General features: G+C 35.8%; 16 protein-coding genes, 2 long non-coding RNA genes, 1 other non-coding gene and 1 pseudogene across 25 annotated transcripts; 9 read left to right on the top strand and 11 right to left on the bottom strand.

Moving 5' to 3' along the window:
* The first annotated feature begins 14508 nt into the window (after nucleotides 1–14508).
* Nucleotides 14509–15339, top strand: LOC145559302 (uncharacterized). Its single transcript, XM_081620728.1, has one exon. It carries the CDS (start codon nucleotides 14509–14511, stop codon nucleotides 15337–15339), a length of 831 nt encoding a protein of 276 aa, XP_081476854.1.
* A 17593-nt stretch (nucleotides 15340–32932) lies between these two features.
* On the bottom strand, nucleotides 32933–33541 carry LOC145559301 (uncharacterized). Its single transcript, XM_081620727.1, has one exon. The coding sequence runs from the start codon at nucleotides 33539–33541 to the stop codon at nucleotides 32933–32935; it is 609 nt and encodes a 202-aa protein (XP_081476853.1).
* Nucleotides 33542–56768: 23227 nt separating this feature from the next.
* Nucleotides 56769–56875, bottom strand: LOC145561014 (small nucleolar RNA R71). Its single transcript, XR_014093597.1, has one exon. It is a non-coding gene; the product is annotated as a small nucleolar RNA R71 (small nucleolar RNA).
* Nucleotides 56876–73690: 16815 nt separating this feature from the next.
* LOC145559410 (uncharacterized) lies at nucleotides 73691–74658 on the bottom strand. Its single transcript, XR_014092712.1, has 2 exons — nucleotides 74219–74658; nucleotides 73691–73893 (listed from the first exon to the last, which is right to left on the bottom strand). It is a non-coding gene; the product is annotated as an uncharacterized LOC145559410 (long non-coding RNA).
* Nucleotides 74659–80422: 5764 nt separating this feature from the next.
* On the top strand, nucleotides 80423–82490 carry LOC145559409 (glycine-rich protein-like). The gene is made up of 2 exons (XM_081620834.1): nucleotides 80423–80645; nucleotides 82034–82490. The coding sequence occupies exons 1-2, from the start codon at nucleotides 80531–80533 to the stop codon at nucleotides 82321–82323; spliced, it is 405 nt and encodes a 134-aa protein (XP_081476960.1). The 5' UTR covers nucleotides 80423–80530; the 3' UTR covers nucleotides 82324–82490.
* Nucleotides 82491–96226: 13736 nt separating this feature from the next.
* Nucleotides 96227–98501, bottom strand: LOC145558275 (large ribosomal subunit protein uL23). The gene is made up of 4 exons (XM_081619466.1): nucleotides 98376–98501; nucleotides 98232–98269; nucleotides 96822–97182; nucleotides 96227–96447 (listed from the first exon to the last, which is right to left on the bottom strand). The coding sequence occupies exons 2-4, from the start codon at nucleotides 98248–98250 to the stop codon at nucleotides 96363–96365; spliced, it is 465 nt and encodes a 154-aa protein (XP_081475592.1). The 5' UTR covers nucleotides 98251–98269; nucleotides 98376–98501; the 3' UTR covers nucleotides 96227–96362.
* Nucleotides 98502–99844: 1343 nt separating this feature from the next.
* Nucleotides 99845–100258, top strand: LOC145559300 (uncharacterized). The gene has a single exon (XM_081620726.1). The coding sequence runs from the start codon at nucleotides 99845–99847 to the stop codon at nucleotides 100256–100258; it is 414 nt and encodes a 137-aa protein (XP_081476852.1).
* On the bottom strand, nucleotides 100248–109025 carry LOC145558274 (transcription initiation factor TFIID subunit 6-like). Of its 4 annotated transcripts, none has more exons than XM_081619463.1 (13): nucleotides 108929–109025; nucleotides 107908–108045; nucleotides 107713–107799; nucleotides 106209–106310; nucleotides 106027–106135; nucleotides 104878–104978; nucleotides 104658–104795; nucleotides 104473–104568; nucleotides 103339–103463; nucleotides 102731–102863; nucleotides 101663–101788; nucleotides 101423–101534; nucleotides 100248–101069 (listed from the first exon to the last, which is right to left on the bottom strand). In XM_081619463.1, exons 2-13 carry the CDS (start codon nucleotides 108031–108033, stop codon nucleotides 100702–100704), a joined length of 1623 nt encoding a protein of 540 aa, XP_081475589.1. In that variant the 5' UTR covers nucleotides 108034–108045; nucleotides 108929–109025; the 3' UTR covers nucleotides 100248–100701. The 4 variants fall into 4 exon arrangements, with proteins under 4 accessions (XP_081475589.1, XP_081475588.1, XP_081475590.1 ...); XM_081619462.1 differs by having other exon boundaries at nucleotides 107908–108083; nucleotides 108929–109022; XM_081619464.1 differs by lacking the exons at nucleotides 107908–108045; nucleotides 108929–109025 and adding an exon at nucleotides 106668–106724 and having other exon boundaries at nucleotides 107713–107793.
* Nucleotides 109026–114147: 5122 nt separating this feature from the next.
* Nucleotides 114148–116695, top strand: LOC145559408 (protein IQ-DOMAIN 33-like). The gene is made up of 6 exons (XM_081620833.1): nucleotides 114148–114362; nucleotides 114485–114787; nucleotides 114910–115107; nucleotides 115300–115413; nucleotides 115659–116045; nucleotides 116375–116695. The coding sequence occupies exons 1-6, from the start codon at nucleotides 114291–114293 to the stop codon at nucleotides 116522–116524; spliced, it is 1224 nt and encodes a 407-aa protein (XP_081476959.1). The 5' UTR covers nucleotides 114148–114290; the 3' UTR covers nucleotides 116525–116695.
* A 433-nt stretch (nucleotides 116696–117128) lies between these two features.
* LOC145558273 (uncharacterized) lies at nucleotides 117129–123939 on the bottom strand. The gene is made up of 11 exons (XM_081619461.1): nucleotides 123733–123939; nucleotides 121972–122105; nucleotides 121524–121605; nucleotides 120898–120968; nucleotides 120556–120657; nucleotides 120354–120443; nucleotides 119709–119783; nucleotides 118427–118459; nucleotides 118206–118286; nucleotides 117690–117746; nucleotides 117129–117610 (listed from the first exon to the last, which is right to left on the bottom strand). The coding sequence occupies exons 1-11, from the start codon at nucleotides 123791–123793 to the stop codon at nucleotides 117431–117433; spliced, it is 966 nt and encodes a 321-aa protein (XP_081475587.1). The 5' UTR covers nucleotides 123794–123939; the 3' UTR covers nucleotides 117129–117430.
* A 16778-nt stretch (nucleotides 123940–140717) lies between these two features.
* Nucleotides 140718–148839, top strand: LOC145558271 (putative BPI/LBP family protein At1g04970). Its single transcript, XM_081619459.1, has 6 exons — nucleotides 140718–141239; nucleotides 142799–142938; nucleotides 144701–145115; nucleotides 146214–146462; nucleotides 147746–147871; nucleotides 148265–148839. The coding sequence occupies exons 1-6, from the start codon at nucleotides 140799–140801 to the stop codon at nucleotides 148451–148453; spliced, it is 1560 nt and encodes a 519-aa protein (XP_081475585.1). The 5' UTR covers nucleotides 140718–140798; the 3' UTR covers nucleotides 148454–148839.
* A 1850-nt stretch (nucleotides 148840–150689) lies between these two features.
* On the top strand, nucleotides 150690–154495 carry LOC145558272 (tRNase Z TRZ2, chloroplastic-like). Its single transcript, XM_081619460.1, has 8 exons — nucleotides 150690–151199; nucleotides 152267–152429; nucleotides 152522–152592; nucleotides 152842–152937; nucleotides 153006–153119; nucleotides 153334–153402; nucleotides 153915–153989; nucleotides 154167–154495. Exons 1-8 carry the CDS (start codon nucleotides 150765–150767, stop codon nucleotides 154254–154256), a joined length of 1113 nt encoding a protein of 370 aa, XP_081475586.1. The 5' UTR covers nucleotides 150690–150764; the 3' UTR covers nucleotides 154257–154495.
* Nucleotides 154496–154642: 147 nt separating this feature from the next.
* LOC145559407 (3-oxoacyl-[acyl-carrier-protein] synthase, mitochondrial-like) lies at nucleotides 154643–161234 on the bottom strand. Of its 2 annotated transcripts, XM_081620831.1 has the most exons (14): nucleotides 161061–161234; nucleotides 160757–160980; nucleotides 159920–160027; nucleotides 159750–159821; nucleotides 159281–159367; nucleotides 157860–158011; nucleotides 157057–157137; nucleotides 156889–156922; nucleotides 156599–156665; nucleotides 156446–156522; nucleotides 155808–155868; nucleotides 155623–155705; nucleotides 155371–155442; nucleotides 154643–154996 (listed from the first exon to the last, which is right to left on the bottom strand). In XM_081620831.1, the coding sequence occupies exons 1-14, from the start codon at nucleotides 161185–161187 to the stop codon at nucleotides 154832–154834; spliced, it is 1410 nt and encodes a 469-aa protein (XP_081476957.1). In that variant the 5' UTR covers nucleotides 161188–161234; the 3' UTR covers nucleotides 154643–154831. The 2 variants fall into 2 exon arrangements, with proteins under 2 accessions (XP_081476957.1, XP_081476958.1); XM_081620832.1 differs by lacking the exon at nucleotides 159750–159821.
* Nucleotides 161235–167909: 6675 nt separating this feature from the next.
* On the top strand, nucleotides 167910–173237 carry LOC145559406 (uncharacterized). 3 transcript variants are annotated; one of them, XR_014092711.1, is made up of 6 exons: nucleotides 167910–168161; nucleotides 168899–168995; nucleotides 169772–169874; nucleotides 170358–170565; nucleotides 171292–171380; nucleotides 172941–173237. XR_014092711.1 is itself a non-coding variant. In XM_081620829.1 (6 exons), the coding sequence occupies exons 2-5, from the start codon at nucleotides 168906–168908 to the stop codon at nucleotides 171345–171347; spliced, it is 462 nt and encodes a 153-aa protein (XP_081476955.1). In that variant the 5' UTR covers nucleotides 167910–168161; nucleotides 168899–168905; the 3' UTR covers nucleotides 171348–171374; nucleotides 172941–173237. The 3 variants fall into 3 exon arrangements, 2 of the variants coding, with proteins under 2 accessions (XP_081476955.1, XP_081476954.1); XM_081620829.1 differs by having other exon boundaries at nucleotides 171287–171374; XM_081620828.1 differs by having other exon boundaries at nucleotides 171287–171380.
* Nucleotides 173238–184355: 11118 nt separating this feature from the next.
* LOC145559299 (nucleosome assembly protein 1;2-like) lies at nucleotides 184356–190126 on the bottom strand (annotated as a pseudogene).
* A 3311-nt stretch (nucleotides 190127–193437) lies between these two features.
* Nucleotides 193438–194349, top strand: LOC145559405 (uncharacterized). Its single transcript, XR_014092710.1, has 2 exons — nucleotides 193438–193695; nucleotides 194169–194349. It is a non-coding gene; the product is annotated as an uncharacterized LOC145559405 (long non-coding RNA).
* Nucleotides 194350–202496: 8147 nt separating this feature from the next.
* Nucleotides 202497–209684, top strand: LOC145558270 (protein-tyrosine-phosphatase IBR5-like). The gene is made up of 5 exons (XM_081619457.1): nucleotides 202497–202972; nucleotides 204854–204953; nucleotides 207595–207652; nucleotides 208109–208215; nucleotides 209170–209684. Exons 1-5 carry the CDS (start codon nucleotides 202736–202738, stop codon nucleotides 209421–209423), a joined length of 756 nt encoding a protein of 251 aa, XP_081475583.1. The 5' UTR covers nucleotides 202497–202735; the 3' UTR covers nucleotides 209424–209684.
* Nucleotides 209685–211145: 1461 nt separating this feature from the next.
* Nucleotides 211146–220058, bottom strand: LOC145558269 (uncharacterized). Its single transcript, XM_081619456.1, has 11 exons — nucleotides 219797–220058; nucleotides 217982–218230; nucleotides 217329–217538; nucleotides 217060–217140; nucleotides 216886–216972; nucleotides 216674–216769; nucleotides 214090–214143; nucleotides 212995–213989; nucleotides 212745–212793; nucleotides 211675–211714; nucleotides 211146–211560 (listed from the first exon to the last, which is right to left on the bottom strand). Exons 2-11 carry the CDS (start codon nucleotides 218222–218224, stop codon nucleotides 211409–211411), a joined length of 2007 nt encoding a protein of 668 aa, XP_081475582.1. The 5' UTR covers nucleotides 218225–218230; nucleotides 219797–220058; the 3' UTR covers nucleotides 211146–211408.
* Nucleotides 220059–225191: 5133 nt separating this feature from the next.
* Nucleotides 225192–225701, bottom strand: LOC145559298 (uncharacterized). The gene has a single exon (XM_081620725.1). It carries the CDS (start codon nucleotides 225699–225701, stop codon nucleotides 225192–225194), a length of 510 nt encoding a protein of 169 aa, XP_081476851.1.
* Nucleotides 225702–226195: 494 nt separating this feature from the next.
* On the bottom strand, nucleotides 226196–230169 carry LOC145559297 (uncharacterized). The gene is made up of 3 exons (XM_081620724.1): nucleotides 229968–230169; nucleotides 227063–227481; nucleotides 226196–226987 (listed from the first exon to the last, which is right to left on the bottom strand). The coding sequence occupies exons 1-3, from the start codon at nucleotides 230167–230169 to the stop codon at nucleotides 226196–226198; spliced, it is 1413 nt and encodes a 470-aa protein (XP_081476850.1).
* Nucleotides 230170–234254: the final 4085 nt, after the last annotated feature.

Below are 234254 nucleotides of genomic sequence, written 5' to 3'. Positions count from 1 at the left end.
CGTATTAACACTCCTTAGGGTATATCTATATAAAATTAATACTTCAATTCTGTGTTATATTCAAGGTTTGGCTCTAGATTAAACAACAATTGTAGCATGGGCTCATAGTGGAACAAAAATTGTGTGTTGGGGTGATGTGCTCAATGACATATCATCGTAGATGAATGAATAATGGCTAGTAATGAGATTGGGTAAGGAGGTGGGTCATGGGTGCACGTGTGGAGCCAATGCAATGGTGGTGACGGCTATGTATATGTAGTTGTGTTGTAGACTTGTAGTGATGAGACGAGCACCTTGCATAAGACTAGAGTGGGTCATGGTTGATGAGATTGGTGTGTGGTTGGTGTGGTGGTAGGGAAGGGTACGGTGGAGAAAGACTTTGAAGTAGGAAAAAAAAAATCTTTGTTTTATGACAAAAGCAGAGACAGAGAGAGAGAAAAAAAAAAAAATCAAATCAATTCATTGAAATAAGGTAACACATATATAGTCATGCATTGGTTTCCTACGGGTTTTTTCTTGGAAGGGTTTTCTTAGTTTCCTCTAAGTTTTTTCTCTTAGGATGGGTTTTTCTTTTGGAAGGGTTTTTCTATCCTCTATTGTTCTGTTTTTTCAATGTTTTTGAAAGTTTTCTTCTATCTTCTCTCTTTTCTCTCCATCTCTATTATTTCTTTTCCTCTTGGTCTCAGTTGTGAATCTTTGTAGGGCTTCCACTGGTACTCTTACCGGTGGTAAGCATAAAAATCTTTTAATTGTTTTCAATAAATATATCTATCGATCTTTTAGATGATGATTATATTTTCTTTTTATGTTCGTATGGAGAGAATTAAAAATCTAGGGTTTCATAATCTCTACAAGAATCTTGAGGACCACATGGGTATTTTCACTCAAACGACATCAAGCCGAATTAGTGCGAACTCACAGATTGTATTGTTTCAGATGAAGTTTTTAATTAAGGCAATTGTTGATCAAATCTGCGATCTATTTAGGTTTAAGATGTTATGTAATTGTGTTGGAATTCTTGATTTCTTAGGAATTATATGTAAGAGTCGTTTGACTATATTTTATTAATGAAATTCCTTTTCTTCTTGTTAAAAAAAAAGACCTTATATTAATATGATGATTAGAATAAATAATTAAGATAAGAGAGGATTTTTATTCATCTTAAATAGAACGGGTTCACATTAATTTATTGTGAACTACTAATACTTGAGACACTTTGGTCGTTTCATACTTTTATTAGTTTTAAAATGTCTTAAAATAAAGATTATTATGTTAAAATAAAAGTCATTATTTTAAAGGTTAGAAGAGGTTAATTTTTTTCATAAAGAAAGTTTTCATACACCAGTCAATAATATGAATAAAAAAGATCACTATGTAAAAACTAGGGTCACTATAATCAACCTAACCCGTCAAAAAAAGAAAATCAATAAATAAAACTCATTATATTAAAATTAGGGTTACTATGTTTAACATGACGTCAGTTGCACGCATATGAACCTCAACAAGCTTAGGTTCACTACAATAATATTATTTTGAACTAGGTCGTCTAAAGTACTCCACACAAGTTTATTCCATTTTTATACAGTAATACTCATTTTTCATTACTACGGAATACTCCCTCCGTCCCTAAATTACATTCCTGTTTGAAAATTTACACGGGAATTAAGGAGGGAAGAATAAGACAAATAACAATAATTAGATAATGCAATGGGAAGTACAAAGATAGATTAATTATTACTCATGACATGTCATCAATCCTTTGCAAAAAAAAGAAAAAAAGGACCAATCACATGCTCCTAATTGAAAATTTTTAACCAATCATATTCATTGTAAGATTGGGTAAGGATGAGTGAGAAAACATTAAATATAAAACAGAAAAAACGAGTTGATTTACTAAAAAAATCTTAACAAAAATAGAAAGGAGGAATGTAATTTTGGAATACCAAAAATAGAAAGGAAAAATGTAATTTAGGGACGGAAGGAGTACAAAAGTACAAATGTATTGGAAGTCTAACCATCTTTTACAGAAAAATTTAGTACTCGTAAGAGTTTATTATCTTTAAATTTTGTATCATTAAATTAAGCATTGATGTTATACCGGAATGGTGGTCAATAAGTTCTCATTTTTCATTTCAAATAAAGTTGCATGTCTAATTCCCGTGCAACATCGTTTATTTAATTGAGAGGTTGACATGAATTAAAGTCTTCTTGTGAGAAGAGAGTGTCACGTTTAAAAATGTTTTTTTTGAATAATATATTAGTATAGCTAGATAGATGTTGGGTGCATTCAGCGGTGAACAAGTTGCTAATGCTTGCATTTAGATATATATAAACAATATCTTTTCATTGCAAGATCCCTTAAATCAGGAAAAAAGCTCTAACTAACTTTGCTATCCCTCACTCTCATCTTCTACATGAACTAGATATAATCGATATACGTGTTGGAGATGCAAGCCAAATTAGTATTCTTGTTAATTAGTAGATGCTTAGCTTTCTTCATTAAACTTAGATATCTAGTTATTAATTTATATTTATACTAGATGTAAGCCCGTGCAATGCACGGTTCTAGTAAATTATTTTATTTAATATAAAATTTTGTACATTTATGAAGATCACTCATGAAATATTTGGATAAAATTCCTAATATCATAAGATTTTTTTTTTTTATTTTAAATTTAACACTTAAGATATATATTTTGTTATTTTATTTATTTTACGTGGTGCTTGAATTTAAAATCCCAAATATGTAATTAAATATACATTAAATAATAAATTTATTGTACACGCCATTAATATTGCTTTAGGTGACAATTTAAATTTTTCATTCAAAAATAAGGGTCTATTCATATTTACTGAACTGAACTTAATAGAGCTGAAATGAATTATTTATGAGAGATGGAAATTAAGAGCTGAACTGAATTGAACTGATTGAAGATGAACAAAACTGAACTGAAATTAAGCTGAAGTGATCAGGCCTTAAATGACAAATCTTTGTTTATTGGTTAAAATAAGCCCTTTGCTTATGCGTTTTTTTTATATACTTGTTTTGTTTCAAAATGTTATTCTCGTTTAGAATCTTTTAACTTTTAAAAATTAGGGAGAATTTTCTAAATTTATCTCTCTATATAAGGACAAACATAGTCCCATAAGATTTAGTTTTATTTGTGTCGATGAGTACATTATTAATATCTAATTTTTGTAATATTTGCTAGGGAGCGATTAAATATATCTGTGATCAAAGATTTGCATTGATATATGTAAAAAAGATAATTATTAGTTTTTTTTAATAGTTTAAATTTTAATTATTTACTATTTGTTGTTTTTATATATGTAGCAAAATTCTAAAATCTTATTCGTCACTTTTTCTTAGGTGGCGAGTGAATTTTTTAATTCTAAAATAAATTATTAATATAATTTTTCATTGGTATAAATAATACCCTTTCTTATATGGCGCGCCGAATTCTCTCAAAAAATGCTTATTTTATTTATATATATTAGATTTTCATAAATCTCAAAGCAAACACATAATGCCTCAATACGTGTCTAGGCCACTCTTCCAGTCCGAATGACATGGTGACATCTCCTTGCAGATGCAACCTTAATTATTCTAATTACATTAGACAATGTTTATATTAAAACTTGAGCCCACAACTCCGAAACATTAATAGCTTACCAACTAATCTATAACATTTTATTGCTTTTATTTATTTATATAATAATATAAAATACTCCCTCTGTTCCCAAAACTTCGAGCCTTTTAGGTTGATTTTGCGGTTACTAAGAAACTTAAATAAAAAGAAATAAAAATATATTGAAAAGATAAATTTATATGGGGCTTGTAAAAAAGTAGAGAGATTAAGTTTTAAAAATACATGAAAAAACAAAATTTCATATAGAAAAGCTAATTTTGGATAAATATTACTGTATTGTAAATTAATAGGTATTTTAATACAAATAGGTTGATCATTTTGAGTCTAAAATTAAGTCACTGAGGGAATAATTGATTAATCCATAGTTGATTAAACGTCATACACTATTTATGAAGAGTTTTTTATTTAACAAATACATAACAATTAAATTAAATAAAAAACTTCTCTTTAGCAAAAGCTCTACATAAAAACGTTCTTCTTGTCCTCTTTCATAATTTAATTTCATATGAAAAAATAACTAATTGTTCAACGCCTTAATAGAGGTTCTTTTGCATTACTTTATTTTAAACAAAAGATCATACGCTACAATACTGGATCAATTCAATTATTAGATCTAACTATCAATCGAAAAATCACAAATTTTTAGCTCAAAATACTGAATCAATTATGGTCCGCTCCAATTCATTTTTTGGTCTCACCCTTTAAACTAGACCGATTTTTAACAACCCTAATTATAAGGTCATACGCCACGTACATAATGAGACTTAGACCAAAGACCTCCCTTAAACTGACATTTGATTACTAAGTTTGAGCCAACCCTTGGTTTAAATTTTTGTGCTCTAGTTCATCCAAAAGTATAGTTGTTGTCCTTCTCATGTTATAAATGTGGGCCCTATGAATATGAAGATGTGCCGTGAGTGTGGAGGATAGAAGTTTCCTGAAAAAATGATACTCTTTAATTTCATAATCTGATCGAGTTATTCCATCTACTAATTTAATACTGACTACTCTAATCAAAACATTCATGAATCTGCTGTCGGTCTGCCTCCTTTGTTAAACCCTTCACATGCACATTAATACGAGACTCATTAATCATAAATTTCCTTATTTCTATTTTTGTTTATGATTATTTCATGTACCTCATATAAATCGGACAATATATTCCTGTCTCTAGTATGTCTATGTATTTTTTGTACACATTAACACTAATTGTGACATTGTGATAAGTAGATGACAACATCAAAATGTATCATAGAGAATCTTAAAATAAATAAAAATAACGAACATATATAGAGATTATTATATGTATGAAGAATAAAATTGTGCTTATATAGTTTAAGTATATAAATATTATTGTTCTATTAAAATTCTCCTTAAATGACGAGCTGTTTAAACATTAAAAAATTCAAATATGATCGATCAAATTTTTTGATAAAATATTCAATGTAATGAAAATTTAATTTGAATATTTTGGTTTAGTCTATTATGATCGATCAGCTTTTGAATTTTTGCACATCCTTACATACATATCAAGATATCATACGAAGTATATGATAATTTGATGTTTAGAAAACTAAAAATAAGTATGTGAAGCAAATAGAGCCTAATCAAATAAATAAACACCATTGTGATAATGTTACAAAATTAGGAGTAATAATAACAGAGCATCTCCAATGGCTTAATTGTAAGGACTTGCTTGCAATTAAAATAAAATATCTAGTCACATACTTACCATTGGAGAACAAAAAATTTAACAACATGCAAGCTATTGTAGCCCAAACAAGCTACATGCTTGATTGAACAAAAGATAAATAAACTCCACTCATATTGTAATATGTGTACAATTATTTATTTATTTTTAAAATTTTATTTTGTACAAATGACAAGATGTTGTAGCTTACCATTGAAATACTTTATTGCTAAAAAACATTGTAGCTTAAAAATTAATGTGGAAAAGCAAGCTACAAAGCACTGTAACTTGCCATTGAAAATATTCGGTTTTACCACATGCATTCTAGGCAGATATAAACAGTACAATAGACAAAATAGCCTGATAATATAACTCTCATTTAACTAATAAAATACATACAGTTATAGAAAAAAACATTTAACAATAGACAAATATTAGCCTAATTTAGTACTCTAGACCGTAGTAGAGTAAAAGAGTAACTTATTTATCCATATACTCTATTGGGTAAGTTTATCCCACCCACATTTTTTGAACATAGGCTAACATACATGTGCAGATGTGCTTCATTGTTGGATACTATTACATCTTACATGATTGATACCACCATTGACACACATCCAAGGTATGTATCTGATTCTAGTTGTGGGGCTGGGCTTCGCCGCTAACAGTTTGGGCCTCATATGGACTACAACAAGTCAACAACGAAGACAATGTCCTCCGTACCATCCACCACAACAACCACATCATATCAACCAACACAGGTGTGAATAGTAACAATGAATAGTCATTATTGTCAAATCAATCATCTTATCATATAATGTGTTCATTTCCATTACTATTGTCAAATCATATCACTATTTTATGAGTACATCACATCATTATTTTACCCATATCATATAATGTGTTCATTTCCATTACTATTGTCAAATCACATCACTATTTTATGTGATGTCATAATATAACATGCGGAAAATATGATGGTGTCATAGCTTCGATTCAAAAGGAAAAGGCGGTGCAAGTATGGATTGAAACTCGTTAAAGTAATTAATAGAACTAAGTACGAGTAATCAGTATCCTCTCTATATCTTTTTCTCATTTTTCACAAAGTTCGATTTAATAGTTCGACAAAATATGGGAGAACGGAGTATCTATTATGTTTATGAACCATCTAAGATCTATCTATCATTAGGGCCTTAGGGGTTATAAACTCCTTAGGCAATGATGATCAATTTTTATATGAGACACCCCAATAAAATTAATTGAAGTACCCTAGCTACTTTCAAAATAATGCTAACTCCTACAATGATATATTTTTGTGAGATCGTAAAAATAGTGAGAGGAATGATGAAATCTTAGTAAGAAACATTTAAATATCTTTGGTATCGATTGAAAGAACATTTTGATCTAAAATCATAATAATTTTAGATTTTTAGTGTCTTATAATCTTTTTTATTTTTAACTCTAGCTTTGAAAGAGCTAGTTAGACTGTAAACGACATTTGGATTCATTATTATTAAAACTCTAAGGCCCTGTTCTTTTGGGCTTAATTTTACGGTACTTCAGTTCTGTTCAGTTCAGCTACTTCAGCTTAATTAATTTCAGCTCTTTCTTAATTATTTCAGCTTTATTATTATAATTACTATTACTATTATTGTTGTAGTTATTATTATTATTATTATTATTATTATTATTATTATTATTATTATTATTATTATTATTATTATCATCATCATCATCATCTTTCCTTATTATGTTTATTATAATATAATCATTATATTCTTAATTTTGTTACAGTATATTATTTTTGTACTTGTAATTATCAGTCAAACTCTTAATACTCAATAAAAATAACGAAATTGCTACTATTTTATATTTAAATAGTAATGTAAAATATATTTTATATTATTATTATTATGAAAACAGTAGGTTTATTATTATTATTATTATTATTATTATTATTATTATTATTATTATTATTTATTAATTAATTATCATTAATCAATTAGTAAATAATATTAATTACTGTTAATTATTGATTAATATTTCAGTTTAACTGAAAAAGGCCCTCAATTAGGGTTTGACATGTTTTCTCTCTACTAGGGTTCTCTGCGTATTTCTCAAATTTACTAGTGCAATTTCCTATAGATTTCTATTAAAAACCAATCAATTTTCCTGGTCGTGGGTCTCCTTTGCATAATGGATGAGCAATTGGTTAATGCGTGGGAGAAATTGAAATTGATTGAGGATGAAAACATTGTGCTTGATGGTTCGAACTTGATGGTGGAGGAGAATGCTCCAAATCATAGGATCGCCCTATCCCTTGTGGGCAAACTTCTCACGAAAAAACCCTTTAATGATGAAGCTATGAAACGAGTTCTTAAGAATCTATGGCGTATTGATGATAATGTCGCAATCCGCTCGATTGATACAAACCTATTTGTGTTCCAATTTTTTACCGAGGAGGATAAGCGTAAGGTGCTTGAAGGCAGGCCTTGGGCTTTTGACAACCAACTCCTACTGTTAAAAGGAGGTCTGCGCTGATGAATAGCCATCTGATGTTGTAGACACCAAATTTTGATCCCCTATTTTCCATAATTTTTTTTACATTCAATTAACTAATAAATTTTGTAATTTCATAATTATAATAACAAAATTTAATTTTGCTAACGACAACCGCAATAATTAGACATAAGAGACAAGTTCAAGTAGTGTTTACTTATAATTTTGGAGTATACAAAACCGTTACAATTTGTACTCCTAATTTACGAACAAAACACGAGGCTAATTTGTAGCATAACTCGAACCTTGTACACTCCGTGCCGGAAACTTCAAATCGTCATTTATTCATGATTATGAAAATCATTAACGCCATTAGTAGCACCACTAACGCCATAATCAAAGCTAAATATAAATTTAGCACTCGAAAATGCTCGTCGAACGGAGACGGAGCTTGATGGTTTTTGTTGCCGGGAGCCATGGAAACCGAAGAGGAAAAGGCAAGGGGTGTGTTTTTTTGAGTAAAGGGTGATTTCGGATAAGGGAAATCTCCCTTTTATAAGGGATAAATCTTATCCGTATTTTTGTCATATCCCAATTGTGTAATCGTTTAGTCTAATAATAGTAGTAAGTTTATCTTTTAAAAATAACATAAAATAAAAACAATGTTGTTACCAGTGACATATGTAATAATCATGTCGTTTGACATATCCTGGTCAATAGTATCAATTTTTGACCCTTTAATCTGTACATTTTTAAAACCGTGATCGTTTCTAAAGTATCACTTTCTAACCCCGGATAAAAGTTTAGTACTAACTGATTTGATGTATCCTATTGCTATTATTATTATTCTAATATTTTCAATCATCTTTTTTTTTTTTTTTTTTTTTTTTTTTTTTTTTTTTTTTTTTTAAAAAAAAAAAAAAAAAGGGAAATACAAAGCACAAAAGACGATTTACTGATTTAGCATATTTTGGTAAGTGGAAAAACATGCATTCATGCATGCATACAAACCAATTCCAATACATTGCATGCATTGTAATACGGCTACTCCCCCATAAATTAGTATTATATACTCCTGGAGTACAATGGAGCATGGTACTCCTTACACAATATATTTGAGTTATTTTGCGTACACTTTATGTTATATTGTTTAAATGTTGTGTTATTTTGTTACAACAATATGTTATTTACTTATATATTACTTCAACCCCAACTCATGCTATTTTTAATTTACATTAAATAACATGTACTTATATAAAAATAGCATACATATAAATTGAAATAATAATAAATTCACATCAAAATAACATTAGCAGTGTTGAGTTTTAAGACATCTTGAAGAGAATCAAACACTTTAGAAGATACTAAATTTCTGGACATAAACACATTTACACTCTTAAATTGCCTTCAAATCAATAGATTTCTAAGAAACACAGAAAATTAGAAGAAGAAAAGGGGAGAGAGAAATTATGTAAGATTTAGAGTTGGAGTAGTGAGAGGAAGAGAGTGAGAGTGAGATTGATTCCTAAAAAACCTAGAAACTTGGAAGAAGAAAGGAGAGAGAAAGTGTATGATTTTGAGTTGGAGTAACTGAGAGGAAGAGGGAGTGAGTGCGGGAGGAAGATGAATGAGAAAAATAGCGAAATAACATACATGTATTTAAAAATAACACATATATAATTTGAAGTAACAAAGAGTTAACTTCAAAATAATATGAGTTTATAAAACCTGGAGTACCGTGTGCATGGTACTCTAGGAGTATGCTAGAAATTGCACATTTTTTTTTTGTTTTTTTTTTTTTAATTATTATTTTTTATCTTTGTTTAACCCCTTAATTCAACTTGTTAATTTACACCATTTTTTGTTAAGACCGTACTACTACTTCATTTATTTGATCTCTTTCCTTCCTTTCAACTTCCCACCAAAATACCATTACCACTATACCTTCATGAGTCATCTTTTCTCTGTTTCATACACTCAGAAATAACGAGTGTAAGTATGCATGTTATTTCTCTTCCGGGTTATTACAATGACGACAATATTTGACAGTGAAAGAGTGGCTCTAAGCAAAGATACCTTTGCCATTACCACTCATTTGATATGTCAAATCTCTACAGAAAAAGAAAATGGTAAGCCATAGTTGTAATTTAGCAACGAGAATCAGAAAATGGTGTGATACGATAATACGTTGTATCACTGAGCCGTATTTCTTCTCAAACGGTAAGGTGATATGACTATCCACAATCAATGGCAAACAACTTTTTTTTTTCTTTTCTTGTTATTTTCTGATAAATGGGTTGTGTAAAATAGTCGTATTTTGCTATGGTAAGTTTAATATACGAAGAGTAAGTACAATAGTCGTATTTTGCTATGGTAAGTTTAATATACGAAGAGTAAGTACACTCTTCAAAGGAAAGTAGTACCAATTAACCATTGTATTCAAATTATATTAGTACTTTTAATTATTTTTAGTCATTAATAATATTGTATTTTGTTCAGTCAATAGTAATTAAGTTTTACATAAAGTAGTAGGCTATTCTATTTGTCCTCTACCTCATTAAGACGATTTTTGGTTATAATTTCTACCTAACTCTTGTATTCGTACGTATTTATTTCGTATAAATGTATATTCTTTGTATTTTGTATTTTAGCTCCCATTTTCTCCCATATATATACCACCCCGCTCTTCACGAAAGGGACGAAAAAAAGATCGAAGAGAATAGTTAAAGAAAAAAAAAACCATAAAAGAAGTATAAATTATTTCAGCATTATTATTAGACTAAAAAAAAAAAGCAATCAAATTTTTTTTATTTTCCGTAAAAAAAAAAAAAAAAAAATTGTAGAAAGACTTGGCCTATTTTTAATTCGATCGTTTTGACACTATCACGCTACTCTTACTAACTCCTCAAGATAGCTACTCAAAGTCAAAGGTAATATTTTCTTTCTTTTTATTTGTGATTTCATATTATTTTTACATACATTTACTAACTTTTCTACTTTTGTGTGTTCCATATCCTCCTAGGGCACTATACGTGCCGGTTTCCTAATTTGGAAACCAAGTAGAATTTGACCGACCGCGAGCGAGTTTGAGAGTGAGTATACATGGTTTGTTTGATTTTTCTTTTCTTGTATGTATCATCATTATGTAGAGTATGAAATGGAAGCAATGATAATTGTACAAAATGCATAAGGAAGCTCCAAAGAATGAATGATGGATTCTAGCAAGATAGCATTTTCGACCACTTTATTTTATTATGTAAAAAAAATCGTTATTTATTATAAAATTAAGAAATAAAATTTTTACAGTAATCTTATGTATTTAGGAGTGTATGAAACTTGGAATTTTATAAAAATAAATTTTAACCAATCCACAAAAAATCAGACATGAAGACATAGTAACACCACAAATTTCTTACTACAGGTCTGTCTATTTGCCAATTTTCGACCAATATCCTTTTTTAATAATAAAATTTGAATTAACTATCTAGAAATAAGATTCCTTAAGCTTTGTAAGTTGGGGTCACACGTTCCCATAGGATAAATACTCTATTTTTTATGATTTTTACAAAACAAGGTATCAAAATGATAAACTGATTTGAGGCTGTTTTCCCCAACCAAGCATACTCTTTTTATTTGGCATATCAAATGACTTCTAAAAGGGGAGAATTTTCTACAGAGCATTTATATGCTTGTCCTTAACATACTATTAAAAGGATCTTGCCAATTTCGAAGTACTTTGACCATTATCACCCAATTCCCCATTAACGTCCCAAAGTGGAGTGTTTTTAAAGAAAATTCATCATATTTCATTTCAACAGTTAGATGAATCCCAATTTTTGATATGTTATATAAGACTTGTAGACATTTCCAAAGACCTATCATATGCTCAAATCCGATTGTTAGAACATGAGTTATGGTGTCCGAAATATTAGAGACACTTTAAACCCTTAAGCTTTTTAAGGAAAAATGGAATGAACATTATTATATAATTTGTGTCACCCTATTATGTATACCTATGGTTTTTTTAAGTCATTTGAGGAAGTTATAAATTACTCATGCCTCAAGTTGATATTAATCCAAAAAAGATTGTATCACTTTAAGACTAACACTTTTTTTTTATTTTTTAAAAAGTCTTCTTCATCCTATGGCTATATGAAAGGAGTATTATAAATAATTCATTTAGTTTGGAATGGAATGTCTTATAATTTTTAAATAAATCTTGTTTAAGTTTTAATTCCATCATCGTTCGGAAGAGCAAAATTTCCTTATGCATTTCTTAATAAAGAGACAACTAACTTTTAATTAAGCAAAATATGGCCTTGCATGCTTATATCATTTCATTAATAAAATAAATCTTTCGAGTTATGGTTTATGGCTTATATTTAAAAAGAGGGTTAAGTTGAATATTCAATCATGATAGGTTATAAGATGATCTATTTGCCGCGGAGAATTATACTTTTAAAGTTTTATTATCTATGATAGATCGCTTACTTAATCTAACATGATTAAGGTTTTCAACATATACTACCTATCATTTAGATTTAAGCCATATAGAATGTCCATTCTGCGTAAGTCAATTTCATACAATCTAAACACATTTCCTTCATATTCTTCTCAATTCATACCAAATAAAATTCCTTTTTTAGCACACTCAAATAAGCCCACACAATCTCTTTTTGGAAGTTGGTCAACCCTAAATAAAGTCGTTAATTAAAACGCATTTTACAAACAAAATCATTCTCCTCAAAGAAACTCCTATGGTGTCGCTGATTCTAGTGACTTCCTCAACCTTGATAAATTGACCTCCACCTTGAAAGCAAGATTGCTCAACCTCATTCAAATGACCTTATATGGATCGACCACCTCTCCTAAAAAAAAATATAAACTTTCTTGAAACCTCGTATGAAATTTCGACCATGTATAAATGGACGTTTGTAAGAATTACGTAGGGTTTTGATCCGGGAGTGGATTCAAATCCCACAACGAACGGTACGTAGTGCAACTTTAATGCTCAAACCCACCATATATCGTAAGGTTTAATTCACTTTTATTTTACATTTGAGTGTGATTGACAATGTGGAAATTTTCGTGTTTTTATGCATTAGTTTAAGGAAAAGTATGTGAATAATCATAACCAATTAACAACGTATTAGTAAGAGCCTGTTCGTTAGAACAGAGGAAGAGACGAGTTCCAAACGTTCGATCTTCCTAACTTATACCCCGTACCTAGATCTCTGATTTTCCTAAGACCATAATTATATAGTGCCTCATCTAATGGAGTCAATGTCATTTTCTATTTGAAAACGATCATAAACAAAAAGACCGTCTTTATTCGGGCAAAAATAGAGTGTCGACTCTAATTTTTATTTTTTTTAGTCAAATTATCGACTTACGTGGTATTTGACTTCTAATTTTAATTAGTAAAAAAAAAAATGGGTACCACAGATGTTACTTTTGATTCCTGCCCCTTTTGGATTTGACTCCTAGATGTTCCGTTTGGGAGACGTTCCACCCAATTTGCTAAAGAGGTGGGGGATTGTATTGGGGAATGCTTAGATGTTGATGAATCTAACCCTCTTGGCTTGGAGGAATATATATGAGGATCAAGGTGTTGGTGAATATTCATAAACCCCTCCACCGCGGGATCAAAATTGCAGTGGAGTCGGGACATACTAAGTGGATCAGATTTAAGTATGAAAAGCTAGGAGATTTTTGCTATTTTTGTGGCAAGATTAGTCACACTGACAAAGATTGTGATGAAAAGGATAATTGTGATGCGGATTCCCCGATGGTGTTTCAATATGGTCCTTTCCTATCGGCATCCCCTCATCGATCCAAAGTATCTACTATTGAACGAGAAAGAGAGAAAAAATGGATGGAAAGATGTTAGCTAGGGGAAGGGTGCAACGGTTGGAGTACAACAACCCTGGTGCTATTCGTCTCGGTCCTCCTAGGGCTGCGAGGAAGCTTTTGTTTTCTTCTCCGAAATCGAACACTGATATGACACTGATGCCTTGGTCTATCTCGTTGATGGTCGTGGCTGATGAGAGCGGCACAATGGTTCTGCGACATACTGCTGCACAGGAGGTGAATGCTGCTGCTCATATTGCTAATTCTGGCGTTGGTGAGAAGAATACTATGGAGCAGATTGAGGTGTCGCATGGCTCAGAGAAGGGGGTGACCATGAAGCAGGCAGATGATGGGAATGTGACTATGGTTGCCAAGAGTAAGCTCAAGATAAAGATCAGAGGTGATGAGGCCGTGGATATGGATTTGACTGAAGGCAGAGAGGTGAGCACTTTACCAAAGAAGAGGGGGGCCGAGTCTATAGCTGATGGGGATCGACTTTATATGGACAGTTTTCCTGAGAAAAAATTGAAGTTAAGTGTGAGTAACTTTTCTTCTGATTTTGTTGTATCTAAAGTAGAGGGTCTTGGGGATGCCCAAGCCCTCGAAAAACAATGAAAATTTTAAGCTGGAACTGCCACGGGATTGGCAACTCGTGGACAGGTAGAGGTCTCCAAGATATATGTTGGAAAGATAAGCCAAATATTGTCTTTGTTATGGAGTCTATGATTGATGACAAAAGACTTAATAAAATAAAAGATAAATGTGGCTATGTGAACGGTGTTTGTAATAGTAGTGAAGGTAACTTTGGGGGGTTTAGGGATGTGGTGGAAGGATATCAATGTGAACGTGGTGTCTTATTCTATGCATTATTTTGCTATTGATATTCTTGATAATAATAACATTGCAAAGCGGAGAGAAATTGGGATTTATGGGTGGCCAGAACTAGCTAATAAACAGTTGACATGGGATTTAATGACTAATCTCAAAGCAGAATGTGATTTGCCATGCGTCATGTTTGGTGATTTTAATGAAATTGTTAGCTTGTCGGAAAAGGAGGGAGGGCCGATAAGGAGTGAGAGGTGTATGGATGCTTTTCGATGTGCAATGGATACGTGCTCTCTTCGTGACCTTGGTTTTAAGGGGAATATTTTCCCTTGGGAAAGGGGCAATTCTATAGAGACGTTTGTTAGGGAGAGATTGGATAGATTTCTTGCTGATGAGGAATGGTATCTTTTGTTCCAAAATTATAAAGTGACTAATATGCCAATTTTCAAGATTAATTCGGATCATGCTCCTATAATTATGTCTACTGAGAAAAAGCGTCGGGACTTGTATAGTGGGAATTCTTTCAAGTTTGAATCGTTGTGGCTCTCCAATGAAAATTGTGGGTCGGTGATTGCGAAGGGTTGGAATGAGGGTGCGGGTTTGAGTATTATGCAGAGGTTGGCGGTTAGCAGTGGGGAGTTAGCATCATGGGCTGCCCTTATTTTAAGGGTTGTGAAAAAACGAATAAAAGCTATTGAGAAGGAGATTCGGGAATTAAAGAAGGGCCTTATGGATGGTGGGAAGCTGGAAAGATGTAATGTGTTGATGGTGGATCTTGAATCGTTACACAAGTTGGAGGAATCCTATTGGCATGCCAGAGCCTGAGCAAACGAGCTTAGAGACAGATTTCGACAAAAACACCAAATACTTTCAATTCACCACAAGGCAAGTGAACGAAAATCTCAAAACAAAATTGATGGGTTATGGAGTGATGATGGGGTATGGTTTGAGCAGAGAGCCGATTTGGAGAGCCTTATATCTTCCTAGTTTGAGAATCTTTTTGCTACAAGCTCTCCGACCGGTTTTCAGGATACATTGGAAGGGATAGATAGTGTTGTTACGGAGGCGCCGGGACAATTTTTTGGGGATTTTGTTTTTATCATATCTTTTGATTCCGAAGTCCAAATAAGTCATATAATATGTCGTTGGAAAGCTATTGAAGTCTAATTTCCAACCCAATTAGAAATCAGATTAAAATTTTTGTAGTTAAAAATATATGGCTGAATTAGTGGAAGGATGTCAGTTTTGGATAGAGTTTCGTATTTCTTTCATATTTTTTTCTTTATAGCTCGGAATTAATATTATAATATACCATTGGAAAGATATTTCAAGATCTATCCAATCATAATTTAAAGATTACAAGGCACAAAAATAATATCTGACTGTCTTTGAACATCTTTAAATTCGAATAGAATTAGGACTTTAAAAAAGGAAAGTTTTATTCAATTTCAAATTCTTTGATTTTATCTTTTCAAAAAGGATAATTAAGATCTTTTAGAAACTCATAGAAGATTCTAATAAATCCTAATTAGTTTAGGAATGGGATTAAACCTTTGGACCCTCCACATGATCATTGGATCGTAGGTAAAATCCGGTTTGGGCCCAATTTAGTATTTTGGCCATAACTTCCTCATTATTCATCAGAATTGGGCTTATAATATATCGTTGGAAAGGTCTTTTCAAACCCCATCCAACTACACTATTATTGGACCCTTATCATGGGACAAACCAAATTGTACTGGCTATTTTTCATAAATAGGGTGAAAGAAGAAATATTTTTGAAAACAGAAAGAGAGATACTTTAATAAATACATCCACATTACTAGACCTTTCACACTTTTACTTCATTCGATAATCAAATGACATGAAAGGTATATGTAGACACCCAAATGTGTCTCTCCAATACCAAACCCAGTGATGAATACCTTTCATGTCATTTGATTATCGAATGATAGCGAAAGTGTGAAAAGTCTAGTGATGAGGATTTTTTTTTTTTAAATATCTCTTCTATCTTTTTTGAAAATATTTCTTTTCTTACCCTATTTTTGAAAAACGTGCATTCTAGTTTATTTTGGTCCATGATATGGGTCCAATAAATGTGTAGTTGGATGGGGTTTGAAAAGACCTTTCCAACGATATATTATAAGACAAATTCCGATGAATAATGAGGAAGTTATGGCCAAAATACTAAACTGGGCCCAAATCGGATTTTACCTACGACCCAATGATCATGTGGAGGGTCCAAAGGTTTAATACTATTCCTAAACTAATTAGGATTAATTAGAAGCTTCTATAAGTTTTTAAAAGATCTTAATTATCCCTTTTGAAAAGATAAGATTAAAGAATTTGAGTTAAATAAAAACTTTCTTTTTTTTTTAAAATCTTTCTGTTTTCTTAAATCCTTATTCTATTTGAATTTGGAAATTATACTTCAAGAGCTTTCCAACGACATATTATATGCCTTATTTGGACTTCTGGATCAAAAGATATGATAAAAAAAAAATCCGCAAAAACTGCTGTCCATCGAGTTCTATTTCGATTCGAATTCGGATTCTCTTCTTATTCTTCGACCCTCTTTTTTCTCTATAAATAGAGGTCATATCTTGTAACACCCCCGATTTACTAACCAAAATAAATAAGAATTAAAGGAAAAATAAACAACCTTTAAATAAAATAGCGGAAGCATACACCTAAATCGGAGGTATTACCGCCACACTCGACAACCTGTCAAGTGTTAAGGCTTACAAAATCCCAATTATTACAACCCAATAAACTAGGTGAGCTATTTATTCAACTTTACAAACTTGTTATAAACAAACTAATCGATCACTTGAGCTCCTTTAGCTACGATCACTTGATTAACCTGTTTAAACAATCTTGACTGCTCACCATTAAGGACAAATTCCAAAATAGATCGTCGCAGGGCCACCATAAGGAAAAGACATGGCCGCAAACACAAGTAGCACAACAAAATAACACACACGTCAGCAGCAAAAAACTGAGTAATCACCACATATCAGAATATAGAGTATAATAGGATAATCAACATTACTAGCTCAATTAAATAATGTAGTTCAAAACTACATAACACATTGTACTCTGAAAATAACCTTTATCAACTCAACTTCGAATAATAATAATCCTTTACTCAACTCATAACCAATAGTGTGCCATGCTCTTTGTTCTATACCTAGCCTTGGACATGGGTAATTCGAATAAAACTAACAAGTATAAAAACTTGAGTACTCCCAATAATTAGAAAACACCTTGAACCAGACCATATACGGGCCAATTCCCACTGTAGGGGACTATAGAAAAATAGATAATAAAGATTGTACCTCATTCTTAACTCATGATTATTACCCTCTTACCAACAAGCCCAGGACTAAGTCATATAACGCCGAGCCTCAAACCAAGAACAAAATAATAATTCTCAACCATATGATCTCATACATCGATCAAATAACCATTCACATGATAATAAATAATATCTCAATATTGGCACAGGTTCCCAATTCATATATGACGACATATTCGGTTTATAAATATCTCAACTCTTATTAGGCTAATACTAGTACCCAAAATTAATTAATTATCAACCCAAAGTAATACTCTGCATTAATAATCCTAAAACCTCAAGAACAATACTCCCTATAGCAATAACAATAAAAAAACCCTAGAAATATAACACAATCATTCAATATAACAATAATAGCAAGACAATTAAATCAGATCATATCATAAAATTATATGCGTCAATCATATATACATACACTCAAGCATATGAATATCCAATTATACAATAATAATATAAGGTACTAATTATACAAACAATTCTAAAATAAATCCATGTGATTACCTTGCCAAAACATATCCAATAACAATTATAGAAGACCACGCATGACGGCATAATTGCTATATCTTCCATAAGACTGATTGTTAGTGCTCTTTGATATAAAAGGTTTTTATAAAGATTAATCAAAAGCACTTAATATGATAATGCCAATGACTGATGACGGCGAAGCGCAAAAGCAATTCTACTAGAGTTAAATTGTAGAGATCAGAATAATAATAATATAGGGTGAAGCCATGAAAGGTATTTATAGTTTCTTGTAGATGAATATTATTATTATAATATGGTTTCAAAACTTTCCAAACTTTAAAATAAAAGTATGGGATTAGGAAAGTTATTTAATAGATAAAAATAACTATTTTTTTTATAGAACATATTATATAAACTGATAAAATATTCGGGTATTACATATCTCCCCTTTTTCAATCACCAATTCTCATCAAGAATCTTTTGATTACTCTCTCCCTCTCTTTTCTAAACTAGCTTTTTGTACACAAAATTCCGCATTCACTGGATTTAGAAACACCTAGCATTGTTCGAAGTTGCCTTCGCCCTAGACGTGAAAGGTTTTAATTTCTGAGGGTTTGGTCCCAAATCTTTATTTCAATTATTTAATTTAATTGTTTTGATTTTATATTTTCCTTGAAGTTACTAAGGTGTGTATTTTGTTATTAGAAAGAGGTACGAAGCATCCAAGTAAGTGCTTTAATTGTTTACATTTTTATTATGATATAGAAATCATGCTTAGGTTGTTATTATGATTCATAGTGTCATGTTAGGGTGTTTTGATCTTCCTAGTATCATGTTTAGGGTAACAACTATAATTTCTAATATCAAATATGACAATTGTGATTCCTGCGATGCTTCCTATTCTCTTCCTAATAGCATGTTAGTATCATGTTAGGGCTAAAGCTTTGATTTTTATTGTTTAGTGACATGCTAGGGTTTGTTATTAATCTTGTTAATATCATGCCTAGGGTCTTGCTATTAATATTATGCTTTAACATGATTATTTTGATGATGATTATTATTATGATGATTATTATTTTAATTTATTATGTTGCTTGATTATTTATAGTTATTGCTTGATCACGCCTGTGAGGGTCCTGCTAGAGTGAAGGAAGTGAAAAAACCTCTTTCACTCTAGCGGGACGAAGGTAAGTGGGAACGAGCGGAGCGAGAGCTTTTATGCATGTTTAAAGGGAATTGGTACTTGTAATCATGCTTAATAAGATAATTAATAATATTATTTAGGGTTAATATGATTATAATTCAAGTGATCACCAATAATAGTTTTATTTGTGCATTAATATTCAACCAACATAGATAAACATGTTTAGGGTTAATCCTATTGATTGCATGTTAGTCAGAAAGCGCACATGAATACGATCTGAATAAAGTAGAGGCCTATTATTAGGGAAGGTTCAATCTATTTTAGGTTGGATTTGTACCTTCATCCCCGAACTACCAGTCATGGTTCCAGACCTATTGGAGTTAACGATCTCCTGGATCGTTAAGGGGTGTAACCTTCACCTCGTGAACGGTTTACAAGTTCCTAAAACTTGTTGGCGACTCTTTTTCTCTAGCTTCTTTCCCTTTTGATGCCACCGTACTTTAGTGTATAATCACAGTGAGGTTCAAGTTTGGGGTAATGCTTGAAATATTCCCTACAGTATACATCACTGGGTTTGGTTTTGGTTTTGGGGAGACACATTTGGGTGTCTACAGAGGGCGTAGGTGTAGACACCCAATTGTGTCTCCACAAAACCAAACTCAGTGATGAATACCTTTCATGTCATTTGATTATCGAACAAAGAGAAAGTGTGAAAAGTCTAGTGATGAGGATGTTTTTATTAAAATATCTCTTCTTTCTGTTTTTGAAAATATTTCTTTTCTTACCTTATTTTTGAAAAACGTGCATTCTAGTTTAGTTTGGTCCATGATAAGGGTCCAATAATAGTGTAGTTAGATGGGGTTTGAAAAGAACTTTCCAACGTTATATTATAAGCCCAATTCCGATGAATAATGAGGAAGTTATGGCCAAAATACTAAACTGGGCCCGGTTTGGTGTTTATATGCGGCCCAATGATCTAGGGGAGGGCCTATTATTAATTATCATTCCTAAAGCTATTAGGATTGATTATATTCTTCTAGAATACTCTCCAAGGTTCTTTTAAATCCTAATGGAGTTAGGATTGATAATTATGTTTTAAAGAGTTTGAAATTGAATAAAACTACTCCTTTTGAGAATCCTTGTTTTATACGAAGTGGAATATATTCAGATTTTATTTTCGTGACTCATAACTTTTATCCAAATTTTATATTATTGGATAGATCTTGAAATTATCTTTCCAATGATATATTATAATATTAAATCCGAGTTATAACGAAAAAGATATGAATGAGACATGAAACTCTATCCAAAACTGACACCCTTCCACTATTTCGGCCATATATTTTTATCTAAAAAAGATTTTAATCTGACTTAAATTTGGTTGGAAAGTAGACTTCAAGAGCTTTCCAACGACATATTATATGTCTTATTTGGACTTCCGGATCAAAAGATATGATAAAAACAAAAACGCGTGAAACTGATTATTAGCGACTGCTAAGGCTTGGCGCCTGGCGCTAACCTTCTGCGCCTGGCGCTAATTTCCATCGTCGACGCTAATCAAGTTTTATGCGCGTCAGAACTCTGTTTCGATTTTCTATCTTTTTTGGATGATTTTCTCTATAAATAGTCTTCTAAAAACTCCGTTTTGATTCACCAATTATCTCTCTCACCAACTCTCATCAAGAATTTCTTGTTCTCTCTCTTTTTCTAAACCAACTCTTTTACAAACAAAATTCCTCATACATTAGCACTAGACACACCTAGCATTGTTCGAAATTGCCTTCGCCCTAAACGTGAAAGGTTTTAATTTCTGAGGGTTTGGTCCTAAATCTCTCTTTCAATTATTTAATTTAATTGTTTTATTATTTTCCATGAAGTTACTAACGTGTGTATTTTGTTATTAGAAAGAGGTACAAGGCGTTCAAGTAAGTTCTTTAATTGTTTAATTGATATTTTGATATAAAAATCATGTTTAAGTTATTATTTTGATTCCTAGTATCATGTTTAGGGTAATTTCTAATATCAAGAACGATTAAAAGAATGATTCCTAGTATCATGTTTAGGATAAAGAATAAGTTCCTTAAATCAAGTATGATTGTTATGATGCTTCCTATTTTCTTTCCTAATATTCATGTTAGTATCATGTTAGGGCTATATATTTGATCTTTATTGCTTAGTGACATGCTAGGGTTTGTTATTAATCTTGTTAGTATCATACCTAGGATCTTGCTATTATTATGCTTTAACATGAACATGATTATGATTATTGTTGTGTCGAATTATATAATTTAACGTAATTTGTTAATTTACGAATTGTTTTACGTAATTTGTTAATTTACGAATTATTTCATGTTATTTGTTAATTGACGGATAACTTATATATAATTTAATTATTATTATGTTGCTTGATATTTATTGTTATTGCTTGATCACACCTTTTATGCATGTTTAAAGGGAATTTGTACTTGTAATCACGCTTAATAAGATAATTAATAATCTTGTTAGGGTTAATTATGATTATAATTCAAGTGATCACCGATAATAGTTTGTTTGTGCATTAATATTCAACCAACATAGATAAACAAGTTTTGAGTTAATCTTATTGATTGCATGTTAGTCAGAAAGCCACATGAATACGATCAGAATAAAGTAGAGACCTATTATTAGGGCAGATTTAATCTCTTTTAGATTGGATTTGTACCTTCATCCCCGAACCACCAGTCATTGTTCAAGACCTATTGGAGTTCCTAAAACTTGTTGGCGACTCTTTTGCTCTAGTTTCTTTCCCTTTGGACGCCACCGTACTTTAGTGTATGATCACAGTGGGGTTCAAGTTTGGGATAATGCTTGAAATATTCCCTACAGTAGGTCGTGCATATATGGGTGAAAAAAGAATGTATGACCTATTTGAAGGTGTCGAGGAGAAACCTGAGAGTTCCAGTTTGTTTCGATTGGAAGAACATCGCTTGTTTTACAGTCGATATGATGGAAAGAGGATTAAGACACAGGTAAACAATGTGTTGGTTTTGTGTGTGTTTGTGTTGTTTTTTTTTTTCATGATAACAATTCCTTATTTTACCATGGTACAATATTAATAAGCCCATTGGATACATCCTTAATAATTTATGTCAAATAGTTAATTTTTTTTTATGTCAAATAGTTAATTTTTGTATGTCAAATAATTAATAAGGCCATTGTGACTTTGCATCCTTAATAATTTATGTCAAATAGTTAATTTTTTTTTTTAAGTGTAACATCTGAAATACAAATAGAAATTCAGTTTTGAAGGGTTCATATCTTCTTATTATGGTGGTGGCTACAATTTTAATGTCTATTTTTTTCCAATAGGATTCCGACTGGGCAATCTGTAAGCTGTGGCAGCCACCATCCCCTCCTACTAGGGGTAGGGGAGGACCTAGGAAGACTTGATAGAGACTGAGAGTAAGAAGTTGGAAGGTGGGAGGACTCGCTGGAAGAAAAAAAAGAGAGGCTATTTTAAGTTTCTGTTTTTTAGACTAAAACTAATCTACTATTGGATGTTGTATTTAAACTAAATTGGAGATTGTATTTAAACTAAATTGGAGGATCTAACTAGATTGGAGGTTGTATTTAAATTAAATTGAAGGTAGAAATACTGGATTAAACTTATTTTTAGTAATTTAGTAATCTAATGTAACTCTTTCTGAAAGAGTTAAGACTTGTAGTTCATTAATCATAATTATTATAACATTGAAATGTCTTTCGCCTATCACATTAATTAAAGGCAAATGCTGAACCTTTGTATAAAAGCATTATTATAATAGAATACTAATAGAATACTTTAGAGGAAATATAATAGAATACAAATCAAAGTATATATATAAGAGCACTTACAATGGGAGTACTCTACCCCCATATTTCTCCAATTTGGGAGGATACTCCCATTGTGGTAAATTTACCCAAAGTACTCCATATAGGAGTATTTGGAAGCATACTCCAAATATGGAGTAGTACTCCCATGGTACTCTTGTATAGTGGACCCCCCAACTATCCTATTAATGTTTGACACTTGTACATTGTTGGCCCACTTCTTTTCTTCTTTTTTTTTTCTAATTTGTAGTACAACAACAATAATGCAGTACTTTAAAAAAAATAAACAACATTGCAATACTCTACCCAGTCAACAATGCAAACGGAACTTTATCAAAATATACATATATATATTTTAAAATAAAAAAAAAAAAAAAATTTGAAACGGCTAGTTTCTAGGGGATTTCAAACAAGAAGAATTTGTAGTAATTTTTATATGTTGTTGTAAGTTTGTAACGGTAAAAAAATTTTACATTATATATTTGTCACAACTAATTAACTTTCATTCATCTATTCCTACATATTCCATATTTCTCACAACTAATTAACTTTTTTCCTTTAATTATTCTCAACTAAGAAAATCCCATATGGATAATAATAGTGCAAACTCACAAAATACACCAAATAATTTCCAATTTGATCATAATCTTCTTAATAATCCTCAATTTCAAGCTATGGTACAATTATTTACTACTCAATCTAACCTTAATAATCCAAATAACACTTCACAAAATCCAAATTTTGTTTTTCCAATGTCTCAACATTTTCAACAAATGGAATGTTCTCCGGGAGGAGATGCTAGTAGCAATGCAACTCCAACTTCCGAAATTAGGACGGCACGCCACCTTGAAGAAATTGAAGATGTTGCCGTCGAATTGTTTCCCGAAGAACCAAATGTCATCGTTAACAATAAAAAAACGCAAAAGCAAGCAAAGAAGACGTCACAAGCAAAAGTGTCGCAACAAACGAATGAGTTGCAACAACCTAAGGTATGATAGTTTTTAAAAATATTATTAGCAATAACCTAAGGTGTGATAGTTTTTTAAAAATTATTATTAGCAATAACCTAAGGTATGATTGTTTTTTAAAAATTATTATTAGCAATAACCTAAGGTATGATTGTTTTTTTAAAATTATTATTAGCAATAACGAACATTATTATAGATAATTTAATTACAACCCATCAAACAATATACTATTCTCACTTGTACACATAAATTTTTGTAAATGATAATAATAAAAAGAATTTTTGTAAATGATAATAATAAAAAGAATCTTTAGCAAAACTTACAGTAGTGTAGCATTCTTGTAAAGATTAGATGATCTAAGATTTATTTTAAGAGATATATTATTACATTATATAGTGCATATAATCAATTAATATTATTATGGCTAACTAGTTTTATTATTACTTTATGTATTGTATTGTTTTAATTAGTTTGAATATTATTGTATGATCAAAGGGGTGGTCCATAAAGGACGATGAAGCGCTAGTATCCGGGTATATTAATGCCGGAGGAGATGTCGGAGAGAGTACTTATCAAACAAAAGTTAATTTGTGGGATAACATTGAAGCTCTCTACAACAAATCAAGAGAAGAAAATCCCGATTGGAAAATTAGTAAAAGGACCAAGAAAGCTTTGCAAGTTAGGTGGAATCATATTAATGAATTGGTTGGAAAATGGGTTGGATGTTACTCATTAATCCGACGTAACCCACCACAAAGTGGAGAATCGGAGGAAGATATTGAAATGCATGCTCACGAGAGTTTTCACAAACAATATGGTAAACATTTTGTGTTGACACATTGTTGGCAAATTATGAGGAAAAAAAAGAAATGGGGTGCCGGAACTATGCTACTACCTTCTGATAGTCGAGGAAGTAAAAGATCAGAGTCCGAGTATTTAATAGGTGATAGTGAAGAAAATCGACCTTATGGGGTTAAGAAGATGAAAAATAAAGGTAAGGAGAAGGCTACTTCTTCTTTTGTCAACATTGATAGTTTGACCTCTACTCTTGATGAGTCTAACCTTAAGAGACATGAACAAGGAGAAAGGATGTATTCTTTAATCAAAGAGCGAAGTGAAGATAGAAAACGACAAAAGGAGGAGGAGGCAAAAATTAGAATTTTCAGCATACTAGCGACAAATCCTAATCGTGATAGCGATGATGAAGAATTGTATCGGAAGTTGAAAAATGAGTTTAGGGGTAGATTTATTTAGTGTTAGTTATAAAAAGTTGAATAATTATATCCTAATTGTTACAATTTTATTGTTTAAATGATATTGTATTGTAATATATTCCATTGTTGTTATTGTAATATATATTTAGTTAATTTATATAATGTTGTTTAGTTCAAATTAAGATTCTTTGTAATATATTGCTCTAATTAATTTATGTGAAATATATTAATTTTTATATTAATTAAAAACAAAATAAAAAAAAATCTTGTAAGCTTTACCATTACAATATGTCATGTCCTATCATATAATTGCTGACATATCATGATGATGTACCTAACGTTACTTGTACTAGTCTTATTGTTTCATATAATTTAAATCCAACATATTTGGATAAGATATCTTCACTCTTATCTTCAGAAGATATCTAGTAATTCTCAACCATTAACTTTTACTTTCTTATCTTCTATATCCAACAATATCTTATCCGTGATTTTATGTTCACTTGATAAATTATAAGTTTACTTCACAATATAAGTTCACTTCACATTATACTCCATATATATATTTACTCTCCTTCTGTGAAAATATCATTGTTTTTTGCACAAATTGTAAAAACACTCAAAGTTTCACAAAAAAAAAATGAACTTTGACTTTGGTTCAGGTTCATCAAGTTCTAGTGATGAAATATATGATTGGATGTTGATGGATTTCATTCAGGAGAGTGAACGTATACAAGAGGTGGAGGATGTAATAAGAGAAGTGGTTACCTCTGCTGTTCAACAACCCACAACTGAGAGTTCACGACCAAGATCGAGGGACTATGTGCCAAGAGATCGTGAAGGGGCTCACAAACGTTTGGTAGATGATTACTTTAGTACCACGCCACTCTATAATGATGTAAAATTTCGACAAAGATTTCGCATGCGAAAGCCAGTTTTTATGCGCATTGTGAATACTTTAACCGAAGTTGACGATTTCTTTAAGCAAAATGCAGATGCCACTGGGAAACTTGGTGCTTCAAACTTGCAGAAGTGCACCGCGGCAATAAGAATGTTAGCATATGGCACCTCGGCTGATCATGTTGATGAGTACCTCAAGTTGGGTGCAAGTACGGCAAGAGAGTGTCTTACTCATTTTGTTGACGGAATTATTACTAGCTTTTCTGCAGTTTACTTGAGGAAGCCAAATTCTGATGATGTGTATCGTCTCCTTTGTGAAGGAGAAAGTCGTGGTTTTCCTGGCATGCTTGGGAGCATTGATTGTATGCATTGGCAATGGAAAAATTGTCCAGCAGGGTGGAGAGGCATGTATCAAGGAAGATCTCGAGAGGCAACTGTAATCTTAGAAGCCGTTGCTTCTTGGGATACATGGATTTGGCATGCATTTTTCGGGACACCTGGGTCAAATAATGATATCAATGTCTTGCAGCGATCACCGGTATTTGATGACTTACTAACTGGACGAGCTCCAGAAGTTCAATACAACGTAAATGGAAAAACGTACAATATGGGTTACTATCTAACGGATGGTATCTATCCGAAATGGGCTGGTTTCATTGATGCCATAACTGCTCCCCAGACTGCTAAACATAAACTTTTTACTATGAAACAAGAAAGTGCTAGAAAGGATGTGGAGCGGGCATTTGGAGTACTTCAAGCTCGATTTGCAATAATAAGATATCCTACTTTGGCATGGCACCCTGAATTATTATGGAAAATTATGATGGCATGTATTATAATGCACAACATGATTGTAGAAGATGAACGTCATATGTATCGAAATTATCAAGATCCGTGTATTGATTTTGCGGAAGAACAACCCGAGACACTAGCTAGTTCATCAAGTGAAAACGCTAATCGCGGGCCCATCCTTGTTAGTCGCGGAAGATACGAGTACATGGATCGAGATTTAAGCAGATTTATGGGCAAAAGGGAAGAGCTTCACAACAAACAAATACATGTGTCGTTGAAAAACGATTTGGTTGAACATGTTTGGAGAAAGTTTCAAGGACCAAATTAAACTTAAACAATGTGTGTAAGAAAAGGAGATTGGTATTGTTATCATTATTTTTATTTTTATGTTAATTTTAATTTAATGTCGTTATTTTCTAGTTATTGTTGTTTTTAGTTTCATGTTGGTTTGTTATTATTTCAGCTATTAATGAATGTTATTATTAATGCAAATTAAGCGTACTATTTGATTATACTATTTTACAAATATTTACTATTTTATTATCTTAGAAAGTTAACTATATGTTTACGTTTTACTAACAAATATTTTTACTATAATTAAAATTTAAACAAAATTAATTTAATACTAAATAATAATAGGTACAATAATGTAGTGATATATATAATAATAGGTACAATAATGTAGTGACAAATATATATATATATATATATATATATATATATATATATATTAAAGAGATAGAGAATAAAAGAGTATGACAAGAGGATCCTCTTGTTGTGGGAAATTATGGAGGAGGAGGAAGATGAAGAGTATTATGATAGTGGAAAGTGGGGTATAGGAAAAAGTAGATGATGTGTCAAAAGGAGAATGGGAGAGAGAGGGAAAAAGTATGGAAGTAGAGTACTCCCATTGGAGATGCTCTAAGGCTTAATATTGTAGTCAGAAATAGTATGAAATATAACAATATGTATATGTAGCCACTCAAGAGGATGGATATAAAAAATGCATGATAAATTAATTCAGTAATTTTATATAGTATATGATTAACAATTTTCAAAACACCGCATATGTATATAGATAATGAACTAGTTTAGATACTAACATGTTTCCTGATATTTTCCACCAATGCCTCCACCACCACCACCTCCTTTTCCACCTCCCCGTAGCCTCCACTACCACCACCCTTACCACCATGCCCCCCTTTAGGGCCACCTTTCCCTACTCTACCCCCCACCACCACCACTATATAGTTAATTTATGTTGTTTTAGCGTTTGCACAGTATTTTAACGTACGATACATGACACGTTTTTGCTCTTCCAAGATAACATGAAAAGAACTAAATTACCATGCAAAAAAAAAAAAAAAAAAAGTTATCTAGCTCCACCTATTCGTACTTAATAGGAATAGACATCCCTTTTAATATAAAAATAAAAAATAGCTTAACATATTTGGCTAATTGTAAGCTTTCTTATAGTGAAAGTGACAAATAAATTAAATCATAAAAGTAGTAAAATTATCTTTTATTAGCAGCAGTTTATAATGAAACTTCGTAACACCCTAAAAAGGCTACATAATATAACCTTACATCAAAGTAAATGACAAGATCAAAATGACATAATTTATACTCTTAACTCCTAAGTCATAGATTTACTAGGGATTAAAACGTGACAACTATTTTTTTATCACATGTCACGAAATAATGTTCCGTATTTCCATTAAGAGTATGAGTTGTGTATTTATATAAGAGATTAGGGCTCATGAATTAGGCCTAGTAGCTATATAATATATACACTAATATAGGCCCTAACACCCCCCCTCAAGTTGGAGCATGCAAATCACAAATGCCCAACTTGCCAAGTAAATACATGAATTGGCTTTTACTTAAAGCCTTGGTGAATACATCCGCTATTTGATCTGTCGTCTTCGCATAAGACGGACTAATTACACCATCCTGAATCGCATCGCGGACATAATAACATTCAACCTCAATGTGTTTAGTAAGCTCATGGAAGATTGGATTCTGCGAAATGTACAATGCAGATTGTCCATCACAAAATAAACTCATTGCGCGGGGATGCAAGACTCCCAAACTAAGAAGTAGAGCCTTCATCAACCACTTCAACTCATTATTGGTTTTAGACATTGAATGAAATTCGGCCTCTGTAGAAGACTTAGCCACAGTGTCCTGCTTCTTAGTCTTCTAAGATATAGGGGAAGCACCAAGAAACACCAACCAACAAGAAATAGAGCGTCTCGACAGAGGATAACTAGCCCAATCCGAATCACACCAACCTGTAATATGCAAATCACACTTTGAACTCAATAGGATCCCCTGATCCAGACATCCTTTTAAATATCGCACCGTACGGAGTGCGACCTCCCAATGATCCTGTCGCGGTTGGTGCATAAATTGAGAGAATATATGCACCGCATAAGCTTAATCAGGTCTAGTAAAAGATAAATAAATTAAACAACCCACAAGCCATCGATACATTTTCGGATCAGAAAGAAAAGATGACTCTGATTTAGCCAGAGTATGATATGCTCAATAGGAGTACCTGCCGGACGTGCCCCTAGCAAACCAGACTCTGCAATAATATCAAGTGTGTACTTCTGTTGACATAAAAATATGCCTTCCGGACTCCTTGCAACCTTAGTGCCAAGAAAATACCTCAAGACACCCAAATCTTTCATATGAAAACAGTCACTTAAATAGGATTTGAATGTTGCAATAGCGGAAGAATTATTACCAGAAATAATTAAGTCGTCAACATACACCAGAACACTAAGTTGAATGGACCCAGACCTAGTTTAATTTTCAGAGTAAAGAGAGAGTAATCAGAGTATGATTGCAAAAATCCGTACCTTTTCAGAGATGTGGCCAATTTAGAGAACCAACAACGAGGTGCCTGGCAAAGACCATACAACGACTTCTAAAGACGACACACCATACCTAGTTGAGAGCCATGAAACCCAGGGGGAGGTTTCATATAAACCTCCTCATCAAGATCACCATGAAGGAATGCATTGTGAACATCTATCTGATGCAATTCCTAATTCTTTGCAACAGCTACAGCAAGAAAAATCCGAACAGTTACCATTTTAGCCACGGGAGCAAATGTCTCGGTATAATCAATACCCTCAACCTAATGATTATCGAATATAACCAAACGAGCCTTCAATCTCTCAAGTGTGCCACCAGAGTAAAGATTTACCTTGTAAACCCACCGACAATCAAGAGCTTTCTTACTCGGAGGTAATTTTTCAAGCACCAATGTACCATTATTTTCCAATGCATCAATTTCTTTTTGCATTGCCTCTTTCCACCCCTCATCTTGCATTGCCTCTTTGAAACTACATGGCTCAACCACCGTACCAATAGCCGCAATAAAAACACGGTGTCGCAAAGAAAATTTATCACAGTTCACAAAATGTGCTATAGGATATGGAGTACCTGAGGAGCTAGGAGTGGTCGATGAACATTGGGGAATAGATGGACTCGGAAAAGATATAGTGTGTGCGACATAATCACGATTCCATCTCGATGCTTGCCTTGGACGTTGACTATAGTTCAACACAAGAGAAGAAGTGTCAGTGGGTATCGGAGCAGCCACCTCACGACTGTCCGAAGCAAGAGAAATGGTAATCGGAGCAGCCACCTCATGGTTGTCCGAAACAGTAATAGGCGCAACACTGGAGCTGCTCTCTAGGCTGTTGTCCGTGCCAGAAGGCAACACAGGTGTGCTGTGGCCGTGGCTGGGAGCTGCGGCAGAAGACTCCATGGGCTGACCGTGGTTGGGGCTGGTAGGGGTTTCATGCATAACGACCTCCTCTCCAACCTCTTCATGCTCCAAGTCATCCAAAAAATCACTATCAACCCCAACAACCTCGGGTGTCCCTCCCTCAACACTCAACCTCGTTTCCCCATGAGAAATAAACGGAAATTCACTCTAATGAAATTTGACATCACAAGATACAAAAATTTCACTGGTTTCTAAGTCATAGCATTTCCAACCTTTCTTCCCATGAGGGTATCCGACAAACACACATTTTCTACTACGTGAGGCAAATTTTTCACCCTTTACCTTTTGATTATAAGCAAAATATAAACACCCAAAGACACACAACTCATCTAAGTTTGGTTGTTTATCAAAAAGTATTTCATATGGAGTTTTATTGGCCAACAAAGAGGAAGGAGTACGATTAATGACATAGATCGCCCCAAGGACACACTTACCCCAAAAAGTAATTGGCAAATTGCCTTGGAACATCAAAGCACGACTCACATTCAATATATGTTGGTGTTTACGCTCTACCCGACCATTTTGTTGAGGTGTACCAGCACAAGAGGTTTGGAAAAGAATGCCATTTTCAGTAAAATATGGGATCATGGGTTTGAATTTTGTGCCATTGTCACTCCGCACACATTTAACATGAACATTAAATTGACATTTAACCATATCAAAGAAAGAGCAAAAAGAAGAATAAACTTCAGTTTTGTCAATCAATAAATAAATCCAAACACCACGTGAAAAATCATCAAAATCGTCAAAAAAGAATGAGCACCACAAGTAGAAGGCGTCTTATAAGACCCCCATAAATCACAATGTATCATCTAAAAAATATGACTAGCTCTACTGTCACTATTGGGAAAACTATCCCGAGAATGTTTAGCTTGTGGACAAATTTTACATGGTTTATTTAAAAATTTGCTACTAGAACTAGCACTGATAGTAGGAACTAACTTGACAATCTTGTCTGACGGATGCCCCAAACGACGATTCCATAGCTCGAATGTCGAAACCTTCGGATATGTCACCGTACACACTTTAGGAACATGCCGAAAGTAGTATACTCCATCTATCCGTTAACCAGCTCCAATCAGGCTCCCCGAGTGTTGCACCTGTATAGTACATAAAGAATCAGTGAATGTGACAAAACATAGAGAATCATCAATCATTTTAGAGACCGAAATAAGATTGCAAGTCAAGTGAGAAACAAATAACACATGATCAAGAATAATATTTTCGGCCAAATACACACGACCCTCCTTCGTAGCAAGGGCCTTAGCACTATCTGGGAGTCCAACCGGGCACGGGTGAATGAAGTGTACATCAAATAAGCAAGAGTCGTCACCGGTTACATGGTGTGAAGCACCGCTGTCGATAATCCAAGACAAAGAAAGAGACTCACCACTCATCTTATCTTGGTTTTGATTATTAACCATTGTCACAAACGCACGAACATGTTCAGGTTGTAAGGCAGAAAAGGCAGAGAGAGTTTCATGAGAGAGCATAAAGTTAGAAGAAGTGTCCCCAAGAGAAGGTCCCACGGCATTAGCTCGAGCCGTGGGTCTGCCATGGGTAGAAGTAGAGGCAGCAGCAGCAGGGGAAGCAGAGGACCTGTTGTTGTGCATGGTGAGCTGTTGTCCCGAAGAGGATGCCCCCCTTTCTTCCCATATTTCTCTAGCCACCAATCAGGGTAGCCATGAAGAACAAAGCAACCCATATTGTCGTGTCCGAAACGTTTGAAATGAGAACAAAACAACCTCGACTTATCCACCTTTGGAGTGGATTGAAAATCCCTCCCATTAGAGGACAAAGCAAAAACGTGAGCTTCGTCCTTCTCCTTGCTTAGAGCAATACCACGAGAGTGTTCCTCTTACAGAAACGCTTGATAGGCACGATCGAAAGTCGGAGGAAGTTGTTGAGACAGCAAATTCATCCTCACAAGAGCATCCTCACAAGAGCATAACGATCATCGTCAATTCCAATTAGAAATTGATGCAATTGCTCCTCCTCCTTATCTTGTGCGTATTTCTCAGCAACATCGCACTCACACTTACCACACTCACTACCGTGAGGGGGTTTGAGGCGAGTCAGATCATCAAAGAGTCCCATAAGCCTCGTGTAATACTCCTCGATGCTCATGTTTTTGGATTGTGTGTAGCCGGTGATCGCTGCCCTTAGTTGCTGAAGACGAGGTCCATTAGCCTCATGGAACCTCCTCTCCAAATAATCCCAAAGCTTTTTAGCTTCCTCAAAATAGGGAACGGATGCAGCAATTTTGGTATCAATGGACCTCAAGACCCACGACACCAACATAGACGAGTTTACGGTTTCCCAGTCAAGAATTTTCTTCTTCTCACTCGGCTTGGAGATAGTGCCATCAACGAAGCCGAATTTTCTTTTGGATTTCAAGGATAGTGTAATCGCACGAGACCACGCCAAATAATTATCACCCTTCAAGATGACATGAGAGATAAGGTTTCTGGGTTGATCAACCGAACCTAGGTAAAAGGGGGATGAAGGATCGATCTTTGACTCGTCCACCATTGTCAATTATTCAATAGAGAAGATTAGAATTTAGAGATTAGAGATGTAGAGATTAGAGTATAGAGATTAGAGAGAGAAAAAAATTAGGGTTTTTAGAGTTTAGAGTGAATTTGGCTCCAATACCATGTCACGAAATAATGTTCCGTATTTTCATTAGAGTATGAGTTGTGTATTTATACAATAGATTAGGGCTCATGAATTAGGCCCGGTAGCTATATAATATTATACACTAATATAGGCCCTAACATCACAGGTCGTGCTAAGAAGATGGATGATTAAATTGGGATTATACTGAGTTAATACTTACGCTTATGTACGTACTTCATTAGATGTGTTTTTTTTGTTTTTTTTACAAGACGGACTAAAAAACAAAAAACATAAAACACCTAAAAGGTCCAGAACAAAATATGTCGTTGACGAGCATTGATGGCTAACCAACGAGTCGGAGCCACCCATTGACGAGGAACCTTGCGAAACTCACAGACAGAGAACTTGGAAATTAAAGCTTGAATATCCTGAAGCAACCATATGCAGGAAATGTCCAAATATTCCTTGTTCTGAAGAAGAGTAACCAAAGTCGAACAATCAGTGTAAATCAAAAGACGTCCATAACCCCTACGATCTGCAGATCTGAGAGCCCAAAGACATGCTTGCAATTCTGAGTGAGTAGCCGATGAAGAAAGAAAAGCTCTAGAACCACCCCCAACGACCAAGTCCGAACTAGGACGTCTGAAAATCCAACCCGCACCTGTAGACTGGTCCTGGGCTTTGTAAGCACCATCAAAAATCAAAACAATATCATACCCTGAACCAATAGAACCTTGGGGACAGGATGACAAAGTGTTGCTATCAAAACAATATTCCTTCATTAGATGTGTTGCTATCAGCTACAACGGTTGAAGAGATTAGAACTGCGAAAGTAAGTAGCCCTACTACAACATAAGCCTTAAACTTCATTGTTAAGATACAAACTTTCAAAAGTTAAGTTGAATTTAGAAACTTTAGTGTTTTTACCTATGATATTACATTTTACACTGATTAGAAGTTTCCTAAGCTAAAATCGCAAATTTATAGAGGAAATTTAAGGGACAAATTTGTGCTTGGAATTTTGGTGCGCCGCACAAAGATTTTAGGCATAAATGAACCAATCAATATTTTCAACATGATTTCGGACTTTTCTTATAATTTTGGTTTTGCACTTATTGTTCACACAATCACACTTAAATTGAGGACCATTTCTCAGGCATTAATGGAATTACAAAAAGAAAACTACGGGGTACTCGTATGTACTCCCTCCGTCCCTTGATACAATGCTTCTTTTGAGCATTTATTCCTCACATAATAAAGAGAAAGAGACATTGTATTAAAGGAAGGAGGGAGTATTATACTGTATGTATGAGCTCTAAATTAAGAGCCTGTTATGATACGATTATTTTCAGTTCAGTTCAAAGTATCATTTTATGTAATTTTTATTTTTTTTTCCTTATTAAATACGAAGTTGTAGACACCCATTTGTGTCTCCCCAAAACCAAACCCGGTGATGAGTACCTTTCACGTCGAATCATAATCGAATGAAGCGAAAGTGTGGAAAGTTTAGTGTTGCGGATAGTTTTAACTTCTTTTCCCTTCTCTCTGTTTTTGAAAACTTATTTTAAGAAAACAGCCAATCCAGTTTGGTTGGTCCATAATATGGGTCCAATAGTAGTGTAGTTGGATGGGGCTTGACAAGAGTTTTCCAACGATATATTATAAGCCCAATTCCGATGAATATTGAGGAAGTTATGGCCAATTTACTAAACTGGGCCCGGTTTGAGCCTTATATGCGGCCCAATGATCTAGGGGAGGGCCTAATTATGATTTATCATTCCTAATGCAATTAGGAATGGTTTTAGTCTTTTATCTAGAAGGTTCTTTTCATTCCTAATTCAATTAGCATTGATAAATTGACTTTTGTTGACTTTTCAGAGTTTTAATTAAAATCAAAGAGCATTTTTGAGGAAAATACGATTTTATCTTCCTGTACGGTATTTTTTTATCTGATTTTAGAAAACGCGTGAATTTCTGAAATCAGCGCCAAACCCCAGCTGTAGCGCCTTGCGCTACGCTTGGTGCCTGGCGCCAGCCGCTAGCGTTGGCGCCAACAGCCAGCGTTGGCGCTGGTTCGTTTTTCTGTGCGCCAGGACTCTGTTTTGTTAATTTTATAATTTTGGCTGATTTTCTCTATAAATAACGTATTAAAAACTCCGTTTTCATTCACCTACAACCAGTTTTCATTCGCAATCATCAATTCTCGCATTCTCTTCTAATCTATCTCTTTCTTTCTCTCTTTTTCTAAACTTGCTTTTTACATACAAAATTCCGCATTCGCAAGATCTAGAAGCACCTATCCATATTCGAAGTTGCCTTCGCCCTAGACGTGAAAGGTTTAATTTCTGAGGGTTTGGTCCCAAATCTCTCTTTCAATTATTTATTTAAATTGTTTGTTTATTATTTTCCTTGAAGTTACTAACGTGTGTATTTTGTTATTAGAAAGAGGTACGAGGCATCAAAGTAAGTACTTTAATTGTTTTATTGATGTTATGATGTAGAAATCATGTTTAAATTGTTATTATGATTCCTAGTATCATGTCTAGGGTAATTTTGATATCAAATATGATTGTTATGATGCCTTTTATTCTCTTTCTAATATTTATGATTGTTAGTATCATGTTAGGGTTAAAGCTTTGATTTTTATTGCTTAGTGACATGCTAGGGTTTGTTATTAATCTTGTTAGTATCATGCCTAGGATCTTGCTATTATTATGATTTAACATGATTATCTTAATTATAATTTATTATCATGAGTTTTATGATTGTTTTTATTGTGATTATAATTTTATAATGATGATTATTATTATTATTATGATTATTATTTTTATTATTTTGATGATGATTGTAATTATTATTAATTTATTATGTTGCTTGATGATATTTATTTATATTGCTTGATCACACCTTTTATGCATGTTTAAAGGGAATTTGTACTTGTAATCACGCTTAATAAGATAATTAATAATCTTGTTTAGGGTTAATTTGATTATAGGGTTAATTTGATTATAATTCAAGTGATCGCCAATAATAGATTTATTTGTGCATTTATATTCAACCAACATAGATAAACAGGTTTAGGGTTAATCCTATTGATTGCATGTTAGTCAAAAAGCGCACATGAATACGATTAGAATAAAGTAGAGGCATATTATTAGGGCAGATTCAATCTCTTTTAGGTTGGATTTGTACCTTCATCCCCGAACCCTTATTTGGTTCAAGACCTTATGGAGTTGACGATCTCTTGGATCGTTAAGGGGTGTAACCTTCACCCTGTGAATGGTTTACAAGTTCCTAAAACTTGTTGGCGACTCTTTTGCTCTATTTTCTTCCCTTTTGGATGCCACCGTACTTTAGTGTATGATCACAGTGGGGTTCAAGCAAAGGGGATTAACGCTTGAAATTTATTCCCTACAGTTTTTGGCGACTCCACTGGGGAGGATTTCTATTTTAATTCCTGAATTTGTTTCGGCAATGATTTAGAATGAGTGGATGAGACTCGAAACGTTCTAAGTATTTCATGTGCGTAATTTTGATTAACATTATTGTCATATGCATAAAAAAAGATCTCATTGGAAAGACCATCCGTAATGAGTTAAAAACATAGGATTTTACACGTAGGAAATTTGAGAAATATCTTTCACAACTAGGACTCAAATAACACCGCGCGAAACTGGAAAATTTTATCGAGCACAGAAATCTGCTGAGGCATGTGGGAAGTAGCTCCAGGGGCTAGAGCATTGGCTCCAGACTTTTAGCCGTAGCGCCAGACGCCAGCATTGGCGCCAGGCGCTACAGCTAAAAACTGGCGCCAGTCTCTGTTTGCTGGCGCCAACTTCCCCCAATATCGAGCCAGAAATATGCGTTCTAATTTCGACCGGTTTTTCGTATTGTTTGCTCGATCTTACTTCCTGATTGAATTTTTTCTCACTTTTCTGAAACCCATATGTGTTCTACATATGGACATAACCCTATGGGAATTCATGCTCCATCTACCTGATTAGACGCTCTGTGCAACAAAGGGTACATCCGAGAATGTTGAATTCACCAAACCATGGAAGAGAGTTTTTTCTAAAGCTCGCGGTGTCCCATCCACTCGCGCCAACCCTTCACGGTTAGGCTTCCGCGCGGTGCATCCAGAAAATTAACCATGGACCCTCTATTGACTAAACCATATCCCGAACTTTAGAGAACTAGAGCCATGGTTAGGTTGCAAACTCATTGCATCATATTGTACCTACTTGACTAATTGTGCATTATTTGTTTTGCATATATTCTATGTTTCTCTTAACCGTTTGTTTGACTTGTGTTGAGATTAAATAAATTAATGACTTAAAGAACTTTGCCTAATTAATTAATTAATTAATTTGAGTAAATAAAGTCTAATGTTTTAATCAGAATTGACCTAGTACGACTTTTGGCATGCCTCTGTTGATTAATAACACCGAAAACAGTCTCAGATTGAAGCTCCAGTATTGGTGCCAAAATCTGAGCTGTAGCGCCACCCTGTGGAGTGTGGCGCCTGGCGACAGCTATGTCATCTGGCGCCAAGCCCCACAGTGTGACGCCAGTCCTGTCGTTTTGCCGACAGTTCGGATTATTGGTCGAGTCATCACCTAGTGTCTAATTAACCAGTTTGCTATTTAATTCGGTTATTTTTCGCTGTCAATAGTACTTGGTTGAGTCATTAATCGAGTTTAGGCACTAAGTCCCATGGTCTTACACAAGAGTTCAAGCATGTCACTTACACTCAACGCACACACCAATACACATACTTTGACCATGTCTAAGAGAGTCTCGCATGCGCGTTTTTTTTTTCCGTCATTTTTTTAGGGGGGTAAGTCGGATATTAATCCTCCAATTTAAAAACTATACTTAGTTCCCTAAAAATATGTACATTATTTTTGCCAAAAATATGCACCCATTTTATTTATTTATTTTCTATTCCTCTATAAAAATAAACCGTAAAGTCAAGTTGATTCGAGTCAAGTAATTAAAACGCAAAATGGTTTAAATTACAATGCGTGGTCGAGGAAGGAAGGACGGTTAATCAAAGACAACCTTTTCATACAAGTCCAACTTTTCAACAAACCCATAGCTCGTAAGAGGAAAGCTAAGGCTATAATGGCAACACAAGAAGAAGTCAATGAGCTCAGGAACCAACTGGTTACCATGACTGAAACACTGAAGCTCCTCACACTCAAGGTCGATGATCCCGTGAAACAACAACAGATGGACCTCATGCAAGAGAGTCTAAGCAAGCTATCTAGCGACTACAAGTTTCAAGGGCTTACTTCACAAGGGGTCTCGGTGGACAAAGATCTTCTTCCGCAGAAGTTCAATGCCAATGACATCCCAAAATTCAGAGCAACTGATAACCCTTATTTTCATTTAAGAGCATTCGAAACAATAATGAGTATTAAGGGTATCGATAAGAAGGTTTTCCCCTCTCTGTTCTCACTATCTCTCGAGACCGTTTGCCAACAATGTTTCTTTTCTCTCGAGAAAGAAAATACCTCTACCTGGGAGTCCATAGCAAACGCTTTCGTTGATAGGTACAAGTGCAACATTCAGGTTAAGACTGACCATAGGGAACTTGAAATCCTCAAACAGAAAGAGAACGAAGGCTTCACCTCTTTCTTTAACAAAAGGAGAGAAACCTCAGCTAAGATGATTGAGGTGGCAAGTGAAAAAGATTTTGTAAGGTTGTTCATCAAAAACCTTCAAGAAAAATATTCCAAGCATCTCAAGTATCAAAATAATCTCCATACCTTCAAGGCCGTCTATGACATTAGGATCAATATTGAAGATGACCCGGCTAAGTTAAAAGCTGCCAACAATAACTCCAACAGTGGCTGGAAAGGAAAGAAGAACAACAATCCTTCTTCTTCCAAAAACACCCACTCAAACAACGTTAGCACTTTTAATTTAGGAGAAGTCCTTGCTATGAACAATCAAGGACAAAAGAAACCATTTAGGAGGAACTTTACTCCTATTGGCATGAGTTATGACACCGCGTTTGATCGATTAAATGCAAAAGGTCTTATAACTCCCATTGGACCATTTGGGGACCCACCAGTCGAGAAGAGGTCGGCTAATTGGAACCCCAATGCACACTACAAGTATCACCAAGGTAGGGGCCATCTCACCGAAAACTTTTGGAAGCTTAAGGAAGCTATTCAAGACTTAATCGACAACAACAAGCTGCCATTGCCCCCTGCCAGTAAGAAGCCAAGCATTGATAATGCACCTCTCGTTCATGCCCTGGCTATCTCTGATGAGGAAAACGAGGTTGACCCCTCATCTTTCATTCGACCTGTCAAAGAAATCTATGCCACAGAAAAAGAGGAGGAAACCTTTTTCGATGTCAAGGATAACCTTCCAGATTCGGCAAGTAAAGAAGATATACAATTGCTCACACTGTCTATGATGGAGGTATCACATTTACTACGTGAAGCTCTCAAAGCTATAAAGGAACCCCAAGAGAAATATGACGAGGTTCCACTACTGAAAGATGAACCCAAGAGAGAATTCACACCCATGAGAACGACTTATGAGGCAAAGCGTTTTTCCTTACAAGTCACTGAAAAACCCAAGAAGAGTAATAGAATCTACACTCCAATTGGGATCCCATATGCACAAATGTTCGAAATCCTCTCCGAGAGTGGCGAATCAAACCTCTCGAACCAAGACCATTCGAATCATTGAAAAGGACAGATAGGTATTACTGTCAGTATCATCAATCAGGGGGTCACACTGTCGAAAACTGTTTCAAATTCAAGGATTTGGTTCATAAGATGATTGATGAAAAGAAACTAGTCCAAGTGAAACAAGAAGATGATGCAACCATTAATGGAGTTTGGGACAATGTTGAATAAGATGTCTACTTAAAAGACATAATAGGATCTCCACCTTCTGTGTCATACACCACAGATGACTTTTGGGCTGAAGAAGACCCATCGATAGACGTCCTCACAAGATCTGGGAGAATGCAACCTCTCGTTTCAACACAACCTTTGCCAACTACACAACAAGTTCCCATACCTATCATTGAAGACAATGATATTGTTAAGCAGTTTAAGAAGACAAAAGTTGAGATGAACGTATGGAAACTTTTGGCAACATCTCGAGAACATAAGTTAGCTGTAATGAATGCCTTGGACAAAATTGGGATAGATTCTGACACTACTCCTGAGGGATTAGCCAACTTCCTCACAAGTGATCTTCCTAGTCCAACTAATTTGATCACCTTTTCTGACAAAGATTTACCCCCAGAAGGTGACAAACATTACAAGGCATTAAACCTCACAGTAGTTTGCAAGAGGATGAATGTTCCTATGACTCTTGTAGACAACGGATCGGCCATCAACGTCTGTCCACTTAGAACTGCGAGGATGCTAGGCATAAGGGACGAAGATTTAACTCCGTCTACACAAGAAATTAGGGCCTATGACAACACTCGTCGTCAAGCTCTTGGTAAAATTACCCTAAATGTAACGGCGGGGGCAATAGAACATGCTACTACTTTCCAAGTAGTAGACATTAAAGCTTCGTTCAATTTGCTGTTGGGACGCCCTTGGCTTTCATAACCTAAAGGCCTTCCCCTCATCTCTCCACCAAAAGGTAAAAGCTATAGTTGGGGGAATTCCTATCACCATCGATGCTTCGCCTATGAGGATCAAGTCTATAGAAAATCCAATCATTAATGTGGAGCACGACGAGGATGATGAAGATTTATGGGGCTTTAACGAAGAAGTCTCCTTAATCCAGGAGGATGAAAGGACCCCTCTTTGCCATGACCCCCATTCCAACATGACTGTAAATGCTATGCTGAAGAAACAAGGACATTTTCCTGGGATGACCCTAGGAAAGAAGAAAGCAACGGAAAAACCGCTGGAGTCACTTGGCCTCCCTATGTTAGACACTTTCGGACTTGGTTTCGAACCGACTCGGAAAGATCTCAAGCAAGCCAAGGAAAAGTCAAAGGCACGTAGGGACGCTCACATTCAAAAGAAAGCAATCCAAATGGATCAGTACCCTCTTACACTTAATGATCAATTTATAAAAGAAGGAGAGGACTATCCATGTCATGAATTTCCCAAGCCATTTGTTGTAAACGGCATAAGACAACCGGGATTTGAGATTTTCTTGGATTGCTACTTCACTGATGAAATCCCAACTCCTGTCCACAAGGAGAAAGCACCCCCATGCTTTGACTTTAACGTCATGGGATTACTGTTTGGGCGAGAAAAGAATGAGCCAACTTATAAAGAGGATAAATCCACGCTCATCCAAACAGTCCTACAAAGCGAAAGCTTTGATCCCTCGAAGCTAATCACTCCAGCTGAAGGATCACTACAAGGGTGGCGCAAGACTATCAAGGTGACTACTCCAAGTGGAAGGAAGATATCCATCACAACAGGGCAAGGACCAATGTTTGAAGAGTCGTCTGAGTCAGAGTCTGAGTCGGAGTCTCTTCCTATAGAGTCATCGAGGTCTTTAGTAGTAGCACCTTCTCCTGGAATAGTTAGTGATCAAGTCCCTGAGGACATATCACTCTTTGATGTAATGATCTCAGAGTATAATAATATTTCTCCTTCTCCTTATTTCTTGTGTTCTTCTCTAACCCAAGATGACGAGCATTGCTTAACTAACAATGAAAAAGACAAAGAAATTATTAAAGCAATGGAAACAATCGAAAAGAAAACACCGGTAATTGAAGAAACTGAAACGGTTGATATCTCAAATGATTCAACCCATAAAAGAGAAGTTAAAATCGGATTAACACTGAATAAACAAGAAAGAACCGATTTAATTAACTTACTTAAAGAATTTATCGATGTATTTGCTTGGTCATACGAAGATATGCCAGGCATTAATAGAGAAATAGCTCAACACACTATACCACTAATTCCAGGAATGAAACCCATAAAACAAAAGTTACGTCGAATGAAACCCGACATAGCTCTTAAAATAAAAGAAGAAGTCCAAAAACAAATAACTGCAGGTTTCATCAAGGTATCCAAATACCCCGAATGGGTCGCCAACGTCGTCCCAGTTCCGAAGAAAGACGGAAGGGTAAGAATGTGTGTCGACTATCGAGATCTAAATAAGGCAAGTCCAAAGGACGACTTCCCTTTGCCACACATCGATATTTTGGTAGATAACACGGCAAATCATGCGCTCCTCTCATTCATGGATGGGTACGCAGGTTACAACCAGATTCTCATGGTAGAAGAAGACATGGAGAAAACAACTTTTATAACACCATGGGGCACTTACTGCTACACGGTAATGCCATTCAGGTTGAAAAATGCGGGTGCTACTTACCAACGTGCAGCAACTGCCTTACTCCATGACATGATGCATAAAGAAGTTGAGGTATATGTCGACGACATGATTGTAAAATCAAAAGACCGTCCAGGCCATCAAGTAGCCTTAAGGAAATTTTTCGAAAGGCTAAGAAAATACAACATGAGGATTGTAGGGAATAATTTCAAGCGTTAACCCCTAGCTTGAACCCCACTGTGATCATACACTAAAGTACGGTGGCGTCCAAAAGGGAAGAAGATAGAGCAAAAGAGTCGCCAACAAGTTTTAGGAACTTGTAAACCGTTCACAGGGTGAAGGTTACACCCCTTAACGATCCATGAGATCGTCAACTCCATAAGGTCTAGAACCAAATAAGGGTTCGGGGATGAAGGTACTAATCCAACCTAAAAGAGATTGAACCTGCCCTAATAATAGGCCTCTACTTTATTCTGATCGTATTCATGTGCGCTTTTTAATTAACATGCAATCAATAGGATTACCCTAAACCTGTTTATCTATGTTGATTGAATATAATGCACAAATAAACTATTATTGGCGATCACTTGAATTATAATCAAAATTAACCCTAACAAGATTATTAATTATCTTATTAAGCGTGATTACAAGTACCAATTCCCTTTAAACATGTAATAAAAGGTGTGATCAAGCAATAACAATAAATAGCATCAAGCAACATAATAATAAATAAATAATTATAATCATGACAATGAAATTATAATCATCAAAATAATAATAATAATAATAATAATAATAATAATAATAATAATAATAATAATAATAATAATCATAAATTATAACAATTATAATCATAAATCATAATTAAAATAATAATATCAACATTAAAGCATAATAATAGCAAGATCCTAGGCATGATACTAACAAGATTAATAACAAACTCTAGCATGTCACTAAGAAATAAAAATCAAAGCTTTAACCCTAACATGATACTAGCAATCATAAATATTAGGAAGAACATAGGAAGCATCGTAACGATCATATTTAATATTAAAATTACCCTAGACATGATACTAGGAATATCATAATAACAATTTAAACATGAACTCTATATCATAACATCAATAAAAATCATTAAAGTACTTACTTTGATGCCTCGTACCTCTTTCTAATAACAAAATACACACGTTAGTAACTTCAAGGAAAATAATAAACAACAATTAAATTAAATAATTGAAAGAGAGATTTGGGACCAAACCCTCAGAAATTAAACCTTTCACGTCTAGGGCGAAGGCAACTTCGAATATGGCTAGGTGTTTCTAGATCTTGCGAATGCGGAATTCTGTATATAAAAAGCTAGGTTTAGAAAAGAGAGAGAAAGAGATGAATGAAGGATTAAGGAAACTTGATGAGAATTAGCGAATGAAAGAATAAGAATTGAAAACTGGTTGTAGGTGAATATTGATTAAAATGCTGGTTGTTGATTCCATTAAAACGGAGTTTTTAATACGTTATTTGTAGAGAAAATCAGCCAAAAAGATAAAATTAACAAAACAGAGCATTGGCGCCAACGCCAGCTAATTGGTGCCAACGCCAGCTAATTGGTGCCAACGCCAGCTAATTGGTGCCAAACGCCAACACTAGCGCCAGGCGCCAATGCCAGCGCCAGGCGCCAGGCATAGTGTCAGGCGCCAATGCCTGGTGTCAGGCGCTAGTCCTGTTTTTGACGCGTTTTCGAAAATCAGATAAATTTGCCGTACTGAAGGATAAAATCGTATCTTTTCCTCAAAAATGCTCTTTGATCTTAATTAAAACTCTGAAAAGTCAACAAAAGTCAATTTATCAATGCTAATTGAATTAGGAATGAAAAGAACCTTCTAGAAGAATCTAGAAGACTAAAACCATTCCTAATTGCATTAGGAATGATAAATCATATTAGGCCCTCCCCTAGATCATTGGGCCACATATAAGGCTCAAACCGGGCCCAGTTCAGTAAATTGGCCATAACTTCCTCAATATTCATCGGAATTGGGCTTATAATATATCGTTGGAAAGGTCCTGTCAAGCCCCATCCAACTACACTACTATTGGATCCATATCATGGACCAACCAAACTGGATTGGCTGCTTTCTTAAAATAAGTTTTCAAAAACAGAGAGAAGAGAAAATAAATTAAAACTATCCGCAACACTAGACTTTCCACACTTTCACTTCATTCGATTATGATTCGACGTGAAAGGTATTCATCACTGGGTTTGGTTTTGAGGAGACAAATGGGTGTCTACAAAAGCCCCCACTTTGACTGAAGTTGGAGAAACGCAAGTTTCGAAAACAAAAGTCAAAGTATCGATAGGGACGGAGAATGATTCAGAACGTTCTGCGATCCTTAATCATTCTTGTAACGCTGATACCTGCAAACTAGCATTAGTTAAACAGATAAAAGAGTTAAGAAACGCGTATCTTGCACCGTCGAGCACACGTCTCTGAAAGTAACCGATTGTTTTGATGACCTCCTGCAAACTAGAGAATGTTGCCCTCTTGAAAACTGCTACGCCTGTAACTGCTTCCAAATTAGAAGATTGCTTTGCCTAAAACGATCCTCCTCCGCTTTGATAATATTCCACGTCCAAGGGAATACTATCGAAGATCGCTTCTCTTGAAACAATCCTCATTTGTTTGTGACAACTCTCCACAATCTAGGGAACGCCACCATGCTGTTTCGATGTTCACTCGTCTCTGAACAAAGAGCTTCCTTTTTGATATGTTCACGCGTCTCTGAACAAAGGGCTTCTTTTTGATATGTTCAATTTCTGTTGTGATAGTCTTCGAAAAGATCACTGCTTTTTAATCCTTAATGCTGCCATGCCAGTACGTCGGCGCTTTGCTGCTTGTGAACCAGTATGTCGACAATCCTCTTTTATTTGGGAATAATTGCCAACACAACTCTTGTGTGATGTATGACAATCCGATTTAGGGAAAGTTGTCAATGCCACGTAACAATCCATCCTTGGAAATGTTGCCACGATGAAGCGACAATCCGTATTTCGGAAAATTTGCCAAAATCCAATCTTTGGAAAAGTTGCCAATGCTTTGTAACAATCTTTCATAAGAACTTTGCTACGATCGACAATCCACATCTTGGAACATTTGCAAAAAAAAGAGTCGACCGACAATCCACTTCGGGAAAATCTGCCACTTGCTGAAATGAATGACAATCCACGTTGAGGAACCTTTGCTGATATTTATGATGAATAGAAACCTACAACAATCCTTTGGGAAATTTTTCCATAGGAAACTGGGTGTATGACAATCCAATCTCGGAAAACTTGCCAGCGATCTATGAATGTATGACAATCCGAACTTGGAAAAACTTGCCAAACAAAGAACGAGCACGACAATCCACGCTTGGAAACTTTGCCAGAGATGACAATCCAATCTTGGAAAAATTGTCGTTGAAGAAGATGCACGACAATCCATTTTTGGAAATATTGTCAGTTGGGGATGACAATCCAATTTTTGGAAAACTTTGTCGTTTAATAAGAATGCGCGACAATCCATATTTGGAAATATTGTCGTTTAAGTGCTTGCTTTTGAACCGATTGTAATGAGTCAGTGTTTTAGGCGCTTAAGCTAAGTGAGACGATCTTTCGTCAGGTCGATCACTTAGATTGTAATCAAACTGACTACTTAATCATGTCAAATTGCTTATAGGGGCTAACTGGCGTACCAAGGAACCCAAAATTGCTGTATGAGGTTGAAATCACCTTTCTGAGAGGCTTCGAACTCTGTCACTGCTGAAAAGATCTGTGGCGCCAAGAATTGACTCTGTCGCCGAACACTGTGATAGGGTCTTCCCTATTCTGCTGCACCTGTATTTATTTTTGACTATAGAACTTTTCCAATCTCTTTAATCATCTTAGGGTTGACCTAAGGCTTTAAATTATCTTAGGGTTGACCTAAGGTTTTAATGTTTCTTGACTCATCGACTTCACACGACTCAAGGTATAAACTTGACTCTCTGTGATTGACTGACTCGAGGTTGACTCGACTCAAAGTGAAATGACACGTGTGACTTGTGACTCGTGTGTGCATTGTATCATGATTGTGCGACTCGAAAATGCAAAAAAGCAAAAATTTTCCGTCATTATTGTGGAGGGTACCAACTTTCTCCCGAAAAAGAAAGACGCGAAAAAGACTCGAAAGTTTAGTTTTGAAGATGCATGTTGAATGAGCTTAGTCAAATGTTGTTTGATACTATTTCTCAAGGTGCAAGGGTTAATCCATCTTAAGCTATCTCAATGGTTGACTCAATGATGAAAGTATTTGGGTAACTTAGGCACGGAGGTTAAGCACTTCATACTTCAATGTACAATGACAATTATGATTGATGAGTGATGAGCGATGTAACAAGGCATGCTTTATGTTAAGATTTCATGACAAAGGGTTCCTAAGGGAATTATATTTGGTCATGTGTCTGTGCAGTGTGTGAAAGTGACACTAAAGTTAGGCCGCAAGGGCTAAGTGTGTGGAAAGATATTATTTTTTTAAAAGAGTCAAATGGTGGTGACTCTTAGGCTAAGTAAGCTAATGATGTAAGGATCAAGCCCCCAAGTCTAGCTCTAAGTGAATAGGGATGAGCATAGGAGATCCCTTGATATGATCATGGTGTAAGTGTGTGAATGTGAATATGAATGCATGTTTATTACGGCCGCACCTCGATGTGAGGTTGCCTACGTATCCGTTAGGAATCAGGCCGAACGTAGCTCTAGCCGAACCTCGCACAAGTGTGTATACCTCAAAAAGGTCTTTTTAAGGGTTGTAACGTGGTTAGGCTAAAGGTTTGAAGAAGAAGGGGATAAAGGCTCAAGACCCTAGATAAGACCCCAAGGTGTGCAACCTCGCTTTTGAATCTTTATATTTTTATGCTTGAGTTTCTACTCTTTTTTAGCTCTCTTTTATCTTTTGCTTTAGCATCTATTTTATTTTTATAAGCGTGGGCAATCCCGATCATGCGGTCTATCACTCACTTGGCATTCATGTTTCTCAGGCACGGTACCGAGCACTCGATAAGAGACGCAATCTGAGACGTGTTCTTATCGAAGATATTGGAACACTTGCCCTTTTGTACACTTTATTTATTTATTTTTGATTATTTTTGCTATTTTAATCTTTTGAATTTGCTCAAGCTTTCTTTAGAATTGCAAAAGTTGTACACCATACCATCCCAAGGTTAGGTAGATGTAGGTTGAAAAAAGAAAGGTCTATCGTTAGACGAGGTTCAAAGTGATTTATGAAGAAAGGATGTATATTTGAAAGGTAAAAGGAGATGTGATGTGGCTACAAGGGGTGCCTCAAATCATTGGTATACCTTGTGCTTAATTCGACATGAATTTTTTTATTTTTTAATGCAATATAATGAAATGATCATATATAAGGAAATAAATGCTCATTTTTATTAAAAGAAAAAATACATTGATCCTACAAAATTAAATCTAAGGAGAATAAAAAGGTGCCTATGCTAGACTTATTGGGGAAAGGGTAGATAAAAAAGAAATAGAGAAGAAGAGGTCACGAAATCTTGTCGTTGAAGCTCGTCTCTTGTCTTGTGTCATTCGCTTCATCATCACCCAATATTCTCACTAGCTAGAGGCAATGGGATCTTATTTGCCTCTATGAGATCTTGAATGAGGTTTTGAAACCTGTAGCATTCATCAGTAGTATGACCGCGCCCTCAATGGTACTTGCAATAGGAGTTTGGATTCCATCTCGAAGATCGATTTTCTGGTGTTGGATCCTCGGTAGGGCCAATAGGTTTGATTAATCCTCGATCATAGATACGATCGAAAGCAGCATCGTAGGTCATTCCAATGGGTGTGAACTCTCGCCTGGGTTTCCTTTTAGATCCTTGATTGTCCATGGCTAAGACACCATTATGGTCAAAGGTACTAACATTATTACTAGAGTGGGCGTTTTCGGAAGAAGAAGGATTGTCGTTCTTCTTTCCTTTCCAGCCACCGTGGTTACTATTGTTAGTAGCTTTTTGCTTTGCGAGGTCATCTTCGATTTCAATTCCGATGTCATAAACGGCCTTGAAAGTATTCAAGTTGTGTTGATATTTTAAGTGCTTTGAATACTTTTCTTGGAGATTCTTGATAAACATCCTCACAGACTCCTTTTCGGTGGGGACCTCAATCATCTTGGCGGAAGTTTCCCTCCATTTATTAAAGAAAGAAGTAAAACCTTCATTCTCTTCTTGTCTTAGCATCTCAAGTTGTCTATGATCGGTTTCAACTTGAATATTGCACTTGTATCTATCAACGAAAGCGTTTACTATCGATTCCCAGGTAGAGGTTTTCTCTTTGTCAAGGGAGAAGAACCATTGTTGACAAACGGTTTCGAGAGATAGTGGGAACAGAGAGGGGAAAACCTTCTTATCGATACCCTTAATGTTCATTATGGTTTCGAAAGATCTTAGATGAAAGTAAGGGTTATCTTTGCCTTGAATTTTGGGATGTCAGTGGCGTTGAACTTATGCGGAAGAAATTCCTTGTCCAGCGAGACCCCTTGTGAACTCATGCCCTGAAATTTGTAGTCACTAGATAGCTTGCTCAAACTCTCTTGCATGAGGCTCATTTGTTGTTGCTTCACGGGATCATCGATCTTGAGTGTGAGTAGCTTCAGTGTCTCAGTCACGTTAGTCAATTGACTCCTAAGTTCATTAACTTCCTCTTGAGTTGCCATTATCTTTTTAGCCTTCCTCTTTTGACGAATTGGTTTATCAAAAAGTAAGACTTGAACAAAGGTGTTGTCCTTGATTAATCGCCCTTCTCTCTCGACCAAGTACTGTGGAAAAGGAATTTGGGGATATTCATTGTTAATTATTTGACTCAAACTTTATTTAACATGCAATGGATGGAGGAAGTGAAGAAAAGTGGAATAGAATATGGAGGAAAAATTATGTAGATGGAGGGATATGAAGAATTAGGAATAGAATGTACCCCCCAACTCAAATGACGGAAAAGACCGACTCATGCATGAACCTAAGACATGGTCATGGTGTGGAAAGAGTATGTACAAAGTGTGTGCTAAGACTAGTGAGTGTAGGTGATATGTTAAGACTCGTGTCATGACCATGTGGCTAGACTATGTGACTAGACTCAAGCAAAGACTAAGTTAAGACCTCACGTATATGCATTAAATTGGATAGGCTGTGGTATTTTAGTCATAACTTTTGATCTGTGACTCTGATTTAGATGAAACCAACGCCAAATAAAAGATAAATCTCGGGGCTACAGATCCATAACGACTCGTATTTCTTTCTAGAACTCCAGCTATGACCAAAACAAGTTGACGCTTGTGCAGTGTACGGGAATAAAAATCCGGGTTGACTTAAAGGAACTATGACTCGATTTTAGGTATATTTATTAGCTCAAATTAATTAATTAATTAATTAAACAAAATTAAACAAAATCTTTTAGTCATTAATCAGTTTATTTAGTCTTAACACAAGTCAAACAAACGGTTAGGAAAAATCACATAGAGTATGCACAACAAATAATGCACAACAAATAATGCACAATTAGTCAAGTAGGCACAATATGATGCAATGAGTTTGCAACCTAACAATGGCTCTAGTTCTCTAAAATTCGGGATATGGTTTAGTCAAAGAGGGTCCATGGTTAATTGTCCGGATGCACCACGCGGAAACCTAACTGTGAAGGGTTGGCGCGAGTGGATGGGACACCGCGAGCTTTAGAAAAAAACTCGCTTCCATGGTTTGGTGAATTCAACATCTCGGATGTACCCTTTGTTGCACGGAGCGTTCAATCGGGTAGATGGAGCATGAATTCCCAGAGGGTTATGTCCATATGTAGAACACATATGGGTTTCAGAAAAGTGAGAAAAAATTCAATCAGGAAGTAGGATCGAGCAAACAATACAAAAAACTGGTCGAAATTAGAACGCATATTTCTGGTTCGATATAGGGGAAAATTGGCGCCAACAAACAGAGACTGGCGCCAGCTTTTAGCTGTAGCGCCTGGCGCCAATGCTGGCGTCTGGCGTCTGGCGCTACGGCTAAATTGCTGGCGCCAATGCTCTGGTCATTGACGCTACTTCCCACATGCCTCAACAACTTTCTGTGCTCGATAAAATTTTCCAGTTTCGCGCGGTGTTATTTCGGTCCTTGTTGTGAAAGATATTTCTCAAATTTCCTACGTGTAAAATCCTATGTTTTTAACTCATTACGGATGGTCTTTCCAATGAGATCTTTTTTTATGCATATGACAATAATGTTAATCAAAATTACGCACATGAAATACTTAGAACGTTTCGAGTCTCATCCACTCATTCTAAATCATTGCCGAAACAAATTCAGGAATTAAAATAGAAATCCTCCCCAGCGGAGTCGCCAAAAACTGTAGGGAATAATTTCAAGCGTTAACCCCTAGCTTGAACCCCACTGTGATCATACACTAAAGTACGGTGGCGTCCAAAAGGGAAGAAGATAGAGCAAAAGAGTCGCCAACAAGTTTTAGGAACTTGTAAACCGTTCACAGGGTGAAGGTTACACCCCTTAACGATCCATGAGATCGCCAACTCCATAAGGTCTAGAACCAAATAAGGGTTCGGGGATGAAGGTACAAATCCAACCTAAAAGAGATTGAACCTGCCCTAATAATAGGCCTCTACTTTATTCTGATCGTATTCATGTGCGCTTTTTAATTAACATGCAATCAATAGGATTACCCTAAACCTATTTATCTATGTTGATTGAATATAATGCACAAATAAACTATTATTGGCGATCACTTGAATTATAATCAAAATTAACCCTAACAAGATTATTAATTATCTTATTAAGCGCGATTACAAGTACCAATTCCCTTTAAACATGCAATAAAAGGTGTGATCAAGCAATAACAATAAATAGCATCAAGCAACATAATAATAAATAAATAATTATAATCATGACAATGAAATTATAATAATAATAATAATAATAATAATAATAATAATAATAATAATAATAATAATAATAATAATAATAATAATAATAATAATAATAATAATAATAATCATAAATTATAACAATTATAATCATAAAATCATAATCATAAATCATAATTAAAATAATCATATCAACATTAAAGCATAATAATAGCAAGATCCTAGGCATGATACTAACAAGATTAATAACAAACTCTAGCATGTCACTAAGCAATAAAAATCAAAGCTTTAACCCTAACATGATACTAGCAATCATAAATATTAGGAAGAACATAGGAAGCATCGTAACGATCATATTTAATATTAAAATTACCCTAGACATGATACTAGGAATATCATAATAACAATTTAAACATGAACTCTATATCATAACATCAATAAAAATCATTAAAGTACGTACTTTGATACCTCGTACCTCTTTCTAATAACAAAATACACACGTTAGTAACTTCAAGGAAAATAATAAACAACAATTAAATTAAATAATTGAAAGAGAGATTTGGGACCAAACCCTTATAAATTAAACCTTTCATGTCTAGGGCGAAGGCAACTTCGAATATGGCTAGGTGTTTCTAGATCTTACGAATGCGGAATTTTGTATATAAAAAGCTAGGTTTAGAAAAGAGAGAGAAAGAGATGAATGATGGATTCAGGAAACTTGATGAGAATTAGCGAATGAAAGAATAAGAATTGAAAACTGGTTGTAGGTGAATATTGATTAATAAGATGGTTGTTGATTCCATTAAAACGAAGTTTTTAATACGTTATTTATAGAGAAAATTAGCCAAAAAGATAAAATTAACAAAACAGAGCATTGGCGCACAGAAAATAGAGCTGGCGCCAACGCCAGCTAATTGGCGCCAAGCGCCAACACTAGCGCCAGGCGCCAATGCCAGCGCCAAGCGCCAATGCCTGGCGTCAGGCGCTAGTCCTGTTTTTGACGCGTTTTCGAAAATCAGATAAATTTGCCGTACTGGAGGATAAAATCGTATCTTTTCCTCGAAAATGCTCTTTGATCTTAATTAAAACTCTGAAAAGTCAACAAAAGTCAATTTATCAATGCTAATTGATTTAGGAATGAAAAGAACCTTCTAGAAGAATCTAGAAGACTAAAACCATTCCTAATTGCATTAGGAATGATAAATCATATTAGGCCCTCCCCTAGATCGTTGGGCCACATATAAGGCTCAAACCGGGCCCAGTTCAGTAAATTGGCCATAACTTCCTCAATATTCATCAGAATTGGGCTTATAATATATCGTTGGAAAGCTCCTATCAAGCCCCATCCAACTACACTACTATTGGACCCATATCATGGACCAACCAAACTGGATTGGCTGTTTTCTTAAAATAAGTTTTCAAAAATAGAGAGAAGAGAAAATAAATTAAAACTATCCGCAACACTAGACTTTCCACACTTTCACTTCATTCGATTATGATTCGACGTGAAAGGTATTCATCACTGGGTTTGGTTTTGGGGAGACACAAATGGGTGTCTACAAGGATGAATCTATCTAAGTGCGCTTTTGGAGTCACCTCAGGCAAGCTTTTGGGTTATGTCATAAGTTCTAGAGGAATAGAGATAGACCCAACCAAAATCAAAGCAATCATGTCAATGCCACCGCCCAAGACTGAGAAACAGATTCGAGGATTTATTGGCCGGTTACAATATATAAGTAGGTTCATATCAAAATTGACGACGATATGTGGACCGATCTTTAAAAAGCTCAAGAAGAATGTACCAGTAATATGGGATGATGAGTGTCAAAAAGCCTTTGAAAAGATCAAAGCCTATCTCGCAAACCCTCCCGTATTAGCACCAGCACTTCCCGGAATACCTCTTAGGTTATATTTGACGGTTACCAAAGAGACAATGGGAGCTATGCTAGAACAAGAAGTAGAAGGCAAAGAGAATGCAATCTACTATCTAAGCAAGAAGATGCTCAAATACGAAGCACGCTATACGCCACTCGAGAAGTTGTGCCTCGCCTTGGTGTGGGCCACAACCAAGTTAAGACATTACATGCTAGTGCATACCGTCTTCGTAGTCTCCCGATTAGATCCACTCAAGTATATATTTGAGAAATATACTCTCAATGGACGCATATCGAGATGGATAGTCAATCTAGCCCAGTTTGATGTAAGGTTTATGCCACAAAAAGCTATCAATGGATCCGTGGTGTCAGACTTCCCAATAGAAGACTCGACGCCAATACAAGACAATGAATTTCCAGATGAAGACTTAATGGTAACTGAAGATGATACTTGGACCTTATACTTCGACGGAGCCTCGAACCAAAAGGGATGTGGCGTTGGAGTATTACTAGTATCACCTAAAGAAGAGCATGTTCCAATCTCCATAAAGCTTGATTTCAACATTACCAATAATGCTACTGAATATGAAGCATGCACGGTAGGCCTTGAAACAGCTTTGGCATTGGGAGTAAAAATGTTAAGGATATTCGGAGACTGATGTGTCTATTTTATATAGTATTTTACCCCCGTCCCTTGGTCATAATTAGTATTGTTTTTGGCTCTTTAGAGCCACTTTTATTACTAATTGGTGTTTTCTAGTGTTTTCGTAGATTTGGTTGACTTTTGCAGGGATTTATGCTTTTGGAGTATTTTCCCGAGATATTTTGGAGCAATCGCGAACATTGGAGAAGCACGACCAGAGTTTATAGCCCAGGGCCGGTTAGAGCCATCGAACCGGTGATTAAGGGCTCGGTATAGGTGATACCGGGGCATTTGGACCGAGTATTCAAGACCCAAAGAGGAAACCCAGATTGGCCCGAAGAATTGGAGCCCAATTGAAGTCCAAATAGTGGCCCAAATGAGCCGCCCGGCCAAAAAGGCTGGCGCCCGGAGGCGCGCCCGGCCGGGCGGGAGAAGCTTAGTCTGGCGCCCGGTGACGCGCCCGGCCGGGCGCGAGATTAGTATTAGAGTCAAAAAAGGCGCGCCCAATCGGGCAGTGCCTCGCCCGATTGGGCGCGTGTTTTATTAGTTGATGTTTAACGTAGTTTTAATTTGTTTTAGCTTAGGATTTTTGTACGGAGTATAAATACTCCTCCGTAATACGTTTAAGATGACTTCTTCATCTCTTCTTCTCCTCTTTACTCTTTCTTTACTCTCTTAATTATTCTCTTAGAATTCTTTCTCTAAACTTTTGTCCTTAATTCTTCTATTAATTCCAGATTACTTTTCGGTAACGATTTCTTCCCCTTTAATTTCAGTTATTTTATTTACTCCCTTGATTATGCTTTTATTTATTTATTTGATTATTTTAGTCATGATGATTTGCGAGTAGTTTAATTTCTAGGGTTAATGGGGATCTAATAAATAATATGAAGGGGTAAATTATTGTTGTTGATTATCAATGCTAGATTAATTTCCTATTGATTGATTTAATGCTCTGTGACTAGATTAGGCCTATCTTTTATGCATGAGTTTGACAATATTGATTCAAGATTCGAGAGATGAGAATTAATGTTTAGGTCTAGTTTCAATAGGCAGGTTAATTTATAAATGGTTAAGTCAAGATTCGAGAGATGAGATTTAATACCGGTAAATTAATTGTGTGATTGTAATACGTAGCGAAAGCCCTTTACAATCTGGTAAATTGATGCATTGATGATTGACTATTATTGATTGTTGGTATTGCATGATAATTTCTTATTGAATTGTTTTAACGTTTTACAATTGCGGCTTGTAAAAGTATAGCAATATTAAATTGATGAATCGAGCAGATGTTAATTTGATATTAAAGGCTATTTTCAATAAGAACTTAGATCTAGTAAATTGCGAGAGCCTGTTAGATCTATGTTGATTAATAAATTGCGAGAGCCTGTTAATCGTGTTATTTATGCAATGTCAATGATTGATTACTATGTTTTACCCTGGAGTATTATTTATTGGTGAACCTATGCCCTAGATCCTTTCATATATTGTTTTCTCCCTATTCCTATTCTTTGTAGTTTAGTTTCATACTCAATTATAAATATTGGTTACTTAGATAGATTAGATTATAATAATTAATTAGGAGTAAAAAGACTTGTTTCCCTGTGGAGATCGACCCTACTTCCCTATCTACTTTAGTTAGAGGACTTAGGTATTTACTTTTGATTAGGGGATACGACTTTACCCTGTCAAAATTTGGCGCCGTTGCCGGGGAAACGGTTTTATTTTTATTTCTGATTGTTTTTGTAGTCTAGATTATTTCTCTTTTGTCTCATAGAGCATTAGTTCTCTGAGACAAATCTCATATTTGCTTCTAGTTTTTGTTTATGCCCAGGTGTTCCAGATCAGGTTATATCTCATTCGATCCTGAGATCGAACGTTCCTTCCATAGACAGAAAAACTTCTACAAGCAAATCCTGGCGGATTCTGGTGATAATAACAATAATCACCGCGATCCTCCAACTAATTCCAGCGATTTAGAGGCATCATCAGACGCAGAATCAGAGATGACGGCTCCAAAGAAGCTTAGTGATTATTCACAACCAAAGCTTACGGATTTTCCATATCTCACCCCTACTCCGGCTCTTGATGGGGTTCAATTTGAAATTAAACCTCAATTTATAACGATGATAGAGAGGAAGCAATTCAGCGGGGCCAAGGGTGAAGACCCGAATCTTCACATTGCCGACTATTGTCAATATTGCAACACCATCAGGCAAGCCGGGGTCACTCAAGACCAAATCAGGGAGATTCTCTTTCCTTTCTCTTTAACTGGAAAAGCTAAATTGTGGTTTAACGGCTTAAATAGAACTACACTTGGTATAACTGACTGGGAAACTCTTGTTTTGAATTTCTATAACAAGTATTATCCTGCAGAGAGAACAGCAGTACTACGGAGTGCGATTCAGAACTTTGCCCAAGAAGTCGATGAGTCTTTATATGAGGCTTGGGAGAGGTTCAAGGACTTACAAAGAGAATGCCCTCACCATAATTTAGCACAATGGCAGTTAATCCAAGCCTTTTATAACGGCATTGGAAATTCCTCTAGAATAATTTTAGACTCTGCAGCTAGTGGGAGATTTATGAATCTTAATGTTGATGATGCAGGTCAGGTTATTGAAGATATGGCGATACACAATTCCCAATATGGGAATCCCAGAGGATTTGCTAACAAGGGGAAGCATAGTGTCGACTCTGTATCCTTTTTGCAAGCTCAATTAACCTCTATTTCCCAAAAATTAGATAACCTGAGCACTGCTAATGTAGCCAATGTTTCTGCGATTAATAATAATTCTAATGAGGCTTTCTGTGAAAATTGTGGTATTGTAGGTCATTGGGAGCAGGATTGCAGGAGTTCCGTGGAGTAAGTTAATGCCTTCCAAGCTTATAGGCAGAATAACCCATACTCCAACACTTACAATCTTGGGTATCGGAATCATCCATACCTTTCCTACCGGAGCACTAATGTTCAAAATCCACCACCACAAGAACCACAGGCGCCACAGCAACAGCAACAGAAATATTATCATCCCAATGCCAGACAGAAGAATCAACCACAACAACCCCCCTCATCTTCCGACCCTTCTCTGGCGGAAATTAGAGCAATGTTGGTCAATATGCAAAAGCACATGGAAAGGAGATATGCGACAATTGATCAAATTTTAGCGCATAATAAAATTGTAGATAATCAAATTGCGCAACTCTCCGCTACTCTACAAGCCCGCCAACAGGGAGCCTTGCCGGCACAGCCTACAAGGCCTACGGATCAAGCATTTGCAATTACTCTAAGGAGTGGTTCGAACTATGAAGGGCCCTCTTTGCCTAGAGTTGATGAACCTGTTTTATTAAATACTGCTAATCTTGATTCCATTAAACCAAACAATGTAGTTGATAGCCCTGCAGGGCTAAAGGATAATACTAACATATCTAATTCTACATTGCAAGGTACAACTCCAGAGAAGGTGGCTACTCCAGACAAGAATAAGAATGCTCCAAAGCCAATCATCAAACTTCCTTTCCCCTATCGTTAATTGAACACAAACTTGGATAAGCAGTTTGGTAAGTTCCTGGAGGTGGTTAAAGATTTGAAGGTAACAGTTCCCTTTACTGAATTGATAACACAAATCCCCTCTTATGCAAAATTTATGAAAGAAATATTGACGAGAAAAAGGTCTATTAGTGAGGTAGAGACAGTAGCTTTCACTGCAGAGTGTAGTGCCGTACTTCAAAATAAGTCTCCACCTAAATTAAAAGATCCGGGTAGTTTTTCTATCGCTTGTCATATTGGCAATCTCTTGATTGATAATGCATTATGTGATTTGGGTGCTAGTGTTAGCGTCATGCCATTATCTGTGTGTTCTAAGTTGAATATGGGTAAATTAAAAGCTACCAATATAACTCTACAAATGGTCGACCGTTCTTTCAAATACCCCTTAGGTGTTTTAGAGGATGTCCCCGTTAGAGTAGGTAAATTTTATATACCTGTAGATTTTGTTGTTCTTGATATGGCTGAGGATATGCAAACCCCAATTATTTTGGGTAGACCATTCCTTAACACTGCAGGAGCAGTCATAGATGTAAGAAGTGGTAAGCTAACACTATCAGTAGGGGACGATAAAGTTGTTTTTAATCTGAATAATGCCCCCAAAAGCTCCATGACTGAGGAGAAATGTTTCAGTGTTAATGTGGTTGTAAATTATTCTAACAAGCCCCAAGCTCTTGAAAAAGATCCCTTGGAGGCGGTATCTTGTGTTGCATCCCTTTCAGGTGAGATAGACAAATGGCAAAAGGAAGTCGATGCAATAGAAAGAGCACTCTACAATGTTGGTCTTGGTTTCGAGGATGAACAAGTGGAACCGATCAAGCAAGTTGTGCGAATCGAGCCTACGGTAAGTGTTCCACCAGATCGAGTTGCAAGTGTCGAACGCAATGACAATTTGAAGCAACATTCGATCGAAAAAGGGTTTTTAGTGCGTAGCATTAAAGAACCCCCAGTCCAAGCAAAGGAGGATCCACCAGATAAGGCGACTTGGCGTCCCACAGGTTATGTCAGGAAGCCGCATCGCAGCTTAAACATCGCTAGACCGGGTGAGAAACCACCCAATCAAGCGTTAGGCCAAGGGTCCTAAAAATTGTACTTGGCAAGAAGGTCATGCGAGACCTAGATAAACCAGCGCTTTGCGGGAGGCAACCCGTATTTTTAATGCTTTTTAGATTAGTTTTTTCTTTTCTTTTTCTTATGAGAGGAGAGATGAGGGAATTTGATGAGTTTTATGAGTGTTTGTACAGGTTTGAAGGAAAGAGTTAGCCAAATTTTGGAGAACAGAAGAAAATATCGATTGGACAATTTAGCCTCGGGCCCAATCGGGCGAAGCCCGCCCGACCGGGCGCGAGAGCAAGGTTCAAAAATAAAGTAATTTTTCCCGACCGGGCGAGTGGCGCCCGACCGGGCGCGAAATTCGTCGTATACGGACTAATTTGTCCGCCCGATCGGGCAAGCCTCGCCCGACCGGGCGCGAGAAGGGCGAAAATTTTGGACTAAAAAATTGCCCGATCGGGCGCGATAGCAAGAAGAATTAAAGTCATTAGATCGCCCGACCGGGTGAGTGGCGCCCGACCGGGCGCGAGAGGTTACGAATCAGTGCGTATCAGATCGCCCGACCGGGCTACGTCCGCCCGACCGGGCGCGAGAACGAACTCACAAAATAGCACAGATCGCCCGACCAGGCGACCCACCGCCCGACCGGGTGCGAGTAGGTTCCGCGTCTTTTTCTTCCCTCTTTTCTTCTTTCTTTCTCCATTTCTTCTTTCCTCCATTACTTTCTCTCTCTAAAACTCAAATTTTCTCTAACTTCTCTCTAAGATTTCTCCTCCATTACCAACCCAAATTCAAAACTCTTTACACATTTGTGATCCTCTCTTCACCCTCTTCACTTTCATACAAAAATTTTTCAGTTTTAATTCAAAAAAATTTTAAACCCATTTCTTGAACATATCATCAAAGAGGGCTAGGTCCATTTTTGGTAGGAGCTCCAGTTCGAGGGAGGAGTACGACCCAGACTTGCAGCTCCCGTATTGGCCGACGATCCGGATCGTGAGCCGGGAACAAAAGGAACGATTAGAGCATTTGGTCGGTCGTGAGGTAATTCCTTCTCGGTGGTTACACCGCCCTACCTTAGAATCATTTGGTTTGTATGATTTTGTTAAACGATTTTTGAATGACATTGGCATGAGAAAATTTGTTGACATGCATTATCCTACATACCGAGAACTTACCTGTGAATTCCTGTCCACTTTTCATGTTGTTAGTAGTAGGAATGGGCCTAATTTATTTTTCAGGTTAAATAATAGAAATATTAGTTTAACTTTTGTTGAATTTTGTAAAATTTTTGAATTAAATTCTGAATTATCTCACCAGTGGCATGCAGATTATAAAATGGGTGACTAATATTATGCTTTGACTGGTTTACCTGCCCCCGAACCCCAACATGCTAGTACCAAACCTATTCACCACCCTGTCCCAAAAATCTGGCAAAGATTTGCGGGTTTGTGTTTTTTAGGTAGGGTCGAGCCTCATAACGCTCAAACTAACGAACTAGCTGTCATAGGACACTATGTATACGGGTTCGGGAAATTGAACATAGGCAGGTTTATAGTTCACCATTTGAGTAGGCATGCCACAGCCAGCACCACTTCCAAGTCCCCTATCCGTTTAGGAGGCCTTATCACTCGCATAGCGGTGAAAAAGGCCGGTTTTGTAGTAGACGGACCCCACCAGCTGACCAACTGCGGACCAGATACCTACATGACTGCTAGGTATTTTGAGGATGTGGGGTGGGTTAGACCGGATAGCGAGCAAACACCACTTTGGTGTATCCGGACTGGGAACGAGCAACCTTTGCCCATTTTTCCCCTACCTAGTCCAGACTTGACCGCCTTTCCCCCAGGGCAACTTTCTTACACTTACGATGCTTTAGTTGCCAACGCTAGGGGGCAGCCGCCACCAGTTCCACCACCCCAGCCTCAGCCCGAGGTGGCTTTCTCTCCACCTCGTATGTCCCATTCCGTCCCTCATGTTGACTCTGACCCAGTTTGGGATCTTCAGAGTATAGGTCAGGCCCTAGGACGTATCGAGCATTCACATACTGACCTTAGGAGGATGGTAGGCTCCTTAGACCAGAGGTTAGGGTACCTAGAGAGGAACCAGGGTAGAGCTCTCTACCCTATGTACGATGATTATGCTCGTCGGGGCAACATTCCCGACGACGCTATTCACCCTGACTGGTTTCAGCCTCCACCCCAGGGATACGATAGGGATCCCACTGCCCGTGGTATTTACACCGACTATTCTTCCTTTTTCGGGTACGGGCAGGACATTCCTTTCGGGGGATCGGCGGGGGGGAGTTTTCACGCTGATTATTTTGGTGGTAGCTCTTCTAGTGCAGGTGGTGCAGGTGGCAGTGGAGGTGCGGGCTTCGGCTCGATGGACGAAGATGATGAGGACTAGCTATGCTGGGCTAGTTTCCGAGCCAATGAGGACATTGTCTGATTCTGGCTTGGGGGAGATTTTGGTTTGGTATTTTTCTTTTTCTCTTTTCTTTTATTTTTGGTGTGTTTTATTAGGTTAGATTTTTTTTGGCTTTCTAGGTTAGTTTTATTGCTTTCTTTATATATAAAAATACAAAAAAATTGAAAAATAAAAAAATCCAAAAATACGTTCCAATGAATTATAAATTATGCTTCCCTGTGCCCCTTATTTGAGAAAATTGTTTTGATTCCTGGTATTTGATGATAGGCATTGTGGATTAGTTGATCATGATTTGATGTTTGATTGCCTTGAAACCTTAACATGCGTTAAATTTGTCCAACTACTTGTGAATATAGTGCTTGACTAGTTGATTTGGTTAGGAAATGTGTGATAGTTCCATAATTCCTGGTATGTCAATGAATTTGAGTATTGGTTTTCTACTATTAGTAATATTTATATGATTCATTATTATGCACATTGTGGAGGACGAAGGCATTTGTTCTTTTAGGTAGCCTCCAGATATTGTAGATACATTTGTTCCCTTCTTGCTACCCATGTTGTTGCCTTGACTTTTTGTTGTTTGTTAGCCACATTACAAGCCTATTTTTCCCCATTGGTTACTAGTCCCAAGCTTGGCTTGGGGGAGCTATTAGTGAGTGAGGTGATGGAGTTTGTAGTGTGCTTATTATTAGCACAACTTGGGTGGGACTTTGAGAAGTTGTTTTGTTGTTATTCATGTTTATTTTTGATGCGTTTGAGAGTTATATTTTCTTGAAAAAAATAAAGCATGATGTTATGAAAAAAAATAGAAGTTCAAAGGAAAAAAATGTGAAAAAAATTAAGTGAACTTCAAAGGAAAAAAAAAGTGTTCAAATGTTCTAGTTTGAGGTTGATCAAAAGAAATATAAATTTGAGCTTCAATGAGAAATTCAAGTTTGGAAAATAAAGTTTGTTTATTCACTCTACTTCTTCATTATTATATCTTATGAGTGAAATTGTAAGAGTTGGGTTTATTTATTATGATTGGAGTATATTTGGTTGATGTTAGAGTTGGTTATGTAGGAGATGTATGATCACTATTTATTTTGATCATGGGTTTTATTAGGATATGGCTCCTTTAAGCATAGCTTTTCTCTCACTTATTCCCAAATTTATCATACCCTTTACCCTAGCCTTACATTACAAGCTTTAAAGACCTTCCGACCTTTGTGCATAGAATTGTATGAATGTGAAAGTGTTGCTTATCAATGCAAGTTATGATTTGACATATTTCGAGTCGACTAGTAGGTTGAGCGTTCATTGTTTTATACACACGAGAGTGTGAGTTGGGAGGGCATTGTTCACATAAAGGGGTTGGATGGAGAGCGATTGAGTACATCTTTTACTCGCCACAAAAATGAGAGTCGAGTGTGTGAGCACTAGTCTTGAATTCTATATGCTCTTGTGGTTTGCTCTATTTGACAATTGTTAGGGAAGAAAGGTAATTGGATGGATTTGATTGGTTGACTTTGAAGCATGTTTAGAGACTCCTCTTTAATCATCAATCAAATATCTAAAAGGTGTAAAGTAAGGAGCAAAGCCTAGCCCCTTACCAAACCTATCTGGAAACTCTTACCGATCAGTTAGAGAAGGTAGAATACACATATCTACCTAGGGAAGAAAATCAATTTGCTGACGCCTTGGCAAGACTAGCCTCAATGGTTAGGATTCCCACGGAAATCGAGCAAATGCCTCTAACTATAGAAAAAGGGCACAAACCAGCATACATCCAGGCTATAGAAGACGACAAAGTAGTCCAAGACGAAGAAGAAGAGGATGAACCGTGGTACACGGATATACTCAATTACGTCACCAAAGGAGAATACCCTCCCCATGCTGACAAAAGAGCAAAACGAGCATTAAGGCTTTTGGCTTCCCAATATGTACTCATAGACAACGAGCTACATAAAAGGGTACCTAAGGGTCGAGCTCTCCTATGTGTAGGAAAGAAGGATGCACAAAGGGCAATGAGGATAGTCCGCGAAGGAATCTGTGGCACTCATATAAATGGCAAAATGTTAGTCCAAAAAATAATGCGAGAAGGATACTATTGGACTACAATGAATAGGGATTGCCATCAATATGTAAAAAGGTGCCCTAAGTGCCAAATTTATGCCAATTTACAACATGTTCCTCCATCCTTTCTCTACACCTACACATCGCCATGGCCATTCTCTACATGGGGAATCGACATCATCGGCAAAATCACTCCCCCAGGAACAGGAGGCCACGAATATATCTTAGTAGCGATTGATTACTTCACAAAGTGGGTCGAAGCGCAATCGTACGCTAAACTCACTGCAAAACATATAGCACTCTTTATCGAGAGAAATATTATTTGTCGATACGGAGTCCCACATGAAATGATAAGTGACAATGGAACTCATTTTCAAGCCGAATGTGAAGAATTGCTACAAAAATACGACATTCAACATCATCATTCTTCCCCTTATAGGCCTCAAGCAAATGGAGTAGTCTAGGCTGCTAATAAAAATCTGAAGACTATCATCGAGAAAATGACGGAAAATTATAAGGATTGGCCTGACAAACTTCACTTCGCATTGTGGGGTTACCGCACGTCAATTCGCACATCAACAGGAAATACGCCATTTTCCTTGGTATATGGAATGGATGTCGTACAACCTGTCGAACTAGAAATACCATCTCTACGCATTGCATTAGAGAGTAAACTTGATGAAGTTGAATGGACTAGGGCAAGATATGAAGAATTAATTCTACTCGATGAGAAACGACTAGAAGCTCTGCATCACACTCAGTGTTATCAAAATCGTATGGCTAGGCATTTTAATAAGAAGGTCAAGACAAGAAACATCAAAGTAGGAGACTTGGTGTTAAAAGCACTAAGGAAAAATGTTTTAGATCCAAGGGAAAAATTTAGACCTAATTGGTCTGGACCCTATATTGTCAAAACAATCCTGTCAGGAGGAGCAGCAAAACTAACTGATATGGATGGCAATGAGTTCTCGAACATGACAAATCTTGACCAACTTAAGAAGTACTACCCATAATTACTTAGAGAGCTACGTTTGGCCTGATTCCTTAAGAAAGAATACGTAGGCAACCCTTTACGGGTGTGGCCACTTTATTTTTCGAAAATCTTGCATCCCAGAATTAATTAAAAATTCGACAGAAGATCGGCGAAATATCGGCGTCGAAGAGAAAACTCTGGCGCCAGACAGCGACTATTAGCGCCAGCCGACGGCACTGGCGCCTGGCGCCAGACTGCTGTGGCCGCCGCCAGTCGCGGACAAACGGCGCCAATTCACAGGCAAATTTTGGGCAAATTTCGGTGTTTTTCGGAAAATTTTCGACTTCCGAACTCGAAGAATTTCTGGAAAATTAATTTTTTCGATTTTCATTGCTTTAATAAAATAAATTTAAAGTAAATAATTTAATTAAAAGCTGAAATTTCATTAATAAAATAAAATTACATTATTGATGGAATTTTAATAAAACTGAAATAAATTAACTTTAAATGAAAAATATAAACTAAGTCTAATAATTTGAAATTAAGCAATGCTCCTAATCTTTCTTTTCTTTCCTAGCCCTTTTCCAATTTTTGTCTACTTCCTCCTCCTCATCCATAACCTTAGCTAGTAGGCATCCTTTAGAGGACCTACATTCAATCTTAGAGTAGATAGTCTCCCCTTCAGCTAGGACTCCATGCTTCTTTTCTACCCAAGCTTTTTTCTCTATGGTGTCAGCTTTCCTTTTTCCCTTATCTTTGGTAGTACTTTTCTTCCTAGGCATTGCAGGTGTTTTGAATTCAACTCTTTCACCTAAGAGTTCCTTGGCAGGAATCACCCTGTCACCTAGACGACTCTTCACGTCAGTTTTACCCTGATTTTTCTTCAAGTCCTTTGAAGGTTTCTTCAACAACCACTTCTTCACATCATTGGGCTAAGAAGGAGGAACCTTTTGGGGGAATCACTTCCCATAAAGGTCTAGCACTCCAATAAGCATCAAATCTGTCTACTTCCTGAGAGACAGGATACTCGTAGGGAGGACGAAGATCCCCGGAAGGAATGTTCTGAAGCAAGTCGTATTGTCGTTTTACCCTACAGGGATAATAATAAGTCATACGAGACAAACTTGGAAGACGGCAAAAAGGTTGCTTGTTGACACCAACCATCCTTTCTATTTTCCACCATGGGACGACCCACTTGATAGAAAAATTGCGAGATTCGAAGACCCTTCTCCACTCATGGCGCCCCATTTTAGAGAAGCGTTTCTTCCTCCTCACAAAGCAATTCGGGGTGTACTTCTCAATATTGTCCGGAGGGCTAATTAATTCTAGCCTTTCCATTAGCCACATCTGTAAAAAAAAAAAAATTGCAATGCAATTAAATTATTATTACAATACAAAAATATATTTTTTTATTTATGTAATTAAAAATATTATTTTTCTACTTGTAATAAAATTGGAGAACCGCGAAAGGGTGCTTTTGGGTTCCTTTTCAATTCATCAAGACTAATCATAGTCTCTCCAACTATCAATGGCATTGGATTTCTCCCTGATTCAATTTGTTCTAGTACGGTGGTTATAATTGATTGGCCTTCATTATTTTTACCACTACTAAGAAAAAATTGATTAAGCATGCAAAATAAGAAAGCCCTTCTTCTATAAATATGAAAAGATTCAGAAAGAGGTTTATCAAAATAATGGCGTGCAAATTCTTTCAAATTAATTATTTTTCCATCTACTATTTTTGATAAATCCCTTTCTTTTAAATTGAAAAAGCGCTCAAAATCCTTGTAATAATATGCATCTACTCTAGGGATTACTATGAGGTTTATTGCAGGGAAACCTAAAATAGTACCAAATTCTTCTGTCAAAGGGCTAATCTCATCATACCCTATTCTAAAGCAATGAGTATCAACATTCCAATATTCTAGAGCGGTATGAATGAAATCTAAGTCAAGATCTACCCCTTTGATGCCATAAATTCCCCCCAAGTGAAACAAATCTAATTCTTTTCTGTCTCTAGCATTAAGAGATCGACACCATTCATGGGTGTATTGGTTGAAAGTTTTGGTGACTAGAGACATGATATTATTTTCTAAGGCCAAGAATTATTTTATTCGCTGAAATTATGAAAAGAATCGGCTGGGCAGGGGGCTATTTATGCATGAATTACGAGCAGTTTTAATCGGGGTAAAACACGGAGACAGCGCTAATTGGCGTCAGACTCCGCGATTGGCGCCACACGCCAAGTGTAGCGCCTGGCGCTACACCCAATTGTGTGGCGCCAGCTGGTGCCAATCTGCCACGTCATCCGCGCTTTCTAAAACCGCGTTTTTACCTTAAATCCGAGTCTGCTAATGACTTTACGGCTTTTTTATCTTTTTTTAATTAATATAACTATTATATTAATTATATTATTCTTTTTTGGATTTTATTCAAGTTTTTATACACCCAACATTCTATTTGATTTTTCCTTTTTTTTCATTTTTCTTTTTGGGGGACAGATTCGGATACCCTCCATCAATAATAAAAATGACGGAATTTTTGCGCAAAATTATTTGTCACACTTTTCTTGCACACACAAACATGCACATAAAAATAATAATAGCAAACATGATAAACTCATAATAGTATGTATATACAAAATATATCTAAAAAATGAGTTTAACTAAAAGGCAAAGTTCTATACAAAGTCAAATAAATAATAAAAGGCACAGGTACAAACCACCTCGCGCGAGAGCTGTCAAAGAAATAAGTCAATAAACATGCATAATATATGTGGACAAAAGTTGCAAATAAATAAGCTTACTCGAGTCTGGTGGCGAGGAATCGACCGCTCTACGAAGCACGGCCGGAAGAATCATCTCCCCAATCGGCCCATATGTCCCCTGGTAATGGATAGACATACGGGGTAGCATGAACTCAGCAGCATCGCCCGGACAAAGCAAAACCAAGTCTGTGAGGCATTACTTAGGGGCTACTAAACAAAAGATAAGAGCTGAAAAATCATACCGCCACATCCTCAGCCGGTACAGGAACAGGAGCTAACAACGGCAGTAGCTCCTCTGCATAGCATCGCCCAGGGATCGTGCAAGATCACCAAGGGGGACCAGCTCCCTCTGACATGCTCGCGGCGCCAGGACACTCAGCTTCCCACTCGGTGAAGTTGTTCTACCTTTTTGCAATATATTTTGGGTTCCTTGGTACGCCAGTTAGCCCCTCTAAGAAATTTGACATGATTTTTAGTAATCGGCTTGATTGCATAAAGTGATCGACCTGATGAAAGATCGTCTCACTTAGCTTAAAGCGCCTAAGCATTGGCTCATCGCAAAAGGCACCGACGCATTGGTTCATTCGCAAAAGGCACCGACATAGTGGTTCATTGACAAAAAGCACCGACATAGTGGTTCATTGACAAAAGGCACCGGCATGCTGGTTCATTCACAAAAGGGCACCGACGTACAGGTTCAAAGCAACGGAAGCGCCGACGTACAGGCATAACGGAAGCAAAGTTCAAGCGAGCTTTTAAAGATCGACAAGCGGAGATCTTCGGTAATTTCCTTTGGAAAATTATCGCATTGAATGAGGATGGCTTCAAGCGAGGATATCTTCGACGGCATTCCCTAGATTGTGGAGATTATTCACAAACAACTGAGGATTGTTTCAAGAGAAGCAATCTTCGATAGTATTCCCTTGGATGTGGAATATTATCAATGCGGATGAGGATTGTTTCAAGAGAAGCAATCTTCGATAGTATTCCCTTGGATGTGGAATATTATTAATGCGGATGAGGATTGTTTCAAGAGAAATAATCTTTGATGGTATTCCCTTGGACGTGGAATATTATCAAAGCGGATGAGGATCGTTTCAGGCGAAGCAATCTTCTGCATTGGAAGCAGTTACAAGCGTAGCAGTTTTCAAGCGGGATGACGTTCTCTAGCTTGCAGGAGGTCATCAAAACAGTGATACAACAGCAAATCGGTTACTTTCAGAGACGTGTGCTCGACGGTGCAATATACGCGTTTCTTAACTCTTTTATCTGTTTAACTAACGCTAGTTTGCAGGTATCGGCGTTACAAGAATGGTTTAGGATCGCAGAACGTTCTGAATCATTCTCCGTCCCTATTGATACTTTGACTTTTGTTTTCGAAACTTGCGTTTCTCCAAACTCAGTCAAAGTGGGGGCTTCTGTAGACACCCATTTGTGTCTCCCCAAAACCAAACCCGGTGATGAGTACCTTTCACGTCGAATCATAATCGAATGAAGCGAAAGTGTGGAAAGTTTAGTGTTGCGGATAGTTTTAACTTCTTTTCCCTTCTCTCTGTTTTTGAAAACAGCCAATCCAGTTTGGTTGGTCCATAATATGGGTCCAATAGTACTGTAGTTGGATGGGTCTTGACAAGAACTTTCCAACGATATATTATAAGCCCAATTTCGATGAATATTGAGGAAGTTATGACCAATTTACTAAATTGGGCCCGGTTTGAGCCTTATATGCGGCCCAATGATCTAGGGGAGGGCCTAATTATGATTTATCATTTCTAATGCAATTAGGAATGGTTTTAGTCTTCTAGATTCTTTTAGAAGGTTCTTTTCATTCCTAATTCAATTAGCATTGATAAATTGACTTTTGTTGACTTTTCAGAGTTTTAATTAAAATCAAAGAGCATTTTTGAGGAAAATACGATTTTATCTTCCTGTACGGTATTTTTTATCTGATTTTAGAAAACGCGTGAATTTCTGAAATCAGCGCCAAACGCCAGCTGTAGCGCCTGGCGCCAACAGCCAGCGTTGGCGCTGGTTCGTTTTTCTGTGCGCCAGGACTCTGTTTTGTTAATTTTATCTTTTTGGCTGATTTTCTCTATAAATAACGTATTAAAAACTCCATTTTCATTCACCTACAACTAGGGCTGTGCAAAAATCGGTCCAGACCGTATTTTGGACCTGGACCGGACTGGACCTGGATCAGTCTGGACCGGACCTGCTGATTCCGGTCCGGTCTAAACCCGGAAAAATCAGGTCTGGACCTGAAACCCGGATTTTAATAATAATTAAAAAAATTTAATATAAATTTTGAGAATTTTCTACTCCATATTACTTACTGACTTACCCATTACCTTACCCTAACATTTTCAAACTCAAAAACCTTCTCTCCTAGTCCCCACTCTCCAGCGCAGTCACATCTTACAGTCACCCTCACACATACTCCATTTTTTCCGGCGAGTTTGAGCACCATCGATTCACCGTGTACCGCCGCGTCTTCTTCATCGGAACTCTCAAAGTCGAGTTATAGCTATGTCTCGAATCGCTGCTTTTTAAACTTCATTGTTCGACTTGTACTATGTTCAATTACTTATTACATTTCGATTTTGCAAGATAAATATACAAAGTACCTTTCAAATTGCTCATTAATGGTGAATTCAGAAAAGAAATAATTATTTTTACTTGCTGTCAAGACTTCAGTTGGACAGTTGGTAAAGTAAATAATACAAAGTATCTAATACGTATTAACGTATAGTTATCATTGATATTTGCATTTAAATATAGTACATCTAAGAATAAAAGTATATAATAAGCTTGATTTTTTCTACAAAATGCATATAGTCATAGATAAGCAGCATGCCAAAGCCTTCTTATTGGATTTTATGTAACTATATATTTTCAAAGGTAAAAACAACAAGATTGCTGAAACAGGTCTAACAGGTCTAAAACCGGACCGGACCTGAATTTTCAGGTCCGGACAGGTCCAGACCTGATTTTTTCAGGTCCGGTCCTCGGTCCCCAAAATTTCCAAATACCGGTCTTTAGGTCCAAAGGGTCCCGGTCCGGTTCTGGACCTGTGCACAGCCCTACCTACAACCAGTTTTCATTCGCAATCATCAATTCTCGCATTCTCTTCTAATCTATCTCTTTCTTTCTCTCTTTTTCTAAACTTGCTTTTTACACACAAAATTCCGCATTCGCAAGATCTAGAAGCACCTAGCCGTATTCGAAGTTGCCTTCGCCCTAGACGTGAAAGGTTTAATTTCTAAGGGTTTGGTCCCAAATCTCTCTTTCAATTATTTATTTAAATTGTTTGTTTATTATTTTTCTTGAAGTTACTAACGTGTGTATTTTGTTATTAGAAAGAGGTACGAGGCATCAAAGTAAGTACTTTAATGGTTTTATTGATGTTATGATGTAGAAATCATGTTTAGATTGTTATTATGATTCCTAGTATCATGTCTAGGGTAATTTTGATATCAAATATGATTGTTATGATGCCTTTTATTCTCTTTCTAATATTTATGATTGTTAGTATCATGTTAGGGTTAAAGCTTTGATTTTTATTGCTCAGTGACATGCTAGGGTTTGTTATTAATCTTGTTAGTATCATGCCTAGGATCTTGCTATTATTATGCTTTAACATGATTATCTTAATTATAATTTATTATCATGATTTTTATGATTGTTTTGATTGTGATTATAATTTTATAATGATGATTATTATTATTATTATCATGATTATTATTTTTATTATTTTTATTATTTTGATGATGATTGTAATTATTATTTATTTATTATGTTGCTTGATGATATTTATTTATATTGCTTGATCACACACCTTTTATGCATGTTTAAAGGGAATTTGTACTTGTAATCACGCTTAATAAGATAATTAATAATCTTGTTTAGGGTTAATTTGATTATAATTCAAGTGATCGCCAATAATAGATTTATTTGTGCATTTATATTCAACCAACATAGATAAACAGGTTTAGGGTTAATCCTATTGATTGCATGTTAGTCAAAAAGCGCACATGAATACGATCAGAATAAAGTAGAGGTCTATTATTAGGGCAGATTCAATCTCTTTTAGGTTGGATTTGTACCTTCATCCCCGAACCCTTATTTGGTTCAAGACCTTATGGAGTTGACGATCTCTTGGATCGTTAAGGGGTGTAACCTTCACCCTGTGAATGGTTTACAAATTCCTAAAACTTGTTGGTGACTCTTTTGCTCTATTTTCTTCCCTTTTGGACGCCACCGTACTTTAGTGTATGATACAGTGGGGTTCAAGCAAAGGGGATTAACGCTTAAAATTTATTCCCTACAGAAGTATATACTTATAGTTATAGTTAAAGGTGTGCATCGGAGAATATAAAAATAAAAATATAATACCAACACGTAGTAAGTAAAAAGAAATGAAAGGAATACTTTGTAGTTTAATTGGTTCAAAGGGTAGTCGATCATATCATGTAGAACGTGGCGAAAAATCCCTAGTGAGAGGTTGGGCTGGAGTGATGAAGGGCAGCCATGCCTGAAAGTGTCGGCTACAATGTAATTCTAATTTTGATAAGCTTCATTTATGATGATAACATCCAAATCGTTGGTTACAAAATAAGTCAACTCTTATATCCAAACATATACTCCGTATTACCAAAGTTATCTTCCTCAATTGAAGTACATACAAGTATACCCAAAAAAAATAAAAAAAATAAAAAAAATAAAAAAAAAAAGGAATACAAGGATGTCAACAAAATCTATAACAAGACTAACTTTTTTTTTTTAAAAAAAGTGACCTAAGTTGGTTAAACACTTAAACATGTATAATTTAATACTATTTGTTTCTTGATAAACATGTTTAATTTAATACTTGTAGTGATCCAAAACATGTTTAATTTAATACTTGATAAACATTTTGTTGAATTATATAAAAGTTGAAAAAATACAAATAAGTGCTCACTCATGTGTATAATAAAGATTATAGTGACTTGTTAAGTAGATGATCAATATACTATACCTAAAGAGTAATTTATAACATTTAGTGCTTAAGGGCCTGTTCATATTTACTAACTGAACTGAACTGAATAAAGCTGAAATTATTATTTTATGAGTGAAGGAAATTAAGAGCTGAATTGAACTGAAATTAAGCTTAAGTGAACAGACCCTAAGTCAAATTGTAATTGAGTTTCTTCATATCAATTTCCAAAGTATATTTCAAAATTACACTTAAAAAATTAATTGGAATATCCTTTGTGCTTATGATGAAAAAATTTACTTTATATTTATTATATATTAATATAATAAATTTATGACAATTGAATCAAATAAAAACATCCTTTCGACAAAGCTACAATCGTTGTTGCAAATCGTACACTTTTCATACCCTCTTTCATATCGTTGTGAATGACAACCCTTTTCGACGAAAGGGTAAATCGATTTGTGGTAGTTGTAAAGAAAACTTTCATCTGATTGTAATCAAAGGATTAATTCTTTTTCGATCCCGCACAAATCTTTATCTATACAACAACTTGTACCATACTAAACTCAAAAAATAAATACAGATTTAGATTAAGACCACCATAGGAACACTTACTACTCTCAAACCCACTATATGAGTACTTAATTACTACCTTCAAAGAGTACATGCATGTAGTTTTATTGAATTCAATAAAACATAAATAAACTAAAGGAAAATGATAGCTATTTCCTGAAACACTATTTTTGAAGAACCTTGTAGAAAAAAAAAAATAAAGAGGAATCAACTAGGCTTTTTTTTTTTTTTTTTTTTTTATCTATAATTAGTTTGGGGTTTTGGCATAGTGTAACTAATACAAGTTTTTTATTTATTTATTTATTTTAGTAAAGGAGATATATAGACTTGTAAGTTGTAACGCATATATTCTTTTTTAACCTTGTGCTTTGTTTTTTATGGGGCCAAAACAAGAATAAGACATGGCTACGAAGTAATGTTTCGTGGGGGCAAGCTTGGGCAGCTCCATAGCTAATTTTGGTGATCCCACGACAGCTACAACATGGGAATTTAGAATTAAATTGAAGTGTTTGATGTTTTTATTTCTTGTTTGGACTTTAATTTGCTTTGAAACAAAAGAGGGTTTTGCTTGCAAATTATTAATTCCTAAGCTAGCTAGTTCCTATAATTCCTGAAATTTACAATATTTTGATTCACGCTTGATTGATATGAAATACAATAAATGAAATAAAACGAAATAATATTTATTAAAGTAAAATATCAGTTGCTATTAATAATAATTTAACTTATCATCAAAACTACTTCTATCCATCGGCTCCAAAGATATTCTTAATTTGCTTTTTATTCTTTCAAAATCTATAGTGATAAATTCGTTAGGTTTTTCCTTGAATCTAAAGTTTTATATGGCCTTTATACAACACCTCGCTCTATCCTAATTACTTGAGATTAAGAAGATAATGAAATTAAAGTACTAGAGAAAGTCTCATGCATATATATATATAAGGTTACGTTACAAGTATTTTTCTTGACAATCTCTTATTCGATCTCTTTAAGTCTTACATCTATATATACTACATATACAATATAACTACGTACTATAGATATTTAACCCCATGATGTGCCGATCACGTTGAAGGTTGTCCAACTTTAGCACTTGAACCCTCATAACATCGATTATCCACCATGTGTTTTATAATGATTCCCTGAACAAAGCAAAAACATGAAAAAAACAAAAACAAATTAAATCATTTACTCTTATATTATGAATTTTTAAACAACTTGATAACATTACAAGCATTATATAATCAACAACTTTTTACAAAAACTAGTACTCCATGATAAATTAGCATGCAAATTTATCCATAGATAATTAAAGGCACTTGGATCAGTGTTTGTATTCAATGTACTGAACCTCCCCTACTTTGAGGATGGTCTTCTTAACTTACCACAACAATGCTATATTAACCTCTTTAAATTCAAAAGGAACTAAAATTGCAAGAGAAAAAAATTAACAAGATATGTACTTGCCTACGTACTTAGTTCAATCCTCCTCCTCCACCACCACCTCCTTTGCCTCCTCCGGAACCGCCTCCTCCTCCTCTGCCTCCTCCTTGGCTACCTCCTTGTCCTCCGCCAGAATGACCTTTGCCTCCTCCTTGAGTTCCTCCTGAGCCACCTTTGCTGCCTCCTTGACTACCCCCTTGTCCTCCGCCGGAACCACCTTTGCCTCCTCCTTGACTACCTCCTTGTCCTCCGCCGGAACCACCTTTGCCTCCTCCTTGACTACCCCCTTGTCCTCCGCCGGAACCACCTTTGCCTCCTCCTTGACTACCCCCTTGGCTTCCTCCGGAACCACCTTTGCCTCCTCCTTGACTACCTCCTTGTCCTCCGCCACCTCCTTTACCTCCTCCTCCTCCTTGACCACCTCCTTTACCTCCTTGTCCCCCGCCTTGACCACCTCCTTTATCTCCTTGTCCCCCGCCTTGACCACCTCCTTTACCTCCTTGTCCTCTGCCTTGGCCACCCCCTCTTGCCTGATCAATATCAAATTCTTCTTCTTCAAACCCTCCTCCACCTCTCCCTCCATGTCCTCCGCCACCCCCTCCATGTCCTCCTCCACCATACCCACCCCCTCCATGTCCTCCGCCACCATAACCACCTCCTCCGTGTCCTCCGCCATACCCACCTCCTCCGTGTCCTCCGCCATACCCACCTCCTCCGTGTCCGTTAATGTCTATGACCTCTTCTCCGCCACCTCCACCACCACCTCCTTTACCTCCTCCAGAGCCACCACCTTTACCTTTACCTCCTCCTTGGCCACCTCCACCTTTACCTCCTCCTTGTCCACCTCCACCTTTACCTCCTCCGGAGCCGCCACCTCCTATACCACCTTGACCTCCTCCTATACCTCCTCCTATACCTCCTTTACCACCACCTTGACCTCCTCCAGAACCACTTCCCTTACCTCCGGCTTGATTGATGTCAAACGCGGGAACTTCATCTTGTCCTCCTCCGCCGCCGCCTCCACCTCCTTTACCACCACCTTGGCCGCCTCCCCCTTTGCCACCTCCTTTGCCTCTTTGGTTAACTCCTTCCCTTGTGTCTTCTACAATCTCCCCATCAACTACATACGTACACATGCATGCAAATTATTATCACATATAATCGAATCATTATTTAAGTATATGTACAAGTCATATATAACATTACATTATTACATAAAGTTATTTGTTTAAATTATTAAATTCCACTAATATAATTAATTAGAACATGGAGTTTATATAATAGAAATGAAAACGCATGCTCACCTTTTCCAAGTGAAGAAATGAAGAGAGCCGAACCAAGCAAAAGTCCTAGCAAAATAAACGTCTTGAACGTCATTATATCTTGTTTTGGTAATGTTTTGATGAAATATTGAAGTAATATACTTTACTAAAATGGTAATAAAGCCAATTTATAGGCCAACATTTTGGGGTAAAATCGACATTCGGACGTAAATTGTAGTGTTGCATGTCACCAATAATCTAACACGTGGTGAATGTCATGTGAAGGTACGATGTTGGACGTGGTGACATGCCGAAGAGCAAGATTGACACTCGTTCACTTTGGTTGTATTGCATTTTGCTGATAGATTTTAAGTACTTTCTACTCCATCAATGCACTTGTCGTGTTTATAAAAACGTATCCTAATTTCTACTCTCTTTGTTTGGAATTAATTTAATAGTTATATTATTGTAATTGTAATTGTGTTTATTGTACAAGATATCTCACCAACATTAAAGATATTTTAGCCTAAATCATGATTAATACAGAATACAGATGGAGTGGCAATATAGAATACTACTCTTATCAACATATAGTCATAATAAACTAATTACTAAGAAGTATCTTAAACTATATTTTACAAAAATATGACAACTTTTTCGCACATCTTAAAATTATTTATGAATTGATCAACTTGTATTTAGACTAATTCCATATAATTGGATCATGAATATAATAATTATTGTTATTATTATTGCTGTTGATTAAATTTAGCTTTAACAATTTATTTTTTAGAAGGGAAAATATACAAAATGTTTTTTTTATCTCTTATTCAGATAGTCAAGATATTAACTCTAAGGCCCTGTTTGATTCACCTTAATTTTGCTGAACTGAAATTATTTATACTGAGCTGAACTTATTTTTACTGAACTGAACTTAACTTTACTGAACTGAACTGGAATTATTTTTTACTGATTTTCTATTATAATTCTTCTTTAAGAAAATTGAATTTTACTGAACTGAACTTATTTTTACTAAACTGAAATTATTTTTACTGAACTGAAATTAATTTTACTGAACTAAACTTATTTTACTAAACTGAAATTATTTTTACTTAATATTATTTTTTTAAGGTGAAAAGAACAGGAACTAACTTGTTAAATAAAAGAAAATAATGAAAAAAAATTGCTATCTAAAAAAGATAATTCAATTAATAATTAATTGTTTATAAACAATGCAACCTTTATTTCATTTTCAGAAAATTAAAAAAACAATTATGGAGTACTATTTGACGACAAAAAGACATGAACCTGCCCTAAATATCATACACTATTACATAGAGAAAAGAATTGAACTAGAAATAAGGTTAAGTCGAGAATGATAAGGCTTAATAAATTGGTATATAGCTTTCACAACCAACAAAAAAAAAAAAAAAAAAAATCTAGTATACAAACAAAGACCCATGCAGGCATGCAGTGAGACATGTCTCGGAGAATTTAAGAGCTGCAATCTAAATTCTCTATCACATACGAGTCTGGGCTGCATCCGCAATCAAAAGATATAATTGATTTGAGGAGATTTTATCCCAAAACGTACGTACTAGATCATATGTGTTGTTTGGGAGGCAACTTCAACACTCCACCTTAGGGTAAGTTTATCGGGGGTCTTGGAGTGAGTCTTGAGTAGAGTCTCACTCAAGACTCAAGCGTTAATGTGCTACAAGACTCATGTGAGTCTTGGAGTGAGTTTGTAAAATTAAAACTCTTCTCCAGACTTTGCATGTGACCAAAAATGCTGCAACATTTTCTCATTAGCCAACCAATTCTTGCCAACTCATCACCTATTATTAATAATGTTTATAATAATTTTTTAAAAAATAATTAAAAGTATTTAAAATAAATAAATATATATATTTTTGAGAAGATAAGTGAGTCTGAAGTGAGTCTTGGGATAATATATGAATTTGGAGAAACTCTTGTATAAATCTGAATAATAAAAAAAAAAATTAAAGTCTAGAGTCTGGGGATAAACTCGCCCTTTAATAATTTAAGGCCACTTTAATAATTTAATTCGTCACATGTGATGTGTTTCATGGGGCTAGAGCACATTTTTCATTCTCTTTTCTACGGAGTATTATATGGAAGATCCATGTTTTATACTCCCTTCATTTTTCTATTTAAGTTCTACTCACTTTCTGTTTTCATCCGTTTTTTTTTTTTTGTCTAAAATGTACTCACTTTTACTTTATTTTTGATGATATTTTTTTTATTCATTTTTTTATCACTCATAATCCCACTTTATAGGACCTAATTTTATTTTTTTAATAAATCCCTTTCTATCTCTTTTTTCTGTGATACAAAGACACTGACATGGATGGTCGCCATTTTCTTAAACACAAGCTGACATGACACTTTTACAAACAAACAAACTTATTTGGAACACATAAACTTGTACCCAAAAATAGAAAAACAAAAGAAAATTAAATATAGTAGAATGAGAGATATTTCTTGAAAGTTTGTATAATTGTATCAACAAAGAATTAATTATGTATTAATATATATTCACAATTCACAAACATTATTATAGTACGAGTAGTTCAAAAGGGAGTTACTTCTTCATTAATAGAATAAAGATCTCAAAAAAAATGTTTAAATTGCTTAAGCTATCTTTAAAAGTTTTTAGTCACATGCGATGATAAAAGACTGGAATTGACGAATTGTGACATATAAAAGAGAAAATACGAGAGATGTCTATTATGAACTAATTACGTACTGTTAAATTAGATTCTATAGTGTCGGGTTATGTAATTATATTATCGATATTGCTAACGAGCGCTGCGGGGCGTTAGATAAAGATAACTTATATTGGTTGAAATGGTATTAAGTTAGAAATTCATGACAAAATCACGCATTGTTCGGTGTAATTAATGTTAATTTTACTCTAATATTTGCACTTTAATTCTCTTATCTAACGCCCCCGGGGCGCTCATTAGCTTTTGCGTTATACTATATTCAATTTATCTTAAGTCGAGTTGATAAATAGGGTACTAATATAATAAATATTCAGGTTGGGTTGATTAGGATTAGGTTGACTCATGTCATCGGATCTATAATGGTTTGGGATGAATTCAGGTCTAGTTTAACTCATGTCATATCGAATCTCATGTTCAATCAAGCTAGTTAGATAGCAAGTTTGACTTAGGCCTGATTCTCTTCACCTTAATTTTGCCGAACTGAAATTATTTTTACTGAATTGAAATTATTTTTGCTGAACTTAAATTATTTTTACTGAACTTAAATTAATTTTACTGAACTGAAATTATTTTTGCTGAACTAAAATTATTTTTACTAATTTTTTATTATAATTCTTCTTTAAGAAAACTAAATTTTACTGAACTGAACTTATTTTTTCTGAACTGAAATTATTTTTACTGAACTGGAATTATTTTTACTAAACTGAACTTATTTTTACTTAACTGAACTAATTTTTACTGAACTGAACTTATTATTTTTTTTAAGGTGAATAGAACATAGACTATATTTAGGTAAGGCTCAGATCAAATGGTTGTCAACTTTTGACAAATCTAATTGCATGGGTAGAATATATATAATAAAAATGGAAGGAAAAGAAAGAAACAAGGGTTTTCTATATGGTAACCTTGTTAATTTCACTTTTCTACGTTAGTGCCCCAACGTTTATCACTTTCCACACTATAACCCTATTATTCATTTTGTTTCCATACGGTAACCTTGTCGTTATCCCGCCGTTAAAAATTCCGCTAGTGGGGCCCACTCTCAATTTATTAATATTTTTTTATTGATTTGCGCGTTGGAAAATATTGCACTAAAGGTTTTCAGGGCTATTTTGGTGCTTAAGGGTCCAAATTGAGCTCAGATTTGGCAAAAAATAACTTAAATGCCTCGTTTTTCTTATTAAGTAATGTCTCGATTTACGTGTTCACGTTTTAATACTTATAACAAGGCATTTACATTATTTTTTTGTGAAATCTGAGTTCAATTTGGACCCTTGAGGACCAAAATAGCCCCCCTAAAACCTTTAACGGAACATTTTCCAGCGCGCAAATTGATTAAGAAAATATTAATAAACTGAGAGTGGACCCCACTAACGGAATTGTTTACGGCGGGATAACGACAAGGTTACTGTATGGAAACAAAATGTATATTGGGGTTACAGTGTAGAAAGTGATATATGTTGGGGCACAACGTAGAAAAGCGAAATTAACAGGCTTAGGGTCTGTTCTCTTACGTTGAAATTCAGTTCAGTTCAGTTCAGCTCAGCTCCTAATTTCCTTCTCTTATAAAATATTCATTTCAGTTCAATTCAGTCAATGAGAACATACCCTTACTATATAGAAAAACCCAAGAAACAACGTATGTCCACATAATATATATTATGAATGGATAACAACGAATTGAAGTCCATAGGAAGTCCACATTAAATGCATAATAATGCTATGAATCCTACTAAAAAAAAAAATGCAAAACGAAGTATATACATATAGAAAAATCAAATACTAGAAAAAAAAAAAAAAAAAAAAAAAAAAAAAAAAAAAGTATATTCCGTATGTCTCTAATCAATAATTGAGCTTTGTATTGATTCAAAATCCAATTTTCATGGTTAAAACTTATTACTCCGTAATACTAACCTAAATTTCTCCAAAATTCTTAAAATGAAACGTAGATAACAATACTTTAATTGTTAATTTCAATTCAAATTTTCGCCAATCCATGAAACTAATGCTAATGATATGCTCTTACAATTATAACAAAATTGAAAAAATATAAGATCAAATTAACAACATATACAATGAAACTCTTTCAGCTACATGCAGTGAATGGCAGATTGCATTAAATATTTGTTCATGATAATAAATTAGATCTATGAATTCAACATCCAACTACAACTAAACTTTGATCATTAAATTAAATCTGGTACGGTACGTTCCTGCACCATGTTTCCTAGGGCTTATTATATAAGGTATGTAAATGAACACAATATTCATCATCAAAATTTCATCAATCAAATCATCAAATTTGTTGAGTTTTTATTACAAAAATGGTTTCTAAGGTTTTTCTTCTATTGGCTCTTTTGGCTATTGTTTTTCTCATCTCTTCTGAGGTTTCAGCTAAAGACTTGACTCAAACTTCCACTAATTCCGAACAAATTAAGGGTAAGCTAGTTTTCCATAATCTTTCAATGTAAATAACCTAGCTAGTCGAGTGATATGATCGTTACATATTTTAAATTCAGGTTGGAGTCAATTTTATAAAAATGCATATGCTGCCATGTAAAAGTTACATTTAAACTATTTTTCGTGCACGTATAACTTTTAATGTCTAATAATAATGACTTATTGTGGAGTATAGTGTCGTCAGTTCGTCACATACTCACATGAGATATGTAGACCTTTGAAACTTTTTCCTCTGATTCTCTTTAAAAATTGCAATAGTTTGACTGATAATGCAGGCTTGTTCTCTTTAAATTATTTTCAGTTTGATTTAACTTCAATAAGTTTAGTTTTTAATTTTTTTCTCTCATAAAATATTCAGTTCAGCTCAGCTCAGCTCAATCAATCATAGCAGGCCCTGCACATGTTAATGTGCAACTTTTTAACTACTTCATATATTATTAATAAGAAGTATAAAAAGTTGATATAATAATGTCTATATAAATAAAGACTAATCCAAAAATATATTACATAACAGCAAATGTATTATTATATGTTGGTAAAAAAAAAAAAAAAAAACAAAAACAAAAGTATAGTTAAAGTAAGTATATAAATTGTGTAAAAAAATCAAATGGTTGCAATTATCATAAAAAAAAGGAATTTTTTTTAAATTACCACCAAAAAATTTAACCATTTTCGAAGTAACCACCTATTTTTTTTTATTTTAAATTAACACCCCTTAAATTAAATAAATGCTCAAATTACCACCCATTTTAAAAATTCGGTGGATTTTCCGTCTGTGAGCCCCACCTAACGCTAGTTTTGACCTTTAGACTGATTTTTTTCCCCGATTTTTCTCTTTAAAACGCTCTCCTAACTTCAATTCACATTTTTCTCTTTGGAATTTGGTACAATTTATTGAAGGAAATGTGAATTAAAGTTTAGAGAGCATTTTATAGAGAAAAATCGGGGGGAAATCAGTCAAAAGGGTCAAAGAAAGTGTTAGGTGGGGCCTACAGACGGAAAATCCACCGAATCTTTGAAATGAGTGGTAATTTGAGTATTTATTTAATTTAAGAGGTGGTAATTTAAAATAAAAAATTAACCTGATGGTTAGTTCTAAAATGGTTACATTTTTGGGTGGTAATTTAAATATTAACCTAAAAAAGAAGATAATTTTTGTACAACCATTGTAAATGCTAGGTCACCCCGCCCTTGTGGCTCTCTAAACAACCAAAAAAAAAAAAAAAAAAAAAATTGTAAATACTAGGTAAATTTAAATTATTAATAAAATAAATTATAAGTAACTTATTTTGAAGCCAACACCCATTAGAGTAATTAATAATGTTCATGTGTGAATGTAACAAACTAACAATGTCAATATTTTGCAGATAAGAAAGTTGACACCAAAGTGGAGGATGCCAAGTACGGATACGGTGGATACCCGGGCGGAGGATACGGTGGCTACCCAGGTGGTGGTTATGGAGACCGAGGTGGCGGATATGGACGCCGAGGTGGATATGGTGATCGAGGAGGATACGGAGGCCGTGGAGGATATGGAGGCCGAGGCGGATACGGAGGAGAATGCGGGCGTTACGGTTGCTGCTACCGTGGATACAATGGTTGTAGAAGGTGTTGTGCTTATGCTGGTGAGGCCGTTGAAAACAAGCCTCATAACTAAGAACTAATAATTTATAATAAACAGGCCTATGGTTTGTTAGTTTATCATTAATTAAGCTGCTTAATTACTATGTAATCGTATGAGTGGAGTTGTATTATTATCTAATACTACGTACGTACTATGTTCAACGTAATAATGTATGGTGTTTGTGTGAAGTTTAAAGAGAATGTAATATGATGATGTATTAATAATGTATTATGCATCTTTAATTTCCTTTTCTATAATACGAGTACTAATAATATTATCTTCTACCACGTACTTTAATTGAATCAATATATATATATAAGCCTTTTCTTGTACTCTCTAAGCTCTCTCTCACCCTCTCAAATCTTTCCAACACTCTCTTTCTCAAAACTTCATCATATTTGGGTGTATAAGAACTTTGATCCATACATCGTTACAAATTGTTGTTGTATGTAGTCTTCAATTACTGAGTTTTTGTGGGAATATTGTCCCAGATAGAAAGAATATGAGAAGTTGGTCTTATTTTTTAATTTTTTTTTATTTATTTTTTATTTAGTGTTCCATCTGGTTCACCCTTTAGGCTAATCCGGATTCGGGGATTAGTTCTAGGTGGTTAGGTTCCAGTCCCCTCCCGATTGTTATTGCGGGAGATCGAACACGGGTCCTCCCTACCAAGTGTAACTAGTGTGTACTATGTGTATTATGAGTTGTAAGCCCTTTTTGTGTGAGCTTGGTTATGGGCTTACTAGTAAATGATTAGTAGTATGTGCCAATTATTTAATTAATATTTTTTAAAAAAAAATTGGGATAATATAGGAGGCAGTTATTTTAATAAAATAACTGTCATACTTATCTTTATATAATGGTTTAATTGGCAGTGGAAAGCTAAACGCCGCCCTCAAATACCTAACTAACGCCCGCAAAATAAAATAAAATTACAAATTTACCTTATTTAAAAAAAACTACTCCCCTCAAATAGAATTTGATACTGGTCTCCAAAGGTTCAAGCTTTTTCCATATTGACATACACGATCAAGTATCAAGTAGTGATACGAATCAACATTCAATCCCAACTTATATATTTACAACACAATGAATTAATCTCAAACAACAGATTTTTAGTGCTTAATATAATTCAATATCAAGCATAATCAAAACTAACGCCAAACTATGATTAATTTGTATATCATGATACTACCAAGATTAACATCATAGATTAATCGCATGATTTACATCATAGATTAATTGTTAGTTTGTCCCTCATATTTCTGAGTCTACCATTGATTTACATCATAGATTAATTCGTATCTCATCATAGATCCCAGTAGACATTATAAATATCAAACAACAACACTAAAAACCGTTTTTTTAAAAACCATTTCTAAAAAAGGGGGGGAACCGCCCAAATTTTTCGAACCACCGAGGCTCAAACGCCCAGTTGTTCGAAATTTCTAGGCGTTTCATCTCAACCGCCCAGAAATTTCGAACAACCATACGGTCGTTCGAACGAACTGGGCGTTTGAGCCTAGATTGGTCAAAATTTTTGGGCGTTTGAACCCGATTTCAGAATATAAATAAATAAATAAAGCTTGTCTCCGGCGACCGCCATTCCCTTGTTCTTCTTCGTTATTTCCACGGCTAACTGTGTAGATTGAGAAATTGGAGGTGGTGGTGGGTGGTTAAAAGATCAGAGGAGGTGGTAGTGATAAAATCTTGAATTTCAAGATGGTTAAAAGTTGTGGGTGATAAAAGGACGCGGTAGTGGTGGTGGTGGTGGTGTGGAGAGTGAATTGTTTTTAGGAGAGAGAAAAGGGAGTGAGGGTTTGGGGGGTTAAATTGTGTTTGGGGGTTAAATTCCTTTTTTTTTTTATGTAAGGGTAAATTTGTAAAAATATTTTACTTTGCGGGCGTTAGTTATAGATTCGAGGGAGATATTTAACAACCCCAAATTTTATGAGTTTTTCATATTCTTTCTGATAAACGTTTTTTTCTCAAAAAGAAAACATTTCCATGGAGAGTGAAAATTGTGTTGTGTTTTCATTCTTAGAAATAGGATAATCCTGAGGGTAAATTAGCATAGGAATTCCCATCAGCATCGTAATGGGGGCTAATATTATCCTAAGGACAGAGATTAATCTCGTCCTATTCAATTTGTATTTTCATTGTAATTAGTTTTCATATTTTCTGTAATTATAATTTCTAAATTAGTTATTCATGTTCTGTTTCCTACAACATTGCCATAATTGAAAACCGAGAGTTTATCTCATGAGGTTATCCATGTTGGAAATAGTAATGCAAACGGATGACTCGCGCCCGATCGGGCGGCTCTCGCCCGATCGGGCGGAGGTAGTCAAGGAAAAATAGGGAACTCTCGCGCCCGATCGGGCGGGCTTCGCCCGACCGGGCGACGGACAAGAGTTTTCCTACGAGGTCTCTCGCGCCCGATCGGGCGGGCTTCGCCCGACCGGGCGGCGGACTCGAGTTTTTGACGATCCCGATCGGGCGGCTTCGCCCGATGGCTCGCCCGGAATGGGGATTTCAGATCGCCCGACCGGGCGCGACACTACGTCTGGAGAAGCTCGATCTCGCGCCCGATCGGGCGGCAGCTCGCCCGATCGGGCCCGCCTTTTTCCTAGGTCGGTTTGCTTACATGTTTCCTTTTTCCAGGACTCATATAAATACGAATCTTACCTTTTCATGACATTTATTCACTTTCGAGCCGAAAAACACAAACCTACCTTTTGAGATCTGAACAGTTCTTGAGCAATTCCACTCTTCGAGTTCGGGTGCACGGATTACGGAGAGAGTTGCGTTAAACTTGGGGGGCGTGCGTCACTAGGAAACTTGTACCGGTGGTGGCGTATTTCGCTTCTAAGGCAGTGGATTTTGTTCCACGGCGCGACTGTGAGTTTGGGATCTTCAATCCAGGAAAGTTCTAATCTTTTATTGTTTGTTATTGATTTCAACAGTTATTTTACCAACAATTTAGAAGCGAAATATAGAATTTGATTTATTCTGTTGATATCATGACTAGCAATTCTCAAACTCGTCTATACCTAGATTTGTCTAAGGTTGAGTCTCTTGATGGAATTTATTATAAGAGATGGTCACAAAGGATGTTGATTGCTTTTGAACAAGTAGAGATTGATTATGTTTTGTATAGGGATGCTCCAAAATCCATTGAGCAAACCAATACCATGATTGAAATTCCTAGTACTCCTGCTCCTGGGAATAAAGAATCTAGTTCTAGTCAAAGGATCACTACTATTATTGCTAATGAATCTGAAATCAAGAAATTTGATCGTGATAATAAATTCGTTATAGGTCATCTTTTGAACAGCATGAAAAACAACATATTTGATTTGTATGTTAATATGAAATCTGCTAAGGAGATGTGGGAGTCTTTAGAGAAGAAATATGGTGCTGATGATGCTGGGAAAAAGAAGTATGTGACTGGAAATTGGTTGAATTTCAAATTGGTTGATACAAAGCCTATTATGGACCAAGTCCATGTGTATGAAAATTATGTTGCTGAAATTCTTGCTCAGGGTATGAAGATGTGTGAAATCCTTTAGGCTAATGTTTTGATTGAAAAATTGCCTGATTCCTGGTCTGATTATAGAAATCACCTCAAGCATAAAAAGAGGGATCTAACCCTAGAAGAACTTGTGAGCCACATGAAGATTGAGGAAGCCAATAGGCTTAAGGATGTTTCCTCTAAGCCTAAGAATGTGTTAGCAATCAAGGCTAACCTTGTTGAATCTGGTGCTGACTCTGACAAGAAATCAAGTGATAATCGTGCCAAGAAGGGGAGCTCTGAGAAGAAGGGAAATCTCCAAGCTAAGGGCAAGATTGGGAAGAAAGTCACTGTCAAGTGTTGGTCATGTGGTGAAGTAGGGCACTTTGCTTCACAATGCAAAAACAAGAAGAAGAAAAATCTGAAATCGAGTGGAGGAATCAAGGGTCATGCTCATCTGGTTGAGAATGAGGATGGAGATGTCATTGCTGCAGTTGTTTCTGAAGTCAGCCTGGTTGAGAACAACAGTGAATGGATCGTGGACACTGGTGCATCTAAACACTTCTGTGCTAACAAGGACGTGTTTGTCAGTATGGAAGATGCAAAGGAAGGTGAACAAGTCTACATGGGAAATTAAAGCAGCTCTGAGGTACTTGGAAAGGGCAAAGTGGTTCTGAAGCTGACTTCAGGGAAGACCTTGGCTCTTCACAATGTGCTGTATGTTCCTTCTCTTCGTAGAAATTTAATTTCTGGTGCTTTGTTGAACAAAGTAGGAGTTAAGTTAGTTTTTGATGCTAATAAACTTGTGTTAACCCGTAATGGGGAGTATGTTGGAAAGGGTTACCTTAGTGGGGGCCTATTTGTTCTTGAGATTGTAACTGTTCCTTTAATGAATAAGATTTCTACTTCTGCTTATATTGTTGAGTCCTTTGAATTATGGCATAGTAGATTGGGTCATGTTGGTGCAACAAAATTGAAACAAATGAAAGTTTAAATTTGCTCCCAAATATGTCATTAGATGGATTTGAAAAATGTGAAGTGTGTGCGGAGTCTAAATTCGTGAAGAAACCCTACAAATCTGTCACAAAGAGAGAGACCACACCACTTGAGCTAATTCATTCAGATTTAGCAGACTTTAAGAACTTGGAAAGTAGAGGCGGGAAACGCTACTATATCACCTTCGTTGATGATTGTTCTAGATATAGCAAGGTGTATCTTTTAAGGACGAAGGATGAAGCTGAGTCCAAGTTTCTTGTGTATAAGGCAGAGGTAGAAAATCAGTTGGAGCGGAAAATAAAGAGAGTTCGCTCAGATAGGGGTGGAGAGTACTGCTCCGATTTCCTCAAGGATTTATTTGAAAGTGAGGGAATCATTCACGAAGTTTCGGCCCCGTATACTCCGCAGCAAAATGGTGTGGCAGAGAGGAAAAATAGGACCTTGAAGGAAATGATGAATGCAATGCTCCTAAGTTCCGGGTTTCCAGACAATTTGTGGGGTGAAGCGGTTCTATCAGCTAATTATGTACAGAACAGAGTAACTCACAAGAAGTTAGACAAGACTCCATATGAAATATGGAAGGGTTATGCTCCAAACTTGAATCACGTGAAAGTGTGGGGGTGTCTAGCTAAGGTGGGCTATCCATCGTTCAAGCGCTCAACTATAGGTTCTAGGACCTATGATACAGTATTCATTGGCTACGCTGAGGATAGTGTCGCATACAGGTTTATGAGTCTGGAAGATCGCTCTATATCTGAATCTCGTGATGCAGAGTTCTTTGAACAGGTATTTCCTTTGAAGAAAAATTTAGTTACTAACGATGTTTCTTCAGTTCCTTCATCTATAGAGCCAGAAGATACTTCCCCTAGGATTGAAAGTGAGATTCAACCTAGGAGAAGTAAAAGGCAAAGATTGGAGACAAGCTTTGGACCTGATTTCCTAACAGTCTTTATAGCAGAGTGCGGAAATCTAGGTGAGTTCGAAGATGATCTAGATAAGATCATGCTGTGTCTACAGGTTGTGGATGAAGATCCGAAATCGTTTGAAGAAGCTATGAGTTCAGTGGATGCAACCTTCTGGAAGGAAGCTGTAAATAGTGAGCTTGACTCAATCATGTCAAATGGAACCTGGAAGCTTGTGGACCTGCCAAAAGGGAGCAGAGCTATTGGGTGCAAGTGGATTTTCAAGAGAAAAATGAGAACCGATGGCACCGTGGAAAGGTTCAAAGCTAGATTGGTGATTAGAGGATTCACTCAAAAATTTGGCCTTGATTATTTTTATACTTATTCTCCGGTGACTAAAATTGCCACTATTCGTGTTTTGTTTGCCTTAGCTTCATCTTACAACTTGATTGTGCATCAGATGGATGTTAAGACAGCTTTTCTGAATGGCGATTTGGAGGAGGAGATCTACATGGAGCAACCTCCGGGTTTTGTAGTTCCTGGGATGGAGAATAAGGTGTGCAGACTAAAGAAATCCTTATATGGCTTGAAACAAGCTCCGAAGCAATGGTATGAAAAGTTTCATAAAACTATTCTTAGTTTTGGTTTTGTTGTCAATGGTAGTGATGCATGTGTGTACTCTAAGATGTTTGGTGCGCAATGTGTGATATTATGCCTGTATGTTGACGACATGCTCCTGTTTGGCACAAACATGTATGTCATAAATGAAACTAAGAAATATTTAAATTCAAAGTTCGAGATGAAGGATTTGGGAGAGGTAGATGTGATCCTTGGTGTTAAAGTTACTAAAACCAAGAAAGGGTATTTTCTGTCTCAGTCTCATTATGTGGAGAAAATTCTGAAGAACTTTAATTGTTTTGATTTGCCTCCATTGAGAACTCCTTTTGATCCTTCTGGAACTTTGGTGAAAAATGTGGGGGACGGTGTGTCTCAAACTGAATATGCTAAGGTGCTTGGTAGTCTGATGTTTTTGATGAATTGCACTCGCCCTGATATTGCTTTTGTTGTTAGTAGACTTAGTCGCTATACTCATTGTCCTAGTGAGCAACATTGGGTTGCTTTGAGGCGTGTGCTCAGATATCTATGTGGAACCATGTCTTGGGGATTGAATTTTGTTGGTCATCCTTTGGTTCTTGAAGGGTATTGTGATGCAAATTGGGTAACGGATAGTGATGAAACAAGCTCTACAAGTGGCTATGTGTTTACCCTTAGTGGGGGTGCAGTTTCATGGAAGTCTGGTAAGCAGACGTGTATAGCTAGATCAACTATGGAAGCAGAGTTCATCGCGTTGGATCTTGCTACACAAGAGGCAGATTGGTTGAGAAATTTGCTTATTGATATTCCTTTGTGGGGGAAGCCGTCACCACCTGTTTCTATGCATTGTGATTCACAAGCCGCTATATGTGTTGCTAAAAATAGCGTTTACAACGGTAAGAAAAGGCACATAAGAGTTAGACATGAGTCTGTGAGGCAGTTTATTATGAATGGGGTTATTTCATTGGACTATGTTCGAACAGAGAAAAACCTGGAAGACCCTTTTACTAAGGGTTTGAGTCGTAGACTAGTGGTGGAGTCATCAACTGGTATGGGTTTAGGACCTTTGTTGTAATGACTTGAAATGGTAGCTATTCTATCTATGTGACATGATACATTGGTTTTTAATAAATCAGGAACCTGTTTTGGTTATTTTGTTTCATTGGAATGAATCATGTGGATTTGTTATATGTGTATCATGTGTTTGAATCTATTACTCTATAAGAGTGGTAAGTTTTACCAGTTAGATTCTGCTAGGATGAGTTTATCTCTTAATGTCATTAGTCCAGTTGTTTTCTGAGCAGGGATAGATTGAGGTTCTTAAGAGAGTTAAGACCTTTGTCCCAGTAGCTCTTAAAATAGGATAGATAATGACACCGAAAGTTGAAGGGTTGAACTTATGTTCTTAATGTTCTAGATCCATTGCATGGATTTATTAGGTTTGCAAGGTGCTTAAACATGTTTAAGCCTGCAGGGAGAGACCTTTGAATTTGCTGGGAACGTGTGTGAGTAACACATAGGATAAAAACCTACGTGAGTACGAGAGGTGGCCTCTCTCAACATTCAATCCCAGCTTATATATTTACAACACAATGAATTAATCTCAAACAACAGATTTTTAGTGCTTAATATAATTCAATATCAAACATAATCAAAACTAACGCCAAACTATGATTAATTCGTATATCATGATACTACCAAGATTAACATCATAGATTAATCGCATGATTTACATCATAGATTAATTGTTAGTTTGTCCCTCATATTTCTGAGTCTACCATTGATTTACATCATAGATTAATTCGTATCTCATCATAGATCCTAGTAGACATTATAAATATCAAACAACAACACTAAAAACCATTTTTTTTAAAAACCATTTCTAAAAAAGAGGGGGAACCGCCCAAATTTTTCGAACCACCGAGGCTCAAACGCCCAGTTGTTCGAAATTTCTAGGCGTTTCATCTCAACCGCCCAGAAATTTCGAACAACCATACGGTCGTTCGAACGAACTGGGCGTTTGAGCCTAGATTGGTCAAAATTTTTGGGCGTTTGAACCCGATTTCAGAATATAAATAAATAAATAAAGCTTGTCTCCGGCGACCGCCATTCCCTTGTTCTTCTTCGTTATTTCCACGGCTAACTGTGTAGATTGAGAAATTGGAGGTGGTGGTGGGTGGTTAAAAGATCAGAGGAGGTGGTAGTGATAAAATCTTGAATTTCAAGATGGTTAAAAGTTGTGGGTGATAAAAGGACGCGGTAGTGGTGGTGGTGGTGGTGTGGAGAGTGAATTGTTTTTAGGAGAGAGAAAAGGGAGTGAGGGTTTGGGGGGTTAAATTGTGTTTGGGGGTTAAATTCCTTTTTTTTTATGTAAGGGTAAATTTGTAAAAATATTTTACTTTGCGGGCGTTAGTTATAGATTCGAGGGAGATATTTAACAACCCCAAATTTTATGAGTTTTTCATATTCTTTCTGATAAACGTTTTTTTCTCAAAAAGAAAACATTTCCATGGAGAGTGAAAATTGTGCTGTGTTTTCATTCTTAGAAATAGGATAATCCTGAGGGTAAATTAGCATAGGAATTCCCATCAGCATCGTAATGGGGGCTAATATTATCCTAAGGACAGAGATTAATCTCGTCCTATTCAATTTGTATTTTCATTGTAATTAGTTTTCATATTTTCTGTAATTATAATTTCTAAATTAGTTATTCATGTTCTGTTTCCTACAACATTGCCATAATTGAAAACCGAGAGTTTATCTCATGAGGTTATCCATGTTGGAAATAGTAATGCAAACGGATGACTCGCGCCCGATCGGGCGGCTCTCGCCCGATCGGGCGGAGGTAGTCAAGGAAAAATAGGGAACTCTCGCGCCCGATCGGGCGGGCTTCGCCCGACCGGGCGACGGACAAGAGTTTTCCTACGAGGTCTCTCGCGCCCGATCGGGCGGGCTTCGCCCGACCGGGCGGCGGACTCGAGTTTTTGACGATCCCGATCGGGCGGCTTCGCCCGATGGCTCGCCCGGAATGGGGATTTCAGATCGCCCGACCGGGCGCGACACTACGTCTGGAGAAGCTCGATCTCGCGCCCGATCGGGCGGCAGCTCGCCCGATCGGGCCCGCCTTTTTCCTAGGTCGGTTTGCTTACGTGTTTCCTTTTTCCAGGACTCATATAAATACGAGTCTTACCTTTTCATGACATTTATTCACTTTCGAGCCGAAAAACACAAACCTACCTTTTGAGATCTGAACAGTTCTTGAGCAATTCCACTCTTCGAGTTCGGGTGCACGGATTACGGAGAGAGTTGCGTTAAACTTGGGGGGCGTGCGTCACTAGGAAACTTGTACCGGTGGTGGCGTATTTCGCTTCTAAGGCAGTGGATTTTGTTCCACGGCGCGACTGTGAGTTTGGGATCTTCAATCCAGGAAAGTTCTAATCTTTTATTGTTTGTTATTGATTTCTACAGTTATTTTACCAACAATCCACAAAGATCTGCAATCCATTCACTTCTACAATGTCACACTGAAGATTATTATATACACTTACATATGTGATACATTAGAGGGTATTGTTTTCTTATTTGATGAATAAAGAGCAATAATCATCAAAATAAGAAAACACGAACTTGAAAATTTTAAGGGGTTGTTAAACAACGCTCTCATTTTACAAGGTATCGCTCCCATTTTAATAAAACTTCCGTATTTACCCCTCGTAAATAAATACTCACGGCAACAATAAAAATACTAATACTCAAATAATCACAAATTTACTCAATTAATCACAAAAATACTAATTACTCGATTAATCACAAAATTAATAATTATTCTAATAAAAATTATGATAAAAATACAAAGATTGCACTAATAAGTTTGATTAATTAAAAAAATATACTTGTACATATACATCCCCCTAAAAAATTAGGATCCACTATGGATCCTAATTTAAGGTGGATGTTTATTTCAATTTTTTTTTAAAGTACAACACTTATATTATCCTCCGATGAAGCCTCCAGTGTCTGAACGTTGTTGTCGTCCATTATCCTAAACCTGTCGCTAATGCTTAATAATTTTTTTTCTTTAAAAAAAAAAAAATAACTCGAATTTTTGGTGAGGGTCGGATGTGGTGGTGTCGGGAGTTTTTTTTACCACGTGGTAGAAACTGGAGGATTCGGGAATGATATTATATCATCATATACTCCCTCCGTGTTTTTTTTAGTGTTATAGTTTGACCGGCACATGTTTTAGGTAATTTAATTGACTTAAATATGACACTACTAGAAATAGGTAAAATAACGACGGATAACATGCGACGGACGAATAATTCCGTCGCAAATTTCAAAATTTCCGACGGAATTATTTCGTCGCAATATTTCGACGGAATTTATGTATTCCGATGAATTTTCTGTCGGAAAGTTTACGACGGAAAATTTTTCAGTCGAAAAAATTAGTTTCCGATGGAATTTCTAGCAGGAAATTAATTTCCGACGAAAAATTCCGTCGGAAAATATAAATTCCGAAGGATTAATTTTCCGTCGGAAAAAATAAGGGTTTGTAAAATCGAACTAAAAAAAGGGGGAAGTCGGCAGTAGGAGAGAGAAAGAGAAGGAGAGAGAGAGGGGGAGAGAGAAGGAGAGTGCGTCGCCGGCGTTCCCCAACGGTGCCGGAGTCGCCGACGTTGACCAAGTGCGACTGAAAGGAGAAAGAGAGAGATCTGAAAGGAGAAAGAGAGATAGAGAAGGAGAGAGAGAGAAGCAGGCAAGATAGTCGCTGGCGGTTCTCAACGGTGCCGGAATCGCCAGCGTTCACCAAGGTGGTAGTTGCCAGAGAGAAGGAGAAAGAGAAAGGGAGAGGCTGAAACAGAAAGAGAAGGAGAAAGAGACGCCTTCCCGACGAGCCTCCACGCGCCGTCCAGCCTCCACGCCGTGGTGGTAGTTGCCAGAGAAGGAGACACTCGCCGGCGACGCCCCTCGCATCATCAAGGTCAGTGTTTGTTATTTATTTTTTTTTTTTAATTTTAAATTGAAATCTGACCGGCCTCCTCCCTAACCACCACAAGCAGCCTCCACCCGAACCACCACAAGCAGCCTCCGGCCTCCTCCCTTCCCTCCGTGACTGAAGCACTTCTGCCAGCTGAAACAATTAGTAAGTTTACTACTTCCCCCCCTTTTTTCTATTTTTAAATTTTTTCGGCTTTTTGTCGTCGGAAAATATACTTTCCGACGGATATTGTTTTTTGCGACGGAAAATTCCGTCGGAAATTGAAATTTGCGATGGACTTTTTTCCGTCGGAATATTGCGACGGATCTTCAATTAAAGTCAAATTAAATTCCGACAAAATCATTTCCGTCGTAATTTCCGTCGGAAATGAAGTTTCAGACGGAAATTCCGTCGGAATAGGGTCTATTTCCTACAAAAGGTTTTCTGACGGACGTTTCCGACAAAATTCGTCGCAAACTTCATTTCCGACGGATTTTTCATATTTTCCAACGGAATTTTTTCTGTCGCAATTCCACTGTTTTCTTGTAGTGTGAGGTAAGTAAGATAGTTGAAGTATTAAAAAATTGTAGGAAAAATTGACAGGAATATTACGACCTTTACTCCGTCCGCCCAAAATAAAACGACCTTTTGAAATTCCCCCAATAAAACGACCTTTTACCCTTATCTTCTTAAAATAGAACATTTTACTGGTTACCGGCTACAACTTGTTATACTGGTCCACGCTAAGGGTTGACCCTTCTTTTCCCTTGTAATTTAGCCTACGTGGCATTAATTACCCAACTACCCTTCTTTTCCCTGCCTTTAATTCAATTTCTCTCTCTGTCCTTCTTTCGTCCTCTCTGCAAACTCCATTAAAGACGCGAAAAAGGACTGAAGCTCATTGAATTTAATTGCTCCTCTGACTTAGTGGTTGGGGAAAGGATTGAAGTGGGTTGTTTGCGAGAAGGAACAAGGCTCGAATTGTGTGATTGGAAAATCTGGAATTGGTTCGAAGGTATGTAATTGAGCTTACATTTTGCCTTATTTAATTTTGTCTGATTTGTGAATGTGTTATTTAGATAATTGTAGTTATTTGTGTCCAATTTTGTTGTGTTATGGTGTGATTATGCTAATTAGATGCTAAATTTAGTAGCATTAGTTGAATTGGATGACTTGTTAATTGTGCAATTATGCGATTTGATGTTAGGGTTGGATTTTGCGATTGTTTTAGGGGTTGATTTTTTCGAATATCTGATTTGTTTTGGTTGATTAGATTGATAGATGTGATAATTGCGGTTGATATGTAGGTAAAATGTCTACCTTTTGTGATAAACTTACCAATTTTTTTTCATTTCTACAAGCCTTCATTAGCTCAACTCGCATACATGATATTTCGCTCTTCATCTCTTGTACATCTTCCTCCAAATTCTCCTTCTTCAATTGTAGTTTCTTAATTTTGTCTTCTCTTAATTTTTGCTCATACTCCAATTCCAATATAATTGTGTCTTTTTCCAACATCTTCATTTGGAAATCTTCTGCAGTTGTTATCTAAATTAGGCCCTTGTCTCACTGTTCTAACCACAGCATCTCTCCCGCGCGCAGTTGCACCGAATTTTTGGACGAGTATTTCTTCTTGAGTTAGAAGATGACAGAGATGCATTAGATGATTGCCTTCTTAAAGACATGACACCATTTACAATGGGAGGCCACAAAATTAAAATTAAAAAAAAAAAATAAAAAAAAAAAGGGGGGGGGGGGGAGGAAAATGAAAGAAAAGAGTGGAACAGGGGAGAAGAACGACATGGAGTTGGGTTAAATAAAAGGAGGAGTATTTAAAAACCCCAACGGTCATTGCCACGTAACCATTCTACCTACAAAATCCGGTTACCACTTGAAGATGTTCTATTTTAAGAAGATAAGGGTAAAAGGTCGTTTTATTGGGGGAATTTCAAAAGGTCGTTTTATTTTGGGCGGACGGAGCAAAGGTCATAATATTCCTGTCAATTTTTCCAAAATTGTAAAACAAAGATAGTGAGATTAATAGTTTATTGAAAAGTATTAGTTGGTTTGGATGGGGACCATACGAGGAAAGTGATATACGGAGTAATATTTTAATGTAACTTTTTGCCAAAAATAGAAGTGTAATACTTTTTTTTTTTAAAAAAAAAAACACGGCCAGAAATGAAAAATGTAACACTTAAAAAAACACGGAGGAAGTAATACAACTTACACAAAGAACAATATCATCCTTCTATGTCAAAAAGGGAGTGATGCTCTAAGCATTGTTTAGCAGCTCACAATTTTAAATGTCTTGTACCGTATGTAGAAATCATTACTTCTTTCAAAGTATAGTTTGTACTAAGCCCACTCCATGTAACTATGCCTAGAATTGAGATCTCTTACTCTCTAATACCAAAATAGCCAAACTGCAAAACCCTTCATTTACCCAATATATTTTCTGACTAAGCTCATATTCATACGTTCAACTCATACAAAATAATTGTAACACGCTGTAACACGCTAATGGTGTTCTGACTGTTCTATATCTAACTATACAGCCTTCCTGTGAGCAAAACTGCTTCTCAGGGACACGAACTCAAAAGCAATGGTATAAAGCACATGATTCACAGCCAGTCGGTCTTAGCTATTCATTCTACCTTTTTGCAGCAATAAGCCAGCAACACTAGAACCCCCTGTTGTACTCGCAAGACTTCAGTTTTATCAGCCATATTCAAGATCTGGAGAAATTGTTATATACTCTCGGATACACCATACACCTAACTAAAATACCTATGGATGTACGATACACCCCGGTGTATATAACAAATTCTACAAGATCTATGCTGGAGAGAAGGCTCTTCTTTTAGTAGATGAAACTATATGTGTAGCACCCAACAGGCATTCCAGAGATATCATAAATTGAAATACAGACACATATCCTAAAGCAGCAAATAAACAGAATCATAAGAACATAGGCTAATGCATAGCATTGTCGCATCAAACAAAACTTATGTTTTTTCTATTGAGCATGTTCCTATCAAAAATGACAGAGATCATCTACTTAAACAAACATGGAGCAAAATACAAATTAAATGATTCCGATCTTGTTTGCAACGTCCAAGGCATCATAGTCAGGTGTCAAACGAACATACGCCTTCTTGGTGCCATCAGGCCTGCATAAAGAAATAAATCATAACAATTAGTATGACAGGAAACTTTTAGCAAACCTCAAGTCAATGATGACAAGATAAAAATCAGCAAGCAGGATTATAGAAACTTGTGGCACTACTCTGTTCAATTTATGGCTGTCTTTGAGTTTCAAGTAATTAGTTTGCCATTTACCAAAATCAGTGCCACAAGAAAACTATCCAACAGTATGCAATTCTTTCAACCTCGTGATAAATGAGGAAAATAAGTTCTTTCTGTAGAATATACAAGTCTTACGACTTTACGAGTGAAGAGAGAATTGAAACACAATATTCAAGGAAAGGAAACACACAACGATATGAAGCAAAGAGCAACAATTTGATTGGCAGAAAATATTCACCTGATCAAGGTATTCACTTTCTTGGCCTGAATGTCATACATCTTCTTGACGGCAGCCTTAATCTTCTTCTTGTCAGAACGAATGTCAACAATAAAAACCAAGGTGTTGTTGTCCTCAATCTTCTTCATTGCGGACTCAGTGGTCAAGGGATATTTAAGTATCTGGTAATGATCCAACTTATTTCTTGGGGTTGCACTAATACGAGGGTACTTGGGGTTTCTGTCCTTCTTCAATGTCTTTGGCCTATGGAAAGTAACCTTGGTCCTGATCTTCTTGGCCTTCTTCTTCAAGGTACTGGAGCCAGATTTCACAGCTTTAGCAGCTTTCAAGGCCTGTGCCTTGGGATCAGCCTTCTTTACATCTGCCAGATAAATGATGTCAGGTATCGTTCTAGTCTTTTAAAGATGTAATACAATTTTATCACAGCTAGGCAGTATTTGTGACACAAGCATAAGTGCAACTGCCGGAAACTCGGAATTGAAGAATAAATAAGTAAACAAAGTTGAAAATTTGAAAAAGACACTGCATGAGTAACTAATGAAAATAGCAGGGTTAAGAAATGCACTGCACAATCAAGGAATATTTTTCCCAATCACTTATTAACTAAATAAAACCCTTACTAATCGAGAATTTGCTTCAGTAGCATTTGAGTAAACAGTCGGTTGAGGGGTTTGATACAATATCTAAATGCTTGCAAAAAACTAAGCACTATACATAGTCACACAAATATCAATCAAGGAAAAGGGATTAAACCCGAGGAATAGCAATTAGCATGGCAATCTTAACTTAACACTAAACAAAAATCAAACCCTCAAACTTACATTGAAACGCTTCAACAACCAACAGAGCAGAGGAATATACAAGTTAATAAAGCTGATATGTTTAATTTGAACAGTAAACCGGTGTTCCCTAAAACCGCTATTTGAAGTAGAGGTTTTACCCTAAAACGCATTACATTGAACCCGAGAGTAGCATGACAATTTGCATTTGGAACCATTTGGTCTCTCTATACACAGAGGATTTCTCAATATATGTAACAACAAATCCAATATCAACCATTTTCTAAGATTCAATTTGTAATTCTTCCATATAAATTTACCAGAAAGAAAATTCACAACAAATCCATAGCAAAACTGCAATCAAATGACTTCACGAAAGGGCACCAATTGGTAAATCCAAAGTTCAGTTGATTAAAGAAACAGTTTGTATTCTAATTATCACTTAAAATATGCACATTATTACAAAATAGCTAGTTTTTTCAACAAAATTAACCATAACTATTGTAAAAACTAAATTCGAATTGATCCCCAAACTAAATTCATATTGTTAATGATTCATAAATTTACAAAATACAATCCTAATCTTCCTACTGAATTAACAACATTAAAATTAGAAATGGAAGAATAATACCTTTCGCAGGAGGCGCCATTGATGCTGTAATTGAAACCCTAAATCAACAAATAAAGAAGATCAATCAATGGAATTAATTAATTTACTGAAAATGTGGGAAGATAATTGGTAAAAGTAGCAGATTATTAGAGAAAGAGAGAGAACCTGAGGAGAGAGATGAGAATAATATACGGCGCGGCAATTAGGGTTTATGAAAATGAGCTAGGTTTTTTTATTTATATGATATGAGTCTTACAAATCTTACGGCCTCATCTCGTTTGCAAATACAGTTGTTTCTTTCTATTGGGCTGGACTACTCCCAATTGCCATTCAATCTCTATTACCGTCCCCCGTTGATCCAATTCATTTTCATAACGCTCCGTTCACTTGACCTTAAGTATTTCATAAAATTATTTCGATTCAGTAAATACTCTATACATGTTCAAATCTATAAAAATATTTTTTTCAGTAAAAATAAGTTCAAAGAAGAAATTTAATTAAGAATCAGTAAAAATAATGTATGTTCAATAAAAATAATTTTATATCTGCAAAAATTAAAGTGAAGTGAATAAGATATAATTGTGTTTTTAAATTGTTTTGTTTTTATGATAGCTAAACACATTGTGTTACACATAGTTAGAATAAGCAATATAATGAGAGTAAAGGATAAGCCAAGTGGTTAGAGCTCCCATCATGATTCCAAGAGATCTTAGGATTAAATTATGATCATTCTTAAAATGACTATCACAGCCTAAAATAGGTGGCACATAGTGACTGGATTAAAAAAATATAGCTTTGAGATAAATTTCACATGTTTATTAGAGATAGAAAGTAAAAATTTCTCAAGAAAAAGTCGAGGGGATAGATTTTAGTTTCCTCTTTGTCCCAAATAAAAAGCATAATCTCTCCATCAGCTTTTTAGTATGGAAATGGTTGTATGCCCTATAATTTAAATTAACAACTTGAGACCTCATATATCACAAAGCTTCATGAATTAGATACCCTAAAATCTACTTTTGTTAAATCATAGTATAAAACTAGTAACATTTTTCACACCAAAACTAGTTCATAAAATTCAAGTAGATTCTTATTAAAACTAGCCACTTGACCATTTAAATTATAAAAATTACAAATTTGACTCAAATTAGGTCGAATATTGATATATAGATTTTAAAAATTACAAGTTTGACTCAAATTAGGTCGACTCCGTAAAAAAGGATGTACAAAATTTTAAACTTTCGCACCGGCCTATAACTTAATCGTGGAGGCAAGAATCAGATGCAAATTTGAAGCATTTGTTCCTGCTAGCGCCTTTTCAACCAGCCCATTGAATAAAAAAAAAACGAGTCAATTATTTCTTTAATCTTTGTACTTTGAGCCATTATTTTTCGTCCTCTGATTTTGAACCCGTTTATTCTTTCAACTCTAAAATGTTAATTAAACTTCAATATATTAATCAACGGTCAAAAACTACTTGACAAAAAAACTTCCACTCGTTTTAGAAACCAAACTATATATATGCATGCCATACTTCTCTTTCATCACAACAAAATCAAACTTACAAAGACTAAAACCCAAGTTTCTTTTTATTTATTCTGAAAATTTCCCAATAAGCTTAATATTAACCTACAAGAATGAGTGTGGAACTCTTGGATAGTGCCACAATCACAAATTTTGTGGAAGACGAGGAGGCTTTCAATAGCTCGATCGAAGACCACTTTGCCCTCCTCGACACCAACCATGATGGAGTCCTTTCTTATCCTGAGATGCTCAAGGAGCTTCAAGGTCTCCGTGTTTTCGAGACCCACTTTGGGATTGATGTTAAGATTGAACCAGAAGAGCTTGCCACCACTTATGGGGCGCTATTTCTTCAGTTCGATCATGATCTCAATGGGGGTGTTGATATAGAAGAATTTAAGGCCGAGACTAAGAGGATGATGCTTGCTGTGGCTAATGGTCTAGGGGTCTTACCCATTCATATGGTGCTGGAAGAAGATAGCCTCCTCAAGAAAGCTGTCGAGCGGGAGTTAGCCAAGATTGCAGCATAGAATATATCAATTAACATTAAGATTTCCTTGTATAATCAATACTAGTTTACTAAAATTATGAATTTGTTTCTCCCTCTATTTGGGAGAATCATGTTGGACACAAACAAAAAGTATACAAGAAATGTGATAAGCAATTAAGCAGTGATTGAAGAGTTAGAGAATAAGAAAGACGCCCCAATGTAAAAACAGGGACTTGTATCTATGCAACATATGGACTGGATATGAACTTCTCTGGCAATTACTTTTTAATACCATCATCACTCCTCAATCTAGCTAATCACCCCACCCCCCAAAACCCCATCTCCCCTCTCCAGTTTTTGTAGCTCTGCTCAAGCTTTTGAGCAGAGTCTGAATACCGTCTTTGTCAGTCAGGATGCTGTCCTTGTGTTTTCTCCAAAGGACACATGACTATGTACACTGAGAGCCTTAACATTCTAAAAATGTCATAAAAACAACGACAACTCAGGAGTGGGAATGAAGGGTAAGATGCTCTCACCAAACAGCTCAAGCATCGATACAAGAACTTGTCCCGATTTCAAGTCATCCTTCCAAACCTGATTCAGGACCGCTGACAACTTCAGTAATTTTTCATCACTCTTTTCTCTTTCACTATTGCTGCCTACTTTCTCAGAATTAGTCATCTGCTGGGAGGTTGACGGTAGATCTGAGGCAACACTAGATGATGCAGCTACTTCTCCCTCAGTTTGTTTGACAGAAGGTGAGGTGTTGTTGTCCAGCAAAGGGCCATCAGTTGCTACTCTTTTGAGAGGCGGTTGCTCTTCTATGTGCTCCATGCTTGCCTTGCGTTTTCCTAGCACAAAAAATAAAAAAAAATATAACAGTGGAAGAAAGTTAAAGCCTCAAACACCAATGAAATCTCTAGTATATGTAAATTTCATCAAATCAAATTTTTACTTAAAAGGATACAATGGGAAACCTCTTTTAGTTGGATGGAGAGGGCAAAAGGTGGGTAAGTGTCACTACATCATCTAAGTGTCATAATTTAATTGTATCACCAAATGTTTAAATAAAGAGAAAATATTGATGCACATCTAATTTCCTCCTTAACCTTTCACTCTTGTATGCATAGGTACAGATTACAGAACAGATGGAAGCCAAACATAAAACTAAGCAAGAGCAAAAGATGACATCTTAGCTTCTCACCAGGCGCTAACATATTGACTCTTTCCTTCTTGCCCCAAATTTCATGACATGGTGGTGATGGCAAAGTAGGGAACATTTTGAGTATACCATAAATGCATTGTCCAGCTGCATGCTGAAAACCAATATACAAAAGTAATTATGTGATAAATGACTTGATGATACTACATAATATAGTTTGACAAGAAATTCTTCAGCATATAACCAGATCTTCATATTGAGTTGAGAAAATAAAGAACTAACCAACAATGCTCCATAAACTCTCCAAGCCTCGTGCCTTTTCATTTCATTCTTTTGACTCTCAAGAGACATTTCGTGTTCAAGAAGGCGCATATATGGCCCAAGATTTGGCAAAATAAGATGCCGGACCTAATAAGCAGTGTAAAATGCTCCCATTGTCAATATTATGTTAAGAGCTAATATCCAAATCCAATAACATGTACTAACCAAAGATTTGTAAACCACAAAACTGCGCACAAGAGAGTGACAGAGATGAAATGCCAATGAAAAACACGTAATAAGTAATCACACCTAGAATATTGGGTGTTTTTTTTTTTTTTTTTTTTTGGGGGGGGGGGGGGGGGGGGGGTTGATTTTAACCCTCGTTTACTATTAGTTTTTCCTTAAAAAAAAAATTCCAAATGCTGGGAGAGTGCCAGAGCTCCCACCATCCCCCCTGTGTTCCACCACTGCAGCCCACACCCCAAACCCACCTTAAACCTTACATTTAAAAGGGGAAAAGGGCAAGAGGGACATTCTCGGAGGAGCAACACTGAAGCTTTTCTACTGAGCACAATCAACTTGCAATGACAATAAAAAAGAACATCTCCCCCCCCCTCCTCCCCTCTCTCTCGGCAAAACCTACCTTAAACCTTAAACAAATACAAAAAAGGGGAAAGGCAAGAGAGAGATTTTCAGCGAAGCAAATCCAAATCTTTTCTGCTGAGCACAATCAAGTTGATATGACAATGAAAACAGAGTTTATGAGGCAGAAGCGGTAGTGAAGCATTTTCTCACAAACATGCTTAGCAGCAGAACTTTCTTGTCATCGTCAAGTAATAATGGTGAATATGATGCAGATGATGGATGACAATAATGAATTAATGATAGTGACAATCACCATGCTAATTCCATCTACACTTATAGAGTTATAGATGACTATCCCCTTTCTCCCATTATTCTTCCATTTGGAATTGGAAGAATTAGAACTAATCCTATAAGTATTTGCAAAACCACCACAGCACAAAGGACATGCCAATTTCATATAAGTACATATAATAGTAGCTGCAAATACACAATTTTGGAATATACCACATTGGGCCCTAGGGCGGCTAATCCTTGAATTGCACCATAGTGTTGAGTGATTGCGCGTTTGGGGTCCAAAAATGCATTTACCAACGTTCTTGTTAAGCGTGGCTGGAGATTGCTGTATGCATGCCCAAATCTGCAACTCATTTGAAGTAATCATATGTTAAATTAATATATAAGTTGAATACCAATATATCGAACCTTGTCTTTGAATATTAAAATATGACCCTTTCAAGAACTAATAGGAAGGACATGGAGCAGGTAGTCCAGCCCAAGGAGGAAACTTGCACCAACTTATTTTTTCCCCAAAATAAATGAATAGAAATATGAAGGCCAATTAGGCACAACAGTTGACAAGCAAATTGTAATTATATTCCTCAATGACATCCCAAATCCAGAAATTTATTAAACAGGTCTAATGGTCAAACTCAAAAGATAAAGGAAGTGTCAGACCAGAATATGAGACACGCATTTCAGCACTTTAGCCAGCTGAGCACCGTTACTGAGATGGATGTTACATACCATAACTCTATGAAGAAAACTAGACTAGTAGAAAGCTGAAAACGATATATATATATGTCCTAAAGATGCAAGTAGGCATAGTATCTTACCTTTTGCAAATTGAAGCAACTAGTTTTGCTGCAAAATCTCTCAGCTCCCAATGGTTATCAGCCAATCTATTGCCTAGTCTTTTGGCCACTAAACAGGAAACCACAGAGGGCATCAACTGATGTAGCTGATTCAAAGAAAAGTATATAAAGTTAACAAACCAAGGCAAACCCTGATGTGTGAATCATCAATTAAGTAGCCAGAAAAATATAGTATTTTACAATATATTTTCCTGCATGTCCTTAGAATTGCAACACTTGCTTAAAGGTGTGTTTCCAAAAAATAAAAAAAATACTTGTATATTGTAGCCATAAAACAAATTGTGGGGGGGGGGGGGGGGGGACTGTGATGACATGATGTGAAATATGACAGAATGTGATATCATGCAAAACCTTCTCTATAAAATATCACTTATCGTGCTACTAAAAAAGAAATATGCGAATCTACACAATATAACAAGAGTTGGCTCAAGTGGTAAGCAGCTTGATGTCGCTTAAGGGAGGTCTCGAGTTCAAGCCTTATCGAATGAAGAAAACTTTTGTTGGGAGACTCGCCCACCAAAAGTCAGGTGTGCAACCCAGGTCGGATCCAAATGTAGCAGGAGCTAAGCACCGATGAACCAGGTGGGGCAAACTCATACTATAGATAGTTTAGCCAATATTCTATAATATTGAGCTTTAAGTTGTAACCGAGTTTTTCTTTGTTCTTCAACTAATGGTTTTTCTTTTTCCATCCCAAGCCATTTCGTAAAATATATGACTTTGAAATAGTGAAATTTGCAAACTAAGATTAAAGAATAAATATAAGCATGCTGCAAGACTGCAAAAAATAAATAAAAAAATGACGATACATAAGGTTTGTGTTTTTTAGAATGATATAGGAGGAAACCTGCATATTCAAAGGCACACCCTTCACCCCTTAATAATCTTTCATTTCTTTTTGCACAGATACTAAGATTAGTGTTTGAAATGTGAATTTAAATTAAATGTGCAATTGCCACCATTAAATCAAATTATCACTTTAGCTTATTTGTCAATTTGATACACAGCTCTGTGAGAGAGGTAAATTTCTAACACGGTCTACAGATAACAGATTATAAAAAATTTTGTTGAGCAAGCAGCAAGAACTGAACTCACATAAGGCTCTATTTGTATGTTAGGATTTTTCAGCAGACTACGAACAAGGCGCATCAAAGCAAACAGCAGATTAAAATCCCCTAGACCACGAGCAACCTGGCATAATAGCAGTCAATGTTAGCTGGCACTTTATGATGAAATATTCCAACATAAATTTTTTTTCCCTAAGTTAGAAAACTTAGTACCTCATCGGCAATGAAACATGTAAAGTAGGGGACTAAGGGATGAAGCCCAGCATCAGTTGCCAAACTGACCAATGCTTCTTTGAAAAGAATGGTTTCAGAACCTCTAATAGTAAGCTCTGTGATTTTGTCAAAGTATAGCTGCATAACACATAATTTGAAATATTTATAAACAGCATTCAAGATAAATAATATAAGAAAAGAAAACAATTCATATGGCTACCTGAAGCTCTCTAGATAGTACATGCTGAACTGGTACTTTGATGTCAATGGGAAGACTGTCATCCTTACATTCAGACCTTTTCCCGTCAGGAATGGTGATAACTAAGCATAACAAAAGAGGGAAAGAAAAGCTATAAGGTTGAACATTTATGAGCAATAAAATCTACAACAAAACAATTATGAAAAAGGTTGTCATTTAAATTTCACTATGCAAGATAGATAGAAAATGGAGATAGCTTTGCCAAATCGCATTTTTAGCAGCTTAGCATGGACAGCAGCTCCCATCAACAATTCCAAGGTGATAATCACCTAAAAAGCAGAATGATGGCCAAGTAGGACTATAAAGACAGAACTAAAGGGATTCAAAACCTTGAAGTTAAGAAAGAACACCAACTTGCATTTTCTAATTTTTGGTACAAGGAATTCCTACCATACCGAGCAAGTTAATTACAGTATAACATTAATTTTAGGGAGTTCATTATTAGGCATCTAAATCAACACTGAACTGCAAACATGTCAAACATTTATTATACTGTGCACTCATTCCATATCATATTAATACATGAGCTTTCATTGATTCCTAGTTCACAACACTTAACATTTTTGTTGATGCATCAGAATACCTCACACAGTTGTGCTAACAACAACAACAACAACAAAACCTTAGTCCCAAAATGATTTGGGTCGGCTAACATGAATTGTCATAAGGAACCGCTCAACACAGAAAAAGGGACATAACAAGATAATAAGTTGAAAGAGTTTGGAAAAAGGTGTATAAAAGTGAGAAGAAGAAAAAAACAAAAAAAGAGCATCCAAGTACAAATTAAGAGGTTTTTAAAAGAGAACCAAGAATAAAATTCAAGAAGGTTTTAAAGGAGTGGTAAAAAAGTAAGTTAACAACATAAAGGTTTGAGAAAACTTTAGCAAAGAAAATCAATACAGTTCATAGCAGTCGTGCTATGATACAAGTAATTAATGCAGATCTGCATTAAGATAAGAAGAGGAAATAAGGTTGAGTTTTGGATAACTAGTAAGTAATCATTATACTTTGCCTATAGGACTTGTAATCTTGATATCACTTCAAGACTGATCATAATGCTGTTTAATGTGTACAAAACACATGTACAAAAAAGGAGCCTCAGCAACTTACCTTCCACAGGGGCATTTTCAGGAATTGCAGGTTGCACCCCTTCTATGGCTAGCCAATGGCACATGATTGATGTATCAAGTGGAGCTTTTGGTAAAGGTGCTTCAATAATCTACATTTTGAGAAGAGGTCAAATAAAATTGGACTTCTAATCTTAGCCATAAAGAGAATTTACGTCGTCTTACATCTTTGAAGTCCACATCCTTATCCTCAATGTAGAACAAATCCATGTGCCCCACAGCTTTTTTAAACCGTGAAGGGGTTCCTGAAGCAAAGCCATAAACTGGCTGGGACAAAGAAAGACAGTAGAATCAATAAAAAGGGGCAGGTCAAAGAAAGCCCTGCAATTAGTGGCTCTCCACCAAAATAATAATTTAAAAAAAAAAAAGTCACTCTTATGATCTTATCAGAAAATTGATAAATGGACAGCTAAGTTCTTCTTTAAAAAACCAAAATGATGTACTAATTCATAGAAGAGCAAACATTCTCAAAGTTACCAACATCACTATTGGGAAAGGTGAAATAATTTTTTTAGTTTGAGAAGCATGTATAAAGAGCACAGAGCTTTCACAAAAAAAAAAAAAAAAAAAAAAAAAAAAAAAAAAAAAAACACAATATAAAATTGGGGACAACTTGGTACCTACCTAATTCCATTAGTAGTTAGGTTCTGCATCTCAACCAAGATATAGCATATCTAAAGCCTACACAATGTAGAGTGATAAAGTTACCAAAATTACATAGATTTTGAATTAGATATCTTGACATATTTCACTGATATCAAAAGAATTTTTTAGATTCCAAGCCTCATAACTTGGCATTGTTGAAGCTAATTCTAAAAGAATAAAGAAAACTTTTAAGTCTCACAATACTGCTACATATAGAAGCTTTGTTCCCCCCTCTAGGGAAAAGAATTGTTAAGTATAACAAGAAATCATTAATTGCACAAAGCATTAGAATGAAATTATCATATATAATGATGTATCGAGTTATAGTAATGAAGGTAACCACCATGTCACAATGTCACATTCACACCCCACACCCCAACAACAACAAATAAAAAAAAATAAAATAAAAAAATTGATAGCAACTAATGTCCATCCTCTATGATAATCATTAGTGTAGTTATCCTCGGGGTTTAAGAAGCCATTTAGCACCAATCATCATGGTTAAGTAGCAAGACTGTTACATCCTGAATTCTTGATGACTAACACTTTGTTTGGATGGAAGGAATTGGATGGAAAGGAAAGAAGGGAAATGAAGGGATGAATAATCTTTCATTTGGATAGCAAATGAGGGAAGAAGAGAATTGGAGGGTGGGGGGGGGGGGGGAGAAATGGAGGGAATAAAATGAAAAAAATTGATCTCTCCAACAATGGAGAGATTTGGAAACCTCATCTTTCTTCCCTCCCCTCCCCTTCCCTTCCCACCCCTTCCCCTCCCTCCCCTTCTTTTCCTTCCTCTTTCTCTATCCAAACACACCGTAAATGTACATTCATTCCCCACTTATATCACATCAGGTAATTAAAATCTCATACAATCAAGAACATCTACCAAAATCCAAACAAGAACAATGAACTTTAACTGGCATGATAAGTCAAATGAAATCGGCAATGAAAGTCATGAATGTCTTGATTAAATCAAACTACATACAAACTGCAAGCCCCTCTATCCAAACACCTGAAAACACACCTCAACATTTCTAATGCTGAGTGCAGTATCCACATCATCTGTAGTTAAAATAGTTCTCCTTGAATGGCGCATACATTTAATAGCTTCCTGTCACAATGGAAACATAAATAGAAGCTCGTCTAAGAAATTGTAAACATTAATGTAAGGTAAACAGTGGATTAAAAAAGGAAAGCAATTCAATTAACATATTGAAACCTGCATAAGCTCACGCATTCGGTACTCAACATCTGGAGCAAGAGTAAGTGCAGCATCTACAGAAAGATTGTTGATCCCTACACTTTGTGCTATAACCTCAATAGATTCTTTGGGCACGATGCTCATCTTATTCCTCTTCTGTGTTTAATAAGATGTGTAACACTAAATACTCAGCTCTGCATCAATAGTAATAACAATAAATTGAACTGAACAAATGTTTGAAAATAAGCAAAATTTACTTAATGAAGTAATTCTGAGGATAAATTTGTTTGTGACAAATCCTAGGTTCATGGTACTATATCTTACCATCAAAAACCAAAAAATTATAGTAAAATTTACGCTTTTCCAATTAACTTGTTATGATATTCCACCTCAAATTTGATTGATTTTATTTACAACTTTAGTAAACTTGGGTACTATAACATATATTCTGCCATCCGATACCATCAAAATTTATTCTCTCTTGACTCTTACAGTCTTACTATTATCTAGGAATCATATCCCGCCATCAAACACCATCAATTTTATTCACAATCTTCCTATTAACTTGGTACTATACGCCGCTATTGAATAGCATCAATTTCATTCACACCCTTCCTAACAACCTGGTATTATATCCTGCAAACAAAATATCATCATATCATTCTTAAACCTCTTCCTATTAACATAAATACTGCATTTCACCATCAAATACCATCAACTTGATTTACATTATTCCCATAATCAAGTTCAATAAGGGGTTCAGCCAGTGGATTCGATTAAGCTCGACAAATGCAACACATTAACAAGAAAATTTGACTCAATACTCAAATTAAATTCTTCTCGCTTAAGAATTCCAATGTAAAATTGCGAAATTCTAGCAACAAATTGCACATTATAACTTCAGTGATTATAAACAAAAGGTCATTAATCCACCTTAGAAGAACCCTAAATTAAGTATACTGATAATTAGATTAATGATAGTGTGAAACTAAACCCTAGATTGTGAAATTGATTTAGAAAAAATGATAAAACGAAGTACCTTGAAGGTGTTTCAATGGAGGAGAGGAAGTCAGAAGTTGCTTCAATGGAGAACTCGGAGTACGCTTCAATGGAGGAGAGGGAGGGACAGAGAGTGCAGCGTAATAGTGAAAAACTGAAAATTCCGATCAGAAATTAAATAAATAAATAAAATGAAACGCATATAATGTCAACCGTCAGATCAGAATAATATCAACGGTCATTATCCAATCTCATTAAGCTATGCTCAAATTCAAGTTTAGGACTCGTGATCATTTTTCGTTAGTTTTTCAAAAACAAAATGACAAAGAAAAAAAAACATAAACACGTAGAAATTGTTTTATTTTTGTCATTTTGACCAATTTTTGATTCACAGATATATCATATGATTTTATAAAACAAAAACCAAAAATATTCAAGAAAATTATAGCGATACTAAATAGTAAAATAAACCTTACATGCAACGTGCCTGATTTATTAAAAGGATTTTTTTTTTTTTTTACAATAACCGCAAACAATGGTTGGTGATTTAGTAATAACCACCAACAATTTTTTTTTATTTTTTTTATTTATTTTTTTTTTTTTTTTTTGGAATTTACCACCTACATTTTATAAAAATGATATAACTTCTCACCATTTTGAAAGATAACGTCATGGTAGATTGGTAGGTCCACAAATGGTATTCTCTCATTTTGCCTCCTTTTCCTTCCTTCCTCTCTTGATATTGAGTCATTCTTCTTCATCTTCTCTTTAATTTTGCATAATACTAAAATAGAATCGCTAAAATAAAATTAAAATTTTTTTTAAAAAAACAAATCATCTTACGAAAAAAGGTATGTTTGCAAAATTCATGTTCAAGACAACTTAATTTAGGGAGTTTTCAATTAATATAAGGATTTAATCAATTTAGGAATTTGATTATATATGTTGTTGAAATCAATCAATTGAAATGCGAGTTTAATCAATTTTAATTAGTTGTAAATTGTAATCAAATTGAAAACCCTAAATCCTAAATTCAATTCAATTGAAAACCCCAAATTAATCTCAAACCCTAAACTAGTAATTAAATTCACAATTAAAAACCCTAAACCAGGTCATAAATTCCCAATAAAAAATCCTAAACTGGTAATTAAATTCTCAAAGTGAAAACCCTAAACCCTTAATTCAATTGAAAATCCCCAAATTAAGACCTAAACTCAGCAATGTAGCAAAAAATAACCTTTTTCGTGGAATAAATTGGAGTGACAAAGTAAGAGAAATTATTATTAAAACCTAAATTTTGTTTCTAGCCATTCGATTTCTAGCTATGCCCCAATTTAGATGGAAATGGAAGAAGATGGAAGTGAGGACGAGAGAAGAAGAAAGAAAACGGAGGAAAATAGCAAAGATTACGTCATCTTTGAGGGGTTGGTCAAAGTAGTGAAAAAAAAAAACACCAATAATTATTGGTGGTTATTGTCAAAAAAATTGTGTCTTAATAAAATTTATCAATCTTTGTATAGGGGACTAAGGTCATTTCATCTAATAGATTTGGGGTAGTTTTGCCAATTCTTCTACCTATCTTCGCATTTACAAGATCTTCGTAAGTCTGTGTTAACATCTGTCTGAAATTATATGCTTTATTTAAATAATATTTCACTTAATTTTCCGTATTATATAATTTTCTTGTAAGTGATGGCTTTCACATGTAATAGCTCAAGTAAGGGTTTGTTCTCATTTATTGAACTAAACTGAACTGAACTTAATTGTTTATGAGAGAAGGAAATTAGGGATTGAACAGAACTAGATTGAAATTAATTCAGCCGAAGAGAACAGAACCTAAATTGTGACGAATAGACTATGAAGATAAATCTAAAGATTACAAGTTCAAAATAATTAAGACTACAAGTTCAAAATAATTCTCTACACTAGAGTGGATTAAATAGTATATTTGGTAATACTATTAAATGGAAATCTAACTTAAAATGTTCATTATAAATTCAAGTCTTTATAGCTTAGTGTAGAGATCCGTCAAATTGTTGTAACATATTAACTTGTAACCTGAAAATTAGGGTTTAACAAATCACTATTTACTGCATATATGTCTGTTGTAATGGGTTTATGAAAGGTTGTAGCTTGTAATATCTCATACATCTAGACCTTTAGTAAAAAAAAAATCGTTAAAATGCATATATGTTGTAAGGTTGTAACGTGTAATGTCTCACACATCTAGACCCTTAGCAATTTTGATCATTGATTATAATTAAACCGTAGTTCGATTCGTCAAATTGCAATAAATATCTTAATTTTCAACTTGAACCCAAATTTAAATACAAATTTTTCCTTAAAATTTGACCATCCTCATTATATTGGTGTTTGATCATCCTTAAATAAAGTCATTTGCCATAAATAGGGAAAGATTCGCAACAAAACATGTCGTTGCAATTTATTATCAAATATATTACAACGAATATTATCGTTGCAAAAAATAAGTGTGAAATTTCAAAAACCTTTGCATACCCCCGGTTTACAATAATTTTATTGTATATCGAACATTTTACGAAAAGTGGCTTTTTTTTTACAAAAGTGACCCATATATATTTTCACAAAAGTAACTTTTTTTCACAAAAGTGACCCCTTTTTCACAAAAGTGACTTTTTTTCCACAAAGTGACCTTTTTTCAAAAAAAAAAAAAAAAAAAAAAAAAGCACTAATATCTGTTGACGTCCCCATCATATCCATTGGTGGCGGGTTGCATCCCTGTCATTGCATTTACATTAGCAACACATTAATCGCAGTACAAAAATTCAACAAAACAGAGAAAGTAAGGAATTTTCATCAATAACCACTATCATCCGCTTTAAATTCGAGAAGCATACATAATTTTTATCAAACTTTTTTAAAATAGAAAAAAAAAATACACTAAAACCGGAATAATTCGCTCAAAATGATAATGTAACGCATGTACAAATCCAGTCAAAATAAATTCTGAACTTTCAAAACAAGCATCTTAGCTTAATTCTGCAAAAACAAACTCAGATCAAGTACTATTAATTAAATAACAAAAATCTGAAGACATATAGAGATAAATCATAAAAGATGAAGAGAAAATGAAAGAGTAAAGAAAAAAGAGAGAAGGAAAGCAAGAGTAGAGAGAGAAATTGAAAGAAAGAAGAAAGAAAGATCTAGAAAATGAAAATTAAGGAAGAAGGTGCAAACAGACAAATCATAACTTACTTTATTTGAGCCGATTTACAATAATGCTATTGTACATTGGGTGTTTTATAATATTTGTGATGAAATTTTCATACACCCACACTTTATTGAGTGGTGGAGGGAAATGATAATCCAATCACGTACTAATAAAAAAATCTAGATTCAATTGTGGTTCTTGTAAATGACAATGTGTTGGTTTAATTAATTCATCTTCTTTTTAATCCATGTAAATAATACTGTTTAGAGATTTTAAATACAATATTTGTGGTTTGATATTTCCAATTAAAGTTTATAACTTTGATGGTTAATTCAAATATAGATAAGTCGTAAACCAAAGTTATTTAAATTAAATTTGATCAAAACAAATCTATGACTAAAGTTGATCTTTCAAACAATCTTAGTTGACATGATACATACTTGAAATCTAATTGACCCACTCAATCCAACTCAAATCGGACAACTCATCACTCAAACACCACCAAAACAGAACCTTATCTGAACATCACACAATTTTTCATGTGAAAAATTTTCTTAAGAGAGTAGTACAAGTGTACAACAATAGAAATAATAGATTAGAGAAATTGTGTGTAGGTAGAACCGTAGAAACTCTTATCATGGTAACGTAGAGAGACTCAGAGAGTGTATAAGAAGAAGGATATTGTTCTCAAATAATACCCAACATACACCTAATATTTATAGGTGATGTATGGAGCTGAAAGAAGCGAGAGAAAACTTCTACACACGTTCTTTATAAATTATCCACATAAATCTTGAATTTTCATGAGCATTCACCAATTTCTTTTTTTTTTTTTTTTTTTTTTTTTTTTTGACAACATAGTAATACATTACAGTTAATTAGTTAAACCTGCAGATTAAGATCAGATAAAGAAGTGTGAAATGAAACATGAAGAGTGATAGAATCCACTTAGTTTTTTTTTTTTTTTATAGGATGTAATAAAGCAGTGATCATGAAGGTACTAGACAAAGCCTCCATTTGAAGCAAGCTTTTGTAAAGGTCATTCTTTGATGTAAACCATGTGCACAAAAGCAATTCAACATAGAATAAAATGGCAAAATGTAAAAGAAACATAAAAGTGACAAATTAAATTAATTATACACTTATGATTTCACCTTATGTTTCCCACAAAGGATATTTTTTTTAAAAAAACTACCATCGTATATTAGGTCACGATCTAAATTTAGCAAATCAACCTCATAACAATAGTGACAACTTAACAAAGAATTTACGATGCGATAAATATAAATCAAAATAAATCACAAGGGTACGTCGATTGTGACCAAGAGAGTACAATATTATTTAGCAACAAAGAGACTATTTACTTATAACCTTCTTTCTAAAAAAACTAAAGTATGAATCATTATCTTCACTTAATTATGTATTATTTACTTGTTGTCCAGCTCTAAAGTTCTGAGACCCTGCAAGATCATCATACAAGTAGCAAATTTCCCAATTAAATGTTAATTAATTAATAAAAGTATGCTTTTGTGATGAAGCATAAAATCAAATTTAGATCTCCACCAATCAGTTTACATTTTTGTTCACTAATCACGTGTAGTACTATATTGATTAACTAGCCTAAACTTTAGATATTATTCCCAGATAATACATAAATTCCCTTCTAATTAATTTGCTACGTTTTCATTTTTACACTTATTTTGATCATTAATATCTCTATTCATGTACGGAGTATTAATTAATAAAATCTACCGGGTATAAAAACTACAAGGTATTTCTTCATAAAAACAAAAAAAAAAAACAAAAAAAAAACTAAAGGGTGTTAAAAAGTTTTATATTTACTGAGACTAATTTAAGCTTACAATCTTGTAAAAATTCACACTTATTTTAATAAATAATAGTAAAAATGGATATTGTTAAAATAGGGTATGTATTATGTAAATAGTACAAAAGTTAAAATGTCGAGATTAAAAGAAACGGGAAGCATTAAAGTATAAAAAAAAGGGATGATGGATAGTACATCTCATCTAGCTTAGCTTAAGCTTTTGGGGTTGACAGATTCCCTCCAATCTCATGGCTTACATCTTTATAAGGTATAAATAATTAACAATAAATCATAATTCTGTTTTCTAGTTTCTTGCTGTTGAAGCATGGAAAGTATATGTAATTATAAGTAAATACTTGCTAATATTAGTGGAAAATAAGCACATTAATGGGCATCACAGGGGAGCTAGTTAGGAGTGTCTTCTCCAAGAGCAGGTCCATTAAGACTCATGAAAATAATGTAAGTCATCCGTTTCCTAAACACAAACTCGAAAACCGGGATTTTAGGGGTTAATGGAACTATGTTTGTTGGGTACTTATATATTGCTAATTCTTCTATGTTAACTGATATCAATTTTGTAGATGAAATTCAATGCTGGAGAAAAGAAAAGATGGAAAACATCAGTGAAGTCATACCTGTGTGGGGATGAATTATTCGATTCGGTTATAGCAGAAGAGGATTCAGCTTCTGTTAAGAGTTCAGCAGCCACTGTTATGCAGATGCTTCCAGAAGATGGTCATTTAACTGAAGACATTCAAAGCCAAGATACATTTGATACCTTCAACCATGATAATTCAGACCGAGATCACTATAGTGTTAGTCACAGATCATTCGACGAAGATGCTGCAGCAACCATCATACAGTCAGTGTTTCGAGGCTTTAAGGTAAGTTCAACCTACTACAGTTTACTGTCATTAAGACATTACTGTTATCATTAGCCGAGTCTAGCGTATCTGGCATAAGTGAATTTTATGTTTGGCTACTTGTACATGTTTTGTATATGCAGGTCAGGTGTCTGAAGGAGACTGCAGGTTTTCAGAATGACATCGGTGAGGGAATAAAGAGTCCTAGCAGGGATTCTTTGGCGACATCTATTGAAGTTCAAACCGGGAATTCAACTGGGGTCGTTTCAGTGCAGGAAGAGGATCAATCTGTTTCTACCAAACTTCAGCATAAACCCAAATATTCAGCTTATAAACCTAAGGTTACGCGATTTTAACCCTACTGCATACCTCTGAGTTTACAGAATATTTATACTTACCACCATGCTGAAATTAAATGGTGATTTTAGTGTCAGTTCAGTACTTAGTTTTACTAATCCAAGAATGGTTTCCAAAACTGCATTATATCTTTGGAACTTGAAAATCTTACTTTTTGTTGCACACGGAATAAACAGGAAGATTGGGATGACAGCATATTAGACAGTACAAAATCGAAAATGAGGTATCAGAACAGACAAGAAGCAATGACACGGCGAGAGAGAGCACTGGCATATGCCTTCTCCCAACAGGTACACTGCCTTCCAATAAAGAATCAATTGTATTTCTATGCACATTACTCCCTCCATAGTCCATCCCACAGTACTACTTTGTACATCAAGGATATGTATGCATAAAGATTAAGGAGATTGAAACAGTAGAGATTTTTTTTAAAAAAAAAACAGTAGAGTTGGTGTAGGGATCCAAAGGTTGTAACACTACTGTCCTGTGTCTTGACTTTTGACGAGAATAATTTGCTCTGGTAACATTCATTCAGTTAAGAATCTGCTCAAAGAAGAAGCACACAAAATCTGATGACACTGAACCAAACATGGGTTGGAGCTGGCTTGAACGATGGATGGCCACTCGCCAAGTAGAAGTTTCCCCTGTGGAAGACTACACCAACAAGCAGCTGATCAATAGTGAAGCAGAAACTTCTACAAAAATAAGGCCTTTCCCAAGGAAAAAATTTCTAGACCTATCATTTGATGAAAAGGAGAGCTGTGGTTCCAATGAGGTACCTATCCCAGTTCACAATTCACCAAATCCAGAGAGTGAAGATAAATATGGCCGCGAGTCATCTAAACATAGGCTGAAGGCTCCAAGAAGTATTTCCAGAAGAAAAACTGCACCAACTTACCACTTGCAGACAGAGTATTCTAAGGTATCATTTATCTATTCCTAAATCTTAAGCTAATGACACAATTGAGAGACACAAATTTTGTTCTTTTGGTGGTGGAGAATAAAGGAATCCCAACTCATAAAGAAACTCCAAGGCGATTTACCAAAAGGTAACAACAACTATAGCGTCCAACCATGAGAGTGATGGAGGTGAAAATAAAACCTCCAGCCTTTTGGTTGGGAAGCAGGACATTTGATTCTCACATAATAAGACATTCAATTTAAGCCCAAAATATGACATGATTAATTTTAGTTTTTGCATTTGGTGATATTTCAAACACTGATTAAGTTTGTCCGTCCATTTTGAAACAGGTAAGCAAGAAAGATAGATCAAAAGAAGCTGAGAAGAACAGAAAGCAGAAGGCCAAGCAATCAAAAAGCAGCAGTGTTTGCAACGATGATGCATCTTGGTTACCATCTGATCATTCCGTGTCTGGTCAGAACTCCAAATCAGATCCCTAAAAAGCTGGCAGTAGTGTTTGTGGGTGTGTGTATATCAGAATACAAGCATTTTCAAGTACTGCAACTATAGATTAAGTCCTCTTGTAAATTGTACATTGGCAGCATGGTACACTTCTTGCAGTATTGTATAAGAATAGCCAACCATATGGCATGTTCATTTGTGTGCTTAAACTGATAAATGTCATGCAGTGACTAGGACTAGGAAAGAGACAGAGCTAGAGTTCAGTATTGCTCTAAGCAAATAAGACAATAATAAGGTGAGGAAAACTTAACGCGTTTAATTTCAGACAACCTATTAAGATAACTAAAACATATATATGAAAGGAAGAGATTATCTAATTAAATTTAACAAACGAAAAACTGCTAACGAACTGAGCTATAAGTTGTTGAAAGTACACCTCTAGAGTTCCAGGTTTTAGTTCCTTGATTTTGAGCCAAGTCAGTGCAGGCAAGACATTTCTGCCTCGTAACTAACATGGTTAACAGAGCAGAAGTTACTGGCTTGGAAACTCATTAAACATCAGAAAGTCCTCACAGTATAGAAAAATATGTGACTACAGATTGACAATTTTTCAAATGTCTAAGACGATTAAGAAGAGGAGTGTTGGCAGTAACGCTTTGCCCTCTTATTATTGAGCACAACTGCATTATTACAAAATTGATTATCAGTGTATTACAATGGCATACTCAAGCAGTTTCTACGTATAAAGTCTGGACTCGAATGTGGCAATTGCCAAATTCTTTTTATTCACATATACAGCTTTTAACAAATTCAAGATAACATTACCAATAAATAGAGAAATAAGATACACCTCAGGCAGGGAACTAGCCCAATAAGCATCGATAAGAATAATATGTTTCTGTTACAGAACTATTTGTAAAATGGATATGAATATTCACTTTTACTTAAAGAATGTCGTGAGCCAAAGAAATTCCAACTGGATAGGACCTGTGTATTCTTGTTTTCACTTTCGCAGAAGAAACAGTTTTCACACCAACTGAATCAAGATCATCTAACTTGGAGCTTGTAATTGGTTTCTTCACAACACTTTCAAACATAGTTGAGTCCGTTAAGAATTGCAAGCCCTGCAAAAAAAGTGGCAAATTATATCAGAAATGCAAATTCATCAAAAGAGTACATTGAAAACTTCGAAACTTCACAAACCTTCCGAGAATTGTCTTCACATGTAACTTTTGGTGGGTCAAGCTTTGATCCGACATCCTACGAAAAGAAGAAGAAAATAAAGACCAAACATTGAAATGGAACTGTGTATTTCTAGTTTATATAGCTCTGACAAGAATTTTAAAAAAAAAACATCAAATTCCCTCCTGGCGGTTCAAATTTATATATGTAGGTGAAGGCCTATATATTTAGACCTTAAGTAAAAGCAGACCTCTGTCAGAAAATATTGCCCAAAGATATGTAATCTGTGCCAATTTGAGACCAAAACCCAGAGTGAAGTTGCATACTTCGTATATAACAAGGAGAACACAGATACATAGTTGCATACTTTGTATATAACAAGGAGAACACAGATACATGAGCTACAGGAATTTTGCCATTATTTTGCAGTCACTGAAAGTTAATTCTCCGCCCTCTCAAATTCATAAAGAAGGGAGTTGGCACAATCAGCCACTTCTAAAGGCTAAAGATCAAAGGTAAAAGGAGGAACCCTCTAACCTGAACAAGTTTAGCATTCAGTCCTCCTTTGATTCCTCCAGCTACTTGGCATAAATAGTATACACCTGAATTAGTCAAGTCCTGTGGCATAGGAAGAAGACAGGGGCCATAAATTATTCCAGGATCATTATAAAAATAAAAATAAAAATTAATGTAAATAAAAACTAAAAACAAGCAATTTAACATTAAGCACAGACGCCCGAAATGAGAAATGCACATACCTGTTTACTTTCAAGAAGTTCAAGCTTTCCTTCCTGTCAACACATGAACACAATTTTGCCATGAGATGAAAGCAATTTGGTGGATCCCAGGTACACTACAAGATAATATAGTAAATCAAAAGAAAAATGAACAAGTACAATATTGAACTTTTGTAATAAAGTGAAGCAGCTTATATAACCACAAAGGTTGGCTATGTTTTGGCAAGCTTTATGCTTACATCTAATTAGAAGTATTACTGCATCACATCTCATCCAAGTCACCAATTTTGATTATTTATTCCCTTTATACTCTAGAAGTAGAATGCAACTCTTTAGTTGCCCTACTAATTGGTACTCCATACTTGACAATACAACTAGTACAGATTGCAGCATTTGTCAGTATAATTACATGGAAAATTTTCGATGCCACATCCATGAAAAATATACGATCTCATCACATAAAACCCAATATCCCACAATTTTTAATTTATAGTGTCAGCCTCCCACATGAAATAACAAATGCATTTAAAAATGAGCTATTCAATCCCATTTTCTTCATCTTGCATGATCAAGGATCTCTCAAACTTTGGGACTTTTCTGAATCTTTAATGAGTTCATTAAATTAAAGTTAGAGATCACAGTTGTTAGAAGTTGCTGGGTGCAGCATTGAAAGATTAGAGTTCCAGGAAAGCAATATTCAGTGAGGATTCACACAAAGAGAACACAGTATGAAATATAGTGATCATACAAGGGCCTAAAGATTTCAAAGAGCCCCTTCAAGAAACTTAAAAACTTCCAAAAGGGTTAGTAAAAATATATATATGAGTATATATAAATCAAAAGGATTAAAAGTCCTCAATTTTACATCCTATCAACTATCATAGCTACAGCATCCAATAAAGTTGTAATCAACTAATTATAAGAAAATTAAATAGAAGATGTTCCCAAATAGCATAGATTCTAACCGATGGATCAGCCTACTTCCAAGTTCCAACACTCCCTCTTAAGACAACACATGGAAGAATCCCTCATAATAAGGGAGTTTCTCTCCAAGATACACTCACTATTGTTTATTTTAGCAAAATTGTTCATCTCAAATTCTAATAAAATTTACAAATCTTCATGAACATAAAAATTATATTTAGCGCAAGCAAGGTACTGAAACTCAAGTACTTTAGACTCTAACCACTTCCCACTAAGATTACCCAAGATGCAACTTTAGAGACAGTTTACTTAAAAAATCAGGTCTGTGACAAAACAGATTTCAATTAGCAGGGTTATCAACTAAAGGAGATCGCCTTACCAGTCCATTTACCATCTCCCGGATTGAGTCAATGTCCAAACCAATTTGGGAAATGTTTGACCTGACACCAATTACCTACATATGCATAAAAAGTGAACAGAAAGTAAGACCATCATACAAGCCAAAAGAAATTTATGATGGTCCAGATAATTACAAGGTACTTTATATTTTATAATATAGTTACCTACTTACAGCCAAATTCAACTATAAAAAGGCCTTGTTCACTTCATCTTATTTCAATTATTAAGTCCAAATAAGTTCAAACAAAACAAGTTCCAATAGATTTAGACATAATAAGTTTTTTCCAGAACATATTGCACACAAATAAGACTTTTCCAATGAAAGTAAGTTGAAGAGAACAGAGCCCAAGTCCTAGTAAAACAATGTTATACCCAACAATTGTAATAAAGGCATCTTGTGCTTAATATCCTCACAATCTTATAATATCGGTCAGGTGAAAACGGGCTCGATCAGGTTCGACTCAGTTTTTTTTTTCAAGCTTATTCAAGTTCAGGAAATTAACCAGGAGAAAACGGGTTTTGGATCATGAAATCTTGTTCATGACCCACTTTTTCAGGCCACGTCAAATATTGTATTGGTTTGAGCTACATTACTAAATGAAATAATTTAATTGAAAATCCATACATCATTATGTATTTGACCAGAGATCTCTTTCTGCTCTTCCAGCTTCCAATCCAAGGTCTCCAGCCTTTTTGATAAATGCTTTTTTGTCGTCTACAAGTACCAGCAAGTAGGAGTTAAAATAAAATCATGGGAAGAAATTCGAAAGCAAATAACTCTAAACTGTCTAAAGTCTAAATATTGACCAAGTGGAGATGAAACTAACTGCCAATGCATCAGTCAAGTTGTCCAGCTGTTTTGAAACACTAGCAACAGCATTTGCCATATTTTTCTTTGTAACAAACATGACATCTGAAAATGACAATCCCTGCAATGATGGCAAAGTACACATTATAGGAGAAAAAGACATAAAAATATCTCAAAAGATATAGAGTTTATGAAAGAACTTGAAAATAATTCAAAATAAAGAAAAGATTATCAACTGACACTAAAAGCTCATAAGTTTGACAGCATGGGTAATTAATCTGATAAACAAGTCTACTGCAAGTAGAAAAACATTATAACAATGAATTATAATGGCATGTAGGATATTGAGTAAAAAATAGACCTTCCACCACATGTAACAGTATCCCATTGCTCCAACAGCAGCAGCTGGCACCAAATAGGAACCATAGCCCCCTAAATTCAGCAAGAAGAAATGAGGGTATAATACATTAGTCGCAGAATAAGGTGGAATGACATCTTAGGAAATAAAACTCAGAAGAGTTCTCTATGCTATTATGCACAATGTATACCTATTACTAAAACATGTGTCAACTTTTCATTAAATAAAATCCCGCCTAGACTACTGATGACATCATCTCTTTTCCCCCCCTAAATTTGTCCTTCCAAGTTCTAAGACTGGCATATTTGTAACTAAAAATAAATGAAATTGTGACTACACGTTTCCCAAATAAAGAGTAACTTACCTCTTTCCAAAAAAAAAAAAATAATAAAATCATGCAACGCAAGGGGCTAACCTAGCCAGTGAGTATAATAGGTTGTAATCAAATAACATTGAAAATCTAATAAAAGTAGAGAAATGACAGTCCAAATCGATGGCTCTCTTGCATCAATAATGTCCTTTATTGATCTAACACAGTGAGAAAGAACTGCACTGCCTACTGAAGAAATTAAACAAGTCAAGCAGATTATCAGAAGATAGCAAAGAATCATAAAAGAGAATCAACTTACCACTAGAACCAGAGCTCCCATTCATAATAGTAATGGGATTTGATAGGGTTAACTCCCTAATCTCCTGAGCCAATTGCCGAACCTGAAGGTAACAAGAACAGCAAGTAAATCGCTATAGAAATTTATACACTATTATCAACAGCTCATTGAATCATTTCCATGGAATTAATTACTACTTGTTGGTGTTCTTTATAGCTAAAATAACCTTCTTTGTAGATGAAAACTAACAAAATTTCAAAAGAAAGCAATTAAAGCCACATGATGCATTTTGACCAACTTATACAGGCAGCTTACCTTGGTGAAAACTAAAAATTTCAATCATCTCTCTTATGTTACAATATTCATTGCATAAAGCTTGGTACATAGGTGATCCCCATAAGTAAAAAAGGCCCCCCAAAAAAAGCTACTTTCTCAAATCTTATCCACATCTTAGGAAAACCAATTATACCTGTGCTGCAAGAAGTGCGGGATCAATTGTGGTTGAAGAGATATCAACATCATTGATGCCTTTTATGAATTCCTGAAGTTGCAGAAGGACATCAGATAGTTGTCCATTCTTCAAAATTACTGAACCAGTCAAACCTATAGTGCAAGTAGAAAAATATAAGGCCGATAAAGTATATAGAAGCGTTCAACAGAAATTATTCGAGCATTATAGTCTTGGCAATGAATTTATACTTAATGATAATTGCGTAAGACAAATTTCCTCATGTACAGAAGTCTACACTCAACCTGATCATTAGCTCAAAAAAAATATTCCCATACAATGCATATTTATAATAACATAAACACAACAACCATACAAATACATTCTTCTTTGAATCCTAGATTAGGCCAGAACATGCTTTACACCCTTGTTCCTTAGGGGCCTGAGTGATAGCCTGCACATGGATTATTATGTTTTTCTTCATTGCACTAAGCAGAAGAAAGAACATTCTGATTTTAAGCTATTGCGTACTCACAATCACAAGCTTCAAGCAAGCATGAAGCACCCATCAACAGAATTTCTGGATCAAAAGTAGCAACAACAGCAATAAAATAAAATATAATAAAGAAGTCCATTGGATTGACCAGAACATAAATATATAGACCACATCTAACCCCCACCAGAAAGATAACAAAGTGTTAATATCAGCTGTCACTTTACAAATTCACGTAAAAATCATTTCTCCAAGCACTAGTTCTTCCCACCACAAAAGAGCCCCATTAAAAACCATGCGTCAGCTGCCATTCACAAGAAAGAAACATAACAGGCATCTAATTTTAGAAGGTTTGAGTGATATACATTGTCTTCAGTCCATCTACGTATGCCAAGGCTATTCAGACCATTAATCTTACTCAAGTATTTGTGTAAGACACTCGACACACCTAACATTGATATGGACACTTTGTAATTTCATTTTACTCAAACCAATAATTTAAATTTACACCTGGATACATATCTGTATCACAACACAGTAGCCAACTAGCTATATCTATGTAACCTAACAGTGTAACACAACCGGCTCCATCATCACCATAACCATGATTAGTTTGTCTAATATTCAAACAGTGCCAATAGAACAAAATAGTATAATCTAGAACCAAGTTAAGTTCAATTTGCTACCTATAAACTTGAGAATTGTCAACTTCATCAAAATAATCTACTCCAAACTGAAGATTAACCCAATTAAGCTTTCCTCTTCTAGAAAAGTAACTACGAACCACGACATTAGAGCAACAAAAATACCCACATCCAGAATTCCTGATAATCCGGTACTATCTACATCATTATCTCCCATTCTACCCCCTCCCCCAAGGACCCACCCAGCCCACCCCAAGAGTTGAGCTTCAGCACCTATATTCTCAGCTCAGCTTTTACCTAATCTAGCCACAATGGATGATAGGTGTTAATCTGATCACTCAAATAATACAATCATAACCTTCATACAATAGTTCAAATTTCTAGCACAATCATAATTTTTATAACACAAACAACCAAAAAAACATACACAACATTTCAAAGAAATTGACTTTATTGAACATAAAACTATGAATTTTATCAAAAACCCAGAAATGAAAACAAGAAACTTGGTTAAATTAATAGAGTGATTACAAATTTTAAGATGTGGGGCAATCAGAATAATGGAAATTTGAATTAGGTTTGACAGAACAAAGAAATATGAAAAAGGGGTAATTCAAAAGATTAAGAAAGAAAGAAAGAAGAGACCTGCTCCCAAAAGAATAAGAACTTTGGAAGGGGCAACCCCAGTTTGCATCGCCATCGCCATCGCCGAAATTGAGCTCAGCTTTCAGGCATAATATTGATGGGGTTGAGAAAACTTGTAATGGCGTTTCGATCACAGCTTGAAGTAAAAGTAAAAGACCAAGCTTTGAAACCAGTTGTTAGAAGTATGACGAATCAATGACATTACTAGTCTGTCCGAACATGAATCCATTTTATTTTTACCCAATTCAAATTATTTTTTGCCCAATTTAAATTATTTTTTCTCTAATGTTTATTGATTATTATTATGAAAAATTGTCCGAAATAATCCGCCGTAAAAATAATCCCGCCTTTAGATTATTTTTAGGAAAAATTGACATAAATATTAATACCTTTGCGCGGTCCGCCATAAATAAAACCTCCTTTTGATAATCCCCCAATAAAACGATCTTTGCACACCATCTTTCAAAAATAAGATAAAAAATCGGTAACTTGTTTAATAGGTTAAGGAGGAGCACATGTCACATTGGGTAGATTTATTTATTTCAACTAGTCTTTTGGCCCGTTCAATGCACGGGTTGTTACTTGAATTATTTTCATATGTAGGTATGTTTTTCAATAATTGAAACTTTTGATATAAAATACGAAATAATTGTTTCATGCTAAAACTTGTAAGAAAAAAAAGAGTGAGGGTAGAACTGTGGAAGAAAATGACTTAATTTAGTTAAGTATATATACATGAAGATTGTGGGATATGAAATGACATATTGGTTTAAGTTATATTTTAAGTCTAGGAGATGAAAAAACAATTTTTATTATAATTCATTATTATAGTAGAAATGAAACACTTCATTTTTTACATGAATTTGCAAGTTATAATAGAATACATAAAGACTTAAACAATTTGCTTCAAAAAAAAAAAAAAGACTTAAACAAAATATTAAGGGAGGTGACATGTGTCATATGGGGTAATGAGTGGCTTACTGGCTTGTGATGACACGTGTCAAATGAAAAATTTGTGGTTTGTGTTTTTAAATACTAAATATAAAAGTATAGATTTTAACATATTTCTTTTTTAAAAAAGAATTAATTTATAAAAAAATTAATAAAAAAAAAAAAAAAAACTTCCCCTCTAACCACCTCCCCACCCCCTCCAAAATCCGGCAGCAACCACACCACTGCCAGCCACCATCTACCTCAAAGAGTCACAACCCCAAAACCGCTTTGCAGCACCACAATCAACCCGCAACCCATTCGACCCTCATCAACAACAATCGCACAACATCATCTTTCCCCATTCACAAAAGAAAGCATCGAAAACTCCGACCACCACCAAAGCGCACTAACAAAGCATCTCACAGCAACTTAGACCGCAAAAAAGAGTAAATCGGAGCCCAACCCCGCTGCCTCTCCCTCCAAAATCCCCTCCTTTCCGGCCACCTCTTACCATCCCCTCCAAAATCCGGCCACCTCTCTTTCCTTCGCTGCCGAAACCCCAGACCCCTCCAATATCCGGCGGTGACGGTGTGGGGATTCACGGGAATGGGGGTTCACAAATGGGGGATTTTGTTTTTTTTTTTTTTTCTTTTTGTAAATTAAAATCAATTTTTTTAATTTAAATATATTTTTTCTAAAAAGATAAATGTAAAAAAATAAAAATAAAAAATAACCAATTACAAAGTGACACGTGTCACTTTAACCCATTAAACAGGTTACCAACCGGTTTCACCCCATTTATAGAAGATGATGTGCAAATTAAAGGCCGTTTTATTGGGGGATTATCGAAAGATGGTTTTATTTATGGCGGACCGGACAAAGGTCATAATATTCCTGTCAATTTTTCCTTATTTTTAAATAATTCGACCTTTAATATCAATTCGTTCAAACTGGTCCTAACCGGTCATGTAACTTGTTATAACAAGTTATCTGACACGTGTCGACCTATGATTGGTCAAAAAATAAAAATTAATTTAAAAAAAATTAATTTTTTTAACAAAAAAAAAAATTAATTATTTAAGAAAACCACCACACCAACCAAAGAACCCTTTTCCCCAACGCCTGACTCCCCATCCCCGCAACTTCGGCCACCTAATTCCTCAACCCAGCTGTGGCGCCTGGTTTTTAGTGGACAGAAATTAGTCTATAAAAGGTTTCACTTAAGTGTCTGATAAGACTTATAAACAAAACTTAGAGTCGCCACCTTATTTTTATCCGAATAAGGACGAATTTTAGAACAGTCAATTTTAAGAAATTAAAACTTAATAAAAATCAATTGCTAACTCCATAATAGGAAATAAGGCACAGGGTTCGGGGTTTAGGTTAAGAGAATCGAACGTCTGGAACTCGTCTTCTCTTCCGTTCTATGGAAGGGGTTCTTACTATTGCGTCGTCAAAAATCAAGTTTTAAGACATATTAACCACATAAAAAATAAAAAAATAAAAAAAATAAAAATTAATACAAGGTAGGTTTGAGCGCCAAAGTTGCACTACGTACCGATCATAGTGAGAATTTGAATTCACTCACGGATCAAAACCTTCGTAGTTCGGACAAATGCCATGTTTTAAATAACCAATTCTATTGGGTTTTTAATTTGGGTTGTTGACATAAACATCATTTTTGTAAGTGGGATTTTAGTGATCTTTGACGGATTCACTCATAAAAGTAAAATGAACCACCTTGGTTGAGGAAAATCACCCCGATTAGTGATCACCAAAAATGTCTTTTTAACAAGACAATTCAATAAATGCGTCCCGATTGACGACTTTTAAGTGGGTCAAGGTATTTTTTGGAGTGAAACTGTAAAGGTTCACTATGTAATCTCACTTTGGGTTTAAATTCACTCAAGGGTAACTTTGTAAGGTTTTAAGGGTTATGTGTTTAGGCTTAATGGAATTGGCCAAATAAAACACGACACCTGTCAAGGCCTTATTTCCAAATAAAAGGGAACAATAAACTATTTAACCATATCCAATTGTCAATTAATCCATCGGGTAATTATGATGGGATATAAGTTTATTTTCATGGAGATGGATAATTGTTACAAGACTTACAACCTTATACAACTAAATAATTAATCTTAACCTCATGTTTGGAAATGAGGCCATAACCTCATATTAACTATCATTACCTAAAAACAAACAATCAAAGTTATGATTCATTCTTGTTCACAAAAAGGTTTGAAATAAGAAGGTTCACAAAATTATAAAAGAAAATAATGCTTGTTAAAACTTTTATTTATGAAGTCATCTTAAAAGAAAATTAAAGTCCTTAAAACATCATTTATTTCAAAAGTCATCTTAAAAAAAATAAGATTAAAGATTTTAAAACAGCAACATTTAGAATTAAAGTTTCTTATTTCTGAAGTCATCTTTAAAATAAGATTAAAGTTCCTTAAAATAACACTTAGAATTAAGGCTTGTTAAAACTCTTACTTCTAAAATCATTTTTAAAATAAGATTAAAGACATTTTCATTAAAACTTCATAAGTTAAGAAGTATATATATATATATATATATATATATATATATATATATATATATATATATATATATATATATATATATATATATATATATATATAATATAATATAATATAGTGAAATATAGGTTTCATATACCACCATTAGGTTCTTAAAAAGAAATTAATAAATTTTTTTTTTTAAAAAAAAGCAATTAAGAGAAAAACGTGCATATTTCATCTATCTTTTTGATAGCTTGAACTAAAAAAATCATTAAAAATCATAGAAAAATCGAAAAAATTATTGTGAGATATGGTTGGAAAGCTCTTGAAAATTTCTATCACTTGAGCTAAAGAACTGGAACTGATTCTGGTCATAAAGGTTCTTTAATAGGCCATCTTTGGGACGTGGTAAGTAGTTCTTTACTCTTGAACAACCTTTGCTTAAACTCTTAATTCCTGAGGTCTTTAAGCTCACTTTAAGAAATACATCATTCTTTAAAAAATATATTAGCCAGTCACGTGAGTGTATTAACCTTTCATATTTAAAATGCATTATAAAGAGATATAATGCAAAAATGCAATTAACCCCCCACTTTGTAACCTATCACCTGACCAATAGGCTTGACTTTCTAAAGTGGAGTAATGAAAGATTTAGGGCTAATTTAGCACCTAATATCGTCATTACCCCTATTGGTAACACCACATGAAAACAAACACATTAGTTAGCATAATAATAATAATTAAGGAAATTAAGAAAGGAATAATGATAATACCTTGAACTAGATGTAGCAATTTTTTGGATAACCCTTCTTACTAACAAGAATGAAAAGATGATTACTCCTTAGTTAAAGTGTAATAAAGAGACTAAGTGATTTTTTTTTGGAATTTTGAGATATTAAAAGAAATTAATGCAAAATAAAGCTAAAGAACTTTTTTTATGATTTTTTTTATTATAGAAAATAATCTTGAAAAATAAAACTAAATCTTAAGAAAGAATTTTTTTTGGTTTTTTTAATATAGACTAGGATACTTGAGCAATTAAACTAATATTTTTAACAAAGATAATAACAACAACAATACTTGAACTTGAAATATTTTTTTGTGTTTTTTTTATAGGAATTAAAGATAATAACAATACTTAAATAAAAAAAAAAATAGAAATAGCAACTTAATTATAAGATCTTTTAATAAGCTAATAACTTAAAAATAAAGCTAAATTAGAGAGATTTTAACTAAAACAAAGATTAGAAGAGAAATTTTTAGAGAGAGAAGTTGTAAGAATTTTTTGATGTCTTTAAAACTTGAAAATTAGGGGGTATTTATAGGAAAATAAAGGGGTTAATTTGTAAATAAAAGAAAGTAAATAAATTAAAATTCAAGGATTATTTTGGTAAATATCAAGAGTTTGGTAATAATGAGAATCTTGATATTAAATTCTCTTGTTTTACATGTAATAAACTTGCTAATCCGTTTTGCAACGCTTAAACTGATAAAATAAAGAAAACCGTAATAAATTCAACTCTAATATTCACATAATAAAAAAAAAGTTCTAAAATGCCATGGTATATATATATAAAAAAATAATAAAATAAAATATATAACCAAGTCGTGCCATAACTCAAGAAAAAAAAAATACTCACATGGTATACAATAAAAAAAAAATACTCACATGGTATACAATAAAAAAAAATATTCACATGGTATACAATAAAAGAGTAAAATATATTCCCTTGACCAAATGACCTTAAAAAAAAGGTGAACTCTTATCTTGCTTCACTCTACTAAAACACAAATTTATATTTATCATAGTCATAAAAAACAAAGACAAAAGATACAAAATTAGATCAAAACAACAGAAAACCAAATAAAACGGAAGCCAAATTCACGTCGGCGAAGCAAATCAACGTAACAAAATTACTATTTGGAATAGTGTCAAATAGTGTTTGAATAGTGATACGCAATACATAACGCATATGAAAGCTAGCCGTCCCAATTAGCGTCAGATAAATATTGATACAATTGATCCAAATTGAAATTTATTGGATACAATATTAACCGCGGGGGATAAAAAAAAAGGTAACTTAGTTCACTATTGACGATTGTACATCAAGATTTGACATAGGAACTCACAAACTAGACTGAAATATACAACATAAATAATAATAAGAAAAATAAATAAAATAAATAAAAAAAACAAAATACAGAGGAATGTCATACGTACCATGCATGCACTTCCAACAACAACACCACAAAAAAAAAAAAAAAAAAAAAGAAATATAACAAATGAAACCAGGGGGCAAGATCCACCATTTTTGCTAGAAATAATACAAATCAAGATGGTTTCTGACATGGTCTATTGATAACAATGAATTCAAGCAAATGGCTGAACAGTGGAGACTGTGGAGTACATAACCGAAATGCTTCGTGAGCTTCCATAACCACTCAAATGCATCCCTATTTTTGTAATCCCCCGTATTTTTAAATATTTTATAAATGAAAATTTATTTTATTTATAATATTTATTTGTTATTTTTCAAAATTTAATTTCAAAAGTTTCAAATTATTAATCTGGGTCGAAAATTATTTGAACAAATTATTTTATGCACCTTTATTCTACAATTTATGTCCAATCACACAAGCCTAACCCATTTGTTTACTTAATCGACCCATTATTTTTATGAGGCCCAATCTTTCTTTTTACCCTACAATAATTCTCTCCTATAAATACCCCATGAATCTCCAAAAATTTCCCACACAAAAAGGTTAGTATTATTTTCATCCTCCTTTGTTTCATTATTTTGCTTAATGTTAATTTAATTGTTTTGGGTTTTGATTTTAGTATAAAGATTATATTTTTAGTATCAAATTATATTTTAATGGTATAAAGATTATAAATTTCAGATTATATTTATGTTATAAATTTCATATTTTATGAATTATAAACCTAGGGTTTCAATTTATTGAAAATCATGATTTTAGGGTTTTTATGAACAATTGATTTAGGGCTTTTATAGTAATGATGTTTTGAAATTTTGGTGATTATAACTACTGATTAGTTTAACTTAATTCCAGATTATTTTGAACACGTAGATTCGTGTTTTAATTTTTAGATTTTCGTTCGTTAATATTAATCCCGTTTTAATCTCGATCAGATTCTGAACTCATCCGATTTTAAGGAAAAAGTAGTGTTTTCCATGTGGAAACAACGTTTTAAGAAAGACTGGCACCACCATCTCGTGGTCAAATTCAGCCTCTAAATATGATTTTCGGGCAGTTTTTGATTTTAACGAAGTTTTTTTTATACTTAAAATATTATCCTTGAGTTTGATTAATAAAATTAATTATGTTTAAAGTTAATTAAGCATAAATATATGTTTTTATTGAAGTTTTAAGTGTTGGAAATAGTTTCTAAGTACTACTTTTGATGTTTTATAAAGAGGGTTTAATCACCCATTAAAAAGGGAGATTTTTAGGGGTTTTTATATAATTTTCAGATTTTTATTAGACTTTGAACTTACTGTAATTTCATGTATAAGAGTGTATTTTAAGGTTTTTATGAAGAAAAATTAAAGAACTATATATAAGCCTTTAATTTTAACTAAAGGGAAGGTTTTAAAGTGTTGTTTGATTTGGATTTTGAAGGTTTTAAAGTAAGTTAGTATTGCTGTAAATTTGATTGATTGGGTATTGATTGAGATGTTATTATTTGGCTTAGGAGAGGAGTTTATTGAAGGTGATTTCTAGTTAGTAAAGTGGCATACCAATTCGTTTGCTCAAGGTACATACAAGTTACGAAACCTTTCTTTTAGGTGCATGTTTAATTTAAGGACGACGGATCGAGAACTTAGTATCATGTATAAGGATGACTGAGTTAAATTGTTTGGTTATACATTGTGAATTTCGTATGACGTGCACTATTTTATATTGCAAGTATTATTTGTGCTCTAATTATGCAAGGTGCGCTTAGAGGCAAAGGTATATGATTGGTGTAATGATTAATTTATTACTCATTCATGATTATGCAAGCAGGATGAGTAAAGGAAGAATTTAAGTCTTCTAAGACGAGGTTAAGGTTTTGGGGTGCCTTATGCACTCAAGGTGTTTATACACCGAGGTAGTAAAGGAATAAATAATAAATGTTGCTTGCCACTAATAAATCAAGAATTGAAATTGAAAAGTTGTTTTACTTGATTGAATTGATATTGGATTGATTGTGTTGTTATGCATATGAGTCATCACCAAGTCTAAACCTGTAAATCACGTAAAGTGCAAGATGGATGAGCAATAAAACTCTGCATTGGTGCACTTCTGGAGTAATGACAATCAGGGGTTGGGGTACATGGGGTATTAGCCGTGTACTTTTCTCAAGGCCGTCTGATCTACGAGTCTCTTATTTCAAATATTTTTCAAAACTAGGAGTTAGGTGAGATCTCATACTAACTACGGTCACGGAGTCGCGCCCGTGGTCGTTGGATGTTTATTGATGTTTCCGAAAGGAGGCATGGGGTTTTTCTTTTATTGATGTTCCAAATGGAGCATGGGTTGGACAACCTTGTCTATTGCGTAATCCAATGAATAAAAATAATGATTTACCTATTATTAATTAATGGAGTCTTGGTAATATAAATAGTTGAGTCGTGTGTTGAGTCTATAATTTAATGATGCATGATGATTGATTATTAGTAGCATGTTATGGATTTCTTAATTTATTTTGCAGCTTGTATGTACTCAGCTTTGCTGATTGCGTGCTTTGTGTGTCTTTCTTTGGTCATGGCCTTCGCCTTTCAATAACCCTGTGACGATCCAATTTTTACACTTGTAATATTGGGGAGCAGAATTACCACAGGTTCTTACACATGCAACATTCATCAGGGTTGTGGGATCTTGAGTAGAGAGTTGGTTGTTTGCATTTTATTTCTTTTGCAAGTTTGAATTTATTTTAATTCGATTTTATTCGACACTATTTCTTTTGGGTTTGAATTTATTTGAACACTGAATTTAATCACTTACTACTTTTATTGGGTTTTGAATGAGGGCCTTAATGGTTCCAAGTTGTATGACTTAATTTGGTTTCATTCGTTGGTTTTGAAACTTATTTATAACTGATTTAGTTTTTCCGCTGCTATTTTCTGATAAAGCCTTAACGTTTGAACTCGTGGCGGTAGCACGCCAGTAATTCTCTTGAATATTGTTCAGGGTCCTCACAGGTTTAAAGAGAGAATTATTGGGTTGTTACAATTTTTTCGCTCTTTCAGACGATCCCACTGACTTAGTGAAAGTATGGCAGAATAAATTAAACTTACGTGTTGTATTCATACATCCCATATGTATTCTCCTTTTACTATCGTCCATACAATACTCTATTATACTTAGATAAATATCGATAGGCTTGGTCCGAACTTATATTTATCGGATCAAGTATTAACTGCCGGACAAAAAGACAAAGACAGTATAACAAGCGTACATAAAAGGAGGTCCCTTTAGCGCTATAGCATATAGTACTCATTTAGGTGTGGGAATGTTTGTCATTTCCATGTATTGGTTGGACATGAGTCTTTAGAGTAGTGGACTTTATAACTTATGTAAACTGGTCATATAATAGGGTAGTGCACAAATCACAAAAAAAAAAAAAAAAAAAAAAAAAAAAAAAAAAAAAAAAACTAGATAAAATAAAAAAGCACTCTAACAGTCTAAGTGAACATATTAATATACTTACTATACTCTAAAGGGTTAAACGATACTTGCTTATAAGGAAAATGACATATTCCCCTGGCGAGACAAAAAATATTGTACTTTATACTATACGATTTTTATACATATACGTATAAAAATATGGTCTAAAATACTTACTTTTACTATAAAATGAAATTACCCTTATCCAAAATCTCCACTCACCACTTAATTCTTATCTTCTTCCATCTTCCTCCTTACCCGAAAAAATCAAACAAAAACCACCATTAAACTCAACCACCATGCTTCAAGAAAACCAGGAAGATCAGCCTGTCTTCACCTTTGAGGAAGACATGAGGATGATAAGGGTGTATTTCATGTACATTGTGGGGCTGGTGGTCCTCCTAATGGTTGTATTAATTTACTTGTTAATCCATAAGTAAAAACCCGAAAATTACTTCGGTGGAGCAAGGTAGAAATGCATGTAGTGTCAGTTGTACTTCAATATTTTGTAATTTAGTAGTTTAGAGGTACAAATTATAACATGTATTTTGGGAATTATGAATAAAAATCATTATTATTACTCGTTTTCTTTGTTTTAAATAATAAAACGAGCGTCATTAAGTTTATAAAAATAATTAGCAAAATAATAATAATTATTTGCAAAGAAAACGATAACTATAATAATAAAAAATAATTAATAATGATAATTACGAAGGTAAGATCAAAATTTGGTGTCTACACCAGCACTGACGTCAGCGCCGCTTGATCCTCCTCCCCGTTTCTCCGTCCTGATTCCGGCTTCTCAGTCGTTTCTCCATTCCTGTGCCGCCCTAATTTCGGCCTCCGTTAACCTCCCCCGTTCCTGGCGCGCCGACCTCACCTGCCACCCTCCCCTAAACCACCGTCAAACCCCCTCCCCTGAACCACCTTCGAACCCCCTTCCTCCTTCACGAAACCTCCCCCTTGAACCACCCTCAAACCCTCACGAAACCAAGGTTGCCTCTCTTTCAACCACCGTCAAACCCCCTTCCTCCCTCACGAAACCAGGCGTGTCTGAACCCTCGAACCTCCTCCCTCCGTGAGGAAGCCAAGCGCCGCTAAACCTCCTCCCTCCGTCACGAAACCACGATTTTTGGCTCCCATCACCCTCCCTTGCCTCGATTTCGGCCGCTTAGCCCACCTCTCTCCTTCCCCCGTCACGTGAGCTCCGTTCTGATGGTCTGGTGGAGTATTGTGGTGGCTGGGGCTTGTGGTATGGTGGATCGGAGGAGGTGGATGGGTAGCTGCTCCTTTATTTTATTTTTTAAAATTTTTTTGTTTAATTTAAAATTTTAGACAAATTGTATGGTGACACGTATCTTTTAAACCAAAAAAAAAAAATTACCTTTGTAACAGGTAAGCGGTAACTTGTGACCATTGGGAGAAGATCGGGGGTAAAGGTGGGATTATTTAAAAATAATCCAAAGGTGGGATTAATTTTAGCGGACGGCCCAAAGGTGGGATTATTTTGGGCAATTTTCCTTATTATTATTAAAATTATTATACTTACATTATTTTTTAAATAATTATGTATTAGTGTATTACAATAATGGTTGTTTTCGTTTGTTTCTTGGATGTGATTTTGTGGGTTTTGGGAGTGATTTTGTGGCTTTGTAAAAGTGATTTCACGAGATCTGGTTTATATGGTGGGTGATTTCACCAATTCCAAAAACAAGGACCCGGTTCATACCGGTTCCGGATCCAAGTCTTAAAATTTTGGGCTGGCGATTATATGTGATACCTACCTAATTCAATTCTTTATAAAACTCTCAACCCACTATCAAACAAAACCCTAAAACTATGAACCTTCCCTTAACATTTCATTCTTAAGCCGCCCTCATTCTCACTCAACCCCTCTTTTACTCTTTTACGGTACTTCTTTCTCTCTCTTTAATTTCCTACCTCTAAAAAAACTTGTTCTCAACTTCTACAAGTGTTTTCGTCCTTTTTGATAATTTAAGAGTTTCTTCTTATTTTGTGCAATATAATTCGAGAATTGCAAAGAATGAAGCAATGGAAATGGAATATCACATTTTTTTACATAGTAAATTTGTAATTGTTTACTAAACTTTGACAAAACAAAATAATTTTATTGACGTATTCAAAAATTAATTTTGTAGTTCAAGTTTTAATTTAGTTTTAAATTTGGAAAATAATTGAAAAAAAGAAATGGGTACCCGGTCATGGAACCAATTATAATCTCGCACCCAATTATAATCGGTTTCGGATCTGGGTTCACTGAAATTGACCGGGTACCCGATCTTGCTCATCCATAAAAATAACCATAATAATTACCTTAACTCAAGGGGAAAAAAAAAAAAAAAAAAAGGTCGTGCCTGTAACACCTATGCAGGTGTGCCAAAAACTGTTGGATTTTCCAAAACCCCTAAATCAATAAATTCTATACCGAATTCGTTGTATGCAAATCAAATTATGTAACATTATGCAATTTTGATCTGATTTTTGAGTATTTATTTTGCTTAAATATGGGCATACATTTGTTTATATATTATCAATTGTTTTTTAAGGGTTTGTTCTATGAATTTCATGAGCTGTACTTGAGATACATGTCTTACCACCATATCTATTCATTTAGTATGCTTTTTCATTAAAGTAAATTATAGTTAATTTTGATAAGATAATTAGTATTTACAAATCTTTTTTCAAGTCATGAAATTTCAAGATGATTATCAAAACAATCGAAAACAATTATAACAAATATTTAAACCTCTTTAAACTAAGTATGAGATGATATTCATCAAGGCTCGTATGGGTCCGAGCCTTGTAATTATTTTAAGAGTTTATGAACATGATCAATATGTAGCCAATATTATTTTATTTCAATTTTTACATTAATATACAATATTGATATAGTGTCTTAGATATATATAGTTTCTAACATTCAATCATAGGTTAAGTTTCAAAGTTTGGCCCTCTATATTTTATCGGTTCATAATCCGCCACTGGTGTCAATCAAAGTGTAACATTTAAAAAGATCTAAGACAATTAGTTAGTTGGTATTCATAATTTTTTTTTTTTAACAAAATAGTATTCATAGTTTTTAATTTTTGATAGAATACGAAATAATCTATCGTTATTTTGACACATTTACTCTATTCAAAATTAATTGTAAACTAGATGAAGCCCGTGCGATGCACAGTTTGTTTGAATCATCAATCAATAAACCTATACTAAAGGCGAAACTAGGAACGACACTTGTCATTTCTTAGTTAAAAATTTTCCCGCCTTTTTTTCTTTCCTTTTTAGTCTTTTGCCATATTTTAATGACATCCATTTTATAAGGGTCCGAATCCTCTATCCCACTCATATGTCCCATTCCATGTCTCATTCGTTTTGATTGGTCCACGTCACTTTAAATATCAATATTAATATTAAAAAGTTTAATGGCAAATTAAATTAAATAAATTTTACATAATTTATATTTTAGTCCTTATCTTTTTTTTTGTTTCTCCTTTACACAATTACGTTTAATTCAATTGCATCATTTTTTTCCTGTATACTACCTCTATAACTCTAGAAGAACCCTAATTTTTTTTTTAAAAGTTACCTCAATTTATTCTTTCTCTAATTGCATCCATAAATACTAAAGCACTACTTCACTTTAATGGATACTCCACGAGAAGTATTGACAAGCGATTTCGACAATTTACCATACGAGGTATGATTCTTATTGAATTACGTATCTAAAATACTATATGCACATGTTTTGTTTGTTTTTGGTCATTAGGGTAGCTATTAGAGCGCATATTGATAATTACTATTAGTATAAGCCATAGCATTGTCAAAATTATACTGCGTATATAGTTGTTTAGGTTATGAATGATTGTATTTTTATTGATTTTTATATGCGATTTTTGGTGGTACAGAATTGTCATTTTGATAAAGAAATTGGGTCATTACAAACTAGTCGTAGATTATCTTTTGAGGAGCATGAGCAATTGAATGATAATGATGATGTGGTCAATAACTCTAAAAATAACTTTGAAGATAATAAAGTTGAAGAAGATAATTTTCTGCCAAATATGAATGAAATTCACTCAAAGTTGCCCAATGAAGCCATTCCAATGATAGGGATGGAGTTTGCATCAGAGAATATAGCTTATGATTTCTACAACGGATATTCTAGAGCTATTGGATTCAGAATCCGGTTAAGTAAATCAGTTTTATTTTTGTGTGTGTGTTTTCTGCATTTTCAATTTCCTAAAGGTTTTGAATTTACAATGAAGTTGTATCTTTACTCAATTATGAATTTTTATAATAATGATTGATATGCTCGGATTGTTTTATCATGTCTATCAAGGATTCTTCTAGAGTTATAGAGGTAGTATACAGGAAAAAAAATGATGCGATTGAATTAAACGTAATTGTGTAAAGGAGAAACAAAAAAAAAAAGATAAGGACTAAAATATAAATTATGTAAAATTTATTTAATTTAATTTGCCATTAAATTTTTTTAATATTAATATTGATATTTAAAGTGACGTGGACCAATCAAAACGAATGGGACATGAAATGGGACATATGAGTGAGATAGAGGATTCGGACCCATTTTATAACCTAAGATAATAGTTATTTCCATTTTAACAATATATTTAATTCAATTATACTCAATTAAATTTTTTACATATATTCTATATACAAAGTACTAGGAAACTTTAAGTTACAAAAATACTAACATAGATTGTATTGGAATATATTATTTTACAAGATTATTATAATATTGTCAATATCAATTTTTTTTTCCTTCAACTTTTATCATATGACAATAAAATTTATTTTAATTAAAAAAGAAAAATCATTTTGGTACCATACTTTGTATTAATCTTAAAATTATACATAATGTTTATAAGAAAAAAATAATTTTGTAATAGTATACTTTATACATAACATATATTGGAAAATTAAACCTAATTATTCTAAATATTTTAAAACCCCGGCCTACTACTCATTAAAACATAATTAAAAAGTTGATTATTGAATACTAATTATCCTAAAGTAAAATGAACTCAACTTAATTTTCATATTATGTCGATTAATGTATGTCAACAATTTAAGGACAAATGTATATGAGTTCGTATATTGGTACTAATCTAAGTTTATTTTTTAATTTTCTTATATAAAATTTTATAGCTTCTAATTTTCTATTACTATATTTATTTATTTATACAATTCAATTTAATAACCTTTATGTATTTAGTATTGGTATAAACTAATTAAAATTTAAGTTATTTGTTTACAAATAATTTTTTTTTTTTTGGATAAATTATTGTTGAATTAAACCATTATTTATTATTTATTTGCTATAAAATTTAATTATGACCGTGCATGGCACGGGACTTAACCTAGTTTTTACAATATATATATATTATTTTAGTACATATATAAGAAGGAATTTTGTAACATGCACATTTAGTACATAATTTATGCACATTTAATTAAAAAATAATGCACATTCATTTTTACTTTCATTTTCCCTCTTCACCGCAAAAATCTTTATCTCTCCTCCATTAAAACTTATTTTGTTGAAGTTCTAATTTCTAATTCCAGAGATGAAGAAGTAATTGTGGTTATGGGTACAAATCTAGCTAGTATGTAATTAAAATATGCATCCTTATGTAAAAAGCTCAATTTACACATTTGTTAACAATTATGCACATCACATTTAAAATACGCACATTTTTTTACAAGAATAATGCACATATAGCTTAAAAATTTTGCACAATTAAATTTTACTCTTTGCTTCATTGTCTTATATTCTAACTTACTGTCCACGACTCACAAATTGAAGGCATGGATGAATTTTTATTTATTTATTTATTTATTGAAATATGATAACAAAGGTTTTGAAATGAGATGATCATGGAGGAGAGAGGGAGAAATGATGGGAAAAGAGAGGATCAGGTATGAGAGATCAAGAGAAAAAATTGGGGGAATTTATTTTTTAGATCTTAAAGGGAAGAAGGAGAGGGAAAGGAATAAGGGAAAGAGAAAGGAATTGGAGAAAACAAAATTTTATGTTATTTACAGATATGCCATTAATGAAACATACAATATTAGTCAATTTTGCTTGTGGCGCATTTAAATTAAATAATTCTAAAATAAATTAATAATCTCTTAATTTAATTGGTTACAACTAAAATTTATAATCTTACATGGCGCGCTAAGAAAATTAAATCCTACGTGGCTTTCTAAAATTTCGGGAAAAAACTCCCCTTTATATATATATTAGAATAGAATTAGATTTTGAAAAAAAAAATGTTATTTTGACATATTCCTCCATTCCAATATTAATTGAAATACTATATTTTCATTGATAATTTTTGTCAAGAGAATTATAAGAAATTAAACCACATACTAAACACAATAGACTTAGTTTAGAATGGACCTCCCTTAAATTAAATCAATGCAAATTATATATAAATGAGTCTTCTCATGATGTGCTTAATCATCCTCACAAATATATGTAGCTCAAAAATGTCATCACAAATGTGAGCAGCTATAAATGATTCAATCGTTAAAAATGAATGAAAATAAATACCACGTAATTCGCTTTCGAAATATAAATTAAGGATAATTCTCATTTATAATTTTTTATTTTTTAAATTTTTTTTCCACAATTTTGGCCATTTGTGTGAAAATTGTATTGAAAATGTTATTGAATCAAATGACTTGGAAGTACGCAGATTTTTTCCTAGTCTCGAGACTAGCCATAGGTGATAGGAAGCTGGTCTGCACTATAAAAATAAACATTTGCTGGAAACAAACTGAACATTTACTAGAAAAAAAATGAACATTTACCAGAAAAAAAAAAACATTATTTAGTAATTGAACATTGCAATATATAAAATGAACATTCATAATATGGAGCCCACTCTTATTTAACTGATCCTTCCTTTAAACGATGTTGCTTTCTTTTTTAGCTAATATTTCCAATTTTATTTTCTAGCTATATTTGTTTCCTTTGTTGAGTATATAGAGTATTTGTTTTCATTTAATTCAACCTTTCTCTCTCTTCTGGATTTTACAATATTTTCTCTCTCATTGTTCATATTCGATTTTTTTTTGGATTTCTGGTGTTGAATTGTTTTACAAATTCAAGGTATTCAAGATTTTCGATTTTTTTGTTTAAGAATGAACATCATACTGCATGAAAATGAACATTTAATTATTGAGAAATACAAATGTTTTCTCTCTCATTGTTCATATTTGATTTTTTTTTTTTGGATTTCTGGTGTTGAATTGTTCTACAAATTCAAGGTATTCAAGATTTTCGATTTTTTTTTAAGAATGAACATCATACTGCATGAAAATGAACATTTAATTATTGAGAAATACAAATTTATTGTAAAATATGTTCAGTTAGAAAATGTTCATTTTTGTTATAGTAATTGTTCATTTTTGAACGAGGGACCATAAATATTTACCTGGTCTCGAGACCAACCTTCAATTTTCTGAACGAGGGACCATAAATATTTACCTGGTCTCGAGACCAACCTTCAATTACTGTTGGAAGTATGCAGTGCAAAAAATTGTCATGCCATGAGCCATATTTCCAAGATTTGTACATATATTCTTGAATAAATAATTAAATACACAAATCTTTTTAGGAATTTTAGGAGTATTAAACCGAAACAAGATTGCACTTTCGCAAACAAATTCTCTATCGGTTTGTCGGCCTCTACAGTCTACTCGATTAAGTAAAACAACCAACAACTAACAGCCAATTAATCGTGCTTACACTCCCTCTCATTATCTCTAATCTCAATTCTAAGTCCCCAAACAAACATAGAAATTAGAAAACACCAACTCTTTCTTTCCTTCCTTCCTTCCTTGAGTTACCGCCATCTCTTTGACTCTCTCTCCTTTGACTTTCCCATGAAACTCCCACCACCTCTCCTCTCTCTCCTCCTCCTCTCCTCCCTCTTCCTCCTCCCACCACCACCTTCCACCACCGCAACAACCACCACCTTCTCCGGCGAACCCTCATACTTCTCCTTCCTAATCTCAACCAAAGGTTTAAACTTTCTCAAAGACTTGCTAATTTCCAAAGCAATCACCACTTTAACCCCTCTTCAAATCCCCCAAATTGATCGATCCATCCAAATACCCTTTCTTGGGAATGTCTTTGTTCGATTATCCAACCTTTCTCTTCACCAAATCAGGGTTTCTAATTCCCATATTACCCCCGGAGACTCCGGTATCGCCTTTATTGTTTCTGGGGCTACTGCTAATATGAGTTTGGATTGGTATTATTCTTATTCTTCTGGTTGGTTTTTTCCTTTGCAGTTTTCTGATCATGGGTTTGCTTCTATTCAGGTATTTTTTAATTTTTAGTTTTTTGCTTTTGGACTTGGAATTTGCTCTTGTTTCTTTGATTGGAATTGAATTAATTGTATGTATACTGTGTTTTATGTTGATTGATGTAATTCTTATGATACTGATCAATTATCATGCCCGGTAAGGCGGTAACCAAGCTTGCTTGGTGGACTTGGTGGGTAACTCACCTTGTGACAAGTTCGAACCTCACCAACTATGTTTGTTTGGGAGTAGGAATTTACCTCCCCTTTACTCTCAAGCGTCGTGGGTTGAGCGTAAAGGGCTCACACTTTTTGTCAAATGAGACTCACTGGGTCATTCTTGTTACCCCAAAAATATGATGGACACACTTTTTATTAAACTATGGTTCAGTAAAATTTAAATAAAATTATCATGTTCCAGTGTTGGTCCTGTCTCCGAAAGGTGGTGTTTGAGGCGGTTGAGTGCATTTACATTGGATACATGATAGCTATAGTATAAGCATTTGAATGTGGAATTTGTGGCTTTCTTTTGTTTTTATTGGAATAAAATACTGTATCTATTGTCAATTGGACTCAGTTTCTGTGTCCTTTCAGTCTCTATTCAAGTTTTAGTGGAGGGTGGTACCTATGAAATCAGTGATTTATGGATTGAATTGAAGTATTTGTTACATTTGCATCAAGTCTTGTTTACGGCTAAATTGGTCTCAATGTCTCATAGTAGTTTAATTTCCCAGACCTTGCTTTAATATGAATTATTTTGGAAACTTTTCTGTTAGTTGTGTCCATCATATTTATTTGAAATGTTTGCGTGTGGGATTCGTGACTCCAGCATGTGGCCCGTAAAAAGTGTAAGGTGAAGTATTTTGTCATGCTAAGCATATTTTTAGGGACCTTAGGAAAACACTTGCAGCATTTTTTATCTTTTAATTCATGCTGTCTCCACCAAACAGTCTTCCTCATGACTTGAAGCATGTTCTTAGATGCAATGAGCTCCATAATAAAATTACCTTTATATCAGTGTAGAAAAAGGTGCGCCTAGGTGCTGAGCACTCGGCGATTAGGGTAGAGTGCCTTTATTGCTCTAGGCGAGGCGCATTCAATGAGGTGTGCATAAGAAATTTTTAAAAATTGTTTTATACCGTGTGCCTCACTTCAAAGAGGTGCACTGAAGCTCGCCTAGGCACAGTAGGACCTTTATCGCCTTATTGCCCCTTGAGCGAAGAAGAAGAAGGTGGTTGATGGAGGAAGTCAAACAGTTATCTTAAACTCAAAATGATTGAGAAGAAGTTTTTGGACATCAAAATAGAGATTGGAAGAAAAATAAGGAATTGAAGTCGTAACTGATATCATATTCTAATTATTCTTTATATGATTTGACATATGTTGATGAGTGATAATAAATCTATACAAGCATCATCCATGAAGTCTTCCATTTGGGGCCAGTCTACTTACATCCAAAACACATTTTTTGAAGTTGACTTGCTGAAAATTTCCTGATAAGGTCAATTATCTAGTCCATACAACTATATGACTAGTAATTCCATATTAACTATTCTGTAAATATATGTTATGTAAAAGGTAGAAGGGATGCAAGTGGGCCTCACCTTGTATTTGGAGATCCAAGAAGGAAGGCTGAAACTGTCGCCTGTTGAATGTGGTTGCTTTGTTGAAGATCTCTCTATCAAATTGGATGGAGGTGCATCCTGGCTTTATCAAGGGTATTTATCTTATAACTTCTTCCGGTGGTATACTTAAGTGAAATTTGTCCATCATTTATATTCTTGTGCATCTAGATTTATTTATCAAATCATTAGTCATATGATAAATCTGTATGACTAACAAATAACAACTACTACAACAATATCATATTGTTGATCCCAGATGGATAGAGTTGGTTGCAAAGGACAAGATGACATCTCCGTTATTTGTTAAAGCAAACCTTTCTCATTCATTCTCCCTAACCATTTTGGGCCAGTCCAGTAATGGAGTAGGGGCAGAAACAAATGTGAAGATGAGAGGTGATAATGGGAAAACAATAACAATAGAGGATAGTTACAAGCATTTGAGAGGATTGTTCTCTCACAAAATGTAAAACTATAAGGCTCTGCCTCCCATTCTGACCAAAAAAAAAAAAAAAAAGTAAAACCAACCACTGTTATCTCTGAGCAACGTACTACATTCCCTATCTCTGTCAATCGGCTATATTTAAAAGATGCAAGGCACAAAAGGTCTCTGGAGCCTGTTAGGCAATTGTACAAGTCTAAATAAGTAAATTAGATTATTATAATACCTTATTTTGAATTGAAAAAGATAGGGGAAAAAAAAAAGAGAAGAGAAGAGGGGAGGGGAGGGGAGGGGAGGGAGGGGCAGCCATGCAACTATCTCAAATTATTAAAATAAAAAAGAGAAATAGAGAAACGGGAGGGAGGGGAGGGAGCAGCCACGTGACTATTTCAAATTATTAATTTTTTGTGGCACCCATTAGTCCATTACCCAGATTAATTTTCTTTTTAAGAAAAAAGAATAAAGAGGAACAACACTAAAATCTTTGTAGAAGAAGTGATAACAAACGAAGAAAGCAGAAAAGGATGCCAGGAGGAGCAATGAAGAGAGAGAAAAAAAACCGAAGGGTGAGGGTAAAGTACCAACCTGAAATTGCTTTACTGGTGACCTCCATCTTTGATTCTTGAGGAAGAGGGTGGACCTTAGAGGGGTTTTTTTTTTTTTTTTTTTTTTTTTTTTTTTTTTTTTTAAATTAAAAAAAAAAAAAATGATTTAAGCATTGAACTCTCTTTTTGGAATTTGGAGTCAATTGTGTAACAAGTTTTTGTTCTAGTAGCTAATCTCATTTTGAAAGTAAAGTGTGTCTAGTCATTTTGCGCTGACGTCTTCCATAATCCATATCTTGAGAGTTACTTATTGGCTTGTCTCCACTTGAGAAATAGGCTGACTGCACTTCTACTCTATGATTGCTAGCTCTCTACATTTAAATGTACTCTACATTTAAATGTAGAGACAACTCTGCTCTTAAGATCTGCTCTCTGTTTTTATTTAGGTGAAACACTTTTCTTTTCATGCTTGTCAATGCATAACTTTGACCAATAATTTCAATAAGTATATATTATAACAATTGAATATTGATTAACTATTCATTGAGACAATTCCTCGCAGTATCTACAAGACTATTTTTTTTCCCTTATGTATAGTCACTAACATTAGTCAAAGTGGATTAAGGGAGTATTTTTTTTAATTATTTTTTCATTATGTGTAAGTCAGCAAAATTTAAGAAATTAATATGTGTGATTAGTGTAAAAATAGAATTGTTTCATTGAACAGAAAAAGGAGGAAGTTTATCTTCACACGAATGCCAAAATGTTGGTCGATGTCGGATAATATAGAGTTAATATGACCAGTTATAAATTAAATTTGCATCAGCGACTATCTGACAATATTAACTTCTCACTTCTTTACTCTTTCAAGGCTTGTAGATGTTTTTGCTGGACAAATTGAATCTGCAGTGGAGGAAGCTATTACCAAGAATCTTAACGAAGCAATTTTAAAGCTCGCTTTGTCTCTTGAAAGCTTACCAAAACAGATACCAGTTGATGATGTTGCGTCCTTGAACGTCACTTTTGTAAATGATTTACTCCTGAGTAATTCTTCCATTGGATTTGAGATCAATGGTTTATTCACTCGAAGAGATCAAGCATTGGAATACAAATACAAGGACCATTTATTTCATAAAGAAGGTTCCTTCAGTCCAACAGATCAAAAGTGGAAATCAAATTTCTATGAGGAGCATGTGCAAGCCTTATCTTGTCGTGATTCATCAAGAATGGTAGGAATATCAATTGATGAAGCCATTTTTCACTCAGCTTCCAATTTGTACTTTGAGGTAAGCTCAAATTCAGATTGATTCACGTGTTAGTATTCAGCTTTTGTTTCCCCTTTGCATTTCTCTATGTTGAATAGCAATGAAAACCTTGTGACTTCTCATCCTGGAGCTTGAAATATGACTTGAAAGCGGAAAAGTAGCATGACCTATATATGTTGATTTGAGCTTTCTACTTTTGATTGTAGAAAAATTAATTTGTCATCAATTTATTCTGAATTGCTTGCCAATTTCAATTATTGATGATTATGCAATTCTTACAATATTAAATACGGCTCAAACAAAAGAACATTTCTTATTAATTATATAATGAAAATCTCCTGGAAAATAGGTTGATTTTATTAACAGATTGAACTTGTGAAGGAATTTTCAATTCTGCGTATAAACAAGCAAATATGAATGATGTCCTATCAAAGGGGTGGCCTATAGCAGAAGTCAATTGAAAACCTTAGCTCCAGTGACTGGTGTTATGAAACTAAATGAAAATACCAGTGAATGATACAGTTCAAGAAATAAAATGGGATGAGATAAATCATAAAAGTGATGTATGGCAAGTATTTTCCATGTGCAAATTGGTTATACATATGAATAGTGGCTTTGCTATGAATCTAGTATGTATTCTTTTGCTAACATTTTGAATTGGCTTGGGTCAAAACAAATAAAATCAAGGAAATTTTCTACTTGATTACATATTTTGTTTCCAGCATGATGACAATAATGACAGCATTTTCTTAATTCAAGGGGATTTTAGTAAAGCCATTAAAGTGTTCAAAAAAGAACTTCAATGAGGTTTCTATTATATAAATTTTTAATACTAAACAAGGAGGGGAAATGAATGATATTTGTAAATGACTGATAGTATGATAAGGAAAAATCCTTTTCCCCAGCAATGACAATTTTATCGTTGATATAAATAATTACTACTTCTTTTTGAGCTTATAATTAATTCCCACATTACAGTAAGGGTGCTTTTGTCATTTTATGTGTGATTATAATCATTATATAGCATAAAAGGTTTTGAACAGCGTAGGGGCAGTCTTTTCATTTAAAAGTTAAAACTTGTTGGCTGATCAAACTGATTAGATATGTATTTGTGGCTAGGCAGGTTACTTGAAATGGATTGTGGATAAAATACCAGATCAGGCTCTCCTGAACACTGCTGGTTGGAGGTTTATTATTCCTCAGCTTTATAAGAAATACCCAAAAGATGATATGAATTTGAATGTCTCGTTCGTTTCTCCTCCAATTGTAAGGATTTCCCCCCAAAACATTGACATTATTGCCAATGTGGACTTGATAATTGACGTCTTAGAAGGTGGGCAAGTAATACCAGTTGCATGCATATTACTGGTCAGTTTTTCCAACTTGGGCTAATTAGCTGACTATTTGTTTGCTCTTTGTTCTATAGCTATTAGTTTTTTATTTTTTATTTTTATTTTATTTTCTATTTTCTATTTTTTTTTATTGATTGACAGTTGTAGGTGCATGACCTATTACTTTTATGTCATACATATCGAAATCTGTTAGTTGCGTAATCTAGCAACCATGATTATAAAATGTTAACATGATGCTTAAGCACAGCTGTTGACCTAGTATGATGTTTTCTTGAGCCACTGTATCTTATGGGGCTGGAGAGTTCAAATGGGCAAGGTAGAGCTTCTATCTTGGCAGGCACTTTGGTTGAGATTGTTTTTAGAAGCTCCTTTTTGTAGTTTTAATGGTGTTTGATAGTCGTTACAGTTGGATTGAGGGGCTCTTTAAGCTAATTGGTACTTACTGCCTTAGTGGCTGTGTTGGGAAGGGTGGGGGATATTGCAGGAGGTATGACTAATATGCATAGATCTTTAGAGGGTAGGTTTTTTTAGTTTCATTTGGAGGACATCTAAATAGTTGATTATAATTTTTATTAATTGTTTCCAAATACTCCCTCCGTTTTTAAATACTTGTTCCACTTTCCTTTTCCAGCCGTTTTTAAATACTTGCTCCATTTTCTTTTTTGGAAACCTTTTACAATATTTAATTCATTTCTCACATTTGGTGGACCCAACATAATACTCTCTCTCCTCCTATTCTTCCACTACTTTTGATTTTTACAATTTTTTATTTTCACAACTACCCCACTACCTCCATATTTTATTCCTTTCTCTAATTTCTCCTAAAACTCCGCGCATGGAGAAATGGAGCAATTGTTTAAAAACGGAGGGAGTAGGAGTGTAGTTACACTTTAAATGACCTGGCAGTTTTCTTAGTGCTAGTTCAGAGTATGGCTGCTTTAAATGAGTAATATGCATAGAGGCTTTTTTTGTTTCATTTGAAGGACTTCTAAGCAAGTGATAATAATTCTTAATAATAGGGGTGTAGAATTCTTGAGTACTACATTCTGTTTTGTCTTTTGCTTAATAACATGTGAATGTTGAATATATCTTTGTTGCATGTGAAGCGTGGAATTCCTGTCTGTATCAATTTTGTGCACTTTCTAGATTAACCAATCAAGTTTATAAGCTTATTGATCATTTTGTTGAGCGCCTATAGTTGGGAGTCATTGCCTGCATTGTCACATCAGTTGCTTTAGCTGGCTTTTTATTTCACATCATGAGTTATGTTGTTCACTTCACGCTGTGTATTTGTCTTAGGAAATTCATGCTTCTGGCTTTGTAAGAATAAGAGGTAATGATCTTGGGGGCAAGGTAAAAGTGGATGATTTCAAAATGGCATTAAAGTGGAGTAAGATTGGTAATCTGAAGATGTTTTTGATACAGGTAAATGTCATTCAACTTGTGTTTACAGTTTTTTAAAATTGTTTGCTTTCTGTTTTTCCTTTAGGTATTTGTGAATAAATAGTAGTTTCTAATGTTTCATAAAAATTGTATCTATTTATTGACTGGACAGATATCTAGAGGAAATTCAAACCTCTGAATATTTGGCCTAAATTTGACAGATTTAGTCTTTTTGTTGATCGAAACTTCATAATACTGAATATTGATATTGTGGTGTGTGCTAGTCATGCGTTCTGCTATGCTTCTACTTTAGGATCTCCTTTTATTTTTGAAGACTTAATTTGAATTGAATTTTGGGTAAGGATGACTGAAGTTTTTTTAGTCTGCATTTGGGACTTGACCGCTTCTTCTTTTTTTTGTTTTTTTTTTTTGCAGCCTGTTATAAGGACAGTGGTTGAAACAGTTTTCGTACCATATGCCAATGCACGTCTTTGGAAAGGGTTTACGTTGCCCATGTTCCACGGTTTTACCCTTGAAAAGGCCATAACAAATTACCTAGACTCCAGTCTCGTTGTTTGCAGCGATGTAGCATATTCGGAGTCGGATGATCATGTCAGGCTTTGATAATTGATACAGATATCATAGGATTTTATGTCAACTCAGAGTCAAGCGGAATTGCTATTTGCTGCAGTGTATCGGGGTAATGGGTAAAGCTGCATACATTTTGATCCTGTATACAACCATCTGGGTGCCTTGCAGACTACGTAACCTAACATTGTGGATGAAAACAGAGGCAGCTTTGCTCTTTGTACTTCATATAACAAAATGTATATATGGGTATGATGATACGATCAAGCTCCGCGAGTGTAATTTCTGTGTGTTATATGTAAATTATGCATAAGCTTTGTTCTCATAAAAAAGTTAGCATGTTACAGTTCTCAGTTCTTCATTAGAAGTACCATTCAAATTGTAAATACACTAAATAATGCTATGGAGTATCATTTGGAATATTTTGAGGTAAATATATACGTAGTAGATACTTTTATTTGGCAAGTTTTGGCACCAAGCATTTTTTAAACCTTATTCTTGAGTTTATTTAGTTTCGAAAAGAGTGAAACTTTCAAAGTAGAATACCTTAGACTATGGCTGTGCACCGGCCCAAAATCAGACCGGACCAGGACCGGAATCTCACACTTTCACATACCGGAGACTGGACCGACCGGAATCTCACACTATATATTTGTTCTAACCATTTTAACTAATTTTGTTTCACAAAAAGATTATAAGTGAGAAACTATATGAAACAGATGAAGGAATTTTTTTTTTATCACTCTTTACTATTTTTTATGCTAAGTATAGATAATTGTCAATGAGTACTCTTCACGGAGAAGTGCAAATAGAGAAAATGTAGGCAAAGAACATGAAGAGTTGTCAAAGATGTCGATTTAAAGTCAATGGAGTAAATAAAAACAGAATTACAACCTAAGAGACCTAAGCAACCCACCATTAATGTAATTGAGCGTATTTGTACGAGTGCATCTAGGCGCATAGCACCTATATGTTTAGCATGCATATAGGAGGGCAATATGGGGTTTTTATTATATTTTTTCATTTGATATTTTTCTACAGTGGTACATTTTTGTGTATTATAATGTACCATTAAGGTATAAATTGTATTAATAGTACTTTTTCTGTACTATTATACATGTGGTGGTACTTTTTGTTATCTTATGTCGTTGATTATTTTCTCCTAAAATACCTACCACTTATTAGGGTGTAGTGGTACATTTTGTCATCCTATATATTTCTAAAACATATAGGTGCTATGCGCCAATACTTAACCTACTTGTACTTTGTTTCGTACTTCCTCCATTATTACTCGTATTTTTTTATTTTTATCTTTCCTCTTTTGTTTTATTTCTTCTACAGCATAGAAAATTTTCACTTTTATCACTCCTTATCCCACCACATGGACCACATAAAACTACGAAGTATATAATAATATCAATGTTTTTAAACACTTTTCTCTCAATAGATTAAGGGCCTGTTCATATTTACTTATTTTCAGTTCAGTTCAGTTCAGTTCAGTTCAGCTCCAATCAGTTCAGTTCAGTTCAGTTCCAATCAGTTCAGTTCAGTAAATATGAACAGGCCCTTAAGTAGTCCATACATACATAGCAATATCAATGTAATCGATTGTTTGAGTAGTATTTCATAAATAATTTTATCTTATTTATGTATTGTAACATGACGCACATTCTTCGGGCATGACCGCATCCTCACTGGCGCCATGTAAATAGTATGCGGAATTGCAAGTTGCTCCAGTTATCAAGCAGATTTTAAAGTCGAAAATTTATATTTATTTGGATATCATATCGAGCGTTTGACATCTAATGTGAAACTCAAAACACTCAAATTCATTAATTCGGTTCATGAATATCATTTTTACTGTTGTCAGTTACCAGACAGTCGATTTGATCACGATGATGGTTTGAGTACCCAACCCGACAACCCTTGCCTTTTAATTAAATCCATATAAGTTAGGTTTTATTTACTATTGATTATTTAAAACTAACTAAAACTAAAGGCAATATAAATAGTGCAAAAATTCAATTGTATGTCCATCTATTCGCTTGGGAGTAAAAAAAAAGTTAACAATCTATCTGCTCGGGAGTAAAAAAAAAAAAGGTTAACCTTTTGTCTGCTCGGAAGTAAAAAAAAGTTAACCATATAAGACTATTATCGAGAATAATTCTAATTCAAACACGAACTTGACAAGCTAACCCAAACCGACTTAAACTACGAACTTGCAAGTAGCCATAAGCCTATAACCCCTTATACGTAGTACTAGTAGTTACTTTGTAAGCGATAGAAAACCCCTCCAAAACCCTGTTCTCTCTCCTTCTTCCATTTTCTCCATAACCAGCACACCAAAATGCAAGTAATTCTAACAACACCATCACCAACCAACACTCCACCTTATCTTCACACTTTCAATGACCCCATTTCACCATTTTCATCCCCAATTCAACCTCACAATCTCTCTCTAAACTACAAACCAAAACTGAGTTTGGGTTTGGGTTCGGGTCGGGTTGAAGCAGTTAAAGGGTCTGGGTCTGGTGGTGGTACTGGGTTATTCTCTGCAATTGGGCGTGCAATTGAAGAAGAAGAGTACAGAAAAGCTAGGGCTGAAGTTCAGAGAAAAGGGTTTGAAATTGAAGGTTATTCTGTTGAAGGTTTATCTGTTGGTGGCCATGAAACTTGTGTTATTATTCCTGAATTCAAGGTTGCTTTTGATATTGGGAGGTGCCCTTTACGCGCTGTTCATCAGAATTTTGTGTGCATTACTCATGCTCATCTTGATCATATTGTAAGCTTCTATTTTATCCCAATTTTATTTCATTTTAAGCAAATTTATAGTGCAGGTTGTATACCCTTTTGAATTGAATTGGATTCATTAGCTGTGAAATTAGTGTTAGACTTGGCTAATTCTTGTGTTGTTTAGTTGATAATGATATGAATAAGATGGGGTCGATTGCATGAACCAAGATTTTATGCACTCATTTTTCCTTAAAACCATTGAAAATCCTGAAAAACCATTGATTCATTGTCTTTTGCTTCTCTTGAGCTACTCTCATACTTCTCTTGTTCATTAGATGGCTATGGTTTATTCGACCGGTAATGTGGTAAACTCCTCTATGATAAGACTTGTTACTATGTAATTCAGATAGAGCTTGTTTGTTGAAACTGTGGGTTCCTCATGGCTGTGTGAAATGCTTCAAAACCATTTTTTGGTGACCTTTTCATTTCTCGGATTGATTCCATTTTTGTAAATAACTTGAGAATTCAAGTCATATGGTGGTCTTTCATCTTCAACTTAGTCGACGTGTTATAGGACTGATGGTTGTGGGCTTCTAGTTAACCCTTTAATATGGTGCATATGTATGGTTTATGATTGAATGTTGATGTCCCTATTTAAAAATTCTTGTATTTAAGCTTTTCTTCCTTGTGTTGCTTGTGGAGATAATCGTTTGACTTGGTGTTTTGATCTTCATAGAGGTTATGATAGCTCTAGACATCTAGTCTATAATCTTGTCATTTACTGGCTCGTCTTTAAGATATATAGACTATGTTATTTCTGTTTTAATTATCCGAAAACATTAAAGTTATGTGAATCTGTTGTACCGTTTCTTGGTCTAATTCTCCTACCAAGGTACTTTCAGTGACAGTTCCACCTTAGAACCTGGTGAATACTACGTATTAAAGATGGAGAGTTGGAGACTAAATCTGAAAGAAACATAACTTTTATGGTAATTATTAGAATAGGAGACATTAAGATTGCAAGTTAATGATTTTCTATCTTAAGTTGAGGTTAGATTATGTTTTACTTAGACTCTAACTCCTCTTTTCTTAATGAAATATTGTTTGGGTTTCCAGGGAGGTTTACCGATGTATGTAGCAACTCGCGCTCTTTATAGCTTGAAACCACCGACCATCTTTGTGCCACCTAGCATTAAAGATGATGTAGAGGAGTTATTCGACATTCATAGATCCATGGGCCAAGTGGAGCTTGATTTCGATTTAGTAGCTCTTGATGTTGGTATGTTGATTTAGTGAATTTGCTTCTGCATATCTTTCTTTATACCTGTCAGAATTTCCCTTCCCTTATAATCTATTGTACTTGTGGTTAAGGGGAAACATATGAATTACGGAACGACCTTGTTGTGCGACCATTCAAGACTCATCATGTTATACCCAGCCAGGTATGCTTTACTTGATCCATTTCAGCAGTCTCATTCTCAAGCAGACTTGTAACCTCCTGAACTTTGGCAGTAACCTGCAGCTTTTCAGTAACAGTAACCCTCTTCGAATCATATGGCTAATAATTCGTTCTAACTTAATGTTGTGTAATGTCAATTGTTAAAGTGCTGGCCAATCCGTTGTCAGACATGCTAAAGCTTTACAATTTTAAATCTAGATTTATTTATTTTTTTTCTTTTTGGTATTTCCAGGGATATGTTATATACTCAATTAGAAAAAAGTTGAAGAAACAATACATTCATTTAAAAGGAAAGCAAATTGAAAAGCTGAAGAAGTCTGGTGTTGAGGTTAGTTTTTGTCATGATTTTCCTCCTTTCAATTTTCAGATAGTATTTTTGACTCTTTATTTTCTTAGATCACAGACAAGATATTGTCTCCAGAGGTGGCATTCACTGGAGATACAACATCTGATTTTTTGCTTGAGCCACGTAATGCAGATGCACTGAGGGCAAAACTTCTTATTACTGAGGTAATTGTCTTCATTCTTTTCTTTTTGCAACCATTAATTCTTTGGCTTATTTGCTTCTTGAGCCATGTGTCTGTATATTATGTACCATACAGTTCAAATCAACTTCTCAATTGTGTACCATGTACGATTGTTCCTTCTGTCATTGATGCAATCATGAAATTGTATACATGTACCTTTGATATATCATCTCTCTCATCAAGATTACTTTTAGCAGGCAACTTTTCTAGATGATGGATTCAGCGTTGAAGATGCACGCCAGCGCGGTCACACTCATTTATTTGAGGTACAATGTGCATGCAAAACCAACTGCAAAATGGATTTTTTTTTGTGCAAATGTGTATCCATTAATAAGCAACTTTTTGGGGATGTGAGAAGAAGCTGTCCAAAAAAAAAAAACAAAAAAACCTCCTTCAGGCCCATTCATATTTGCATGGCAGTAGAGGGAATAAAAAGGGTTGTGTTTTTCCGGTGAAAAAAACACGTAAATTTGAAGCCCTTAGAACTTTGGGGTTGAGTATGTTGCAGGAAACTTTTTTTTTAGAACTCTATATAAAATGAAGGGATCTAAGTTATCAATGGTAATTTTTAGCATCTATATTTGCATGTTTTTTAAAAGGATGTCATACTCCCAATGATAGCAGAAATAAAGAAATCACATGGAGGAGGGAATGTTAAAACAATATATTTTGTATATATATTTTTTTTCAACACATACCAAGTGGAGGGAGTAATTATCTGTTGCATTCAGCTATTTCGTTTTGAAATCCAAATTTCTGAAGTATGTTTTATCTGCAGCTTATTGAACACGCCCAATGGATACGAAACAAAACTGTTATGTTGACGCATTTCTCTTCCCGCTATCATCTTGAGGTAATCACCTTGCAAAGCTTTCTCTAAAATGCACTCATTTTGTTGTTTGCATCCTGGCTTTGTAACTCTGTGCAATCTGTCATACGAGAGGCATTATAGATCAATCTTAATACAGCTAAATTCTCATTCTTTTTTATGTTTACTAATCTTTAAGAGCCTTTTTCCCCCAAATTTCAGGATATTCGTCAAGCTGTATCGAAGTTGCAGGCCAAGGTATCAGCAAAAGTAGTCCCCCTTACAGAAGGCTTTAAGTCTATGTATTCATAAACTCGGGAATGGATTTGTTTTTAGGGCTTTGTAATTATCCCCATTGTAACTATATAATTGATGTTTTAGAATTTACTAATCAGATACTCCCCTTTTTTAGCCGAGTTCTTTATCTGACCCCATTTTAATGGGTTTCTAAACTGCTTTGTATTTTATGGTGGTGTTAACTGTTAAATGTATATATTCTATAAATATAGTAAATGGGGAAAAATAGCACCATGTGATGGTCCTTGTACAAAGCTTTTTATGCATTCAGAAGGGAAAAATATTCAGGTATGCGAACTAAAGACGAAAAGCCCAAGTTGTCCCAACATCACAATTCGCAAGGGTTAGCTACACGATTTGCTCTTATAGTACAAATTCATACAGCTTTAACCATATTCAAGTAAAAGTAAAAACAAAGTGAAGAAAATAAACCAACTGAAATATACAGTATACAATTACAACATCCCAGTATTGTTCTTAAGCTACATCTCAATTTTCAAAATTTTCTAAACGATACAAGATTAACCCCTTCTGACACGAGGTTGTAATCCAAAACAAAAAAATGTAACTTAAAAAGCATTGTCAAACTCTTAAGACACTTTGGTAAACAACAAAGAAGTATTTGTTCCTCCAAAGCCAAATGAATTTGACATAGCTGCTGTAATATTCATTTGTTTTGATGCAGTCAATGGCATGAAGGCATCAGAAAATACAAGGTCTGGCTGGGAAAGATTGAGAGTCAATGGCGCAACTCCCTGCAACAATGCCACCATTACAAATATTCTAGTGAGTATAAATGTTTCTTGTTTGGCTTTTCAGAGTAACATGTTAAGTGGAAACAGATATTTGGACGCCTTGGACAGAACTGTATTACAGCAAATTATTGAACAAATCCAAATTCGTCATGCATCAAGAAAGATAGCTCTACATAGTTTGTATTAAAGAATAAGTAGATACTGCCTCAACAATAGATGTGCTCTATTTTCATCAATTTTTCTTTAGTTGCATTTCAAAAATCTATGCATTATGTGTCATTTTAATAAATTCAACAGTAAATAGACAATGTCATGTGAATTTTTATCAAGAGTTAACATAGAACTATAGCAACAAATAAAAAGGAAACACTTACATGATGAATAGCCAAGACACTGAATATAGCCTCCACAGCTCCAGCTGCGCCTAAAAGGTGTCCAATTGCACCCTGATATTGTGCATACAGTAGCGCATAAATATATCATACCGAAAAGCAGACCATGTGTAATTTTCAAGAACTGTCAACTGAACATTAGCAGTATCATCCACTTCAGAGTGCATGAAACATATCTCCAAATATATGACAAAGTCAAGAAAATATTTTCATCAGATCTACTCTCAAGTTTACCTTTGTTGAAGAGAATGCTAAAGCACTAGACTTTGCATGCTCACCAAATGTTACTTTGAGTGCAGCGGCTTCTATGGCATCACCTGAGCATACATGCAAATTAGGTATGACAGGACCAAAGACACTACTAGTCTACTACTCCAAAGAGCCAGAGAGTTAATTCATTATGAACTGATCCAACTTACCTAAAGGTGTTGATGTAGCATGAGCATTCACATAATCCACTTGGTTAGAATGAAGACCTGACTGAAAATATAAGATGAGCAAGTAGTATACTGTTATGAAATGTGCGTTTGACGAAATAAAAATCTCAATTAGGATGTTATCAATCTCTTGGCCCAGGTTTTGGAGATGAAAAACGAAGGTCTTTGATTCTAAATTGCCACAAAGCTCGCAGTTATATTTGCATGAAGACAATAGCTTCAACCCATTGACATGAATCAAAGACAAATTTAAGCCACTAATTTATTGGTGTTGTACACTAAATTGAAAACATGAATTGGAAATAATTGAAACTTTAGAATGTTTTCTTCTACTCATACCACTACTACAATATTGCCCACTACAGCTTTACACTGCATTTCAAGTAGAAGAATAAATCCAACACATGTTTGGTTCATGTGCACTGTGCATCAAGCCACAAAATATTATCAAACTATATAGCACCTTCAGATTGCATGACATACATAAATGGTGGAGTTTCAATTTTTAACAGGGAAAAAGGCACATGACAGGCGTCATGACCTCCCTCTCTCAATCTGTATCTCTTATGCCATCAATTAGAAAGATGTAGAAAGGAAACCTTTACAGACAGCAACTTTACCTGTTTTAAAGCACTTGTCATAGCCAGGATGGCACCTCTTCCATCATTATGAGGTTGAGTTATGTGATATGCATCACCTACAAGCTAAAAACGTCAAGAAACCTCATAAAGAAAGATCCCAATTTTTGTAATGAATGTAGTTTGAGAAATTACCGGACATCCCATAGCCACAAAGCTCCGCATAAATTTTTGCACCGCGTTCCTTGGCATGTTCAAGTTCCTTCAACACAAGGATATACGCTTTAGATGGTAGTAGATGAAGGAATAGCAACATTCAGACTAGGTTACTGAAAGGAACTGAGTAGTGAGGGAAATTTAAGTTTCAATTACATGTAAGAAACAGTTTAACTTTAAGTGATAGCATAAAAGATAACATGATATCAAAAATAAACCACAGTGAACAACTAAGCAATGCAGAGACATAACAAAACTGATCAACTTACTTCCAATACGACAACACCACAACCTTCACCGATTCTGCAGACAAAACAAGTCAATTCAATTACGAAGCAACATAGATACCAAAAGAATAAAGATATCCTTAAAGTTTTACACTTTTATGCCAATTTATTTGCAATAACACCTCAAAGAAGCTGCAAGCATCATCTTACACAAAACCATCACGATCAACATCAAAAGGTCGAGAAGCTTCACAAGGGGAAGAATTGTACTTTGTGGACAAAGCTTTCAACCTGCAGGTTACAAGAATTTACTCACTTTTTATTTTGAATAATTTATACTATGTATTACTTTAGCTGCACACATTATCTCAAGTGAATGAAATGTAGATAAGGATGTCAGGGAAGGAAGTATATCAGACACATTATGGAGTTAACGATGCCTTTTAGGACAACAAACCAATAGAAGCAGGAAATGAAAAGAGTTCAATGAAATGGAAAACACTTATACCCCCATATGAAGCAGGAAAGGCTAACTAAATATAGCAACTGAAAGCAATAAAAGAAATACTGTAGCATTTAGCCTATAATTATATAATTAATATGTAACCATCATATGACGTGTTCAAGATCAACAACGGCATTAACCTTAATAACAACAAGCTCAATGATTTGTTCCTCGATTAACTTTCAGAATTTAGTCTGAAATCTTTTTTACAAATAAAACCTTTTATCTTTAAGAAGACCGGGAGGGGGGAACTTCTTCCTGAATTTTAGACTTTTTGAACCAACAATGCTTCTCATGTAACCATCATATGACGTGTTCAAGATCAACAACGGCATTAACCTTAATAACAACAAGCTCAATGATTTGTTCCTCGATTAACTTTCAGAATTTAGTCTGAAATCTTTTTTACAAATAAAACCTTTTATCTTTACGAAGACCGGGAGGGGGGAACTTCTTCCTGAATTTTAGACTTTTTGAACCAACAATGCTTCTCATGTAAGAGTGATACCTGCAAAAACCTGCAATGGATAAGGCATCTATGCTGGCCTCTGTTCCTCCAGCCACCATGACATCTGCATCTCCAAATAGAATCATACGAGCAGCATCTCCAATGGAATGCGCCCCAGTTGCACAAGCTGTAACTGCAGCATGGTTTGGTCCCTAGATTCAAAAATAAGACTATGCATGCATATACGCTTTCAATATTCCAACAGTGAACAAACATGTTGATATGGGATAAAAACAAACGAGAGAATCATCATTTTAAATGCAATAAGCCATCAGATTCAATATTCCAACACTGACCCCAGCCGGTAATCACTACCACAGTCTAATTTCCAATCTTCATCACTCTCAATGGCTAAGATGAACTTTAGAGGTGATGATTCTGGGTCCAGTGAAAGTTGTAGTAGTGCTTTCATGGTTAAGTACTGAAAGAGCTAGAATATTCAGATCTCCCTGCACATTTTTATTCAGAGGTTTAAGGCTCCTCATAAGGCATGCTTTTTTGACTGGGAAGTGATTACAGGGAAGGTTCTTACCAACCAATGACATTCATTTTTTTCGAAATAAATCTCACCTCAGAGATTAGGTGCAACCTCATGAAGAGGAAGAACCAGGAGAAAACCTCTTACTTTCTCCCGTGGGTTCTCTATGTCTGTTGCTTAAGCTTTCCATTTCAATTGACCCAGATTATAAATGTTTTGATAGTATGAAAACAAGGCGAATGCATATGTCAGTGTTACCTAGTACTCTACCTCCCCCCCCCCCCCCCAATCCGCATACCACATATAGGAAAAGGTCAATTATAACACACAAGTGGTAATTTTTGGCCCAATGTAACATATTAGGTTGCAAAAAGCATATCGTTATGAAAGCTATCGTTTAATAGTTAACTATGTTATATAGATAAAAATTATGAATAAAATTAACATGATGTGGTAAACTACTACCTCCGTTACACATAATTTGCAACGATTTGACATAAAAGTAGAGAGGAAAAATGTCTAATCGTTGCAAATAATGTGTAACGGAGGTAGTATTTTGAAATGAAAGGAGTATCTTACTGGGGACATACATTGGAAACATGGATGTAGCAAGCAATGGCATTGCTTTTATAAAAATCTAATGTTATTTCATTAGATCTAAATCAAATATATGCGATTTAGATCTGTGAAATTCTACAAAAAAAAAAAAAAAAAAAAAAAAAAAAAACAATTTCAAAAAGCTAAACTTAAGCTAAGAAAAAGCACCAAATCAATATTGTAACAACAATCATCATATACAATTCTGCATAAATGAAGCACAAAGCTGATTACACAAATTCATAGGCAGCATGTTCAAGGTTCACCAAACCCAAAGGAAAGTTCAGAAGCTACAGAGAAAACATATAGATCCAAAATAAAAAGAAATTTTTAAATGCAAGAATACCTGGAATCCATACTTCATGCTCACATGACCTGAAGCCATATTGATTAATATCCTAGGAACAAAGAATGGACTGAGACGTCGAAGACGCTGCAAACAATTTACAAACTTTTAGTGTCAACCTCTGATTTCCCTTTTTTCTTTCAGATAGTAGTTAATTTCTAGCTTAAACAAAAATAATATGTAAAACTTCCGGCAGACTAGGGTATATATAGTGAGATTTTTTTATTATTATTATTTTTTTTTTTTTACAAAAAAAAGGGTAATATGTCACTTTAAAACAACAAACCAAAAATATCATGCTGATTAGAGTAGATAGAAATTATATTTTGGTTCTATCATGCTGATCACTTTAAAATTGTCCTACTTGTATGCTTTTCTATCGATCACTTGGAACATTGTTGTGTTGATAAAGAAAAAAATCGTTGAAAGCCTAATGTATAGTATCTTCTGCAAAGAACCAAATATCTACCTTTTCACAAATCAGCTGAGCAGCATCAACAATATCACTCATGCTACCAATACCACCACCAATGGATACTCCCTGTTGCCTTCTCATTAGCAAATAATATATAGCCAAAATCTTGACAAAGACTAAAAATGCATTTATTTTTGCCACCTGACAAGCAAAAGAATCCTTACAGTTCTTTCTTTCTCATCCTGCTTCGTCGGAATCCAATTTGCATCTTTAAGGGCCTCATCTGCAGCACATAGTGCATATCCTATGAACCTCGAAATTGATCTATGTTCCTGGTTATACAAAAATAACCAGACCATTGTTCTGTTAATATATGTTCATCAATTGATCAATAAGGCCAATACCAATACAGCACAAATTTTCAAACTTACAAGTTTTGAGTACATTACAGACTCAACAAAAACTGCAATAGTAACGCACACGCACAAACAACTTATTCATTAGAAATTTTAAAATTGTAACTTCTGATCAAAATTGAATACGGTCATGTATAAATAAAAAATAATACATATACAGTAAAAAGAGTTCAAACATAGTAGTTCCGAGTTGCATTAATGACTCGACCAACATTATATAAAAATTCTAACTTCGGATCAAAACGGTATGCAGCCATGTACTGGTCTGTCAATAACTTTTCGTCCACTGATTTATAAGGACAATACAAATAGAGTATAAGGAGTTCAAACAAAGAAAATTCGGCCTACATTAACAGAATCATAGCATGAACAATTTCGAGATTGGATTGAATCGAAACACAAGTTGGTAGTTGTTATCGAACCGTCAACTCAAACTGATAAAAATCACTAAAACACCAGTTTAAAAGACCAGGCTAAGTTATTAATATTGCATTATAGTTCAGTTGATCATAACGAGTTAAAAATAACGGAGGAAGTATTAAGTTTATTAAACTAATTGATAAAAAATCAAGAATAAACTATCACAAAATACCAAATTCCAAAGTAATTTAAAACTAAGAAGCAAAAATTCATAAGAATAATAACCTTGAACCAAAAGAGGTCGTTGAATTGGCCAGAATCAGTTCCAGAAGGAACAACAGCGGCAACTTTAGAAGTTAATTGATCAAAAACATGATTCTGCGTTTCGACATCAAAATTATCCAACCTAAGATCCTTGATAGTTAATGCTCGAATTCCACATTCACCTTCAATTAATCTCTTCCAAGTTGTTCCAACTCCACAACCAAGAGGCGTTACCATGCCTAACCCTAAACAACATTCCGCCATTGATATTAATTGAACTGATAACAGCGAAAATGAGGAGAGAGAAAGAGATGAGAATTGGTACCGGTTACGACGACGCGGCGGCGATGCGAGGAAGATGAAGATGAGGTTGTTGTTGTTGTTGAAGAGGAGAGGAGACGGGTAAGGTGGAAGCGAGATGGTAGTATACGACGCCATTGATGAATCGCCATTGTTGGAGTGGAGGTCTGAAAAGGTGAGGTTTTACATTCACCTTAAACCCCTGCTTAGTGCTCAAACCACTAAAGCTGATGAAATGACGCATTTAACCTCATATAAACGCGCCTCATTAATTATTATTATTATTTATTTATTTTTTTTTGACAAAGAGTTCTATAAACGAAAAGCAAAATTACAATCTAAACTAAGCAAATAAAGCAAGATTACACGATAGGACATTGGGGGTCGGACCATACAACTTCTTACGATTAGGAAACCAAGTATATTCGATGGGGCAAGATGCAATTCTTTTAGAGCCGCTTAACCTAAAAAACACTGAAGACCTACTTTGCAAAGTGACATTTTTCCTTCGAAACCTGGGGCGAGGAGACGAGACAGAACCCAACAAAAATTCAGAAGAGGACGCAGTTGGGTGAACGGATGTTTGCAGAAGGGAAGAAACGGGCGAAATTGGTAGGAGTGTCGATGTAGCTTCACATGATGACTCATGACCTGCCATATCTATGGCGGAATCTTCTTGAATCAAATTTGGAGTTGTTTCACACCTATCGTGCCCTTCCACGGGGGGGTGACTAAACTCCATTGGTGTAGAACTTTCTTGAGTTACACCACTATCCATCTTCCTTACATGATTGGCTACTCGGATGGTAATGAAATTCTTTTGGAGAGAACAATAGTATTGTACTGTTCGCCCTTTGGAAATTGCTCCATACATTGTTGGAGTGAGATGCAAATAGGAATCATATCGCTTTCGGCTTGAGAACCGAAAACTTGACCCTGTCAGATTTGAGTTTTTTGTTTCTGAAGTTCCCTTCAGATCACAATTGTTATCTATAACGTTGGGCCTAAGATCCTGGTTGGTAGGGTTGACTTTGCCCTCCAAATCCAAAGAATTGCCATCAACTTTCTTTTCCATGTTGGTGTCGTCCTTCACACCTATACACCTACGAACATGACCATCACTACGACCATCTCCTTCCTTTCTTTTCCCTTTTTTTCCTAACTTCCTACCTTTATCTTCCTTCCTACAATGAACATAATCTCTAAAATTCTCATTCTCCCGTGTTACTGCAAGTGCCTCATCAACAAAATCCGGAGACCAACCTAATAAGGATATCACTTCCTTTAGTTTTTGTTGGAACTCACTGTTTTTAGGATCTAACTTAAGGGCTTGTGCAAGATCCATGAAAGCTAAGGTAGGCTTATGAAGTTCTAACGCTGCAATCGCTCTTCTGAAATAAGCTTTCAGATTAGTAGTATCAAAACACAAAACCGCGGAACATAATTGACCCACTCTGTCATAGTCTTTCACCTTGATGAAACAAGCACCCAAGTTCAGATTAAGGGACACAGCTATGTTCGAAAACATCAATTTATCCTCATCACTACAAACTGAAGCAAAGGTGTAATACCCCTAATTTTTGGAAATATTTTCTTAATTAGTAATTTCTTTAATTAATTGAAATAATTAAATATTTCTAAATTATGATCTTGGTCGGTCCATACTTTATTAATTACCGTTATATTCCGTTTTTAATTTTATTTTCCGGATTTTATCTTAATAATACTCAACAACTTTAGCTTAATTATTATCTCATGAATTACAACAAATCTTAGTTTTGATATTATCTTGATTTAATTATCAAATCTAATTATTTTATTTATTTAAGAATGATTTTCGTTTTTTATTTAGAAAAAAAAAAAAAAAAAATGAAATGAAAGGGCCGTGAGTTTTGAGTAGTTATGAAGCCATTGTTATCATTATCCTATTTTAACTTAAATCCCTTAATTTCTCTTAATTTATCTTAACCATATTAGCATCTATCCTACTTCCATCCCTAATCATTTCCATTGTATTTTCCCACATGAATTAACCTAGACTAAATTTTACTCATATTCATTTAACAAACTTACATTTATCATGTTCCCATACTTATCTCAACCCTCCTTTAACTCTATCTTACTACCCCTTAAACACTATAAATAGACCCTCAACACTTCACAAATTCCTCACACCAAAAATCAGAAAACTCTTTTCTCTACTCTCAATCTCAAGCCCTCCTCTATTCCTTTCTTGTGCTCAACCAAACCACCATTTCTCCCAACCATACACTACCCTTCTCTCGTCAACAACTTGTGCTGACCCATATTAATATCGTTGCCGCAAGCTAAGGTGCTACGCACCCTTCTACTTATTATAACTTGATTTTTTTTATGTATCCATAATACTACTATTATTTATTTTTTTTTACTACTACCCTAAAGATAATACTATTATACTTTTATTAATGTTATAGTTTTAATGTACAAATTATACGTACTAAGAATCATCATTTTAAAGGATTGGTTTATAAGTTAATAGTTTGGTAGTTCATGCACTAGTGGAGTATTATTTATAGTTTTGTGTTAATTTTGTTAACCTTATATTAATTAAGGTTATTTTAATTGTGTAGGAGGAGTCCCTCGATCGTGGTCAAGTTTAGTGATCGTACCTTGATTGTTCTCGTGATCAAGGTACGTATAGGTGGCTAGGCCCTTGATACAATGCGTGTTTTGGTAAATGTTTGTTTGGATGATTGTTTGAGTAAACGTATGAATTTTTAAGTTAACGATTTTCATAATAAGTTGAAATATATAATTTCACGATTTAACGGTTTAATCTTTAAAAGTGTTGATCTATTTAATAAAAGTTGTTGATTTATAAATTACTTGATTCAATTAATTTGCAGCTCATTATGGGCCTGAGTATTTGGTATTTTAATTGTCCCTCTACCCGGGACTGGTTAAGTAAGACCATGAGCTTTGTATGATCTGGTCTTTCCTCGAGTATAGTATAACTTGCTTGGGGGGTGTGCACACTTAGGTGAGGAAAATTGGTTTAGGAATATATCAAAAATTGAGAAGTTTATAAATTGAAAATCTATTGGTTTGGAAAGCTTTTATTGATGAATATTACTACCCTTGGAAGGTTTAATTATTTTTGGAAAGTTTAATTTTGGAAATTGACTTGTGACAATTAAATTTAATGGGTTATTTCAAAAGTATGTTTGTCTAATAAAAGTATTTACATGCCTTGCACTTACACGTACTTAGCGTTTTGCTAATCTGTTTTCCTTTTTGTTTTGGTTCGCCCTGTTTACCATTTTGGTAAGCAGTCTTGATTTCAGGTGTGAAGTTGTTCGTGCGCATACTAGAGTCGGGATTGGGATCACATAGTTAGGAATTAATTTTATTTATGGACAAGTTTTTATTAGTTTATTTTGAAACAGTTATTATGGTTACTCCTATTATTAATAAAAGTTAGTTATTTTTCCGCTGCAATTTGAGTAATTAATTAAGCCTTACGTTTTCACGTGGCGGTAATACGCCCAAGTCTATCTCTACAGTATTTGTATACGTATAAATATAGTATTTACGTAGAGGGAGATTTGGGGGTGTTACAAAAGGACATTATCTTAAGAGCAAGAGAGTATTTTGCAATAGCAGAGCCCATTTGATTCTGCTTGTAGAACATGTTTCCTTCATCTTTTAAACTCTTAACAAAATTGAGAATACCAAAAGGATTCTCCAATTGCCCAACCATAAACTCCAACTCATGAGAAGAGACATCATTCTCTTCAACATGTGAAATACACAACATCCCCCTTAGTTCTTCAAAGCTAGCCATAAAAGAAACTTTAAGCAAACAAATTAAAACACCCAAGGCAAAGCTTAAATTAACCACTATGCCTCTTAACTACATACAAGTACTAACCATACCAAGTAGAAGAGAAAGCCGGCGATGAAGGAACTGCACACTTCGCTTCGCCTTCACCGACGGGACAAAAGATGCAACCGGGGGCTTAAAGAAGACTAACCTTGGACCATGAACCAAGAAACAAGTCGCTGGATAGATGGAAGAAAAAAACTCCAATTGAAACCCTAACCCTACCTATATATACTTCGAAAAAACGAAGCTTATGGTGTCTAAACAAGCGCAGCACCTACGAAGACTGCTCGCCGGCGACCGTACAAGAGCAGCGACGCTCAGGCCACCGGCGGCAGGGGAAAAACCACGGGGGTGAGACTGTGGCTCTGTTTTGAGGAGAGAAGGCAGAGCGTATTTCGTACTTTTTTTTAATTATTTTTTTTCGTTTTAATAATTAGGAAAATTTGTCAGAAACAACCTTTTAAAATGTCCACTTTATTTAAAACAACCTTTTAAATTTCCGCCGTTGACTCTATTTTTCCCGATGTTGACCACGAGTGTGCGAGTCACATGACCTCTTATATTGCTTAATACATCCCTTTTCCCTCCAATTAACTCCTATTAAAACCCTTGCTTCTCTTTCATCCCTCTTTTAGTACGAGTGAATTGGAGGGGAAATTGGTGTATTAAACAATATACGAGTTCATGTGTGTTGCACACTAGTGGTCAACATCGGGAAAAATAGAGTCAACGCCGGAAAGTAGCATTTGGTTGTCTTTGATAAAAAAAATTTATAATGTGGTCTGAAATTGCAAAAAAAATAAATTTAAAAGGTTGTTTTAAATAAAATGGACACTTTAAAAGGTTGTTTCTAACAAATTTTCCTAATAATACAGAGTTTATTAACGTCTTCACGCAATTGTGTCAAAAAAAAAGTCTTCACGCAAAGATCGATATTTAGGGATGGCAACGGGTCGGACTCGGAGCAGATTATGCTAAATCCGACTCCGACCCTACAAAAAGTCGGGGGCTTAATTCGACCCCGACTCCAACTCCGATCCGAGTTGATTTGAGTTTTTTTTCGTTATTCAATATGCTTTGAGAAATTGGGCTATTTGAGCCTTTAAACCCATACCCAATGACACCATGACCCATACCAAAATCCACGATCTATCGGAGTCGGAGTCCGATAATCCATCAGAGTCGGACATTTGTCAGAGTCTAATTTTTTGTAGGATCCGACTCCGACCCTCCTCCAACTCAGAGTCGGATTATTTTAATGTAGTCGAATTCGGATTACTTTTTTCTCGGACTCGGAGTGGATTATTGCCATCCCTAATTCCCTATCGATACCTAAACTATCTTGTAAAAGAAAAAAGGAAATTTGCTATCTAAAAAGACGCGCCTAGTTAATATGGCATATTAACGAGTATTTTCGCAGATGGAATTATGTACTACTCCTTCCGTCCCTTATTTTTTGCCCCATTGCAAATATATAGGTCAAACTAATAAAACTTTGACCATGAATTCTCGTTAACCTAAAAGTTATAATACATATTCAAGTGAGATTTTGTTAGAATCGCCTCATTGTATATTTTGTTAATATCAAGTTTATGTAATTTTATGCGTATAGAAATTGAGATATATACGGTTGAAGACACGACCTGTATTCCGTAAAATGTCAAATGGAGAATACGTAGTTTAAAATAAGGGTAATTTAGTCCTTTTATTAGAGTTGCTCAAATTACCCGATTCAACTCCTGAGCTTCAATTTCTCAAAAAAAAAAAAAAAAATCCTACGCTTCAACTCCATTGACTCATTGAGGCGTACTCTATACAGGGGCGGACCTGTGCCTGCTAGGGGTGAGCAAACCGGGTACCCGGTCAAAATTTTAGGACCCGGACTTGGAATTGGTTGGAACCGGGTCCTAAAATTCGGATCCAGATTGGAATTGGTTCAACCGGGTCTTAAAATTTAGGAATTGGTATTGGAACCATCGGGTACCGGTTCCGGTTCGGGGTACCCACTTATGTATGTAATTGTTAAAATATAATACAAATTATAATTCTTATTTTAGTTAGGTTCATTTTTAGCGTTTAATACTTATATTTATATATGCATTAACCTATTTGTATTTTATGTTAGGTATTAATAATACTTTTTTAATTTACAAATTAGATACATTCAACATATTTTTATTATTTAAAATTTATTTAGTTTAACATATAGTAGGTAACCGGGTACTTAACCGGTTCCGGTTTCAAAAAGTTGAGAATTGGAATTGGTTATAACCGGTTCGTTAATTTATTACCCGGAATTGTAACCATCGGGTCCAATTCCGATTCCGGACCCGCCGGTTCCTTACCGGTGTTGTTTCAATTTCGGGTACCCGAATTTGTGCTCACCCCTACTTGGGCTGAGCAAAACTACCCGAAAAACCGATCCATAACCGTTCCGAAAATTAGGGTACCCGATCCGATAACCATAACGGTTCGGGTACCCGTTCCGATAATTTGTTATCGGGTATGGTTATGAGTATCATTTTAAAATTAACGGTTACCCGATCCGATCCGATAAGCATTTTTTTTGCTTTAATTCCCTACTTAAAACTATTAATATAAATCTAAACTTTTACTTTACATCATAATCACTTTATAATATCAATAATTAGTAATATTATTAATAACTTGGTCAAGATCATATGGTATTGTTGTTAATTAGTTGAAAATTATATCATAATAACTACATACTTAAGTTTAATTATCATTATTGGATATTTTATTGGGTACCCGATAACCAATCCGAAAATCCGGGTACCCGAAATCCGGGTACTTGAACTTATCGGTTCCGGTTATGGGTATCACTTTTAGTGATTTTGGTTATTGGGTACCCGAACCGTTAGTACTAACGGTACGGGTACCCGTCCCATGCTCACCACTCCCCTAGTACCTGCTGGGTCACGTGACTCAATACTCCGTAAAAGTTTATTGAAAAAATAATAAAGAGGAAAAGAAACAAGGCAAAAGTATGAAAAGCGAAGAGCGACAACGGAACAAAACCAAACGAAACTCAAAGTCTCAAGCGACACAACCCTAACTCCCTTTCTGTCTCTCTCACATAATTTCGATCGGCGACCACCGCAGTAAGCATCAGCAGCCATCTACGACGATAACCAGGCACCAGCGCACCTTTTTGTTGCCGCCACACCGCCTGCCGCCTCCGACTGGAGTGACCGACTGAGTGAGTGACCACCGATTGAAGCAGAGCAACTGAGCAAGGTATTATTGTATTAAAATTTAAATTATCAACTATTTAATTTGTTATTTAGTTTTAATTTTAATTATGTGTAATTTCAATCATTTGATTGATTAAATTGAACTGAATTGTTGATTTGTTGTTCATTATTGTGTTATTACTTAAGTAATTATAATTTTAGTCTTTTATAATTTCATAATCTTGACAGTACTTTGACAAGGTTGTTCAATATGTTCATTGTGGTGTTGAAATGTTGAATTGAATTCAACTTTATTTGGTAAAATTGCTACTTTGTAGTCTTGATTAGTTGGTTATTCAACTTATTGTTTCATACTTTGATGTAATGGGTAGAGCTATCAAGTTTTGACAAGCTCGCCGGGTTTTTGATAATCTGCCACGAAGCTCCGAAATGATGGATTCAAAATTTGTTTGGTACTTTTACAGGTCATCAAATTCAGGGTGACTCACTAGCTTAATGTGTTGCAGACTTATAGTGCTTAATGTTTGGGTGAATTTAATTACTTTACAATATTGAATGATGACAATTGATTTATTAAAAAAAAAATGATAATTGATCGCTTCTAAACATGAGAAAGAGTCGAATTCAATTGCATTTTAAAAATTTATTACTAATGATTTGAGTTTTGGATTGTGTTATTGGATTCAAATATTGAACATGATGAATATGTTCCTTTTTGTGCTGATATGTAATAATTATACAGAATTGTTAATTCTTCTATTCCTTTATTTTTATCAATAGGTTTACGATGTCAGAGACCATGGATGAGATCAAATTTATTGGAAATAATCATCCTGACGATGTCAAATGGCTGTGTTCACTATCCGAGTCGGAACTTGTAAGCTTGACCTTATGTTATGATCAATAGGCTAATATTCGGCTTATAGGATGTCATGAATTCATGTTTAATTAGGCCAAGTAATATAAATTCTTATATTGAATAGTTTGCACCAAGAGCTTTAATGTCAAGGCTGGCAACAACTGTTTTTCTTTGATTTTATAGATAGGATCAAGCGTGATTCTACAAATTGAGAGCATATGTTACCGCTCAACAGCATAACTGTTGCGGTTCATTACTTCGTCAGAAAACTAATATTTGTTTGATATTTTGATAGTGGTATAGTGGACATACAAATTTAATTGATGATAATTAGCAGATTCATGTTTTAAAAGTTAAACAGATTAAACCAAAATTTTTAATTTTTTTACGTCCTATGCTGCTATTTGTTTCTCTCTGTAATCTAAAAGCATTGAGATACCCATGTCATAATTTTCTACACTAGCGCTTATTCTAAAATTTAAAAGCATACTATTCAATGTGGTGCCATTGGGGTGAAGGGGCTATTGTTGTAGACGCTTAGTTCTGCATATTCATTATAGATCTGCAACAATCTGTTGGGTTCAAATTTTAAGACTGATCTGACTATTGTAAGGCTATTGTTTATAATCTAGTTGTGGCTGGAAGCTGGATGATAACTTATGTTAATTATGTACCTCCATATTTTTATATATATATACATGAAACCCATTGATACACGCGAGTTAATTAATGTGTTGATGCATGATTTATTGCAAAACTTTATTACTGACTTGATGGTAATACAACTTTGACAGGACATGCTTATCAGCCTAAAGAAGCTTGCCCTTCAACGAGCTCAAGCCGTAGGGCATGAAAGTCTAGCCCAGAAATTTGATCTGAAAATGCTCCGAGCACTTGGCAAGTTCCTGTTATTTTTTTATTTTTTTAAACCTTTTTTAATAATAATAAAAAAAATGGCATAAGTGTTTGGCATGTTGTTTTACGATGAGTGTTCTTTTTTTTTTTTTTTTTTCTTGTCTTTTTCCTCCATTTTATTTCTCCTTGAAATTTCGTATTCAGTAAAATGTTCACCCATTTGAAACTTTGACTCTGTGCCCATTATTTCTGTTATACTGCCTATCCTGAGTTTTAAATGAGGTATTTGGTCAAATTAAGAAATCGCATGCCTATGTGGTTATGCACCTTTTGGGTGACAGTTAGGTGTAAGAAATCTGAATGATTTATATGCATTGTTGTGCCTTTTGTCTGCTATGCTTGTTTGAAACTCAAATGTGCCCAGTTTTATAATAACACAGCTTTCAATGGATGTATTGAACAAAGAAAACTGGAGTCTGCAAATTGGCACAACTGATTTATCTCCTCATCTGCATGCTTTTGCAGGATTTATATTGATGCAACACATCAAAGGAGAAGTAAATGAATTGCAATTGACAGGATTAACTGGGTTGGCAGATTTGGTTAATGTATGTAATCTATTGAAATTGGATTTGGAGAATAGAGTAGAGACGGGAGAGCAAGCAAACACAGGAGAACAATCAGACACTGGAAGTCAAGCAAATGCAAAGACTGGAGGTCAAGCAAAGGCAAGGTATGTTTACCCGCTCTTGGGTGCAGGAGGTTGAAGAGCTTACCACTATTCAACCCCTTGTCCTCACTTTTTTCTATCACAATAATAAGGAAATAATAATGGAGGGTGAGGAATCATAATATTCGCCCTTGGAACTTGATTACTAATATTGGCCAGTTTGTCAACTGGATGTTATTAACCTTCACGGGTAGAAACTAGTGCTTGCCTCCTTATGATGGATTCCAACTTACATAAAAAAAAAAAAAAAAAAAAAAAAAAAAAAAAAAAAAAAAAAAGGCATACATATGTTTTTAATTATAGTATTTGGAGAAAGGTTGTACGTTTATATATCATTCCCAATTTACTCTCCCCAAAAGCCAGAGTAAGGTATTTTTAAAAAAAAAAAAAAAAAAAATCATAGAATTCTCATTATTTGTTCTTTCTAGAGAATAGAGAATGCATTTTGATTTTTTCTTTCTTTTGTTGTACATATCTGATAAACAAGGTAACTAAGACTGCAAAGAAAAAATGAATTCCAGGGTAGCCGTGTCGACATAAAGTAACATCTAATCAGAGTGAACTCTTACGCCATTCAGTTTTTGGCATGTAGTGTAACCTCTTGGTGTTGGTGTATGGCTTTCAACAGTGTTGTCTGCTTTTCTCTATTTAGTAATACAAGTTTTTACTATTGTCCTTAATTGTCGAGGCATTCTATCATTTGCATTACTGGCTTTTTTTGCAGATCAGGTAAGGTGGGACCTAAGTTAAAAAGAAGAAAGAAATCTGATATGAGAACTCTGTAGACCAAGACTAACACAGAGTTAGAAGAGGTTTTGGTAATTTCTGTTGCTGGATGATTTGATCTGCGAACTTGTACATTTAGCTTTGCTACTTGCTATAATTATTTCTTCACATATTTTCATGTTCAAGTAGTTGCTAACATAGATGTATATTTAATAGATGTATATTTTCCTGGTGTGCCTTATGTGAAAGGTAGGCTCTGGTTGTGGGAAGGGTAGCTGCAGTCTTTTGTTAGAATGTGTTAATCGGTAATATTTCCATGTGGTTTGGAGACCAATAATGTCTTGCTATGTGAAATGTGGTTAGCTCCGGCTGTTGGAGGATCATTGTATCAATAATTTTAGAATATTTTTGTTGGTAATTTTTCCTTGGGGCCTGTTCACATCCTTGTGAAGTATTGAGTTTTAGGATACTTTATTATTTATCTTAGATGTGGATTATGGTGTTACATGTTTCTCCCTCGTGGTCAATGGCTCAATGTCATGTCAGTCCTCATGTCTCTGGCAAAACTAGAAATAGAATGGAATGGATAGCAAAATTTACAAAAGATTCACTTTTCATTCTATATAAGGGATCATTTTTTTATTCTGCCATCGTTGTTGTTATGCTTACTTTGCCAATTATGATGTCAGTGGTATTATAATGAGAGCCTGATAGAAGTATGTAAGAAATGTTCATTGTTGGTGTTTGGTTTCTATACTCTAGGTCCAAATCATAATAAGGCCCTTGAATATTGCAGTAGTAGTTGCCATTAGGGCAGTGGGGAACCGAGTTTCATTAATTAATACACTTGAGGTGCTATTTCTACATGGAGGAAAAAATTGAAGGATTCTAGAAGGGTGATTAAGGTCCTGATTGTCCTGTTATATTTTCAGTCACAAGGTTGTTATATAAGGCCCTTGAATATTGCAGTAGTAGTTACCGTTAGGGCAGTGGGGAACTGAGTTTCATTAATTAATACACTTGAGGTGTTATTTTTACATGGAGGAAAAAAATTGAAGGATTCTAGAAGGGTGCTTAAGGTCCTGATTGTCCTGTTATATTTTCAGTCACAAGGTTGTTATTGGTGAGGGATGATCATCTTGGGACTAATGTTTCATTTTCATGCTAATAGGATATCTTCTTCTAGCTTGTTATTTCATGAAAAAACCTCTTTTTTTTAAGTAGGAAAGACAAGGCTGTCTGTTGAATCAGGTATTAAGTTTGTGGACTTGTTGCCTAATAGGTTTATGTTCGTGTGTGTGTGCAAACACTCTTTGGGAACAATATTGTATGAAATGTTTGGAGCATTGTAGCATATAAAAAGTGGGAATGTTGATTTTTCTAATATAAGTAAATGGAGCATAAGATTCTGGTTGAAAGGCTTGTTGGTGTTCCATAAAGATTAAAGTACTGAGTAATTATTAGAAATTGATGTATTTGCTTTAATTTCACCTTTTGTTTGTTCCTATAGATAGGTTATTTAGAATGTTTGCTACTATGTATTAAGATAAGCAAAAATATATAGTAACATGACTTCTTTTTAGAGCATTTTTAGTGCATGATTTATGTTCTACATTTCCTACATAATTTACCTTGAACTTTTCATTCTGCAGGTGGACACAAAAGCTGCACGCCTGCAACCTATCTATTGTGGGTCTGCGGTAGCTGGTAGGAGGTTGTATCAGATCAAGGGCTTTGTAGGTTAAGTTGCAACTCATGCACTGTACAATCTGTTGTACCTAGTAAAGTCCAATTGGTTTTAAAATTTGCTCATTTGACTTAAATGAGCAAAATTTGTACATACTATGAGTTGGTGATATAAAAATTTAGCTTTGCTCATTTCTCTTTAAATGAGTAAAAATAACTTTTTTTTTGTTAAGTGAAAAACTTTATGTTGAAATTTGAAATTATTATTGTTGTTGGGATGATATAAAAGCTTTTGTCTATTTATGGTCCGTAAGTTGAAATAGAGAAAAACGAAAGGAAGAATTTTATGAATACATAGACTTGAAGCCTTCTGTAAGGGGGACTACTTTTGCTGATACCTTGGCCAGCAACTTCAATACAGCTTGACGAATATCCTGAAATTTGGGGGAAAAGGCTCTCAAAGAGTAGTACACACAAAAAAGGATGAGAATTTAGCTGTATTAAGATTGGTCCGTAATGCCTCCAGTATGACAGATCGTACAGACTACAGAGTTACAAAGCTAGGATGCAAACAACAAAATGAGTGCATTTTAGAGCAAAGTTTGCAAGCTGATAGCGGGAAGAGAAATGCGACAACAAAACAGTTTTGTTTTGTATACACCGGGCATGTTCAATAAGTTGCATTTTAAACATCAGAAAAATTGGATTTCAAAATGAATTAGCTGAATGCAACGAACATTTCCCCCCTTTACTTATAGTCTGCTTTGAAATAACAAAAAAAAATTGGTTTTAACATTCCCTCCTCCGCTGTGAACTATTTACTTCTGTTGTCATTTGGAGTACGATATCCTTTTGAAAATATGCATATATAGATGCTAACAATCACCATTAATAATTTAGATCCTAGAAAAAGTATCCTGCAACATATGCTAAAGGTCTTAATTGATCCATAACCAAAGTAGGATGCTGCATACAAGTAGTACAAACTAGTCATAAACTAAACTCGAGTACATGAAGTGGACGAGTTTGTTCTTATATCCAATCCTGTTGAGATAGTTTCTTGGAAATAAAATCATCCTCAGAAGCCTCCAATAACACAGTCTTTCCATAGCATTTAAGGGATTCCAGTTCTTCTAACCAGATTTTCTTGTATCGCAAATAGGGATTCACCTCGAGCATACGAATGACCTTGCAAAAATCAGGAGCAGGTGAAGGGGCTTGGTCATCAATACTATCACAACGTTTGAGCTCACGCAACTGAGAAGGCCTCAAACCAAGCCAGGCAATGTCCACATACTCCATCCCATAAATAAAGCTTGTATCATCAACATCATTCAAGTCTAGATCCCAGCCATAACAGGCACGTACAGCTAGAGGAGGGGTGTCGAGGAATGTTAAGAGGTCAAGTTGGTGGGGGTCTAAATCAGTGACTGCAACAAAAGGCAGTTCAGGGTAACATAGCCTGAGCTGCCTAAGAAACGCATAGGATAATACGTCCCAACTGACACGAACAATCAAGTATTCAGACTTACAGTCGCTAGGCAACGAAGACAGCAAAGTCTTATAAATACGGTCATTTGGAGCTAGAAGTACAACAGAAGCAGCAGTGTAAAAAAGATCATCGTCAATTTTGTCAATCTTACAGGCAACAGGAACATGATTCTCACAGGTACCAAACTCGAGATGACCATCAAATTGCAGGCTTCCAAACTGAGCAAAAGGGAGTAGTTGATGTGAATCATAGACTTTGGGTCTCTTTTCATTAGACGAGACCCAAAAGTCGTTGCTATCCTCCTCTTGTGCTTCCTCTTCCTTTCGTAGCTGGAAGCACTTGATCAGCCATATTCTCTCATCATAACGAGCCTGTTCGGCTGCTGTTGTAATCCATGGAAGAACATAAATATTGTCAAAACTTGGCAAAGGAAGAGATCCTAGAGTCATGTCATCCTCGAAGTGTCTCGAATCCCACATCAAATTTGCTTTGTCAGGATCAATTTTCGCAATCCCTATTAGTCTTGCTTTGTTGCAGGCCTTCAATTTTAGTTCCTTAACAGTAGTGTTATAGCTCAACCCTTCGACAATAGCTTTTTCCTTGTACAAATCCGGATTCCAAGAACATGCACATACACTTACCTGCAATTTCATTCATTTTTCTTTGTTTTGATCAATTTCTTAGTATCCATCAATATTATCACTAATTTCGAATGTTAATTTAATGATATGATCGATGATAAACATGCATAATCCTTCCTAACAATTATTAAATCAATAGACATACTGTTTATGCTAAATTTCGTCAAGTAGGATTTGACGTGGGATACGGGCTACGGATCAACTAAATTAAAATAAGGAACATTAGATGCGGAAAGTAAATGACGGAAAAATAAAGAAAGAGAGGGGAGACATGATATGGTGACGCGGAAAACCCCAATGAAGGTGGGTAAAAACCGCGGGTGGCAATGAGGCCACCAATCCACTATAGTACGGGCATAAAGCCAATATTTACAAGTACAATATGTGTATATTAATTGATAACAATAAAACATATATAGAAGTAAAAGTAATCAGCTAGTATGTGGTCTTTGTAGTACGATCAGGGGGATTGATTGGTTGTAGTCTTGTGTGTAGAATTATATCCTTGCAAGATTACATAAGAGATTAAAATATAGTAGCGAGGTGGGAGTATTTATAGTGGAATGTCTGTAGCGATAGGTCAAAGGGTTTGCTCTACATATTGTAGTTCTTGGGATTATCAGGAAGGTTTGAGATGAATAGAGTATATTTTGTAATGAGATTAATCATGGATGAGTGGAGTGGAATCTAAAGGATTATATAGGGAAACGCTATACGTGGGCAATGGCTTCAAATTAAGGGATTAAATATGGTAGCTTGGTTATGCATTTTGGTAATGGAAGATCTAGATGGATGGAAATACGGGTGTGAAAGAGCAGTATATGATATGGCTAGAGGGATATTACATACGCCGGATTGAACTCTTCATGGGAAGAGGGCTTTCCTATTTATAGAGCTTCAAAGTAGCAGCATCGTGGTTGTGAGATACTTCGGGTGGTTGTTGCATGATTTCCTCCACCACTTCCTCAAATAGTGGGAGTAGCGGTTATCCCTTTTACTTGGTCTCCAATGAACTTGGACTTGCTTAGAGCGTAGATACGTAATAACAACCTTGAAGAATTATTCTTGTTGACCCATTGTCCCTCCTTGATTCTAGGAAGCACTCGTAACTATCTTGACCCGGTCTTGTAGCGTCGATCGTTGACTATCATTATCGGTCAACCATTGTACAAAATTACCCCATAACAATAGCCCCCATTTTCTTAGTTGGAGTACGGCAACAACTAGGAAAATTATGCTCACTTTAATTTTGACTTCGTCTTCATTTTGATGTTTGTGTCATTACCTTTGTGTCTTGACTCTTGATGCCTTCGTCGTTGGTCTTTTTAGAGGTCATAATTTGTTCATATGTAAGCTTAAGTTGCTGATATATCAATGTCAATGATGTAATTGGACGTTGTTCGACGAGTCGAAAGCTAGTGTCAACTTTGGAAGCAAGTGTCGTCGATGACGGACGAAAGATGGTCGTCGACGGACAGAAGCATATGTCATCGACGAATGAATGATGGTCGTCGACGGGAGGCGGTGTCGTCGACGGACGGAAGGCGGTGTCGTCGACGGACGGAAGCCGATGTCGTCGACGGACGGAAGGCGGTGTCGTCGACGGACGGAGGCTAATATCGTCGACGGACGAAAGCTGATCGTCGACGGACAGAATTTGATGTCGTCGACGTCGGAAGGACTTTGTCGGTGTTGAACGTTGGTTGTGATAATGGTAACGACGTTAGTCGGAGATTGTCAACAAATAACGAACTGGATACAAGGCCAAAATAGGTGATTCGGGTGCTAAAACCGTTGAAGAAATAGACGATGTCTGTGTACACTGGCGATGAAGCCAAATATCGAATGTTGTAACATAGATTAAGTACTTGGACAATTAGATGATAGAATTACTTTAAATATGAATAATAATTATAGAAAGACAATAAATATACTTACTTTTGATCCTGCATCAACATGTCGTTAGAGGATAATATAATAATTCATTAATATGAAAGACATTAAATTAAACTAAACCTATTGATGATAGTGATGTTGCTTTAGGGTCGCTCAATCCGAGGGTAGAGCAATTGAATCGTTGTCATTATATCAATAACCACGATGATACGTTAGCTCTTTGTTATGAACTATGGTGTCGAACTCGGCCCATTTAGGCGACAAAAACTCTTTTCAACATGGTGTTTGGCGACGAGGCCGCATATGTAATTTGAATGCAATCAATAAGGGATTTCTTAATGTGTTAACTCATTTTATGGCGTTAAAGACAATCGGAAAACTTTGTTGCGATGTCCGACACTAAGTTTGTTGAATGTATTTAGTGTTCACACTTGGTGTCACAACCAAGTGGCGCTTTCGTCATAATAAATTCAGGCGTCAAGGCCATTAACATTTCAACCATTTTCTTTGTACGGAGATAACATTCGATTGCTTTGTCTTGCACTTTAAAAGTTTAAAGTACAAAATATTTATCGTATGTGATAACTTTTGTAACATTATTGAGAACAAAGACTTGTGAGCAAATATAATCATTGCATGACTTTGTATCGGAGGGTAAACTCTAACGTAGTTCCAGAGCTGCCGACATTGGACATTATGTGTCTATGTTACCGATGCATGACAAAAACAATTTAAATTAGAGAACAAAAAATAAATGTTTCATAGACAAAATATTGAAGACATGCAAATAAATAAAAGAATGTTTTTCTAAAACGATTTTTTATCGACACTAACGATACTCTACATGCTTATGACTTTTGTAGACTTAAGACACTGTATGTACTTTAGGACTTGCTCGTTTTGCAGTGTTTCGTTTGTCAATATGATCAATCGTTACGACCAATCCTTTCGGTGTACTTTTGAAGAATAACTTTAAAAAAGTTATACTATCGTTGTATGGCCATCATTGCATTGTGCGCCAATACCCCTTGCGCCCTGGCGTCTGACGCTGAACACTGAGGATTAAACTGGTAGTTCAGGTACCGGGCGTTTGGCGTCTGACACTAAGGTCTATTTTTCCCGGGATTCGTTTGCTACGATGTTCTTTTGAGCGGCAGTTTTCCTCATCCCTTTTGGGGATGTCAGTGTAACTGACGCCTTTGTGAGTAACCGTTGTTTGGAGCTTTGGTCATGAACTTTTTTCCTTTGACACCGTCGTTCGTTGTATTCTGCAAAATATAGGATAAAGCAATGGATATTCTTTTGACGACTTAGTTAGTGAGTTATCGTAAGCATTTGAAATATTTTGTTAAAATAATCGCTATTTCTAAGAATAGCATATATCATAGATATGTAGGAAACATAAAGAAATAGTGATAAAGAACACACAAGATGATCAAATCAAATGTATTTAAGTGGGTTAGAGTTTACTTTTGTGTCGTCATGACCCTTGATCATAATTATCTGATGTTCCGATCCTTTGTCAATGTCGCTACAACTTGCTGGTGTGACCCTTGGTTGTTATCGCCATAACATTGAAGTTCCCTATTCACACATGTCGTCATGATCTTTATTTACGTCATCATCTTCATGGCGTCGAGGTGTATGATGTTTTCATACATAATATTGAAATCGTTAAGCTTAATCTTGGTGTCGAGTAGCCTGTTCGTCATCACTCTAAACACTAATGTCGGATTTTTGCATTAAGTCATAAATAAATTGAAAATATGAATTGTAAACGATGCGTAAAAAGATTTAGATATTGCATATGACGTTGATTCATAAACCAAGATGTAACCACATGTTTCATCACAAGAATTACTGATAATCAATTAATAAAAATAAGTAAGCCAAATGTCGAAAACATACATTAACTATGTGTATTACTACGTCAACAAAGATGATAGACATAACAAGTAAAACTTTAAGGCGGTAGAATCATGTCAATGACAATGCTAATTAGAAAATCAAAGTAATAAAACGTTTATGAAGATGATCAATGGAAATAGAAATAAATACTTTAAGCTAGGCAACAAATTAAAGAGCATGATCATGACAGTATAAATGTAAAAACTAAAAACGATAATGTGGTGTACCTCAATAGTGTCGGTGACTACCATGGTTTGTGACAAGATTGATGGAATTCGACATACATTTTAAATAATAGAAAGTTACCTTGATAAGAATTGATGTTATTTAAATCGAGCCCCCAATGTTGGATCACTCGGGAAGATTAAATCAGGTTTAGCCCCCCGATGTCACATTCTAGATTGGTGAATTATCTACAAGAGCATTCTCATATATACCAACTCATTTGTTAATTATTCATGAAATAATAACAAATAACATTATCCACCATATGTATTCGATAAAGCGTTAAACATTCATAATTACGTTAAGAATGAACCATTATCAAAGCATCGACAGTTAATCAAAGTATAATGATCAAAGCGTCAAAAACTAAGGAAAAATAATCATAATAACCAAAGCGTGATGTATCGAAGCATCAGGGATCAAATAAAAAAATTTAATCAAAGCATTATATTGATAATCAGATCATATTATCTTGCCCCCTTGTGGCAACTTCATGAAAAAATGCAAACAATATGGAATGAAGTTAGCCACAAAATATAATGTTACCGTCAACTTTGTTGTTGTCGACGACAATACTCCGATGTCACAATCAATTAACGTTATAAATCTCCACCTGTAACCTTACTTTATCTAAAAATCAGCTTGATACGACATAAATTTTTCATGATAAAATATAAAAATTTAAGCGCTACATAAGCTAATGTCATGAGTTATAAATAAAAGTCAGTGAAATTATTTTTAGAATCGAATAGTCTTTAGTAATAAATCTGAATTTTGCATTTAGGCAAAAGCTTACTTGCATCGTCGTTTAAAGCTACATTTGTCTTTAATGTTGTCGTCACTGACTGATGATATTAGGCTGCTGACGACGTTACTAACTGGTGTCGTCGAAACTGATTGACGTCGTCGTCGACACTGGCTGTCGTCGTCGGAGCTCACTGCCGTCGTCAGAGCTCACTGTCGTCGTCGGAGCTGACAGTCGTCGTCGGAGCTGACTGATGTCGTCGTCGAAACTGGCTGTCGTCGTCGTCGACACTGGCTGTCGTCGGAACTGATTGTCGTCGTCGGAGCTGACTGTCGTGTCGGAGCTGACTGATGTCGTCGTCGAAACTGGCTTTCGTCGTCGGAGCTAACTGATGTTGTCGTCGACACTGGCTGTCGTCGGAACTGATTGTCGTCGTCGGAATTGACTTCCGTCGAAGCTTTAATACTGTTTTATTTGGCGACAACATAGCCTAAAAATAGTGTTAGTTAAACAAAAAATAATATTGTGAATGACGACAAACCCTGAATTTTTATGGCATCATGAGACCCATGACTTAAAGCAATGGTTTCCACGGCGTCCTTCCCTTTAGGGTGTGACGTTTACTTCGATGGTGATGATATAGTCTCTCATAGCTTAAAGAAGACGCAAAAATAGTTAGTTAAATTAAACCACAAGGAGGAATATTACCAAAACTCTTAAGGCTGTCAAAGATAATCGCCCTTGTTGCAGCATATTGAGTTAAGTTGGCGTCGATCACCACTTCTCATCGTCGGGATCACGAACAATAATTCTTATAAAATCACTTTACTGGATTGGATATATCTTGATGATGGGAATGTGTTTAAATGTTTTTGGAAAGGAACTTTTGTAGGGGTTGATATTTCAATCTAGCTGCATCCCCACAGACGGCGCCAAATTGTTTATGCTAAATTTCGTCAAGTAGGATTTGATGTGGGATACGGGCTACGGATCAACTAAATTAAAATAAGGAACATTAGATGCGGAAAGTAAATGACGGAAAAATAAAGAAAGAGAGGGGAGACATGATATGGTGACGCGGAAAACCCCAATGAAGGTGGGTAAAAACCGCGGGTGGCAATGAGGCCACCAATCCACTATAGTACGGGCATAAAGCCAATATTTACAAGTACAATATGTGTATATTAATTGATAACAATAAAGCATATATAGAAGTAAAAGTAATCAGCTAGTATGTGGTCTTTGTAGTATGATCGGGGGGATTGATTGGTTGTAGTCTTGTGTGTAGAATTATATCCTTGCTAGATTACATAAGAGATTAAAATATAGTAGCGAGGTGGGAGTATTTATAGTGGAATGTCTATGTAGCGATAGGTTAAAGGGTTTGCTCTACATATTGTAGTTCTTGGGATTATCAGGAAGGTTTGAGATGAATAGAGTATATTTTGTAATGGGATTAATCATGGATGAGTGGAGTGGAATCTAAAGGATTATATAGGGAAACGCTATACGTGGGTAATGGCTTCAAATTAAAGGATTAAATATGGTAGCTTGGTTATGCATTTTGGTAATGGAAGATCTAGATGGATGGAAATACGGGTGTGAAAGAGCAGTATATGATATGGCTAGAGGGAGATTACATACGCCGGATTGAACTCTTCATGGGAAGAGGGCTTTCCTATTTATAGAGCTTCAAAGTAGCAGCATCGTGGTTGTGAGATATTTCGGGTGGTTGTTGCATGATTTCCTCCACCACTTCCTCAAATAGTGGGAGTAGCGGTTATCCCTTTTACTTGGTCTCCAATGAACTTGGACTTGCTTAGAGCGTAGATACGTAATAACAACCTTGAAGAATTATTCTTGTTGACCCATTGTCCCTCCTTGATTCTAGGAAGCACTCGTAACTATCTTGACCCGATCTTGTAGCGTCGATCGTTGACTATCATTATCGGTCAACCATTGTACAAAATTACCCCATAACACATACATTTACCAACAATTCATTCTTTTTTTTTTTTTTATCAATTTGCTAGAACTCTACTATGAGTATCCATCAATATTATCACTAATTTCGAATGTTAATTATATGATTGATGATAAATATGCATAATCCTTCCTAACAATTCTTAAATCAAAAGTCTAATTATATCTAATATTTCTAGTAAAATATAAATTATTAAGTAATTTAATAGCAATAAGAAAATAAAAAATCAACTCACCTTCATCTTGATTGAGTCGTCCTTGTTCATATCCGCGGACATTTGTTTTTGATCTGATCATAAAATTTACACAGAAAAAGTGAAAATCAAACAATTTTAGCCTCATAATTTGATTCGAAAATACATTAGCAACCAAATTTTATTCAAATAACACATCATTTTAGGGATATTTTAGGCTCATAATTTTAGGGAATAACACAATAACTCACCTTGCATACGCTCTTGGTTATGGTTATCAACAATATTCACCAAGGACACACCGTCCGCACCAGCCTGTGAAGACCCGGTTAGTGCATTGGCATCGACAGCAGAGGGAACAGAGGAAGCAGAGCCAGCAGCAGCAGGTTTCGGCTGAACAGCAGGGGCCTAGCTTCGGAGACTGGCTTGAGGAACCAGCAGCCCGTTCCCCAGAGTTGCGCTTCAATTCATACCACCATTCGGGGTAACCATGAAGGTCAAAACATCCTTCATTGTCATGCCCTGATTTTTGGCAGTGAGTACAGTACAGCTTTGATTTATCGTGGCCATCGAAACCCTGTGCCTCCTTCACTTGATTATTCTCGGCTCTCCCTTTTGCAACCCCACGAGATTCCTCCTCCTGAAGGAAGGCTTGGTAGGCGCGATTCAAGTCAGCCATGGGTTGCTGAGACAACAAATTAGTCCTCACTAACGCATATAAATCATCATCGATGCCAATTAAAAATTGGTGCACCACTTCCTCATCTCTATCAAGCGCATATTTGCCGGCAACGTCACACGTACACTGACCACATACGCATCTATGGGGAGGTTTAAGTCGCGTGAGTTCGTCAAACAACCCCGTTAATTTGGTATAATACTCTTCAACTGACATGCCTTTGGTCTGTTTGCACTCTTTGATTCTCGACCTTAATCGCTGCAACCTAAGGCCATTAGAGACACAAAACCGGTTTTCCAAATAGTCCCACAGCTTTTTCGCCTCATCGAAATAGGGTATACTCGCTGCAAGCTTTGGGTCTATAGACCGTAAAATCCATGAAACCATCATTGAGTTTACGGTCTCCCAATCAAGCAATTTCTTTTTCTCATTCGGCTTTGTGATTGTGCCATCGACAAAAACGAATTTTCGACGAGATCGTAGGGACAAAGTGATTGCCCTTGACCACGCAACATAGTTATCATTGTTCAAGATTACGTGAGTAATCAAATTTCCGGGTTGATCATCCGCTCCAAGGTAAAACGTAGAAGAGGGATTGAGCTTTCCTTCCTCAGGGTGAATATTTGATCGACAGTAGAGAGAAAAAAATAATTTCAGTGTATTTTCGAACCCTACATCATTTAATGCACTGACAATTAAATTAGATTGTGAAATTAATAGGATTGTAACAAAAACAAACAATATACGGATTACCTTAGAAGCTGCTTCAATGGGGGGATACAAGTACTAGAAGGCTTTAATGATTGTTGCTAGTGTGTGAGTCTGGAAGTGTAATTTTTTTTTTTGGCTAATTTGTAATTTTTGTTTAGGTAATTATGAACAAATGTATATTAATTAGTGAATTTACATGTTGATAAATTGAATTGTATTAAAAATGTTTTTTTTTTACCCATTGCTAACTATTGCGTCAAACTTTATAACTATTGGTTCTAAATTCTAGTTTTCGGCAAAATATAGCTGTGAAGGTAGCTGTAGCTGTGGAGGTAGCTGTTAGCTGTGTAGGTAGCTGTTAGCTGTCAACAAGCTGTTAGCTGTGAAGATAAATAATTTAGATATGAGTGTTCGGTAAAGTAGTGTTTGACTAGCTATTACATATAAAAATCAATTTTTTATTTTTAAAACTATAGATTAAATTTTCAACGGCTACTTGAAAAGCTACCTCTAATTTCAAAAGCTAATGTTTCTAACTTTTCAGTCTATAAAAGATAATATAGTCAAGTGAGGTCTTATTGGATTTGCCTCATTGTATATTTTATTAATATTAAGTTTTTATAATTTTTACGCATATAGATTTTGAGTTATATACATCATAAGACATGTATTAGAGATCGTGAAAAGTCAAATGAGAAAAAAAAAAAATAGGGACAGAGGGTGTAAAATACATTGCTTTCATGTAGATGTCTTGTATGTCCTGGTGTTGTGAAATTGTGCGGTGTCCCGGAGTAAAATGTAGTGCAAGTAAAATGTATTGCTTTCAATTTCATATAGATGTTCGGTAGAATTCTGATGTTGTTATTATTTGGGTTGCATGCGATAATTTTGTTGTATTCCATGAAAAATGTCAGTATTGCCCCTAACTTTTTAGATGAAAGTACATTCAAACCCCTCGATAAACAATGATCATTTCTCACTGTTACAAACATGAATTTGCTCCTAAATATTGTTTACAATAAATAGTCAAGTAAGCCAACTTAGCTAATAACCTTTTCCTCAAATAAAAAATAAATAAATAAAATATCATTTAAGAATGTGGTGTGAGAAATCAAATTGAACTCATATAATTTGTATGTAACTAAGCCAACAACATGACATCAGGTGAGCTGTAGCAGAAAGGAGATCATGAGCTTACCCAACATCAAAATCTTGTTCCATAAGGGCATGTAGCTCATCAGCCTGTAAAAAAAAGGTAAAACTCAAATCAAATGGACTAAGTAAAGAGCTTCAACAAGTCTATAACACAGTGAAGCACAACTCACAACATCCTTATCAATCTCCCCCTCGTCCTCTGGGACATCAGGGGGGCTAAAGAAATTGAAAAAGCTATCAACAGCTTCAGTTTTTATAATGGGCTTGGAATTCTTAGAACCCTTCTTTGGCTTCTTCTTCAAAATCTTCTGGTCAGGCAATTTCGTGGGAACCACTCTATCACCGTCCTAAATGTATCAATTGCCATCAGTAATCTTTAAGTAAAGATAACAAATCATTAAAAGCAGTTGACAAAGCAAGGAAGCTACATACCCGATGGCTTTCTCCAAAATAGGTTCATCTTCATCAATCATGTAGTATGTCTTTGTCAAAACAGAATTTGTAAAAAAAGGATTAGTATCAAAGAAAAATTCAAGCTTGAATCCCTTTGAGGCTTCACCCTTTTGAGCATCATCCTTGGGCAATTCAACCCTAGACCATTTTATATCTTTAAGATATTTGAGAGCCTCTTCATCACGCTCCCGGATCTAGTCATATAGAAAAAGAAATAAGTAAAAGCAACAAAAGTAGAGAACAAGTAGTAAATAAAGCTGACATCATAAGATACTAACCGATTCAGCCAGCACTTCATTAGTCTTCATTGCAGTGCACTACTAGAAAACAGCCAAATAACGACAGAAAATTTCCGTCGGAAACACCCTGTTTTCCGTCGGAAAACTCGTTTCCGACGGAAATTCCGTCGGAACTAGTTGTCGGAAAACCTTTTGTAGGAAAATGGGCTTTTTCCGACGGAATTTCCGTCGAAAACACTATTCTGACGGAATTCAGACCGCCGGAAAATATTTTCAGGCCCGAGAAAGTCCGTCGCAAGTTTCCGACGAACTGAGTTATGTCGGTATGTTGTGACGGAAATTCCGTCGGAAACTTATTTAATAAAACAAAAAAAACGCCTCCCACCACCCCACCACCAGCCCACATCACCAGCAACCACCCCGCACCACCAGACCCCACTGCACACCGACACCAACCACCACCACACACTAGCCCCTATCCCACCTTCAAACATCAGCACCGACACCCACCGCAGCCCCTATCCCACCATTAAACACCACCATCGACACCACCGACACCCACAGCAGCCACTAATCCACCTTCAAACACCTCCACCGATACCCACCCTAGCCCCTTCCCACCTTTAAACACCACCACACCAAAAATAAACCCCAAAAAACACAAAACTTAGCAAAAAAAAAAACTGAAAATAACCCCAATGATCGAAAATCAACCCAAAAATACGAAAAATTGAGACAATAAAATCGAAAAACACCACACAAATAAATCAAAACCAATATATCTACATATTTAGCAATAATTTCATAAAGAAAATTAAAAAAAAAACGTTAATTAAACCACAAAAATTAAAGGAAATATATAATTATACAATCATCTAATAAAATTTATAAATTAATATTACAATTTCATAAAAAATTAACTAGATCTATGCGCATGTACGTGGTCGCCATTCTTGTTTTGGTCGCCGTTGTTGTTGTGGTCGCCGGTGTTGTTGTAGTCGTCTTCGGTGTTGTTGTAGTCGTCTTCGTTGTTGTTGCTTGGTGTTTATGGTGTTGTTGTTGTTGGTGGTGGTAGGGGGTGAAAGAGGAGAGGAAAGGAGGAGGGATCAGGAGAGAGAAAGAGAAGACGAGAGAAGGGCGGACGGAGGGGATGAGGAGAGAGAAAGAGAAGAAAGGAAAGGAGGAGGGTTAAGGAGAGAGAAAGAAGAGGAAAGAGAAGTGAGGGAAAAAAAAAAGTGGCGGATAGAAGGTTTAGGGTTAGAAGTTAAATAAATATTTTTTTCCCTTTTTTTTATAGTATATGTTCCGACGGAATATTCCGTCGGAATGTCCAATTATTCCGACGGATTTATTTTCCGTCGGAAATTTCCGACGGATTTCCGACGAAATTTTTTAGTTCGTCGGAATTGTCCGGCGGAAATTAAATCCGTCGGAAATATCGATTTTTTCGACGGATTTTCAGGTCCGTCGGAACTGGTCCGTCATTATTTGACCTGATTCTTGTAGTGGTGACCCAGAAATTAGGCACTCCTTTCTCTGAATTAAACAAGAAACCAAAACATGAAACATTTCCAACATTAAACAAGAAGCAAAGCATGAAACATTTCTAACTTCAAATATATACATAACAGTGAATTTCAATTAATTACCTTCAGTAGCTTTATCAGCTTCTTCTGTTGCTGGTTCAACTTCAACTCCTTCAACTTCAACAACACCATTAAAAATTTCATATCTTTGCAAAAGTACACCAACGTTGATTAAGGTACTTAACAATTGGTCTTTAAATGATGATGTCAAATCAAGCAAATTAAGTTTTCCTAACATTCAATAAATATAACTTTCAAAATTCAATAGCTCCAAAAGGTAATGGCGCACAAAAATAATTTGGGCATCCATAGTTCTGATCTCCACATTTTGGTTAAATATGCATATTTGATAAAAAAAAAAACACTACTTCATGAGGATACAAGAACTTATTCAACATCACGTTCATAAATATTCTTATAAGAAAGTAGTTAATGATACTTTCAGCAGTAGTAATTTTAAGACTATAGAGTAAATTTAGATCAAGAAGTAGCATAATTAGCATACCTTGGTGTAGAGTGGTTGATATAATTTCTGGTATTTATCTTCAAGTGCTCTTCTCTGCTCGAAGAACTTTGCCTCAAGTTCATCATGTTCTATATTAACTGATTACTTAATATTAGGGTTTTCTTCAATTGGTCAGTTCAATGGTGTATCTAACATAGTTCATTACCTAGTTGAAGAACAAACTCAGGTGAAAAGAAAATAACAAAACCCATAGGATGTTAAGAAGCCTAACAATCAGAAGTTGAAGAATATAAAATCAAATCTATATTTAATCTGAATAAGATAACAAGTATCTAAAAAGTATCATAAAAAATCTCAGAATGCCCAAATCATTGAAGCTATAAAAATGGGCAACGAAAAAAGACCTAAATATCAAAAAGCATACACAGAACCAGAAATTGCACTTCAAATTCACTTCTTAACATTCAAAGCTTGAATAACTCAAAATACAGAAAAATCACCAGAAATCTATATATGCACTCAATTAAAATCCAGAAAATTCAACGAAAAATTGAAAAGAGTGAGGAAATGGTACCTCAGTAGCGAGAAACACAAGGACAGCAGAAACATAGACAAGATAACCAGAACTCTATGATGGGAGCATGTGCAAAATATTTCAGTTGAATTCCTATATTCGAATTTGACCCAAATTTTGTAAAATCCCAAAACCCAAAATTCAAAGTCACCTGAAACATTGGTTCTCCGACGATCATCGGACTTTCGCCGTGAAAGATTTGGCGAAAAATCGTCACTATCTCTCTCCTTCCACCGCTACGACATTTTCCAATCAATCTTGGTTCTTCAAATGTGGCTCTCCTCTTGAATTTTTGGATCACACCGTTGAGGTAGTTGGAAATGATGTTAAGTTACTTTATTATAATTCACAAGGTGAAGATTCATTTGTTGGCAATGCAAGTCTTATTTGTCAACATCATCGATCAGGGAAGAAAAGAAAATTGAAAAAAAAAAAAAAACAAAGTGGCTAATTTCTAGGTAAAAAGCAAGGTTGCATGAATCATCAAAAGAAAGAGAGAGAAGGGCAGAAGGTTAGAAGAAGACATCTGATTTTCTTGAATTTTTTTTTAAAAAGAAAAAATACACACATGTCCCCCACACATGTGGGCACTATTCATAAGGGGAACAAGTGAAACTTTTTAAGGGTTGAGGATGTCATATAGTATTATTTAAATACTACCTCCTTTGTAGTATGAGGAAATACTTGTTAATATGTCATATATTATTATTTAAATACTACCTCCGTTGTAGTATGAGGAAATACTTGTTAATATGTCATATAGTATTAACAAAAAAATGATAATACTTATACTTGTTAATATGTCATATAGTATTAACAAAAAAAATGATAATAGTAATATGATGGTGTTTTTGTATTTTCTTAGCTCTACCCCCTTTCTCTCTCCTCTATCTACACCTTCAGCCCACCTTTTTCACCAGCTCACAACCATATGCACAACCCATTGCTCGACCACCGGTATCACCGCACAACCACCGTACTTTTGCTAACAACATCGCGTGGCCACCGTACTTTCGTTAACACCATCACGCGACCACCGTAATTTTGTTAACACTATCGCACGACCACCGCAAGATCATTAGCACTACCACTACGACCATTAGCGCCACCGTCGTGACCATTAACAACACCGCACGAGCAAATTCCTTCCCTAAAGGATTAGTATGTCACCAATTTACATGTTTTGCAACTATGGTGCCTTTAGCCGACCAAATTATACCTCTGAAGGTGGTCGAGCAACAATGGTTGCGCAAAGGAGTGAGTCCAAAATGCTTTGGGGGGGGGGGGGGAGGAGAAAGAGCCATATTACCAAAGTTTGTTGGCATATTAACTAGGCAAAGCTTGTTGTAGTATGTCAAATTTATTAATTCAATAAATTAAAGGAAAATTTGAATTTTGGTACCAAAAAAATTGGCCTATTTGAATTTTTCGCACCTGTCTAATTTTTTTTTTATATTGGTACCCATCAAATTTTAAAACTGTAGCTTTTGGTACCTCCGTTAGTTTTCTGTCAACTTTATCGTTTGTGGGTCCCACATTAACGACTAGTTTGTTATTCCCTCCTTTAAAACAACTGCTCCTCTTATTAATTTTTCCCCAATTTTTGCTCAAAGCTTGAAAATTTGAGAATTAAATTCTTTAATGTTGTTGGTCTTTAAAAATTTGGGTTGTAATTTATTGCTGATTTGCGAAGGGGTTTGAAAGAGTTGGAAGCATTTGCCAATAACTTCAGAGCCGAAAAAGAGGTCAGTTTCTAAAATTTTTGCATACAATTGCGTTAATCAAAGTTGGATTCAATCGAATTTGTGTGTATATGTGGTTTTATATGTTTGTAAATTGTGCGTTTGAACTACCAATTGTTGCTATAATTCATTGATTTCGAAGTAATTTTATGAAACTAAAAAATTAGGGTTCCTGATCTGTTTGAATTTAGGGAATTATGCATATGGTTAGAGCTTTGTTTATTGTAATTAAGGCTGCATGTTTGTTATACAACTGAAATTGGGCTCCTTTGTTTGTTGCAAATTATTTGCAGATTGGCTGAGAACATGGTGTTATTGAGATTTAAGTACATGAGTTTAGTTGTTGACATGGAATACACAGTAGGTAGAGACAACTTGTTGGATATTGCAATAGAGGTTGAAGATCGACTTCGTGAAATGGATGATCCATTAGAAGGATCGGTAGATATCTTGCACCCCACATTTCAGTATGTGTATAAAGGAAAATATTGGAGTTTAGAAGATGATGGTGATGTCTTCAAAATGATTAGGAGGTTGCCTAATTGTAGACACCCATTTGTGTCTCCCCAAAACCAAACCCAGTGATGAGTACCTTTCACGTCGAATCATAATCGAATGAAGTGAAAGTGTGGAAAGTTTAGTGTTGCGGATAGTTTTTAATTTCTTTTCTCTTCTCTCTGTTTTTGAAAATTTATTTTAAGAAAACAGCCAATCCAGTTTGGTTGGTCCATGATATGGGTCCAATAGTAGTGTAGTTGGATGGGGCTTGACAAGAGCTTTCCAACGATATATTATAAGCCCAATTCCGATGAATATTGAGGAAGTTATGGCCAATTTACTAAACTGGGCCCGGTTTGAGCTTTATATACGGCCCAATGATCTAGGGGAGGGCCTAATATGATTTATCATTCCTAATGCAATTAGGAATGGTTTTAGTCTTCTAGATTCTTCTAGAAGGTTCTTTTCATTCCTAATTCAATTAGCATTGATAAATTGACTTTTGTTGACTTTTCAGAGTTTTAATTAAAATCAAAAAGCATTTTCGAGGAAAAGATACGATTTTATCCTCCAGTACGGCAAACTTATCTGATTTTCGAAAACGCGTCAAAAACAGGCCTGGCGCCTGACTCCAGGCATTGGCGCCGCGCCTGGAACCAGGCCTGGCGCCTGGTGCTAGCCATTGGCGCCTGGCGCCAATTAGCTGGTGCTGGCGCCAGCTCTGTTTTGCGTGCGCCAACCTCGTTTTGCGTGCGCCAAGTGCTCTGTTTTGATATTTTATCTTTTTGGCTGATTTTCTCTATAAATAACTAACGTATTAAAAACTCCGTTATCATTCACCAATTCTCACGAATTCTCACCAACAATCAGTTTTCATTCGCAATCATCAATTCTCTCTTCTATAATCAATTCATTCATCTTTCTTTTCTAAACCTTGTTTTTCATACAAAATTCCGCATTCACAAGATCTAGAAACACCTAGCCATATTCGAAGTTGCCTTCGCCCTAGACGTGAAAGGTTTAATTTCTGAGGGTTTGGTCCCAAATCTCTCTTTCAATTATTTAATTTAATTGTTTTGTTTATTATTTTCCTTGAAGTTACTAACATGTGTATTTTGTTATTAGAAAGAGGTACGAAGTATCAAAGTAAGTACTTTAATTGATTTATTGATATTATGATGTAGAAATCATGTTTAGATTGTTATTATGATATTCCTAGTATCATGTCTAGGGTAACTTTAATATTAAATACGATTGTTACGATGCTTCTTATTTTCTTCCTAATATTTATGATTGCTAGTATCATGTTAGGGTTAAAGATTTGATTTTTATTGCTTAGTGACATGCTAGGGTTAGTTATTAATCTTGTTAGTATCATGCCTAGGATCTTGCTATCATTATTATGCTTTAATATTAACATGATTATGATTATAATTTTTATAATTTATGATGATTATGAATATGATTATTATTATTATTTTGATGATGATTATTTTATTTATGATTATTATTATGATTATTATTATTCATGATATTGGTTATTTATTATGTTGCTTGATGATATTTATTGTTATTGCTTGATCACGCCTTTTATGCATGTTTAAAGGGAATTGGTACTTGTAATCACGCTTAATGAGATAATTAATAATCTTGTTAGGGTTAATATGATTACAATTCAAGTGATCGCCAATAATAGATTTGTTTGTGCATTAATATTCAACCAACATAGATAAACAGGTTTAGGGTTAAACCTATTGATTGCATGTTAATTAAAAAGCGCACATGAATACAATCAGAATAAAGTAGAGGCCTATTATTAGGGCAGGTTCAATCTCTTTTAGGTTGGATTTGTACCTTCATCCCCGAACCCTTATTTGGTTCAAGACCTTATGGAGTTGACGATCTCTTGGATCGTTAAGGGATGTAACCTTCATCCTATGAACGGTTTACAAGTTCCTAAAAACTTGTTGGCGACTCTTTTGCTCTATCTTCTTCCCTTTTGGACGCCACCGTACTTTAGCGTATGATCACAGTGGGGTTCAAGCTAGGGGTTAATGCTTGAAATCTATTCCCTACAGTTTTTGGCGACTCCACTGGGGAGGATTTCTATTTTAATTCCTGAATTTGTTTCGGCAATGATTTAGAATGAGTGGATGAGACTCGAAACGTTCTAAGTATTTCATGTGCGTAATTTTGATTAACATTATTGTCATATGCATAAAAAAGATCTCATTGGAAAGACCATCCGTAATGAGTTAAAAACATAGGATTTTACACGTAGGAAATTTGAGAAATATCTTTCACAACTAGGACTGAAATAACACCGCGCGAAACTGGAAAATTTTATCGAGCACAGAAAGCTGCTGAGGCATGTGGGAAGTAGCGTCAGGGGCCAGAGCTTGGCGCCAGCATTTTAGTCGTAGCGCCAGACGCCAGTATTGGCGCCAGGCGCTACAGTTAAAAGTTGGCGCCAGTCTCTGATTACTGGCGCCAATTTCCCCTAATACCGAGCCAGAAATATGCGTTCTAATTTTGACCGGTTTTTCGTATTGTCTGCTCGATCCTACTTCCTGATTGAATTTTTTCTCATTTTTCTGAAACCCATATGTGTTCTACATATGGACATAACCCTCTGGGAATTCATGCTCCATCTACCCGATTAAACGCTCCGTGCAACAAAGGGTACATCCGAGATGTTGAATTCACCAAACCATGGAAGCGAGTTTTTTCTAAAACTCGCGGTGTCCCATCCACTCGCGCCAACCCTTCACGGTTAGGCTTCCGCGCGGTGAATCCGGACAATTAACCATGGACCCTCTTTGACTAAACCATATCCCGAACTTTAGAGAACTAGAGCCATGGTTAGGTTGCAAACTCATTGCATCATACACTAGTAGAAAAATTGAAAAAGGCACCGCTCAATGGCCATCGGTTTTTGAAAACCGGTGGCTTAAAAAATGGGCGGGATTAGGCATATGTACATTGCCACCGGTTCAAACCGAACCGGTGGCATAAATGATAAAGGCCACTGGTTTTGAACCGGTGGAAATAATCAAATAATAAAAAAAAAGCCCACCATTCTCTTTCCCCTTCCTTTATATACCTAACCCTAATCTTCTCTCTCCTTTATCACCTCTCCTCCTGCTCTCCTCCTTCTCTCTATCTCCTTCGTTCTTACTCCCCCTCTCTGTTCTCTCTCTCTCTACCCTGAATCTCTCTCGTCGACCTCCTCCTCTCTCCTGATCTCTCTTCTCTTTCTCTCTCCTTAACCCTAATCTTCTCCCTCTCTCGCGGTATCTTCCTCTCTCCTTCGTTCGGCTCGTCCACCGCCGCAACAACAACCACCGCCGCATCAACAACCACCGCCATTAACCATCAAGCTTATTGTCGCACTTACTCTCTCCTCGTGATGAAAATATGGGTTTTCTGGTCTAATTCGACCATGAAAACTCTAGATCTAGAGTTTTCATGGTCGAATTAGACCTTTATAACACAAATTCAAGATAATTTCGGGGGTTTTTGCTGAAATTCGAGGTAATTTCTCTTTTTTCTTACTTTTATTTTGTTTTTTGTTATTTTTGGTGGAGTTCATGGGTTGTGGTGGTTTTTGGTGGTGGTTGTGGTTATGGTGGGTGGGTTTTTGTTATTTTTGGTGGAATTCGAAATTGATTTTTTTGTTTTTTGGGTTTTGGGTTTTTGATTTCAAAATTTTTCTATTTTAATTTTGGGTTTTTTATTTCGAAAATTTTCTGTTTTTAATTGATAATCGAAATTATTGGGTTTATTTAATTTTCGAAATTTTTGGGTTATTTGATTTTCGAATTTGCTGGGTTTCACTAGGCGAAAATTTTGGGTTTTCATCCTTTTCTCTTTCTGTTTTTTTTTTTGAAGCCTTTTCTCTTTCTGTTTCATCCTTTGCGGGTCACCGTATACATGCATGAGTTTCTGGGTTTTTTTTCACATTTTTTTTTTGAGTTTTATTAATTTCTGGGTTTTAATTGATGCAGGTGTTAATTGATGCTGGATTCAAGACTTTCATTTTGGAATATTGTTATTTTTTAATGTTGTAATTTTTTTTTTGGACTGTATAATTCATTGTAATTGTTTTTTGTACTTAATACTTCATTGTAATTTTTTTTATTGTACAATAACAATCTATTATTTGAATATAAATGTGAGTATATTTCATTGCGCTCTTATATTGATTGTGATGTTATTTGCCTTATATTTTACAGAGTTTTTTTTTTAATTATTATTATTATTGTAGCAAATAGCCGGAAAAAAAAAAAGTATGTTATTGCCACCGGTTAACCGGTGGCATTTATATGTAATATCAAAAAAAAAAAAAAAAAAGCGGGAAGCATATTTGCCACCGGTTAACCGGTGGCAATACTTGTTTTTGCCACCGGTTTTGAACCGGTGGCCAATTGCTTTATTCTACTAGTGATATTGTGCCTACTTGACTAATTGTGCATTATTTGTTGTGCATACTCTATGTGATTTTTCCTAACCGTTTGTTTGACTTGTGTTAAGACTAAATAAACTGATTAATGACTAAAGGAATTTTTTTTAATTAATTAATTAATTAATTTGAGCTAATAAATAAACATAAAATCGAGTCATAGTTCCTTTAAGTCAACCCGGATTTTTATTCCCGTATACTGCACAAACGTCAACTTGTTTTGGTCATAGCCGGAGTTCTAGGAAGAACTAAGAGTCGTACAACCTATGGATCTGTAGCCCCGAGTTTTATCTTTAATTTGGAGTTGGTTTCATCCAAATCAGAGTCACAGATAAAAAGTTATGACTAAAATACCACAGTCTATCAAGTTTAATGCATATACATGAAGTCTTAACTTAGTCTTTGCTTGAGTCTAGTCACATAATCTAGCCACATGGTCATGACACGAGTCTTAACGTACCATCTACACTCACTAGTCTTAGCACACACTTTGAGTATATGTCACCATGACCATGTCTTAGGTTCATGCATGAGTCGGTCTTTTTCCGTCATTTGAGTTGGGGGGTACATTCTATTCCTAATTCTTCATATCCCTCCATCTACATCATTTTCCTTCACATTCTATTCCAATCATTCTTCACCTCCTCCATCCATTTGCATGTTGAATAAAGCTTGAGTCAAATAATTAACAATGAATATCCCCAAATTCCTTTTCCACAGTACTTGGTCGAGGAGAGAAGGGCGATTAATCAAGGATAACCTCTTTGTTCAATTCAAGTCTCGCTTTTTGATAAACCAATTCGTCAAAAGAGGAAGGCTAAAAATATAATGACAAGTCAAGAAGAAGTCAATGAGCTTAGGAATCAATTGGTTACCGTGACTGAGACACTGAGGCTACTCACACTCAAGATCAATGATCCCGTGAAGCAACAACAGAGGGACCTCATGCAAGAAAGTTTGAGCAAGCTATCTAGTGACTATAAATTTCAGGGCATGAGTTCACAAGGGGTCTCGCTGGACAAGGAACTTCTTCCGCATAAGTTCAACGCCACTGACATCCCTAAATTCAAGGCAATAGATAACCCTTACTTCCATCTAAGAGCTTTCGAAACCATAATGAACATTAAGGGTATCGATAAGAAGGTTTTCCCCTCTCTGTTCTCACTATCTCTTGAAACCGTTTGCCAACAATGGTACTTCTCCCTCGACAAGGAGAAAACCTCTACCTGGGAATCGATAGTAAACGCTTTCATTGATAGATATAAGTGCAACATCCAAGACGAAACAGACCACAGACAACTTGAGATGTTAAAACAAAAAGAAAACGAAGGGTTCACGTCTTTCTTCAATAAATGGAGAGAAACTTCCGCTAATATGGTCAAGGATCCTACCGAAAAAGAATCTGTGAAGATGTTTATCAAGAATCTCCAATGGAAGTATTCAAGGCACTTAAAGTACTAACACAATTTAAATACTTTCAAGGTTGTCTATAACATAGGCATTGACATCGAAGATGACCTTCTGAAAGATAATAGTGCGAGAGGAAAGAAGAGCGACCATCCTTCTTCTTCCTCTCCCATTAATGAGGTACATGCCACGAATGCCTCTAAACCACGAATCCAAAGATAAAAAAGAGTGTTCACTCCACTTAGTATGAGTTATGAAACGACTTTCGAGAAGCTACATCACAAAGGACTAGTCATGCCCATAGGGCCCATCCAAGATCCAGTTCCAGAAGCCAGACCACCTAAGTGGGACCCTAATAAGCACTGCAAATATCATCAAGGAAAGGGTCACGACACTGAAGAGTGTTGGAAACTCAAAGAAGCTATTCAAGATCTGATCGATAACAATGTAACTTCCGAGATTCTAGCCATCGAAGATGACCAAGCATCCTTTGATCCATCACTTCTTATCACACCTGTAGGAGAGCCCATGATCGAGACAGCTTATATGACCTCTCTCAACGAAGTGGCCATAATTGAGGAAGATGAAAGTCTTTTCTTAGATAATACCAGGGAAGACTCGTCAAGTCTAAAAGAGGACGTTCGAAAACTGCAAGATGTCATTGCCATGCTCTTGAATGTGGTAGAAGGATTAGCAAATCGGGTAATGGCCATCGAACAAAATTCTCGCCAAGGGTTTAATGAAGAACTCAATGCTCCTAAGCCACAGGCAAAACGGACCATTGAAGAGTACACACTAATAGGAATGACTTACAATGAAGCTTTTTACTGTCTTCACGATCAAGGTCTTATCCACCCCATTGGTCCCAGTCAAGACCCTCCGCCTAAAAAACGGTTTCCCAATTGGGATCCAAATTCTTATTGTCGATACCATAGAGGTCGTGGTCACACCACCGAAGTATTTCTCGCCCTCAAAGATCGTGTTCAAGATCTCATTGATTCAAATCTCCTTCATGTTCCTCCGCGCGACAAGAAGGCCAAGATTAGTAACAATAGTAACAGTGGTTGTAAAGGGAAGAGGAACGACTATCCTTCTTCTTCCGAAAACACCTACTCTAGTAATAGTGTTGGTACTTTCGACCTTAGTGAGATCCTAGCCATGGGTAATCGAAAGCAACCGAAAGGGGAATTTACCCCTATTGGAATTAGCTACGATGATGCTTTCGATCGACTCCATGCCAAGGAAATCATTACTCCCATTGGACCTATTCAAGATCCTCCACTTAAGAAAAGATTGCCTAGTTGGAATCCAAACGAACACTGCAAGTGCCGTCAAGGTAGGGGTCATGCTACCGAGAGCTGTTGGAATCTAAAGGAGGCTATCCAACATTTGATTGATAATAACAAGCTTCCCATACCTCCGGTTAACAAGGAAAGCGAGTGATGATAAAGCAAACAACACAAGACAGAGGCGATCTTCAACGACAAGATTTCATGACCTCTTTTTCTATTTCTTTTTCATTTTTTCCTTTCCCCAATAAGTCTAGCATAGGCACCTTTCTTTTCCCTTAGATTACTTTTGTAGATTCTCTATTTATTTTCCTTTAATAAAATGAGCATTTATTTCCTTATATATGATCATTTCATTATATTACATCAACAAAATAAAAAATAAAAAAATAAAAAATCCATGTCGAACTAAGCACAAGGTATACCAATGATTTGAGGCACCCTTGTAGCCACATCATATCTCCTTTCACCTTTCTAATTTACATCCTTTCTTCATAAACCACTTTGAGCCTCGTCTAACGATAGACCTTTATTTTTTTCAACCTACATCTATCTAACCTTGGGATGGGACAGTGTGCAACTTATGCAATTCTAAAAAAGCTTGAGCAAATTCAAAAGAAAGCAATAGCAAAAAATAAGCAAAGATAAAAAATGAAAACAAGTGTACAAAAGGGTAAGTGTTCCAATGTCTTTGATATGAAAATATCTTTGATAAGAACACGTCTCAGATTGCGTCTCTTATCGAGTGCTCGGTACCATGCCTGAGAAACATGAATGCCAAGTGAGTGATAGACCGCATGATCGGGATTGCCCACACTTATAAAAATAAAATAGATACTAAAGCAAAAAAAAAGAGAGCTAAAAAGAGTAGAAACTCAAGCATAAAAATACAAAGATTCAAAAGCAAGGTTGCACACCTTGGGGGCTTATCTAGGGTTTTGAGCCTTTATCCCCTTCTTCTTCATCCTTTAACCTAACCACGTTACAACCATTAAAAGACCTTTTGAGGTATACATACACTTGTGCGAGGTTCGACTAGAGCTACGTTCAGCCTGATTCCTAACGGATACGTAGGCAACCTCACATCGAGGTGCGGCTGTAATAAAAATGCATTCATATTCACATTCACACAGTTACACCATGATCATATCAAGGGATATCCTATGCTCATCCCTATTCACTTAGAGCTAGACTTGGGGGCTTGATCCCTACATCATTAGCTTACCTAGCCTAAGAGTCACCATCATTTGACTCTTTTTAATATATTTTCCCACACACTTAGCCCTTGCGGCCTAACTTTAGTGTCACTATCATACACTGCACACATACATGACCAAATATACTTCCCTTTTGGACGCCACCGTACTTTAGTGTATGATCACAGTGGGGTTCAAGCTAGGGGTTAATGCTTGAAATCTATTCCCTACACTAATAAAGATATATATGTTGTTCATGTTGGTACTACTGATGATCTAGGGTTCTTAGCTGACTGTATATTGGAGTATAGGATGAAACAGAATGGGACATGGCCACCCCCTGGGTATCCTTATTATGGTGCTCAACCACCAGTTTGATAAGGTTTGTTTGAGTTTGTTGTGTGTCACAGTTGGTTCATTTTATGTTATGAGTTATAATGGCTCTTGTTTTGCTAATTGCAGGAGTCAAAATATCTGGGAATACCCTATCTCCCTCAAAACAGGAGAAATGTAATTGTGGATTGCCACTTGCAAGGCTGACATCTTGGACCAGGGACAATCCAGGGCGCAAGTTCTTGGCTTGCAAATTTTATGATCCAAACACTGACAGAAGGGGATGCAAATCTTTTGAATGGGCTGACTCAGAGGATGGCACTGATTGGTAAAGGGAAGTGATTAACCAGCTGGTGCTTGACAAAAAGCTAATGAAAGGTGAGATGAACTCTTTGCAAAGGGAGGTGGATGATCTGGTTGGGCAAAGGAGGTGTTTGCTTAATGAAGTTGACACATTGAAGACTAAATGCAAGGCTTTGTCTGGGAATTGGAAAAGGATGACAAGCAACAATGGCAATTATGATAGGGTTAATAACTTGGTTGTATTAGTTGCAGTTGGTGTAATTCTTATGGTTTAGGAATTAGTGTAGTAATTAAATTGGTTTGGGGGAGTTTGGGGGAAGTCAAGACATTAAGTTTTAGTTTGAGGATGTAATGATTTTATTTTTAGTTGTTTAAGCTTTCTAGTTAATTTGGAGATCTTATGTATGAATTCACAACATTTTGGCAAATGAAGTCTATGTTTATTTTGGCAACATATTTGAGTTGGCTTGGATTCATATGATATAAATATGTATATGTTCATATGATATAAATATGTAAGCCACATAGTAGAATTAGTATGTTCAAAATATGATATAAATATGTAAAAATGTAAGCCACACACTACCAAAAGTCTAGTTAATCAGATTCATATGATACAAATATGTATATGTTCAATGGTAAGCCACATAGTAGAATTAGTAACTTCAAAATATGTTCATCTACATAGAGGCAAGGGGTAGCACGTGCTACCCCTCAAGGGGGAAAAAAAATCGGCAAAGCTATAGCAGTTAATTTGTATATATATTATTCCTTATATAATAGTATAGCATAATATGCGTTGATTTGGTGGTGATGGAAGTATGGATAAAATTTTGTGTGTATGTGGTAGGTCAGAGGTTCGAGACCTCTAGGTTGCTGATTTTTTTAATTTTTTTTTATATCCCTTTTAAATGAAAACTTTCCATTTTCATATGAATTACTATGTAGAAACAGTTTTCTAATCTGCAATACTCTCTCCAAGTCTCCATTCATATTAATTCTTCCCGGCTGCTAATTTATTTATTTATTTATTTTATCCATTTTAATTGAAAACTTCCCATTTTCATATGAATTAATATGAATGGAGACCTCTAAGTTGCTGATTTTTTTAATTTTTTTTTTGTATCCCTTTTAAATGAAAACTTTCCATTTTCATATGAATTACTATGTAGAAACAGTTTTCTAATCTGCAATACTCTCTCTAAGTCTCCATTCATATTAATTCTTCCCGGCTGCTGATTTATTTATTTATTTATTTATTTTATCCATTTTAATTGAAAAATTCCCATTTTCATATGAATTACTATGTAGAAATAACTTTCTAATCTACAATACTCTCTCCATTCAAATTAATTCTTTCCATTTTCATGCATATCTTGTTTTTCAAAGCTCGTATTTAATCATTAAATTATTTAGTACTCTGTATTAAATCATTAAGCTTGTATCTAATAGTACTCCATCTGCTTTTAAATACTTGCTTTATTTCTCTATGTAAGGAGATTTAAGAAAAATTGGAGAAAGTAATAAAATATAGAGGTATTGGGGTTAGAGAAGAGAGAATCCAAAGTCAATAAAAAAAATCATTTTATTAGGTCCCACTAGTTAAGAGAAATGAATTAAATATTGTAAAAGCTTTCTAGATATTTAAGGAAATGGAGCAAGTATTTAAAAACGGCTGAAAATGAAAAGTGGAGCAAGCATTTAAAAACGGATGAAGTATATTATATTATATTACAACTACTTTATGAGATGTAGTTATTCACGGTTTTTTAATACGTTATCTAATACGTAGTGCTACCCCTAGTTAGAAATCCTGGATCCGCCAGTGAATACATATGTTAAATTGTCAAAATCAACAGGCCCTAACAAAGATCTAACTTAACACTAATTTCCTACTTAAAATTCTTGCTTGACTTGGATCCTGGTTGCTTTTTAGCTATAGTACTTGTTGATGCTTGGCTGCACAAGATTGGTTCTGCTCCTGCAGACTTCCTTGACCTTGTATTTGATCCTTGTGATGATGCTGGTGGCTTTGGTGTTGATGCTGATGCCCCTGCAGATTTTGAAGCTGCTTTGGAAGCTGCCCTTGTTGATTTTGAAGCTGCAGCAGCTGCTATTTTTTTCTTAGCCTCCTCTTGAGGGAATTTTTTGTTCCCAATGCTATTAGGACCTGCTGATGCCCCAGGAGTAGTCTGTACACAAAAAAATGGAAATAAATAACACATTTATAACAGTAACTAACTAACATCAAATTAACAAAACATGAACCGAAGATCCTTTCTCACCTTGTTTAAAGCTCTAGCTGCTTTAATTATCCTTTGTTCAACCACCCATGGAGTGTTTACAACACTCTTGCCCTTTGTGCAGGCTAGGATGAAGGTTGGGGGTACTTCTGCAGCTACATTGGAGCATGTCTTGGCATAGTGACCAAACTAAGCACACTTTTGGCATATTTTCTGCTTTTTCTGTGTACTGCCCTCTGCTGCACCCTCACCCCTTTCCTTCTTTCTTTTTTTGGACTTAGGCCTGCCAGGCATCACTCTCACGGGTGGAGGCAGTGGCTCCCTCATGTTAATCTTTTCCCGGGGACCTGGCATAGGCTGTATTGACAGATCATATGCCTCTATATACCTCTCCCTTGTGTAGTAATGGTCCACATACTGTTCTGGATCAGTTCTCTTGTCAAGTATGCAAGCAAATCCATGCACACAAGGAAGGCCAGTTAATTGCCAATGATAGCATGTGCAACAACTGTTTTGGAGGTCAACAGTCACTTGATCAGCATCCGCCAAAACCCAACCCAAGAAACCCCCAACCCACAAAAACACCATCCGCCAAAACCCCACCCAGGAAAAACACTCCCTTTCCCACGAAACCAATCACCCATCAAGACCCCACCCAAGAATCGTTATTTCTAGTGCTTGAATTAGTGTGTGGCTTTGATGTTCAATTATCCAATAATGGTGCTAATTCATGAGGAGGAGAGAGAATCAAGAACCCTAATTTTTTTTTTTGAAGAGGAAAGAGGGGAATGAAAATGGAGGGGGATTGCTCTAACTAAACTACAAGCACTCCTTTTTTTTTTTTTTTTTTTTTTTTTTTTTCCTGTAAAAGTTAACCTTAGTTTCTTAGTCATGTTAGCTTTAACGGAATTTTAACGAAAAAATATCATTAAGGTTACAGTTGAAAATTTATAAAAGTATATGGCTACAAAAAATAATCGAAATAAAAATTGGCTACCATTGAAAATAAGCAAAAAAGAGTATCATTGAGAATTTTCCAAAAGAAGTTAAATATTTTTTTTTTCTATTTAATCAAAACCTAACTATCTTAACTTAACTATAGTGTAAAAGACCTCTAGTGAGGATCTTTCCAATAGGAAGACTACAAAAACATCAAACCGAATCTATAAAAAGAACCCCAGTAAATGATCACGCAATCAAACATTCAATAAACACTCTCCTAATTCCTAACCAACAATACAAATTCACAACAACAAAAACAGAGATTCTAATTTTAATTTTAATTGAAGAAAGTGTAAATCTTTGATTGATTTAGGGTTTTTGCCAAATTAGGTTGATAATATGAGAAAGAGGGAAAGAGAAAACCCATGTTTGATTTGTGGGCATTACCACAAGTATGAAGAAGGTGAAGTTTGTGGGATTTGCGGGCATCGAATGCCGGAAACTTCTGATAAAAGTTCCGTTCAATCGGGTGCTTTTCCTTCTGAGATCTTGCCTGATTTTCTCTTTCTGGGTAGTTATGATAACGCTTCTAGGTCTGAACTTCTTAAGGCTCAAGGAATTTCCAGAATTCTCAATGTAAGTTTTGATCTTTTGGATACCCTTTTGATTAATTTGCCCTTTTTCATTGATTTTGTTTTTAATTGTATTTATTTGCTTCTTGATTTGATGGGTAATTTGAATTTAGGGTATTCTTGGTAAATAATTATTTTTGGTTTATTGGGTGTATGATTTAAGTGTTGTTTTATAATGCTCTTGAAAATTCAATGCTAGAAGATAGACCTGTACTTTGGTTGGGCCTTTACTCGAATTAGAGGATTGGGGTTTGTATGTAGCACTTTGTAGGGTTCAGTGTTGAGAATGTAATCAATGGTGAAGTCAAAGTTTGACAATTGTTTATATTTTTTATAGTTTGGGATAGAATGATATATATAAATTCAGTATTCGAATTGTTGCCGACATTCGTGATGGATAATGTTGCTGAGAGGGACAAAATTTGGATGAAAATAGAGACCAAGATTTGGGGACATGTATGGAAATTATTTATCTGTATAGTCGTCTTATTTTACTTCTTTGACAATTGTTCATATTTTTGGTAGTTTGGGATAGAATGATATATATAAATTCAGTATTCGAATTATTGCCGACATTCGTGATGGATAATGTTATTGAGAAGGGACAAAATTTGGATGAAAATAGAGATCAAGATTTGGGGACATGTATGGAAATTATTTATATGTATAGTCGTCTTATTTTGCTTCTTTGACCTAATTAATGCTAACTGTGGATTCTTTAGGCTTATTATGTTGCCAAATTGATGCTAATTCACTTTTTACATGATATTCGGTTCATGTGCTGTTAGGTTCTCATGTCCCAAAGGCTTCATCTTTTTGTGTCAAGGATGCATATGAATTCCTAAGGATGTTATGAGACTTATTGACAATGTAAACAGGGATTGGCTGAATTAGTTGTGATCTAAGGATACCTTGAAGGCGCCAATATTATTTGTGATGGGAAGGCGGTAATTATCTTAGAGGGGGGGTAGAGGTAAATAGGTTGATAAAATTAAATGCAGTTTACAATTACAATGATTATGCTACTAATGAAGATGTACAGAGACAATAAAACACCTTAATCTATTGAGGCAAATCAATTGGCTACCCTTGTACCTAAGGACCCCTCGTGTGGATTGTAGAAATTTTATGATGGTCGACCCTCGTGCTAATATATTTTTACCAAGACTTGCTCTTTGGCTGTCTGATAATTTAATCAATAATGGAAGTAATGAAACTAATAGCTAAGACTATTGAAATTGGTGGCATTGTGGCAATATGTAGCTCTCAAATGGATGCTCTACATTTTCCTTGATCTGAAAATAGCTATATTTACTGTTGAATTACTTAAGCTAATTAAACGGAGTGATTAAATAAAGGCTCTTTGATGATTGGCTTGAGTAACTAATCTGTGTGAAAGTTTAAGCTCAAAACTCAACTGATGCTTAAGTGAACTTCAGCCCTATACCCAAAGGCTTCAGAAACACCTGGCCTGTGAAGGAAAATATTTGGGCCATTGTCTTTCAATTAATAAGCTGTTAATTCTGAGTTCAATAATAAGGAAATATTTTGCAGGCCATAGAAGTTCGTAGTTTTTTTCTTATTTATTTTTACGGTGTAGAAAAAACGCTAATGTTCAAATAATTAAGTCAAACTTTAAATCTAACATAGAGTAACTTTTTAACATAATTTACTATCCTTTTTTTTAATGGTTAGCCAAGTTAATTCAGATTTGTTTTTATTTTTGCTGTGTATCCCTTTTGATCCAAAGTTGTTGTAGATAACCAGGACTTCCATCTCACTTAGAATCTGATCTGACTCATTTTCTACGTACTATTTGTTTGATTTTAATGTTAATTTCAAAGTTGTTGCATTTGGTGATGGGTTTTCTGCTTTGTGGATGTAGACCGTTCCTTCTTGTCAGAATCTCTACAGAAATTCGTTTATATACCATTCCCTTCAAGATGACAAAAGCCTACAGTTTGATGATGCTATCCAATTTTTAGGTGAGTATACATCGTATCGGCTATATGTTGTTCCTTTAGTAATTTTATGGTCTATTCTGTTTTATACACGCTTTAGTATGACATGAAGTGTTCATGGCCATTTTTGCTGTTTGCCTTTGTTTTAAATTGAGAGGATTGAATGTTGTTCTATAATATTAACCAAAAACGTGTCAGAGAACTGCTAACCTCGGTAGTTTTAACATATATTTTGAACGTTTCAAAGAATAACCGACTAATTATATTTTTTTTTGAGGAAAACTGACTGAAAAATAGTCAAACTTCATCGCTTTAATTTTTTTTCCTCCTTTTTATTTTTTTTAATTCTAACTTTTTTTGTCAGCTAAATTGAATCACCCCAGTGGGAAAGCTCCTGACCTATAAGGCCCTAGTATTAATTTCTTCGGATGCTACAAGTTTTTAAGAATTTTGGAGGCATTTGGTAGTTCCCATGCCTATTACTAGCTTGTTATTTTGTTTAAGCATCAAATACTTAGGTTTCAACTTCGCAAAATGTTTTCAGGAGATTCTTTGATCTTAGAAGAATTATCCGTGATTTTTAGAGATCATAACATGGCAAATTTGGATATTCACATTTAAAGTATGTGGAAAGGGTCAGTAAGAACTTCTATGCCTTTAAAAAATAAGATTGAGATTGATTATTGACCCAATTGGAAGTGTTGAGGATATGGATTTTTATAAAATAGCTAAGAGAAAAAAATTATCAATTGGGTGCTTCAGTTTCTTCATTTTGAGTAGTATCTTACTTAGAACTTTTAAATGGCAAATCAGTTGCATTGTTAGATTGATGTGGTTGAAAGATCTCTGAGATTATTTGGAGGTTGAAAGATCCTTATGAAGCTGTTTTTTTAGGGTAGCTATGAAGGAAAAGATCCCTGCAGAAGATGAACTCAGAGAAAGAGTTTTCTATATTTCTGTGTTTTCTTTGTGGCACTTAGTGAGGTTCCAACTGGCCTAGCTAAAGATGTTTAAGTTGCTGTGAAAGTGTGAAGAGGAGTCAGGGTGATTTTATTTCTCAAGGAATTTGGAATCTAGTGCTTTTGACTACTTGATCGCTTGTGTAAATGAGAGGAATTAGGCCAAGCATTATATACTATTAATTCAAGGTCTTATGTAGTTGGCGTGAAGTACCTTACCGGCAAGGCCATGGTTCAAAAATGCGGTTTCGGTTACGATCACGGGAACAGTTGCGGTGTCGCGGGAACGCTTATGATGCGTTGATCCAGACCATGTCACGGTTGTCTCGATGCAAATTTGATTTCAAGATAGTAGAGGATTAGAGACATTAGTGAGGTAATATGGGGGCATAATAAAAGATATGAGACATTAGTGGGGAGATATGGGGGAATCTTCACTAATATCTTTGAATAGAAAGTAACTTTTGTGTGAAACAATAGATGTAACTTTCAATGCGGGGTGATCTAGAATTGAAATGTTTGATTCGGACAAAATCACGGGGTTTTTTAATACCCCTTGTTGATGCGGACAATCTCGGTTCGGTCAATTGAATTTCCTTTACAAAACGGCACAACCAAGACGTCTCGGCCTTGTTTTTATACCATGGGCAAGGCTGGCTGCATCCACCTTTCTGTAAATTTTCTGTGAGGATCAAGCTTGATTCCATGGATTGAGTGCTCTAGTTATTGTCTATGCTTTTTTTTTTTTTTTTTTGCTTAAGAAATTTAATTGACTTCGGGACATGATTTTTTTAAAACCCTAGATGGCCGTCAATAGTGGGTTGGCACCCCTATGGTGACCTTTCAAATCATAATAATTCAGCAAAAAAGTGTGTCAAAAAGTGGATGGTTAAAATAAGAACCGGAGTGTAGTAAGTGGATGGTGTAAGAAAATGGCGGATAAAATAAGAGAGTGGACAGTTGTAAACATTGTGGGTAAGAGGGGGGTATGGCCGTAAGGGTAAGGGGGTTTGCCAAAAATGAAATAAACGAAAGTGTTAAGAACTTTTAGAAATTGACCATAATTGAAATTTGGAAAGTGTTAAGATCATTTAGATAAGGAGCTTATTTTAAAAAGTTTTCTTAACCATGTTCATGTGCCATGTGAGCGCTCTTAATTTAGGAGTCTTTCATTTCATGTGTTTAAAAAATATGAATTGTTCGCACTGATGGAAAGTTATTTTTTAAGCAATTTCCATGTTTTTTTCGGGACTTTAACTAGTGAAAGTGACTACACGTTACTTGAGACTGGAGAATGTTTGGCTTCTACCCTGAATTATGTATCTTCTCAGGGTGTTAACGTGTGGCAAGTGTTGCTTATTGACTTATTTCTTTTCTTATTGTGATTTTAGTAAATTTCTCCTGACATGTCCATTCGGCCTTCTCCCAACACCTTCTTCCTTTTGCTGTATTAGATACTCCTTAGTTGAAGAGACACTAATTCTTAGTAGTTTTTTCTTCTTAGGATTGATTTGGAGCATATCTTTTGAATGATGAGTTTAGATGGCCTTTTACATCTGCTGATTATGAAGCATGATATACTATGTTACTCACATATGAATGTCTCTTTTTAATTTCCAGTTTTTTTTCCTTCTTCTATTAATAGTGTATATATACTCTTGTTGAATTGCATGATATGAAAGCTAATTATGCTGTTTGTCTGGCAGAACAATGTGAAAGGGAGAAGGGTCGTGTTCTTGTACATTGCATGACGGGAAAGAGTAGGTGGGTTCTCAGAATTAACTGTATTGTACTATGATTGTATTAACCCTGTTTGCCTATGCCAGCGACAATGCACTAGAAATTGTCAATAAGAACATTTGATGAATAAGGACAATAAGATTTATGCAAATTGTGGTAACTTGCAATAAAGTTTGTGATCATCAGTTCGTCTTTCAGTTCCTCTGTACCTGGAGCTGATATCCAAATAAAATTTTAGAGGCTGATGAGGTGTCAACCCTCAAATTTATGCTAATCAGTTAACTTTGTAGCATGCCAATGACTTCTATTTGTATTCTAGGCTGATTCACCATAACTGAAAAATCATGGACGTTCTCACCCCTATTGGTTCTGAATAAACGCAACCCCTTTATTTCCCCACTTCATTACACGTGCTATGCACATATTTGCGTCCTTAATTTTTTATTCGGATACTAGATTGTGAAGTTTCTCATATTGCAGGTCACCCGCTGTAGTTATTGCTTACTTGATGAAATGCAAAGGCTGGAGGCTTGCACAGAGTTACCAATGGGTGAAAGAGCGGAGGTCATCTGTTGAGCTTACTGAAGGTTAGTGCGTATCCTGGTGCATTGTTTTGCTATTTTCTATTGTCAGTATTATATTTTTGAACTTGAAAAGGAGAGAGCCCCAGTTCTTAGAGATTAACACTTCAGTTTATCTCCTCTCACAACTTTATGCATTGATTTCTGTGCCACTTTATTATTTTGCTTTCATCATTTAAAAATAATAAAAGAAAATGATTAGGTTGTGAGAGGAGATATATTCACAGAGACTTGAATTTACCCCTTGAAAAGCGTATGAGCTACTTATTTATTAGTTCATTTTAGCTCCCTGTGGCCTCCCAGTCTCCCACACTATGACCGCAAAATAATCACTTTTGGTTTATGTAGCCGACCTACTTATGGGATTAACTGATTAAGGCTTTGATTGATTGATTGTGGCTTCCCACACTTCAATTTAATCTTATAATACGCTGCACTGGACCGCTGAAAGTAAGTTTTATATAAATGTGGAATAAAGAATTCATTGCCAATGAGTTTTTAGCCTGCAACTCAGTATGTGTTTTTAATCAGAAAACCATCTAACATCTACACTCATTTCTTAAAATTTAATTTTCTTTTTTTTTTTTTTTTTTTTTTGGGGTTATGAGGCATCTAACAGCTAGAAAATTGTAATTATGAGGCAGTCTGGTTTTGCGTAAATTGCATATGTATGCATGGTAGTATAATGCTTTGTGGAGATAATATGCATAATATGGTTGACCTGGCATAATAATTTGGTTAAGGTGATGATTAATTTATTGTAGATTCAGGCTGGGTTGGGTCAGTCTATTGGGTGGGTTTCTGGTCACCTTACTTATTGGGTTGGGTTGGTTCTAAATCAGGTCATATAATTTCTGTTACTACTCAGGTATGGGTCAGTGCTTGGTCTATAGGAGATAAGCTGGTCTTTACAGCATGCAGTGTTACAATACTGACATCTTTTCTTAATTGTTTATTTAGCTATTTCGCAGCAATTGCAAGAGTACGAGCATAAGGTATTTGGGTCTAATGAGAATACAGTTCCAGCCGAGTCTTTCAGCTTTGGGTTTGCAAAGAATGATGCAGTTCCTATACCAGCTTTCAACACAGGAACTGGTTCCTCTATCTTTGACCGTCCTTTAGAAGTTCCTACTCAACAATTTTCCTTTGGAGCTGGTCAGGTTATGAATCAAGCCAATCCCAGTGTCAGTGATGTTTCAATGGGTGGTCCTTGATGCCAGAGCTAGGTTTACCTTTCTAGAAACTTTTTTTTTGTGATACAAAAGCTTCATTCAGACATCAAATACATTTTGATGTGTTACATTTGCTACCCTTTTTTTTGTTGGCGTTGTTTGATGCCGAAACCTCCTGGTGTAAAGCTTGTGGTTGGTTCACTGATGCCCTAATACTATATAGATATTACCAATGTCCGAAAAAGGTTATTTTCATTCCTTTAACATTGTGGTGCTTGTATATTTAACATTTGTATGATAGTACATCCAATTAGTACAAGTAATATTATCCAAAATAGGTGCTGATCCCCCATTTTACGGGATTAGAGGAGATGAACATGAGCATTGAGCCATTGAGTTCCGAATGATCAGTAATTCAGTATGGTGGGTACTATCATTTAGTATATGCAAGCTCACTCAACATAAACTATTGAGGAATTGAGGTTTTTCTTTTGGCCCAAAAGACGGTCCTTGATTGTACCGACTTTACTAGCTAAAAATATTCTGCCTTTGGCCCTTACCTTATGTGATTTAACACACTTTGTATTGCTGATAAAGTGATATGAGATGCGTTCTCTTGTTTACCCAAAACCGTAGTAATCAATGTACAACATCATGATAAAATGTTCACCTAAACCATAGCAGACACCGAGTCTTCTACTGATCCAACACCGACATCGGTAGCTCTTTTTGAGCTTGTTGGTGTACAAATATCAACCTAATATTCAATGCTCTCGGTTTCATGTGTGAAAACATAAACTCCTATTCAGAAAACCCGCATCTTTTGGAATAAAACGCATATACTTGTTAGAAAACACACTGCAAGTTTCATCATCTGAGGTCCAAATTACCGTGAAAGATTTGATGCAAATTAACTCTTTTACTATACTACTAAGAAAAAAGGTAAAGAATGTTTTGATGCAAGAGAACCAATCGTGATTGACATTCAAATTTACGCATCTTTGATAGTTTCGCAAGTTATCAGATTTTATTCAAATCTCATGTTGCAGTGAAAAAATTATATTTTGCATCCATAGTTTGATACACATTCATAGACATCATAGTTATAAAACAATGCTTACTAAAAGGCTGTAAGAATTTTGTACGGAGGGAACTAGGGAAAGCCATTCGATGCACAAGCTTTAATCGACTTATCGTATGGAAGGTGCTTGGTGTGCATCTAGAAATGAGTTACCATCAACACCGCATTTCATAATTGCCCCAGATTGTTCCCTGCATTACATTCTGATACAATTTTGTATGCGACAGCAGTTTTGTGTATTTTGTAAAAGCCAACACAAAATCATAAGCATCTTCAGTCGCTATTGCTACCCATCAAATTGAAACATCTTATTGAACAGGAAGTTCGGCCCTCCCTGCAACTGCTACTCAAATTGTAGTAATGCAATAAGAGTTTGATAGAACAAAAAAAAGTCAGGGTTAAAACTCTGGATTATAAGTTTATAACAGAACCTCGGCCCTTGCTTGCATCTTAGTAGTGCTGTTGATGCTCTATCCTAAAATTCAAGAGATGTATCATCACCAAACTGAGAGATCAAGGGCTCTCTCCTCAAACAAAAGATAACCCAAAACAATGTCGTAGCATGTTGGACATCATAACTTTGTATCATTTTACAAAAGGGTTGTAACTTGTAAGGCTTTCCTCGGTCTCTATTCAAAACAATAATGAGTAAATGATTCGAAAATATATGAAATATACCTAAGTCACCAACCAAATAAATATCTTTTATTCAAAGACTAGGCATCTTACATAATCAGTGTTAAATCTGTTACAATAGACTCAGAAGAAACTCTGATAGGGGGGCAAGCAACTATATGTGAAATCAATAGTGAACAAATTACAGGTACATATAGCTTAACTTGTTAATAGATCAAATGTACAAGAACATGCAAGCAGGATATTTGCACAAACACTTGACAGTTTTGAAACTTGTTACAAGTGTACATGTAGGCACGTCGCTCAACAATTACTTAGCAATGCTAGTCTCAAGAGAGGATTTTGCAAGCCACAGCAAACCTGGATCATTCCTTTTCAACACCAGGTAACTTTCAGCCTTCCCCATTTCATCAGTGACAACTTCTTCACTGAAACCAACCACTTTGAGAACTTCCATGGCAGCTGCACCCAAGACAAATACCAATTCAATATTTAAGATTATAAAACAGAAACAATTTATTATAAACTTCATAGAAAACCAGGCAATAAGAAACTTAAATTTTTCGGAGAACAAACCTTCATGATATGCGACGTTCCTTTGGAAAACAGGATTGGCCTGCAATATTAAGGGAGATTGGCAAGGGAAAAAAGATTGTTAAGTAATTGAATTCCAAGTATTACAATCCAAACTAGTTTAACATTGTTTTTGGGTGAGGGCTGGGTGATTTTATCCCTAATCTGTCTTAATTTTGCATTGCTAGTTTTTCAGCCCAGTGATAGGAGTTTGCATCAGACCTTCCTTTCTGATGTTTAGAAAGCCATTAAAACTGTCTACATAAACGATGGATAAAAAGATCCCCCTCCTCCCCCCCAAAAGAAAGGTAACCTTTGGAGGTTTTGAGGTGGTGTAGTAGTGGAATCCCTCCCTGCCTCAGATCCCTATGCTAGAGATCAAATTCCTTTATCAACATTGTTAATCAACATATATACATGCAACAGCACCACATACGCATATATCCAAAGGTCATCAAGTCTATTAAATATTATGTTTCAGCACCAATGGCCAGTTGGCCACTGACAGTAGAGGAAGAGAAGGAGAGGCAAGTAGAAATGTTGGGTCATGGCAACTTAAATCCGTTAGAGTATTTCTATAAGAGGGAGAAGTTATAATATCACATGCCTAGATTTAATATATTTATGTATGGGCCTCACAAAAAAAATCTGGAATTTCATTTCTTAAAGTTATCGATACAAGCCTCATATATCTCATACAAAAGACAAATAAATAAATGAAATTTGAATAGAAAGAAAGCTTAACACAAAAATTTCTCTGAGATTGATTGATACCATAATCCTACTAAGTTAACTAGATGATGGAATGACTAATTCTTTTGCCTTTTTTATTTTTTAATATATATATTTCTAATCATCCAAGAAAATCATTTTCTTCCTTTAAGTTCAAAAGCTGTTATAATTCTTATTAATCAAATTGCTTTCAGATGTCATATTTCATATAAACAGGTGATGTTCAAGACATTTCCGTCAATGGTTCATACACATGAGTTCCAAGGATTACACTAAAACTCAGAGTGCCTGAAAGGAAAAGGAAAGAGAATAAGAATATTCGCAGTATGAAGGGACCATACCTTGCGAAGTTTTTTGTACTTCATTTCATTAGGATTTTCAGATACATTTCTGCAAATGAAAGACATCATTCAGTCAGCATAATTCCTCTGCAAGCATGAAAACGAGTGAGTCAATATTAGTTTTGATTAACTCACTCGGTAACTTTTTTTACCAATATATTAACTTGGATAAGATCCTTCCCATGTTCTCCATTAAGGATATGGGGCCTATTGGGACATGGATGATATTCTTACAAATAAAAGACGATACCTGATTATTTTAAACAGAGTCTGTAGGACTGCCACAGCCTCCAAGGGGTTCAGTTCAGTACGCAGCAACTCAATGGCTTTGTTAAGTCGATTGAAAAATACAGCTGCAGGGTCTTGGATCCTCCTTAATTCATCATCTGGATCTGGCTCATCAGCCGTGACTTCTAAAGGTTGCAAGTCTTGCAACAGATGGTCAATCTTATCATCAGATTCAGGTTGGGTTTGCCCTGTAATGTTTTTTAGACAATCATCTGGATCTGGTTCCATATGAACCTGGATTAGTTGTGATTGATTAGGTGTTATGACATTCCCTAAATCATGTTGTCCTTCAGAATCATCTGGATCAGGTTCATCATTACTCCCCAGTATCCTATTTTCATTGTAATCTATCTGCATTGACGTGAGGGAAATAGTAGAAGCAGCCACTCCTTTTTCAGTAACTTCTGAATCATCAGGATCAGGCTCATCACGTGAATTTGCATTATCAAAGCTTCTCCTTGCAGTAGATTGGGAGACAACTGCTTCCAGTCTAGTATCATCAGGGTTGGACTTCACCATAGGTATCCCTACCAACATTTCAGTATAAGGCTCTGAATTCACAGTTCCTCTCGCCTCAGAATTATCAGGATCAGGTTCCAGCTCATCTTGATGAGAATAATCATCATGTTGATTCCAAATAAACAACTCTTCCTTATTCAAGGTATCAACTGGGCTTGGGATCCCAGGAGCATCACCTGTATAATCATTAGAATTTTGCTGCCCATTTGCAGATCCATGAGAAATGGAAGAAGAATCTGTCAAACGATGAAAGGCTGCAGCCACAGAAGCCACACGAGCACCAGCAGACATAAGAGAAGCTTCTCCTCCAAGCTTGTGAGGCAAATTGCTATCCAAATCAAAGTCCACATCCATATCATCATGCCCAGAAAATCGAGAATCAGCCAAGGTATGACTCCTTGATTTTGTCCAGTCTAAAGCGAAAGCTTCTTGATTCAGCTGCAGAAATTAATTTTTTGCAAGAACAAATCTCTTATGTGAAGCTGTAGAGGACCACCAATTCAGCAAATATATGAAATGCATTGAAGAAAGACTTTACCTGTTTATCAAGAGCATAAAAGTTTGCATCATGTTCAGAGTAGACCATGTGAGCCTGTAACAATGTAAAACATAGTAACATCTAAGTTCCATGCATTAAGGTACGACAGCAAGTATGCAACTCCAATTCAAACTACACATGCAAAAATTGCAGTGGAAACATTCTTCTTACTGACGCATTGATCAAAGTTAAAGGAGACATTGCACAATTTAAAAAAAAAAAAAAAAAAAAACACACTTCAAAAAAGACTATTGCAGCTAAAGCTCAATATGGAAGGCCAAAACAATCCAATGTCTGCACCTGTGATTTCTAAACTCCAAATATTGGACTGAATTGCAGAAATTGAGTCTAATATGAAGCCAAGCCTTCAAGGCCCATCAAACTCCAATTGATCATGAACTTGCCAACCCAGGTATATGCCTTTAGGCAGAATAATTGAGGTCAGGAAACTTGCACCAACTAACTATTTCAGTTGAATGTTTTCTGAAGTACTGTTATAGCCCAAGAGGCTCCTAAGAAGGCAAACGGAAGGTCTTGAGATAAATACCTTAGGAATGCAGAGAATAGTATAGGTGTGCTTTAAGTTAGAGGCAAAAGTTATTGACATCCATTGCATAAATAAAATAATCCACCTCTACGTAGTAAAGCTATATAAATCCCAAAGTTTTCCCTAACCAAGAATGTTATCTCTATGTATCAACAAATAAAGTGAAAAGAAAGAAAGGGGAACATCATACTTTAACCCCTTCATAGCCCCAAATGAACTTCAAGACCGCCTATTCCCAAAGACCAAAAAGCAAATCCACGACAAGCACCATGTATTATTTTTCTACATATAAACCTAAAGGTTTACATCATCTAAGAAGCATTTATTCATCATATTGTAGGCTTTCTTGAAGTGTAACTTAACCTTATAACTCTAAACTCATCTAGACATCTAACACAACAATCACGATATTCAAAAACTACATGATGAATTCCCAAAATATATTCAACCGTCACAAACAGACTCTGGTTCACTGAAATCCCCTTTAAAAAGTAAATAAAAATTACACACTAAAGAGCCTATCATAAACAGCAGTGAGGAAACTAAAAGGCCTAAGATCCCAAAACTCTGAAGACATCTAATTAGAGACAATACAAGAGTAATGAAAAGATGGTTCCATACTTCTACACTTCTGCCACAATCCCAATCACAAAGATTTATGAAAGACCTTGAGTAAATCAACCCTCACTCTCTAGACTCTATACTAAAGAAAACTATTAATCAATGGTGAATTCTAAAACAAAATTTAAGTAAAACTATGGTGACTTATTGCCCACTACAATAAAGATAAAGTATAAAACTCCTACTCAAAGGTCTACTCAAGCCCCTCCACCATTAGCTTCCTTTACCTCAATCAAAACACCTTCAAAGAAAGACATGGTCTCTAAAACAAAAATATCTTGGTGTCTAACAGCCATATGTCACCTTCAATTAATATATGAAGCTGAGTCTTCATCCTAACATTGACTGACTTAAAAGAGAGTTAAAATTGTCCTTGCTTTCAATTGTTAATTCAATCTCCTTTCTGCAAAATACAACTCTACTAAATACTTACAAAGTTAATACAATCACAGTTCTTAAATAGTCAATAAGTTTTTCTTTCCAGGCCATCAGTCTCTATACTGTCATCGCTTTTAAAGGCTGTAATATCTCCAAAATCCAAAGATCTTTTGTACCAATCCTTAAGCTCATCTTTCAAATTTCAACTTTTGGATAAACATTTTCTATCTTTACCATAGAGGATATTCAAACATATTTCTTTAAGCAGGGAGCAAATTATCAACTTCATATAGATGAATAACCCACATGTTATAGAAACAAAAGTGCATAGGAACCAAAGAAAAGATTACACCCTCATATAACTGATAATTGACGAGGCAAGTCAGACAGCCCTATCACCTATATTCTTCACCAAGCTAAAGATCTCCTCAACCCAATCACAAAGTAAAAAGAGAATGGGTTAATCAAATATCAGCATACCTTGCCAGCCACCATTCAAGTAAGCTGAGTATTCTCAAGAGGTTGAAAAAGAAGGCGGCAAACAAAGAATCTAAAAGATAAAGTCAGTTACCCTTAAGCAGAAGACCTAGATCACGCCTACTTTATCACCAAGCAAAATACCCCTTCAAACAAACTAAGTAGAACACATGCCCTTCAAATCTAAGATCTTATTAAGGAGATCTAATATTACCAAGGATAAGAAGTGTTAGGACCCACTAGTTGTCTACAACTGAAAAAAAATAATAATAATAAATAAATCATTGGAGCTTAAGCATCCTTTATATATATATATATATATAAATGACATGGAGAAAAAGATTTAATCCTAGAAAAGCGTCTTCAATTCTTACAGAAGTACAGGGAATCCAAAATATAGCATTGACGTATATGAGAAAAAAAAAAAAAAGAACTGATCTTGCAAACTCAATGCCTGCTTGCAGGATTGAATAAAGTGTTCAGAAAACGATAATTACTGCAAATTTTAAAAATTATAATTTTTTTAGCAATGAAGCAATAATTCATGAGAAAAGTGCTTACAAGTTCGTGCAACAAAGTTTTCTTGATACTTTGATATTTTCTGAAACCCTTTAGATCATCAGTGCGTAGACGAAGAGATATTTCCTCTCCTTGATTCTGCAATCAAATAAGCAACACATTAAGAACAAAAGAAAGACACAAGCTAACAAAAGCAAAGACCTTTTGATGATCAATTATCAACACATAATAAATTAGTTGAGGTGTTCATATACCTTGTTTAAACCAAGAACACATATCGGGCTAACACCAACATAACCAACAGGCGCCATCTCTGTCATGATCCCCACTCGCCAACGATACTTCAAGGAACCACAATCACATGTGAAAATAAAGTCCAAAAAGATAAGAGCATTAGCAAAAATCTAACCTCATCACTAAATCACTACCTTGTTCATGATGGCAACGATTCCTGGGTCAGCTGCAAGCATATGCATTCTCTTCATAGCCTCCGAGGGAGGAGGATTTAACTAGTAAAAGAAAAAAAGGAAATAAGAAATATGTGAAGTTTCTCAAAAAATATTCATTATATACTTCTTTGCATTTAAGACGACTTTTGCTGTTTGATGAAAGTTTTTTTTTTTTTTTTAAACATTAAGTCTGTAACTACCCATACTTTATCTGCACAAAACAAGATAATATAGGAAAAAATAAGTACCACAACTCCAGGCAGTTCAAGTGTACGAAAATTGCAGAAGATGTAAGGTCCTTGCGGGAGTTTTAATGAGGAATGGGATCCCCTGGACATCCGTTGTTTCATCCTCTTTTCCTCTTCCTCAAATCCAGCAATTCTTAGGTTTGCTTCAGCATCTTTAAGAACATTATCAATCTCATCTTTGGAGACTCCCATCATTCTTAACGGCTTCCCCTGACAGCACATATACGTATGAGTCCAAGTCCTGCTCAAAATATTTTGCACCAATGCTTCATCCATAGAAAGAAAATACTTCCTCTAATCTTTTATCATTGCAACATGTAGGGGATGAACATATTTAAGGAGCTCATGGGATGAGGAGAGGGATATAGAAAAAAAAGAGGGGGGCGGGGGGAGATGTGATGAGAAGAGAATGAAAAGAAAACATTTGCAAATAAGGTAATCAATTAATATTAAACTTCTACAAAAAGAAGAATACTGAAATTTATAAAAGAATGACGGAGCCAGTCTAAGCACTAGCATTCCGGACATTATCATCAGCCATAATTGACATATTAAACCACATTAAATAATATATCTATCTAAGACAAGAAATAATCTATACACTTGTATAGTTGTATGAATAAAGGTATAAGAATCAAGATTTGGGTATAAACCTCTACGATTCCAGTATCTCGTAGCCTTAGACTGGAATGCTCGTCAGAGAAAGGCATCAATAATTTCGAGCTTTTGGTGGAAGGCAGAGAAATAATCAATCTAATTGTATCAGCTTTAACATCAGTCAAGGTCTGCAGTTCCTCCCCCAACTCCTTGAGAGAGGCCTCTGAATTAATTTTTACCTCAAACTTCTTTCCCCTCCATATAACAGGAACAGTAATAACATTTTGATGCAGCACCATGATTTTCTGTAAGGAGATGGAATAGTAAGTCAGTGAACAAAACTTCCTATGACAGACACTTGATCTGGAAAAAAAAAAAAAGTAGTTAAGCACTAAGAATACTTTGAAGTGCATGCATGATAAACCAGCAAACAATACTGTAACAAACACGCAAGCAGTCCTAATTTTCAGACTGCCAACACGTAGCACTGAATGATATTTGGTTTCTTTCAATATAAAATCACGACAACATGATCCATTTAACACCAATGTCTATATATCCCCATCTATCATGGAACAAGGGCAGCAAATTAACCAGTTCTCAATATATCAACAACAAAGCCTGGAGTTAATCGATTCCATCAATATAAAACAAACTTCCCATCAATTTAAACCTCATTTTCCATCATATCCCTGGTTTCCTTTTTACATGCTATGTGTACTTAATGAAGGGTGCAAGATAGAAATTAACAACACTGACAAATCTGTCATTCACTCATTAGGCATGACTGCAAGGGCTTTGACTCCGAGATGTGACATCTAATTGGTATCTTCTGGTTGCAAGCTACACTATAGATTTGAATTTTGATCATAAATGGAAGTACTTAAAATTACATAAATCCAATAACTTGTGGCTAAAATTAATGCCACTGCAAAGTTCTCCAGTATATTCCTGCAGTCCAGCATGTAAGGTAAACAAGTTTTCGATACTTGCACCAAGCACATGGAGGAAATGCCAAGAGTTCAACACAAATTGTTGCAATTGGTCTGCTTATCAAGTGCAATTGATTGTTTCAACCGCTCTTATCAGTGCATTCTTTATGGGAACTGAATGCTTACTAGCATTCTAACAGGACTGTAACAGCCTAACATTATGCTATGTACATGTAAAGCATGAGCAAACGGCAGCACAAATTCACAGAGGAAAAGGGATCGGCAAAGTGCCACCCCATGGGCAAGAGCGCATCAGCAATTACCTCCAACTGCATAACCCTTTTTTTTACTTCTACATGCATCAATTCGAACACGGAACTAATTTCTATCTACAAACAACTATAAACAAACCAGGTGTCTACTCATCATGGTTTACTGTGACGAATTGAGACAAAGTCGATTATACACCTGGGCGTACCATGCACACAATTCCTAGCACCAAGAAGAAACCTCCCCAACCTAAAGTTCTATACTTTTATCTTCTATGTAAAGACTACAAAACAAATCAACAGTTCATAGAAATCCCAAATAAAATCAACCCCTTAAAATCCCTAATTCCCTTAATACCCACAAATTGCAATCTCAAAGGTTCATAATTCAAGAAACCTTGCACAAGAAGACACCCAAAAATCACTCATTTCAAATTACACAATGAAACCCACTAGACAATCAAACCCAGAAAACATAAAAGAAATTGAAACACATGAACAAGAAAAATACCCAACTGCAGAACAACAATTAATTGGCCATAATTAACCAGAAAATCAAATTTTGAAACAGCGAAAATCACAATTTATTCAGTGATCATCATTTTTGAGAAAAAAAGATTGGAACTTTGAAATAAAAATTAGATAATTGAGAAGTAAAAGGAGCAGATACCTGTAGAATTAACTCGGTGAGACTGAAAATTGAGACTTCGATAATTGTTAAGGTAATGAGAAATGAAAAAAGCGAGAGTTGAATTGAATTTTCCAACAATATATAGTGTTTTTTTTTTATTTTTTTTTTTTATACTTATTTTAAGTTGTTTAAATATTGGTGGTTAAGGTGGCGGTTGTGGCGTATGAGTGATAGTCAGCTGTGACGTCGTCATTGGTGCTTTTCTACAAACTTCTGCTTATTTGGGTGGTGCTCATAATTCCAGATATACTTCAAGTTTCAACAGTAAATTTGTGTTCTCAAGAATTATATCGGATTATATAATCGGGAAGCTAACAAAGTTGTAGATTATGACATTATGTAACCTTAAATCTCAATTGGTTATTCCGTATAAAGCAGATAGCCATCAGTAGTATATTGATTCTCTTTGGACGGTGTTTCTGCAAAAGAATTTCGGATCGGAGTTGAAGGGGAGTCAACTGCCTCGGGGGGTGTTCCCGAGAAAGCCCCTCCGACGGTTAAGTCAGTAAATTGTGTTTAGAGAGAGAATTTGTAGAGAGAGTGTGTGGAGAAAGAATTAATTACCGCGCTAATCTGTGAAGATTAGCATTTATAGGAGAGGATTAACTAACTTGATTAGGGTTAGGATTAGGGTTTCTGGCCGTTATGAGCCGTGTTAGGCCCTGTTGGGCTATATTAGGGTTTCTCGGGATGCGTGCTGTGCATGATGATTGAATTTTCCTGTTTAGGGTTTAACTAAGGGAATTTTGGTAATTTATGTATTTAATGAACGTGGGCCCACAGGGGGTCCAAACATTAGCCCCACGACAAAGTCGTAAAGCGCACTCTGCGGTTTGGGAGTTTGTCGGAAAAATATTGATCGAATGAAACCAATCGACCCGGTGACATGGGCTGTATTTAAGTCACGTCTTCGTAAAAGTGTTTTTTTTTTTTGGTAGTCGAGCACACTTGATGGGCGCTGATGCTGCCTGGCACGCAGCTTGCTGCTGCTGCCTGGCACGTAACTAGCTGATGCTGCCTGGCACGCAGCTTGCTGCTGCTGGGCGCTGATGCTACCTGGCAGGCAGCTAGCTGCTGCTGGGCGCTGATGCTGCCTGGCACGCAGCTTGCTGCTGCTGGGCGCTGATGCTGCCTGGCAGTTTGCTGTTGGGCGCTACTGCCTGGCAGGCTTGCTGGGCGCTGATTCCTAGCATGCTTGCTGGGCACTGATGTTTAGCATGCTTGCTGGGCACCAGCTCGCACCAGCACACGTTAGGCCTAGCCCTAGCTTGGAGGGGCGGCGATTTTGACTTAGGCCAACCCATGGTGGGCGATAATCTTCTTGTGCATTGTAGCCCCTTATCTTTATGGGCGATGATTAAACCCTCGGCCAATGGCTTCGGACTTTTTTTATCGCGTTTGCACGTCTTTCCAACTCATAAAAGAGGTCGTTTTGGCGCTCGGGTGTCATGTGGGTGATGGAGTGTCTCGGGAACTATATATTATTTTTAAGAATGCTTAAAAATGACCCATCTCGTCACCCACGGAAAGCAATGTTGTCCGTTACTTAGTAAATTTTGATGAATACTTCGGGAGGCCATAACTTGGTCCCCGGGTGTCCGAATCAAACAAACTTTTTTTTTAACTTGTGTATTTTTTCGAGCTCTACGTGGTGCCCACCGGAATTGCGAAAAAAGGCCTCTAGCATGGTGAAAATGCCATTTTTCCGATTACGGTCTCATTTTTAGGCCTACCTTGGAACGGTACGGGCTTGGACCACCCCATAATGAGCCCCTATGACGGGCGATGATATAATTGATGCTTTCTAAGAGCCCCTTAGGGGGAGATGATAAGTATACATACTCCTCGGCATGAGTAACAAGTGTCTGTGACACCCTTCCCTTGCATGAGTAACAAGTGTCTGTGACACCCTTCCTTCGCATGAGTAACAAGTGTCCTTTGGCTCATTTTTCGAGGCAAATGTTTCTCTTTATATAGCCACATAAACACACATTTCTCATTCACAATTTCATTCTCAAAAGATTTCTAGTGAGAGAAAGTAGTGATAAAAGTTAGTGAGAGAAAGCGTTTGCAACACTGTTTGGCGGAAGGAAGCTTGTGCGCTCTTGTTCGGAGGTAGTCGAGGCGGTGATCGTGGTTTAGCATCAACAGGAGCTTCATTTAGTTGTAATACACTACACTTTAAGGTATGCCTTTGTTCTTTTATGCTTTCTTTCTTTAATGACATCATCGTCAAGTTCTTCTAGCATTAGACAACCATGGTGGGTTGAACAAGGTGAACCCGCCGTGGAAGTAGCACAAGATTGTTCTTCTACCTCTGGTATCCCCTATGCCGATGTGTTGCCGGATTTCCCTGGCGGGTCTCCGTACTCGTCTTATGAGGAGGACTATGGTCCGGGTGAGGTGACTGTGGCCTTCTCAGAGGGAGATGGTTTATTTAATAGGCACCTTGTGAATGGTGTAGTTATAGTGATGGAGGCTGCTGAAGACCAGGACAATGAAGAACGCAATTACCAGAGCAACGCACAGCCACTTGGGGGAGGCCTGCAAGCCTATGGGTTGAGGGCGGTGTTTCAAGAAAAAATCCGCCTAGGCCAAATCTCACGGTCCATGATTGGACAGTATGGTGTAACCGGCCAATACGTAGGGTATGCTCCTGAAGATGGGGACACTCCCACGACTCCACCTCCAGGGTGTACCGCTGTATATTGGGGTTTACTGAAGCAGGGAATACGCTTTCCCCTTCACCCTTTTGTCAGGACTTTGTTGCAGGAGTACAACTTAGCCATTTGCAATTTAACACCTAACTCTTGGCTAAAAGTGTACTCTTTTTTGGTGGTTTGTACCATGATAGGGCACACTCCAACTTTAAGGCTTTGGAGAAACTTGTTCAAATTGATACCCTCCGAGGATTCAAATTTCGCTCCTGGTTGGTGGGCCTTTCGCATCCGCAATGGCTACAAAGTGGTGCACGACCAACAATCAAACGTCAAACACTGGAGTGGCCAGTTTATGTTTGTTTACTGTCGTACTTGGGACATCCCATTGATCTCGAATTTAGGGGAACCCAATTTGAGTTTAAATTTCGACGTTCCACCCATGAACATGAAGGAAGTTGTAGTTGCCCTTTTGTTGGAAACTAAGGGTCTCGTGGTCAATGGCGACGCTGTTCAATTACCCATGAATTGGATACCCAACCGAGCCTTTCTAGAGGATGAAAAGAAGCTTTGTACAATTGGCCTTGGCTTCCTCTCAGAGGGTATGCTAGAGAGGGGGGTCTTCTGCACACATTATGATTATAGGTATCTTTGTGTTGCTGTTTTAACTTTTTCCTAATTCTGTGCAGGATTCATGGATTCGGAAGCATTGAAAACTCAGAAAGTCCTTGCCCTGCAAGCTGCCGCGGTGAGGAAGCTACTAAAGAACGGAACCAGGGAGATACCTCCCCCACCCTTGGTAAGCTATCTTTGTTGACTTTGAATGCATTTAATGGTTTGAATCTCACTAATGTGTCATTTTTGTAGAGGACCCAGGGGAAAGTTACCTCGGCTCCGGTGGAGATACCAGGGCAAAGCTTTAGTACGGCTCCTGAAGATTACCAAGCTCAGCCTTCAACAATGCTAGAAGGCAATGACCAGATGGTGCCATCCCCTCGGCAGATGGTGCCATCCCCTCAGCGTCCGCCAAGCCCTAAAAGGAGTAGGCACAATGATGGGAGTGGCTCATCTAGTAGGGCCTCGTTTTGGGACCTCGATGGCTCGGGGAAAGAGGCACGTGCTGAGTCGGCTTTAGGTCACCTTTATTCGACTGTTGATGCGGACCACTTTAAAGGATTGGATCACGAGGAAGAGTTTAAGATTATGCAGCAATCATGGGCTGAGGTTTGTGACCCTCTTTTTCCTTATTGTTACTTTTACTGTTGTGTCGTGATTAACACGCCTTATTCATCATCTTCAGTATTCGGTACGGGCCACCGCGTTAGCACAACGAGGGCTTATGGTCGCAGGCCTAGCTAAGGAAAATTATGCACTTATGCAAGAAGTCAATTCGCTTAAGGAGCAAGTTGCCAACCTACAGTCGCAGCTCGAAGAGATGATGAGCCTTAAGAAAACAGCTATCGCGAAGAAGTTCCGGCTCAGAAAAGAAAAGAATCAGGTCAAGTAACAGTTGAAGACGGCTCTAGAGGAGTTGGAGTCCGCAAAGGAAAAGTTGGCCAATGTTGAGGAGCAGTTGAAGGCGGCTGGTGCTACTCAACAAGAGATGGCGAAGGCTTGGCTCCAAACAACAGACGGCCGGGCCTACCTTGAAGAAGAGTGCATCAAAGCTAACGAGTTAGGGCAAGAAACGGGAGTCCGTCGCCTACAGGCTGCCTTTGAACTTGTTCACCCTGACCTTCAGTTCGAGCCTCTCTATGGCAAGTACCAAGAAATCCTCAAGAGCGAGCTTGATGAGATGATGAAGAATTTTTCGCTCTGTGATGAGGGCCAAGGTAGTCAAGCCCAAGAGCATCAACCAACCGTTGATCAATGCCCCGTGGGCAATCATCGATATCATGTGCTGAAAAAGAGTGGTTCTAAGGTTTATGCTGCCGAGGATGATGCTTCTAGCTCTCATTCTCATCATGACTAGTTTCCTTTTTATTGCTTTTCCTTGTTCTTGTATCCCTTTATTTTCAAGTAGACTTGTATTTAAAGCAACTTTAATGAAGAAACAGATTGTTTTGGCTCACTTATGTTTACTTGTATTTATTATGTTTGATGACCTTTGGTGCCCCTTGGGGCTAATAAGCCCCTTGGGTGGGCGATGATATGTCTAACGCCCCTTAGGGCTCATGAGCCCCTTGTGATGAGCGACGATGTGTTTAGTGCCCCGTGGGGTTAATGATCTCTATGGATGGGCGATAATGTGTTTGACGCCCCTTAGGGCTTACGAGCCCCTTGGATGGGCGATGATGTGTTTAGTGCCCCGTGGGTTAATGAGCCCTATGGATGGGCGGTAATGTGTCTGACGCCCCTTAGGGCTTATGAGCCCCTTGGATGGGCGATGATGTGTTTAGTGCCCTGTGGGGTTAATGAGCCCTATGGATGGGCGGTAATGTGTCTGACGCCCCTTAGGGCTTATGAGCCTCTTGGATGGGCGATGGTGGTAAACTTGTATCTTAGTGGTAAAATGGAAACGAAAATTTCGAATGGAAAATATGAAGTTTGCTATTAATGGAATTTGATTACTACTGTGGCGAAAAATGCACTTATTCTATGACCAAACGTCTTACAATGATGAAATATTCACATAGCCTTTATATGTAGTACCCATGCCCCCATTTCATCGTGTAAGCGTTGAAAATAAACTAAATTGAATACTGAAAAACATGAATTTAAACATAAAACCTTCTGAGGTTCTCCGCGTTCCATGGTCTTTCTAAGGTTCTGCCTTTGGGAGTTTCTAGGCGAAAGGTCCCTTTTGCAACTTGTTCTGTGACCTTATAGGGCCCTTCCCAATTGGGTGATAACTTTCCTAGCTCAGGCTTGCGGCCTGTGGCCTCTATATTGTGTAGCACCCAATCTCTTACTCCGATCTGCTTCTCCTTGACCCTCCTATTGAAGAGACGGGTCATTTTCTGTTTTTGTGCGATTGATCTGAGTAGGGCGTTGCCCCTTATTTCAGGCAATAGATCTAAATCCATGCTTTTGTTTTCTTCATTCACCCTATAATCGTAGAATGTGATCCTGGTCGATGAAATCCCTATTTCGACTGGTAGCACAGCCTCGCTGCCATAAACAAGGGCGAACGGGGTTTGGCCCGTTGCATCTTTCGGAGTTGATCTAGCTGACCATAGAACACCTGGTAGGTCATCAACCCATGACCCCTTGGCCCCTTCCAACATAGTTTGTAGGCCGTGGAGTATGATTTTGTTTGCAGCCTCAGCTAGGCCATTTGCTTAAGGGTGAGATACAGTACTAAAGTTTGTGTGTATTCCAAACCTCTCGCAATACTCAACAGTTGGTCGACTATAGAATTGTCTCCCATTGTCTGACACGAGACTTCTGGGCACGCCAAACCTTGTGATGATGTTGCGCCATATGAACTTTTGAATTTGCTTATCAGTGATTGAGGCTAGGGGTTCGGCCTCGATCCACTTAGTGAAGTAGTCTATGGCGATCATGAGGAATTCTCTCTGCCCCAAAGCTGCTGGGAATGGTCCAAGAAAATCCATGCCTCACTTGTTAAATGGTAGGGTGGCGATGATTGTTTGTAGCGGGCTCGAGGGGAGCCTTTGCACATTGGCGAACTTCTGACACTTGTCGCACTTTTGCACTAATTTGGTCGCATCCTCCCCTAGGGTAGGCCAATAAAACCCTGCCCTTAGTGCTTTGCCTGCTATGCATCGAGCCCCTTGATGACTTCCACAAGCTCCTTGGTGTATTTCTCGTAGCACATAATCTCCATCTTCTGGGGTGATGCACTTAAGGAGGGGATGAGTGTACAACTTCTTGTATAGGTTTCCTTCGTGCCAAACGAACCATTCTGCTCGTTTCTTAATTGTGTGGCCTCTTTAGGATCTTCTGGGAGTTTGTTGTCTCGCATGTAGTGCACTATTTGATCCATCCAAGCATCTGATCGGTCCAAGTAGTGAACTGCAGGTGCATTGATGCTTGGATGTTTGAGAACTTCCCATATTATAGAGCGAGGGCCAAGCCCCTGGGCGGAACTAGCCATTCGTGCAAGGGCATCAGCCTGTTGGTTATCTGCCCTTGGAAGATGCTTGATCTGAAATTCAGACAACGACGAAGCAGTTTCTTTGACCTTTTTGAGATACATGCGCATGCTATCTTCCTTGGCTTCGAATTCCCCTTGGACTTGGCTCACGATCAATTGGGAGTCAAAGAAGGCATGAACTGCCATGGCTCCCGCCACCTGGCACAACTCTAGCCCCAAGATGAGGGCCTCATATTCAGCCTCATTGTTTGAGGCGTTGAAGTCGAATTTGACTGCATACTCAAACTTCTCGTTGCTCGGTGACATGATAAAAATGTCGGCCCCGCTTCCTGCCTTGGAGGAGGAGCCATCTACATATAACTGCCATGGCTTGGATCCATCATCATCAGGGCGATGAGTGCATTCGGCGATGAAGTCTGCTAGAGCTTGTGCTTTTATTGCCCTTCTAGTCTCCTACTCAAGACCAAAATCTGCAAGCTGGTCTGCCCAATCTGTCATTCTATTTGAGTGGTTTCTCCCTTCGATTGCCTTCTTTATAGGATGGCTAGTCAAAACTTTGATGGGGTGAGACTGGAAGTATGGCTTCAGCTTTCGGCTTGCCATGACTAGGGCGAACACCAACTTCTCAATTCGGGAATACTTTGACTCTGCTCCTCTGTAAGCATGGCTGAAGAAATATACCGGGTGTTGTGATTTATCCCTCTCGGCAACCAACACTGCGCTAGACGAGTATTCTGATATAGCCAAATATAAGAACAATATCTCCCCTGGCAGAGGGGAAACCAACTTGGGAAGAGAGGCCAAGTGTTCTTTTAGCTGTTGGAAGGCGATCTCGGGTGCTGCGTCCCATTGGAACACTTTTCTCTTGAGGGTGTTGAAAAAAGATAAGCTCTTGTCTTCCGACTTTGAAAGAAACCTTCCCAAGGCGGCTATGAAAAAAAGATAACCTTCCAAAAAAGATAATTTAACAAAACAGAGTTTGAAGATCGCAAAAACACCTTGGCGCCAGCCCTGGCTAGTTGGCGCCAGCACTAGTGGCTAGCGCCAGGCGCCAATGGCTAGCGCCTGGCGCTAATCCTGGTTCCAGGCGCCAAGGCCTGGGGTTGGACGCCAAACTGATTTTTAACGCGTTTTCGAAAATCTGATAAATTTCCCGTACTGGAAGATAAAATAATATAATTTCAGTCGAAAATGCTATTTGATCTTGATTAAAACTCTGAAGAGTCCTAATTGAATTAAGAATGAAAAGAACCTTCTAGAATGTTCTAGAAGACTAAAACCATTCCTAATTACATTAGGAATGATAAATTATATTAGGCCCTCCTCTAGATCATAGGGTCGTACTTAAAGCTCAAACCGGGCCCAGTTTAGTAAATTGGCCATAATTTCCTCAATATTCATCGGAATTGGGCTTATAATATATCGTTAGAAAGGTCTTTGCAAGCCCTATCCAACTACACCACTATTGGACCCATATCATGGACCAACCAAACTGGATTGGCTGTTTTCTTTAAAATAAAGTTTTCAAAAACAGGGAGAAGAGAAAAGAAATAAAACTTTCCGCAACGCTAGACCTTTCCACACTTCGTTTCATTCGATTATGACTCGACGTGAAAGGCACTCATCACTGGGTTTGGTTTTGGGGAGACACAAATGGGTATCTACACATACCACTCCATGAAAACACAATAAGAGTAAAACAAAAAGGAAGTATATACAAAAAAAATAATAGAAATATATACAAGTTTAGTTCAACCAAAAATAAAAGTCAAATTAAATAAAGTCGTCTCCCCGGCAACGACGCCAAAATTTGATAGGTTGTCGTACACCTGTCAAAAATAAATTCCTAACAAAACCAACTAACAATGTAGTAGGGTAAGTAGGGTCGAATCCACAGAGAGATGACTATTCAATCTAGCTTTCAAGGTATGGAGAAACTAAACTATGTCGCGAAATTGGGATGAAAATATAGTCTAAATTAAAAGAGGGAAAAAAAATAATTAATAAAAAGACCTAGGGCTATGGTTCACCATGTTTATAGTTCTAAATCTATCAAATATCAATAACAATTCAATCAATCAATTATCTAGAGAAATTGCTAAGCCTACAGTCGGGTCTTAACGCTCTCAATTCAACATATGTAGTTCGGTCGCTAACATAATCAGAATTGCTAATTGTAGGTAAGCCTCTAAAAGTAAGATCTTTCGATTCAAACTCTTATTAACATGAATTAATCATACAATTGATCAGTTTGCAAGATTAACAATAAAACACTATCAATTAGAGAAATCAATAATCAAAATATTAAAATTATCAATCAAGATTCATAATATAAACATGGATTCCCAAACCCTAGAAATAAAACTACTCAAACATGGAAGAAATAATAAAAACTAGATCTAAGGAATAAAACATAATTAAAAGCAAGAAAATAGAAATAAAATACCTCAATGAATTAAAATAGTAAACCCAAGAATCATCCATGGAAGAATCCATGGAGATGCCATGAGAAACTAGGGTTTAAGAGAGAAAACTAAAAAGAACGTAAAATAAAAAGTAATAAAAGATATAAAAGGCATAAGGGAAAATAATTATCCCTTGAGTATTTATATTATCCTAAAACTAATCTAAAAATAATTAAAGAAAAGAAGTAAGAAAATATAAATTACATAAGTTGAATTATTAGTGGACGATAGAAGATGACGTGGCCCGAAGACTTGTGACGATGTGAATGAAAAAGCTACTTGAGGCTTCAAGGCTGCTCGACCAGACCTGCGGGCGCAGGCTGGTGGCCGCGGCCTGGCAGCAGCACCTGCTAGTGTCGAGTGGTCGCGGGACAGGGGCGCAGCAATTATCCCGCGGGTGGCTGACAGCATCACTTGGATTCAAACGCCTATAACTTCTGTTTTAGAAGACTTCTTGGGGCGTGTGACCTATTATTGGAAAGCTCTTTAAGTCTAGTTTCCAACGCAATTTGAATCGCATCAATCCGATTTGTAGAACTAAAGTTATGATCAAAAGAGTGGACAAAGGTCAGTTTTGCCACTTTATAAAACATCGTTTAACTTCGTTACTAACTTAAATTCGTTTCCGTAAAGTGCATAACGACCCTTGTGGATACTATATTCATTCCTCATGCATATAAATCTCAAAACAAGCTTCCACAAACATATATCCTTCTTTAAGTGACCTCCATTCATCGACTTTTCATCCTTTCATTGTCCCGTTCTTCCAAAATCACCCCGAAAGCGTTCGAATAGTTATAGAAACTACCTGAAACATTAATAAAACACAAACGAAGCGTAATAGAGCACAAAATGAACAACTTATGCAATTACAACCTAAAAAGCAACAAAAGACTCAAAAATCAACTATAAAACTAGCATAAATGTGCCGATAAACTCTATATAAATGTGATTCATCACAAACACACACTTTCTGGGATTTAACTTCATCCCATATTTTCTCAATTTCTCAAGCGTTTCAACCAAGTCTGTGACATGGTCCTTCTCGTGGCGACTCTTTACTATCATGTCATCAACGTACGCTTCGACGTTTCTCCCTAATTGCCCTTCGAAGATTTTGTTGATGAACCTCTGGTATGTGGCTCCAGCATTTTTGAGGCCAAAAGGCATGGCCTTGTAACAATATACTCCTTGGTTAGTGATGAACGCGGTATGTGGTTGGTCCTCTTCTGCCATGGGGATTTGATGATATCCCGCCTTGTAACAATAGAGCATGTCCAGCCGTTGAATCCACAAGCTTGTCTATCTTAGGGAGAGGATGGTCATCTTTGGGGCACGCCTTGTTTAAGTTAGTGAAGTCGACGCACATTCTCCATGCCCCAGAGGGTTTCTTGACCAACACAATATTCGCAAGCCAATCCGTATACTGGCATTCTTTAATGAACCCTGCTTCGAGTAGCTTCTTTACTTCTGATGCAGCTGCTGCGGTGCGCTCGGGGCCTTGATGCCTCAAATTTTGTTTAACACGCTTGTAGCCTGGCTTGATGTTCAAGCGATGAGTCATAATGGCAAGGTCTATGTCGGGCATCTCGTCTACTGAGTAGGCAAAGACATCACGATGTGCCTTAAGCACATTGATTATTTGAGTGCGCAATGCAGCGTCGATATTTGTTCCGACCCGCACCGTTTCTTCTGTGGTGCCAATGACTTCTTCCTTATCTTCTTCTATGGGCTGGGGTTTGTCTACCCCCCTCGATTCTTCAGTGAAAAGGACGGAAGGGTTGGTTACTTTGTTCTTCTTCGATGGTTCAGCGGGTGCTTCTGATGCTCGCTTCAAGCTATTGACGTAGCATTCTCTAGCGGATCCTTGGTCTCCATATACTTTTCCAACTGTTCCATCTTCAAGCTCGAATTGCATGAGCAACTGATAGACTGATATGGCTGCCTTTACCTTGTTCAATAACGGCCGTCCGAGTATGACATTGGAGGGCAAGGGTGTGTCCACCACCAAACAGTGGGTAATCACCGATCTACCCTTCCCTTTGGGTCCAAGTCGAACTGGTAAACGGATTGTCCCTTTAGGAAAGACGGATTGTCCCCCGAAGCCGATCAAGGGTCTGTCTACGGGTGCTAAATCTTCTTCGTTGTATTTCAAACACCTCAAGCAATCAAGGGTGATGAGGTCTGCTGATGACCCGCTATCAACGAGCACTCGACTAACTCTGAAGTTGGCAATTTTCATCTCAATGACCAAGGGGTCGTCGTGAGGGACTTGCAAAGGGCGTTCTAACTTTCCCCCGAACGTCATGATAGGCGAAGAGGGCGTTGAAATGGGTGTGACCTTGAGCACTTGATATTGCAAGGTTCGTAGGTTGTCTTTCGCCTTGTTCATCGATCCTCCGAGTGCTAATCCACCGGCAATGACAGCGACATGTCCACCGGTGTCGTCGCTGCGAGTCTCTCTTGCCTTTTCCTTCTCCTTGTTTGAGCGGTCAGATTCTTTGAGGTATCTGTTAAGTTTTCCTTCGTCAGCAAGTTGATCAAGGGCTTTCTTTAAATCCCTACAATTCTTTGTGGTATGCCCGCATTCGCGATGATACTCGCACCAGAGTCTCTTGTCCCTCTTCTCCTTGGGGGTCCGAACTACAGGAGGCCTTGGCAACATGTTTTTCTCTTTAATGTCCAAATAGATCTCTCGACGATTACGGTTGTACCGAGGGTCGTTACCATGATCTGTGATCAGGTTGGATCATTTGGATGGTTGGCTCCTTGAAGGTTCATCCTCATGTTTCCTTTTTTTCTCTGGTGGATTATTCTCACGGCTTATGCCACAAACTTCTGAGGCTTGTATATTCTTGTGTGCCCACTCCATGGCTTCAGTGAGGGTTGAAACCTCTTACTCGATCAGCTTAAATTTGAAATTCATGGAACTCAGCCCGGCCAAAAAGGTTGTTAGGGCTGTCTCATCTGGTAAGTTTTGAATTTTCAAAGATTCTTGATTGAACCTTCGTATGTAGTTCTGCAAGGTCTCCGTCTTCCCTTGTGTCACAACCATCAGATTGACACTTGTTTTTTTCTGTCTTGCTACGTGCTTGAAACGACTAACAAACACACGTTCCAAGTCTTGGTAGCTATGGATACTACCTTTAGGCACACACTTTTGGAACCACAACAAGGCTTGTCCCTTTAGAGTAGTAGGGAAATACTTACACCATGTGGCCTCGCAAGTCGCAACTACCATGTGGCCTCGCAACTTGTTTGCACACTCATTTGTGCGGCATATGCGGCAAAGTGCTCATCAGGATCGGTAGTTCCAGCGAAAGGCTCTATGGTAGGCATCTTGACCTTGTCCACTTTTGGGGCATTCATTAGCTCCTGGCTCAATGGAGTTAGCGGCGTAGACAAATGTGATGGAAACCGTGGTGGCTGTTCATATTGGTCTCGAGTTCTTTCTTCTTCCCGAGGTTTATGGCTTGTATGACGAGATATGTGATCTCGCTCAGATCTGTCCTTCCTTGGAGGATCTTCTGATTCTCCTACATCCTCCCGACGAGAAAGTGATCGCTGATCAGGCGATCTCGGACTCCGCCTTTGCCTACGACTCCGTGCCCTATTCTCATCGTTATCACGTGCTTGGCATTTCTCGATTATCCTACGTCTGTTAATGAGTTCTCGGGCGTCCATCTCGCGCCTTTGTAAGCGCATCTCATCAATGAGTCGTCTAGCATCTGGGTCTCTAACCCGGTTTGCCGGTTCACCCTCCCTCCGGCGTCGGCTTGCAGTAGAGTGCCGACTGGATTCTATGCGGACCGGTGATATGAAAGGCCGATCATGAGGAGATCGACGACGGTTTCCAGATCTACTTAGGGCGGACCTAGTAGTACCGACAGGCTGTGCCCTACGGCTTTGTGCTCCGCTTCGTCAGGGAACATTGTGGGGCTGTGCCCTTTTATTGTTCCGTGACGCTTGGCGTCCCTGGTCTTGCGGTGGCCGGTGAGAGGGACCAGCTTGGTTGTTTTTCACAGCTTCGGTCAGTTGTCTGAGGGTGTCCTGGAGAGTTGTGTTGAACTGCTCGGTCAGCTTTTCTAGATCTTGCCTAGTCACAGGTTGCTGATTTCCTTGATCAACGGGTTGTTCAACCTCCATGTTGTCACCTTCATCTTCACGGTTTGATTGCGGGTTGTTCCGCGGCTGACGAGGTGGGCGTGACTGACCTTGAGTTTGATTCTGCCCACCAGCGTTTTGGGAAGGATCGGTTCGACGGGTGGTAACCATGACTTTTTGTTTGACGAGTTCCCCACAGACGGCGCCAATTGTTTCTGCAAAAGAATTTCGGATCGGAGTTGAAGGGGAGCCTGCTCGTCTGGTCATACCGAGTCCTGCAAAACAACAAAAGTCAACTGCCTCGGGGGGTGTTCCCGAGAAAGCCCCTCCGACGGTTAAGTCAGTAAACTGTGTTTAGAGAGAGAATTTGTAGAGAGAGAATGTGTGGAGAAAGAATTAATTACCTCGCTAATCAGTGAAGATTAGCATTTATAGGAGAGGATTAACCAACTTGATTAGGGTTAGGATTAGGGTTTCTCACTACTAGAAAACAGCCAAAATACGACGGAATTTTCCGTCGAAAACACCTCGTTTTCCGTCGGAAAACCCGTTTCCGACGGAAATCCGTCGAAACTGGTTGTCGCAATATACTTTGTCGGAAAAACGCCCTTTTCCGACGAAAATTCCGTCAGAACCGCTTTTCCGACGGAAACCAGTCCGTTTGAAGAGGTTTTCGGGCCTAGGAAAGTCCGTCGGGATTTTCTGGCGGAATAAATTTCCGACGGATATTATTCCGCCGGAAAATCCCGACGGAAATTCCGTCGGAAAAATTAATTAAAAAAACAAAAAAAAAACTGCACCCACCCCAGAACCACCAGACTCCACCCCAGAACCACCAGGCCGTTCTTATCCCACCACCACCGACACTACCACACCATTATTGAACCCCAAAAAATGAAAATAAATCCCGAAAACACCCAAACAACGAAAATTTAACACCAAAAACGAAAATTAAACCCAACAAAACGAAAATCAACCCCAACGAAATAAAAATCCACCCCCAGAAATTCGAAAATTAACACCACAAAACGAAAATTAGCCCAAAAATCTTAAATTAACAACGAAATCGAAAAAATCCACACAATTATCTAATAAAATTCATAAATTAACATAACAATTACAAAAATATACAATTATCCAATAAAATTCAT

This window comes from Chenopodium album, chromosome 9 (genome assembly GCF_948465745.1).
Source record: "Chenopodium album chromosome 9, dcCheAlbu1.1, whole genome shotgun sequence".
Taxonomy (NCBI): Eukaryota; Viridiplantae; Streptophyta; class Magnoliopsida; order Caryophyllales; family Amaranthaceae; genus Chenopodium; species Chenopodium album.
This window is presented reverse-complemented; position numbering and strand designations above follow the sequence as displayed.

Excerpts from the sequence above, each read along its gene's own strand:
- LOC145559302 (XM_081620728.1), top strand. The coding sequence starts at position 14,509 with ATGTGGTGGAAGGATATCAATGTGAACGTGGTGTCTTATTCTATGCAT.
- LOC145559301 (XM_081620727.1), bottom strand. The coding sequence starts at position 33,541 with ATGGTGGACGAGTCAAAGATCGATCCTTCATCCCCCTTTTACCTAGGT.
- LOC145559409 (XM_081620834.1), top strand. The coding sequence starts at position 80,531 with ATGGTTTCTAAGGTTTTTCTTCTATTGGCTCTTTTGGCTATTGTTTTT. Across the intron at positions 80,646-82,033 it reads TAATTCCGAACAAATTAAGG|ATAAGAAAGTTGACACCAAA; the intron begins GTAAGCTAGTTT and ends AATATTTTGCAG.
- LOC145558275 (XM_081619466.1), bottom strand. Across the intron at positions 96,448-96,821 it reads AAAGTGAATACCTTGATCAG|GCCTGATGGCACCAAGAAGG; the intron begins GTGAATATTTTC and ends TTCTTTATGCAG.
- LOC145559300 (XM_081620726.1), top strand. The coding sequence starts at position 99,845 with ATGAGTGTGGAACTCTTGGATAGTGCCACAATCACAAATTTTGTGGAA.
- LOC145558274 (XM_081619463.1), bottom strand. The coding sequence starts at position 108,033 with ATGAGCATCGTGCCCAAAGAATCTATTGAGGTTATAGCACAAAGTGTA. Across the intron at positions 106,311-107,712 it reads TCAGCATTAGAAATGTTGAG|CCAGTTTATGGCTTTGCTTC; the intron begins GTGTGTTTTCAG and ends TCTTTGTCCCAG. Across the intron at positions 102,864-103,338 it reads GTTGCTTCAATTTGCAAAAG|ATTTGGGCATGCATACAGCA; the intron begins GTAAGATACTAT and ends AATGAGTTGCAG.
- LOC145559408 (XM_081620833.1), top strand. The coding sequence starts at position 114,291 with ATGGGCATCACAGGGGAGCTAGTTAGGAGTGTCTTCTCCAAGAGCAGG. Across the intron at positions 114,788-114,909 it reads CAGTGTTTCGAGGCTTTAAG|GTCAGGTGTCTGAAGGAGAC; the intron begins GTAAGTTCAACC and ends TTGTATATGCAG. Across the intron at positions 115,414-115,658 it reads CATATGCCTTCTCCCAACAG|TTAAGAATCTGCTCAAAGAA; the intron begins GTACACTGCCTT and ends ACATTCATTCAG.
- LOC145558273 (XM_081619461.1), bottom strand. The coding sequence starts at position 123,793 with ATGGCGATGGCGATGCAAACTGGGGTTGCCCCTTCCAAAGTTCTTATT. Across the intron at positions 120,658-120,897 it reads ACTGTTACATGTGGTGGAAG|GGATTGTCATTTTCAGATGT; the intron begins GTCTATTTTTTA and ends CCATCATTGCAG. Across the intron at positions 117,747-118,205 it reads TGAATGCTAAACTTGTTCAG|GATGTCGGATCAAAGCTTGA; the intron begins GTTAGAGGGTTC and ends TTCTTTTCGTAG.
- LOC145558271 (XM_081619459.1), top strand. The coding sequence starts at position 140,799 with ATGAAACTCCCACCACCTCTCCTCTCTCTCCTCCTCCTCTCCTCCCTC. Across the intron at positions 145,116-146,213 it reads CTTCCAATTTGTACTTTGAG|GCAGGTTACTTGAAATGGAT; the intron begins GTAAGCTCAAAT and ends ATTTGTGGCTAG. Across the intron at positions 146,463-147,745 it reads CAGTTGCATGCATATTACTG|GAAATTCATGCTTCTGGCTT; the intron begins GTCAGTTTTTCC and ends TATTTGTCTTAG.
- LOC145558272 (XM_081619460.1), top strand. The coding sequence starts at position 150,765 with ATGCAAGTAATTCTAACAACACCATCACCAACCAACACTCCACCTTAT. Across the intron at positions 151,200-152,266 it reads ATGCTCATCTTGATCATATT|GGAGGTTTACCGATGTATGT; the intron begins GTAAGCTTCTAT and ends TTGGGTTTCCAG. Across the intron at positions 153,990-154,166 it reads CTTCCCGCTATCATCTTGAG|GATATTCGTCAAGCTGTATC; the intron begins GTAATCACCTTG and ends CCCAAATTTCAG.
- LOC145559407 (XM_081620831.1), bottom strand. The coding sequence starts at position 161,187 with ATGGCGATTCATCAATGGCGTCGTATACTACCATCTCGCTTCCACCTT. Across the intron at positions 157,138-157,859 it reads TCCATTGCAGGTTTTTGCAG|GTTGAAAGCTTTGTCCACAA; the intron begins GTATCACTCTTA and ends TGTAACCTGCAG. Across the intron at positions 156,523-156,598 it reads TTGTGGCTATGGGATGTCCG|GTGATGCATATCACATAACT; the intron begins GTAATTTCTCAA and ends TTTAGCTTGTAG.
- LOC145559406 (XM_081620829.1), top strand. The coding sequence starts at position 168,906 with ATGTCAGAGACCATGGATGAGATCAAATTTATTGGAAATAATCATCCT. Across the intron at positions 168,996-169,771 it reads CACTATCCGAGTCGGAACTT|GACATGCTTATCAGCCTAAA; the intron begins GTAAGCTTGACC and ends CAACTTTGACAG. Across the intron at positions 169,875-170,357 it reads GAAAATGCTCCGAGCACTTG|GATTTATATTGATGCAACAC; the intron begins GCAAGTTCCTGT and ends ATGCTTTTGCAG.
- LOC145558270 (XM_081619457.1), top strand. The coding sequence starts at position 202,736 with ATGAGAAAGAGGGAAAGAGAAAACCCATGTTTGATTTGTGGGCATTAC. Across the intron at positions 207,653-208,108 it reads TGCATGACGGGAAAGAGTAG|GTCACCCGCTGTAGTTATTG; the intron begins GTGGGTTCTCAG and ends CTCATATTGCAG. Across the intron at positions 208,216-209,169 it reads ATCTGTTGAGCTTACTGAAG|CTATTTCGCAGCAATTGCAA; the intron begins GTTAGTGCGTAT and ends TTGTTTATTTAG.
- LOC145558269 (XM_081619456.1), bottom strand. The coding sequence starts at position 218,224 with ATGGTGCTGCATCAAAATGTTATTACTGTTCCTGTTATATGGAGGGGA. Across the intron at positions 217,141-217,328 it reads TTGAACTGCCTGGAGTTGTG|TTAAATCCTCCTCCCTCGGA; the intron begins GTACTTATTTTT and ends TTCTTTTACTAG. Across the intron at positions 211,561-211,674 it reads GAACGTCGCATATCATGAAG|CTGCCATGGAAGTTCTCAAA; the intron begins GTTTGTTCTCCG and ends TCTTGGGTGCAG.
- LOC145559298 (XM_081620725.1), bottom strand. The coding sequence starts at position 225,701 with ATGTTGGAAGGGGCCAAGGGGTCATGGGTTGATGACCTACCAGGTGTT.
- LOC145559297 (XM_081620724.1), bottom strand. The coding sequence starts at position 230,169 with ATGCCTTTTGGCCTCAAAAATGCTGGAGCCACATACCAGAGGTTCATC. Across the intron at positions 227,482-229,967 it reads GAAGTTAAATCCCAGAAAGT|GTTATCTTTTTTTCATAGCC; the intron begins GTGTGTTTGTGA and ends CTTTTTTGGAAG. Across the intron at positions 226,988-227,062 it reads CTAGCCATCCTATAAAGAAG|GAGACTAGAAGGGCAATAAA; the intron begins GCAATCGAAGGG and ends GGTCTTGAGTAG.